The sequence below is a fragment of the Oncorhynchus mykiss genome, chromosome 22, assembly GCF_013265735.2.
Source record: "Oncorhynchus mykiss isolate Arlee chromosome 22, USDA_OmykA_1.1, whole genome shotgun sequence".
Classification (NCBI taxonomy): Eukaryota; Metazoa; Chordata; class Actinopteri; order Salmoniformes; family Salmonidae; genus Oncorhynchus; species Oncorhynchus mykiss.
This window is the reverse complement of record NC_048586.1, coordinates 19,987,785-20,276,142: the sequence shown is the minus strand read 5'-3', so window position 1 is coordinate 20,276,142 and position 288,358 is coordinate 19,987,785. Positions and strand designations below refer to the sequence as shown.

General features: G+C 42.7%; 4 protein-coding genes across 13 annotated transcripts in view; 1 reads left to right on the top strand and 3 right to left on the bottom strand.

Annotated features, from left to right (window-relative positions):
• The window catches only part of asb1 (ankyrin repeat and SOCS box containing 1), a 12,207-nt gene extending 5,710 nt beyond the window's left edge, over positions 1–6,497 (bottom strand). Inside the window, exons 1-5 of one of the 2 annotated variants that reach the window (XM_036958947.1) lie at positions 6,132–6,497; positions 5,577–5,718; positions 4,898–5,200; positions 4,093–4,487; positions 127–240 (exon numbers count right to left, since the gene is read on the bottom strand). In XM_036958947.1, the coding sequence (XP_036814842.1) occupies positions 127–240; positions 4,093–4,487; positions 4,898–5,200; positions 5,577–5,718; positions 6,132–6,243 (1,066 nt within the window). In that variant the 5' untranslated portion in view covers positions 6,244–6,497. The remainder of the gene's footprint in view (positions 1–126; positions 241–4,092; positions 4,488–4,897; positions 5,201–5,576; positions 5,719–6,131) is intronic. The other variant, XM_036958948.1, reaches the window with a different exon arrangement.
• Positions 6,498–16,869: 10,372 nt separating this feature from the next.
• Positions 16,870–69,741, bottom strand: traf3ip1 (TNF receptor-associated factor 3 interacting protein 1). 4 transcript variants are annotated; one of them, XM_036958946.1, is made up of 17 exons: positions 69,484–69,741; positions 60,347–60,415; positions 56,825–56,986; positions 55,909–56,037; positions 55,219–55,644; positions 55,050–55,124; positions 44,900–44,923; positions 44,651–44,729; positions 44,497–44,514; positions 44,205–44,289; positions 42,039–42,131; positions 41,305–41,443; positions 39,726–39,762; positions 39,492–39,568; positions 25,029–25,252; positions 24,682–24,873; positions 16,870–17,753 (listed from the first exon to the last, which is right to left on the bottom strand). In XM_036958946.1, the coding sequence occupies exons 1-16, from the start codon at positions 69,604–69,606 to the stop codon at positions 24,708–24,710; spliced, it is 1,926 nt and encodes a 641-aa protein (XP_036814841.1). In that variant the 5' UTR covers positions 69,607–69,741; the 3' UTR covers positions 16,870–17,753; positions 24,682–24,707. The 4 variants fall into 4 exon arrangements, with proteins under 4 accessions (XP_036814841.1, XP_021434926.1, XP_021434925.1 ...); XM_021579251.2 differs by having other exon boundaries at positions 24,696–24,873; XM_021579250.2 differs by lacking the exon at positions 16,870–17,753 and having other exon boundaries at positions 24,662–24,873.
• A 2,537-nt stretch (positions 69,742–72,278) lies between these two features.
• Positions 72,279–80,431, top strand: agr1 (anterior gradient 1). 2 transcript variants are annotated; one of them, XM_021579248.2, is made up of 8 exons: positions 72,279–72,537; positions 73,746–73,856; positions 74,078–74,141; positions 78,309–78,361; positions 78,621–78,697; positions 78,914–78,977; positions 79,467–79,550; positions 80,236–80,431. In XM_021579248.2, the coding sequence occupies exons 2-8, from the start codon at positions 73,760–73,762 to the stop codon at positions 80,283–80,285; spliced, it is 489 nt and encodes a 162-aa protein (XP_021434923.1). In that variant the 5' UTR covers positions 72,279–72,537; positions 73,746–73,759; the 3' UTR covers positions 80,286–80,431. The 2 variants fall into 2 exon arrangements, with proteins under 2 accessions (XP_021434923.1, XP_021434924.1); XM_021579249.2 differs by lacking the exon at positions 72,279–72,537 and adding an exon at positions 73,147–73,306.
• Positions 80,432–100,482: 20,051 nt separating this feature from the next.
• On the bottom strand, positions 100,483–278,304 carry adarb1b (adenosine deaminase RNA specific B1b). Of its 5 annotated transcripts, none has more exons than XM_036958943.1 (13): positions 278,021–278,304; positions 214,699–214,779; positions 196,180–196,234; positions 157,148–157,210; positions 123,186–123,260; positions 117,830–118,755; positions 114,263–114,377; positions 113,627–113,795; positions 113,189–113,340; positions 111,588–111,756; positions 106,466–106,647; positions 104,532–104,710; positions 100,483–104,310 (listed from the first exon to the last, which is right to left on the bottom strand). In XM_036958943.1, the coding sequence occupies exons 5-13, from the start codon at positions 123,211–123,213 to the stop codon at positions 104,134–104,136; spliced, it is 2,097 nt and encodes a 698-aa protein (XP_036814838.1). In that variant the 5' UTR covers positions 123,214–123,260; positions 157,148–157,210; positions 196,180–196,234; positions 214,699–214,779; positions 278,021–278,304; the 3' UTR covers positions 100,483–104,133. The 5 variants fall into 5 exon arrangements, with proteins under 5 accessions (XP_036814838.1, XP_036814839.1, XP_036814840.1 ...); XM_036958944.1 differs by having other exon boundaries at positions 196,180–196,225; XM_036958945.1 differs by lacking the exon at positions 196,180–196,234.
• Between the last annotated feature and the right edge of the window lie 10,054 nt (positions 278,305–288,358).

Genomic DNA, 288,358 nt, shown 5'->3' with positions numbered 1-288,358 from the left:
AGCAGAAACAAAATGGCCGGTATTACAGTATTGGTGATGCAGTGGGTTAAAATGAACAAGTATTATTGTTGCAGTCAATTGGATTAAATTATGAGAAAAAGTTACATTAAACTCAATAATATTTACCTTTCACTCTTTGTGCCACCTCCTCTTTGACCTTCTCCTTGACCAGCACATGGTGCTCTACCCACATCAGAGAAAAAGCCAGATCCACGGCAGCTGCTTTGAGGTAGACTGGATCTGAAAAAGGGGCAGTGATTCTATCTTGTGTCCTGGCCATTTTCACATTGATGAAGATTCCAATAAATATTTTGTTCAGGGATGCCTGGAGACTTCTGACCAGGCCGCTCAGGAAATGGACTTGAGGCTTCCGCTGCTCCAGGTGGTGATTCAGGGTCAGGACCGAGGGAACAACAAGTCCGACTCGAGTCCAAGCCATGTGACTCGAGTCCACACCTCTGGTTGATAGTACCGTAAGATAATGGTGTTATTGTCATCAATGAGTTTGAGAGAAAATAAATACTTAGTGCAGATATGTCAACTATTGTGTGTAGATGTAATGTAATAGTCTCGTGTTAACATACCTCCAAATCACGTTGTTGTCACGCCGCTCCTTTGGAAGTCCGAAGATGTTTGTATTGGCCGAAACGGCTAGATTGAAGCGCTGCATTTAATGTACATTTCAAGAACCCCCCTCCCACCCCACATGCCCGTAGATTGGGTGCTGCGTGTTTTGACGTGTGTCACTCCGAGGACGTTTTATTTAGAAGGTTCGTGTGAGGACGAGTGTGGAGAACGCATGAAAATGTACATTTGAGAAGCAGTGCGCACTCCCGTGCTACTGTATGACCTTTGACCAATAGAGATTAAACAAGATGACTACATAAAGTCATCACAAGCTTGTAACATAATAATCAACGTTCGTGGGTAGCTAGTTAGCTACCAATTCTTTGTTAGTTAGTCTGCGGTCTACGCACATTACAATGGATATTCTAGACAGCTAAACATGCCAAAATGAACACAGTAGGTATTTATTAACGTATCAAGATAAAATATTATAGTCAGGCAACATACTGTATGAGACTGTGAGTGGGAAACTTTTCACTACGACGTCAGAGCATATTTTCTCTCGCTTTGGAAATATGCCCAAGCAAGGTCGTTGATGGGTTTGACGTGTTGCCGGGAGTCACTGATTTACACTGGGTCTCCAACCCTTTTTAGACACTTTCTACCATTGACTTCCCAGGCTTTCCTGATTAGGGAAAGCCTGGGGTTCTCGACGAGGCTAGTTATGTAAAAATCAATTAATCAAGAAGTAACGTAAATTAAGAGTTTAATTCCAAATATATATATATCCATTTTCAGAAATGTTTGTAAATTAGCTGTTATTTTTTTTAAGAACTTATGAAAGAGATGTGGCATGGGGTTGTTCAATGACAGACATGTAACAGTGCCTTCGGAAAGTATTCAAACCCCTGGACTTTTTTCACATTTTTTTTATGTTACAGCCTTATTCTAAAATGGATGAAATAGTTGTTTCCCCCTCAATCTACACACATTACCCCATAATGACAAAGCAAAAACAGGTTTGTATAAATTTGTGCAAAAAAATTGAAATATAACATACATATGTAATCAGACCCTTTACTCAGTACTTTGTTGAAGAACCTTTGGAAGTGATTACAGCATAGAGCGTCGCTGCACAGCTATTTTCAGGTCTCTCTTCAATCACGTTCAAGTCCGGGCTCTGGCTGGGCCACTCAAGGACATTCAGAGACTTGTCCCGAAGCCACTCCAGCATTGTCTTGGCTGTGTGCGTAGGGTCGTTGTCCTGTTGGAAGGTTAACCTTCTCCACAGTCGGAGGTCCTGAGCGCTCTGGAGCAGGTTTCCATCAAGGATCTCTCTGTACTTTGCTCCGTTCATCTTTGCCTCAATCCTGACTAGTCTCGTAGTCCATTCCGCTGAAAAACATCCCGCCAGCATGATGCTGCCACCACCACGCTTTACCATAGGGATGGTGCCAGGTTTCCTCCAGACGTGGCGCTTGTCATTCAGGCTAAAGAGTTCAATCTTGGTTTCATCAGACCAGAGAATCTTGTTTCTCATGGCCTTTTGGCAAACTCCAAGGGGGCTGTCATGTGCTTTTTCCTGAGGAGTGGCTTATGTCTGGGCAATCTATCATAAAGGCCTGATTGATGGAGTGCTGCATCTCCCATCTCCACAGAGGAACTCTAGAGCTTTGTCAGAGTGACCATTGGGTTCTTGGTCACCTCCCTGACCAAGCCCCTTCTCCCCCGATTGCTCAGTTAGGCCGGGCGGCCAGGTCTAGGAATAGTCTTGGTTGTTCCAAACTTCTTCCATTTAAGAATGATGGCGGCGACTGTGTTCTTGGGGACCTTCAACGCTGGTACCCTTCCGCAGATCTGTACCTCGACACAATCCTGTCTCAGAGCTCTACGGACCATTCCTTCAATCTCATGGCTTGGTTTTTTCTCTGACATGCACTGTCAACAGTGGGACCTTATATAGACAGGTGTGTGCCTTTCCAAATCATGTCCAATCAATTGAATTTACCACAGGTGGACTCCAATCAAGTTGTCAAACATCAAGGATGATCACTGGAAACAGGATGCACCTGAGCTCAATTTCGAGTCTTATAGCAAAAGGTCTGAATACTTACGTAAATAAGGTATCTGTTTTTCATTTTTAATACATTTGTAAAAATTCTAAAAACCTGTTTTTGCTATGTCATTATGGGGTATTGTGTGTAGATTGCTGAGGAATTTTTTTATAAAAAAAAAAAAATCAATTTTAGAATAAGGCTGTAATGTAACAAAATGTGGAAAAGGTCAAGGGGTCTGAATACTTTCCGAATGCCCTGTATTTGATTGAAATCAACCACTTGATGGTTTCATTTCAGAGAGACAAATGATCATGTTTTGTTGCAAAATGCTATAAATCCGCCTCACTCTCGGAGGAATAAGTAGTAGTGATGGGTTTTACACAGTAAAATGTGATAACCTCATTGTTTTTTTTTTTATAAAGAACTGTACAAATGATACATTTGTGACATCAATATATACATTTGTGACATCAATATAAAACAATAAATCAATAGAGTGATATGAGATTTGTATGTAAAATATTTACATTTGACATTTTAGTCATTTAGATGAGACAACCATATATCCACAGTCAAATATACAGAATACAAATATATCATTCCAGCTAAACGATGGATATATAGTGTTTTGGAACTAAACTCTTCAAATACATTTAGTTTAATGTCAATGATCGCAAAGGTATCGGCAAGTGTTCATTTCATATTTGTGATGTGTGCAATGTATGTTGCTGTTACAGTGTTTATTTATTTCACCTTTATTTAACCAGGTAAGCTAGTTGAGAACAAGTTCTCATTTACAACTGCGACCTGGCCAAGATAAAGCAAAGCAGTGCGACAGAAACAACAACACAGAGTTACACATGGAATAAACAAAACATACAGTCAATAACAGAAAAAAAAGAAAGCCTATATACAGTGTGTGCAAATGGCATGAGGTGGTAAGGCAATAAATAGGCCATAGTAGCGAAGTAATTACAGTTTAGCAAATGAACACTGGAGTGATCGATGGGCAGATGATGATGTGCAAGTAAGGTCTAAAAAAAATAGCGGGTCCGTGTCACATTGGGTCAGGTGGGTTACCGGAAGGTATATTTAATTTAAAAATGGAAAAGAGATTGAAAATAAATTGAAATATGTACAAAAAAAAGACGAAAAATACAAAAGTACATGAGAGGACAACAAACCACGTCTGCACTGCTACGCCATCTTGGATGTATATGTATGTACATTCACCCTTTTCAGGTAAACACTTCTGCCATGTTGCGACGGTAAGCTTTCAATAAACTCATAGGCGACAGTCAAACAGACACAAACACATAAAGATGCTCTTCATACACGCAACCCACTACTACCATTATTATTTCTGACTTTTCACATCATAGCGCCTCATGGCTCTAGATAAGAGTGTCTGCCAAGTGACTAAAATGTAAATATAATGGTGCTGTGTGAAGGTTGAAACTCTACTCACTCCTGGCCTCCAAGTAGAGCTGCAGGGCTTCGGGGTCAACCCTCTCTCGGCCCCCGGCGGTCGCTCCCTCTCGGTGGGGCTGCTCCCAGGGTACCAGGCTGGGCTCGGCACCGTGGTCTAGCAGCAGTCTGACGAACGCCGCCTCACAGCCGTGTCTCAGCACCGCATCCAGCAGGCAGGAGGCCAAACCCTTTGCTAGCGCTTCGCGGCTCACTGGTCCGTTGTAGTTGTAGTCCGGCTGGGCGCCGGCCGCCAGGAGCAGGCTGAAGCAGTGGAGGTGGCGGTAGGCGGCGCTGATGTAGAGCGGGCACACCACCAGTGTGGTGAGGGTGCGGGCCGCACCAAACGGGGGCCTGGCGCCCAGCTGGTGGTCCACATCCACGTCGGCATGGAACCTGGAGAGATGGGACATGTTGATTAGGCACCATAGGGGGAAAAAAATATTGACAAACAGGAGGGCCTACCTGACTGTCCAATAAGAAAAGCTAATTTTTGCGTTTTCCATTGCGTGCCCTAATGAACACGACCATGGTGATGGGACATGTTATGAACAGACAACAACACTGATCAATCAGACAATAACACAAAAGTAATGGAGAATAATTGTGTAATAAAACAATAGGTTTTTTTCCAGAATGTATTGGTTTCCTTCCTTCGCCAAGAAAAATGAGCCCTGATTCCATTATTGGTCCTAGGCAATTCAATCAACAAATACTAGCAGATGACCCCTCCTATAGCCATTATAGCCTCCTTCATTCCATCCAATTCAATCAACTAAATTGGCATGGAAAGTTAAAGCACTCACCTGATGAGCTCTTGGAGTATGTCCACCCTGCCTACCCGTGCAGCGTGATAGACGGGAGTGCTGCGGTGGTGGCGGCTGCCGTTGGGGTCAGCTCCAGCTTCCAGGAGGATGGTCACACAGTCCAGGTGTCCGTTGACCACCGCCACGTAGAGGGCCGTCTGACCCTTCACATCCACTAGGTCCACCTTGGCCCCCTGGCCTATCAGATAGGCCACACAGGCCCCTTGACCGGCTGTGGCAGCGATGCGCAGAGGGGTGCAGGGCAGCCAACCACAGCACCATACAGACTTCTCGTTGATCCGCCTGACAGCCAATAGGAGATGTTCGTTCAGAACTCATACCAGTTGTAGTAGACTATTTTAACTGTCAGAACGCTGTTAAATAAAGGGGCGGTATTGCCGATGGTGCCGTATCCTAAAAAGTGTTTCCAATACACACACACTTACAAACTAAAGAGAGATACAGAAGGGTGGAAGGGATTTTCTTGCAATAGGCCTACATCTTGAATATGACTGTGTTGGATATGAAAGGGGTAAGATAGTGGCTATCTGACTTTGCTAAATACAGTGTGTGCATAGGATATTCACATTCATGTGGGAAGTGAGAAGGGTGCAGAACAGGTTGGAGGTGGGGGTAGAGAGTGTGCAGTAAGGCCCAGTGGCCTCCCTCCTTCACTCACTCTCTGAAGCTGTCCTCCTGCAGCAGGTTCCTTAGAGTATCCAGGTCTCCTACGTAAGCAGCGTTGTGGAGCAGCGCGTCCTCACTCTGCTCTTCAGGCTTTTTATTGAACTGCTCCTGCAGCCATTCCTTCAGGTTACGGCCTGGATGAGAAAGAGCAAAGCTAAATCTCCAAATACCCAGATGAGATGATGCTGTGCTAACTGATTTGCCTAGCATTTCCACTACCACTGGGTTGCATAGCGACTATAAATAAATTACACACCATCCATGCATGCACATATTGACTTGATGTGTCATTGATGTACACATTACCTGGATAGTATAGTGAATTACGAATAAATTAAGTGATAAAGGGGCTCAAATCGATATAGTTCACTAACATGGTATAGTTTGCGTAATTACGCAGGCGTATGCAACGCAAATTGTAACCACAAATAGCCCAGCCAGCTTACTGAGAATACATCTAGTTTCTCACAATAATGCTAATGCAGCTGTATTCTCTTGCACAGCTAGGTGGTAGAACAGTGTAAACATTCAACGTGTTGTGTTTTACCTGCAGCTGTCGGGCTGGGTAGGTCAGAAACGGTGACAAGGGGACAGATGATATTCGGCGCAATGGGTGGGTCGACAACATCACCCAACTCGAAGCCTCCGCCGTCCGCCATTTCTCCCTAATAATAACTTCTCACGCTTCTTTGCAGGGTCTCCTACGAAAAAGCGCCAGAACTAGGAAAGTGATTACCTAGCTAGTGTTACCAAAACGACTTTGTCATACCGTCCGTTGTGCCATTGTTGTTGTAATTGAATATATTTATGACACCTCACTGATCACTCCTCTTTTTTCGCTTTCCCTATCTGAGAGACGAGAGTGCGACTTCCTGGTCTTGGAGTCAGTTAACGGGGAAATCAGCAACCCTTGTTGCAGTAAAAGGCTGAGGGATGGGATTGGTTGGAGAAACCACTCTCATATTCATAGACAGTGCTAATAGATGCAAGGACTGACCAGCCATTATATACAATTATAGTTTAAACCATGTTTTGAGGCTATAGTGTTTATTTAAAAAAAAAAATGTTTACAAACACTGGAGTAAACCAAGCTTATAATTAGGGTTCTGATGGGTTAAGACAGTTGAACTAAGCTCATGAGAAATGTATAAGTTATATTCGTCAAGTATCAAATGGGTACATATAATTTATCAATCCAAAAATGGATGTAGCAACTGCTGTTTGCCACTTTAAATTGGAGCAAATGCATTATAGCTATGGGGAATACTGTAGAACCCCACAGTATCACGTTTCAGGAGAAGACCCAGATGCAGACAGTGTTGAAGTAACAAAAGTGTATTACTTGCAGGATTCCACCTGGAGGGGCAGATCTCGGGTGGACACCTATACCTGGAGCTGGTCTTGAGAAGAGCCGACCAATCGGGGTCTATTCCAGGTACGACGACAATGGCGGAAAAACATCTGGGCCAAGGGTACGCCGACCTCTTGCTCTTGCTCCGGGAAGAGTGGGGGCTGATTACCCAAGGAACACTCAAAGGGTGAGAGACCCGTGGCAGAGCAAGGAAGGGTGTTACGGGCATATTCGACCCACAGTAGTTGCTCGCTCCAGGTGGTGGTGTTGGCGGAGACCAGGCAGCAAAGAGTCGTCTCCAGGTTTTGAGTGTGCAGAACGCCTTCAAGAATCGGGACGAGAACTGAGGACCCCGGACGGAGAGCATGTCCACTGGGAGTACATGGATCCGGAAGACGTGCTGCACCGTGTGCTGGGCTGTCTCTTTGGCAGAGGGTAGCTTGGGGAGAGGAATGAAGTGGGCGGCTTTGGAAAACCGGTCCACTACGGTCAGGATGGCGGTGCTGCCATCAGGCGGGGGGAGACCCGTGACAAAGTCCAGGGATATGTGGGACCAGGGACAGTGATGAACAGGCAGAGGTTGCAGGAGACCAGCCGGAGCTTGCCAGGGAGTCTTGTTCTGCGCACAGATCATGCATGCGGCGATGAACGCGGAGATGTCAGGAACCATGGTAGACCACCAAAAGCGGTGTTGCAAAAAGCTTGAAGTGACTCCAGGACCGAGGAGCGGACATCGTCAGGAACAAACATGCGGTTATCTGGGTCCCACTGGGGTTCGACTGGGAATGCTTTTCCTCAGGAACCTGCTTCCCTATTCCCCAGCTGAGGGCCATCGCCAGGCACGAGGTGGGATGGGGGGTCTCGGGTTCTGGGGGTGTAGCCGCGGGGATATAGCAGAGTGACAGCGCATCACGCTTGACATTCTTGGATCTCAGTCGGTATGAGAGGGAGAAGTTGAACCGGGTGAAAAGCAGGGCCCACCTAGCTTACCTGGAATTGATGCTTTGCGGTGCGGAGATATTCCAGGTTCATGTAGTCTGTCCAAACAATGAACGACTGTTCCGCCCCTCCAGCCAGTGCCTTCAGAACCCTGGGAGAGGTGAGTGCAGACAGGGGGAAAGCCAGGGTGCTGTAACCCCGGATAAAGCGGCGCTAAAAGTTGGCGAATACCAAGAAACAATGAAGTTGCACTTTGGATGTAAGGCTGGGGCCAATCCACCACTGGGATCCATCTGTACACTCCCTGCAGCGATGATGTAACCCAGGCAGGGGATTGTGAAGCGATGGAATTCACACTTCTCTGCTTTCACAAAAAGCTGGTTCCCCAGGAGGCGATGGAGAACCTGTCGGATGTAGAGCACGTGTTGTTGGGTGGAGCGGGATAAAACAAGGATGTCTTCGAGGTAGATGAAGACGAACCAGTTCAACATGTTGCAGAGAACATCATTCACCAGAGCCTGGAACACAGCAGGGGCGTTGGTAAGGCCAAATGGCATGACCGGATACTCATTGTGACCGCTGGCTTTGTTGAAGGCAGTCTTCCACTCGTCCCTTTCCTGTATCAGCACCAGATGGTAGGCATTCCGTAGTTCCAGCTTGGAGAACACGGTGGCCCCCTGGAGCGGCTTGAAGGCCGAGGAGATGAGTGGTAGGGGGTAGCGGTTCTTCACCGTGATGTTGTTGAGGCCCCGGTAGTCGATGCACATGTGCAGAGTTTTGTCCTTCTCCACAAAGAAGAACCCTGTGCCAGCGGGGGAGGCAGAACGACAGATGAACACTGCAGCTAGGGAGTCCTCAATGTAGGTCTCCATAGCTTTGGTTTCCGGACCTGATAGAGTACAGTTGTCCCCGGGGCGGAGTGGTGCCTGAGAGAAGGTCGATCCCACAGGCACTAAGAGTGGCAGAACGGGATCCAGCCCATGATGGCACCAGCAGACCAGTCAATAAGGGGATTGTGTCACTGGAGCCAAGAGAATTCCAATACCACAGGAACCTGAGGAGACTTAATAAGCAGGAATTGGATCGTCTCGCTGTGGTTCCCGGACACACGGAGGTTGATGGGGTGGTATTGTGGGTGACCCGGCCTATAGAGCACCCGTCCAGTGCTAACTTCCATGGGAATGGAGAGGGGCTGAGTGGGGATGTCCAGCTCGGACGCCAGGGTAGCGTCCATAAACCTCTCATTGGCCCCAGAGTTGATGAGTACCCAGTGAGATTCACTGGTTCCCCCACAGCAAGATGGCATGAAAAGGGGTGTGAGTAAGGGGAAAGGGAAGTTCTCCGTATGGACCACTAGAGTACTCGCTCTTACCGGTGAGCCTGGTCTTTTAGTGGACAGGTGGCCACGAAATGACCAGTAGTCCCGCAATACAGGCAACTCTTCGTGTGAAGCCTGTATAGCCGTTCGGCTGGGGACAGCCTACAATGGCAAGAAAAAGTATGTGAACACTTTGGAATTACCTAGATTTCTGCATAAATTGGTCAAAAAAAATGTAATCTGATCTTCATCTTAGTTTCAACAATTGACAGACAGTCTGCTTAAACTATTAACACAAACAATTATATGTGTTCGTGTCTTTTTGAACACACTGTGTAAACATTCACAGTGCAGGGTGGGAAAAGTATGTGAACCCTTGGATTTAATAACTTGGCAGCAATAACCTCAACCAAATGTTTTCTGTAGTTGCGGATCAGACCTGCACAACATTTAGGAGGAATTTTGGACCATTCCTCTTTACAAAACTGTTTCAGTTCAGCAGTATTCTTGGGATGTCTGGTGTGAACCGCTCTCTTAAGTTCATGCCACAGCGTCTCAATAAGGTTGAGGTCAGGACTCTGACTGGACCACTCCAGAAGGCATATTTTCTTCTGTTGAAGCCATTCTGTTGTTGATTTACTTTTGTGTTTTAGGTTGTTGTCCTGTTGCATCACTCAACTTCTGAGCTTCAATTGGCGAACAGATAGCCTAACATTCTCCTGTAAAATGTCTTGATAAACTTGGGAATTCATTTTTCTGTCAATGATAACAAGCTGTCCAGGCAGCACCAAACCATGATGCTCGCTCCACCACACTTTACAGTTGGGATGAGGTTTTGATGTTGGTGTGCTGTACCCTTTTTCTCCACACAGTATTGTGTGTTCCTTCCAAACAATTCAACTTTAGTTTCATCTGTCCACATAATACTTTGCTAGTTGCGCTGTGGAACATCCAGGTTCTCTTTTGCGAACTTCAGATTTGCAGCAATGTTTTTTTTGGACAGCAGTGACTTCTTCTGTGGTGTTCTCCCATAAACACCTTTCTTGTTTAGTGTTTTACGTATGGTAGGGTCATCAACAGAGATGTTAGCAAGTTCCAAAGATTTCTGTAAGTCTTTAGCTGGCACTCTAGGATTCTTCTTAACCTCTTTGAGCATTCTGCATTGTGCTCTTGCTGTCATCTTTGCAGGACTGCCACTCCTAGGAAGAGTAGCAACAGTGCTGAACTTTCTCCATTTATATTTGTCTTACTGGGGACTCATGAACATCAAGACTTTTAGAGATACTTTTGTAACCCTTTCCAGCTTTTTGCAAGTAAACAATTTTTAATCTTAGGTCTTCTGAGATCTCTTTTGTTGGAGGCATTACTCACATCAGACAATGCTTCTTGTGAATACCAAACTCAAATTTTGTGAGTGTTTTTTATAGGACAGGGCAGCTCTAACCATCTCCAATTCCATCTCATTGATTGAACTCTGTTACCTGTCTCCAATGAGCTTTTGGAGAAGTCATTAGCCTAGGAGTTCAAACTTTTTTTTCAACCTACACTGTGAATGTTTAAATTATGTATTGAAGACATTGAAGTAGCTCCTCGTTTCTTCCAATGGTGCCTCCTTGGAGAGACAGCATTGTGGAGCTGGTCTGAGTCTGCTGGGTCAGTCATGGCCAGTTCGTACTTTCACGTTTCAGGAGAAGACCCAGATGCAGACAGTGTCGAAGTAACAAAGTTTATTACTAGAACAGGGGGCAGGCAAAACGACAAGTGAAGGGCAGACAGAGGTCAGTAATCCAGATCAGAGTCAATAATGTACAGAACGGCAGGCTCAGGGTAATGGTAGGTAGAATGGTCAAAACCGGGAAAACTAGAAAACAGGAACTAGAACAAAACAGGAGCAAGGCGAAACCGCTGGTAGGCTTGACGAGCAAAACAAACTGGCAACAGACAAATAGAACACAGGTATAAATATACTGGGTATAATGGGGAATATGGGTGACACCTGGAGGCGGGTGGAGACAAGCACAAAGACAAGTGAAAAAGATCAGGGTGTGACACAGTGGAGTTGTCATAATACCAATAAAACCTAGCGGTCAAACAGGGAAATGGTTCCAATAGTTTTTCCACCATTCATTTTTCCCATAGGGGATTTTAGAAACATTTAAAATAAGGGCTGTGTTTCATGTAGGCTTACCCTGGCGTGACATTTGGATAACCATGCAAATCTCTCTCGGACAAGGTGACTTATCAATATATTCGGTTCCATTTGCTCTCGAAAATGCAAATTTGCATCATGCAAAAGTACAATACCTGCAAGTGCCCTCTAGCTGACACCTTTGCTAACAGGTATTGTCAATTGAAAATTTGCAAGACAGTTCACAGAATTGTCCATTTAAAGAAATGTAGCTAATTGATTCATTACTACATTTAGTTAATCCAGAGAATATTACCTTTGCCTCGATTCGTCAGTCTCGTTCAGATCATCATCATGGCATTTGTAGTTCTTCATGATAGCCACATTAGCAGCTAATTAGCATTTCATTTTGGGGGGTAAATACAGGTGAATATATTAATAAAAGTCACCTTGTCCTAGAGAGATTTACACGGTAATCAAAACATCACGCCAGGGAAAACCTAGATGAAACACAGCCCTTAACTGTTTCTAAAATCCCCTATGGGAAAATTGAATGGTGGAAAAACTATTGGAACCATTTCCATTTGACTGGGAGGTTTTATGGGTATTACAGTGCCTTGCGAAAGTATTCGGCCCCCTTGAACTTTGCGACCTTTTGCCACATTTCAGGCTTCAAACATAAAGATATAAAACTGTATTTTTTTGTGAAGAATCAACAACAAGTGGGACACAATCATGAAGTGGAACGACATTTATTGGATATTTCAAACTTTTTTAACAAATCAAAAACTGAAAAATTGGGCGTGCAAAATTATTCAGCCCCCTTAAGTTAATACTTTGTAGCGCCACCTTTTGCTGCGATTACAGCTGTAAGTCGCTTGGGGTATGTCTCTATCAGTTTTGCACATCGAGAGACTGAAATATTTTCCCATTCCTCCTTGCAAAACAGCTCGAGCTCAGTGAGGTTGGATGGAGAGCATTTGTGAACAGCAGTTTTCAGTTCTTTCCACAGATATTCGATTGGATTCAGGTCTGGACTTTGACTTGGCCATTCTAACACCTGGATATGTTTATTGTTGAACCATTCCATTGTAGATTTTGCTTTATGTTTTGGATCATTGTCTTGTTGGAAGACAAATCTCCGTCCCAGTCTCAGGTCTTTTGCAGACTCCATCAGGTTTTCTTCCAGAATGGTCCTGTATTTGGCTCCATCCATCTTCCCATCAATTTTAACCATCTTCCCTGTCCCTGCTGAAGAAAAGCAGGCCCAAACCAAGATGCTGCCACCACCATGTTTGACAGTGGGGATGGTGTGTTCAGGGTGATGAGCTGTGTTGCTTTTACGCCAAACATAACGTTTTGCATTGTTGCCAAAAAGTTCAATTTTGGTTTCATCTGACCAGAGCACCTTCTTCCACATGTTTGGTGTGTCTCCCAGGTGGCTTGTGGCAAACTTTAAACAACACTTTTTATGGATATCTTTAAGAAATGTCTTTCTTCTTGCCACTCTTCCATAAAGGCCAGATTTGTGCAATATACGACTGATTGTTGTCCTATGGACAGAGTCTCCCACCTCAGCTGTAGATCTCTGCAGTTCATCCAGAGTGATCATGGGCCTCTTGGCTGCATCTCTGATCAGTCTTCTCCTTGTATGAGCTGAAAGTTTAGAGGGACGGCCAGGTCTTGGTAGATTTGCAGTGGTCTGATACTCCTTCCATTTCAATATTATCGCTTGCACAGTGCTCCTTGGGATGTTTAAAGCTTGGGAAATCTTTTTGTATCCAAATCCGGCTTTAAACTTCTTCACAACAGTATCTCGGACCTGCCTGGTGTGTTCCTTGTTCTTCATGATGCTCTCTGCGCTTTTAACGGACCTCTGAGACTATCACAGTGCAGGTGCATTTATACGGAGACTTGATTACACACAGGTGGATTGTATTTATCATCATTAGTCATTTAGGTCAACATTGGATCATTCAGAGATCCTCACTGAACTTCTGGAGAGAGTTTGCTGCACTGAAAGTAAAGGGGCTGAATAATTTTGCACGCCCAATTTTTCAGTTTTTGATTTGTTAAAAAAGTTTGAAATATCCAATAAATGTCGTTCCACTTCATGATTGTGTCCCACTTGTTGTTGATTCTTCACAAAAAAATACAGATTTATATCTTTATGTTTGAAGCCTGAAATGTGGCAAAAGGTCGCAAAGTTCAAGGGGGCCGAATACTTTCGCAAGGCACTGTATGACTTTATACTGTGGTACTCTATTCTGATACAGGTTGCATCCCAATAATAAACTCCTTCCTCCCGAATTGTGCCCTTGTTCACTTCCCTTCACTGATTTAAAGGAAATGACTGAAATAAGAAATAGAGTTGAAACTCCATCTAGCCCATGCCTACACCAATCCAATGCCTTTTGGAAATGTGTGGGAGTTGAGTTTGGAGATATTATGGTGCCACTGTGTCACCAATGTAGTCATCACTGTAATATGGATTTAACAAGTTATGTTACTTGTCTGCTTGCTGAGATAAGGCTCAAGTTCACGGGACAGAAGGTTGCATTCCCAAATCATAGCTTTTTTGTTGTTGTTAAAACAGACATTTAATTGAATAGGTCGTAGGTTCCACAGTATACCAATTTCTGATTCAAATATAGCCTCGAGTATAATACTGATCAATATCATTATCATGAATAATGTACAGTACCAGTCAAAAGTTTGGACACATCTACTCAATCTAGAGTGTTTCTTTATTTTTTAAACTATTAAACTAGAATAATAGCGAAGACATCAAATATGGAAAAAACACATGGAATCATGTAGTAAGCAAAAAAAAGTGTTCAATCAAAATCTATTTTATGCTTCAGATTCTTCAAAAGTATCCACCCTTTGCCTTGATGACAGCTTTTCACACTCTTGGTATTCTCTCAACCAGCTTCATGAGGTAGTCACCTGGAATGCATTTCAATTGGCAGGTGTGCCTTGTTTTTTTTGTGGAATTTCTTTCCATCTTAATGCGTTTGAGACAATCGATTGTGTTTTGACAAGGTAGGGGTGGTATACAGAAGATAGCCCAATTTGGTAATATTATGGCAAGAACAGCTCAAATAAGCAAAGAGAAAAGACAGTCCGTCACTACTTTAAGACATGAAGGTCAGTCAATCTGGAGCATTTCAAGAACTTCGTAAAAACCATCAAGCTCTATGATGAAACTGGCTCTCATGAGGACCCCCACAGTAAAGGAAGACCAAGAGTTACCTCTGCTGCAGAGGATTCGTTTATTAGTGTTAACTGCACCTCCAATTGCAGCCCAAATAAATGCTTCACAGAGTTCAAGTAACAGACACATGTCAACATTAACTGTTCAGAGGAGACTGCGTGAATCAGGCATTCATGGTCAAATTGCTGCAAAGAAACCTCTACTAAAGGACACTAACAATAAGAAGAGACTTGCTTGTGACAAGAAACACAAGCAATGGACATTAGACCGGTGGAAATCTGTCCTTTGGTCTGATGAGTCCAAATTCGAGATTTTGGTTCCAACTGCCGTGTCTTTGTGAGACGTAGAGTAGGTGAACGGATGATCACCGCATGTGTGGTTCCCACCGTGAAGCATAGAGGATGTGGTGTGATTGTGCTTTGCTGGTGACAATGTCAGTGATTTATTTAGCCAGCATGGATACCTCAGCATTCTGCAGCGATACACCATTCTGCAGTGCTTATTGGGACTATCACTTGACACAACACACCTCCAGGCTGTGTAAGGACTATTAGACCAAAGAGAGTGATGGAGATGGTTTCAGATGGTTTGAGATGAGTTGGACCACAGAGTGAAGGGAAAGCAGCCAACAAGTGCTCAGCATATGTGGGAACTGCTTCAAGACTGTTAGAAAAGCATTCCAGGTGAAGCTGGTTGAAAGAATGCACACTCTTGGCAAAGCTGTCATCAAGGCCAAGGGTGGCTCATTTGAAGAATCTAAAATAACATTTTGATTTGTTTAACACCTTTTTGGTTACCACATGATTCCTTGTGTGTTTTGATGTCTTCACTATTATTCTACAATGTAGAAAAGTGGGTGTGTCCAAACTTTTGACTGGTAATATAGTGACCACACACATGCACTAGACAAATGAAAAGGTGTCTTTATTTTCTTTGATGTAAGTTGACTTACATGGTGGACCAGTGACATGGCTATTAATACCCTTTTTTGAACAGTATTTGAAAGCGGTAAGACTCAGCAACTATGGCCTGAGAATAAAGCTCCTTTCATGGGTTACACGGAAGCAGATAGACTAGGGTCTCGGACCAACAGTCAGTCTGAGTTGAGAGTGTGAGTGAGTCGGGTGGCTTAACTCGAGGCAGAATTTCAACTCCCTGTTTAACTCTGGTAGGTGACTTGACTGTGCCGCTGTTGAAGGTTTCACGTAGGGGGAGGTGGTGTGCAGGGCATGGCTTATTGCTGCCAGACGACAGCTGAACCCTGGACGGCGGCCTCTAAAAATAAACAGGGGAGGCCAGGCGGCGCAATATGTCACTCTGAGCAGACTGGACCGTAGGGACCCTGAACCTCCCGGCTCTGTAAACACGAGGCTGCTCAACAGTGGGAAAAGGAACCTGTCAAACATGTTGTTTCATTTCAAAAGTCTATGCTTTATATCATGGCTGTTTGTGTCTAGCTACTCTTTCATGCCATTTAACATAATGGATTTGAGTAAAGTGGTAAATTGTTGGGTATAACTGAAGGGTTGGGGCCAACTCACTAAATTAAGTCGCTCATTAGCAAAGAAAGCCGTTCTGAAGCTCAGTGTCCAAACACTCGAGTTGGATGAACCTTGTCCTTTCTAAAGGTGAAGAGACAGCCATTATATAAACCCTACACGCGGCACAAGTCACTTCAGTCTTCCAGGAGAGTTTACCCTCTTTCTTGAGTCCTACAAGAGGAGGGCAAATGCAGAGGGACAATGGGAGTAGTGGCTGCATGTGCAATACTACAGCCTGCACTAATTCAACTATTCCACTTCAGACCAAGGCCAGAGTCTTTACTTTAAGCAGGTGTCCACTTGCCTTTATAAAAGGCGCTTCTAAAATCTTAACTTCTATCCCAAATGACCTAAACCGCACTTAAAGAGTTTTTAGGGGTTCTTAATAATTTTGTGTGCATCACAGCTGTTTTATGGCTTGCCAAAAAAACAGTCCAGCGGCTGATGTTATAATACAGAGCTTTTTAAAGAAAATGTAAATGTTTTGAGTTATGTCACGTTGGGCCAGCCTTCAAAGGAGAGGGTGTCCTTGCAAGTGTGACTCTGTCGTGCCAGACACCACGAGGACTTTGGGCGAACCTGTCAGAAACACAACCTCTGGTCGTTTGTCATCTGCTCAGTATGCAACGTGAGATATCCAGAGCAGTTATTAAGATGCCATTGTAATGTTTACCTCACGATAGCAAAGAGTCAGTATTCCCTAAACCAAAATCAATCCCAGACCCTCCTTGCTTATTGTTGTGCAATAAGTTACTACTTATAAAAAAAACTAAATCAAAAGGACAAAGTTATTTTATTTAAAATGTACCATTTATTTCACTTCACTACAAAATTATACTAATTTGTGAACTATGATAGACATAATATACAGTTAAAAGAGCAACTGTGGGAATGGTACAGTTTAGCGTAAAACAGTCACATCTTAAAAATATATGGAAATAACTAATTTAAAGAAACAAGAGTTCAGAAATGGGCCCTTGCTTTACAGGACATCCAGTAAAAACAATTCCTTGTACAGTATATTATTTTAGTAACACTTTAGATTGCACACTGCTCTTGATAGTATCACTGATCTTTAATAAGCTTACGTATCAGCCTCACGGTCTTCGTCAGAGCTTTTGTGAGTTTACATTTTTTTTTTTTACCCTTATGTAAATCTAGCCCCACCCACATCCGTTCCACACATTGAAAGGGGTTGGAGGGGAAGGAAAAACAAATAAGTGCTACCAAATTTAACAATATGCATTTCATAAATATTAGAATAAAGTGTGTAAATAAGCCGTATTGAACATGTCTGTAAAACCACAACAACGAGGACATCGACCTACCGAGCTAGTTTCGATAAATCATTGGGTACATTTCAAGAAAAACAATCGGAGTAATCTGAAATAGGGGCATAATTCATATTCAAATTCACAATATTAAGACCTTAAGGGTGAAAATCCAAAAACATCCTCTTTTACTCAGAGTGTTATTAATATCACCTCCCCTGTCTGATATCTTAACTTTCTCTATGCCACAAAATCAAAAAAAGGTAGAAATGTCATACGTTCATTAAAATGTACTGTGACTGGATAATCCCTGTCGTTTCTCCTGAATGAACTTTCATGTTCACCGACTCTGTTTGAGAGAACGAGAGGTTTTTCCCTCCTCTTGTCCAACTGTTACCATGAACCTGCAAAAAAGATTGCTCAGATGTGAGAGTGCCTTTTGAATTTTGAGTAACATTTTAGATTAAATTGCTCAAGCACTATGTTAGTATACCCTGATGCTGTTACTTAAATCATTACAGCGTTACTACACAGGTTTAGAGCAACTTATTTTAAAGTGTTACTTCCTTTGCATTCCAATGTTAACATGTACACTTGATGTGCTAGCTAATAGGCTTGGGCAGTATCGGAGTATTTGGAAATAGCCATGGGATGGTTTTTCAATACCGATTAAACTACTTATGACGTTTTTTTAAAATAATTTTTATATTTACATTTTTAAACACCCCCCCCCCCCCCCCCCCCCCCCACACACACACACACTTGAAGTCGGAAGTTTACATAGGTTGGAGTCATTAAAACTAGTTTTTCAACCACTCCACAAATGTCTTGTTAACAAACTATAGTTTTGGCAAGTCAGTTAGGACATCTACTTTGTACATGACAAGTCATTTTTTCAACAATTGTTTACAGACAGATTATTTCACTGTATCAGTGGGTCAGAAGTTTACATACACTAAGTTGACTGTGCCTTTAAACAGCTTGGAAAATGATTTCAAGACCTACCTTCAAACTCAGTACCTCTTTGCTTGATTTCATGGGAAAATCAAGAGAAATCAGCCAAGATCTCAGAAAAAAAATTGTAGACCTCCACAAGTATGCTTCCAAGGATGAACCAATTTCCATACGCCTGAAGGTACCACGTTTATCTGTACAAACAATAGTACGCAAGTATAAACACCATGGGACCACGCAGCCGTCATACTGCTCAGGAAGGAGACGTGTTCTGTCTCCTAGAGGTGAACGTACTTTGCTGCGAAAAGTGCAAATCAAAAGTATCTATACCCACAGTAAAACAAGTCCTATATCGACATAACCTGAAAGGCCGCTCAGCAAGGAAGAAGCCACTGCTCCAAAACCGCCATAAAAAAGCCAGACTATGGTTTGCAACTGCGCATGGGGACAAAGATCGTACTTTTTGGAGAAATGTCTTCAGGTCTGACGAAACAAAAATAGAACTGTTTGGCCAAAATGACAATTGTTATGTTTGGAGGGAAAAGGGGGAGGCTTGCAAGCCAAAGAACACTATCCCAACTGTGAAGCACGGGGGTAGCAGCATCATGTTGCGGGTGTGCTTTGCTGCAGGAGGGACTGGTGCACTTCACAAAATAGATGGCATCATGAGGTGGAAAATGACGTGGATATTTTGAAGAAACATGTCAAGACACCAGTTAAAGCTTGGTTGCAAATGGACAATGACCCCAAGCATACTTCCAAAGTTGTGGCAAAATGGCTTAAGGACAACAAAGTCAAGGTATTGGAGGGGCCATCACAAAGCCCTGACCTCAATCCTATAGAATATGTGTTGGCAGAACTGAAAAAGCATGTGCGAGCAAGGAGGCCTACAAACTTGATTCAGTTACACAAGCTCTGGCAGGAGGAATGGGCCAAAATTCACCCAACTTATTGTGAGAAGCTTGTGGAAGGCTACCGAAACGTTTGACCCAAGTTAAACAATTTAAAGGCAAAGCTACCAAATACTAATTGAATGCATGTAAACTTCTGACCCACTGGGAATGTGATGAAAGTTGAAATAAATCATTCTCTACTATTATTCTGACATTTCATATTCATAAAATAAAGTGGCGATCCTAACTGAACTAAGACAGGGAATTTTTACTAGGATTAAATGTCAGGAATTGTGAAAAACCGAGTTTAAATGTATTTGGCTAAGGTGTATGTAAACTTCCGACTTCAACTGTATACATGTATAACTTCATGAGCGGGATTGTTTGTCTTTGCAATTAGTTCATTTTTATTTGCATTCCTTAGCATATTTAACTAGCAGCCTCCAAGGAAATTAGCTATTACTTGCGCAAATTTTGTTAGCATTCTGGTAGACGCCCAATGTGCTTTTTCTGCGTATTTTGGTAACCCCTTGTGTATTAAACCGGTAATACTATAAATCCCGGGATGAGAGGACGGCATGAGGATATGAAAATCTGGATACCGCCCGACCCTACTAGCTAATAATCCTGCTATAATAAATTATTGATTAAAATCTGTACACAGTATTACTTGTCTCCACTTGTGTAAGAAGTTAAATAACTAACTATGTAAATGTTAGAAGTGTACAGTTTGGATCTCTATCCAATTGAAGTAACCATGTTTGCTTTGGAAGTGAAACAAGTGTGGCGAAAAACAGTTATTTTCAGCATGGACAAATAAACATGTTACTATAAAATGTGGGGTTGTTCGGGAATTGAACTGTGGACCACTTTTTTCTACATTTTTTAACCATGTGGTTTATATTGTACATGTGGTATATATTGTAGGGCAATTTCACCACCTTAGTATTGTTTCATTTTTACAAATCATTTAGATTTTTTAAAAAGATTTCTAAAAATATGTAAATTAAACTCCATAAAACATGTAATATTCACTAGATTGGTTATACGTTTTACTGAAAACCAATTCAGATGAAAGAACGATCAAGTTTTGAACTCCCAAATCACAAACAGCGCAATATGTTTCCACATGCAATTCCCAAATTGGGAACATTATCTACAGAATTTTAAATCGTCCTCCTAAAATCATGACTGACAACTAAATGTTTTGCTGTGCAACCTGGAATTTGTATTTAGGAGCACCAGTACACCTAGAAAAATGAAGGATTCTAGCTTTAATATCTCAAATATTTGTCATTGTGCTCCTAAATTTCTTTGTGTGCATCTACATTTTTCAACTTAGGCGCACACGTGCTCGTTGTAATTTTTTATTTATTTTTAAAGTCAGCATGCTGTCTTGCCGACGTCTAGTGGTTGCCAGGAGGAACATGTCTTGTTCCTCCTGCCATGTCTTCTCCTACTCGCGACTGCCTAGCCGTTAAACACACCTCAGATCTATTGCTTTTTATAGGCTTTGAAGAACAGCAGAATTGTTAATTGACAGACATATTTAAAAATTACACGTGCGTATAAAATGTATATGGTTGGATGTGGATTTTTAAAATATTTTTTATATATACAGTACCAGTCAAAAGTTTGGACACCTACTCATTCAAGGGTTTTTCTTTATTTTTCTACATTGTAGAATAGTGAAGACATCAAAACTATGAAATAACATATCCTACATATCCTGTAGTAACCAAAAAAAAGTTCAAACAAATCAAAATATATTTTATTTTTGAAATTCTTCAAAGTAGCCATCCTTTGCCTTGATGACAGCTTTGTACACTCTTTGCATTCTCTCAACTAGCTTCACCTGGAATGTTTTTCCAACAGTCTTGAAGGAGTTCCCACATATGCTGAGCACTGTTTCCTTCACTCTGCGGTCCAACTCCTCCCAAACCATCTCAATTTGGTTGAGGTCAGGTGATTAAGGAGGCGAGGTCATCTGATGCAGCACTCCATCACTCTCCTTCTTGGTCAAATAGTCCTTACACAGCCTGGAGTTGTGTTGGGTCATTGTCCTGTTGAATAACAAATGATAGTCCCACTAAGCGCAAAACAGATGGGATAACGCTGCAGAATGCTGTGGTAGACATGCTGGTTAAGTGTGCCTTCAATTATAAATAAATCAGACAGTGTCACCAGCAAAGCACTATAACACCTCCTCCTCCATGGATCACGGTGGGAACCACACATGCAGAGATCTTCCGTTTACCTACTCTGCGTCTCACAAAGACACGGCTGTCAAATTAGAAGGCCTGATTCACGCAGTCTTCTCTGAACAGTTAATGTTGAGATGTGTCTGGTACTTGAACTCTGAAGCATTTATTTGAGCTGTAATTTCTGAGGCTGGTAACTCTAATGAACTTATCCTCTACAGCAGAGGTAACTCTGTGTCTTCCTTTCCTGTGGTGGTCCTCATGAGAGCAAGTTTCATCATAGCGCTTGATGGTTTTTGAGACTGCACTTAAAGAAACTTTTAAAGATCTTTAAATTTTCCAGATTGACTGACCGACCTTCATGTCTTAATGTAATGATGGACTATCGTTTCTCTTTGCTTATTTGAGCTGTTCTTGCCATAATATGGATTTGTTATTTTACCAAATAGGGCTATCTTCTGTATACCACCCCTACCTTGTCACAACACAACTGATTGGCTCAAAAGCATCAAGGAAAGAAATTCCACAAAGTAACTTTTAAACAAGGCACACCTGTTAATTTAAATGCATCCCAGGTGACTACGTCATGAAGTTGGGTGAGAGAATGCCAAAAGTGTGCAAAGCTATCATCACGGCAAACACTTTTCTGGTTACTACATGATTCCATATGTGCTATTTCATATTTTTGATGTCTTCACTACTATTCTACAACGTAGAATATAGTACAAATAAAAACCCTTGAATGAGTAGGTGTCCAAAGTTGACTGGTACTGTATATACAGATTCAAGTCAATCCTTATTCTATGCATACAGTATGTAATGTCGAAAAATGAGAAACTAATAAAAGCATGTAAAGGTATGTCAATCACCATAAAGTGGATGGAGCACTAACAAATTAACACAAGTGTGTCTCTCTCCCTAGGGGGTTGAATACAAACCCTCTCCATAACCAGTCAGTTAGTGTGTGTGTGTGTGTGTGTGTGTGTGTACGTTCCACAAAGGCACCATGAAAAGAGAGGGGGGGATAAAAGCGGGGCGATTTTACTCATCATGACATGACAACCAACGTTCCCTCCATTGTTTGGGGGCACTGAGCAAATTTTTGTGAGCGGAAACTTGAACATTGTGAGAATTTTGTGCAACTTCTGGTGCACGTTTACAATGAACTCTGAGGCTGTACCCTTACAGTTTGACAGTAGCCAATGGCTATTGTGGAATTGGAAAATAATGTAGGCCTACCAGCAAAACCAATGGAGCAAATCCCATAACATTTTCACATGGAAATAGCTTTTGATTTCAATGATATTGCCTACAGTAGTGGTGTTCAATGCAGGCCTAAATTGCATGAGACTTAAATTTAAAAAAAAAAATAAACATTATAAAAGGCTTGATATTAATTTATAATTTTTTACTTGGTCTCTAACGCCATGGGCCAAATAGATGATTGTAAATGGCATTGTGTTGCATGATGCAAGAAACACTTTATAAAATACAACTAATTATTATTACCATACAGAGAATTAGACAATGTAGGCTACCGCTCTGCATATTGGCTTATTTGCATATTCAAGCACGTCTCAAAATATAATACCGCCGCTTTAATTAAGACGTAAGCTTTTTACCTGACTGGCTTTTCAAAGACAGCTTGAAATGTATCCTACATGTTTTGTTGCTCTTGTAGGAAGCAGTAACAACCCATGGCTGACCTATACTTATCTATAACTGGGCTAACAACTCGCTAACTAGCAAAGAATATCAACAAATGTGCACACGCTCTGCGCTCTGATCTGAACTGAAAAGGCATTAACCAGTTGCATCTCTAGGGGCGCTATTTCATTTTTGGATAAAAAACGTTCCTGTTTTAAGCGCGATATTTTGTCACGAAAAGATGCTCAACTATGCATATTCTTGACAGGTTTGGAAAGAAAACACTCTGAAGTTTCAGAATCTGCAAAGATTTTGTCTGTAAGTGCCCCAGAACTCATTCTACAGGCGAAACCAAGATGATACGTCAAACAGGAAATGAGCAGAATTTCTGAAGCTCTGTTTTCTAATGTCTCCTTATATGGCTGTGAATGCGACAGGAATAAGCTTAGACCTTCTGCCGTTTCCCCAAGATGTCGGCAGCATTGTGACGTATTTGTAGGCATATCATTGGAAGATTGACCATAAGAGACTACATTTTCCAAGTGTCCGCCTGGTGTCCTGCGTCGAAACTGGTGCGCAAAGCCATGTGCAAGTATTTTTCCATTTGATTGAGAGGAGAAACCATGCTTCCACGAACGATATATCATCGAAGAGATATGTGAAAAACACCTTGAGGATTGATTCTAAACAACGTTTGCCATGTTTTCAGTCGATATTATGGAGTTAATTTGGAAAAAAGTTTGCGTTTTGAGGACTGAATTTTCGTTTTTTTTTGGTAGCCAAATGTGATGTACAAAACGGAGCTATTTCTAATACACAAAGAATCTTTTTGGAAAAACTGAGCATCTGCTATCTAACTGAGAGTCTCCTCATTGAAAACATCAGAAGTTCTTCAAAGGTAAATGATTTTATTTGAAGGCTTTTATGTTTTTGTTGAAATGTTGCGTGCTGGATGCTAACGCTAATGCTAACGCTAAATGCTACGCTAGCTAGCTACTTTTACACAAATTATTGTTTTCCTATGGTTGAGAAGCATATTTTGAAAATCTGAGATGACAGTGTTGTTTACAAAAGGCTAAGCTTGAGAGATGGCATATTTATTTCATTTCATTTGCGATTTTCATGAATAGTTAACGTTGCGTTATGGTAATGAGCTTGAGTCTGTATTCACGATCCCGGATCCGGGATGGGGAGATCAGAAAGGTTAACTCATGGGTGATTGAAAGACCGCTAGTGGGCTACCCCTGCCGATAGAATTCTACTCCGTTGCGCTCTGGCTCTGCCTACAGCAAAATCACAGACTCAATCTTGCAAAGTTAGATTTGTTTTGGTTTGTTGCATTGAAAAGGGGCTGATTTAATGTTGATTTGATCACAGAAAAACATTGATCTATATAGTGCAAACTAATGGGGTGAACTCAGTGAAGTTCAATCTCTTGCGTCTCTGCGCAGCATGGCATTTCTTCTGCACTGCAGTCCTGGAGGAAGTGCGGGCCCACACACACGCGTAAGTTTAGAGGGAACATTGATGACAAGGAATGAAAGTGCAGTTGAGGCCTCCTCTATCATTTCGGATGTTACCAGACTAAGTAAGAACCCAGGCTCAGCCAAACACGTATTTTTTTTAAGGGAGCGAACCCCTTTATTTGGACCTTGGCTCCTCCTCATGTTCGCGAGGAGAAGTTGATGCTGGTCACCATCTTCTGGATCTTATCCTCGTTCTTCAGGACGTTGGACTTGACAGCGCAGATCTTGTCCTGCTGCTCCTTGATTAGCTGCTCCAGCTCGGCTAGCTCGGCCTTCAGAGGCTCCACGGCGTTGTCCGTCACTCTGGAAATGACACACACCACAAAATGTAATGTCAGTCCTGAGTGTGTGTATGAATGGGTTGTGGGTTTTCTACATCTGTTGCTGCAGCAGGGCCTATGTGTTTTCTTTGTTCTCCCTCCAGGCTTTAGTGTGTAAAGTGTGTGTTGCCCTCTAACCTCTGTTCCTGCAGCAGGGCCTGCGCATGCTCCTTGTTCTCCCTCCTCCAGGTGTGCAGCTCGTTCTGCATGGCGTCCATGTCCTCCTGGATATAGTCCATGATCTTGCCCAGGGGAAGGGCGCTGCGGCACACCGTCTGGATGGACGAACGCAGCCGTTCGATCTCCCTGGACACCAGCTCCCTCTCCTTCTTCCTGGCCGCCTCCGACACCAGGCTTTGTGTCTGGAGAGAGGGATGAAGGGAAGGATGGATGGATAGATAGGTGAGATGGATGGAGAGGAGGAGGGATGGATTGAGTGATGGAGGAGAGAAGCCAAGAGAGATTTTTACTACAACATAGAGTACGGTTACATGCACACAATAAATGTGATTATTGTGGATAATTTAATAGAATAGTTTGATTCAGAAGTTTACATGCTTTGGAAGAATAACAATTTCCCCAATAATCCTGTTTACATGGACACATCTGAAATAAGGCTACCTCATAGCACTCTGATAAATGCAGAAAATCGTCCCATGTTTCATAAACCAAAATAAAATATCACATTTGTTTAGATGCCTGTTAGTGAGCATTTCTCCTTTACCAAGATAATCAATCCACCTGACAGGTGTGGCACGTCAAGAAGCTGACCTTTTGAGGATCTCAGGACCCATGCCAAATCTTTTTAGTTTCCTGAAGGGGAATAGGCTTTGTCGTGCCCTCTCACAACTGCCTTGGTGTGTTTGGACCATTCTAGTTTGTTGTTGATGTGGACACCAAGGAACTTGAAGCTCTCAACCTGCTCCACTACAGCCTCGTCGATGAGAATGGGGGCGTGCTCGGTGCTCCTTTTTCTGTAGTCCACAATCATCTCCTTAGTCTTGGTTACGTTGAGGGATAGGTTGTTATTCTGGCACCACCTGGCCAGGTCTCTGACCTCCTCCCTATAGGCTGTTTCGTCGTTGATCAGGCCTACCACTGTTGTAGCTGTACTCCCAGTCATGTGAAATCCATAGATTAGGTCCTAATGAATGTATTTCGATTGACTGATTTCCTCAGATGAACTGTAACTCAGTCAAATCTTTGAAATTGTTGCATGTTGCATTTATATTTTTGTTCAGTAGATTTCTAAGACGCATACATTCAGCTGTTCCGAACTCACTTCACTCGCGCTAAAGAGAGAGGCTTGCGCTACCGGGGCTGGAACGCCGATTCATGTGTTTACATTTCCTAAAAATGTGAAAGAATGCACAGAAAACCAGGTGTTTTAATTTGACCTCATGCGAATTAGGATAAACAGAGTAAGGTGTTTACATGACAATTGCATAAATCCAGCTACGACCACAAATGAGTTAAATATAAAAGTATTCCTGTAATTGGGATAATCTGGATTTAGGCTAGGGATAGGTCAGTTTCAATTATATGTGAATGGAGACATCTTCGATAAGCAGGAATTGTTGAATAATTCTGGAAAATTTACATCTGTGAGAGAGGGGAAGGATGGCTGGAGGGATGGAGAGAACCAAAGATTGATGGTGATGATCTTGGACTTTGAAGTACGTAGGGTGGCCGTGGAATGAGAGAAAACCCTGCTACTGCTTGATGTTTCCCAGTGTTTCTGAGACCAAGTTAAGCAAGTCTTTATTGTCCCAGGAAGGGCAATTCATAGGGATAACATTATGGTCTGCGAAGCAACTCTTCATATGTTTTGGATGTCCATAATGAATTCTCTACCTCTCTGCCGCACACCTGCACGCATACACACACTCCTCTCTACCAGAGAGGCTACTTCAACCGAATCACATAAACCTTAAGGTATTCTACACTGGCCAGCAAAAAGTATCAAATGAACGGAGCCAGACGCAGGGCTGCATTTAGTGGTTTAGGATTTCAAGGCAAAAAAATGCTAGGCAGGAATTATACAAACCTAGGCTGTGTATATAAGGATCAAACGCGTGGCTGAATTGTGCTGGCTAATGTGGGGGGACTAGCTGAAGGCCTTCTCTGTATAGCATGTGGTTGGGGGGTCCTGCTCTGCTATGCCCCAGCCACCCCACAGCCCTCAGCTTCAAGTTGGGAGGGGAGGAGAATGAAGGGGCTCCCCTTGGCACAGTGAAGGCCAGGGATGTTTACTCAGCTGGGTCTGCAGGTCGATGTGTGTGTGGGACTGCAGAGGCGCGCGCACACACACACACACTAGACGGCACCCACCCGCACTCCTGTGGACTTAAACCCTTGTTTATTTTAGTAACAGGCTGTGGCAGTGAAGTTATTTTACTACAGTATTCAGTAACAACTACTGCACTTATCGCCCTTTCAAGTTTAACTCTTGGGCCAATTTGTGTCATTCTGGCCTCCAGATGGAAACACCTGCTTTTACGGGGCCATAGAAATCCTACTCCCGCTACATGACAGTGTAAACTCCCCAACAACTTCCCCATCAAAACAGACCAACTGTCATGTAGACTGGGTGTTAGGCCGGGTAGGTTAGCAAAACTTAAATGTTGAGCGCTATTACACGCTAACTCAATAATTACAGCTTAAAAACACACTAAACTACATAGAACTTAACTATACAAAAAAACACTTCAAAACTTCAACTCTGCTGCCTTTGCTCTAGGAAACCAGCAAAAATGCCTGACAAGCCGCCTAGTCTCCCCCTCCCTCTGTGGTTTGCAAAGTGTGCAAGGATTGAAATGTCTAATGGTCGTCCGCAATGTGGGTGGCTTTCCCCTCGGCCCCGTGAACACGGCGGCTACACAAACACGCCACGGCTCATTCGGCCCGCCGGCTGTGGTGCAGCACCGCGGAAGCCCAGCCGGGCTACGCTCTGTTTACTGTCCTCTTGCACAGCCTGACCCCCTCGGAAATTCAGGAAAACAGAACAAAAAGAAAAACTAGTCCCTGGTCTGCGTGGTGCACTCTGTCCAGGCGAGCATAAATCAGCCCTTTATAGGGGCCTCTAGTTGGGCTCAGCGCGCTCCTTTTTCTATTTTTCACCCCGACCCAAGAACAATATTTATTTTGGGGGGAGGGGGGCAGGTTTTCCCATTAGCTCATCCAGCCCTGTTGGCCGTGGAGATCCGAGCCGGCGATCCTTCCTGGGAACAGGTGGCTCCCAGCAGCGACCTTGGACCGCTGCGCATCAATTCCCTTTCTATTGTTTCTTTCCTAGGAGCCCCTAGTCAATCCATACAGGTAAGGGGTTGTCAGGGATATGTCATGCATTGCAATCTTGCTTTTCCTTGCACAAGAAAGTGCAAGGAAAAGTAACTACTCAGTCCCCTCTGGTTTCATGTTGTAAACAATGTGTTGCTGAGTATATCAATCCAAACCTGAAACTTTGCAAGTGCCAGAATGTTTTACTGTTATGTCTTGTGGAAACTGGGTTTGATGGGCCTCTAGTCTCATGCCGGGGCTTCAGATCAAAACTTCTCACAGACCTGCTGGCCTGGCTGCAGTGCAGGCTGCTAAGCTACAATGTGGAATTCATCCAAACCCTCTCATGCCTAATTTGGTTAATGAGAAAATGCATGCAAAGCACATGATTTATGAAGTGGTAATAAGGAGCTGGTGAGAGGGGGTGGGAGAATAACAGTCTTCAAAGTAAAGCTTTTGACAAGAAGAATGGGTTGCATGCGTGAAACCTGTTAGAGACCAACCTCTTGGGCGTCATTAATTAAAGAAACATTAATTTAGCCACTGCTGGACCGTTTCAGAGCGGCGTATCAGCTTTCATAATGATGTAATAAGCCACTTCATCAACCTCAATTATCAGGCGACAAATGTATAAACCGCACACAACAACAGTGTAACAACGAGTGGCATGACATACTTAGGTTATATGACAAATTAACATTTCCAGTGACAGTGGTCAGGTAAACGTGTGTTTCCTCAGATTTCTACCATGGTCTCAGTAGTCTCAACAGGATTTCCTTGTCTTGTCTTATTTCCTTCATCCCCACTTTTATATATAAAAAAAGAACCGTCCACATTTGACACACCTACTCATGCAAGGGTTTTTCAAGATCTTTAAAAAGTTTCTTCAAGTGCAGTCACAACAACCATCAAGCGCTATGATGAAACTGGCTCTCATGAGGACCGCCACAGGAAAGGAAGACCCAGAGTTACCTCTGCTGCAGAGGATAAGTTCATTAGAGTTATGAGCCTCAGATATTACAGCCCAAATAAATGCTTCAGAGTTCAAGTACCAGACACACATCAACATCAACTGTTCAGAGAAGACTGAATTAATCAAGCCTTCATGGTCAAATTACTGCAAAGAAACCACTACTAAAAGGACACCAATAATAAGAAGAGACTTGCTTTGGCCAAGAAACACGAGCAATGGACATTAAACTGGTGGAAACCTATCCTGTGATCTGATGAGTCCAAATTTGATATTTTTGGTTCCAACCACTGTGTCTTCGTGAGACACAGTGTAGGTGAACGGATGATCTCCGCATGTGTAGTACCCACTGTGAAGCATGGCGGAGGTGGTGTGATGGTGCTTTGCTGGTGACATGGTCTGCGATTCATTTAGAATTCAAGATTAACTTAACCAGCATGGCTACCACAGCATTCTGCAGCAATACGCTATCTCATCTGGTTTGCACTCAGAGTGACTATCATTTGTTTTTAACAGGACAATGACCCAACACACCTCCAGGCTGTGTAAGGACTATTTGACCAAGAAGGAGAGTGATGGAGTGCTGCATCAGATGACCTTGCCTCCTTAACCAGTTAGAGCTCTAGGGGCGCTATTTCATTTTTGGATAAAAAACGTTCCCGTTTTAAGCGCGATATTTTGTCACGAAAAGATGCTCGACTATGCATATTCTTGACAGTTTTGGAAAGAAAACACTCTGAAGCTCTGTTTTCCATTCTCTCCTTATATGGCTGTGATTGCGCAACGAATGAGCCTACACTTTCTGTCGTTCGCCCAAGGTCTTAGCAGCATTGTGACGTATTTGTAGGCATATCATTGGAAGATTGACCATAAGAGACTACATTTTCCAAGTGTCCGCCTGGTGTCCTGCGTCGAATTCGGTGCGCAATTGCCAGCTGCTTCCACTTTACCATTTGATTCAGGGGAGAAAGCATGTGTCCAAGAACGATGTATCAATGAAGAGATATGTGAAAAACACCTTGATGATTGATTCTAAACAACGTTTGCCATGTTTTCAGTCGATATTATGGAGTTAATTTGGAAAAAAGTTTGCGTTTTGAGGACTGAATTTATGGATTTTTTTTGGTAGCCAAATGTGATGTATAAAACGGAGCTATTTCTAATACACAAGGAATCTTTTTGGAAAAACTGAGCATCTGCTATCTAACTGAGAGTATCCTCATTGAAAACATCAGAAGTTCTTCAAAGGTAAATGATTTTATTTGAAGGCTTTTATGTTTTTGTTAATGTTGCGTGCTGGATGCTAACGCTAATGCTAACGCTAAATGCTAACGCGAAATGCTAACTCTAGCTAGCTACTTTTACACAAATTATTGTTTTCCTATGGTTGAGAAGCATATTTTGAAAATCTGAGATGACAGTGTTGTTTACAAAAGGCTAAGCTTGAGAGATGGCATATTTATTTCATTTCATTTGCGATTTTCATAAATAGTTAACGTTGTGTTATGCTAATGAGCTTGCTGATAGATTTACACAATCCTGGATACAGGGGTTTTTTCATAGCTAAACGTGACGCAGAAAACGGAGCGATTTGTCCTAAACAAATAATCTTTCAGGAAAAACTGAACATTTGCTATCTGAGAGTCTCCTCATTGAAAACATCTGAAGTTCTTCAAAGGTAAATGATTTTTTTGAATGCTTTTCTGTTTTTTTGTGTAAATGTTGCCAGCTGAATGCTAATGCTAAATGCTACGTTAGCCATCAATACTGTTACACAAATGCTTGTTTTGCAATGGTTGAGAAGCATATTTTGAAAATCTGAGATGACAGTGTTGTTAACAAAAGGCTAAGCTTGAGAGCTAGCATATTTATTTCATTTCATTTGCGATTTTCATGAATAGTTAACGTTGCGTTATGGTAATGAGCTTGAGTCTGTATTCACGAACCCGGATCCGGGATGGGGAGATCAGAAAGGTTAATCACCTGACCTCAACCCAATTGAGATGGTTTGGGAGGAGTTGGACCGCAGAGTGAAGGAAAGCATCCAACAAGTGCTCAGCATATGTGGGAACTCCAAGACTGTTGGAAAAACATTCCATGTGAATCTGGTTGAGAGAATGCCAAGAGTGTGCAAAGCTGTCATCAGGGCAAAGGATGGCTACTTTGAAGAATCTAACATATATTTTAATTTAACATTGTTTTGGTTACTACAGGATTCCATATGTTATTTCATAGTTTTGATGTTTTAACTATTATATTATACAATGTAGAAAATTGTAAAAATAAAGAAAAACCCTTGAATGAGTAGGTGTCCAAACTTTTGACTGGTACTGTATATTTAAAAAAAATGATATTATACAATAGGCTACATGTCGGTACCAACTTTCCTTGAGAAAATTGAGCTCAGGTACCTAAAACAAAAGCACAACACCACTGTATGAGACCCAACCACCCAACCAAATGTGTCCCCAGAGAGGGTGGGGGCCAAAAAGCTAGGTATTATACCATGACGATAAGTTCAGTGTTGTTCAGGGGTTTCCTATTTTTCGGGTAAAAAAGACATCGTCCAAATGTCCAGCAAGATCATAAAAATAGCTAGGAGTCAGTGAGGTGATGAGTGAGGTTAAGGGCAAGGGGGGTTACAGGATGCTAGGGTCAGTGTGTAGCCCCCTAAGGGGCCACAACTGAGCTCCCTGCCCTGGACCCAGGAGTACAAAGGGGAACCTCACCTCCCCCTAGAAAAGACTGCGGACAGAGAAAAGGGCTTGATTAAACTATGGAGGCCATGTCACAAAGGTTGAAGCTGATAAGTTAAGGTTATGTGGCTGGAATGGTTTGACGTGATCAAAGCGACTTGAGAAAAATAACACCTGCAACGACATGGTCTGCATTGGAGTCCAATCTCCGAGGTTCAGAAAGGTATTTCTCAGAAACCTTTTCCCATTCCACAGGAATCTCAAAATGCTGCACTTACAAGGGCAATATGGCTAATGGAATTCAGCCGGGTCGTTTCCTTACGTTTCCACAAAAAAAAAAAGGTGAATGTTTACGAAGACACAGGCCTGGTGGGGAGAGGTCTATTTATTTTCCTGACGATTCTGTAGAGTATTCTGGCATTTCTCCTCCGTGACTCTCACTCAACAGCCATCCATTTGTGTGCCACGTTTATTTATACATTGCAAACCTTCATCAAGGCTAATTTGATGGGGTAAGAAAAGGGAGAGGGTACAAAAACAATCTTATGAAAACGCAGCTGCTACGAGGGCCCGAGTCTGTCTAAATAAAAAGACGGCCTCCGAGAAGTATCCTACAATAATATACAAGTGTTCTGCAAGGTCACGGGGAAGGTCGTCCCCATAAATATACAGCAAATTCTTCTATGGTGCACTTTGTGTGGCGGGATATGGCAAAACACAAGCGCCTTAACTGCTCCAAAAGCCCTTTGATTTACAGCAGTTCAGCCATGTTCTGAAAAAGCATTGGCAAGAACAATAACAAAACTGATTCACGAAGAAGGGGGAAAAAAACATGTCTAGAGAAGTTATGAAGTTCCTATTTCCCTAAAAGTTAGGGTAATAACATCATACCTGATCAGGGTGTTTGATAAACGTCAGCGTTTAAGAATGAATCCACAGCCCACTGTAATTTCAGACCTGTCACACCAGGGGACGGGGGAAGCTCAATATTTACATTTTTTAACCCTCCATTTTCTGCCGTGATTACAAGAGAGCAACGTCTCTATTACACTGACCCTCAACCCTATCATGTCAGGAAGGAAACCATTATAGTCCTTTATACAGCTAACAAGGCAAGCAATGTCGATGGGGGGGGGGGGGGTTAGGTAGCGCAAAGTTTGGCCCGTACGAGTAGACATACCTTTCATTCGGACTGCAGTGCGCTCCAGCAACACACAGCCCCCCCCATTAGATGCCTTATAACAATGAACCTGGAATCCCAAAAACCGATGAGGCTGCAATTAGGATAACCCTGGGGGGGGGGGGGGGGGGGGGGGGTTATGCAGTCTGAATAGAATGCATGTCTACTCGTACGATCCACGCTATGCGCTACCTAACCCCCCACCTCGAAAAAGGGAAATTCAGTCGGATTATTTAAAAATAAAAACTACAAGGGGGCCGCAGTGCAATCTGAAGTATTGGGGTGGGTGTAGGGTAGGGGAGTCGTCCATCCGAAGACCAGCTGGGAATGGGGGGCTCCATCTGCTCTGTCTGCTGTTGAGTCTCTACGAGCTAAACCCGTGACGGAGCTGGAACGCCGGACAGAGCCTGGCGCACGCTATGGAGATGAGAGCGCTGGTTTTTCCCGTTTCCCGCTCACCAGCAGCTGGCCTGGGACAGACGACCTCGCCGGAGAAGAGGGATGGGTGAGGCCTGGGGTTGGGAAAAGGGGGGTAGACAGGGCCTTTCTGCATGAGTGAAGGGCGAAAACACAGCATCCATCAGAGTCGGGTGGTCAGCTGGGCAGCTGGGCAGAGAGCGGAGGAAGCAGCTCGCTTGGGCAGAAAGGACCACCCAAAACAGGCCGAGTCGTACAACCCACGTCGCTGGAGCATGGACAAGAGGCCTTCACACCGATTCACTATACAAATAGTGACTGTGAGAGCTCTCTTTGGCCAATAAACACGCTCGGGGGAACAGATGAGGGGTAGCAATACGTTACGTCAGACTGGAAGTCATGTTCGAAGTAATGAAAAGCCTATCCATTATGAAATGTGGAGGCAACAGTTTATGGTTGAAGCACAGGGAGAGGTAGGGCAGGAGGACAAGGTAGTGGGATGCAGTGTGCCCCCAAAAGGAGGATTTATTTCCAGGGAAGACTCTTAAATTACCCCACAATGGGCATGCAATGTAGTTAAAGGAGTGGTTTACTACTTCTGAAGGAAATCTAAAAATGATGTAAATGGCATGTCACATAGAAGGAGGCAGACACTTTGTGATTTCACTTGTTTTTGAGAAACCTATCCCAGCCGCAAAAGACTTCCTCGCTGTTTTTTATTTATTTTACCTTTATTTTACTAGGCAAGTCAGTTAAGAACAAATTCTGTGCTGTGCACTGTGGGGGCGACCAAAAGACATGAACAAAAGCTCCAAAAACACCCAAATATGTCAGCTTAGAAACGGACAGCCTCTCAGTGTAGCGATGTAGGTCGTTAGATGTTGTACACATGAAATTGTGTCATTCCGAACTTAAATTTTATGCAACTCGAGCAACTTTCCCCTCTAACAGCTGTGCTGCGTCTCTGTGTAGCCTGTGCAGCACAGCTGGTAGAAGAAACCTCGAGAGTCGCACAAAAATGGAACATAACGTTGCGGATTAAGTTTGGAATGACACAATTTCACGTGTACAACATCTAAAGACCTACATCACTGTACTGAGAAGGTGTTTGTTTCTAAAAGGGCTTATGGTGGGATCTGAAATGATTAACACCCTTGAAAAAGCAGAAATGACTGTATTCAATCATTCAAATACTGAGCTACACTGAATGTACAAAACAATAGGAACACCTGCTCTTTCCATGACCAGGTCATGGACATGACATGTGAAAGCTATGATCCCGTATTTATGTCACCGGTTACATCCACTTCAAAATCAGTGTTCACCAACCTTTTCTGAGTCAAGATCATTTTCTGAGTCAAATTGCAAGTCGAGATCTACCACTCAAGATGTTTTTTTTTAACATTACTTAAAAAAACATAAGCCTATGCAACATTAACCAATTAAAAACAGTTCTGTAGCAATTAAGTATGTGCAGTAGACTATAAGCCCAATACAGCATGACTGGCTATTCCCTGCCAATGTTGTTCTCAGACCATTTTGAAATAATAATTTTAAAAAGTGTGTTACTGTATTTGATCACACTGGTAATAGATACTTTGTTGATTACTTGTGAGGCACAGTTGACTGAGCATATTTAGCTTTTTACTGGACTGATGTTCTGCATCTGATGGCCAGTCTGAGGGGAGGGAGGGAGCAGCGGCAAGGCTGCCTCTCCCTCAACTCACCGTCCCGCCGCTCTCTCTCCGAGAGAAGAGGACACAGTCTTTCAGCTGATGGCGAAACTTGCACTGCATCATTTCTGCCTCACAGTTACTCCTATGACCAGAGAAAGTGAAATATTCCGTGATATTAAAAAAGGCCCCCTGTCCCTAATAATAACAGTGTAAGCTTATTGGAGCACTTTGCTATAGTCATTCATTGCAGCTGCAGTGCTGGTTGTAGCTTGAGTGGAAGTAAGGAGAAGGCCCATTATATGGCTTATACAAGTGTTGACAGTGCTGAATAACAACGTAAAGAGGAACTTACTCATAAAAACAGAAGCTCTTTGCTGTAAATGTTGAGTCTCTCTCTAGTCATGGTTTTAAAAGTTTTGAAAATCTCACAGTAGCAACTTTGCTGTGCGTTCAGTGTTTTTTAAATATTTTTTACACTCTTTGGCTCGAGGAAACACTGATCTGAGCTATCTGATTGGCTAGCGCTAGGTCAATAGGTGCACTTGATTTGCTCTCCGGGCCTGCCGGGTAGGCAGAGTGCTACCTTCAGACTCATGAAATGGTTTAAAAATGGGAACACTTTGCCTTCCCAGCACTAGGGCTTGTTGTTTTTGCAGAAATGTTTGGTGATCAACTAGGATTCCCTTGGAGATCGACCAGTTGGTGAACACTGGTATAGATGAAGGGAAGGAGACAGGTTAAAGATGGACTTTTAAGCTTTAAGACAATTGAGACATGGATTGTGTATGTGTACCATTCAGATGGTGAATGGGCAAGACAAAATATGTAAGTGCCTTTGAACCGGGTATGGTAGTAGGTGCCAGACGCAGTGGTTTGAGTGTGTCAAGAACTGTAACGCTGCTGGGTTTTTCACGCTCAACAGTTTCCCGTGTGTATTACGAATGGTTCACCACCCAAAGGACATCCAGACAAAACTGTGGGAAGCATTGAAGTGAACATGGGCCAGCATCCCTGGAATGCTTTTGACAGCTTGTAGTCTATGCCCCGACGAATTGAGGTTGTTGTGAGGGCAAACATGTGTGCAACTCAATATTAGGAAGGTGTGCCTAATGTTTAGTACACTCAATGTATATTGTATGCTCCGTTTAAAAAATATATATTTTATACTAATACAATTGCTCAGAGAATGAAATTTAACAAGTAATATATTTATTTCTCAAATTATTTGACACCCCTTTTTACAATGCCTTTCACCTTCCGAGTATAACACAGACTTTTTCTAAAAGGAGAACACATTGGGAAGGATCTTAGACCAATCCCCCTTTCAGAATCCTTCCAGATATTGAAATCCTTCATCTGCCCTCATGGACTGGCCTCGTCAACTTAAACCACAGGATTTCAATGGTTTTCAGGTCAGGAGACAGAGATGGGCATTGCAGAAGGTTGATGTTGTGGCCAATTAAGCATGTCTTTGGGAATTTTTAGGTGTGTTTGGGGTTGTCTTGCTGGGAGATCAACTAGCGGCCAAGTTTCAGCCTCCTGGCAGAGGCAACAAGGTTTTTGGCTAAAATATCCTGGTACTGGGTAAAGTTCATGATGTCGTTGACCTTAACAAGGGCCCTAGGAACAGTGGAAGCAAAAATAGCTCCATAACAAAGATCCACCACCATACCCCAAGTATGGGGTTCTTTTCTGCTCATGCATTCTCATTTCAACACCAAACCTACCATAGGTGTGCGTGACCAAAGAGCTTGATTTTCTATGAGCAATCGTATTAGTATAAAATAACAATTTCTCAAATAAATTTAGCATTCAATATAGCTCAGTATTTTTAAAATACTTTTTGTTCATCTTTACCAAGGGTGTCAATTTCAGACCCACTTTATTTGGGTGTTTTTGGAGCTTTTGTTCATGTCTTTTGGTTGCCTCCACAGTGCACAGCGAGCAATGACGAAGCCTATCACAGCTGGGGTAAGTTTCTCAAAAACAAAAGTAGTATCTGCACCCTTCTATAACATGCCATTTACATCAAAAATAGAGATGGTCTTCAGAAATAGCAAACCACTCCTTTAACTTAAGTTCAAATCAGTAAGGCTGGCCTGAATGCTTATCCTCGGGCTACAAAATAACTCACATTGCACCCTTTATCACAGATGGAATGTGTGTCTGTGATGTGTACAAATCTTCTCATCAACAGCACAGCGTCATGTCACTCCTCCTCCTTTACTGTCAATTAGCCACGTGCAGAATGTCAGTTACCTATTACCCTATTAATCGCCAATGAGCACAGCTGAATAATGCAACTTCACCACGCTTGTTAAATAACCTATGGGTCAGTGGAGTCTCCGCAGAGGAGGAAGGGGAAGACCATCAGTGAATTTCATTTAAAAAAAAAAGTGAAACACTCGAAAAGTTATGCTTTTTAGATAAAACTATACAAAATGTATTCACGTCACCAAATAATGCATTGTTTCGCAATGAAGGTCTACAGTAGCCTCGCCAGCACTCTGTAAAATCAAATGTTATTTGTCACATGCGCCAAATACAACAGGTGTAGAACTTACAGTGAAATGCTTACATTGACTTCAATACAAAACCTAGGAGGCTCCTGGTTCTCACCCCCTTACATAGACATACACAGCAATTATGACAACTTTCGGAGGACGCCCTCCAACCTATCAGAGTTCGTGCAGCATGAACTGATATGTTGTCCACCCAATCAAATGATCAGATAATGAATCTATTACTGAAAGGATTCTAGTAGCCATGTTGACTATGACGTTAGCTAATATGGTGACAACGATGCAGGCTGTTTGTAGCAGTTAAAGGTTATGATATGAAGGTTTGGCTTGGAAAGTTTGTTGTACACTGAAGTCCACAAGCGAAGTGAAAAAGTGAGAGGAGGAAAGCGCGTAGAGGCGAGAAGGAATTATGTGATCATGCTGTTTATATGTGGCTGCTATGAAAGTGAGCTGTGTTTGCGTGTGATCAGGGGTGTATTCATTCTGAGCCGACTCTGTTGAAAAACGTTTCTTAAAAACGGAAGCAAACAGAACCAAAAAGGGATAAACATATCTGAATTTGTCCAATATAAACTCTCATTTGCAACTGTTGGACTAATGATTACACCCTAGATCAGCTAGATGCAGGCAAGAGTGTGCAAGGCAGTATTGAATGGCACGGTCATCCTTGATTATTCAAATTTTTCTCGCGACCTGTTGTAAACTTTAATTCATAGGGTAGGTTGTAGAAAACTGATGATGGGTGTAGGGAAAATTTGAGCATCATGTAGCTAAATTGAGCTGGGTGAATGGAATATGAATGACAGTGATCCAATATGCTGTAATAGAAATAAGGCCATGCTCATAATAGAAAAAAATAAAATAATAACATATATAAAAGTAAATATTAATAATATATAAAAAATAAGAAAAAGAGTCATCTGCCCTCATCTTAAACGGCATCGACCGCCACTGCTATGGGCAATCACATTGCTCTCTATTCACTAATGGACATACATCTTGTGATGTATTTAAATGATGGCTTATTCCTCATTACCCTCACTTGCATCTTACAGCAAACTATCATCGCCGACCATCCACCTCCCCCAGCTTAAGGCTGTCATCAAAACCTCTTTCTCCCAGCTGGTGAGTTTCGATGCTAGCTACCCAGCATAGGGCTGGCTACCTGCCATCCCGGCATCTGGCCATGGGGGCCGTTTATTGGAGACAAGGCCATCTCTCAAACAATTTACTAAACTTTCAAATTTGCATTTTCGTTTCAGTTGTTCATTCAGTTAAGTCGGTGTTCACTTCAAGTAAACAGTTTTACTGCACTGGGCCTTTAAATCGATGCAGCTCATTCAAATCCATTTTCCATGATAAATTATACAATTCGGTCAGTATGGGAAAAATAAATATATAAATATACTTTCAAACTGGTTGTTGTGACATGGCGCTAGATAAGCCTAATTTAGATAGATTTTCGCAACACTTTCTCAGCCAATAACACTTACAAAGCACAAAATGTGAAACGAGTGCATTAAATTAGTACACAAAGGGTTGAGACATCTCGCTGATGCAATCAACCCACTTTATGTTGTTGTTTCTTGAGCTCCACTGAAGTGATCAAGATTTTCAATAGGTTTGTGCAATTACACTTCACTCCATTTGCGATATGCTTTCTTTAGCTAATAGACTGTATGCTTTCGGTTTTGTAACCCCACATCCCTAAGGTACTGAATTTCCAGAAATAACAGTTTGTACGCTGATTGAGAGATACGGAAACATCTAGAACTGAGTCACAGGAGAGGAATGAGAGTTGTCAGTCGTTATGGCGTCATTGCATTGCCCTCTAGTGGAGATCAAGATCACTACATCTTACCTGGTCTTTGGACTTTGGAGATGATGGTGATGTTTCAAAGTCTTTCTTGGTTTCAAGGATTTTTTTCACCAGCCCACCTGTGGATAAACAAGGTGCAGGAGTTTTAAAAGTGTTGGTAATTTACAGTCCCAATTGATATAAACCAAGTTGTAGAAATACGTACTAAAATTCTTAGCACCTACAAGATCAAATTAAGTGATTGTTTGATTGTGATTTTACAAGCAAATTGCTTACCATGCTTCTCATCGCCTTGAAGTCCCACTGAAGGATCCTGTAGAGAACAAAATAGTGGCGTAACAATAAAAAATATTTAGAATGAACAATGCTGATGCCCTCTTCTCTTGATTGCAACTTATAATAGATATCCGTTTTAGGGCCTGAAATATGTTTCTATATGTTTCACTTCCAACATTGAACCATGGGAGCTTGGGCCTGGATGTGCAAAAACTAATAGAGGTATGGCATTCTCAAATCTATTTTTCATAACGTAACGGAAGTTTAGATACACTTAGGTTGGAGTCATTAAAACTCGTATTTCAACCACTCCACAAATTTCTTGTTAACAAACTATAGTTTGGCATGTCGGTTAGGACATCTACTTTGTGCATGACACAAGTCATTTTTCCAACAATTGTTTACAGACAGATTATTTCACTTATAATTCCAGTGGGTCAGACGTTTACATACACTAAGTTGTCTGTGCCTTTAAACAACTTGGATAATTCCAGAAAATGATGTCAAGGCTTTAGAAGCTTTTGATAGGCTAATTGATATCATTTGAGTCAATTGGAGGTGTACCTGTGGATGTATTTCAAGGCCTACCTCCAAACTCAGTGCCTCTTTGCTTGACATCATGGGAAAATCAAAAGAAATCAGCCAAGACCTCAGAAAAAATGTGTATACCTCCACAAGTCTGGTTCATCCTTGGGAGCAATTTGCAAACACCTGAAGCTACCACCTTCATTTGTACAAACAATAGTACGCAAGTATAAACACCATGGGACCATGCAGACTTCATTCCACTCAGGAAAGGAGAGGCGTTCTGTCTCCTAGAGACGAACGTACTTTGGTGCGAAAAGTGCAAATCAATCCCAGAACAACAACAAAGGTATCTATAGCCACATTAAAACGAGTCCTATATCAACATAACCTAAAAGGCCGCTCAGCAAGGAAGAAGCCACTGCTCCAAAACCGCCATAACAAAGCCAGACTACGGTTTGCAACTGCACATGAGGACAAAGATCATACTTTTTGGAGTAATGTCCTCTGGTCTGATGAAACAAAAATAGAACTGTTTGGCCATAATGACCATCGTTATGTTTGGAGAAAAAATGGGGAAGCTTGCAAGCCGAAGAACACCATCCCAACTGTGAAGCACGGGGGTGGAAGCATCATGTTGTGGGGGTGCTTTGCTGCAGGAGGGACTGGTGCACTTCACGAAATAGATGGCATCATGAGTCTGGAAAATTTTGTGGATATATTTAAGCAACATCTCAAGACAGTCAGGAAGTTAAAGCTTGGTCGCAAATGGCCGAAACGTTTGACCCAAGTTAAGCAATTTAAAGGCAATGCTACCAAATACTTATTGAGTGTATGTAAACTTCTGACCCACTGGGAATGTGATGAAAGAAATAAAAGCTGAAATAAATCACTCTCTCTCCTACTTTTCTGACATTTCACATTCTTAAAATAAAGTGGTGATCCTAACTGACCTAAGACAGGGAATTTTTACTAGGATTAAATGTCAGGAATTACGAAAAACTGAGTTTAAATGTAAGTAAACTTCCGACTTCAACTGTATGTGCTCCCTCACCATCTCCATGTCGGGCATGTCGGGGGGAGGAGGAGCAGCCTCCTGAACCACAAACTGCTCATCTTCATCCTCCTCTTCATCCTCAGAGAGCTTCTTCCCCTCCATTATGACAGCCGCCGGGGGCTTGGCACTGGTCAGCCTGCAACACACACACAGGGCTTAGAGGGGGCAATGGAGCAAAGCACATACAGTGGGGCAAAAAAGTATTTAGTCAGCCACCAATTGTGCAAGTTCTCCCACTTAAAAAGATGAGAGAGGCCTGTAATTTTCATCATAGGTGCACTTCAACTATGACAGACAAAATGATTTAAAAGAAAATCCAGAAAATCACATTGTGGGATTTTTAATGAATTTATTTACAAATTATGGTGGAAAATAAGTATTTGGTCAATAACAAAAGTTTCTCAATACTTTGTTATATACCCTTTGTTGGCATTGACAGAGGTCAAACGTTTTCTGTAAGTCTTCATAAGGTTTTCACAAACTGTTGCTGGTATTTTGGCCCATTCCTCCATGCATAATTTTCTCGGGCCCGGGTTCAGTTGCTAAACATTGTGAAACTTTGCAGATAGAAATGTCATGGAATAGAGCTGACGTGAGTCCTAAATCTACATGTTTTTGCTAAATCATACATTTTGAAAAGTTCCAAAATGTGACCTGAATGCAGTGCTGCTATGCTGACAACTGTATCATTCATAGTGACACAGGAAGTAAAAAGTATGAAGGGAGGTCACCGTTCGGCCGGGGTCACGTCAGCATAGCTCTCCTGCCTCTTGAACCGAGGAGGGGCGGGCCGTGCGCTGTTGGGCCGAGGTATCCTTCGGTTGCTGGTTGGGAAGAGGAGAAAGTCAAGCCACACTAATGAATGATCAGCCACAGTAAGAGTAATGGGGAATATTTAAGATTAATAAAGTTCATATTTAGCTAAGAGTAAATAACACAACGCTTAGCATATTTATATATTTTCCCTTTCTGTAACACACATTTCAATTGTTCTATTTGTGACACGGGTTGATGGTCACTTGACTCTAGACTGTTATTGATTAAACTCATTCTGTCGATAGTGATTGACGTCAGGCTGACGGTACACTTAACAGACGGCACACTGATATTATATTGATGACCTTATGAACATTGTTTGATTCTGTAGCAGCTGGCAAAGTCACAGTCTTTTGTTGTGGCTTTGTACAAGCCTCTCTGGGTGGTATTTACAGAACATTTGGTACTGTGTGATTAGAGGGCCCGTTAGACATTTTCTATGCTGGAGGGTGTTTTCCATGTTGCAACTTGTATTAAACCAACTTGATTCATGATAGACCATATATCCTCTACTGCTCTCCTTTCTGTTCACCTGGAAATTCCTTTAACAGTCAGTAAACCCCACTCTCCCTCACCAATATCCACCAATATTATACATAGCAGGGTCTCTCAAAGCTGATCATGGGGACACACTGTATATGCTGTACTGTACTCGAATTGAGCATCAATTCAACACCAGGAATTAGCCATCAGATTGGTTGGTTCAGAAGAACCATTTAACCAAGAAACTCTGGGAATCACGTCTTCAAAGAATCACAGATATTCAAAGCCAGATAGATAGAATCAGGACAGTGTGAAAAGTTACTGCATTTAGTTAGAACAATTATTCACATACTAGCCAGTTCATTCAGTCTAATTGGAGTAGCTGGTTGTAGTGAGAACATGAAAATAAGAGTGGTCCCCAGAACGAGAGTTGAGAAACCCTACTCTATTGGGACCTCAATTGCAACACTAACCATTCAGTCAGTCACTCAGTCTACCATGGGATAGCATGTGTTTGATGTTACGCTGAGAAGAATGTAATTGAGAGTGGGGACTAGCAGAGCAATTTGTTGTGGTGTAAAAGAGAGAGAAAGTGGCTAATCAAATGTAATGAGGGGGTTGAGAATACACAGGGTGCGTCCCAAATGACACCCTATTCACTGGATTTAGTGCACTACTTTTGACCTGGGCACTCTGTAGGGAATAGGGTGCCATTTGGGACACATACAGTGTTAAGTGCGCCCGTTGAGTGCGGCGGGTTGATCAAAAAGGAGAAAGTGGAGGGTTTGCATCAGTGAATGGAGTTTTGTTTTTGTAGCATGTTTCGAAACTCTTTCTATCCCACAGAGAAGAAATTGGCCAAAACTTCAGTTTTAAGCAGTGAGGTTATGGGAGAGACCATTTCAATTGTTGCTGACTGTGCAAATTGAGCGGTGCCCTCAACAGGGCATACAATTAACACTTGACAAATGTGGGTAGTAAGGGCACATGTGCAAGTTGTGATGTAAAGCAGAGAAATGCTGCAGTAGCTATTTTCAAAGTATTTCTGCCGTTTTGTTTCATAACTGCAAAACCGCATAGCTGGGGAGCTGTGCGCAGGGGGTTAAGTGCAGATAGATTTATTTTTTGGAGGCGCTGCACACAGGCTTAACAGTTGGTCTAATTTACTCGAAAGTCTACAAAAGTAAGATTGTCCTCATATTTCTTGACTATTTCAAATGTTTTGTTCATAAGCTCGGTTGTTTTTCCATGTTTGATTGAGTCTGCTGCTTCAACTGATAAAGAGACGCATCTACTACTAGTCAGTTCCAAAATCTAATTTTGTCTCATCTGATATTTTGGATAAAATGAAATTACTTTCTTACCAATACATTTCTTGTTTTAGAAACATTACAAAGCATGGTCATCTGTTTTTTTTTATTTATTATGTTTTTTAAATGTAATTATGGAAAAAAATATATATATATTTTTGCTGGTAAATGTTTTTTATTTTTTAATCGACCTGAAACAGTGGCTGGTTGACCAAAAATAAAAATGTTAGGCCATGGCCCTCAAACCCTGCTAATTTGCTTAAATCATCTGTCAAACGCCACACAGACCTGTGGGCCATGTGGGCTGGCACTGCGTCTGTGGCATCGCCGTTCTCCAGGGGGACCGGCCTCTCTGCCAACGGAGTGTCTCCATCTACAACAACACAAGGTGATGCTGACATGAGAACTCACATATTTCATTGGAACTTACAATCAATGGACTTGAAAGCAAGAAATGCTGATGGCTAAGGCTTATAGAACAGAGACACATAAAAAATGTCCACCCTGGATCACTAAATGAAAAAGACACCAGCGCCATCTACTGAGAGATGGTATAGGTGCAGTGAGAGAAATTACTCACCTCCTTCACCGTCAGACTCTTCCGGAAAAGAGGCGACAAAAAAAGTATTAGATTTTTTTTCTTCTCTCTACTCATATTATTGTGTAAACAGAAGTATGACTTTAGTGAAAGGCTAGAAAGCTGGGATATTTGAGAGGAGCAGAGAGGTTTTTACCTTGTTGGGCTCCTGCTTTGGGCATGCGCCTCTGCCCCTTAGCAGATGAAGGCCGGGGTATTCTGGCTGGACTGTCAGACTGAGGAGAGGAGGAGAGAAGGGAAGAGAGATGGAGGAGGAGAGTAGAAGAGAGGATGACTGAATAAGTGTCCCCCATTCATGTTTATGAGTGCACACACACTTATAAACATGCAGGGTCATTCTTAGAAAAAGGACATAGGCAGCCCCGTTTTGAAAATAAGAGGTTACCTGCTTGTCTGTGACTTCTGCGGCCTATAAAAAAAACAGAAAACACAGGGTAAACATTTGATTAGGAATTTAATCCAGGCGTGTCCGAAACTTCCACCAAACGGCGCTACAATGGAAGTAAAGCAGTAGGAAACCAAGCTCCTATGATAAATGGCATAGCACTATTTCCAAAGCATGGCCAGCTACGATAGGCAACGGAAAACACTCATACCGTACTACCCAGTTTACCCTTCCCAGTTCTATGCTTTATAGCTCTAGCGAGCTAGACTAGGGAGCATTAGGCTAGAAGGCCACGGAAGAGATACCTCTTCAGCTGTATCAACAGGTTCCAGTGGAAGCTTCCAGTGGTAAAGGAGCACAGAAATCAACCATTATCACACTGATAGCACCACAGAAATAGCCTACATAAGTATAATATAATATTCTCGAATATGTAAAAAGCCAAATGTGTCTATTTCTAAGGATGGCAATTTCGTCCTGGTCTATGGCCATGCGGTACTAGCACGAGTGGTCTATGGTAGCTAAGTCAAATCTGTCACACAACTAAAGCACATTCAACATCAGTTCATGAATGTGGTGAGAGTCTATAGCCGTCTGAGAAAATGTGGAGACTTCTTTATCCATCTCTGGTGGTTTAACCTCCTGGTTTTACTGAATGAAGAGTGCTGTAGATTACAGCAGTTTTTGAAAAATTTGGATCAAAAACCTATATATGCAATTTAGCAGACACTTTTATCCAAAGTGACTTACAGTCATGCGTGCATACATTTTACGTATGGGTGGTCACAGGAATCGAACCTAATACCCTGGCGTTACAAGCACCATGTTCTACTAACTGAGCTACAATGGACCACAATCCTAATCTGATGTATTCTATCCTAGCAACAAGCAAAGCTGAAGAGCCCTTGAAATGAAGCAAGCGAGCGAATTAGCATCCACTAACACAAAACCAGACAGAGCAATTACAGCAAAGATTGATACAAATAAATGCATCAAATTTGATTTGTCACGCTTCGTAAACAACAGTGAAATGCCTACTTATGGGCCATTCCCAACAACGCAGAGAAAAACAATAGAAAAATAATAACAAGGAATAAACATATATATAACTTGGCTATATACACAGGGTACTAGTGCAGAGTCGATGTGCAGGGGTACAAGGTAATTGAGGTAGATATGTACATATAGGTAGGGTTAGTGACAACGGGATAGATAATAAAACAGTAGCAGCAGCATAAGTGAGGAGTCAAAAAAAGTTAGTGACAAAAAGGGTCAACGTAGATAGTCTGGGTAGTTATTTGGTTAAATATGTAGCAGTCTTATGGCTTGGGGGTTCTGTTCGATCCAGACTTGGTGCATCGGTATTGCTTGTCGTGCAGTGTTTAGGGATTTCCTGGCACCGCCTGATATAGTGGTTTTGGATGGTAGGGAGATTGGTCCCAATGTACTGGGCCGTACACACTACCCTATGTAGTGCAGTTTCCGTGATTGCCAGTCCAGTTGCTCTCAATGGTGCAGCTGTATAACTTAAGGATCTGAGGGCCCATGCCAAATATTTTCAGACTCCTGAGGGGGAAGAGGCGTTGTCGTGCCTTTCTTCACGACTGTGTTGGTGCGTGTGGACCATGTTTATTCCTTAGTAATGTTGACACTGAGGATATTGATGCTCTCTACCCGCTCTACTACAGCCCCGTCGATATGGATGGGGGCATGCTCAGTATGCATGTCAAACTGCCATTCTTTAAAATCAGTTTTCCGTTAAAACGATAAGAAATATTCCTAACATTCCATGTGAATTCACAATGCAGAATATGGTCATATTGCGTTTGAATGCTAGGAGGCAATGAAGTACTATCGTCCGCAGTCATAATTACAATAGGCAATCGGTATACTGACATACTGAGAGCAATGAAACAAATGACCCTGTCTTAAATGCAACCAATAGCATAGGCCAATGAAAAGAGTGGAGACACAGATTGCACAATGAGGAAATGACAGAAATTGTATTTTAAAATATTGTGAAAGGCCTTTTAGCTGTGGCCTGCTGTTCATTGACAGCCACAACTAATCAGCTGTTTGATATGTTGCGCGTGCTGCCTGACTGTAGGCCTACCCGCTCGTGATGTGATACAACACAATCCACAACAATTTTTTTAAATAAGCAATTGATCCTCTCCGGGTAAAATTATGCTCTCTGGTGTAGTAATTTCAATGAATTAATTCATTTCTGTACAGACATGAGTCAATTAATTATATAACATGGTACATTTATTTCAATTTACCTGCAGAACCTCCAGCACCCTTCCTGCGGCTGTTTTCTTCCATGCGCTGTGCTCTCCCAAAGGCCAAATAAATCCACACTTACTATTAATTATAAATTCAATGAATAGTGGTCAGTAACCCCATAGGAGGTTATTGCGTATGTGAATCATTTCACTAAGTCAATGAACAAGTGATTATCAAATCATTTATTTATCCTGTTTAGCCAATAGTGGTTTTAGCCATACTGTTATAAATTCAAAAAGGCACTTGCACATCTGAGCTATCTTTTTTGCAGGTGCATGGCATTAGTTGAATAAAATGAGAAAAAAGTTGAAACCCGCACACTGCTCTTGATAGTATCACTGCTCCTTAATAAGCTTTACGTATTGGACTCAAGACCTTCGTCAGAGCTTTTGTGAGTTATCTTTAAATTAGCCACATTTAAAAAATCCCAAAGGTTCTGACGAAGGCCGTGAAGCCGATAAGGTATCTTCAAAAGCGAATTTAAGTAGGACCATCCGGTTGCTCTGCTCAAACCATCGTATTACGCTACTCTCATCACCCTATTGGGGAACCTTCAATACGGCTGGCTAGTCGATCCAGGGCGAATGGAGGGGAAATCAGAACGGTTCAGGACTACCCGACAAGTCACCGAATAACAGACAACTATGAAGAAGGACAAATGGAGACAAGATGCTTGAACCATTTTGGACAATCAGGGCCTTACAAGCGTGCCGCAAAAAGGCCCAACCCCCTTTCCAAGGCTGGCCCGTTTACCGAGAGATCCCTGGCAAACCCAGGCATTTCACGTCAATACACTCATGATTTCTTGCTCAAAGTGGGCGGCGGTTCGTGTGCAAATATATGGTTATTGTAGGTGAGAGTAGCTTTTGAATGTGGCAATGTTGTGTCTCTGTCGTTTTCTCCATCTCTTCTTTAACAAGTATCCATGTTGTCATTCCACTAGGGACCTGTTTTCAGCATATTACATCTCCAGTCAATAACCGGTGCAGTGTGTGTGTTTATCCTGTGTTCCCATTTAATTAGTTGGTAAATAAATCATTCAACCAATTTGTGTAGTACCGGATCACAAGTAAGGCTTGGTTTTTGCAGATGCATGAAGGCTGTTCAGAATGGTGATATGATACGAGGTTATGGTTAATAAGTTGACTGTTCACAAATAGGCAAAGACCTTCTAGAGTTTCATTTTGGAGATGGTAACTCTTTAAAGAACTGCTCTCATGGTGCCCCAGATCCTAATGAGTTAAGGGTTACATGATTGATTTAAAAATAGGGTAACAATTAAATATATAGTTGATCTAATTAACTGTCTTCAGATTAACCTGACACATGCTGAAAACAGGAAAGGGCCTTCCCCAAACTGTTGCCACAAAGTTGGAATCACAGAATCGTCTAGAAGGTCAATGTATGCTGTAGTGTTAAGATTTCCCTTCACTGGAACTAAGGGGCCTAACCCGAACCATGAAAAAACATCCCCAGACAATTATTCCTACTCCATCAAACTTTAAAGTTGGCAGTATTCATTGGTGCATCCGCCAAACCCAGATTTGTCCTGAGAACATGTTTCCATGTTATCTAATATTAGGTTTTGGTTGAAGATCTGATAACCTTCAGTGTAACAAAAAATAATTTAAAAAACTATTTAAATCAGAACAGGGGCAAATACTTTGTCATGACCCTGTATCTCCTACTAACGCTATAGCATTTTAGCATAAGTATTTGATGATAATGATGGGGACCTGTTCGTCGTAGTTTGTTTATAACAGCACTGTGATTTACATTAAAAACACTTTTTTGGTTTGGGACTTTTTAAATAACATTAACAATCCCAACTTCGTTTAAACATTTTTACGTTCACACCCCTAATGCATGCATGTGCAGTGCCTTCGGAAAGTATTCAGACCTTTTGACTTTTTCCACAATGGATTAAATAAAACTAATTCCTCAGCAAGCTATACACAATACCCCCTAATGACAAAGTGACATTTTAGCAAATGTATTAAAAATAACAAATAAATAAGGTATTTCTACATAAGTATTCAAACCCTTTGCTATGCGACTCGAAATTGACCTCCGGTGCACCCTGTTTCAATTGATTATCATTGAGATGTTTCTACAACTTGACTGGAGTCCACCTGTGGTAAATTCAAATGATTGGACATGATTTGGGAAGGCACACACCTGTCTATTTAAAGTCCCACAGTTGACAGTGCATGTCAGAGCATAAACTATGAGGTTGAAGGAATTCCGAGAGGATTGTGTCGAGGCACAGACCTGGGGAAGGGTAACAAGACATTTCCGCAGCATTGAAGGTCCCCAAGAACACAGTGGCCTCCATCATTCTGAAAAGGAAGAGGTTTGGAACCACTAGGACTCTTCCTTGAGCTTGCCGCCCGGCCAAACTGAGCAATCGGGGGCGAAGGATTTGGTCAGGGAGGTGACCAAGAACCCAATGGTCACTCTGACAGAGCTCCAGAGTTCCTCTGTGGAGATGGGAGAACCTTCAAGAAGGACAACAATCTTTGCAGCACTCCACCAATCAGGCCTTTATGGTAGAGTGGCCAGACAGAAGCCACTCCTCAGTAAAAGGCACATGACAACCTGCTTGGAGTTGTCCAAAATGCACCTAAATACTCTCAGGTCTGATCAAACCAAGATTGAACTATTTGGCCTGAATGCCAAGCGTCACGTCTGGAGGAAACCTGGCACCATCCCTACGGTGAAGCATGGTGGTGGCAGCATCATGTTGTGAGGTTCTTTTTCAGCGGCAGGGACTGGGAGACTAGTCAAGATTGAGGCAAAGATGAACGGAGCAAAATACACAGAAATCCTTGATGAAAACCTGCTCCGGAGCGCTTAGGACCTGAACTGGGGCAAAGGTTCACCTTTCAACAGGACAACGACCCTAAGCACACAGCCAAGACAACGCAGGAGTGGCTTCGGGACAAGTCTCAATTTCCTTGAGTGGCCCAGCCAGAGCCCCGATTTAACAGCTCTGGAGAGACCTGAAAATAGCTGTATAGCAACACTTCCCATCCAACCTGACAGAGCTTGATAGGATCTGCAGAGAAGAATGGGAGAAACTCCCCAACTACATGTGTCTCAAGCTTGTAGCATCATACCCAAGAATTTGGGATACTTATTTAAATGTGGTATTTCGGTTTATTTTTTATTTATTTAATAAATTAGACCTGTTTTTGCTTTGTTATTATGGGGTATTGTGTGTAGATTGATGGGGGAGGGACAGTTTTAGAATAAGGCTGTAACGTAATACGGAACCGTATTCTTTGTATTTTGGTTATCAGTAAAAAAAACTCAGCAGGCTTAACTTGCCGACTGCCATAAAATGCCACAAATTGTTTGTCTTTCACTGAAACAATGGAGAGGAACCAAAAATATCAGTTTCAGGCTACTAGAATTCTTTGCAGTTTGGTTGTATTCATTTTTTTTATTTGATCACCTACCCAAATGGGGCAAGCTCAGAACAGGCTCAACAATCTCAGAGAAGGCTCAACAATCTCAGAGAAGGCTCAACAATCTCAGAGAAGGCTCAACAATCTCAGAGCAGGCTCAACAATCTCAGAGCAGGCTCAACTTGCACGACTGCTCAGATTTGGGCACTGATGAACACCTAAATTGGAACGCATTAGCTGTACAGTAACATGCAATACATGATGTCAGAGTTGTGTCTCTTCGCTTCGCAGTGATCTATGGGTTTTGATTGACAGTCGTTGTGAAATTGAGCACCCCACGTGAAAAGTGACCCACATCGCTCCTGCTAATTGGGCAACCTTTACAAATGTTTTGTTGTCTGAGTGAGGCAAATGCTGTAAATTAGGAGGACTATGGATTTTGAAAGATGAGACATTGAGGATTATAATAAATACTGCTTTGACTTCACATTTCCATATCATAAAACTCATAAATGTCATATACAGTGTCAACGTTTGTGATCACGATGTTTGATGTACAGTTACAAGATGACATTGCGTCATACCCTGGGTTGTTCTGAACAGAAAGAGCCTACGTTTGTCTATTGTGAAGAAAATATTCAGTGGTACACGCACTTGAATGCACTCATGACTAGGGCTGTTGACCGTATTACCGCCACACGGGCAGTCATGAGTCATGACTGCAGTAAAAAATGTGTTAGTAGTACCCAACTCGCTAACAATCATCAGGTCACTAATGGCCTGGTATTCAGGACTCCATTGTCCCTCTATCCACTCCGACATCAATGCAAACGCATTCAAAAATCCCAAGCATTTATCATCAAAACAGTATGTGCTTTTAAAACTCACTGTGATTGATCAATTTGAAGAAAGAAGTTCAACAATAGGTTGAAACGGAGTTTAAAACATGGTCCTTGTGGATGTTGTTTCAAAGCCTAACAGAACGAAATGGACAGATCTTTCTGAGGTGATAATTCAAAAACACCCTTATGCATATTAGAGATGATGCATAACCATATATATATATATATATATATATATATATATATATATATATATATATACACAGTGCCTTGCGAAAGTATTCGGCCCCCTTGAACTTTGCGACCTTTTGCCACATTTCAGGCTTCAAACATAAAGATATAAAACTGTATTTTTTTGTGAAGAATCAACAACAAGTGGGACACAATCATGAAGTGGAACGACATTTATTGGATATTTCAAACTTTTTAAACAAATCAAAAACTGAAAAATTGGGCGTGCAAAATTATTCAGCCCCCTTAAGTTAATACTTTGTAGCGCCTCCTTTTGCTGCGATTACAGCTGTAAGTCGCTTGGGGTATGTCTCTATCAGTTTTGCACATCGAGAGACTGACATTTTTTCCCATTCCTCCTTGCAAAACAGCTCGAGCTCAGTGAGGTTGGATGGAGAGCATTTGTGAACAGCAGTTTTCAGTTCTTTCCACAGATTCTCGATTGGATTCAGGTCTGGACTTTGACTTGGCCATTCTAACACCTGGACATGTTTATTTTTGAACCATTCCATTGTAGATTTTGCTTTATGTTTTGGATCATTGTCTTGTTGGAAGACAACTCTCCGTCCCAGTCTCAGGTCTTTTGCAGACTCCATCAGGTTTTCTTCCAGAATGGTCCTGTATTTGGCTCCATCCATCTTCCCATCAATTTTAACCATCTTCCCTGTCCCTGCTGAAGAAAAGCAGGCCCAAACCATGATGCTGCCACCACCATGTTTGACAGTGGGGATGGTGTGTTCAGTGTGATGAGCTGTGTTGCTTTTACGCCAAACATAACGTTTTGCATTGTTGCCAAAAAGTTCAATTTTGGTTTCATCTGACCAGAGCACCTTCTTCCACATGTTTGGTGTGTCTCCCAGGTGGCTCGTGGCAAAGTTTAACCGACACTTTTTATGGATATCTTTAAGAAATGGCTTTCTTCTTGCCACTCTTCCATAAAGGCCAGATTTGTGCAATATACGACTGATTGTTGTCCTATGGACAGAGTCTCCCACCTCAGCTGTAGATCTCTGCAGTTCATCCAGAGTGATCATGGGCCTCTTGGCTGCATCTCTGATCAGTATTCTCCTTGTATGAGCTGAAAGTTTAGAGGGACGGCCAGGTCTTGGTAGATTTGCAGTGGTCTGATACTCCTTCCATTTCAATATTATCGCTTGCACAGTGCCCCTTGGGATGTTTAAAGCTTGGGAAATATTTTTGTATCCAAATCCGGCTTTAAACTTCTTCACAACAGTATCTCGGACCTGCCTGGTGTGTTCTTTGTTCTTCATGATGCTCTCTGCGCTTTTAACGGACCTCTGAGACTATCACAGTGCAGGTGCATTTATACGGAGACTTGATTACACACAGGTGGATTGTATTTATCATCATTAGTCATTTAGGTCAACATTGGATCATTCAGAGATCCTCACTGAACTTCTGGAGAGAGTTTGCTGCACTGAAAGTAAAGAGGCTGAATAATTTTGCACGGCCAATTTTTCAGTTTTTGATTTGTTAAAAAAGTTTGAAATATCCAATAAATGTCGTTCCACTTCATGATTGTGTCCCACTTGTTGTTGATTCTTCACAAAAAAATACAGTTTTATATCTTTATGTTTGAAGCCTGAAATGTGGCAAAAGGTCGCAAAGTTAAAGGGGGCCGAATACTTTCGCAAGGCACTGTATATATATATATGAGCCCGAAAAAAATCCTGAATGAAAATAATGATTGTGCCGTTATACAATACATAACCAACCGTATATTACACATGGCAGAAAAATATTTTTTTAAATACTGATTTAAGATATCTTTGGTACAGTTGGTTTAGCCTAAATTAAACTCATTCAGATTTATCCCAACAATTATAGTGAATTTGTTTTAGATTTTGAATAGCCTAGTAATAGGACTTTTTTTCCCTTCACAATTACGACTGGCACATTACCTTTAGCTACAGATTATCTCACCACATCTCTTCTACTCTCTCCTTCATTCCTTTCTTCAGCACGCAGAGAGAGGGGCTGTCAGCAGCTTTTATTTTTCTTAAGTTTAAACTAGACAAGTCAGTTAAGAACAAATTCTTATTTAGAAATGATGGCCTACCGCGGCCAAACCCTAGCCCGGACGACGCTGGGCCAACTGTGCGCCACCCTATGGGACTCCGAATCACGGCCGGTTGTGATACAGCCTGGAATCAAACCAGGGTCTGTAGTGACGCCTCTAGCACTGAGATGCAGTGCCTTAGACCGCTGCGCCACTCGGGAGCTTAATGAAATATGTTTAGTTGTGAATACATGTTATGATCGTTGTTCCCGAACAGATTTCACTTGGTTTCCCAAATTAAGCACTGGGTAGCTGCAGGAACAGGGTTGGAGAGCCCATGGCATACAGAGTTTGGGTGGAATATCACCTGTGGCACAGCGAAATTACCGGAGTAGCCTACTCAACATGAGCGAAAAACGTCCCGGCGGGAAAGTGGCCTCTATTCACCATTCCAGTGCATATGGACTACATGTCTTTTTTTTCTCTTAACTGTTTGATAACGGGCCACATTAAATCAAAACTAACTTTACATATTAATAAAAACAAGATTAAATTGAGAAGTCTGATGGATGAAAATATGATCACTTGATGAGAGAACAGCATGAGCTTTTTTGTTGTTGAGACTTTTAAATCATCAATAGCCTATAGGATGCATCATGCAGCCCGTATATATATATATATATATATATATATATTTTTTTTTTTTTTCTAGGGCATTCCAAGGTGTCTATCATTCACTGAAGTTGCCAAATAACTAAATCTAGCATATAGAAAGAACCTGTTTCAAATGATCACTTCATATGCGTGCACCCTCGCTCCAGAATGGGAAAATTATCCATTCTATTTCACTCAGTTCAATGATATTGTCCTTACTATAAAATCATATAATATAAAATAATGGCACAGGACTTATAAGCATATCTTGTCTACTAAATGAACAAGCCTACAGCCTATGGCACGGTGCATCACCAGATTACAGTAGGCCAACTCATATTCTGTTCCTCTGAAATACATTTCCATATCATAATGTTTCTTTAGACCTGCCTAAAATAAAGAATTAATTTAATTGGGACGGTGTATATTCAATAGATTCACTAGAATGTTTTAAATGTAGATGTTCCAAAGGTGCTCATCAGAGGCTTGTATGCAGCTTGTATGAGTGGTGCTATCCATATTCATCTTAACTAACATTCAATTACCCTGAGACCGGCAGCATGAGACCGGCAGCCTTTTGCATGACAATAACCGTCTGACAAAAAGTAATGAACACTGCAACCCTACTCATGACTCCTTTCTACACACACCCAAAATCATGACTGACAATAGTAGATACTGCTCATTGGAGAGAGGGGAGAGCTTACCGCTGGTTCAGGTTTGGTCGTTTTACTGGGCTCCTCTGGATGTGGTCGGTGTTTTGACTCCTCTGACGCTCTGGCCTAAAAACACACACACACGGATCTCATAGTGTTGCTACTGTTACGTTAAGGATTTAAAACGGGACAAAGCCATGGAATGACTGACATGCGCTACCTTTTTGTCCCCTTTCTCTGGCACTTTGGTCTTCTCCTCCCCCTGTTTGTGTCTGGTCTCTCTCGCCTTCTCCCTTTCTCCCTTCTCTCGCCGTTTATCCCTGTCTCCATCTTCCTCCCTATTTCGGTCTCTCGCTCTGTGTGTCTCCTTGTCTTTGCTCTTCTCTCCGCCTCTGTCCTTCTCCCTCTCCTTGTCTCGTTCCCCGTCTTTCTCTCTTCTCTTGTCTTTGTCCCTCTCTCGGTCCCGGCTCTTGTCCTTGTCGCGGTCTTTGGTCCGGTCTCGTTCGCGGGCCTTCTCCGACCGCTCTCCCTTGGGGTGGGGCTCCTTCTCCTTGTTGCCTCGCCTGTCCTCCTGCTCTTTGGGCTGGTCCGGGTCCTTCTTCTCCCGGCCTCCACCGACGCTGTGCTCTCGTATCTCCTTCCTCTCCTGGGGAGACACACACACACTTGCATTGTCACCATCCCCGCCAGCCTCAACACATTGTGGTAAAATAAACAGTCACAGCAGTACGGCCCCTGTATGACTAGTCTAGATGCAGTTAGAGGTTAAAGTTGAAAAGAGAAATCGGTTTTTGAATGACAGAAACTAGTGGTGACAGATATCCATGTCTGGCATTCTCATCCATAGAATTAGAATGGTCTGAGGGGATAAGTCTTGTCCACTCGATGAGCTCTAGGTGTCTGGTCTCACCTCTCGGTCTCTGTGGCGCTCTCGTCCCTCCCGGTTCTCCTTATCCTGGGAACGGGAGGTGCTGGCCTTCCCTTTGGGGTCCAGCTTGTCCCCCGCCAGCACCCGCTTCACTGCCTCCTCACTGGACAGCTATGGACAACATGACACAGGGGACCGTCATGATCATTAACTCACATTCTAACATACTGTGTGAATTTTCATGAAGTTTGTTTATTAGATTTTAATTTTCTGTATTGTAATTTAAATTTTTTGTATTGTATGGGGAGTGCAGATTACTAGCACACATCAATCTTTATCCAGAATAACATGCACACCGATCTGTCAATAATGAATTTAATTACATTTTTTAAAGACCTATGTAGCAAACATTCTTCAGCCATTAGAGTACAACAATACATCAACTATTGAGGATTAAAAACACAAAGTCTACAGACTTAATTCCATTGTGGTCCTTACAATCAATGCGGTGTATGCTAGCTACTCGATTAATCTACATGTGTATGAACAGTCTGCTACAATGAAACCTCAGGGAGGCATGGCAGAGTTCCCCTGAGCTCGAAGCCCTTTATTTACACTGGCTGGGTCCAATTAAAATGTACTAGAATGATCCTCTTCAGACCCAGGAGCTCCAATAGTGTGTGTAAACATGCATGACCTTTATCTGGATTACTCTGTTTTAATGTTGATGTGTGACATGTACGCCAGAAACGACCAAGGTATTTGCAGCAAGAATTAGCCCATCTTGTGTTCTTTACAATGTCTGGGAGAAGTGCCCTCTCCTGTCTATGTAAAATGTATTTGTTACAGTATGTTGCTTAGGCCCTTTTGTGGACCGTGTGTGTGTTGGGGTGTGTGTGTGTGTGTGTGTGTGTGTGTGTGTGTGTACATGAACATGGATCATTCCAGGCAGACAGACCTTGTTGAGGCAGCACTTGGCTATAGCCTGCAGCAGCTCATTGGTCTTCTCGGGCTCGTGGCCGGCTACGATGCGTGCCGGCTTGGCCGACAGGGGCTCGCCGCTCACCAGCATTACCACGTCCATGGCCTTCTGCAGGAACGCCATCTTAGCATCCTTATCCTGCAGGAGAGAGAGAGAGAGGTAGAAAGGGATTGAAAGGTCTTAAAGTTGTTGTTCCCAGTCCATCATCCAACGGGAATGTTTTTTTTCCCTCTGAGGTTAGCATAACAAAACCGCTGAGTAGGTCTGACGCAATTACCGTATAAAACGACTGTTATGGATGAAGACAGTCATGAAAATAAACGTCAGAACCGTTTAAGAAAACTTTTTTTAATAGAACGGGCTTGGAACCGCTAACCCTAGCAATTTGACTGGCAAACTAATGGGTACACTCGCAATGGCTGCCTGGTATTGTGACGCAATCATTTCCATGGTAATGTAGAATGTTCAATCAAATGATGGTAGCGCTTTGCATTTTCAACCCGTATACAGGTAGGAGTGTAGTGGCTGTACAGTTACATACTATACATGACGTCAGAGCTCAGCGTCTCCGCTTCACAGCTCTGTATGGATTTTGACAGACAGACCATCTGAATTTGAGCACCACTTGCGACAAGAAGCTTCCCGAATCCCTCCCGCTACCTGGGCAACTTTAGCACATTTTTTGTTTTCTGAGTGAGGGGAAAGGCTGTAAATTACGAGGACTCAGTATATGAGTCCGCTTTGATGTCATACAAGCAAGCCAAACACCTGCGAGTCCAAATGGGCACTTCACAGCTCCATATCATAAAACTGATGTAATACTTTATACAGTGTCAAAGTCTATGATCACTATGCTTGATGTAGAGTTAGTCACAAGATACCCTGGGTTGTCCTGAACAGAATGAGCCCGTTTGTTGTACTGTGTAGAAAATTTGCTTCGGACCACACATCTAAATGCACTCATGTCTCCATTCTATACACAAACCAAAACTACAAAATTGGCTTCTCTGAATTGCCTTGTGAAAGCCTAGCACTAAGATCATACTTTATAGTTTAGCTAGTTATGCTGGCAATAGAACAAGCTTTCAAATTATGCCCGTTTTTTTGGATTGCATCAACAACAAGAGTAATTGTGTAAAGGTGGGTACACTGGGCTGTGTTCCAAACAACAACAAAAAAAAAAATGACAAGTGTGCTTGATCGAGTTCCTCAAAAAGGTATATGAGAGCAAAAAATGTTTTAATTAATAAATAGATTACATTTGTACATTTACATTTTTTATTTTTTTTTAAATCACCTTATAATTGAAGACTCTTCTTTGAGTCATAAAAGTACATTGAAATTACTTAGGAACTGTGCACACTTTGAAAAGGAATGTGGCAACTTGCAAACACCACTTACACCTATCGATCACTCAAACCCGTGTCAATCTTTTGTCTTATGTTGCACATACCCCACATTTTTCAAGAACATTCTTATTATGTTACTGAAATCCAGATCTCGTTATCAACAAATGCGGAAAAAAGTACTAAATGTAAATTGCACATAAAATCAACAGAGTAATGTTTGGATTTAGTCTTGTGAACTGTCCTCAGCTTGTAATAATTTCCCCGTAAATCGCCAAAATGCTCCCTTTTAATTGCTACCATGGTTAAGCATATGCATTCCATATTTCTTCTGTAAGAAATATTTCATTTTAGCCCAGTCCATGTAGGGCAATTCCCACAGGTAAGGGGTTAACTGATGTGGCTCATGCAATGGAGTGTATTTTTTATAATGTCAGTTTAGTTGAAACAACAAATCACAGAACATGGGTATGCTTCCTGCTTTGGGTACACTCGCCAGTCCTCCATTATTCCATCCTTGACTTGAATATGGGGACACCCGTTCTATGCATTCTATTCCTATGGCAGCAAAGTATTTGCCATTCAAATTGTTATTCCGATTATAGTTAGGAGAAAAAAAAAAGTGGGCGCTGCTCTCGGATCGGCTTTCTCAATTCAAATTTTTCCTTAACATTAGAATTATTTCATAACACTGATGACGGATCAGCTCCTAGACAGAAAGCATTCTAATGCTTACCCAATAAAAACGCAATAAAATCATAGATTTGGCACATCATTGCGCACGTCAGGCTACACATCATGAAATATATTGAGACAAATTCCAGACAGTAGCCTACATATTAGCAAATAGAACTCGATTAAACATGAAATGTATTTCAATACTGTTTATATTTTAATGTAGCCATCCTGGTTTTCATTTGAAGCATATTTTGTTTGTATATGTCGTTTGTTTGCATCAACTGCAAAGACATTGGCAACTTTGTATTTCTAGGCAACTTTGTGCTGAAGTTATATCGGCGGTCAGAGAGAAATGGATAAAACGTGTGTTCCTTTGTTTAGCGGAGATCTTCTGTGTATAAAGTGCTTCTAACGACACACTTCGGTGTTCTACGGGTGATCTGAGGCAGGCGTTAGATTATGAGCATCCTGGTCCTGGCCAATTACCGTGATTAAAAATTCCATGACCGCAACAGCCCTACTGCTGAGACTTGGTTCTTTACATCATTTTCTCAAGTGCGCCCTCCATTGATATCATTGTACACAAGACTACTGGAGAGTTCATGCAGACTTGTGTGTGTGTGAGAAACCAAACAATATGAAGTACCCCTTTCCACCATGTGCACTTGAGGGAAATCTCAACCTTTTCTAGTTACACACTGACACACAACGGAACTATGGGTGTTACACTGTAGAGACAGCCTATTCCAAAACGGTGTCCTCATCTGTGATCTGTTCCCAGAAAGGCACAGTTGAGACTACAACCTAAGCTCCATGCCAACAGTGTAACATTACGCTGGCCACTAAAGTAACCTGGGCTTAGTGATAACTGATATCAAGCAGGGTGCTCTGTTATCACCGTTCAGCCCCCGAGCTCTCCAGAACCTGGATTTCACAACACAGCTGACATTTAAAGGCTTGAGAGAAAGAGCAGTGGACGAGCCAGAGCAAAGAGTGTCTCTTTCATAGAATTAGGAATAAGAATAGTAGAACGAACATGAACATTCTTAAGACAAATGAAGGTCAGCCATTTTGGTCAGGGAGTTGGTCAACCATGGTTTGCCAGTGCTGTGATAGAGTGTAAAATTATGAATTTGAAGAATTTATCTGCCCTGTACGTTTATTAGCTAGCTACCCAGAAAGTTTTATTTCCATAAATCTTTCTAAATAACTGCCAATACGCCAACATTTCATTCAAACACAGCCATACACTGGATAGGACTTAGACAAGTTGTAAATGCAACAAACAAAAAAATATATATATAATAGCACTCACAGCTTTACAAAATAATTTAGCTTCTGTTAGCTTAGCTGACACGTAGTACAACAATATTACATTTCTACATATTCATAGGCAGGGGGCCTATTGCAACAATCTGTTCTGGAGTTTCACAAATAGCCTCCATCAAGTGATCAAATGGAGGAAATGTCTTACCTTCACATTGTCTGACTTCATCTCTGACTCTACATAGAGTCCCTTCATGAAGCCAGTGGTCCGGATCACCTGTAGGAGAGAGGATAGAATGCTTTGCAGGGATTGACGTTAAGGGTTGGTCTATTGTCAGGGGCGTGAAGTGAACTGAGCAGTCAGGCAGGTTGCGCCTGCTCTCAAGTAGTGGCAGGTTAATTTTTTTAAACTCATATCCAGAAACACTCTTTTTATCCAGAAACACTCTTTCTGGTTGGTTCATCCAAGTGAAAGATGGCCAATTTATGGCAGCTGGACAAGTGGAGCCTGCTCAGCGGTTGCACCATTATGATTTTAAAGACAATTCCAGTAGCCTAACACAGGGGCTATTTATTTACTGCTACACTCAGAAGTGTAAGTTTTGGTCAACACAGTAGAGCGCTAGCCACTAGGCCTATGTCCTATTTTAACAAGCAGGAGTCAACTTCAATACAATTAGCTTAACTTCGATTCAGTGGGGGAAAACACTTGGATAATCAGTACAATGGAGTCACGCTTGCTAACACACTTAATCAAATATGTATGAGCATATACTGAAAGGTGAAACAAACTGAACTGAAGGAGGAGTTAGAAAGAGGCAACAAACCGATTGAAATGGGGATTGAAATGGGGTTAAAGAGTGTACTCAACTCAGCTGCTTGTGGGAAGAACACGTGGCCAAAAGCAACTAACCCTGAATTACCTATGACCTCACACTGGCTCAGAGAGTGTGTTGTGTCCAGGTGATGTAGTTTTGTAAAGGCTGCTCTGCCTGGATATTCTTTGCTCTACCTGGATATTATTTGCTGAGCCTGGTATAGCCTGTGGCACAGACCCAGCCACTAGCAAACCCTCTACCAGAGAAGCCTTTTGGGTCATTCCAGGGTTCTCGCCAAAGAATGTAAAACAAATATATATTGAATTTCTTTATTTTATTTATTTACAAACACTGAATTACTCTTGCCTGGCGCCCAATATCGAGACTACGGCTTAGGACACAAACAAGTACAACAAGTCCTGCTACAACTTCTGCAGAGCCATCAAAGAAGCAGAAGGACAATGTGACAGACTCAGAGCTAGAAAATTATATCACACACACACACACACGTGTACATATATATATGTATATATATATATATATATATATATATATATGTATATGTACATACATACATACATACACAGTTGAAGTCGGAAGTTTACATACACCTTAGCCAAATACATTTAAACTCAGATTCACAATTCCTGACATTTAATCCTAGTAAAAATTCCCTGTCTTTGGTCAGTTAGGATCACCACTTTATTTTAAGAATGTGAAATGTCAGAATACTAGTGGAGTGATTTATTTCAGGTTTTATTTATTTCATCACATTCGTAGTGGGTCAGAAGTTTACATACACTCAATTAGTATTTGGTAGCATTGTCTTTAAATTGTTTAACTTGGGCCAAACGTTTCGGGTAGCCTTCCACAAGCTTCGCACAATAAGTTGGGCGAATTCTGGCCCATTCATCCTGACAGAGCTGGTGTAACAGAGTCAGGTTTGTAGGCCTCCTTGCTCGCACACGCCTTTTCAGTTCTGCCCACACATTTCCTATTGGATTGAGGTCAGAGCTTTGTGATGGCCACTCCAATACCTTGACTTTGTTGTCCTTAAGCCATTTTGCCACAACTTTGGAAGTATGCTTGGGGTCAATGCCCATTTGGAAGACCCATTTGCGACCAAGCTTTAACTTCCTGACTGATGTCTTGAGATTTGCTTCAATATATCTACATCATTTTCCAGCCTCATGATGCCATCTATTTTGTGAAGTGCACCAGTCCCTGCTGCAGCAAAGCAACCCCACAACATGATGCTGGGATGTTGGGATGTTGGGATGGTGTTCTTCGGCTTGCAAGCCTCCCACTTTCTCCTCCAAATATAACGATGGTCATTATGGCCAAACAGTTCTATTTTTATTTTTTTTCATCAGACCAGAGGACATTTCTCCAAAAAGTACAATCTTTGTCCTCATGTGCAGTTGCAAACCGTAGTCTGGCTTTTTTTATGGCGGTTTTGGAGCAGTGGCTTCTTCCTTGCTGAGCAGCCTGTCAGGTTATGTCGAAATAGGACCCGTTTTAATGTGGATATAGATACTTCTGTACCCGTTTTATCCAGCATCTTCACAAGGTCCTTTGTTGTTGTTCTGGGATTGATTAGCACTTTTTGCACCAAAGTACGTTCATCTCTAGGAGACAGAAGGCGAATCCTTCCTGAGCGGTATGACGTCTGCGTGGTCCCATGGTGTTTATACTTGCATACTATTCTTTGTACAGAAGAACGTGGTACCTTCAGGCGTTTGGAAATTGCTCCCAAGGATGAACCAGACTTGTGAAGGTCTACAATAATTTTTCTGAGGTCTTTTGGTTTTCCCATGATGTCAAGCAAAGAGGCACTGAGTTTGAAGGTAGGCCTTGAAATACATCCACAGGTACACCTCCAATTGACTCAAATGATGTCAATTAGCCTATCAGAAGCTTCTAAAGCCATGACATAATTTTCTGGACTTTTCCAAGCTGTATAAATGCACCGTCAACTTAAGTTTATATAAACATCTGACCCAATGGAATTGTGATACAGTGATTTAAGTGAAATAATCTGTCTGTAAACAATTGCTGGAAAAAAAGTACTTGTGTTATGCAAAGTAGATGTCCTAACCGACTTGCCAAAACTATAGTTTGTTAACAAGAAATTTGTGGAGTGGTTGAAAAACGAGTTTTAATGACTCCAACTAAAAGTGTATGTGAACTTCAGACTTCAACTGTGTGTATATATACACAGCGGGGCAAAAAGGTATTTAGTCAGCCACCAATTGCGCACGTTCTCCCACTTAAAAAGATGAGAAGCCTGTAATTTTCATCATAGGTACACTTCAACTATGACAGACAAAATGAGAAAAAAAATCCAGAAAATCACATTGTAGGATTTTTAATGAATTTATTTGCAAATTATGGTGGAAAATAAGTATTTGGTCACCTACAAACAAGCAAGATTTCTGTCTCTCACAGACCTGTAACAACTTCTTTACGAGTAAATACATTTTGAATAATTTTGCACGCCCAATTTTTCAGTTTTTGATTTGTTAAAAAAGTTTGAAATATCCAATAAATGTCGTTCCACTTCATGATTGTGTCCCACTTGTTGTTGATTCTTCACAAAAAAATACAGTTTTATATCTTTATGTTTGAAGCCTGAAATGTGGCAAAAGGTCGCAAAGTTCAAGGGGGCCGAATACTTTCGCAAGGCACTGTGTGTGTGTGTATATATATATATATATATATATATATATATATATATATATATATACACACACACACACACACACACATATATATATATACATACATATATATATATATATATATATATATACACACATATATATATATATACATACATATATATATATATATATATATATATACACACATATATATATACACACATATATATATATACATACATATATATATATATATATATATATATATATATATATATATATATATATATATATATATATATATATATATATATATATATATATATATACACACATATATATATATATATATATATACACACATATATATATATATATATATATATATATATACACACACACACACACATATATATATATATATATATATATATATATATATATATATATATATATATATATATATATATATATATATATCATACACTGTAGTTGAGGAGCAATGGGAAAGTCATTCTAAAAGTTGATAAACTTGTAACCCCACTTTTGAGAAAACGGCCATTGAATATTTTGGTACACCTACTGGTGAGCTCCTCTTTGTCTTCACCTATACAGCAACCGTCACGCCCTCTTAAGCCTTAACCCCAGCCATCTCTTTAAGGATTCACATGTGAGTTCATGTGCTAAACAGAGTGAGTAAGGTAGTGTAGTAAAAAACCAAAGACTTAAAAGACTAAAAGTGGTAAAAGTATTAGCCTACAATAACGAAAAACTCCAGGTTAAAATACACTTTATCTAGGCCTATATCCCTAATCGGACATTGGTGCAGGTAATGTTGTTCTTCACATTAGTGTCTCTGGTAAACACACACTACATCAAATAAATTCAAAGTTTATTTGTCACATGCACAAGATATAGAAGGTGTAAACGATACAGTCAAATGGTTACTTGCATATTTGGAAAGTAGCAATATCAAAAATAGAACATGTCTAGATACAAATATTTTATAATTATGAGATGATGCTTACCCAGACACTAGGGGTGTGCCGATTAGTTGGACAAAACAAGTATTGTAAAGGATATGGGTCATTGTTTGGATGTAATTATGATCAGAGTATTTTTGTAATTATCTGTGATCGGAAAAACAATGTTTTTTTTGTGCCAGCAAGCATGTTTCTCATGTGTCAGTCAGAGTTTCTAAGCCATCCTGTACTGTCTGAGTCAGTCATGTGCGTAGTCTAAATAACTAAACTGGCTAGTTTGCCTGTCTGTAAAGAGAAGGGCGGGCTTTACGTTGATCCGGCTGCTCCGACTGGATACAGTGAAGCTGTATTTCTCTGTCCACTCACTTCATAATTTCACCCGATCACTTTCCTTTTTTCTGTCTGATCATTCAGATTGCTCCTACCTGCTACTATGATAAATCACATGGCGAGGACATTTGCTATTAAATGTGGAAACGGGTAGGGAAAAAAGATCATGCTAATGCGCATTCTGACTGAGTGACAGCAAACTTGGCAGCCCCCTGCAAATTGAGGACACACACACCCCTCCATGTGCTGCTTCTAATCTGCAGTTTTTTTGCAGTGAGAATATGCAGGGAGGTATTTTGCCAACATCTATTTAGGCATATTAAAACACTTCTGTTTTATCTTATCACGAGTATCATCCAATCCGACGATACGATTATGACTATGAGTATGGCCATGTCAGCACACCCCTATCAGACACACTTGATGGGTCACTATTGATGAGCCCTCTAGCTAAGTGGATGGGCCACTATTGTCCAGACATGTACACATGTTCCTGAAATACAATAGATTGCCATAATCACTCCCAGACACACCTGGCTAACTTGATGGGTCATGTAATCATCTGGCGAAGTAGAGTCTTTTGTTTAGACATGTAGCTAGCTAGCTAAACAATGAACCATAATCCCAACCCATACGACTAGCAATACAAACTGATTGTCATAGCTAGCCACCATGCATGAAATGCTGTAATAACTTTGTTCAGTGTTAGCTAGCTAGCTAACTAACTAACATTACACTATAACTATCAATGCAAATGGGTTTCTGAGATACAAATAATATTACTACACAGGTCATACACGTAACATTAGCGAGCCAGCAAGCTAATGTTCACTTGCTAGCTAACAGTATGCTTTAACTTGTAATGAAAACGACTGACAAAATTAGAACCGTATAATATCTGAAAATGTAGCTAGACTCTTACCCGTATGCATGGATGAACGCTCAACAGCAGACTAGAACCCCTTTAACTCATTGTGTTTGTACAGCTTGTTTGGTCCGCATTGTGTCAAGTCACTCCGGATCACACTGACAGTGTGCAGAAAGTAGTCCATCACAACTTTTTTGCACTGATCTTTGTCAACATCGCCTGCTAAATTCAGGGCAGCAATTTTGAGAGCAGTAGCGCAACTTTTGCAGTTCTCCATGGCTAACGTTATATCTTTCAAAAAAGCCGCAGTAGCAAAGATTATCTACACACACTGAGCAGCTCACAGAAGCATGCTACATGGCAGACCAATCCGAATTCATCTCTCAGCATGTCCAGCCCATCTATTGTCTCAGCCAATCATGGCTAGCGGGACGGTTCCTGACTTTTTCCGTGGCTAAAGCAACTAGGCTCATAATTAAACAATTGTATTCGTATTTACCGATGGCATACATATTTGTTATTAAGGCACATGAAAATTAATATCTTCCAGAAGGCATTTCTGCCCCCCCCAAAAAGTTAAGATGGCTCTCCTGTGAAGTAGTGATGTGCTACATATGCCTAGCTTCCTGAAAACAGGTCACACATAGGAACAAGGTACACAGGCTCCAGTCCATTACAGATTACAAAGGAAGACCAAGCTGTGATGCCTCTCTACCAGACGAACTCAATGGATTTCATGCACGCTTAGACAAAAACAACACTGAGCCATGCAAGAGGTCCCCCACGGACCCAGAGGACTGGGTGATCTCGCTCTCTGAGACCGGCGTGAGTAAGGTTTTTAAACCAGATCAACACTCGCAAGGCCGCGGTACCAGTCGGTATTCCAGTGCGCGTTCTCGGAGCATGCGAAGAACAGCTGGCAGGCATATTCACGGTAATCCCCAAATCTCAAGCCGACCACCATCATTCCTGTTCCCAAGAACTCTAAGGCTACCTGCCACAATGACTACTGCCCTGTCGCACTGCAATCTCCAATCATGAAGTTCTTTGAAAGGCTGTTCATGACACACATCAACTCCATCCCAGACCCACTCCAATTTGCATACAGCCCTAACAAATACCTCAGCAAGCATTGCCAGTCTGCACACACTTGTGAAATTACAGATGCTCATTCAGTTTTTGTTTGTTTGATATTAAATAGGCCTGTATTTTTCACCTTTAACAGATATCTTGCTCATCTGGATGGACTCTTCTACCCCTCTTCTGACCAATTAGTCTGTATAATGGAAGTACACACACACACACACTAGTCTAAGGTGGCTGTGTGAAACGTACAGATGCTCATTCTGTTTTTGTTTGATATTAAAAAGGCACACTCAGCGATATGACGTAGATGCAGAAAGTAAACAGCATAGTGGGTCAATTTCCGCAACAACTAAGAGCCTTGAAATACAAGGCTCAATTTAACCACTGTTTTGGTGCCCTGGCTACCACGCTCTAACAGCATGACGTGATTGACGTCTGTGCACATGTGCAAATACTGTGTGAGAGTGATGTCTTGCATCTCGCTCATCTCCAAATCTGCGATGCTGCTCGAGGCAACATCCAGTCGCCGAGTCTACCTTTAATAGGCCTGTATTCTTTACATGTTCACTACGAACTATGGCACTCAAGATGCACCTACTGTAATGACATCTGCCTGTATGGAACATTTTATCTTTGATGCTAATAAATAGGAGAAAGACCCAGCCAAGAATCTGTTTGGAAAGAGGTTTGTTGTGCACGCATTTATGAACACTGGCAATCTCACCTTTGCTAGAATAGCTATCAGGAATGTTAGCAGCCACCACCATATACACACACACATTGTGCAGTCCTAGGCAGGGGTAAAGGTTTGGTGAGTCTAGCATATAAGGACTGGGAGGAGTTGCGAATGGCCATTGAAATGCATTGAATTTCATGCATATATTGCTATGGTATAAAAAAGTTGAAGTGGTGTCAAATAGATTCTCAGGTAATCTAGTCTGAAGCTACCCAAAGGTGTTCGATGGAGTTGAGGTCAGGGCTCTGCAGGCCAGTCAAGTTCTTCCACACCGATCTCAACAAACCATTTCTGTATAGAGCTGGCTTTGTGCAGGGGGCATTGTCATGCTGAAACAAGACAATGCCTTCCCCAAATTGTTGCCACACAGTTGGAAGCATATAATCATCTAGAATATTATTGTATGCTGTAGGGGTAGATTTCACTTCACTGGAACTAAAGGGGCCTAGTATGAACCATGAAAAACTGCCCCAGACCATTATTCCTCCTCCACCAAACTTTACAGTTGGCACTATGCATTGGGGCAGATTTCATTCTCCTGGAATCCGCCAAACTCAGATTTTTCTGTCGGACTGCCAGATGGTGAATTGTGACTCATTACTCCAGAGAATGGGTTTCCACTGCTCCAGAGCACAATGGCGGCTAGCTTTACACCACTCCAGCGGACACTACGAATTGCGCATGGTAATCTTAGACTTGTGTGTGGCCATGGAAACATATTTCATGAAGCTCCGGACGAACAGTTTATAGTGCTGACGTTGCTTCCATGGACAGTTTGGAACTTGGTAATGAGTGTTGCAACTCACGATTTGTACGTGCTACGCGCTTCGGCACTTGGCAGCCCTGTTCTGTGAGCTTGTGTGGCCTACCACTTCACGGCTGAGCAGTTGTTGCTCCTAGACGTTTCCACACAATAACAGCACTTACAGTTGACTGGGCAGCTCTAGTAGGGCTGAAATTTGACAAACTGACTTGTTAAGGTAGCATCCTATGATAGTGTACGTTTAAAGTCACTGAGCTCATCGGTAAGGCCCTTCTACTGCCAATGTTTGTCTATAGAGATTGCATGGCTGTGTGCTCGATTTTATACATCTGTCTGCCATGGGTGTGGCTGAAATAGCCAAATCCACTCATTTGAATGTCCACATACTTTTGTATATATAGTGCATTTCATTTTAACATGCTCATATTATTGTATAACCCCTGAAAATGTCATGTTGTCATTCTTGTCTTGAGATATTTGAGTTTGTTTGTTAATCTGAGTCCACCTGTCATTTTGGTGCCATTTTTGGAAAAAGGCTTTGCCATTGATTTATGAGACCTTTTGACCCAGAATTCAGACACACAAATTGTAATCTCTCATCAATGGTAAGGCCTACTGACATGAAGCAAAGTGCACTATGCTTCTGACGGTATGTTGTATCATTTGGTATGTTCAGCTCTAAAAGTTGTGTTTATGTGAACCCCCTAACACCATACCTTAAGGAAAGGCAGTTCTATTCCAAACAAGCAATCCAGGTGCATTTAGAGAAACTCATTGACTGTCACCTAGAATAGAAGGTTGGGCCTCATTTCATAACACCCTCACAACACTTGTCCTGTGACAAAACGACCTGGCAGTTAAGATGGCTAAAGTGAGCAAGTGCAGTGGCAGATATTTCATTTGTTTAATGAAGGAAATATTTTCAACTACTTCATGAGTAAATAGCCAGCTAACATTAGCTAAACTCGCTAGCTAGTTTTTACAGGGGCTAATGTTAGCTAGACATAAAAATCATCCAAAAACCCATATAAATTATGTAGCTAGCTACCTATGTAACTAGCTACCTAGCTAACGTTAGCCAGTAAAGTAATCGCTCACCTCACTGAATATGTCGTGCAGGTATCGAAACGGCGGTTTGGTGAGCAGTTTTTCAGTAAGCGGCGGTTTCTTTATCACTTTCCCCAAAGTGTCTTGGGTCTTTTTGGCCATTGACGCGTTCATAGCAGTTGTTGGAATGATAATTTCCCCAAAACTATTGATAAAAAAATAGGAAAAAGACTGTTTCTCTACCAGCTCTCCTGTCGCTATGTCAATAGCGTCCAATCCCACAATGCATTATTAATCTGAACTGCGCCTGCGCGAAGCGTTCACGGTTGTCAAGCGCCGTTGGCTGAGTATAGCAACAACTAACAATGCAGTAAAAGAACTTGACCAAAACGATGCAAATGTCATAGAAACGCGTGGGGAAATATGCTGTGGGCGAAAGATCCGGAGCCTCCTCATTGCCCCAGAGCAAAATTGGACTACATTTAGGCTATTTGTATATGTGTATTTCACAATGTTGAGGTACAAATCAGAAGTATAATGCTTGTATGGATGTCAACCCCAATAACCTGTATATTCATGTAATCTTCACCAATCAACTGCATTACAGTTAAAAACTACTTCAATTGACTAAGTACAGCACACAGAATCACACAGTGACTTTTTCACTTAACCTAATCAGTGTTTCATCTAGAAATACCTTTTGTATAGTCATTGCCTTTCAAAACGCAACGCTCACAATACTTTTCATATGATTATCTTCTCACTTGTTTAAATACATTTGACCATCACTTAATCCAACTGTGCTTATTTGTTAATCACTTATCCATTTGGTAAACCTATAGATTTTAAACTGGCTTGTCTACTATGGATTTTGTGTGTTTGTAAAGTATAAACATCTAAATCACTTGTATGATACATGATAACCATACATAATGACTACTCAAAGGGGTGTGTAAACACTTGCAATTTCAACATGGAGCAGGATAGACAGCAAGGGAGAGGAAGAAATCAAAGAGCTCGTGGACAAGGGGCCCGTCAAAGAGTTCAAAGTGGTGGGCATGGGCACTGTCAAAGAGGTGGACATCAGAGAGAGGGAGGCAGACGGCAGGGAACTGTTGTGTCTAATGAAGTCTGGGCCATCGTCGTTGACCATGTGGTAAGCCGAGACCTTAGCGTGGCAGAGGCTGCCAGATTAGTTTCACCCCAATCCATGAAACACATTTACCTGGTGCCTTTTGAGAGAAACAACGACCGGATGAAACAACTGTGGGCTGAGTATGTTCAGGTACAGCACTATATACTGTATTACTGTTGCTATTGTGCTACTTCACAATATCATATTGGAACTATACTGTAAAAATAACTAAACAAAATATATTTTTAGAGGGTGACGGTGCTTGATGCTGCTGTGAACCATCACAAGTATATCTTTGTTGATGAAGCGGGCTTCAACCTGGCCAAAACTCGGCAACTGCGGGCGGAACCTCATGTGCAACACATCTCCATGTGCTTAGCTATCTCTGAAGATGGTGTGGTAGGACAGGCTATTACTTGGATCCTACAGCGCTGTACACCTCATTGTTTTTCTCAATTAAATTGAGCAGGCCTGTCAAGGTGAAGGGGTCACCTATGTCATTGTGTGGGACAATGTCAGGTTCCAACATGCAGAGGTGGTTCAGGCATGGTTTTCAGCCCATCCCCGATTCGTGATCCTATACCTGACCCCATACTCTCCTTTCCTCAACCATATTGAGGAATTTCTTACAGCATGGCAGTGGAAGATAGCCATCCCCATGAGCGTGACACCCTCTTTTGGGCCATGGATGAGGCCCGTGACATCATCAATGCAGACCAATGTCAAACTTTGATTCGCTATGCCAAAAGTTTTTTCCCGTTTTTTTGGGGCCAAATGATCAAAACAGGCTTGATGCAAATGAATGTGTGCTAAACGTTCTGTTTTATTTTCATTCATTTCATTTGTTTAATTTAATTTCTTACATTTGATTACAAACAGTACACCTATGTTTTTTTTTTTGCATGAATGGGTTTTGGAGGGATGTCTTCACTGATCACATCTTTGATTACATATTGGATAGATATTATGGAATTTATGGATTTTCTGTCAATTTTGTTGGGTTACGTAAGTCTATTGCCTAATATGAAAACTGTAATCTACTGTAATTTATAGTACTGTAGCATTTTACTTTCAGAACTTTTAAGGGCAATTTGAAACGCGTATCTAGCATTGTTTGCTATTGGATTAACTGGTAGTTAAAACGACTAAATTGAAAAGATCCCATTATGTTGTGTTTTGGTGATTAAACCAATGTTCTCATTACATTTCACAAGAAACATATATATTTGAATCAATGGTTGTGCGGTGAGCGATGTTAACTGTCCAAATGAGTGCACAATAACAGGTTTTGAAGACTGGCTGCGTTACAAATGTGACCAGTTTGGAGTTTTCCACTAAGAGTTGTGAAAATGTACCACATACGAGCTTCTGTAAGATACATATTCAGGATTCTGTTTGAGACACTCAAGTTGTAGGTTGATGGTCACTAGACTTGAAGCTGAATGTTATGGATTATTCTCAGATCTGTGGATAGTGATTGACGCCAGACAGAAGGTTCAAGGACCGAGGACACACTGATTATTCACTGTTGTATTTTAGTGATGACATTCTGTGGAGACGTGTGATTCTGTAGCAGCTGACAAAGTCACTGACTTTTGTTTTGACTTCCTGCGAGCCTCTTGGTCTGGTGTTTACAGAACTTTTGGTCCTGTCTGATTAGGATAAAGGGCCTGTCTCCAAGAAGCCAGTTAGACATTTTATCTTCTTCTGTGCTGGGTTGTGTATCCCTGTTGCAAATTGTAATAAATTGGATACATTTTTGATTGACTTCAGCAACAACTTATCTCCTTTTGTGAAATTCCTATTACAGTGCATTTGTGTGCTACAATTCATTTGCTTTGTTTCGTGTAATGCCAATCCCATACCTGTTTGGTAAGTTCTGTTGTCTATAAAAAGACCTGAAAATCAAAACCAAGTTACTGTCAGCTTGGACGTAGGCTCCAGACACTCCTCATACGCCTGTGCAATAGGTAAGATATTTATATTATTGAAAAACATTTCTCAGTTGAAACCTGTACTATTATTATGTTCACTTGGTGCAGCATTTGAATAATCTGGGTAGCCTATCGGTGTCAACAGTCAGTAATGTTTAAAACCTTCCTTTTCCCCCTGGCCATTTGGCCAAAGAAGAAGCAGACTGACAACCAAATAAATGGTTTGAAGTTGTGAATATATTAACATTATCTACGCTAACTCTAAAATGCAGTATACCGGTACAGGATTTTGTTTTAGCATTTAGAAACACTCTAGTCTAATATACCTGTGTCATTATCAGGAAAAGGAATACTTTAAGGAAATGGGACACTTAAACAAACAAGTTTGGCCTGTTTTAGTAGACATATACAGTAATTAGGCATATTCATTAGGAAATTGTATAGAAATAGCAACAACAAAAAAATGCAACGTTTTTTCGACAGGGTCCCTTTTTAATGACACTTCACTTTATATGGTCAAGAGTGATAGACAATATACAAATGTGTTCGATTGTTATGTCCCCATTCACTGTGCCATTTAGGCTTTAAGTATTCTAACACATACATCATTGTAATTAAACCGGTCAATCCTGTTCTGACACACAGCCTGCAAAGTCTTCATTCATTGCTCCATTGTCAGATCCAAAATCAAGATCCTTGGCGTGCACTGGCCAGTGCACCTGAGATTTGGTGCGAGATTGGGAGATTATTAAGAAGTTGGCTTTTGCATAGGGCATTGTAGTTGAGAATCTGACCACCACTTTTGGTAAGGATTTTGATGAGATTTTCTTTTGTATAGGGTACCATGTAAAAAAAATAAATATATGTTTAACAGGTAGACTTGACCTCTCTCTCTCTCTCTCTCTCTCTCTCTCTCTCTCTCTCTCTCTCTCTCTCTCTCTCTCTCTCTCTCTCTCTCTCTCTCTCTCTCTCTCTCTCTCTCTCTCTCTCTCTCTCTCTCTCTCTCTCTCTCTCTCTCTCTCTCTCTCTCTCTCTCTCTCTCTCTCTCTCTCTCTCTCTCTCTCTCTCTCTCTCTCTCTCTCTCTCTCTCTCTCTCTCTCTCTCTCTCTCTCTCTCTCTCTCTCTCTCTCTCTCTCTCTCTCTCTCTCTCTCTCTCTCTCTCTCTCTCTCTCTCTCTCTCTCTCTCTCTCTCTCTCTCTCTCTCTCTCTCTCTCTCTCTCTCTCTCTCTCTCTCTCTCTCTCAGAACTTGTGAACGCCATGTATCGGTGGTCTCTCTTTGCCTTGCTCTTTGTCACCTGCATGGAAGTGTCCATACAGAAGAAAACAAAGAAAGGCCCTCAAACTCTCTCAAGAGGTAAGACTTAACATATCTCACCTCCATTAGACTTTACTACTAAAAACGGCCCCTCATCCGCCATTACATTAACACCAAATTAAAGTCTGGTCCAATCTGGTCATTTGTAGCTCAGTTGGGTTCCATTCCCATTACCAACCATACGTAAAATGTATGCACGCATGACAGTAAGTCGCTGTGGCGTATATATTTTATTATATACATTTTTTATTTTGCCTCAGGATGGGGGGATGACATTACTTGGGTCCAGACCTATGAGGAAGCCCTGATGACAATGACAGAAAGGTAAGACAAGACAGACATATTAAACAAAATACACAACAAGACATATCACATTGCAATTGTGTTTTTTGGTTAGTGGCGTACATTTGAAAATTAGAACAATCTTTCAAATGTCTGAGTGAAACATTTTATTATAGCTACACTATATATACAAAAGCATGTGGACAACCCTTCAAATGAGTGGATTCAGCTATTTCAGCCACACCCTTTGCTGACAGGTGTAAACAATTAATCAATCAAATGTATTTATAAAGCCCTTTTTACATCAGCCGATGTCACAAAGTGCTATACAGAAACCCAGCCTAAAACCCCAAAGAGCAAGAAATGCAGATTTAGAAGCACGGTGGCTAGGAAAAACTCCCTAGAAAGGCAGGAACCTAGGAAGAAACCTAGAGAGGAACCACGCTCTGAGGGGTTGCCAGTCCTCTACTGGCTGTGCCGGGTGGAGATTATAACAGTACGTGGTCAATATGTTCAAATGTTCATAGATGACCAGTAGGGTCAAATAATAATTATAACGGTGGTTGAAGAGGTCAGCACCTCAGGAGTAAATGTCAGTTGGTTTTTCATAGCCGATCATTCAGAGTTAGAGACAGCAGGTGCGGTAGAGAGAGAGAGTCGAAAGCAGCAGGTCCGGGACGAGGCAGCACGTCCGGTGAACAGGTCAGGGTTCCATAACCGCATGCAGAACAATTGAAACTGGAGCTGCAGCATTACCAGGTGGACTGGGGACAGCAAGGAGTCATCAGGCCAGGTAGTCCTGAGGCATTAGCCTAGGGCTCAGGTCCTCCGAGAGAGAGAAAGAGAATTAGAGAATTAGAGGGAGCATACTTAAATTCACACAGGACAAGACAGGATAAATACTCCAGATATAACAGACTGACCCTAGCCCCCGGACACAAACTATTGTAGCATGATTACTGGCGGCTGAACCAGGAGGGGTCGGGAGACCCTGTGGCCCTGTCCAACTATACCCCCGGACAGGGCCAACCAGGCAGGATTTAACCCCACCCACTTTGCCAAAGCACAGCCCCCACACCACTAGAAAAATATCTTCAACCACCAACTTAATATCCTGAGACAAGGCTGAGTATAGCCCACAAAGATCTCCCCACAGCATGAACCCGAGGGGGGCGCCAACCCGGACAGGAAGATCACATCAGTGACTCAACCAACTCAAGTGACGCACCCTGGGGTGGCAGGTAGCCTAGTGGTTAGAGCGTTGGATTAGTAACCGAAAGGTTGCAAGGATCGAATCCCCGAGCTGATAAGGTACAAATCTGCCGTTCTGCCCCGTGAACAAGGCAGTTAACCCACTGTTCCTAGGCCGTCATTGAAAATAAGAATTTGTTCTTAACTGACTTGCCTAGTTAAATAAAGGTACAATTAAAATAAATAAAAAAACTCTTAAGGACAGCATGGAAGAGCACCAGTAAGCCAGTGACTCAGCCCCTGTAATAGGGTTAGAGGCAGAGAACCCCTGTGGAAAGAGGGGAACCGGCCAGGCAGCGACTGCAAGGGTGGTCCGTTGCTCCAGTGCCTTTCCGTTCACCTTCCCACTCCTGGGCCAGACTACACTCAACTGTAGGACCTACAGTGTCTTGCAGAAGTATTCATCCCCCTTGGCGTTTTTCCAATTTTGCTGCATTACAACCTGCAATTTAAATTGATTTTTATTTGTATTTCATGTAATGGACATACACACAATAGTCCAAATTGGTGAAGTGAAATGAAAGTTTCCAAAAATATTTCAAAAATAAAAACGGAAAAGTGGTGCGTGCATATGTCTTCACCCTCTTTGCTATGAAGCCCCTAAATAAGATCTGGTGCAACCAATTACCTTCAGAAGTCACATAATTAGTTAAATAGAGTCCACCTGTGTGCAATCTGTGTCACATGATCTGTCACATGATCTCAGTATATATACATCTGTCCTGAAAGACCCCAGAGTCTGCAACACCATGAAGACCAAGGAGCGCTCAAAACAGGTCAGGGACAAAGTTGTGGAGAAGTACAGATCAGGGTTGGGTTATAAAAAAATGTCAGAAACTTTGAACATCCCACAGAGGACCATTAAATACATTATTTATTAATTGAAAGAATATGGCACCACAACAAACTTGCCAAGAGAGGACCGCCGACCTAAACTCACGGACCAGGCAAGGAGGGCATTAATCAGAGAGGCAACAAAGAGACCAAAGATAACTCTAAAGGAGCTGCAAAGCTCCGCTGCAGAGATTGGAGTATCTGTCCATAGGACAACTTTAAGCTGTACACTCCACCTAGCTGGGCTTTACGGGAAGAGTGGCCAGAAAATAGCCATGGGGAAGGCCCTTTCCTGTTTCAACATGACAATGGCCCGGTGCACAAAGTGAGGTCCATACAGAAATGGTTTGTTGAGATCTGTGTGGAAGAACTTGACTGGCCTGCACAGAGCCCTGACCTCAACCCCATCAAACACCTTTTGAGAGAAATTGGAATGCCGACTGCAAGCCAGGCCTAATCACCCAACATCAGTTCCCGGCCTCACAAATGCTCTTGTGGCTGAATGGAAGCAAGTCCCCACAGCAAAGTTCCATCATCTAGTGGAAAGCATTTATAGAAGTGTGGAGGCTGTTATAGCAGCAAAGGTGGGACCAACTCCATATTAATGACCATGATTTTGGAATGAGATGTTCGACAAGCAGGCGTCCACATACTTTTGGTCATGTAGTGTATCTGCTCATGTCACAGTCCTATCCTCACAATGATTATGTCACTATGCCCCATTAATTCAATGTCCCCAAAGAAACAAATCAAATTGAAACTGAAATCCTCATATTTACGCAGTGGCTGAATCCCAAATGGCACCCTGTTCCCTACAAAGTGCACTACGTTTGACCAGAGTCCTATCAAATGTAGTACACTGAATAGGGACTAGAATGCCATTTGGTACTGGCACAACCTATGTGCTCTCATATATCCTTAAAACCTCTTGAAGCTAGGGGGCACTATTTTTATGTTTGGAAAAATAACGTTCCCAAAGTAAACAGCCTATTTCTCAGGAACAGATGCTGGAATATGCATATAACTTACTGATTGGGATAGAAAACACTATAAAGTTTCCAAAACTGTCAAAATATTGTCTGTGAGTATAACAGAACTGATATTGCAGGCGAAACCCTGAGGAAAATCCAATCCAAAGAATCCAAGGAAGTCCAAGGAAGTGCCTCTTATTTTGAAACCCTTCTGATCCTACGCATGTCTTGCCTCCATTTAAAGTGATATCAACCAGATTCATTTTTCTGTGGCTTCCCTAAGGTGTCAATAGTCTTATGACATAGTTTCAGGCTTTTATTTTGAAAAATGAGCGTGAAGGATCACATTGCGTAAGTGGAGAGGTGGGTGTGTTCTCAGAGTGAGTTTTGTTCAATTGAGTAAAGCCGCCATTGTTCCTCCCGCTGTTTTGGAAAAAGCTACACACTCGGTTGATATATTATTATCGAATATATATTTTAAAAACTACCTGAAGATTGATTATAAAACACGTTTGACATGTTTCTGTGGACATTATAGATATTATTTGGAATATAGAACTGCGTTGTGGTGATTCTTTCCTGTGGATTTCTGAACATAACGCGACAAACAAACGTCGGTATTTTGGGTATAAAAATAATCTTTATGGAACAAAAGGAACATTTGCTGTGTAACTGGGAGTCTCGTGAGTGAAAACATCTGAAGATCATCAAAGATAAACGGTTAATTTGATTGCTTTTCTGATTTTCGTGACCAAGCTTCCTGATGCTAAGTGTACATAATGCTATGCTAGGCTATCGATAAACTTACACAAACGCTTGGATTGCTTTCGCTGTAAAGCATAATTTCAAAATCTGAGACGACAGGGTGATTAACAAAAGCCTAAGCTGTGTTTCGCAATATTGCACATGTGATTTCATGAATATGAATATTTGTTTGTAATATTATTTGACTGTTGCGCTATGCTATTCAGCGGTTGCTGACGAAAATTATCCCGTTACAGGGATGGGTAGCGTCAAGAAGTTACTGACACTCAGGCCTTGGGTTTGCTATATTCCCAGAGACATTCTTTGCTTCTCTGTAAGCACATCCGCCCACCACATATTCTGCAGTGGAATGTGTTCATCTTTTGACCGTGTTCTCGTGTTCCAACAGTAAGAAGCCCCTGATGGTCATTCATCACATGGAGGATTGTCCTCATAGTCAAGGTGATAACTGCTGTGCTTTTATACTCACACATTCTTCATCTAACCCCAGTGGGCCCCTAAACCAAGGTCTTTTGTTGCCTTACAATTCATTCTGGTCTCTTTGTATCAACATTTAATTGTATTCTCGACATTATCATTTGTAAGGGCTTGAACGACCAAAGGAGTTGCAATGCATATACAAATTCCACTTCATGAGGATAGTGTCAAGGTTGAAGGTGGGGTTCTCACTAACTGTCCTTCTGTCACGGCTCTTTGACAGCTCTGAAGAAGGCGTTTGCTGCTGATAAAGCCGTACAGGAACTTGCCCAAGAGGATTTTGTCATGCTCAATTTGATAGTAATTATCTTTTTAATGCTTTTTCAACATGTTCTCATTGGAAGCAATGCAATTTTAGGGTTATAACCATGTTCCAATCACAGGTAAAACATTGAACCATGCATTTCATTATTTCCTTACCTGTAGATACATGTTAGATATTAAATGTTAAGGTGAGATGATAGATGTTGATTATTATAAATGTATGTTTTAATGTAATTTGTATATATTTTTCAGCATGAGACTACAGACTCCAATCTGGCACCAGATGGCCACTACGTTCCAAGAATTCTCTTTGTTGGTGGGTCTTTCTTCTACCATGTCATCTGAGGACATCTCTCAATTAGGAAATAAATCCCCATTCATTCGGAATCCCCAGTACATCCCCTCTAATGCTTGCCGTGAGATGCTTGAGGTGACTGTATTCAGTGCCTCGTATGACTTTACTTTTAATTAGTAGCCATTAGCCTAATAACAATCAGACAACATACATTTTTGATTAAGGGATCAATCTAATGTATGAGTCGCCATAGTGTTAGAAATGGAATAGTATGAATAAAGCATTACAGTCTAGTTATTCGTGCACCCATAATGATGTGTTCTGGTTGAAAGGAACATGTGGCTGCAGACATTCTCTAACACCCAACCCTGTCTGGAATGTATAACTTCTGCTTTGAAGCTTTGGCATAGTGCTCCTCCAAAATTGATAACTGTCTCTGCAACCCCCATCTCCTTACCCCCACCCCCCCCCCCCCCCCTCTCACACACACACACACCTTTTTTTCTACAGATCCATCCATGACTGTGCGTGCTGAGCTTGTTGGGAAGTACAGTAACCACATGTTCACCTACAAGCCGAGCGACATCCCGTACTGTGAGTGTACCTCTTCTTCTCTTCATCCCTAATGAGGTCCTATGAGATTCAGTTATCCTCCTGTTACGTGCTTAACACACACACCCACATCTCCCAACTTTTTTTTCCTCCATGAACACAAACTGAACTTACTTATTAATAGGTTCTACTCTTTCTTCCTCCACCTCATCCACTAACCATTTGGGACAGAAAGTTGGGAGATGCAACCACAAAATAATGAGAATGCTTCAAGGATAGTTCTTAGCTGGAGAAACGGTGGGCGGGTGAGGGGGTGGGTGAATACTATATGAAAGTTTTACTGGAAGAGTGTGTCGAAGTTTTCTGACAAAATTGCTGAAGAAGTAGGAAAGAGTGTGATAAGGGCAAATCCAGGCGTCAATTGCTCAAATTAAAATCTGAAAAGTGAAGGCATGATTATTATTATTATTATTATTATTATTATTATTAGTCAAGAAATTAAGCAAATTATTACTGTAATTGCTGCAAGTTTAAAATAATGAATTGTTTGGTCTATCTAGACTACTAACAGAATTTGTAAAGCAAGGTTGGGGTCGGGGCCATTTCAATTCAGTCAATTCTTGAATTGCATTCCCATTCTCTTCATGACTTGAAATGGAATTGAACCCTTCCCTGGTGAATGGATTTTTGCTCAAGCTTCTTGTCTATTGTGCCCATTTCTCCACAGTGGCCGAGAACATGAAGAAAGCCAAGCGTCTACTGCACACTGAACTGTAACCTCACAGCCTTTTCAATAATGTACCCATAATCTACTGGGTTCCTCCCTGTTCCAGAGGGGTTCACTGAGTCTTGGACATTCTTATGTTTACACAGAATGTATACAATAGATCAATCAATAAAGATGAATGACGGTGTGCACTGAATTTGTTGATCTTCATTGACTCCAAATGCTAAAACAGGGGAAAAAATGTATTTAACTAAGTTATATGGGCATTCTCTGTGAGGGCTGTTGACATGACTTTGCTATACATTTTTGCAGACTGTAAGAGGATACACAAATATTTGTAAAAAATATCAGACTTCTATCTGCTCAGTGCTTAATACATTTATAATGAAGGCATGTATACAAAAAAACACTGTAGACTCTATTCTGTGTATCTCAGTCCCCCTGAACATACCTAACAAATGCCATGTTTGCAGGGCTAACACCAAAGACACAGGGTTTCTCAAAGTGGGGTCCATCTGTGGCCAGATCTTAAAATATATATGGGAGAAACTCCCCAAATATAGGTGTGCCAAGCTTGTAGCGTAATACCCCAAAAGATTAGAGGCTGTAATCACTGCCAAAGGTGCTTCAACAATGTACTGAGTGAAGGGTCTGAATACCTATGTTAATGTACTATTTCAGTTGTTTTTTTTAAATATAAATTTAAAAACTTGTTTTTGCTTTGTCATTATGGGGTATGTTGTGTGTGGATTGATGAGGAAAATTTTATATTTAATCAATTTTAGAAGAAGGCTGTAATGTATCAAAATGTGAAAAAGGTCAAGGGGTCTGAAAGAAACTCTTCTGAAACTCGTCAGTCTATACTTGTTCTGAGAAACGAAGGCTATTCCATGTGAGAAATTGCCAAGAAACTGAAGATCTCATACAATGCTGTGTATTACTACCTTCACAGAACAGCTCAAACTGGCTCTAACCAGAATAGAAAGAGGAGCACAACTGAGCAAGAGGACAAGTACATTAGAGTGTCTAGTTTGAGAAACAGACGCCTCCTCGCAAGTCCTCAACTGGCAGCTTCTTTAAATAGTACCCCAAAATGCCAGTCTCAACGTCAACAGTGAAGAGGAGACTCCGGGATGCTGGCCTTCTAGGAAGAATTGCAAAGAAAAAGCCATTGCTCAGACTGGCCAATAAAAATAAAAGATTAACACAAACAAAAGAACACATACACTGGACAGAGGAACTCTGCCTAGAAGGCCAACATCCCAGAGTCGCCTCTTCACTGTTGACGTTGAGACTGGTGTTTTGCGGGTACTATTTAATGAAGCTGCCAGTTGAGGATTTCAGATCAATTTGATGTTATTTTAATGGACAAAAAATGTCCTTGTTTTTGATAGAAAAGCACATTTCTAAGTGACCCCAAACTTTTGAACGGTAGTGTATACAGTACCAGTCAAAAGTTTGGACACACCTACTCATTCCCAGATGTTTCTTTATTTTTACTACTTTCTACATTGTAGAATAATAAAGATATCAAAACTATGAAATAACACAAATGGCATCATGTAGTAACCAAAAAGGTGTTAAACAAATCCAAATATATTTTCTATTTGAGATTATTCAAAGTAGCAACCCTTTGCCTTGATGACAGCTTTGCACACTTCATAGTTTTGATGTCTTTACTATTATTCTACAATGTATAAAAATTATAATAATAAAGAAATACCCTTGAATGAATAGGTGTGTCAAAACGTTTGACTGGTACTATATATACAGTGGGGCAAAAAAGTATTTAGTCAGCCACCAATTGTGCAAGTTATCCTACTTAAAAAGATGAGAGAGGCCTGTAATTTTCATCATAGGTACACTTCAACTATGACAGACAAAATGAGAAAAAAAATCCAGAAAATCACATTGTAGGATTTTTAATTAATTTATTTGCAAATTATGGTGGAAAATAAGTATTTGGTCAATAACAAAAGTTTATCTCAAAACTTTGTTATATACCCTTTGAGGTTGAACAGGCTAGTAATAGGGGTTGCAACAATTTTGGCAGATAGTTTTAGAAAGAAAGGGTCCAGATTGTCTAGCCTGGCTGATTTATAGGGGTCCAGATTTTGCAGCTCTTTCAGAACATCAGCTGACTGGATTTGGGAGGAGAAATGGGGAAGGCTTGGGCGAGTTGCTGTGGGGGGTACAGTCCTGTTGACTGGGGTAGGGGTAGCCAGGTGGAAAGCATGGCCAGCCATAGAAAAATGCTTATTGAAATTCTCAATTATAGTGGATTTATCGGTGGTGACAGAGTTTCCTATCCTCAGTGCAGTGGGCAGCTGGGAGGAGGTGTTCTTATTCTCCATGGACTTTACAGTGTCCCAGAACTTTTTTGAGTTTGTGTTGCAAGAAGGAAATTTCTGCTTGAAAAAGCTAGCAATGACTTTTGTAACTGCCTGTGTATATTGGTTTCTAACTTCCCTGAAAAGTTGCATATCACGGGGGCTGTTCGATGCTAATGCAGAACGCCATAGGATGTTTTTGTGTTGGTTATTAAGGGCAGTCAGGTCTGGAGAGAACCAAGGGCTATATCTGTTCCTGGTTCTAAATTTCTTGAATGGGGCATGCTTATTTAAGATGGTGAGGAAGGCATTTAAAAAAAAAACAGGCATCCTCTACTGACGGGATGAGGTCAATATCCTTCCAGGATACCCGGGCCAGGTCGATTAGAAAGGCCTGCTCGCTGAAGTGTTTCAGGGAGCGTTTGACAGTGATGAGTGGAGGTCGTTGACCGCTGACCCATTACGGATGCAGGCAATGAGGCAGTGATCGCTGAGATCTTGGTTGAAAACAGCAGAGGTGTATTTAGAGGGCAAGTTGGTTAGGATAATATCTATGAGTGCGGCAGGGTAGCCTTGTGGTAAGAGCGTTGGACTAGTAACCGGAAGGTTGCAAATTCAAACCCCCGAGCTGCCAAGGTACAGTACAAATCTGTCGTTCTGCTCCTGAACAGGCAGTTTACCCACTGTTCCTGGGCCGTCATTGAAAATAAGAATTTGTTCTTAACTGACTTGCCTAGTTAAACAAAGGTAAAAAATAAAAATGAGGGTGCCCGTGTTTACGGCTTTGGGGTGGTACCTGGTAGGTTCATTGATAATTTGTGTGAGATTGAGGGCATCAAGCTTAGATTGTAGCATGGCTGGGGTGTTAAGCATGTCCCAGTTTAGGTCACCTACCAGCACGAGCTCTGAAGATTAGATGGGGGGCAATCAGTTCACATATGGTGTCCAGAGCACAGCTGGGGGCAGAGGGTGGTGTATAGCAGGCGGCAATGGTGAGAGAGGTGGTTTTTTGAAGTAGAAGTTCAAATTGTTTGGGAACAGACCTGGATGGTAGAACAGAACTCAGCGAGAACTCAGCAGGCTATCTCTGCAGTAGATTGCAACACCGCCCCCTTTGGTCGTTCTCTTGTCTGAAAATGTTGTAGTTAGGGATGGACATTTCCGCGTTTTTGGTAGTCTTCCTAAGCCAGGATTCAGACACGGCTAAGACATCCGGGTTGGCAGAGTGGTGAAGCAGTGAATAAAACAAACTTAGGGAGGAGGCTTCTAATGTTAACATGCATGAAACAAGGCTATTACGGTTACAGAAGTCATCAAAAGACAGCGCCTGGGGAATAGGAGTGGAGCTAGGCACTGCAGGGCCTGGATTCACCTCTACGTCACCAGAGGAACAGAGGAGGAGTAGGATAAGGGTACATCTAGAACATCTAGAACAGAGAGTAAAAGGAGCAGGTTTCTGGGGGCGATAAAATAGCTTCAAGGTAAAGGTAAAACACACAGACAGCGTAATCATATTATCTTACTCGCTGTGAGCCTGGGTATCTTGGAGCACAGTTGCGCCTCCTCCGCACAGGACAGTGACGTCAGCCTGTAGGTCGTGCAGAGGAAGGCCAATCTGTTCAAGAAAGGAATGTGTGTGCGCAGGCAGTGTGAATGTGATCGCAGACCCTACACTGGAGAGAGGATCACTGGCCAGTTCTGCAAGTGGGACAACTTCAACTGTGACTGTTGTAACGGGTTGCTTTGTGGAGGTGTAAGTCCCTCTTGACTCCTGATACTTAAAACCATCATTGTTTATCGTTCTAGACGCAAAAGCATGTTCTTAATGCAGACTTGAGTGTGTGATATCACTACAGTACATGCGTAACTGCAGTATCTATTTTGTTTGTGTTTGGTTGCCAGGTCACAGGCGAAGTGACTGCAACCCCTGTGTGTCAGAGGACCTGTAACCGTGGAAACTGCCTGTGCAACCGGTGTGAGTGTGAGAAGATGTACTCAGGACCTTTGTGTCCGCGATGTGCCGTGTGCATCGGGTTCATCACTATAATCAACATGAAGAAAATTGCAGTGCATCCCTATTATAAGAATCACATTTGTATCTAAGGAATATATTTTTTGCACCAATTGATTTAAAATACATTGTAAGTCTAGGAATATACCTGTCTAAAGTGATTCTCAAAAAATGTAGTGGCTGTAGACCACATTTCAATCTCTAACGCTGATGTTCAGTGGGTTAGAATGATTCATGTCATTCAGAACTTATTTAGATGTAATGATCTGTTTCATCCACTAGATGGCAATATATGACACAATAAAGACGCTCTCAAGTGATACAGTACTCTCCACTGATACATCCTTCACTATTATCGATGAATTACATGTGTATTCACATCAATACCTATGGTGATTATTTGAAAGACATATCATATTGAATACTGATGCACTTTGAAAGTCTTCTTTTCCCATTTAAATAGTATCTTACTCAGTGGTGTAAAGTACTTAAGTAAAACTACTTTAAAGTACTACATAAGTCGTTTTTGGGGGTATCTGTAACTGTACTTTACTATATATATTTTTAACAAATTGTATTTTTACTTCACCACATTCCTAAAGACAATAATGTACCTTTTACTCCATACATTTTCCTTGACACCCAAAAGTACTTATACGTTTTACGTTTTATGCGTTGCAGGACAGGAAAACGGTCAAATGCACACACTTATCAAGAGAACATCCCCGGTCATCCCTACTGATCCATGGTCATCCCTACTGCCTTTCATCTGGCAGAGTCACTAAACACACATGCCTAGTTTATAAATGATGTCTGAGTGTTGGAGTGTGCCCCTGGATATCCGAGAAGAGAAAAAAATGGTGCCGTCTGGGTTTGCTAAATCTAAGGAATTTGACATTGTCACTTATGACACATAAGTACATTTTAGCCATTTTAAAACCAAATACTTTGAGACTTTTACTCTAGTATTTTTTCTGGGTGACTCACTATTACTTCAGTCTTTATCAATTAAGGTATCTTTACTTTGACTTAATCGTTTTCCCACCACTGATCTTACTTTTGGAAACCATGAAATAGTTAGAAAACCTTCAAATCTACACTTCTCTATCCATGTGCCTTTGATGCCAAGCACTCTCTCTTCTGCCTTTTGTGGAAATTCTTTATGTTTCTGTAGCAGTGTGATGTTATTCCCCTAGATGATGTGCCAAGTTGCACACAAGGACCAATTCAAATAGGCCAGGTCAAGAGGGGATGTTAATCATTTGATAATAATAATAATAATTCAGTGTGTTTTTTCAATTTAATTATTGCTGCATAGCTAATGTTATTTTTTGGTGTACAAACACTTTTTCATATCAAATTGTACATACATGTGATTGTAAAAGTTTTGTATATTTTGGTTTGGCCCATCGCGGGTTATCTGTATTTCCGTACCCCCTTATTGTTCTCTTTTGCCTGACCTTCGGCTAGCAAGGTATGTTGTTCTTGGCTCCGAAATTAATGTTACACAATGTGCTGTTATGCAACCATAAGTTTGTTACAATGTGGACAATATAAAGATTTATGCTAACAAGTTTCACCGAGCTCGCTAACTAGGGTACCTATTGTAACTTGTGAGTACTTGGGACAGTGTTTGAGTGAGTGTCCATGTGCTTGCGCAGGTGCCTGAGAGCTGTGACTGCGCCGAGGGCTAAAATATTGTGTGTTGTCTCTTCGTGTGCAGGGCAAATAAAAAAGAATCCAACCAGCAGACCTCCAGTTGTGGCAGTGTCCTAATTAAAAGTACTCAACGCAGAACGGACCACGCTACACTTCTACCTAACCACACAGTACCTTACAACACAGTACAGATCATTTTAGCATATAAGACTCAGCCTCGCCACAAAAATTCTAATGTACAAATCCACAAATATAACTGCAAGTAAATGATCTTGAAGAGCAATCTGGCCTTAATGACCATGTACTCTTATAAGGACTGGCCACCCCTCAGAGCCTGGTTCCTCTCTAGGTTTCTTCCTAGGTTCCGGCCTTTCTAGGGAGATTTTCTTAGCCACTGTGACTCTACATCTGCATTGCTTGCTGTTTGGGATTTTAGGCTGGGTTTCTGTATTAGCACTTTGTGACATCTGCTGATGTAAAAAGGGCTTTATAAATACATTCGATTGATTGACTGATTGAGCTACATTTGATCGACATAACCAGGTAATGTAGAAAGCCACTAAAGGTAGCCATCTGGATTTGTGGTTGTTCAGTTGTTAGAGGGAACATTATCATCAAAGTGTGTTCATAAAAATGTGTTCAAATGTGCGCAAATTAATCTTTTAATGAGGAAATGTGCCTTCCAGATCACATTTATTTGGTGTTTCATTTCGCCGTGGAGAGGAAATTACATTTTTGCTGGGGGAAAATGGCTCCCTTGAATGGGATTTCATACTGTGAGGATGTTTTTCCAAATCTTCACATGATCAATGACCTGATCAATGACCACTGATTGAATTATTCCGTCTCCGTCTCTCTCTTTCCTTCTAAACCCTTCTTTTTCTCTTTCTTTCTTTTTGTTCTCTCCTTTTAGATGGGCAGAGCTGCACTCGATGTGTCTAGTGTTGTTCTCAAGAGTTCAAGCTCTGGTGCAACTAGCAGATCGGTTTCCCTCAAAATATCTTCTAATTCCTGAGATCCAGATAGACTTATTACCTGGCATCAGTGCTTGAATTGGACTGAAATAAGTGCCGGTACTCAATTTGGGTGTCGATACTGTTTAAACTTAGGTGCAGGAGCTCGACAATTATTTTGAGCTAATATTCTATAAAAGGAAAAGGAGCTCAAGCAATAGAAAATTGAAGGTGCCGGTACTCAGCTCCGGCCCAAGTCAAGCACTGCCTAGCATCCTGTTGTACCCGTATCTCTTTGCATCCCTTTGGATGATCCTATGAGAAACATGTTTTATTTATTTAACTGGGCAAATCAGTTAAGAACAAATTCTTATTTACCCGGACGACGCTGGGCCAATTGTGTGCCGCCCTATGGGACTCCAAATCACAGCCAGTTGTGATACAACCTAGAATCAAACCAGGGTTTGTAGTGACACCTCTAGCACTGAGATGCAGTGCCTTAGACCGCTGCGCCACTCGGGAGCATACATACTCCCTACATGACTTTTATTTTAAAATAATACTGGACAATACTTCTCTCTTGCATCTTTAAGGCCAGGTTGTTTCTTTACCTACTCAACGCCGGATGTCCCTACTATCTATTTGAAATTCTTTGTGGCATTTCAATATTTCAATTTAGCCTTGGGTCTAAAGCACAAAATGACTCAGGAAGGTTTTGTGGTGAGACGCGACAATGTCTCATATGTGAGGCCAGAACACACCCTTCAACCCCTCAAGGCAATATTTTGTCTTAACAAATCTCTTTTTGCAGAGGCAACCACTTTGAAGGACAATTTAGGAGGGTGAGGGAACAGCGGAGAGTCGGAAAGTTATATTGTCTCACGAGAGTGACTTTATGTAAAGTGCTGGCTGTTAATCACAAAATGTCAGAGATGATGTCAAAAAAGGAGAGAGACAGTGCGGTGAGCACTACTTCCCGCAGCTATGGAGGTGAGGACATGTACCAGGTGATCCGCAGGAGAGGGTGACCACATCCAATTAGCTCTGGGTTGTAGGCAGGGGTGAGCAACTCCTGTCCAGTGTCCAGAGACCTATTCAATTGAAGACCAAGACTAGTTGATTGTTAATTTAAATCAGGTGTGTTCGTGCTGGCCTGGAATAAAAGCCTTCACACACTGCAGCACTATACTGTAGGAACAGGGTTGCCTACCCCGCCTGCGCTTAGTTCTTAGCCAATAACCATGCATATTACTAGAAGGTCCAATGAACAAAGCAATAACCTCCAACAAGCAATTCCTTTACATCATGATACCAACACACAGCACATTTACAATATAATGACAGGAAATAGGCAAATCTCTATCAATCTCCGACCACATAATTTGGCTCATTTTTACCACAATTACAAAATAATGACCTTCTCTTTGTTGAACTTGCTGAGCTGTGTCTTGCCCCCACAAAAGCTGATACTGCCTCAGATCTTCAGTTTGACTTTGACAGTGGGCCATCAGCGACAAGGACACAGGACCATTATCCCTGGTTTCCGCATCACTCGGACAATTTAGCTATTCAAATAGAGATTCACTGGTAATATACCATTCATCTGCTGTCATGGACACATATCCACATGCACACAAACCCCTATTACGCACGCACGCACACACACACACACACACACACACACACACACACACACACACACACACACACACACACACACACACACACACACACACACACACACACACACACACACACACACACACACACACACACACACACACACACACACCTGTGCCAGCTTGATGTCTCGGAGTGGCCGCGTGGAATAAAGAGACAGCCTTTCTCCTGAATCAAGAAGGTCAAAATGCAAATATCAACTCTTTCGAGCCTCTCCCTCCATCCCCCTTCCCCTCACCCCACCCTCCTCACAGGTAGAAAAGACAGGGTTGACGTTTTTAATTATTGTGTCAGGATCAAAGAATCCTCGTCAGGTCTGAGCTGTGCTGAGCCTGAGCTCTCAGATAAATGATATCAGGGTTATTTCTTCAGATGACTCCCCATACCCTCTCCATTCTTCTCCACCTTTCTGCCACTTTCCATTCCCTCCAAGTCAAAATGAAGTGTTTAATTCCAAAATGCTTTATATCCATTAACAGAAATGGTGGTAATTAGCATTTATTGTTTAAAGAAATTATGAAAGACATTGTTGTGTTTTTTCACTATCGAAACATGGCATGTGGTTGTTCAATGATAGACATAATTATTTCAAATCTATCACCTGATGGATTCATTTCAGAGACAAATAATCATGTTTTTTTTGGTAAAATGCGATTTATCCTCCTCGCACTCAGATAAAAAAGTAGCAGTGTTTTACACAGTCAAATTAAATAACTACATTTTGAATAAAGAACTCTACAGATGGTGCATTTGTGACATCTGTATACAGTTGAAGTCGGAAGTTTACATCCACTTGGTTGGAGTTGTTTTTCAACCACTCCACAAATGTCTTGTTAACAAACTATAGTTTTGGCAAGTCGGTTAGGACATGTACTTTGTGCATGACACAAGTCATTTTTCCAACAATTGTTTACAGACAGATTATTTCACTTATAATTCACTGTATCACAATTCCAGTGGGTCAGAAGTTTACATACACTAAATTGACTGTGTTTTTAAACAGCTTGGAAATTCCAGAAAATTATGTAATGGCTTTAGAAGCTTCTGATAGGCTAATTGACATCATTTGAGTCAATTGGAGGTGTACCTGTGGATGTATTTCAAGGCCTACCTTCAAACTCAGTGCCTATTTGCTTGACATCATGGGAAAATCAAAAGAAATCAGCCAAGACCTCAGAATTTTTTTTTGTAGACCTCCACAAGTCTGGTTCATTCTTGGGAGCAATTTCCAAATGCCTGAAGGCACCACATTAATCTGTACAAACAATAGTACGCAAGTATAAACACCATTGGACCACGCAGCCATCATACCGCTTAGGAATTAGACCCCTTCTGTCTCCTAGAGATGAACGTACTTTGGTGCGAAAAGAGCTAATCAATCCCAGAACAACAGCAAAGGACCTTGTGAAGATGCTGGAGGAAACAGGTACAAAAGTATCTATATCCACAGTTAAACGAGTCTTATATCGACATAACCTGAAAGGCCGCTCAGCAAGGTAAAAGCCACTGCTCCAAAACCGCCATAAAAAAGCCAGACTACGGTTTGCAACTGCACATTAGGACTAAGATTGTAATTTTTGGAGAAATGTCCTCTGGTCTGATGAAACAAAAATAAAACTGTTTGGCCATAATGACCATCATTATGTTTGGGGGAAAAAGGGAAGGCTTGCAATCCCGAAGAACACCATCCCAACCGTGAAGCACGGGGGTGGCAACATCATGTTGTGGGGGTGCTTTGCTGCAGGAGGTACTGGTGCACTTCACAAAATATATGGCATCATGAGGTAGGAAAATGATGTGGATATATTGAAACATCTCAAGACATCAGTTAGGAAGTTAAAGCTTGGTCGCAAATGGGTCTTCCAAATGGACAATGACCCCAAGCATACTTCCAAAGTTGTGGCAAAATGGCTTAAGGACAACAAAGTCAAGGTATTGGAGTGGCCATCACAAAGCCCTGATCTCAATCCTTTAGAACATTTTTGGGCAGAACTGAATAAGCGTGTGCGAGCAAGGATGCCTACAAACCTGACTCAGTTACACCAAGCTCTGTCAGGAGGAATGGGCCAAGATTGACCCAACTTATTGTGGGAAGCTTGTGGAAGGCTACCCGAAACGTTTGACCCAAGTTAAACATTTGAAAGGCATTGCTACTAAATACTAATTGAGTGTATGTAAACTTCTGACCCACTGGGAATGTGATGAAAGAAATTAAAGCTGAAATAAATAATTCTCTCTCCTATTATTCTGACATTTCACATTCTTAAAATAAAGTGGTGATCCTAACTGACCAAAGACAGGGAATTTTAACTAGGATTAAATGTCAGGAACTGTGAAAAACTGAGTTTAACTGTATTTGGCTAAGGTGTATGTAAACTTCCGACTTCAACTGTATATATATATAAATACAGTAATATAAGATATGTGTGTAAATTATTACAAGTTTACATTTTTGCCATTTAGCAGATGCTATTATCCAGAGTGACATACAATAAGTGTGTTCAACTGTCTATTCTGTCTACAAAATGGTTCTTCGGCTGTCACAAAAGGGTTCTACCTGGAACCAGAAAGGGTTTTCCTATGGGGACAGCCAAATAACCCTTTTAGGTTCTAGATACCACCTCATTTTCTAAGAGTCTAGGTGAGACAACCACATGTCACAGTCAAAGATACAGGATACAAACATTTCATTCCAGCTAAACAATGGATCTATAGCGTTTTGAAAAACAACAACATTTTCATACACATCTAAAATCGATGAATAAAAAAATCTGAGAACAGTAATATTTTACACAGACATGAAGGTACCCATAAGCAATCATTTCTGATAAGAAAAAAGTGAAACCTCACCCAAACTCTCTCTCTATCACGCACGCACGCACGCACACGCACACACACACAAGGTCGCTGGGAATCCTAACTAATGAATAACAGAAAGAGGGGTGGAGCTGGGAAGCAGAGGAGAGAGCAGGCCTGCGATGTGACTCGCCACATACATCAAGTCTGCTGAGCAGAAAATGGAAATGTGGGCCGTGAGTGAGTGTAGGTTGCTTCCATTGTCCCCTGGACGAAATCCAATGATTTATCATTTCTCTCAGGGGCATCGGTGCCCTCTCACACAATCATACACTGTTGTATAATTTATTGAAATGAAAGATTACACTGAACACGATGAGGCCATTCCACAAGAGATCACTGATATTACATTATCGAGGCAAACATATTTAATTAGCTCAATTAGCTTTTGAGTCTCTGGACAAAACATTCTCAGACACAGGGGAAACAACCACAAAATCACAGGGCAAACTACCCCCCCTGGCCAGGTATAAATATTCAGTCCTGTCCCCATGTCCCAAACTTTATGTAGCAAGGCTAAGTCACTGTGGTCAGGGTCAATGTGGACATGATGGAGGAGGGGAACGCAAGAGTCCAGGAAGAACCAACACACCTCCCACACCATATACTCCCCTCCATATGCATTTGGAAGTGAATGGTGAATAATGTATTTTACAACCTATGTTGTGATAATTGCGTTGTTTGCTCTATCACCCACTCGTTCATACACCACCGTGACATACAATAAGGCTGTGACAACAAAAAGACATCTGTCACACAGTGGCGGAATAAATTCAACTCCACATAGGTTTGTTTCATTACAAAACCAGAAAGCAAAATCTGTCCGGTAAAGTCTATAAAGCAATTATTGCATGTAAAAAAACTGTTAAATTACCTGCAGCAAGGTCAAGCGAGCTAATGTATTCGACAGTTTACTAAACAACTACTGATCTAGAACCACAAGTCAGCCCAAAGACAACAGGAGCCCAGCCTCTGCTCTTCCAGCACCATTTCAACTTAAACATTTAAACATCATCAAATCAACAAGGATGTACAGTTGAAGTCGGGAAGTTTACATACATTTTTGCCAAATACATTTAAATTAAGTTTTTCACAATTCCTGACATTTAATCCTAGTAAAAAATCCCTGTCTTAGGTCAGTTAGGATCCCCACTTTATTTTAAGAATATGAAATGTCAGAATAATAGTAGAGAGAATGATACATTTCAGCTATTAGTTCTTTCATCACATTCCCAGTGGGGTCAGAAGTTTGCATACACTCAATTAGTATTTTGGTAGCATTGCCTTCCACAAGCTTCCCACAATAAGTTGGGTGAATTTTGTCCCATTCCTCCTGACAGAGCTGGTGTAACTGAGCCAGGTTTGTAGCCCTCCTTGCTCAAACACGTTTTTTCAGTTCTGCCCACAAATGCTCTTTAGGATTGAGGTCAGGGCTTTGTGATGGCCACTCCAATACCTTGACTTTGTTGTCCTTAAGCCATTTTGCCACAACTTTGGAAGTATGCTTGGGGTCATTGTCCATTTGGAAGACCCATTTGCGACCAAGCTTTAACTTCCTGACTGATGTCTTGAGATGTTGCTTCAATATCAATGGTTGGGATGGTCTTCTTCAGCTTGCAAGCCACCCCCTTTTCCCCTCCGAACATAATGATGGTCATTATGGACATGTTTCATCAGACCAGAGGACATTTCTCAAAAAAGTATGATCTTTGTCCACATGTGCAGTTGCAAACTATAGTCTGGCTTTTTTTATGACAGTTTTGGAGCAGTGGCTTCTTCCTTGCTGAGCGGCATTTCAGGTTATGTCGACATAGGACTCGTTTTACTGTGGATATTGTCAATTGTCTAGGTGATGTGGGTAAGGAGGAGTCAGGTGCAGGACACAGATATGAGTATTAACCATCACTGTACTCAAAAGGTCACAAAACCAAGGGGGAAACCAGAGGTTTAAATAGGGAACAATGACTATGGAATGGAAACCAGGTGTGTATAATGAAGACAAAACAAATCGAAAAGGAAACATGGATCGGTGGTGACTAGGAAACCGGTGACTTCGACCGCCGAACGAACAAGGAGAGCGACCAACTTCGGCGGAAGTCGTGACAGATACAGATACTTTTGTACCGGTTTCCTCCAGCATCTTCCCAAGGTCCTTTGCTGTTGTTCTGGGATTGTTTTGCACTTTTCGCGCCAAAGTACGTTCATCTCTAGGAGACAGAACGTGTCTCCTTCCTGAGCAGTATGACGGCTGCGTGCTCCCATGGTGTTTATACTTGATATGCTGATAGAATTTAGGTAGCCTTGTTCTCAAATTTGCTTTGTTAAAATCCCCAGCCACAATAAATGCAGCCTCAGGAAATATGGTTTCCAGTTTGCATAAAGTCCAGTGATGTTCCTTGAGGGTCGTCGCGGTATCGGCTTGAGGCGGGATATACACGGCTGTGACAATAACTGAAGGTAATTCTCTCGGGAGATAATACCGTTGGCATTTGATTGTGAGGAATTCTAGGTCAGGTGAACAAAAGGACTTGAGTTCCTGTATGTTGCTACAATTACACCATGAGTTGTGAATCATGAAACATGCACCCCCGCTCTTCTTATTTCCGGAGAGATGTTTATTCCTGTTGGCGCGACGCACTGAGAGTCCACGTGGCTTTACCGACTCCAACAGCATATCCTGAGAGAGCCATGTCTCCGTGAAACAGAGTAATGTTACAATCTCTGACGTCTCTCTGGAAAGCAACTCTTGCCCTGATTCTGTCGACCTTGTTATCGAGGGATTGGTCATTAGCGAGTAATATACTCAGGAGCGGTGAGTGGTGTACACGCCTCTGAAGTCTGACCAGAAGAACGCTCCGTCTTCCTCTTCTCCTGCGTTTTTTGGGGTTGGCCTCTGGGATCAGTTCAAATGCCCTGGGTGGTGCAGACAGAGGATCCTCTTCGGGAAAGTTGTATTCCTGGTTGTAGTGCTGGTAAGTTGACGTCGCTCTGATATCCAATAGTTATTTCCGGTTGTATGTAATAACGCTTAAGATTTTCTGGGCTAACAATGTAAGAAATAAAACATTGAAAAACTAAATACTGCAAAGGTTCCTAAGGACTAGAAGTGATGCAGCTCACGCTGTCGGCGCCATCCCTGCCCTCTCTGTTGGCGCCATCTCTGCACATTGTACATTTGGTTCTGGCACTGACCCTATATTGTATATAGCGTCCTCCCTAATTTGTTGTGTTTTTTAAAATATATATTGTATGTGTATATATATATATATATATATATATATATATATATATATATATATATAAAAATATATACTGAGTGTACAAAACATTAAGAACACCTGCTCTTTTCATGACATAGACTGACCAACTTGACACAACTCAACTGTGGGAAGCATTGGAGTCAATATGGGCCAGCATCCCTGTGGAACGCAGGGTCCATGCCCTGACGACTTGAGGCTGTTCTGAGGGCAGAGGGTGCAACTCAATATTAGACAGTTTATTAGGTACGCCCATTTAGTACCGGGTTGGATACCCCTTTACCTCCAGAACGGCCGGCCGGAATTCTTCGGGACACGGATTCTACAAGTCAGAAACGTTCCACAGGGATGTTAGTCCATGCTGAGGCGATGGTATCACACAGTTGCTGCAGATTGGACAGCGGTACACCACCGCCACCAGCCTGTACCGTTGACACCTGGCAGGCTGGGTCCATGGACTCATGCTGCTTACGCCAAATCCTGACTCGCCGTTCAGCATGACTCAACAGGAATTGGGATTTGTCGGATCATGCAGTGTTTTTCCATTCCTCTATTGTCCAACTCCAGCTTGTCCACTGGAGTTGCTTCTTCGTGTTTTTAGCTGATATGAGTGGAACTCGGTGTGGTCGTCTGCTGCAATAGCCATTGCGTGGAAAGGATCGATGAGTTGTGCGTTCCGATATGCCTTTCTGCACACAAACTGTTTGTGGCCCGCCTGTTAGCTTGCAGGCTTCTTAATTCTCCTTCAACCTCTCTCATCCACTATCTGTTTTCGCCCACAGGACTGCAGCTGACTGGATGTTTTATGTTTGTCGCACCATTCTTGGGAATGGTCACCACCCTGACCAAGGCCCCTCTACCCCGATTGCTTAGTTTGGCCGGGCGGCCAGCTCTAGGAAGAGTCTTGGGAAACCCTATAAACACTGTCATGCATGAAAAGCCCAGGAGGGTCGGCTATTTCTGAGATACTATTTTGATATTGATTACTGCACTGTTGGGTAGAGCTTGCAAATTAAGTATTTCATTGTACATTTCACTTGATCTTCAACAATTGTTTTCTGTGCTAGCTACATCTGGAAAATGTAAATAAAATGTGAATATTTCCTTTAATATTCTGTGTTTTGTCCATATTATTTTTTATCATTGAGGTATGTTAATAAATGCTTTATGAATGATAAAATATAAATTACGTTACATTGACTGCATAGAATTCATTTACAGTGCATTCGGAAAGTATTCAGACCACTTGACATTTTCCACATTTTGTTACGTTACAGCCTTATTCTATGATGGATTAAATTGTCATCAATGTACAAACGATACCCCATAATGACAAAGCAAAAACAGGTTTTTAGAAATGTTTGCAAATGTATAAAAAATAGAAAACTGAAATTTTACATTTACATAAGTATTTATACCCTTTACTCAGTTCTTTGTTGAATCACCTTTGGCAGCGATTACAGCCTTGAGTCTTCTTGGGTATGACGCTACAAGCTTGGCACACCTGTATTTGGGGAGTTTATCCCATTCCTCTGCAGATCCTCTCAAGCTCTGTCAGGTTGGATGGGGAGCGTTGCTGCACAGCAATTTTCAGGTCTCTACAGAAATGTTTGATCGGGTTCAAGTCCGGGCTCTGGCTTGGCCACTCAAGAACAAGTCTGATGTCCTGAGCGTTCAGGAGCAGGCTTCATCAAGGATCTCTCTGTATTTTACTCCATCCATCTTTCCATTAATCCAGACTAGTCTTCCAGTCCATGCCGCTGAAAAACATCCCCATAGCATGATGCTGCCACCCCCATGCTTCACCGTAGGGATGGTGCCAGATTTCCTCCAGACGTATTCATGGTTTCATCACAGCAAAGAATCTTGTTTCTTATTGGTCTGAGAGTCCTTTAGGCGCCTTTTGGCAAACTTTAAGTGGGCTGTCATGTGTCTTTTACTGAGGATTGGCCCCATCTGGCCACTCTACCATAAAGGCCTGATTGGTGGGGTGCTGCAGAGATGATTGTCCTTCTGGAGCTCAGTCAGAGTGACCAATGGGTTCTTGGTCACCTCCCTGACCAAGGCTCTTCTACTCCGATTGTTCAGTTTGGAAGGGCGCCCAACTCTAGGAAGAGTCTTGGTGGTTTCAAACTTCTTCCATTTCAGAATGATGGAGGCCACTGTGTTCTTTAGGACCTTCAATGCTGCAGAAATGTTTTAATACGCTTACCCAGATTTGTGCCTCAACACAATCCTGTCGCGGAGCTCTACGGACAATTCCTTCAACCTCATGGCTTGGTTTTTGCTTGGACATTAACTGATCAACTGTGGGACCTTATATAGACAGATGTGTGCCTTTCCAAATCATGTCCAATCAATTTAATTTACCACAGGTGGACTCCAATCAAGATGTAAAAACATTTCAAGGATGATCAACGGAAACAGGATGCACCTAAGCTCGATTTTGAGTCTCATAGCATAGGGTCTGAATACTTATATACAATGGGGCAAAAAAGTATTTAGTCAGCCACCAATTGTGCAAGTTCTCCCATTTAAAAAGATGAGAGAGGCCTGTAATGGCCTGTTTCATCATAGGTACACTTCAACTAAGACAGACAAAATGAGAGAAAAAAAATCCAGAAAATCACACTGTAGGATTTTTAATTAATTAATTTGCAAATTATGGTGGAAAATAAGTATTTGGTCACCTACAAAAGTTTATCTCAATACTTTGTTACATACCCTTTGTTGGCAATGACAGAGGTCAAACGTTTTCTGTAAGTCTTCACAAGGTTTTCACACACTGTTGCTGGTTTTTGGCCCATTCTTCCATGCAGATCTCCTCTAGAGCAGTGATGTTTTGGGGCTGTTGCTGGGCAACACGGACTTTCAACTCCCTCCAAAGAGGGGCCTTTTGCCCCACTGTAAATAAGGTATTTCAGTTTTTTATTTGTAATATATTTGCAAACATTTCAAACTATCTGTTTTTCGCTTTGTCATTATGGGGTATTGTGTGTAGATTGAAGAGGAAAAATGGTTATGCAATCGATTTTAGAATAAGGCTGTAACATAACAAAATGTGGAAAAAGTCAAGGGGTCTGAATACTTTCCAAATGCACTGTATAGACCTGTAATGTTGGTATTATAGATCAGAGTAGCAAACTGCACAGTTAATTACCGGCCAACTTAAATGTAGTGCTTAGCTATAAATGCTTCATGAATGGGAAAATAGACTTGACTTTACATTGACTGCATGGAATTCATACATAGACCCATCATGTGTGCGTTATAGACCAGTACGGCCAACTTAAATGTTGTGTGTAGGAGGGCTTGTTAATGAGTTACAAAATTGTTATGATATGACCCACAACTGATTGAGTATAGAGACACATTTTAAATTATATCTTCACTGTTCAAATACATAATGCTTTTAATACACCAGACGTATGTCCTTTTTTAAATCGCACACAGAAGTTAGGATAGTTTATTTGCTAATGGAAGCATGCACTACCCCGGTCGGCCTTCAACTTGAGTTACACAATGAGAGGGGGCAGCACTGAGCTAACCTTCAAAGTCACTTCCTGGAGTAGCTCAAACTGCACATGTTATGTTTCCATGTGACGTCATTTTAAAGGCCTTTGCGTCTTTTATGATTATCACGTCACATTGTTCGATGTTACCAAATACAAATCTTGATAACAACTTGGCCAGATTGTACGATTTGCTTCAGTTCTGTCGTCACATTCTGCGATTGGCTTGCGAGGCTACTTCAACTGCAGTGGTGTATTTGATCTGCGTATGTGCCAGCACCAGCAGCGCAATCGTCAATGGATGCTTATGCTCTGATGAAGTGTGTTTCGAAAAGATGAACGTAGCAATGCATTTTAGAATTAGTTTTCACATACAAACTTTATATGTCCGAACTCAAATAGACTTCAGCAAAACTTCACCAAAATAAAATGTTTATTTTGTTTGCTGATTTTGTGCATTTATCAAAATCCCATCAGGAAGCCTGTTTTCAGATGTGTCATCGAACTAATATATTCATCTGACTATTCACGGTAATAATATTATTGATCCGTCACAGGGATCGGCTCGGAACACCAGCCACACTACACAATTAAGTCAAAACAAATGTTACACTTCCAGAACTTTGTCGGGCCTATGACTGCACATAGTGGTACTTAGACCTTGTCACAACTGAACGAGGCAAGACGTCCGAAAATGGTTTACAACCTAAGAATTTGCAGACAACGTGGACATTTTGTCTGGGATGGCAAAATCGTGCCACAAAACGGCTAAAATCGTTCAGTCTGCAAAGGCCTTAACTGACTTAATTTGGCTTCAATGCGCTATTGAGTCTTCACACAGGAATCGTGTCACGTGATCGATGGCTTTGTCCATTCACATATACTGTACAGTCATTGACACCCACACACTCAGGCAAAACGCATGCAGCAAAAGGATACCCAGAGCTAAACTATTACCCTTCTTACACCAACTGCAGCTTTGTTCCCTTTAATTGCTTGCTGATGGAAGAAATTGAAGCGTTTTGATGTTATATCAGAGACTTGGTCACACAGTTCAGGAGGGGTTTGGGGACACTAACAGCATTCCAACAACAAAAAAAACAGCCTTGATGACAAAGAAGTCAAGCACAATGTTACCAATGCAAGTATAGGTTTTAGGTCAAGGATTATTTAACCCAAATCTCACTCCTAGCCACTGCTACCTTCGAGAGAGTCATTGTTTAAATTTATTTTATCAGATCCTAGTCCTAAATAATGGAGGACAGGAAGTTTCCTTTAGGCTACTCGTGTACACTGCCTTGGCTCGTCATTAGGCATGTTTCGATCGGCTTTCACAGGCTCAGTAAGAATTTGATATTTGTGTTTTATATGATCATGAAAATCATATCCCACACACCCACAACAAGTATTGATGCTGATATTCATATCAATGTCTTTTTTTACCCTGTTAATTTTATTACAGGACAACATTGATTTGGAGTTGTTCTTTGGAGGAACCGAGTGCAATTCAGAAATACACCTTTAGCATCTCCACCGGCCACTGCAGGGGCTTCAAGGTCGAACACACACACACACACACACACACACACACACACACACAAAGTTAGAGACAGACAGACATCATACACACCTAGTCGTCACAGCATCACCTTTTGATGGCCTTGCCTCACCTCCAGAGCTATTTGTAGGTAAAACATGAAAGTGGAAGGAAAGCCCATGTCCACTAATCCCGTTGAACCTTGAGATTGACAGACCGACTGACTACAAAGTAACACCTAACAATACCATCTCTCTTTACAATGTTCTATGTGAAAATATAGCGCTTGTTTTAGATCTTGGCGTGGTTTCTTCTCGGCGTGGGATGGTGCAGAAAGATAAGGGCTAGATGGGAGGCTGCTTGCTGATAAGGAGTCTGTGTTTCATGGGCTCAATACGTTCTGCACAACAACAGTTTACAACCACGCAAAGAATGACACAACTTCCGCGAAAGAAAGTAAACTATGGTCTCCTTTATTTTTTGTTGTTGCTCATTTTAATATATATATTTATCCGTTATTTTTCTACATACGAGGCCTTTAAAAGTATGTCGTCATGCTTTAGGTGCAGCTTCAGAGTGGGAGCACATGCAAGATGGTGGTCCGGGTACAGGTTGCACAGCGGACGTGGGGTGAGGAGGGTGGAGGAGTTCTCTGACCACCCGAGTGGACCCCATAGGGACCACTTAACAGTCACCAGTCACCACGCGGTCAGGGCGGCCGACCGTCTTGACCAAACGACCGACTGGGGACTATAGACCACTGGGACCACTAGGTTATAGGGTTGCAGTTCAGCTTCTTGGAAATAGTTTTCGACCTGTCCATTTTGGGGGACGGTTTGTGTCATGACATCATCGATTGACATCTTTAGTGCAGTCAAAAAAAATTAGGAACATACTATAGAGAAGCAGGCAGTCTTTAAAGAAAGTTTCAGACAGTCAGTTTATAAAGAGATTACGACTAGGGGGGAAACAGAGGGGGAGGGGAGCCATTATTTTTGCTCCCGTTCCTGGTTGGGCCTCATTAAAAGGGGCGTTGGGGGTTATATTGCTTGTGACCTTGATCCAGTTCTCTTGGCTGAGGCCTGCATCGTGGCATGGTTCCCCCTCTGTCGGTGGGGGTAGGGGGGACGTACATGATTCCGAACATACATTTGTATCACAAGGACACAGCAACACAGGACATTTGACTTTTGCTCTACAAGGACTAGCAAATCTCTGGCCGTTGCAGTGAAAGAACCTGACTAGCTTTTTTGTAAAGAGTTCTAAGTAAAGGACAAAAAACAAATCAAATACATCCCAGCAGTTTCATGGGGGGGGGGGGGGGGGGGGGGGACAAGAACTAGACAGTGAAGGAAGAATAGTTGCACAGGCATCACATTTTTAACCAGTATTAATCCTATCCCCATCATTCCACAGCAATATAACATCAGAGAGGTTCACAATATTTACACCTTGGTAATCAACAGCTACAGATATACTGAAAGAGCCCGACAAGTAAGATTCCATCACGAAGCTGGAATACAACAGAACACAAACCCATTGTTCTATACAAATCAAATAAATTGGTCAAATGAAAGTACAATAACTAAAACATTGTAATATTTTAATCAGCAATTTGTGTGTGAGAAACACAGGTGTTAAAAAAATAATTCCCATTTTTTTTATTTTGTTGCTCAAAAGAAAATTGTGGGAAAACACAAGGACATAATCTTTGGTGAAGATTCCACAGCAATCTCTAATATCCTTATATCTAATATCGACACACACACACACACACACACACACACACACACACACACACACACACACACACACACACACACACACACACACACACACACACACACACACCTCACTCTAGACATACACACACACGACACACACAATGCTGGGACTCAAACCAAACACATTCCCCTGCTGTTTTGAACCAAATATATTGGATATAAAAATACACTAAGTAAAGAATATCTCATAATATCAATCCCTTTGCAGCGTGTCGGTTCAAATTGTGGTTTGTCACAACGCACAACGTTCAATAATAAACACATGTACAATGCTGATATTACAGGTATATGACCAAGTTGTCATTACTGGCATCCAGAGTTTATCATGTTGTAGAAATAGTTGAAATAGAAAAGATTAGCACACGGCAGACAGTGGAGAACAGGGCTTATAGAATACCCAGGTATATGGACCAATAGGACTTGGAGCGAGCATACACAGATTGGTCATTTGGTGGGTGGGTGGTACCAAACTCAACTTTGTAAAAACTCTCATGCGTTTCTTTGTGTTCCCTTGGAAGTTTACTCACACAATGAGCAATCAGCATTCGTGTTGCCTTTAAAGGCCCAGTGCAGTTTTTCCTGTGTTTTATATCATTGTGTACAACAGCTGATTAAACTAACACTAGAAAAGTGTGAGACAACGTTGATCAGTGTTATTTCCTGATAGTTGCTGGTTGAAAATACAATCTACACAGGACTTTTTAATCAGCAGGTTTGCATGGGCGGGAGTTCTGGCTTTCCATGGTGACATCACATGCTGTAAATTGGTTAATAGACCAATAACAAAGAAAGTTCCAAACCTCTCTGCCAATAACAGCTAGTTTACTCCCAGAAAGTCCAACAAAATTCTTGTTTTTTGTTTAAAAAAAAATCTTTACAGTAAGGTACTTAATTGATACCCGGAAATGATTTGATATTGATATAAAAACGGCTGCATTGGGCCTTTAAAAGGTATTTAAATGATGACATAAGCTCTTCCCAGCTCTCTATGAATGACATGACATATGGACTACTTTACACCTTCATAACAACCCTAGATTGACACAAGATGTGTTACTTGTATTGTGTAGCATGACCATGACATATCAAACTGAGGTTGTTAACATAAGCATTTATAAATGCCCAGGGCATGGATGCATAATGTCCATGAGGCTCATGCTTATGAAGGTGTAATGTAGCTCCTATGCAGTGTCATTGATGGAAAGACTTAATTCCTGTCATTATTCAGTTGCAGTGCAATCCTTCAATCCTCACAAAAAAAAAAGAGTCAAAAGTTTCAATTCTAAAAACAAAGCCCCTCCCTCCCCAAAAACAAACACATACAAAGAGAGAAAAATGATTTGAAGCTGCCTGTGCAGAAATAAGATGCTGGCATTCAAAATTCACTCGAGGAGATCCTGGTGGTTCCCTACCAAATCAGCTCTGCAGACCTCGGAGACAGTTCCCATGCAAAGCCATGGCTTAAGTCAATAAGAAAAAACGTGCAGCGCCTACCCAATCCCCTAAACTCCCTAGGCCAAAGGACTCGAGGGGAATCATCGACAGCCTCCACCAGGGCCCCTGTTCAAGTATGGAATAGGAATGGGTTCAATGACCAACATCGTCATCAAATAAATAAATAAGCGTAAAATGTTCACAAGAGAATATTTCAAATGAATGATGATTCAATGACTGTAACCACCATTTTGGATGAGTATTTAGCATCATGTCCTATGTGCTTTTAATACAGGGGCAAGAATGTAATAAAATAGGAAAAGAAAAGGTCAAATCTCACAATACGTAAAAAAATAGACCATGAAGTCATACGGCATTTGGGTTTCCAAGTGAAATGACATTTAACTGAATGACAGAAATGGAATCCGGCCAATCATTGTACATTCTAGTTACAGAAGTACTTATATAGTAACTACATGGTATATGGACAACCTCATGTAAAATCTTACAAAAAAAAAACGACTAAAAAGGATTCCAGTTTAAAATACCATACATTTCTATTTCCATAAGGACATAAAAAGGTATTTGAATTTTAGTTGGTTTAAAACAAACAGACAGACACAGCAAGTGATGACGTCACAGCGATGAGGAATGAGAGCAGAGTGATTGGGGACGGAGGAAGGAGGCCAGAACCACGTGCATTATTTCTCACACACACACACACTCAGACAGACATACACACACACACACGCATGTACGCACGCACACGCACACACGTGAAGTCTCAGTGGCTGGTAGATTCGAAGAGCCTCTCTCAGGTCTAGAGAGGGGGGTTGGGGTGCGGTGGGTTGGGTTGAGTGAAGAGGTTCCCCCCTAATCGCCCGATCAGGAGTTGAGGGAGAACTGGTCCTGCTCGATGGGCTTCTTCACCCAGGCCCCCAGGCCCGACTTGTGGAAGACCTTGATCAGCGTCTGCTTGGCGTTGTGGTACTCTACAGCCGCCTCCTTGGCGTCGTGGTACGAGCTGGGCTTGGACACCTTGATCCTCAGTGTGGATGACAACTGGCGTGGTGAGGGGAGCAAAACAGATGTTGAGATACGCAGAAGACTACTTTGAATAGGATATTGAGGAGCAACTTGTACAGTGCATAAACATACAACCACTTGATCTGTGCTTCAGCTGGTCTTAATGCTGCCCACACCCTCTGTGAGTAGTGCTGATAGTCATAAACACTAATTCAAGGAGGGCCATTGTGGTGTGTGTGTGTCGAACCATTCCGTACCTTGGAGTGCAGGCGAATAAAGCGGCTGTAGAGGGCGTGCTTGCAGAGGCGCGAGGCGCGCCCCATGTCGTCTTTGCCCGTGGTGGCGTTGATGACCTCCAGCGCCTGGTCGCCCACTGCCCAGTTCACGCTGAAGTTGGGCGCCTTGCCCGGCTGCCTCGCCTCTGCGTTGCTGATGCCTGGAATCACAGATAGCCACTCACTCAGCAGCTCTAACTCCACCTTCTAACAGTGAGCATGCAAGGCTGAGCCAATGGGATTCAATGACGAGCCCAGGCATTAACTCTGAAAGTTAACTCCCCTTTCTAAAAGCAAGCACGCAAGTCTAACCAACCGCAAATGTGACTCATGCCCGCTTTATCCTTCTGAGAGCAAGGCATTCGCTCTGAATGAAAGCATATGACTCTTCCGGTTTTGGTGAAGGCTTCTCATCGTGGTTAACCCGAGCCGTCGCTCCACAAGCGAGGGCACGATGGGTCAAAGTCGCGAGTCTTTGTACAGTCTTTGTCCTAGCAGCATCTGTCAGAGATAGCGTTAACAAAATACCCATCAAAACATGATGCTACAGTGTCCACCTAGTGTGTTTGGGATAAAGCCTCTATTACAGTACATGTGCTCCTCCAAGCAGAGGCCTAGAGAGAAGATAGATTGGAGGCATAAATCCTTCTTTCAGTGGAGGGTGTTAAACGCCTCGGTTCCTTTCTCTTCTGCAGTGCACTGGGCTGCCTGGCTGGGGGATTATGATTTAAAGGGCTAAATGCTGAGCGTCCACAGCGCAAAGCTCCTTCACGGCAAAACTCCCTAAAGCGGAAAAAAAGTCAATAACCCTCCCATTATCTCTTTACCTGCAGTTCAGGGAGTCATCGGAGGGGACAGAGAGGAGGAGGAAGAGGAGAGAGGGTTAGGTAGGCGGGAAGGAAGTTGAGCGCACCAGTTGGGACAGCTATTGCATTGTGTGAGATCTGGAGGGAGATCAGGGCCATGTTCATTCAGGCACACCATAGAAACACATTTCAAAGCGCCGTGCAATGGAAAATAAAGGACAATATGCTGTTACTAGGTAGCCCTCACCCTGCCTTAGCCCCTACCCTGACAACAGGTGTAGGAGGTGGTTTGGACAGTGGGATGGAAGGGGGAATGCACTTTATTTTAGCTGTATGTGCTATAGAACGCATAGCCGGTTCCAAATGCCGCAAAACAACTTGACAAAGGGATATATAATGAAATATCACAAAGAAAGATCCTGGAGTCAAATAAACATTTTGAGAGTATCTAAACAGATCTGACCTTATAACAAATGGCTGCATGGATTCCACCGATTTGGCACAAAGGGCATCAAGTTATCCAAACTCACACAGGAAGGGTAAGTAAATGTCACCTCAGATGACAACTGCAGTGTTTCAATAAGACTACGGTAGGTGACCCATCTATGTGATTACCCACGGTCCTGCTGGGTATTTACCGTAGACATTTATACATGATTGGTGTTTACCCTTGTGCCTACTGTGGGTTTGCCCATGGAGTCACAGTGTCCGGTTGCATTGGTCTTCACAGAGAAAGCGTGAGGAAACAGACAAGATGCCAACTAAGCCTCCTCCTAGCCACCTAAGCAAAGTGTTGAAAGTATTGTGTTTGAATGTGCATGTGGTGGCACTTGAGTTAGTCTAGCGTGGAGTGTTCTTTGGCATGAGAGTCTACGCCCGTGTCATGGGCATTAACCACCAAACGGGTGAAAAACGGGGAGGGACTGAAACAGGAAGGGACTACCTTCGACTCGTTTTTTGTTTTCTGTGGCAAAACGTTTTAAAACATGTTCTGTTGCGTCCCCCAAAATGAACACGACCCTGAGCGCATGAGAGTCTAGGCGCTAGAGTATTGGGGGCGGGGGGGCAAAGAAGTAAAGGAGTCGAAGTTTAAAGGTGAAGGGTACTGACCGCTCAGTAGAGGCCTGTTGAGGCTGAACTGTTGGGGCAGGTCCTCGATGTCGGCGATGCGCTGGTACATAGCCCGGGAGAGGTGGTCTGCGTGATACAGGCTGCCCAGGATGATGCTGGAGAAGTAGATGGGCTCCGTGAAGTAACTCATCAGAGATCCCTGGATGCCCAGCACGTTCCATCTGAAGCAGAGGGACACACATGCATAAGTACACACATACACATACACACATGCGTACGTACAAGTGCGCACGCATAAAGACACAAAAACGTACTCACACACAAATGCGCATCCACGCACACAAACACTCCCGCACAAACACACACATAGGAATGGCTGCTCTGACTCGGAACTATCCAATTGCATTTATGTCACCCTACATTCTATGTTGTTACATTAGCCGTCCCATCTTTCCCATACATTTCCTTCCACACGCTCTATGAAGCTATACCAATTGCCTTGGCGAGCGACGACTTCGAACAGGACACACACAGGCAGACCATTACCAGATGACAGAAACAAGACCCTGACAAACAGCTTTGATAACTGCCGCTCCTGTCTCCTTCTGACCCGAGGCAGTGTGTGTGTGAGAGTGTGTGAAATTAAGCCACCGACTAGAATCGCAGTCAAGACATGAGTCTCGGAGACCACTCGTTTTCCAGTAGCCCCCGGCAGGGACGTCTTCCATATGCGACGGGGGGGTTGATAGTTGGACTGTATCATTACTGTTGTTCCGTCCATCCACCCACCCACCTCATTTGATTTACGTGGTTTTGCCCCTTGTGATAGCAGCTAAACTCAGTGGCCATGGAGGCTCTGGGGTGCACAATCAAAAAACATAATCAGACAAAACATACCACTACTCTTTTCCAAAAACACGCATGCACATGTACACACACACACACACCCCACTCCCCCACCAACGCACCACACACACACACACACCCCACTCCCCCACCAACGCACCACACACACACACTTCAGTGTTCTAAAGGGAGAGTGGCGATCAAGCTCAAGTGATTGGGGCTTTTGAGGGCCTTCACAATCAGTTGCTTTATCAAAGAAAAAGCAACTCTGGAGAGTAACACTTCTAATGAGCCAGGAGCAGGAGGGAAGGAGCCGTAAACTAGACCTCCATCACCTTAGCGCCGCCGGGCAGGCCATGTAATCCAAGGAGAAAGGTGTAAAAAAAAAACACACTGAAACTGCAGGGCTAAGTCAAACAGCGCTAGTGCATTTAGGTAAATAGTCATTAATCATTCGTACAGGAAGAGATGGCAGGAGGGGCATTTTTTCTCCACCTCACCATTTAGTTGCAATGGTTAGGTTAGGAGAGGACCTGTTGTGTAGAGAACAAGTGGAGGGTAGTCTGTTCTGTGCTGTAAAGTGGTGACACTTTCTATGCCTTGCTCTAATTGGGCTATGAGCTAGGTTAGCTGTTAGTGCACATGCTACCTGTATACTGTCATCTCGAGTTACATAGTATAACAAGCAATTATAGCAAGGCCATTAATGCTTGCTCAAAAACATTACGTGTGTGACACTCCTGTTGGCATTGAAATTGGAGGAAGGGACTAGGAGGGAGAGTTACGGAGTAGATTGCATCGTACATTAATGGGGAGGGATAGATAGCTGCGCCTTGACTGTGGACAGTGAGCAGGGTCATGGGCTGACTGCGAAAACACCCGGGTTGGACCCCATCAATTCAGCTGCCCCTGATATAGCCTGAATCCAATAAGACTGGGCCTGAACAAAGTAGGATGTACAGGATAACTACTAGAAAATAAGTGCTATCACCTACAGTACCAGTCAAGAGTTTGGACACACCTAATCATGCCAGGGTTTTTCTTTATTTATAATTTTTTTGTTGTATTGTAGAACAATAGTGAAGACATCAAAACTATTAAATAATACATATGGAATCATGTAGTAACCAAAAAAGTGTTAAACAAATCAAAAATAGATTTAATATTTGAGATTCTTCAAAGTAGCCACCCTTTGCCTTGATGACAGCTTTGCACACTCTTGGCATTCTCTCAACCAGCTTCATGAGGTACAGTAGTCACCTGGAATGCATTTCAATTAACAGGTGTGCCTTGTTAAAAGTCAATTTGTTGAATTACTTTCCTTCTTAATGTGTTCGCGTCAATCAGTTGTGTTGTGACATGGTAGGGGTGGTATACAGAAGATAGCCCAATTTGGTAAAAGACCAAGTCCATATTATGGCAAGAACAGTTCAAATAAGCAAAAAGAAATGACAGTCCATCATAACTTTAAAACATGAAGGTCAGTCAACTTTGAAAGTTTCTTCAAGTGCAGTCACAAAAACCATCATGCGCTATGATGAAACTGGTTCTCATGAGGCCCGCCACAGGAAAGGATGACCCAGAGTAGCCTCTGCTGCAGAGGATAAGTTCATTAAAGTTACCAGCCTCAGATTGCAGCCCAAATAAAGAGTTCAAGTAACAGACACATCTCAACATCAACTGTTCAGAGGAGACTGTGTGAATCAGGTCTTCACGAATTGCTGCAAAGAAACCACTACCAAAGGACACCAATAATAAGAAGAGACTTGCTTTGGCCAAGAAACACGAGCAATGGACATTAGACTGGTGGAAATCTGTCCTTTTGCCTGATGAATCCAAATTTGAGATTTTTGCTTCCAACCACCATGTCTTTGCGAGATGCAGAGTACGTGAATGGATGATCTCCGCATGTGTGGATCCCAACGTGAAGCATGGAGGAGGAAGTGTGATGGTGTGGGGAGAGACTTTGCGGGTGACATTGTCAGGGATTTATTTAGAATTCAAGGCACACTTTACCAGCATGGCTACCACAGCGTTCTGCAGCGATACCCCATCCCATCTGGTTTGCGCTTAGTGGGACTATCATTTGTTTTTCAACAGGACAATGACCCAAAACACAACTCCAGGCTGTGAAGGGCTATTTTTTTTTACTTAACCTTTACTTAACTAGGCAAGTCAGTTCAGATCAAATTCTTATTTACAATGACGGCCTATACCGGCCAAACCCGGACGACGCTGGGCCAATTGTGCACCGCCTTATGGGACTCCCAATCACGGCCAGTTGTGATACAGTCTGGATTCGAACCAGGGTATCTGTAGTGACGCCTCTAGCACTGAAATGCAGTTCCTTAAACCGCTGTGCCACTCGGGAGCCCTATTTGACCAAGAAGGAGAGTGATGGAGTGCTGCATCAGATGACCTTGACTCCACAGTCACCCGACCTCAACCTATTTGAGGTTGGGTGACTGTGGTTTGGGATGAGTTAGGACCGCAGAGAGAAGGAAAAGCAGTCAACAAGTGCTCAGCATATGTGGGAACTCCTTCAAGACTGTTGGAAAAGCATTATTCATGAAGCTGGTTGAGAGAATGACAAGAGTGTGAAAAGCTGTCATCAAGGCAAAGGGTGGCTACTTCGAAGAATCTCAAATCTCAAATATATTTTGATTTGTTTAACATTTTTTGGTTACTACATTTGTGTTATTTCAGAGTTGTGTTGTCTTCACTATTATTCTACAATGTAGAAAATAGTAAAAATAAAGAAAAACCCTTGAATAAGTAGATGTGTCCAAACTTTTGACTGGTACTGTATAAAACAACTAACTGCTCTAGAAAACCAGGCCTCTACACAACTTTGCAATCCTCCATTAATAATTTGTACAATATTATTGTTGTACTTGGATGTAATTTCTGCACTCTATCATAGGCCAATCTAAACAAAACTAGCTGAAAACACACTAAATGATTGCAATTACAGAAGTACATCAATAACTAGTTTGACCAAACCGTTATTAATCAAGCATTAAGCTTTTCCTATCAATGATTTATATGTACACTAGATGACTATCAGAGGGCGCTGTTTTAAAGCCATCGTGCCTCCATCTTGACACATCCCCACCTTCATAAAAAAATATTTTGGAAGCTATAGAAATGCATTTATTAATGTAACATTTGCTTTTGCCACTTTTATTCTATTACAGACATCTTAATGCATAATTCTATTTATTATGTGAGCTAACATAAAAATAAAAGATTAAGAAATACATACAAATATTTTCCTTAAAGTATAATTTGTTGAAAGTACTAATGTTACTGTCTCCACTACAACAAAAACATACTTAAATACATGTCATTTTGTCCTTGAAACATTTAATTGAAATACTGTAGAATTCCATTCAAAACCTGCTCCTTGGTTTTGTCTAGAAGCTATACAGCTTTTGTCAAAATTGACTTTTCGTAGCAGGATTCGGAGAACTTACACAGAAGGTTAGGATAATTAACGTTGCAGGTCAGGATAATTAGGTTAACGTTAGGAAAATGGTTAGGGTTATCTAAAATATAAAAATAATTAAACTTTTGACGTCAAATTTGACAAAAGCTGTATGCGATCTAGGCATGACCCAACTTCTTCTGGGGAGTGCCAATACGGCCGAGCGGTGTCTTCAAAGCCTCTCACTGGCCAATACATAGAATCAGCAATACAGGGTTAATATACATCAGTGATTCATATGCATTAAAGAGGCAACGCTGAGTCTGCTATATGGGTGGAAGTGGCTGATAGATACTCTACATCAATGCATGATATGTGTGTGTGTGTGTGTGTGTGTGTGTTCTTGTGTGTGTAGGTGAAGTTCTTTGGGGTAGCTTGTAGATATGCCAGAGCCCGCTGTCACAGCACACTGAAGGAAGACAGAGTTTGTGTGTGTGTTTTATAAGTCTTGACACCTCTTTATCTGTCTATTTCCGTGACCTTACCACGGAACACATTGGCAGACACCACCGTAACTTTATGGGTGAATCCGCACCCTGCACTAATATCGACTTAACGGACACCTTAACACAGACACCAATAGCCTAACTCTGGTTATAAACTACAGCTGTATCTACCACAACAGCAGCTTACTGACTGTAAGGATTGCACTTCCAAGTGCAAATACCGGGCAAGAATTAGAGTCAAATTCATATAAACTCTGTTTAATGTCCAATTAAATTGTTGAATTGAAACACCACTTTTACGTGGTGTCTCACAATCTTGGCGGCTTTGGAGGAGGATATGTGAGGAAAAGGACACCAAAAAGGGGACACAAGGCCATGTTACCTTGCGATCTTGTCACTGCAGGACATGGTGAGCAGCCTCTCTCCCTGCAGCACCCCGTCCCATGTCTGGATGGTGTTGCTGGTCCTCACAGGGATGGTCCCCTCCCCAGACTCTATCTTGGTCCTCAGCTGGCCCCGTGCCTTCCGGTTGGGGTGGCGGTCTCCTTGGTCTGTGGGAGGGGGACAAGGAGAAGACAGATGGATGAATGGATTAACTCTAAACCAGTTTCAGTCAGTTTCTGTATTTTCTTTGAAATGTATCACATAAAATCAACATTTTCATGAATGCGGTCAATAAGACATTGATGATCAGCACCAGCAATATATAAGAAATCCTGGCCGCCTGTACACTCTTAACACAGCAGATTTCATTTAATGTAATGTGACAATTTAAAATGCATAAAATATTACACCAGGCAAAAGATGCATATACCAAAATTGTTGAGGATACATACACAAAAAAGTCAAGATACTTGTTTCCATTGTGGTCTTCTAGGGCATGTGACACCAAATCATCTCGACAGTGCGAAGGGTACAAAAGACAATAACTTTAAATACAACTTCATTGTTATTAATCACAGCATTTCTACATGTTGGAAAGTAATTCAAAAGGCTAACAAGCCTAATCAATCCACTGGCTAATTGTTCAAGGGTATTTCCTTTTGAGGTTTTTGCGTATGCCGGGAAACAATGTGACAGAAGCATTTATATGTGACATTTAAAGAGGAGTAATCAGAGAGAGCGAGAGAGAGAGAGAGAGAGAGAGAGAGAGAGAGGAAGAGAGAGAGAGAGAGAGAGAGAGAGAGAGAGAGAGAGGAAGAGAGCGACAGAGAGAGAGAGAGAGAGAGAGAGAGAGAGAGAGAGAGAGAGAGAGAGGAAACATGGACAAAGATCCACTAATTAATAGACTTGTTGAAATGGGTTTGTAATACGCATTTGGACATTCAAAATGAAATTCTAATTAAATGAAACCAGGCATAAGAGGAAAACATACAGGAGTTAATTGAATAAAATAAACAAGCTCCGATATGGAATTCTCAACAAGCGTAAGATTAAATAAGAAAATGTGTCAGCCAGCTAAGTGAGGGGAATGGAGACTGAGCTGACGTGGGGGTTGATTGAGTCTGGCTGTCACATGGGACAAGGTCACTAAAGATGGCATGCCACCAAAACTAATGGGACGGCCCTATATGTACATGTTCACTTAGCATCAAAATTTAAGCCATTGACATTATAAGCTTACAGTCATATGGAATCAATGAGTGAATCACAATAAGCCTTGCATTTAAGAGATAGTTCAGCGAATTGCATTCGGTTAAGAGCAAGAAGAGTATGGTCGGAAATGCTGTTTCCGTGTTTATATGAAGGTGTATCACAAATGTCTCAATGAGTATAAGATAATTAGGCTTCATATAAACTTAAGGGCAGAACGCATTCACATCGAAAAGCATTGCGCAGGCGCTGGATAGCCTGACATATGCACCTGATGAAGAAGGCAGGAATCATGCCATCATTGTACATTGTGGCACAGAAGGGTCAGCAAGAGGTTTGGTAACATCTACTACTGTCACAGGTAAGCGGGGAGGAGGGTGCGCCTCATACCTTCCATGCCGGCCTCATGCGGCGAGAAGATGCGTGCGTCTCCGCAGGGCGAGGTGCTGATGTAGAGGTGAAACTGGACGTTGTCCTTTAGCCGGTAGCCACGCTTGTCACAGCGCATGAAAATAGACTTCTGCTGCTCCTCCTTGTTGTTGCTAGGAGACAGAGGGTGAAAGGGGGAGGGGTGCAAAGTGTTGGCAGTGGCTCCAAATGTCACAGAAAATAAAAACAACTAAAAGAAATCCGCTGAAGCAAGAACAAAAAAAGGAATGCCATGCTGGAATTGAAGCAACATTGCAACAGTGAACTCAATTTTACGGCTAAATACAAATTCATCTTTTACTAGGACTTCATGATCCACTGAAGGCTTCAACAAACAAGACTCTAATCAAAATGGGAGCCATTTTGTGTGTTTGTGTTTACAATGGCCTAACTTCTCACCTTAGGAAGTGCTCTAGCTGGGCGTAGAGGTACCGGATGAGCGAGCGGCGGGCGATAATCTCTGCGTGGCAGTCGTTGAGTGCCAGGCCGCGGTCGCTCATGTACTCGCCATTGATGCACTTGGTGCCCGTGGAGACGCAGATCACTTGGGCCTCTTTCACGTCTGTGCCTGGTGTGTGGGGATCAGAGAGGTTCAAAATTCACCTTTACATTCAATAAAAAGCCATTTGTGTTTATTGTTTCTACTTTTCTATCATTATTCCATTTCATTGACATTTTATTGTGTTTTTGATAAGGGACATGTAGGTTTTTAGAAATATGTGCATGTGTGTACTCGTGAAATTACATTTTTGTAAATTGTATGGGGTAAATTAGGCTTACATAGCCAATGATAAACAGCAGCACCAGTCATGGACATGGACCCCTCAAAAGGAAGATGTTGATGTGCACCCTGATTGACAGGTGATGCTAAGAAGATGAATTTCCTCCCATCTACACACATTAGCCTCCTGCTGACAGTATGGCTGGGGTTTTATGGCCTGTACAAATCTAGTGGTGTACTGTTCGGCGGACACAGCGACGCTCCGAGGGTGTAGAACGTCAAGTTTTCCCATTAGGCGGAGTGATAAAGCGTACCTGTTGTCATGACAACTCCCGCCAGGACTTTCCGTCGCGCGTGGGGCGAGGTGAAGTTGTCCGTCAGCTCGCTGAACTTGTCCACCACCAGGCGAGAGACGGCGTCGGCGAGAACCTGTAGAGGTGAGACACGCAACACAACGAGCACAGGCTTCAGGTACAGGCTGCCTGTTTGGAAATAGTTTATCCTTCCCAAATCCTTAAACATCAAAGCTCTTACTTAAACCTAAGACCAGCATCTAGGGGCAACTTCATCATATTCCACCACACGCACACATGCCAGAGTCAGCCATGTGGACTTACTAAGCAGAGTAGACATTATAGACCCTCAAGCACTAGTCGTCACCTGTCAGTGTATTCACATACACTATATACAAAAAAGTATGTGGAAACCTCTTGAATTAGTGGATTCGGCTTTGCTGACAGGTGTATAAAATCAAGCACACAGCCATGCAATCTCCATAGACAGACATTATTAAAGACTTTCAGTGACTTTTAACGTGGCACCCACCGTCATAGGATGCCACCTTTCCAACAAGTCAGTTTAAAAAGAATTCTGCCCTGCTAGAGCTGCCTCGTCTGTCCTTGGTTGCAACACTCACTACCAAGTTCCAAACCAAATTCCAAACGTCAGCACAATAACTGTTTGTCGGGAGCTTCATGAAATGGATTTCCATGGCCAAGCAGCATCACACAAGCCTAAGGCCACCATGCGCAATGCCAAGCATCGGCTGGAGTGGTGTAAAGCTCGCCGCCATTGGAGTCTAGAGCAGTGAAAAAGCGTTCTCTGAAGTGATGAATCACACCATCTGGCAGTCCGACAGACGAATCAGGTTTGGCAGATGACAGGAGAACGCTACCTGCCCCAATGCATAGTGCCAACTGTAAAGTTTGGTGGAGGAGGAATAAAGGTCTGGGGCTGTTTTTCATGGTTCGGGCTAGGCCCCTTAGTTCCGGTGGAAAATTGGAGGGGAAATCTTAACACTACAACATGCAATGACATTCTGGACGACTCTGTGCTTCCAACCTTGTGGCAACAGTTTGGAGAAGGCCCTTTCTTCTTTCAGCATGACAATGCACCTGTGAACAAAGCCAGGTCCATACATAAATGGTTTGTTGAGATCGATGTGGAAGAACTTGACTGGTCTGCACAGAGCCCTGACCTCAACCCCATCGAACACCTTTGGGATGAATTGGAAAGCCGACTGCGAGCCAGGCCTAATCGCCCAACATCAGTGCCCGACCTCACAAATGCTCTTGTAGCTGAATGGAAGCAAGTCCCTGCTTCAATGTTCCAACATCTAGTGGAAAGCCTTCCGGGAAGAGCGGAGGCTGTTTAGCAGCAAAAGGGGGACCAACTCCATATTAATGCCCATGATTTTGGAATGAGATGTTTGACGAGCAGCTGTCTACATAGAATATCAAGAATATTAAGGATAGAAATGTGAGTTGTCCTTATTTGAGCCAAAAGTCTTATACAGTCGGCATATATAGAATCGAATCTCAGCAGGAACCTCGAATGGACTTAATGCATCTCTTTTCCTTGACAGTGGCTGTTCCTTTTGCTCGCTTTTTTCCATTTACTAATACAGAGGAAAATGATTACAGCCAAGGAGAGGCGACGGCTGAATAGGCACAAATTAAAAAGATTAGTCCAAATATTACTTCCCCAGTACTTCAGAGTCACCCAGTTGGAGTGGGATAATTTGACTTCTGGGAATTGGTTGCAGGCAGCACTGAAACGCGTGGACGTCTGTGTTATCCGTCGTGGAACAAAACAGACAGCCAAAAACAGTGAAACAATTCCATTCTGGCAATAAAAAAGTACTCCATCACTCATGTTTTCCTGATTTTCCAATTAGCCCCCGTCCATATGGAGCGACCGCTTCAGCTGGGCTGAAGGTACATTTAATAAATATTAACCGACAGAGAATTAATAGACCAATTAGTGGGTGCAGCATCGTTGACACGAGCTGCCCGGGTTGAAGGAAGCAGACCGATGACAAGTGGAGGGAGAGTAAAGAAAGAAATGGGGGGGGGAGACAATTGAAGCCGTTGACAGTGTGCCCCACAAGCTGCTTTCCTGTCCAGACGGCACTATCTCTGCACGCACTGGCACGACTTTGACAGTCACTTCTGTGATGAAAAATCCCAAAACAATCCCCGTCCTCACTCCCCAATTCATATAAAACTGAACCAGCGCTAGGATATTGACAGTCTTTGGAAAGGGAGACCTTCTTTGAGCACCTCTACGCCTGGGTTTGCACTCCACCAAGCATTCCAAGTAGCTAAAATCAGTGTGGAGCCGAGCCCTCCGTGTGAAAGTCACAAAGTGGTTACGGAGCACGCCTAGTGGAGTGCAAATCCAGCCTAAGGGAGGGCGTGGATCTAGATGCAGTCTGACTTCCAGCCACAACACCCCAATAAACCGTTACTGAGCCCTAGCCCTAACCACGGTCGTCATATTACATTTGAAGCAAAATCACATTCGATATCGAAAGTGTTTCTCTTATACAAGAGTGTTAAAGACAACATCTTCAGAAACAGGGCTTTTATTTAGGCTAAACAAGTGATGTAAAACATGACTTAACTAAAATAATTGTATTTCAAGTTTCCTATGGAATTAACCCTAACTCTAAACTCTGAGAAGCCCTGACAGTTCTTCAACTTAAATAGGTCCCACATCTAGGTACGAAATAGCCTGGACAGCCAATATTGTTTTTTTCAACACAACTAAAAAAAAAGGCGATGCTAAATAAGATAGAGGTGTTATCTCAGCTGCCGATGAGGGGAGCCCAATTAGGAGATGTGTAAATAGATGTCTCACATGTATACACAACCGTTTCACTACTGAAGCACCGCACATTTTCATATCCTGTCTCATCTTCTATCGTCCGTCGGGCCTGATCATTTCATCTTCATTTTCAATGAATGTCAAATCCAGCGATGATTGGCAAGAGAACTGAACCTTCCAGTGGGGACTTTCATGAAGAAAATAGTTCAAGATATGAGGTAGCAAAGGCATGCGACTGACACTGGGATTCTTTAGATTCGCTCGAACGCATTGCAATTAAAAAGGCAGATGTTGTCGTTTGTAATATCTAGAAAGGATATCTAAACTGAAATCAACAAGAGAGGGAAATTATTAATTACAGTAGTGAAAATACCTCTGTGTCCTCAGAGCTTTAAAACCACATAAGCCTATTGAACATTTTCCCAGTTTAAAGTATGACATAAGAACTATTCTCAAACACTGAAATTCTCAGCAGATTGCTTTCTTTGACCAAAACATATCCAGATATTCCTAAATGTGTAATGCACTCCCATTTAAAAAAAATCCCAAATCACAACAGTGTTTGAGAAAGCCTTGCATAAGTGTTTTGGCTTCTGGGGAAGCTCTGATGCCTTTGCTCGGTGCCTGAAAACATTACATGTAGAGTATAAAACACTCTTTCCCATTAAAAATGGTCAGTGACTGCAGATTCTATGTTCTATGTCCTGTTTTAAAAGGGCCTTGACTGGCGGCAGAGTTGGCTTGTTCAAAGGGACCTAGGTTTGGGAACTTACCTGGGGTAGGTGGAGCTGCAGTCCCTCTCTGGGGATGGGCTGTCGGGAGGGTGTCTGGTCCAGCTGCATGTTGAAGAGGGCTGAGAGGGCTGCCTGGGCGGCCCGGGCCTTGGCCAGCTTCTTGTTTCGTCCAGAGCCCTCAAACTGCTGTGAGTCCACCGACACCTGCATGACAAAGTTCTTGGCGTGGCTCTCACCGCTCTCCGACACAAAGTCGTACTTGAGGCCCGGCCTCAGCTCGTTGAGGATCATGACGGGATTCTTTCCGCTCGAGTTTGAGGTGAAGGAGGAGGGAGGGGGCAACGGTGCCTGGGCAAGGTTAGCACCTGGCGTGGAGGGCAGGGGATACTCTCCCAGCGAGTTTAAGGAGCCGCTGCCATTGGATCCCAGGTAAAAGGAGTCCTCGGGTGGTGCGGGCGTCTCAAACCCATTGAAGAGCATGTCTGGGAAGTCGGCCTGATCGGATGTGAAGTCCGTGTTGACCGTCAGTGTCCGGCCCATAGCCAGGTGCGCCTCGGAGGCGTTGGGGAACTGGACAAAGGAGCGCAGGGCCTTTTCTGCCGCATTCAGCTTGGCCTTCTTCTTAGTCGGACCTGAGCCCTCGAACAGTTGACCGTTGACCTCAACGGTCATGACAAACACGGGAGCATGGACCGGACCTGTTTGAGACAGCAGCTTATACTGTAGCCCCGGCTTGATTTCATTCAGCTGCATAAGTGCATTTTTTGGTAGAACCGGGCCCGGTGTTTTCTTACGCTTCTTGGCCCGGAACTTGGACAGCATGTGGCCATTGTTGCCCTCCTCTAGGGGGCGCTTCCTGCTGCCCCCGCCACTGCCATTGGGGAGCTGCTCGCCTACAGCTGCCCCCTCTTTGGAGGAGACGTTGTCCAGGTTACGGTTTTCCTTAACGTCGGTGCTGCTCGAACCTGCGGTGCCCAGAAAGAGTAACTTACAACGCCTTCGTTGCAGGATCTTGTAAATGTAAAATTTATAGATTCCTATATCACTCTTTGGAACTGACCTGGTGATGTGTGTTATCGTTATTTGGTAGTGAGGCTTAACTGATAATGCATTTAACCCAAAGGATCAAACATATATCTAAAAGGAAAATCCATTTAGAAATGACGTTTGAGAAAAATTGCCTGAAGCACATGTCATAAATATAAATTGTAATATTGATAGGACAGTACATTCTTGGATTTTATAACATGGCAAGAGGGATTTCATCTATACAGTACATGCAATTATTACATCAATGGGGAAATCAGTGATGCGGAAATATTGTAAGAATCAGGCCAGCTTAACAACATAAACAGTGAGTTCCTCCCTCTACATAAGAGAGAACTATTTGCGTTTCCTGGCCTTTTTGTCAGGGAGGGTTTTGGTTAATATTTGTCAGTTTAGGGAGGGGTCAGGCGGGAAGATGTGGAAGAGTTGGGGTATGCATACACGCATATGCACACACTGATCTTTACTTTATGGGCAGATGTTATGACCTGTTCTTTCTGCCTTAATGATAGGTTGGCGCTATATCCTAGAGTGCTGAGCTAGTGCTTTAGCGCTCATAATAATGGAATTGCAGCTGGAGAATATTGTAAGGAGCACACATCACCAGGTCCTGTTGGCAAAGTGGACGGAATGTTGGCAAAATTTTCATTTATAACATCCTCCAGCAAAGGCTTGATAGGTTACTCCTTTCGGAACTCAGGGGAGAGAGAACCGGCAGTGCAAATGAAAGGGTTTAGTTGGAGGATGGAGGGTGCAGGGAAGAGTGCGAGGTGGAGTTTGGGTATCATAAGATGCAGGCAGAAAGGAAAGAAAAGGAGGGAGAAAAAAAAAACAGCAAGGAAAAAGGACACATTCCCGCAAGGTCAACAAAGTCTGACGAGGATGGCAGGGTCCAACCTGAGATTTGGTGCCAGGATCAGAACGCTTTTAGATCCACTCATCTTTACACAACCTCATTTCTATGATATCTGTTTACTTGCCTCTTGGTAACACAGAGCTCTACTTAAGAAAATCAAAAGTATGAAACCAAAATATATTATATTAATGCATTTTCTAACGAGATGAACTACATAAGAGGCTAAAGGTTTCTGAAATTGTGAGTCTCTGTTGGGGTTTCCGACGACTCCTGAACAACACAGAATCCTTAGCTTCTGACAGGTGGCGATGTTCGTCAAGTTTCTGCACACTAAAATGCATCCCAGAAACAAGACAAAACATAGCAATCCTGCTCTCACGTGATTCCCAATTCTCTTCTATATATAGACTAATATATATCCTCCACTCAAAATGCAATGTGTCCACATATGTGCGTTAATATATACAGTTGAAGTCGGAAGTTTACATACACCTTAGCCAAATACATGTATACTCTGTTTTTCACAATTCCTGACATTTAATCCTAGTAAAAATTCCTTGTCTTATGTCAGTTAGGATCATCACTTTATTTTAAGAATGTGAAATGTCAGAAAAATAGTAGAGAATGATTTATTTCAGCTTTTATTTCTTTCATCACATTCCCAGTGGGTCAGAAATTAACATACACTCAATTAGTATTTGGTAGCATTGCCTTTAAATTGTTTAACTTAAGTTGGGTGAATTGTGGCCCATTAAGTTGGGTGAATTTTGACCCATTCCTCCTGACAGAGCTGGTGTAAATGAGTCAGGTTTGTAGGCATCCTTGCTCAAACACACTTTGTCAGTTCTGCCCACACATTTTCTACAGGATTGAGGTCAGAGCTTTGTGATGGCCACTCCAATACCTTGACTTTGTTGTCTTTAAGTCATTTTGCCACAACTTTGGAAGTATGCTTGGGGTCATTGTCCATTTGGAAGACCCATTTGCGACCAAGCTTTAATTTTAATTTAATTTAAGCTTTAATTTTAATTGAATTTAATTTTAATTTTGATGTCTTGAGATGTTGCTTCAATACATCCATATAATTTTCCTACCTCATGATGTCATCTATTTTGTGAAGTGCACCAGTTCCTCCTGCAGCAAAGCAGACCCACAACATGATGCTGCCACCCCCGTTCTTCACGGTTGGGATGGTGCTCTTCGGCTTGCAAGATTCCCCCTTTTACTTCCAAACATAATGATGGTCATTATGGCCAAAAAGTTATATTTTTGTTTCATCAGACCTGAGGACATTTCTCCAAAAAGTACAATCTTTGTCCACATGTGCAGTTTCAAACCGTAGTCTGGCTTTTTATGGCGGTTTTGGAGCAGTGGCTTCTTCCTTGCTGAGCGGCCTTTCAGATTATGTCGATATAGGACTCGTTTTACTGTGGATGTAGATACTTTTGTACCTGTTTCCTTCACAAGGTCCTTTGCTGTTGTTCTGTGATTGATTTGCACTTTTCGCACCAAAGTACGTTCATCTCTAGGAGACAGAAGGCGTCTCCTTCCTGAGTGGTATGACGGCTGCGTGGTCCCATGATGTTTATACTTGCGTACTATTGTTTGTACAGATGAAGGTGGTACCTTCAGGCATTTGGAAATTGCTCCCAAGGATGAACCAGACTTGTGGAGGTCTACAATTGTTTTTCTGATGTCTTGGCTGATTTCTTTTGATTTTCCCATGATGTCAAGCAAATAGGCACTGAGTTTGAAGGTAAGCCTTGATATACATCCACAGGTACACCTCCAAATGACTCAAATGATGTCAATTAGCCTATCAGAAGCGTCTAAAGCCATGACATAATTTTCTGGAATTTTCCAAGCTGTTTAAAGGCACAGTCAGCTTAGTGTATGTAAACTTCTGACCCATTGGAATTGTGATAGTTGCGAATTATAATTGAAATAATCTGTCTGTAAACAATTGTTGGAAAAATGACTTGTGTCATGCACAAAGTAGATGTCCTAACCGACTTGCCAAAACTATAGTTTGTAAACAAGACATTTGTGGAGTGGTTGAAAAAAACGAGTTTTAATGACTCCAATCTAAGTGTATGCAAACTTCCGACTTCAACTATATATTAGTGTAACATGGATGTGTTTGAGTGGGAGGAGGTCTTGAAGTGGGGAGTATCATTGTCACATACAGAATACATACAGTACAGAATAATGGACTCTGGGGTAACCATGCACAAGCCAGGCAGGAAGGAAATCTTAACAAGGGTGTGTGTGGGATGGTTGTGGAAACAAGTACAAAGGAGAATGACCAAAGGCATGAATACTGTAAAATGAAGAAGTGGCTTTTGCCATTTTCTAAAAAGAAGGGAATCTGATAGGAGCGGGTTGTGAAAATGATCACACGAAAATATAGCATGGAGAGGAGACATTCTCATCTATTTTGATGGATGGATTAATTTCAGAGAATTATTCAAAGAATTGTTCATAGTAAGATTGGCAGTGCTAAAAGGAGTGGTCATGGGATTACATGAAATTGCTGACTTGATGAGTCAATTAATATTTAATGACTTTTATTGCGGTATAGCTACAGAAGACTGAAGCGTCTCGTCGATTTCAGTGGAGTACTTTCATAATCTTTTTAGGCGTATGCCTCTCTCGATGTACAGTATCCTGAATGTCAGTGAGAATATCCGTGGGTATGTTTAGAACACTGTTTTTCAAACCGGCATGAAGCTGGTACGAATGTGAGCAAAGACTGAGTATACAAAAATAGATTAACTGCTCCTGGTGTTCAAGTAAATGACATATTTCCATTGCTCAGAGAAATATTTCTGTGTACAGTAGCTATCTTGAACGTGTCTCACAAGTCTGGAGATAAATAGTGCAACAGCAGTTCCAGTATCAGAACTCCATGAAATGTTCCCCTCTGCCTTGAGTCAGTTGCTGGCGCTTTGGAAAAATGTCCCCTAAGAGTTGGATTGATATTGAACTTCATTGCATACCTGCTTATCAGGGGAAATCTAAATACGGAAACGGGCCGATTGTAATGAAGGATCTTAAGGTTACATTGTCAGAGGTCTTCAGTGTGAAACCGGTGAGTGACTACAATGGTAACCATCCATTTAATCATGGGATTAGGGCAGGCAGCCATTTTCTTCTGTCTGTTCAGAGTGGTGGGGATGTAGGGACAGACACTCAATTCATAGGCATGGCTGCTGGAGCTCAGGGCTCAGATTCCTTCAAAAATGTCCAATTAAATTTGAATATGTGAGGGAGGCTGACATTTTTTAAGGGTGTGCATAGAGCAATATAAGTTGAATCCAAGGACATTTATAAAAGTTTTTGTGGTGGGAATATCGAGTTCTGCAGTTTTGTATATGCACTGTGTGTGTGTCCTTCGTGTGTGTGTGTGTGTGTCTAGGCAGGGGATCAGCTAAGGGAACAAATGGACAGCCAGACAGACAATTTGACAAAGAGACAGACAGACAGACTCACTCATGTTCTCCTCTTCATCCACGTCCATGGTGAAGAGCTTCTGCTGGGCCCGGGGCTGCCTAGCTCCGGCTCCACCTGAGAACAACATGAGAGGAAGGGACGGTCAGTCAAACTCAACCTACTGTAGATGTCTCCACCACAACTAACACACGGGCCCATGTGCACACACAAACAAGTATAACTATAATCGAGGGGACCAAATGTTGGGGAAATGTCAGGGTCTCTTCCCTACGGGCAAGGGCTGCTGAAAGTGTATAAAAATCTAAATATTCATATGAACACACACACACACACACACACACACACACACACAAACACACACACACAGACACACAAACACACACACGGTGTGGTGAGATGAAAATGACACAGCCAGGTTAAGCTTACGGTGAGTGTATAAATATTCAGAGGTGGAAACTAATCTGGACGAGAGAGGAGAGGGGGCCCGGTGCTGACAGGTCGTAATAGTCGGGAGCAGTCTATTGTGACTTTAATATCCGTCCGATTAGACCTCATTTCCAGCTGCCTGCCGGGAGATATACAGCTATTGACATGGACAGGCCTTTTAGTTGGGCGTGACACACACAGCCATTTATCCTCCAGTAGAAAATGCACTACAGTACACAGACAGTTGTACAGTACAGCAAAGCCAATGGATTTTTGCCGAGCAGAATTGGGTTCATGCACTTGGTATTTGTGCGAGATGGTTCTCTGCAGGTGAATGCAGCTTCTGGCAATCAGTCATCAAGGAAAGACCTGGAATCTATACACAGATCTTTACTGAGATCATACTGAAATCTTTATGTCACTGATCAAGAATACGCAGTAGAATGGAAGGGTGACCTGTGAGCACTAAATATCTCAAGAGGAACATGATCTACTATCAGCAGTCATTATTTATTTCTCTGAGGACGTTCAAAAACGAAGGAAAACGATGTTTTCAGAACCTTTTAAATGAATTGACGTAGCATTTGTTATAAGGTTGTTTGTTACCAAATTTGATGATTTATTTTATTATATTCAATATATGACCAAAATATTACCACAAAGTTTACATCAGTAAAATGTGGAAACAACCTTCCAATTCCAGTCTTAAATTATGTGGTGTTGATCTTGAACATAGCCCAGATCCAGGCCCAGATATGAACATCCAAGGGAGTGGTTAGTTTGTCTCTGGTCTAGAAAACAATGCTCTTCGTTAATAATCACATTCTCTTATGGGATTTGTTTCCTTCTGTATCCTAGTTTGTTTTCCCCCCAGTCCAACAAGTTTCCCCCCAGTCCAACAAGTTTCCCCCCAGTCCAACAAGTTTTCTCCAGTCCAATGTGCTAGTTGTCAGTCTTGGGGCATCTACAGTGCCTTGCGAAAGTATTCGGCCCCCTTGAACTTTGCGACCTTTTGCCACATTTCAGGCTTCAAACATATATAAAACTGTATTTTTTTGTGAAGAATCAACAACAAGTGGGACACAACCATGAAGTGGAACGACATTTATTGGATATTTCAAACTTTTTTAACAAATCAAAAACTGAAAAATTGGGCGTGCAAAATTATTCAGCCCCTTTACTTTCAGTGCAGCAAACTCTCTCCAGAAGTTCAGTGAGGATCTCTGAATGATCCAATGTTGACCTAAATGACTAATGATGATAAATACAATCCACCTGTGTGTAATCAAGTCTCCGTATAAATGCACCTGCACTGTGATAGTCTCAGAGGTCCGTTATAAGCGCAGAGAGCATCATGAAGAACAAGGAACACACCAGGCAGGTCCGAGATACTGTTGTGAAGAAGTTTAAAGCCGGATTTGGATACAAAAAGATTTCCCAAGCTTTAAACATCCCAAGGAGCACTGTGCAAGCTATAATATTGAAATGGAAGGAGTATCAGACCATTGCAAATCTACCAAGACCTGGCCGTCCCTCTAAACTTTCAGCTCATACAAGGAGAAGACTGATCAGAGATGCAGCCAAGAGGCCCATGATCACTCTGGATGAACTGCAGAGATCTACAGCTGAGGTGGGAGACTCTGTCCATAGGACTACAATCAGTCGTACATTGCACAAATCTGGCCTTTATGGAAGAGTGGCAAGAAGAAAGCCATTTCTTAAAGATATCCATAAAAAGTGTCGTTTAAAGTTTGCCACAAGCCACCTGGGAGACACACCAAACATGTGGAAGAAGGTGCTCTGGTCAGATGAAACCAAAATGGAACTTTTTGGCAACAATGCAAAACGTTATGTTTGGCGTAAAAGCAACACAGCTGAACACACCATCCCCACTGTCAAACATGGTGGTGGCAGCATCATGGTTTGGGCCTGATTTTCTTCAGCAGGGACAGGGAAGATGGTTATAATTGATGGGAAGATGGATGGAGCCAAATACAGGACCAAACCTGATGGAGTTTGCAAAAGACCTGAGACTGGGATGGAGATTTGTCTTCCAACAAGACAATGATCCAAAACATAAAGCAAAATGTACAATGGAATGGTTAAAAAATAAACATATCCAGGTGTTAGAATGGCCAAGTCAAAGTCCAGACCTGAATCCAATCGAGAATCTGTGGAAAGAACTGAAAACTGCTGTTCACAAATGCTCTCCATCCAACCTCACTGAGCTCGAGCTGTTTTGCAAGGAGGAATGGGAAAAAAATTCAGTCTCTCGATGTGCAAAACTGATAGAGACATACCCCAAGCGACTTACAGCTGTAATCGCAGCAAAAGGTGGCGCTACAAAGTATTAACTTAAGGGGGCTGAATAATTTTGCACGCCCAATTTTTCAGTTTTGATTTGTTAAAAAAGTTTGAAATATCCAATAAATGTCGTTCCACTTCATGATTGTGTCCCACTTGTTGTTGATTCTTCACAAAAAAATACAGTTTTATATCTTTATGTTTTAACCAGTTAGAGCTCTAGGGGCGCTATTTCATTTTTGGATAAAAAACGTTCCCGTTTTAAGCGCGATATTTTGTCACGAAAAGATGCTCGACTATGCATATTCTTGACAGTTTTGGAAAGAAAACACTCTGAAGTTTCAGAATCTGCAAAGAGTGCCCCAGAACTCATTCTACAGGCGAAACCAAGATGATGCATCACCCAGGAATTAGCAGAATTTCTGAAGCTCTGTTTTCCATTCTCTCCTTATATGGCTGTGATTGCGCAACGAATGAGCCTACACTTTCTGTCGTTCGCCCAAGGTCTTAGCAGCATTGTGACGTATTTGTAGGCATATCATTGGAAGATTGGCCATAAGAGACTACATTTTCCAGAGGTCCGCCCGGTGTCCTTTGTCTAAATTTGTGCGTAATCTTCAGGTGCGGGCATTTTCTCCTGGGATTCAGGAGAGAAAGCATGTGTCCAAGAACGATGTATCAATGAAGAGATATGTGAAAAACACCTTGAGGATTGATTCTAAACAACGTTTGCCATGTTTTCAGTCGATATTATGGAGTTAATTTGGAAAAAAGTTTGCGTTTTGAGGACTGAATTTATGGATTTTTTTTGGTAGCCAAATGTGATGTATAAAACGGAGCTATTTCTAATACACAAGGAATCTTTTTGGAAAAACTGAGCATCTGCTATCTAACTGAGAGTATCCTCATTGAAAACATCAGAAGTTCTTCAAAGGTAAATGATTTTATTTGAAGGCTTTTATGTTTTTGTTAATGTTGCGTGCTGGATGCTAATGCTAACGCTAAATGCTAACGCGAAATGCTAACTCTAGCTAGCTACTTTTACACAAATTATTGTTTTCCTATGGTTGAGAAGCATATTTTGAAAATCTGAGATGACAGTGTTGTTTACAAAAGGCTAAGCTTGAGAGATGGCATATTTATTTCATTTCATTTGCGATTTTCATAAATAGTTAACGTTGTGTTATGCTAATGAGCTTGCTGATAGATTTACACAATCCTGGATACAGGGGTTTTTTCATAGCTAAACGTGACGCAGAAAATGGAGCGATTTGTCCTAAACAAATAATCTTTCAGGAAAAACTGAACATTTGCTATCTGAGAGTCTCCTCATTGAAAACATCTGAAGTTCTTCAAAGGTAAATGATTTTTTTGAATGCTTTTCTGTTTTTTTGTGTAAATGTTGCCAGCTGAATGCTAATGCTAAATGCTACGTTAGCCATCAATACTGTTACACAAATGCTTGTTTTGCAATGGTTGAGAAGCATATTTTGAAAATCTGAGATGACAGTGTTGTTAACAAAAGGCTAAGCTTGAGAGCTAGCATATTTATTTCATTTCATTTGCGATTTTCATGAATAGTTAACGTTGCGTTATGGTAATGAGCTTGAGTCTGTATTCACGAACCCGGATCCGGGATGGGGAGATCAGAAAGGTTAAGCCTGAAATGTGGCAAAAGGTCGCAAAGTTCAAGGGGGCCGAATACTTTCGCAAGGCACTGTATGTAACCTAAGGGGGAAATTCTGTGTACCACAAATTTAGAACAGTTGTCCTTCCGTGGAACCACTTGGACTAGAACTTCAACGACTAGAAAATATCATAGAAGATTTGATATGATCCATTTAGTCATTTTGAGTCAATGCAAATTTTTCTTTAAAAATTACTCCGTATCTGACTTTTTCGGAATCGTTAGTTCGGCGGACTTCTGCGCTGGTGTATATTCACTATATTACGTTTAGAGAACAAGTTACTGAGTCGAATGGTGCTTGTTAAATGAAGTTAGATCAATGTCTGCAAGATCACATAATGATAGTAGTCCACATAACAGAACCAAATATAATAGCAAAGTATATTGTTATCGTAAGACAAAATACACAGGGAGGCTATGCTACAGGTAACGCCTACTCTAACATTCTCTCACTGTACATCATTCAAAACAACACTGTAAGCTACAATGAAACAACCCTGTATCTCAAGAATATTTACAATGCATATCCCCATGAAACGGATTGACATCAAATGTCTGCAGATGCTGCATGGACGTTTCACCGGTAAAACTTGAAGGACTATCATTCACGACTGAATGAGGTGCGTTTTTGGCATTCTGTTACGTAGAAAACTATCATTATGTGATCTTGCAGACATTGATTCAGCTTTGATCTAACTTTATTAAACAAGCACCATTCACCCGAGTAGCCAGTTCTCCGAGAGTATAGTATAAAATATACAAATACGCAGAACCTTGCACAGACACAGGCCTTTAAAATAACTCCCTAGTAGTCAAGAGGTGAGTGGAACCGGAAACACACATACGCACATGATCGGCAGTCTAAGATCACGGTCACTCTGAAACCACAGACAAGAACAGCTGAGAGACAAGAAAACTGAAGCAGGTGTGCCGAAATCATGACGAACCCAGAGGAGAGAGAGAGCGAGCTGTGATGAAGTATGACAGAGAGAAGACTGTGCTGAATCTAGCTCTCTGCCTTGGTCCCATGCACCATTCCTCACAGCGGACGCTTTCTTAAGCTAAACTAAATGGCCTAATTAATCTTGGCTTATGGTGGGTGACAGCAAATGGGCTAGCACAAATATTACCCTATTAAAGACTCATATTCCACCCCATAATTGAAAATGAAAGGGGGGGTTAGTTGGGGGGGAGGGGAGTTAGTTGGGGGGAGGGGAAGGTGGGTAGGGGGGGGATCATTTGTCTCAGGTAGCCTAGCCAAACTACAGCCACGTGTCCATCCTTCGTCCAATGACCCCCCTTGCTTCCTGCACCTCCCCACCATCTATTCTATTCCACTCGAAGGTCTAAGCGCTAAATGCCTGTTTGGATATTACAGGTTGGTAGATTTACCCATTTAGGCTGGCTCGTGCACCCGTCGCTTTTCATTTGAGGTCGCGGAGCCGTCTCGCCTCTTGGCTCATGAATCGGTTAGCAGCCATGAGATCGGAGCCAATCTACGAGCGGTGCATCTACAGCGTTCACAAAAACCTGGCTGAGGGAAAGGGAGGATGAAATCCAGTGGTGAGTTAGGGCTGTGTGATCACCGAGGCAGAACCAGAAGACTGTCTGGTCACTGGTCATTGAGACTCACTAACTAATTAGTCAACCTGCAGATGATCTGAGGGAAACGCCTGTTAGGACATTAGCGGCGTCTCTTCATGGCTCAGTAGCCAGCTGAAGATTGCCAGGCCAGGGTAGCAGTGTGATAACTGGTCAGCTCGGCCCTGGATAGAGCCAGTACTGGCACAGCTGCTTTTTGTGTTTGGCCTTTGTGTTTGCCCACAGTCAAATCACAGAGGCTGCATTTAACCAGCTGCTTTTCTTTCTGCTCCACACAGGTCAGCGGCTATTAAAGCCATTGAAATAGAGAGGGGTATCCTGACCAGGTCTCAACTCCCATACCAGATTTAAACAGCATCTGCCGTTAAAAAGCAGCAAATCCCTTTGAAAATGGCCCATGTGGCATCAATATAAGTCAGAAGCAGTTATTCTAGTGTCAAAACTGACTACAAAGTGTAAATAGGATGAATTTGGTCATAAAATTTGTCTTGTCTAAAATGGAGGTTGGGTTTTGATTTGATGATGTCCAATTGCCATTAACATGGTGTGAACAGCTGCAGTGATTGGTCTCCATCCAATAGCATAGACAGTGAGATAGACCTGCCCAGCAGCTCAGACTTTGTTTACACAAGACAACACGTCACACATTTTTTTACTTGAGAAATACTGCACCAAACAACCTTAGTTAAAATGAACTACAGATTTCTTAAGTTATCTTAGATTCATTCTGGGTATTTTGAAAAAGTGAAAAAGGCTTCGGTGTCTACAGTGTCTCATGGGGGACAAACATCATTAACCAAACGCGGAATCGGTCAGGAAACACACCTCCAAGACTGAAATCTTGTTTTTCTAATGAGCAACAAAAACACACATGTGTTTTGGGTGTGTTAAGTGGCCCTTTAAAGAGAGATTCCTTCCAAAGTTCTACAATTGCCATAACGATTTAGGTAAAGAACAATGTTAACGTCAGTGAAATACCCTTCAGTCTCAACGCTAAAGATGTGCGGCTGACCAAGTAGATCATTATGCAGTCGGGTTTGAGTTCTTGCGTTGCATTGTGCTCCTCTTTGTTTTAATCCTCATGCCCAAACGATACCCAATCCCACAAGTTGTGAATGTGGCTGGTTTCAGAAGTATTTCAGAGTGGATGGTTGGGCCAAGGGAGAGAGAGAAAAGATGAGAAAACTCAAATTCAATCTCGACAGCGTGAGGGACTGAGGGAAATAAGGTGTTTTGATTTGTCTTTCATCCTTCGCTTTCTCTGCGGTGGAGTGATAGCATGGCGCTTCCGTGGAGGGAGCCCCAGCCGCCTGAACAGACGAGAGGGTAAGGGGGATGGAGAAGAGGGGTGGGAGGGAGTGAGGGAAGAGAAATAGAAAATGCAATCCTATTCCCGGTAAAAGAGAATCATTATCTCTCCTAAAACAGCGAGTGCAGGACTGGCCTGTCACTGATAGAAAGTGGGAGGCAAACAGTCCAGCCAAACACTGATGGAGGTTGAGTGATGGGGGATTGAGAGGAGGAGTAACTTAATAGGAAGAGAGCATGAAGGCTGAGGTTCATGAAAAGAAGTTAATTTCTGTCCGGTAAAACCAACTTCCTTCATACCTTAAGGCAACAGGCAAAGAGGTCCAACAAGTTTGCAATTCACATCTACAGTACCATCCATAATGGAAAAAGCTCAATGTATACATTTCTATTGGCATATTTACAGGAGAAAAAAAGGTCTGCAACCTGTAACCACAAAGCAGAACATTATTTACAGCCTTACAGGAGCATTGGCAGTGGCATAGGGGTAAATGGTCCAATGAAAGGGTGTTTTTTGATTGATCCACTGACAAGGTGATGGCTTGTGATTGGTCTACTGACAATTTGATTGTTTTTTATTGGTCCAATGACAGGAAAGCTCAGGTCAGGGGCTCTCTCCATGAAGCACCACATTGTAATTCACCCTAAATGGCTTGCTCTTTATTTTGATTGAGCAACGAGGCACATAGCACTTAGATAACGCCACCTTTTACCTGGATTCCATCACCTCTCTATCTAACTGTAATTTCCTGTAGGCTAAATCAAAACAACCTTTCTCAGGAAAAAAAACACTGAAGACAGAAGAAACTAGCAGAATTCTGACAAATGTCTCCAAAAATAAGCCACTTTCAAAGATCCTGCTCTGCCACAGCTTTTTGTTGGAGAGGAGAATTCTTCTCTGAAGGCGGCAACGCGGCCTAGTGGTTAAGAGGATTGGGCCAGTAACTGAAAGGTTGCTTGTTCGAATCCCCGAGCCAACTAGGTGAAAAATCTGTTGATGTGCCCTAGAGCAAAGCACTTAACCCTAATTGCTCATGTAAGTCGCTCTGGATAATAGCATCTGCTAAATCACTCAAATGTAAGTGGACTTCTTGACGGGCTCCCCCAGGTGGTAAGGGTAGGCAACAAGACATCTGCCACGCTGATCCTCATCACTGGGGCCCCTCAGGGGTGTGTACTTAGTCCCCTCCTGTACTCCCTGTTCACCCACGACTGCGTGGCCAAACAACACCATCATTAAGTTTGCTGACGACACAACAGTGGTAGGCTTGATCACCGACAATGATGAGACGGCCTATAGGGAGAAGGTCAGAGAACTGGCATTGTGGTGCCAGGACAACAACCTCTCCCTCAGTGTGAGCAAGACAAAGGAGCTGATAGTGGACTATCTGATCAACAGGGCTGTAGTGGAGTGGGTCCAGAGTTTCAAGTTCCTTGGTGTCCACATCACCAACGGACAATCATGGTCCAAACACATCAAGACAGTCATGACGAGGGCACGACAAAACCTTTTCCCCCTCAGGAGACTGAAAAGATTTGGCATGGTCCCCAGATCCTCAAAAGGTTCTACAGCTGCATCATCGAGAGCATCCTGACCGGTTGCATCACTGCCTGGTATGGCAACTGCTCGGCATCTGACCGTAAGGCGCTACAGAGGGTAGTGCGTACATCACTGGGGCCAAGCTTCCTGCAATCCAGGACCTATATAATAGGCGGTGTCAGAGGAAAGCCCAAGCTCAAGTCATTAACTGTTTTCTCTGCTACCGTACAGCAAACGGTTCTGGAGCACCAAGTCTAGAACCAAAAGGCTCCTTAACAGCTTCTACCACCAAGAAATAAGACTGCAGAACTATTAAGCAAATGGCCACCGACTATTACATTGACCCCTCCCCATTTGCTTTGTACACCGCTGCTACTCGCTGTTTATTATCTATGCATAGTACCTCAACTAACCTGTACCCCCGCACACTGACTCGGTACCGGTAACCCCTGTATATAGTAGAGGTTGACCGATTATGATTTTTCAACGCCGATACCGAGTCCGATTATTGGAGGACCAAAAAAAAAAGCAGATTACGAATAATCGGCTGATTTTTAAAAATGTATTTGTAATAATGACAATTACAACAATACGAATGAACACTTATTTTAACTTAATATAATACATCACTACAAATCAATTTAGCCTCAAATAAATAATGAAACATGTTCAATTTGGTTTAAATAATGCAAAAACAAAGTGTTGGAGAAGAAAGTAAAAGTGCAATATGTGCCATGTAAAAAAGCTAACGTTTGAGTTCCTTGCTCAGAACATGACAACATATGAAAGTTGGTGGTTCCTAGGTTAATAGGTAGGTTTTAGGTTGTAGTTAATATAGTATTTATAGGACTATTTCTCTCTATACCATTTGTATTTCATATACCTTTGACTATTGGATGTTCTTATAGTCACTTTAGTATTGCCAGTGTAACAGTATAGCTTCCGTCCCTCTCCTCGCCCCTACCTGGGCTCGAACCAGGAACACATCGACAACAGCCACACTCGTAGCAGCGTTACCCATCGCTCCACAAAAGAGCAAGGGGAATAACTACTCCAAGTCTCAGAGCGAGTGACCTTTGAAACGCTATTAGCGCGCACCCCGTTAACTAGCTAGCCATTTCACATCGGTTACACCAGCCATTAGGCTGATAGGCTTGAAGTCATAAACAGCGTTGTGCTTGCGAAGAGCTGCTGGAAAAACGCACGAAAGTGCTGTTTGAATGAATGCTTACGAGCCTGCTGCTGCCTACTATCGCTCAGTCAGACTGCTCTATCAAATATCTAATCATAGACTTAATTATTACATAACACACAGAAATATGAGCCTTTGGTCATTAATATGGTCGAATCCGGAAACTATAATTTCGAAAACAAAACGTTTATTATTTCAGTGAAATACGGAACCGTTCGGTATTTTTTCTAACGGGTGGCATCCCTAAATCTAAATATTCTTGTTACATTGTACAACCTTCAATGTTATGTCATAATTACGTACAATTCTGGCAAATTAGTTCGCAATGAGCCAGGCTGCCCAAACTGTTGCATATACACTGACTCTGCGTGCAATGAACGCAAGTGAAGTGACACAATTTCACCTGGTTAATATCGCCTGCTAACCTGGATTTATTTTAACTAAATATGCAGGTTTAAAAATATATACTTCTGTGTATTGATTTTAAGAAAGGCATTGGTGTTTATGGTTAGGTACAGTCGTGCAACGATTGTGCTTTTTTCGCAAATACGCTTTTGTTAAATCATCCCCCAGTGTTGCATCGATTATATGCAACGCAGGACACACTAGATAAACTAGTAATAACATCAACCATGTGTAGTTAACTAGTGATTATGATTGATTGATTGTTTTTTATAAGATAAGTTTAATGCTAGCTAGCAACTTACCTGGGCTTCTACTGCATTCACATAACAGGCAGGCTCCTCATGGAGTGCAATGAGAGGCAGGTGGTTAGAGCGTTGGTCTAGTTAACCGTAAGGTTGCAAGATTGAATCACAGAGCTGACAAGGTAAAAATCTGTCGTTCTGCCCCTGAACAAGGCAGTTAACCCACTGTTCCTAGGCCGTCATTGAAAATAAGAATGTGTTCTTAGCTGACTTGCCTAGTTAAATAAAAGGTGTATAAGTATTATTTTTTTAAACGGCGTCCAAAAATACAGATTTCCGATTGTTATGAAAACTTGAAATCGGCCCTAATTAATCGGCCATTCCGATTAATCGGTCGACCTCTAGTATTTAGCCTCGTTATTGTTATGTTATTGTGTTTCTTTTTATTATTAGTTTCTTTGATAATATTTTCTTAACTCTTCTTGAGCTCCATTGTTGGTTAAGGGCTTGTAAGTCAGCATTTCACGGTAAGGTCTACACTTGTTGTATTCGGTGTATGTGACAAATGAAGTTTGATTTGAACTTTCATGTTTGCTGCCTTTCACAGCTGTTCCTAGGTAGCTCCGCAGCAGAGAGAGACTTGATGACACCGCAGTGATCCTCTCTAACGCACAGACAGAATTGGTCTTTGGCAGCTCTGGGTCTATCAAATACAGAAACTATTTTTTGATTTCATATTTTTAATTAACAGGGCAAGTCATTTAAAAACAAATTCTTATTTTCAATGATGGCCTAGGAACAGTGGGTTAACTGCCTTGTCTTTTTTTTTGTTGGCTTTTTACCTTGTCAGCTCAGGGATTCGATCTTGCAACCTTTCGGTTACTAGTCCAACGCTCTAACCACTAGGCTACCTGCCACCACAATGCGCAAACAAACATGCACACAAATGACAATGTTTACTGCACACCCGACCAGGCTAACGGAACAGGACCATGGACAGAGACACACCGATACAGACTGCTCTACACAAACGTACCACTACCACATGTGAAAACCAGTAGAATACACTAGAGCACTCACTATTCAATCCAAATCTCTATCGGTGAGTTTCCGGAAATAAGGGGAAACAAATTTCTTCCCACAAGAAAGACATCCAAATGTGCGTTCTTACTGCAAAATAAAAATCTCAGGATAGAGGTTTGTGTTTTTAGAGCACCGCAATCAATGATTGAAATGCTTCTAGTACACAGTGAAGCGCTAAAAGCAGGAGGTCCGCGTAGAAGATATGGAGGTGAAGAGGATTAGACTGCCTTTTATTGTGTTCTAGACTTTAATATTAGACAGTGGGCAGTACATCACCAGGGTGCTGATGTGGAGGACTTGGAGGTGGATAGATGGGGAGAGAGAGAGAGAGACAGACACAGACAGAGTATCAATATGAATGTTTTATTTGATGGTTTTATGTGAGATTGCCTTTCAGAGGGCCGCTGGAGTGGCGGGTCAGGAGAGAGAGCAGGTTAGAATGGGAGTGAAAAATATGGTGCGGGCGCACACACACAAACACGCACACACACACACACCTTTCTCTTATTAACACACACGCGCACCCTCTCCCTTTCAGTTTTATAAACTTTTCTCATGTGTTCTCATTCTAACATACACACACACACACACACACCCTCGCTCTCTCCCTCCCCCCTCTGCTTTCCTTCAGGTGTAGTCATAAATCAGCCGAGCGCGGGGACATGAAATCCCCCAGCCTGGCAGGCTGGGCCAGTAAATGGCCCCTCGCTACCTCCCAGAGTCCATCAAGGCAAGGACGAGTGACCGACCGCCCAGCACCTGCTGACACGCCGGGGGACGATGACAGCCGCCACCCCGCTCCCCTTCCCTCCTGCCCACCTCACCTGTACCCAACCCTCACCTCCCCCTCATAACATCTCCTCACTTTTTTTTTTTTATAGACAAGATTTTCGCCCTCCCCCCTTCAATCCCTCCCTATCCCCGTCCAGCCCCCGCATCCATATACTCATTATTTGTCTGTCAGGCCAGCGGACCATTTAAGCTGTGAAATATGCGGATAGGTAGTGCTGAGCTGTTGGCAGAAGCCCTGGTAGCTAGCTGGTGGCTGAGCTGAGTGTTGATGCTCCGTCACCCTGAATGCTTCTGTAGCACAACTACACCTTTCTTTCCCATGCACAGACTAGAGCTCATCCACTGGATTCAAAATATACAGTAGATGGTTCCCTACTGTAAAAAGCTTGACAAAGCAGTGAAATGCTAGGGACGTGTAAACAGACTTGACAAAGCAGTGAGATACTAGAGGCAGCATGACACAGCCTTGGGAGGATGGGAAGTACACTTCATCTAGGAGTTAAGGTCCCCTCCCCTGGAGGTCACAGACTAACAAGAGCCATTGGGAGTCATGATTGAATGAGCCAGTCAGTGAGGGGGAAAGGGGGGAAAAAATGAAAAGAGAGAGAGAGCGAGAATATGAACCCATATGTTTGGGAGAGAGTGAGAAAGAGAATAAAAACAATATGAGGGAGAGAAAGTGAGAAAGAGAAAATAGACAGAACGGTGAGAGCAGTGTGGAGCAGAAGACAAGGGAGGCTGACAGGGAGCAAGAGGAAGAAATGAGAGTGAAAATGAGAAGAGAGAGAGAGAGAAAAAAGAAGAGAGAAAGTAGACTGTGATGAATGGCTATAGGAAAGAGGGAACAGGGTGACGGGGTGGTCTGTCACCAATGCTCTCAGAGGGCCTAACACAGACAGATAGGTGCAGTGGTCAGTGCATGCATTCCATTCCAATCCAAACCATACCATAACTCTCCAGCTCCTCTCCCCAAATTTATATTTGCGGTTTGAGCCCATATAGTGTACTACTTTTGACCAGGAACTTTAGGGCTCTGGTTAAAACTAGTGTGCACTATATAATGAATATGGTGCCATTTGGGACATATCCCTGATGTTGATGGAGGATAGTTACAACAACAGATGCAAAAGACACAGAGGGCTTCTGAAAAATAGTTATCTTTTCAGGTCATTCTGGTTCAACAGTTGAACAGGACATTCAAGGGAATTTTGCAATTGAGTTTGCATTTTACAATTACACTTTGGGATTGACTGGGAAGGAAATGAATTTGACCCCGATTGTAAGGCTGCGTGCACATCCGGTCCGGTCTCCTCAGTCCTTACTATGGCACCTGGCGCAGGTTAGAACTGGAGTGGAGAGACCCTACAGTCTGGGTCAAAAGCTTGATGTCAGGAGTACTTGAAATTCAGTCTTCCTTTCTAAAACCACAGCTGGAGAGAGACACAGACTGACAGAGAGAGAGTTAATAGCCTAAAATGAACCAACCGTTCAAATAAATTAAGAAACTGTTGCACACTTCTAAAAATGCATCCTTACAAAAAGGGGCTTGGGTTAAGGTGGTGGACGTGGCAGGGGTGGTTTTCAGAGAACATTTTAGAGGCCCCCATATTGGCGGTGTAGAGACGTGTTTGCATTTTTAAGACAACTTCCTGCAATTTGACACATTTCTTTCTGGATCTAAGAGAAATGTTTGCAGTTTTATAGCTCATTTCCAGCAATTCTACACTTTTTAGCATGTAGTTGAGATAAACATTTGCAGTTTTAAAGCTAATTTCCTGCAATTATATGCATTTTGGCATGGCTAATGCTGTGTTATTTTGCTCGAAATCTATAGTCCTAAATGTGTTGTTTTTGGAATGATCAATTCTCCATGAGTCAAACTTGTATTTTGGTGATTGTCAGTTATCAAAGATTATGTTATTAAATAATATCCATGATCTTTTATACATACACTACCTGTCAAAGGTTTTAGAACACCTACTCATTCAAGGGTTTTTCTGTATGTTTACTATTTTCTACATTGTAGAATAATAGTGAAGACATAAACTATGAAATAACACATGGAATCATGCAGTAATCAAAAAAAGTGTTAAACAAATCAAAATATATTTTACATTTGAGATTCTTCAAATAGCCATCCTTTGTCTTAATGACAGATTTGCAAATGCTTGGCATTCTGTGCCTTCTTAAAAGTTAATTTGTGGAATTTCTTTCCTTCTTAATGCGTTTGAGCCAATCAGTTGTGTTGTGACAACGTAGGGGGATATACAGAAGATAGCCCTATTTGGTAAAAGACCAAGTCCATATTATGGCAAGAACAGCTCAAATAAGCAAAGAGAAACGACCTTTGTCCCCATGTGCAGTTTCAAACCGTAGTCTGGCTTTTTATGGTGGTTTTGGAGCAGTGGCTTCTTCCTTGCTGAGCAGCCTTTCAGGTTATGTCGATATAGGACTCGTTTTACTGTGGATATAGATACTTTTGTACCTGTTTGCTCCAGCATCTTCACAAGGACATTTGCTGTAGTTCTGGGATTGATTTGCACTTTTTGCACCAAAGTACGTTCATCTCTAAGAGACAGAATGCGTCTCCTTTCTTATCGGTATGACAGCTGCGTGGTCCCATGGTGTTTATACTTGCGTACTATTGATAGATGAACGTGGTACCTCCAGGCGTTTGGAAATTGCTCCCAAGGATGAACCAGACTTGTGGAGGTCTACATTTTTCCCCCTGAGGTCTTGGCACTGATTTTGAAGGTAGGCCTTGAAATACAACCACAGGTACACCTCCAATTGACTCAAATGATGTCAATTAACCTATCAGAAGCTTCTAAAGCCATGACATAATTGTCTGGAATTTACCAAGCTGTTTAAAGGCACAGTCAACTTAGTGTATGTAAACTTCTGACTCACTGGAATTGTGATACAGTAGATTATAAGTGAATTGTTGGAAAAATTACTTGTGTCATGCACAAAGTAGATGTCCTAACCGACTTGCCAAAACTATAGTTTGTTAACAAGACATTTGTGGAGTGGTTGAAAAACTAGCTTTAAAGACTCCAACCTAAGTGTATGTAAACTTCCGACTTCAACTGTATGTGATATTGGATAGGCATTAGGCAACGGCAATGTTTCTAGATTCTCTACAATGTATTTTCACATATCAAATCATGGCAGATCAGTGATTACTTTGAGAAGGAAAGGCAGTTTTTAATAATTAGATGTGAACCAGACAGGGCTTTTGTAATGTCCGAGCCCATCTTTTTTTCTTTGCTGTCCAGTTTTTTTCTGTCCTGTTTCCTGGTGGCGGTACCCAGGTAATGCACCATAATGGGGTACACGTGTGGGGCCACCAGCGGCCTAATGGACTGGGGTCCTCGCGGACAGGGAGGCCTTTCTTTTTGCCTGATTGAAACTGATGGGCCGGGGAATGGGAGGAGAGGAGCGTGGCCGCCTAACATCGCCCCTGCCGTGCCCCCTTCACAGACACACACCGTGCCTCCACACAAATCTCCATCTCAGACTCCATTATTCATTTGGTTTCTTTAATACTGTACCCCCACGCAAATCTCCATCTCAGATTCCATTATTCAATTTGATTTTTCTAATGACCAATAACTGGTTGGAATTAGATTGCCAAGACCAATTTCACTTCAGTATGAACAGACTTCTCCATGTCTTTAGGAGTCTCTGTTACAAGCTCCGGGTGCCAGCTGGATATTCGTATCTTACTAAGTGTCCCATAGAGACGGAGCAGAAATGGATACCCCTCATCATACTCAGTGATGTAAGGATTTTTAAAAAAGGTTGTAAATTCAACACTGTAGCTACATTTAGTTTTGCAACATTCCCTTATGCAAGACAAGACAATAAGAGGATACCATAATTCAAACACGTGATGCACGGGACAGAAGTAATAGTTGAAGGCAGAAAATAAACAGTACTGCATGATACCTCATAGGGATGCTTAGTCATCTGGCAAAACAGACATGGCTAAAATGTTGTCAGGTACCTCGAGAGGGAGTAATGCAGTATCAATCACTTCCCCGCATTTGTGGACTTGGTGTATGCCTTAAAGATTACACACCTGGGCTGTGGTGTAAAGTATTATTTATTTACACTTTTTTTTTTAAACTAGGCAAGTCAGTTAAGAACAAATTCTTATTTTCAATGAAGGCCTACCAAAAGGCAAAATGCCTCCTGCGGGCACGGGGGCCTGGGATTAAAAAATAATCATAAATACAGTGCCTTGCGAAAGTATTCGGCCCCCTTGAACTTTGCGACCTTTTGCCACATTTCAGGCTTCAAACATAAAGATATAAAACTGTATTTTTTTGTGAAGAATCAACAACAAGTGGGACACAATCATGAAGTGGAACGACATTTATTGGATATTTCAAACTTTTTTAACAAATCAAAAACTGAAAAATTGGGCGTGCAAAATTATTCAGCCCCTTTACTTTCAGTGCAGCAAACTCTCTCCAGAAGTTCAGTGAGGATCTCTGAATGATCCAATGTTGACCTAAATGACTAATGATGATAAATACAATCCACCTGTGTGTAATCAAGTCTCTGTATAAATGCACCTGCACTGTGATAGTCTCAGAGGTCCGTTAAAAGTGCAGAGAGCATCATGAAGAACAAGGAACACACCAGGCAGGTCCGAGATACTGTTGTGAAGAAGTTTAAAGCCGGATTTGGATACAAAAAGATTTCCCAAGCTTTAAACATCCCAAGGAGCACTGTGCAAGCGATAATATTGCAATGGAAGGAGTATCAGACCACTGCAAATCTACCAAGACCTGGCCGTCCCTCTAAACTTTCAGCTCATACAAGGAGAAGACTGATCAGAGATGCAGCCAAGAGGCCCATGATCACTCTGGATGAACTGCAGAGATCTACAGCTGAGGTGGGAGACTCTGTCCATAGGACAACAATCAGTCGTATATTGCACAAATCTGGCCTTTATGGAAGAGTGGCAAGAAGAAAGCCATTTCTTAAAGATATCCATAAAAAGTGTCATTTAAAGTTTGCCTCAAGCCACCTGGGAGACACACCAAACATGTGGAAGAAGGTGCTCTGGTCAGATGAAACCAAAATTGAACTTTTTGGCAACAATGCAAAACGTTATGTTTGGCGTAAAAGCAACACAGCTGAACACACCATCCCCACTGTCAAACATGGTGGTGGCAGCATCATGGTTTGGGCCTGCTTTTCTTCAGCAGGGACAGGGAAGATGGTTAAAATTGATGGGAAGATGGATGGAGCCAAATACAGGACCATTCTGGAAGAAAACCTGATGGAGTCTGCAAAAGACCTGAGACTGGGACGGAGATTTGTCTTCCAACAAGACAATGATCCAAAACATAAAGCAAAATCTACAATGGAATGGTTAAAAAATAAACATATCCAGGTGTTAGAATGGCCAAGTCAAAGTCCAGACCTGAATCCAATCGAGAATCTGTGGAAAGAACTGAAAACTGCTGTTCACAAATGCTCTCCATCCAACCTCACTGAGCTCGAGCTGTTTTGCAAGGAGGAATGGGAAAAAATTTCAGTTTCTCGATGTGCAAAACTGATAGAGACATACCCCAAGCGACTTACAGCTGTAATTGCAGCAAAAGGTGGCACTACAAAGTATTAACTTAAGGGGGCTGAATAATTTTGCACGCCCAATTTTTCAGATGACACAGTATAAAACTGTATCATCTGCATATAAATGGATGAGAGAGCTTCCTACTGCCGGAGCGATGTTGTTTATGTAAATTGAGAAGAGCGTGGGGCCTAGGTTAGAGCCTTGGGGTACTCCCTTGGTGACAGGCGGAGGCTGAGACAGCAGATTTCTTGACGCTGTACGCTGCACTCTTTGAGAGAGGTAGATAGCAAACCAGCCCAAAGACCCCTCAGAGACACCAATACTCCTTAGCCGGCCCACAAGAATGGAATGGTCTACCATATCAAAAGCTTTGCCAAGTCAATACAAATAGCAGCACAATATTGCTTAGAATCAAGGGCAATGTGAACCTCCCCAGAAAGGAGAGACAGGTTAAAAAGGTTGGAGATAGGCTTGGCGATAATAGGGGCAGCAACCTTAAAGAAGAAAGGGTCTAAACCATCTGACCCAGATGTTTTTTTGGGGTCAAGTTTAAGGAGCTCCTTTAGCACCTTGGACTCAGTGACTGCCTACAGGGAGACACTTTGTAGTGGCGCAGGGGAAAAAGAGGGAGAAGGATCAGGGATAGTCACATTAGAAGGGGTGGGAGATGAGGAAATGTTGGATGGGCAAGGAGGCATGGCTGAGTCAAATAGGAATCCTGACTTAACTTCTTGGATATAGGGGGCGCTATTTTAATTTTTGGATGAAAAACGTTTGACTATGCTTGACTATGCATATAATTGACAGCTTTGGAAAGAAAACACTCTGACGTTTCCAAAACTGCAAAGATATTGTCTGTGAGTGCCACAGAACTGATGTTACAGAAAAAACCCAGATAAAAATCCAATCAGGAAGTGACGCATTTTTTTAAACCGCCTCATGGCAATGACTCCTTATATGGCTGTGAAGGAGCTAGGAGTCAGCTTACGTTTTCCACGTTTTCCCCAAGGTGTCTGCAGCATTGTGACGTATTTGTAGGCATATGATTGGAAGATTGACCATAAGAGACTACATCTACCAGGTGGTCGCTTGGTGTCCTCCGTCGCAATTATTGCGTAATCTCCAGCTGCAGTATTTTTCCCTTTTCTTCTGATAAGAAGGCAACTGCCACCACTGATAGATTATCGAATAGATATGTGAAAAACACCTTGAGGATTGATTCTAAACAACGTCTGCCATGTTTCTGTCGATATTATGGAGCTAATTTGGAAAAAAGTTTGGCGTTGTAAGTGACTGCATTTTCCAGTGTTTTTCTTGATGAACAAAACGGAGCTATTTCGTCCACACAAATAATATTTTTGGAAAAAATGAACATTTGCTATCTAACTCGTCTCGTCATTGAAAACATCCGAAGTTTTTCCAAAGGTAAATTATTTTATTTGAATGCTTTTCTTGTTTTTGTGAAAATGTTGCCTGCTGAATGCTAGGCTTAATGCTATGCTATGCTAGGCTATCAATACTCTTACACAAATGCTTGTGTAGCTTTGGTTGAAAAGCATATTTTGAAAATCTGAGATGACAGTGTTGTTAACAAAAGGCTAAGCTTGTGTTTGAATACATTTATTTAATTTCTTTTGCGATTTTCATGAATAGGAAACGTTGCGTTATGGTAATGAGCTTGAGGCTATGATTACACTCCCGGATACGGGATTGCTCGACGCTAGAGGTTAATGAAGTGGTGATTAAAGAGCTCAGCCATGTGCTTCTGGTCAGTAACAACCACATCATTAACATTAACTTCTTGAATCTACTTGAGACGCACATGTCCCAAGTAGGCACCTGGAAATGCAAATGCGCTACGCTAAATGCTAAATGTACTCGTTAAAACTCAAACCTTGATCAAAATTCACAAGCAGGGTATTAAATTAAAGCTACACTCGTTGTGAACCTAGCCAGCAAGTCAGATTTTTAAAATGCTTTTCGGCGAAAGCATCAGAAGCTATTATCTGATAGCATGCACCCCCCAAAATGCCAGCTCGACACGTAAACAACAGATTTTGCGATAGACGGCGCTACCCAAAACGCAGAAATAAAATATAAAACATTCATTACCTTAGACGAGCTTCTTTCTTGGCACTCCTATATGCCCCATAAACATCACTATTGGGTCTTTTTTTCGTTTAAATCGGTCCATATATACCCAAAATAGCTTTGTATTGAAGTAGTGTCATTCAGAAAAATTCATCGTTTTTAAACGCTGCGTAATTTTTTAAAATTAAAAAAGTCGACGATAAACTTTCACAAAACACTTCGAAATCCTTTTGTAATCCAACTTTAGGTATTAGTAAACGTTTATAATCTATCAAAACGATTACAGGGCGATGTCTCTTCAATAGGTCCTCACTTCAAAAACAATGCAATCTGATCTCTCCTTGAACTGCATCCGGGTGAAGACTGGAAAACTTGGGGTCAGACAGATGGATTTTCCAACAATTAATTCGATTGAAAATTAGTACAATGGCGCCATCGTGCGGAATTTGTATGAAGTGCAGGCAAATTTCCATTAAATTCTGTTGTCCTTTAACAACTGGTGGAAGTGACTTATGGAAATTATTTTTTGCTTTCAGAGAGCAGTTTTTCTTGCGTTTTTCAATGAAACACACGCTCTGTTATAGTCACAGCCGTGATTTAACCAGTTTTATAAACTTCAGAGTGTTTTCTATCCACACATACTAATCATATGCATATACTATATTCCTGGCATGAGTAGCAGGACGCTGAAAAGTTGCGCGATTTTTAACAGAATTTTCAAAAAAGGGGGGGGTAGATCTAACAGGTTAAGGGACATGGGCAGCTGTGAGGAGGAGGGTTTATTCTCCAGGTCTTTAACCGTTTCCCAGAACTTCTTGGGATTAAGACCCACAGGGAGAGAACTGTTCCTTAAAGTAAGTCACTTTGGCCTTCCGGGTAGCCTGAGTTCACTTATTTCTCATTTGCCTGAACGAGAGCCAGTCAGCCTGAGTATGCATGTGCCGAGCCTTTCACCAAATGCAATTCTTGAGGTAGAGTATCTCTGCAAGATCACGGTCGAACCAGGGGCTGAATAAACCTGTTTTTAATTCTCATTTTCTTATGGGGGTGTGTTGGTTAACAATACTACTGAAAATATCAAAAAAGCAGGTCCAAGCGTCTTCGACAGAGGGGGATCAAGCTGATTCGATATCATTTTACAGAGGTCAGTTCATGAAGGAAGGCTTGCTCATTAAAGATTTTTAGGAAGTGTCTATGACAAATCAGGACAGGTCGTTTCACTAAGCAGCCATTATGAACGCATGCTGTAAAACAGTGATCACCAAGGTCATTACAGAAAACACCAGACTGATACCTATCAGGATTATTTGTGTGGATAACATCAAGGAGAGTAGCCTTTTCTGGGTGTTTGGAGTCATACCTTGTGGGATTGGTAATAATCTGAGAAAGATTTAGGGAGTCAAATTGTTTTAGGACTTGGTCAGGTGGTTTAAGTATGTCCCTGTTTAGGTCACCTAGCAGGACAAATTCAGACTTGGTGTAAGGGGCCAGGAGAGAGTTTAGGGCAGGTAGGGTACAGGCCGGTGCTGATGGAGGACGATAGCACCCAGCGACAGTTAACAAAGAGCCATTTGAAAGTTTAATGCTTAAAACCAGGAAATCTAATTTTGGGGGACAGACTTGGTGGAGACAACCAATCACTGAAGGTGATCCTTGGTAAAGATTGCCACTCACCCACCGTTGGAAGATCGGTCTTGCCGAAAAAGGTTAGAACCAGAAAGATTAACATCAGTATTCAAAACACTCTTCCTTAACCACGTCTCAGTAATGACCAACACATTTGGATTGGAGCTGTGAATCCACTCTGTCAATTGATTCATTTTAGGTAATAAGCTTCTAGTGTTAACATGCAGAAAACCCAGGCTTTTACGGGAGCAGAAATCAGTGAAGCAGATATCAGAGCACAATTGAGGCTAGCAACCGTAGATGGGCCAGGGTGTACATGCACATTTCCAGATATCATCAACAGTAATACAATCAAGGTACGGCATAGGACAGGGAGAGCTCTGCAGTGCTGATTTATGACATCTGAATGTGCATCAGATGGCAACAAGATCATATTGTGTACAGCAATTTCATCAGGTTACATGAATACAAAGCCGGCGAGAGGTACTAAGTACTTTAAAGTAAAGTACTACTTTACTAAAAGTAAAGTACTAAAAGTCGTTTTGGGGGGTATCTGTACTTTACTTTAGCATTTATATGTTTGTCAACTTTTTCTTTTGCTTCACTACATTCCTAAAAAAATAATGTACATTTTCCCTGACACTCAAAAATACTCATTACATTTTGAATGCTTAGCAGGACAGGAAAATGGTTGAATTCATGCACTTATCGAGTGAACATCCCTGGTCATCCTTACTGTAAATATGTCTGTGTTGGAGTGTGGCCCCTGGCAATCGGTAAATTGAAAAAAAAGAAAAGAAAATGGAAAAGTAAATGGTGCCACCTGGTTTGCTTAATATGAAGAAATGATTTATACTTTTACTTTTGATATTAAAGTACATTTAAAACCAAATACTATTCTTTGGGTGACTTTCACTTTTACTTGAGTCATTTTCTATTAAGGTATCTTTACTTTTACTGAAGTATGACAATTGGGTACTTTTTCCACTACTGTCTAGGACACAGGCCAACAGAGCTAATATAGGCGGTTCAATAAAAACATACTATTTCTCTCCCTCTCTTTCTCCCTCCTCCCTCTCTCTTCAAGGGCGCTGAGTGGTTGCCGCCGTCCCTTTCGCCTTTTCAGAGGAACCTGTAAAATCTGTGTGACAGCTATGATTTATGATATACGCACTGTGTGCCTGTGGGGGCAGGTGTGTAAGGTCTGATAGTTCTCCTTAGTTCTCCACGGACCATAGCCAGAGGTATCAGAGGTCACTGTTCAGTGACCCCAGTCACACACAGGAGAGACTGAGAGGGTGTGTGTGTGTGCCTAGGAGTGTGAGTTGGGCTGCATGACATGATGCAAGAATAAAAACCAGAAACTGGTCACAAAAAAGTTTACAACAAAGATGAACTAAGACATGCGCTGACAGTTGGTTAGAGGCAACGGGTCAGCTGCTGTGTGCATATGAGAGTGTGCATGAGAGTGTGTATGAGAGTGTGTATGGCCTCATTCTCTCACATCGTATTTTGAAGTGCTGCGGGCTGACCTGCTGGTATCAGCATAGTCTCTGCCTCTCTCTCTCCAACTATCTATTTCTATTGCCCTCTCTCTTTGCCCCCCCCCCCCTCCTCTCTTCCCATTTTCCTCGCCTCAATAGCCCTGCTGCTCGCAATGTGCACTGTACTTCATATTCAAGGCCGTGTCAGGCACTCCAGTATCCTCACGTTGGTGCGTGCATGTTTTTTTTCCCACATGTGTGTGTGTAAACATGCACTTTCTATTTGTGCAGATGCACATGTGTTTGGAACGGGGAGTGTGTGTGTGTGAGAGTGGGTAGAGAAGTGGAATTTCACACCTCCTGCCTCCGTTATTACCAGGTTATGAGTTAATGTTGATGGACAGTTGGGAGCGGAGAGGGTCTCACTCTGAAAGGTCACAGACAGATAAGGCTTGTCTTGACAGTAGAGCGGGAACAGGAGAGAGAACGGGAGAGAGGGAGAGTCTGCAGCACGTTAAGGACAAGTGTGGGAGTGATGGGCGCAGGGTTACAGAGGGAGGGAGAGGGAGAAAAATGAATGTAGGGAGGGAACAGGGAGAGACAGACAGAGTTGAGATGGATAAAGTGAGGTGGGAAGAGAGATGGGAGCAAAGTAGAGAGGGAAGAGGGAGGGAAGAGGGAGGGAAGAAAGGAAGACAACCAGACAAGTAAAGAATAGAGTTTCAGCTTCCCCTTATACTTAAGCTCTTGTCCTCAAATTGTCACTAGTTGCTGTTAGTGTGCATATACGAATGAATGCAACACATAGCCATAGCATCAATATAGCCCTAGTAGCCATACAATGCTTGTAAATTAGTTATTGTACCATCCACACACATTATGCTACCTTGGGCTGGGAATTGCCAGGGACCTCACGATACGTATATGTAGTGCAATTCTCATGATTCTATATGTATAGTGATTCAACACTGTGATTTCATTGAGATTCCACGGTCCAAACATAATTGCTCACCATACGTCTGCTGCAGAGGGACAAGAGACATAAAAGTGCCGAAAACAAATTGGTCCGTGGGGCGACGCACAATTGGCCTAGCGTCGTCCGCGTTGTGGTGCAGGTACAGCCAACTAGCGCAAAAATAATATTGCAATATCGTCAAAAGGATACGATATACCATCAAAAATAACCCCCCCCCCCCCCCCATCACTAATGTTGGCCCACGTCCATGGGAAATGAGGCATACTGTAGGTAGCGGCGTTGACACCTAAGAGCCGACCAACCCTCCTCAGAGTCACAGGAACGGCGTCCTCCCTGGCTGAACACACGTTAGCGCTGCTCCGGCAACACGGCTTCCTCCTCTATCACAGGCTGACAACCATTAGCCGAATGCTAATCGGGGCTAATTACACACTGTTCACTCCTAGACGGCGTGACCCAGCTAATTTCTTATCATGACAGAGTGTTTGCATTGTGGGGCCCCCGGCGACGAGATTACGTTAACAAAATGCAGTCGTCAACTTGGTGTCTTAATAAGTGTCTTAATAAGTGTCTTAATAAGTGTCTTAATAAGTGTCTTAATAAGTGCTTTGGCGTTCGGTTTTCAATGAATAAATGTCAAATAAGGTCTCTTTTCCGACTGTTGTTGTTGGATGCTGTTTGATGTTGTTCGATATTGTGTCTGCCAAGGCTAGAGCAGACTTTTCCTGCAGCAGCCAATTTGTTGCTGCTTTGTGACTGTATTGAGGTAGTGGCTGTCATTTGTGATTTCCAGACAGAAACACTTTCCTGAATGCTTTGTTAATTCGCTGTCATTGAGTGTAGTGCCTTGAGTGCAGTGGAAATCGGAAACCCTGTTAATCTAGCATGGAAGCCCTTTAAATCTATAATGCGTTTGCTTACTTCGATTCAAAGACTCTATTCAGATCTTTTTTTCAATCTTAATATCCTTTCAAAAGCATTGGAGGTCGCTGATAGCTAACCTCTTTGTAATTTGCTGTTGGAGTAGGTGGGGTGTTGTATAAGAACTTTTCACAGAAAAAGGCTGAATCGTTTCTGGCTAACAGAACTGAATGGAACAGCCTGTTCTCCTAAGAAATGGATCCACAGAGTGGAGACACGGCATATCTCCCTCCCACTCCATCTCCAAAAGCTCATTTTGAAGATTCTGCAGGCTCTGCACAAAACCCTGGGTCCCATTTTCCATATTTCATATACGGACCATTGGAGAGGCATTGCCTTATGAGTGTCCTCCTCGCTACAATGTATTGTGGGGGCGATACATTGACGCTTCCTCTGTTGGAAAATGTGCTGTTGTGTAGTGTTCCTAGACTCAATTGAAAGTAGCCATGCGACTAAGTGGTTTGCAATGGATGAGGCCATTCACATGTCTAGTATATGGTCAATGTCATTGACACACACCGATCAGCCAAAAATATGAGCAAAAGGCACTGTTGATGTTTTCAATTCAGCAACATTGCTTATCTTTGGGAAATGTGAATGAAGCTCACAGAAGAGTGCAAACACCTGACTGTTGCCTCCTCCATTAATGTAAACCTCTGCGAGGCTAACTGGCTGGGTAGCTGGTCTGACAGAGCTGGCATTAGCCACTAACTCACAGGTTAACTGGTCTGACAGACAGAAAGGCTGGGAACAGCCCAGGCCACGCCATCAGTTAGTGTTAACGTAGCGTAGCTGCTGATCACCAAGGAGGCAAACACAATGGCCTAACACACTCTGGGGACTCATCATGGCTTCCGCTCACTGAGGGAATTATTGCCAGCTGTGATGGGGTTAGCGGAATAGCATTACCCAAATGTCACCCTTAAGCCTTCTCCTCTCTGGGGTTAGTGCAAAGTGGCGCTGTCATTTCCGGAGCGATAACGAGGAAGAGATGGAGACGGACACCAGCGAAGCTGACAGACAAAAAGTCTGTCTTAAGTTTTGGTTGTTCGCGACTCGCGCGGCTAAAACGCAACTTCAGCAGTGGCGGGTTTACTCGGATGAACAGGCTCGGGTTTGACAATTCGCAGTGGGAGTGGGTGGGTGGGTGGGAGGCAGGCAGGATATATCAAAGCAAATAGCTGACATCCCTAATACCGCTACTGAGAGGGAGCATCTAAAAAATTACTACTTCCCCGGCCTGTTGGGCTAATCCCTAGAGCAGGGGAGAAGCTTAGAGTCCCAGAGGAGCCAAGTCAGTCTACTTCACTTACAGAGAGAGAAGTCTCACTCACACACAGAGGTCTATCTTACTCTCCGAGACAGAGGAGGCCGCCTTATTCACAAAGAGAGGGTTCTGTATCACTCACAGGGATAGTCCTGTCTCACTCACAGAGAGATAGGCCTGTCTCACCCAAAGAGAGATAGGCCTGTCTCACCCACAGAGAGATAGGCCTGTCTCACCCACAGAGAGATAGGCCTGTCTTACTTACAGAGGTCTGTCTCATTCCCAGATTGAGAGCTCGGTGTCATTCACACAGATTGGTCTTTCTTACTCACAGAGAGATAGGTCTGTCTAACTACAGAGAGGTACGTCTTTCTCACAGAAAGGCCTCTCAGTAACAGAGCGATAAGTCTGTCTCACTCACAGAGAGTGTTGGGATTGGTTACTTGAAATTGAGAAAAAAAAATCTCAAAATCGCACTGTTTGTTTGACTGTTTGAGGGAGCAAGGCGAGCCACGCGCGCTCTACCAAAGATAGGCTACTTACTAACTTAGGTTTGATCACTAGTTTCTCTTTCCATCTGTGGCGCTGCTTTCCTGTGCTAGTCTACAAGTTCTGCGCTATATATGGGCTGCTTAATTAGCCATATTACAGTGGATTCTGAAATTATTCATACCCCTTGACTTATTCCACATTTTATTGTCTTACAGCCTGAATTCAAAACGGATTAGATAGATTTATTTCTCACCCATCTACACACAATACCCCATAATGGCAAAGTGGTAACATGTTTTTATGAATTTTAACAAATGTATTGAAAATTAAATACAGAAATATCTCATTTACATAAGTATTCACTGTAGAAGCGTCTTTGGCAGTAATTACAGCTGTGAGTATTTCTGGGTAAGTCGCTAATATGCTGACCACACCGCCGTGTTGTGAGCGCGAGGGTTGCAAAATAAATGTACGCATACATATTATTCAATCATTTTATCCAAACTGTTTGCACGCTTCAACGAGCATCTGCGTAGCCAACCCGGATGTTCTAGCCGTGTCTGAATCCTGGCTTAGGAAGGACACCAAAAATCCTGAAATTTCCATCCCTAACTATAACATTATCTGACAAGATAGAACTGCCAAAGGGGGTGGAGTTGCAATCTATTGCAGAGATAGCCTGCAGAGTTCTGTCCTGTCTGTGCCCAAGCAATCCGAGCTTCTTCTTTTAAAAATCCACCTTTCCAGAAACAAGTCTCTCACTGTTGCCGCTTGTTATAGACCCCGTTCAGCCCCAGCTGTGCCCTGGACACCATATGTGAATTGATTGCCACCCCATCTATCTTCAGAGTTCGAACTGTTAGGTGACCTAAACTGGGACTTGCTTAACACCCCGGCCGTCCTAAAATCTAAGCTAGATTCCCTCAATCTCACACAAATTATCAAGGAACCTACCAGGTACAACCCAACATCCGTAACCATGGGCACCCTCATCCAGACCAACTTGCCCTCTAAATACACCTCTGCTGTCTTCATCCAGGATCTCAGTGATCACTGCCTCATTGCCTGCGTGTGTAATGGGTCCGCAGTCAAACGACCACCCCTCATCACTGTCAAACGCTTCCTAAAACACTTCTGCGAGCAGGCCTTTCTAATTGACCTGGCCTGGGTATCCTGGAAGGATATTGACCTCATCCCATCAGTAGAGGATGCCTGGTTGCTCTTCAAAAGTGCTTTCCTCTCCATCTTAAATAAGTATGCCCAATTCAAATGTTGAACTAAGAACAGATATAGCCCCCAGACTTGACTGCCCTTGACCAGCACAAAAACATCCTGTGGCGTTCTGCATCAGCATCGAACTAATATACTTAGGAAAGCTAAGGCTAGCTTTTTCAAACAGAAATTTGCTTCCTGTGGCACTAATTCCAAAATGTTTTGGGACACTGTAAAGTCCATGGAGAATAAGAGCACCTCCTCCCAGCTGCCCACTGCACTGAGGATAGGAAACACTGTCACCACTGATAAATCTACGATAATCGAGAATTTCAATAAGCATTTTTCCACGCCTGGCCATGCTTTCCACCTGGCTACCCCTACCCCGGCCAACACCTCAGCACCCCCTGCAGCAACTTTCCAAACCCCCCCACCCCCCCCCCCCCCCCCGCTTCTCCTACAGTGAAATCCAAACAGCTGATGTTCCGAAAGAGCTGCAAAATCTGGATCCCTGCAAATCAGCTGGGCTAGACAATCTGGACCCTCTATGCCGAAATTGTTGCAACCCCTATTACCAGCCTATTCAACCTCTCTTTCGTATTATCTGAGATCCCCAAAGATTGACAAGCTGCCGCAGTCATCCCTCTCTTCAAAGTGGGAGACATCTTAGACCCAAATTGTTATAGACCTATATCCATACTGCCCTGGCTTTCTAAAATCTTCGAAAGCCAAGTTAATGAACAGATCACCGATCATTTCGAATCCCACTGCACCTTCTCCACTATGCAATCTGGTTTCGGAGCTGGTCATGGGTGCACCTCAGCCACGCTCAAGGTCCTAAACGATACCATAACCGCCATCCATAAAAGACAGTACTGTGCAGCCGTCTTCATCGACTCTGTCGAAAGCATTCTTATTGGCAGACTCAATAGCATTGGCTTCTCAAATGACTGCCTCGCCTGGTTTACTAACTACTTCTCAGATAGAGTTCAGTGTGTCAAATCGGAGAGCCTGTTGTCTGGACATCTGGCAGTCTCTATGGGGTGCCACAGGGTTCAATTCTCGGGCCGACTCTTTTCTCTGTATATATCAATGATGTCGCTCTTGCTGCAGGTGATTCTCTGATCCACCTCTACGCAGACGACACCATTCTGTATACATCTGGCCCTTCTTTGGACACTGTGCTAACAAACCTCCAAACGAGCTTCAACGACATACAACACTGCTTCCGTAGCCTCCAACTGCTCTTAAATGCTAGTAAAACTAAGTGTATGCTCTTCAACCGATTGCTGCCCGCACCCTTCCACCCGACGAGCATCACTACTCTGGACGGTTCTGACCTAGAATATGTGGATAACTACAAATACGTAGGTGTCTGGTTAGACTGTAAACTCTCCAGAAACACGTTAAGCATCTCCAATCCAAAATTGAATCTAGAATCGGCTTCCTATTTCGCAACAAAGCCTGCTTCACTCATGCCGCCAAACATACCCTCGTAAAACTGACTATCCTACCAATCCTTGACTTGGACGATGTCATTTACAAAATAGCCCCCAACACTCTACTCAGCAAACTGGATGTAGTCTATCACAGTGCCATCCGTTTTATCACCAAAGCCCCATATATATTAGTCGCAAAACCCACTGGCTCCAGGACATCTATAAGCCTTGGCTAGGTAAAGCCCAGCCTTATATCAGCTCACCGGTCACCATAGCAACACCCACTCGTAGCACGTGCTCCAGCAGGTATAGTCTTACATCTCCCTCTCTAACTTTAAGCATCAGCTGACAGATCAGCTTACCGATCACTGTACCTGCACACAGCCAATCTGTAAATAGCACACCCAACTACCTCATCCCCATATTATTACTTACCTTCTTTCTCTTTTGCACCCCAGTATTTCTACATGCACATCATCATCTACACATATATCACTCCAGTATTAATGCTAAATTATAATTATTTTCATCTCATCTCTATGGCCTATTTATTGCCTACCTCCCTCTCTTCTACATTTGCACACACTGTACATAAATCTTTTTTTTTTACATTGTTTTATTTGTTACAGTTATTGACTGTACATTTGTTTATGTGTAACTCTGTGTTGTTTTTGTCGCACTGCTATGCTTTATCTTGGCCATGTCGCAGTTGTAAATGAGAACTTGTTCTCAACTGGCCTACCTGGTTAAATAAAGGTGAAATAGATAAATAAAAATTACAAAATTGTAGTGGAACCACTGCTAGACCAAGAGACACTACTACAGGATGATTCAAAGTACGTAATAAAAACAAAGGTAATTGTGCAATACACACACACACACACACTCCCAAATGCACATCTCACACAAACTACAAAGAAAAGGTGGATACCTTGGCGCTCGCTGCGTTTCTTGCGCCTCCTCTTGAACCTCCTGCGGATGAGGCAGTAGTAGGAGCCCAGGCTCTGAGGGCCAGTGCTGAACAGGGCCATGCTGTTCTGTCCTTCACCGGCTACCACACTGCTCTCCTGCCCTGGAAACGCTCCCTACTGGCCCTCTAGATTCTAGCCATGTGGTGGAACGCTTACTACCCTCAACCTCCCTCTCTCAGTCTCTCTTTTTTTTCTTTCTTGGTTTCTGTCGCCCTCCACCTAGTTGGAGGGAAGCAGATAGAGAGTGTGTGGGAGGGAAGTGGATGTACTCAAAGGAGAGGACTGGTGCGGTTCCTCAGAGAGTTGTAGAACGTCACAAGGAGTTGGTCCTATATTTCTCTCTCTCGCTCTTTCTTTTCCACTCCTTCTCTCCAGGCAGAAGAGGCAGCTAGCTCCCGCCAGCTCGGTGCTTCTATAGCATCTCACTGACACGTCACACTGTCCCTCAACCTATCACAGGCTGCCTCTGGCTCGTTGCCTGGCCTCTACCTGTTCACACACACATTGGACAAAACACATGCGCACTAACACATGTACTGTATGTGCACACGCACACACACGCACACAAATCCGGACAGACTTGCGTGCGCACTAGCATGCACACACACGGACAAACATGCATGCTTAAAATGTAGGCTACACACACACACTATCACACACTCAAACACAGTCACACTACTGTAAACACACTCATAAACGACTAACTACAAGTGATCTCATTTCTCAAAACACACACTCATGCAGTAAAACAGCTGAGCCCAAGGTACTTGTCCTGCAATAATAACACACCTTTGAGGTGAAATATCTCACACGTCACGTGATGAGTGTATAAACTCTTAACAGGTTTATACAGGCGTAACTAAATAAGACAAGTCACAATACTGCAGCACAGGGCTCTACCTCCCTCTAGTGGGCATACGCTGTCACTACTCTGCTATTACGTCACTAAAGGCCATCTCAACGACGCGAAATATTAGCAGCGTATAACAGCCGCACAAACGGCACATTCCGAGTTAGAATACAGGAGGACTTACTATAAAGACCATGTACGACACTGTCCTTTAATATGGTTGTACATGAATACGATTTTACCCTTCTGTCTAAAGCCTTACTATTACCCTTCTGTCTAAAGCCTTACTATTACCCTTCTGTCTAAAGCCTTACTATTACCCTTCTGTCTAAAGCCTTACTATTACCCTTCTGTCTAAAGCCTTACTATTACCCTTCTGTCTAAAGCCTTACTATTACCCTTCTGTCTAAAGCCTTACTATTACCCTTCTGTCTAAAGCCTTACTATTACCCTTCTGTCTAAAGCCTTACTATTACCCTTCTGTCTAAAGCCTTACTATTACCCTTCTGTCTAAAGCCTTACTATTACCCTTCTGTCTAAAGCCTTACTATTACCCTTCTGTCTAAAGCCTTACTATTACCCTTCTGTCTGAAGCCTTACTATTACCCTTCTGTCTAAAGCCTTACTATTACCCTTCTGTCTAAAGCCTTACTATTACCCTTCTGTCTAAAGCCTTACTTTTACCCTTCTGTCTAAAGCCTTACTATTACCCTTCTGTCTAAAGCCTTACTATTACCCTTCTGTCTAAAGCCTTACTATTACCCTTCTGTATAAAGCCTTACTATTACCCTTCTGTCTGAAGCCTTACTATTACCCTTCTGTCTAAAGCCTTACTATTGCCCTTCTGTCTAAAGCCTTACTATTACCCTTCTGTCTAAAGCCTTACTATTACCCTTCTGTCTAAAGCCTTACTATTGCCCTTCTCTCTAAAGCCTTACTATTACCCTTCTGTCTAAAGCCTTACTATTACCCTTCTGTCTGAAGCCTTACTATTACCCTTCTGTCTAAAGCCTTACTATTACCCTTCTGTCTAAAGCCTTACTATTACCCTTCTGTCTGAAGCCTTACTATTACCCTTCTGTCTAAAGCCTTACTATTACCCTTCTGTCTAAAGCCTTACTATTACCCTTCTGTCTAAAGCCTTACTATTACCCTTCTGTCTAAAGCCTTACTATTACCCTTCTGTCTGAAGCCTTACTATTACCCTTCTGTCTAAAGCCTTACTATTACCCTTCTGTCTAAAGCCTTACTATTACCCTTCTGTCTAAAGCCTTACTTTTACCCTTCTGTCTAAAGCCTTACTATTACCCTTCTGTCTAAAGCCTTACTATTACCCTTCTGTCTAAAGCCTTACTATTACCCTTCTGTCTAAAGCCTTACTTTTACCCTTCTATCTAAAGCCTTACTATTACCCTTCTGTCTAAAGCCTTACTATTACCCTTCTGTCTAAAGCCTTACTATTACCCTTCTGTCTAAAGCCTTACTATTACCCTTCTGTCTAAAGCCTTACTATTACCCTTCTGTCTAAAGCCTTACTTTTACCCTTCTGTCTAAAGCCTTACTATTACCCTTCTATCTAAAGCCTTACTATTACCCTTCTGTCTGAAGCCTTACTATTACCCTTCTGTCTAAAGCCTTACTATTACCCTTCTATCTAAAGCCTTACTATTACCCTTGTCTGAAGCCTTACTATTACCCTTCTGTCTAAAGCCTTACTATTACCCTTCTGTCTAGGTGGTGGCGTCAAACTCGATCCACGGAGGGCCTCGTGTCTGCTGGTTTTTGCTTTTTCCTTTCAACCAAGACCTAGACCACCAGGCGAGGGGAGTTCCTTACTAATCAGTGACCTTAACTCATCAATCAAGAATGAAGGGAGGAGAGAAATCCTGCAGATACTCGGGCCTCCGTGGAATGAGTTTGACACACGTGGTCTAAACCACACTAACCAGAGTCAACAAAGGAAACTACAAGATGACATGGGCCTTTATCTTGGTGTACAATGCCCCCCAGTGGATGACATTGGTATTGCATGCCCGCCCTCACGGGACACCAGAGGCTTTATGGTGCCGTATGAGTAGGGCTCAGACCAATGACCATATGACCTGACTAGTAAAAACAGTGGGCCCTAAATATGACGGAAACACTGTCAGTGAGGGAGGCTGACAAAGTGGAAGAGAGTGTGTGTGAGAGAGAGAGTGAGTGAGTGAGTGAGTGAGTGAGTGAGTGAGTGAGTGAGTGAGTGAGTGAGGGTATGGAGGGAGGGAGGGTATGGAGAGAGGGAGGGAGGGTATGGAGAGAGGGTATGGAGGGAGGGAGGGAGGGTATGGAGAGAGGGTATGGAGGGAGGGAGGGTATGGAGGGAGGGTATGGAGGGAGGGTATGGAGAGAGGGAGGGAGGGTATGGAGAGAGGGGGGGAGGGTATGGAGAGAGGGAGGGAGGGAGGGAGGGAGGGATGGAGGGAGGGAGGGAGGGGCGAGAGAGTAATTAGTTAAGACACCTGTTTTCCCTTTGTTGTCCGTTGTGTAGTGCTGGGCGCTCTCTGTGGTTCTTCTTCAGTGGCCTGGGAGAGAAAGGAGAGCACAGGTCAACGTACAGCTACAGTACACGTCATCACACACTGGTACCTGCTGACAGGCAAAACCCTCACAGGAAAACAAGAAGGATGTGAAGCACTAGTAGACTACAATGGCAGCATTTTGTAGAATGAAGAGGTCCTTTGGTAAAGGGGTTATTGGTCAGTCTTTTTATATATTTTTCACAACATGAAGAGTGCCTTGGTCTTTTGTGTTTTTGTTGTCGACAACACACACCCTTGTAGGCTCGCACACACACACACACACACACACACACACACACACACACACACACACACACACACACACACACACACACACTTGTGGACATCTCACAAAACAGATAAATTCATCCCAGGACACAGAGCCCATAAGTTTCTGTCCCAGTCATCAATCACCACATCATCACTTCTTCCATCCATCCATCCATCCATCCACCTTTCCTCCCTCCCTCCCTCCCTCCCTTTCTTCCTTGTGCTCCAGATGTTATAGGCCAGACAGTATTTGACAGCCGGCAGGTTGAGGAAGACACACAACACACCTCGTCACATAGAGCTGACAGCTTGAGAGAAGACACAAAAACACACCTCGTCACATAGAGATGACAGCTTGAGAGAAGACACACAACACACTTCGTCACATAGTGCTGACAGCTTGAGAGAAGACACACAACACACTTCGTCACATAGTGCTGACAGCTTGAGAGAAGAAACACAACACACCTCGTCACATAGTGCTGACAGCTTGAGAGAAGACACACAACACACCTCGTCACATAGAGCTGACAGCTTGAGAGAAGACACACAACACACCTCGTCATGTAGAGCTGACAGCTTGAGAGAAGACACACAACACACCTCGTCACATAGAGATGACAGCTTGAGAGAAGACACACAACACACCTCGTCACGTAGAGCCGACAGCTTGAGAGAAGACACACAACACACCTCGTCACGTAGAGCCGACAGCTTGAGAGAAGACACACAACACACCTCGTCACGTAGAGCCGACAGCTTGAGAGAAGACACACAACACACCTCGTCACGTAGAGCCAACAGCTTGAGAGAAGACACACAACACACCTCGTCACGTAGAGCCGACAGCTTGAGAGAAGACACACAACACACCTCGTCACGTAGAGCCGACAGCTTGAGAGAAGACACACAACACACCTCGTCACGTAGAGCCAACAGCTTGAGAGAAGACACACAACACACCTCGTCACGTAGAGCCGACAGCTTGAGAGAAGCAGGCTGAAGATAACAACAGTTAAAATCTGTAATAAAAGTCCACTGGAGTGGATAAAATAAGTTGACAATATGTGCAGAAAAACAGCTTGGACCAGCCAAAGCCATAACGCTTTAAACTCTCTGATTACGAGAGTGATAAGAAAGATAAGAGTATCAGAGGGAGGAGAGGAAGAGAAGAAAGAGAGGAGGGGAAAAGATAAGAGTATCAGAGGGAGGAGAGGAAGAGAAGAAAGAGAGGAGGGGAAAAGATAAGAGTATCAGAGGGAGGAGAGGAAGAGGAGAAAGAGAGGAGGGGAAAGATAAGAGTATCAGAGGGAGGAGAGGAAGAGGAGAAAGAGAGGAGGGGAAAATATAAGAGTATCAGAGGGAGGAGAGGAAGAGAAGAAAGAGAGGGGAAAAGATAAGAGTATCAGAGGGAGGAGAGGAAGAGAAGAAAGAGAGGAGGGGAAAGATAAGAGTATCAGAGGGAGGAGAGGAAGAGGAGAAAGAGAGGAGGGGAAAATATAAGAGTATCAGAGGGAGGAGAGGAAGAGAAGAAAGAGAGGGGAAAAGATAAGAGTATCAGAGGGAGGAGAGGAAGAGGAGAAAGAGAGGAGGGGAAAAGATAAGAGTATCAGAGGGAGGAGAGGAAGAGAAGAAAGAGAGGAGGGGAAATGGAGAGAGGGAGATTGAGGTAGAAGAGAGAAAAAGAGAGATTGATAGAGAAATGAGCAGTGAGTAGGGATGAGCAAGTCCATCTCTTTGACCTGAGGGGTCCTTTGAGGACACCACAGCCGTCGCCATCACTGCCCACTTCAAATTCCCATGGCTGTCTGTGGTACTCTGGCTCAGACCAACAGGCATGCGTTTAGATAGCTCTTCTATAAGACAAGCATGTGCCAGTTGGCGAGAGAGCAAGAGAGAGAGAGAGAGAGCGAGAGAGAGAGAGAGAGAGAGAGAGAGAGAGAGAGAGAGAGAGAGAGAGAGAGAGAGCGAGAGAGAGAGAAATAGAGACAGCCTTTCCATCACACTACTGACAGTATATAGGCCAAGCACAACCACAGCTGGCCAAGTCTGACCGCGAACGGTCTTGAGAGCCAAGAGGAGAAGGAAGTGGTCTTGGTTGAGAAACGGTAAGGCGTCTCAGACTCTGAATGAAGCATGACCTTCAGATGGCTCTCCCTGTGGTTGCATAAGAATTATTTATAGAAAAATACAGCCTCTTTTTACAGGCTAACACTAGTCAAAGGCCAAACAACTGTTGTCACAATTTATATTTCTTAAACTCATACGGCATCTGTTTACAGACAGTTAACTGAATAAACGTGGTTGAAATAAAAATGGCCATTGTGGTAGTGGTACCAATTCCTAAAGTCAGAGTCATTTCCCCAAAACCTTTGAACATGTGTTTGGACCAAATTAAAGGCCACAAATAGGCTACAAACAGGACTGTGGTCTAAGCGGGAGTTCCCAGGCGTTATAGTACAAACTTTGTGTATGTAGTCGCATGGCCCTGTTTACAACTGCCAGTGTTAGGAGGGCAAAACTCACGTTAAACTTTTAGAGCTATTAGCCATGCTATGGGGCACTTTTCCCAGTTGGACCAATTGTGTGCGCTCCAGCCAAAGGGAGCGATATTGAGTTGGCCTTCAAAATAACTTGGTCTAAATGATGCATGAACTGAAAAGTGAAAGAATAGCTTCATCTTCAATATATGGGCTATGAAAAGGCTGGCCAATATCAAGGAAGTCCACGGTAAGGATCAGCAGTAAGAGCTGAGAATAATTAGTCAACGAACCCATAGTCTAATACACCAGTAGGGGGCAGCATTGGTCTTCATTACCCAACAACTAAGGTCAAGTTTAATTCATCATGAGTGATGGATATTTCACTGTACTGTAAATACAGTATTGTTTCCCCCGTTATGGTTGAATCTAAACTGGTGTGAAAAAAAAAAATGTGTCTCCAGTTGAATCCGAATAGAGCGCGAATAGAGCGCGAATAGAGCGCGAATAGAGCGCAGGAAGACTGTGTCATGTGTCATGAGTAGCCTGGCCTACTTAGTGACCAGTCATCCAGCAATGCCGCTTCCAGCAGGGTCAGAGTGGTCAGAGAGGGGTGGGGGGGGATACTTTACAGAGAGAGAGAGGGCTACATAGAGAGAGGTAGGAAGAGTGAGAGAGGTGTGTGAGTCTGGTTCACCATCGTTAGCATCATCATTTAGGACAGGCCACTGAGGCCAGGGAATGGGGAGGCACCACCACCGTGCCACAGGGCTCGGGTCAGGGCACTCACCTGCTGAGGGTGGAAGGGGAAGAAGAGATGTGGTGGTGGCGGGTACATTATAATTGGGCAAGACCCAAATAAGCCATGCAAAAAACATACTGCCACCCCCGCACAGGACGAGTGACAGGGAGAGGGGGAGAGACGAGAGGGGGAGGCTAGAGACCAAACTTTGAAAATGCTATTGTTTTAGAGTTAGTACATGCAAATGTGTGTTTGAAAAAGAGACAGAGAAAGAAAATGAGAGAGAGAAATAAGATGAGAGAAAGAAGATGAGAAAGAGAAGGAAGATGAGAGAGATAGAAGGAAGGAATATGAAAGAGAGAGAAGGAAGGAATATGAGAGAGAGAAAGAAGATGAGAGAGAAAGAATATGAGAGAGAGAAATAATATGAGAGAGAGAGACAGCAAAAAACATATACATGATCAAATACAAATCTTAAAATCAACTATTAAAGACTACCAGAACACACTGGATTCTCCAATTACCTTGAATGAACTACAGGATAAAATAAAAACCCTCCAACCCAAAAAGGCCTGTGGTGTTGATGGTATCCTCAATGAAATGATCAAATATACAGACAACAAAATCGAATTGACTATAAATCAAATCAAATCAAAATCAAATCAAATTTTATTTGTCACATACACATGGTTAGCAGATGTTAATGCGAGTGTAGCGAAATGCTTGTGCTTCTAGTTCCGACAATGCAGTAATAACAAGTAATCTAACTAACAATTCCAAAACTACTGTCTTGTACACAGTTTAAGGGGATAAAGAATATGTACATAAGGATATATGAATGAGTGATGGTACAGAGCAGCATAGGCAAGATACAGTAGATGGTATCGAGTACAGTATATACATATGAGATGAGCATGTAAACAAAGTGGCATAGTTAAAGTGGCTAGTGATACATGTATTACATAAGGATACAGTCGATGATATAGAGTACAGTATATACGTATGCATATGAGATGAATAATGTAGGGTAAGTAACATTATATAAGGTAGCATTGTTTAAAGTGGCTAGTGATATATTTACATCATTTCACATCCTTTCCCATTATTAAAGTGGCTGGAGTTGAGTCAGTGTCAGTGTGTTGGCAGCAGCCACTCAATGTTAGTGGTGGCTGTTTAACAGTCTGATGGCCTTGAGATAGAAGCTGTTTTTCAGTCTCTCGGTCCCAGCTTTGATGCACCTGTACTGACCTCGCCTTCTGGATGATAGCGGGGTGAACAGGCAGTGGCTCGGGTGGTTGATGTCCTTGATGATCTTTATGGCCTTCCTGTGACATCGGGTGGTATAGGTGTCCTGGAGGGCAGGTAGTTTGCCCCCGGTGATGCGTTGTGCAGACCTCACTACCCTCTGGAGAGCCTTACGGTTGAGGGCGGAGCAGTTGCCGTACCAGGCGGTGATACAGCCCGCCAGGATGCTCTCGATTGTGCATCTGTAGAAGTTTGTGAGTGCTTTTGGTGACAAGCCAAATTTCTTCAGCCTCCTGAGGTTGAAGAGGCGCTGCTGCGCCTTCTTCACAATGCTGTCTGTGTGAGTGGACCAATTCAGTTTGTCTGTGTATGCCGAGGAACTTAAAACTTGCTACCCTCTCCACTACTGTTCCATCGATGTGGATAGGGGGGTGTTCCCTCTGCTGTTTCCTGAAGTCCACAATCATCTCCTTAGTTTTGTTGACGTTGAGTGTGAGGTTATTTTCCTGATACCACACTCCGAGGGCCCTCACCTCCTCCCTGTAGGCCGTCTCGTCGTTGTTGGTAATCAAGCCTACCACTGTTGTGTCGTCCGCAAACTTGATGATTGAGTTGGAGGCGTGCGTGGCCACGCAGTCGTGGGTGAACAGGGAGTACAGGAGAGGGCTCAGAACGCACCCTTGTGGGGCCCCAGTGTTGAGGATCAGCGGGGAGGAGATGTTGTTGCCTACCCTCACCACCTGGGGGCGGCCCGTCAGGAAGTCTAGTACCCAGTTGCACAGGGCAGGGTCGAGACCCAGGGTCTCGAGCTTGATGACGAGCTTGGAGGGTACTATGGTGTTGAATGCCGAGCTGTAGTCGATGAACAGCATTCTCACATAGGTATTCCTCTTGTCCAGATGGGTTAGGGCAGTGTGCAGTGTGGTTGAGATTGCATCGTCTGTGGACCTATTTGGGCGTTAAGCAAATTGGAGTGGGTCTAGGGTGTCAGGTAGGGTGGAGGTGATATGGTCCTTGACTAGTCTCTCAAAGCACTTCATGATGACGGAAGTGAGTGCTACGGGGCGGTAGTCGTTTAGCTCAGTTACCTTAGCTTTCTTGGGAATAGGAACAATGGTGGCCCTCTTGAAGCATGTGGGAACAGCAGACTGGTATAGGGATTGATTGAATATGTCCGTAAACACACCGGCCAGCTGGTCTGCGCATGCTCTGAGGGCGCGGCTGGGGATGCCGTCTGGGCCTGCAGCCTTGCGAGGGTTAACACGTTTAAATGTCTTACTCACCTCGGCTGCAGTGAAGGAGAGACCGCATGTTTTCGTTGCAGGCCGTGTCAGTGGCACTGTATTGTCCTCAAAGCGGGCAAAAAAGTTATTTAGTCTGCCTGGGAGCAGGACATCCTGGTCCGTGACTGGGCTGGATTTCTTCCTGTAGTCCGTGATTGACTGTAGACCCTGCCACATGCCTCTTGTGTCTGAGCCGTTGAATTGAGATTCTACTTTGTCTCTGTACTGACGCTTAGCTTGTTTGATAGCCTTGCGGAGGGAATAGCTGCACTGTTTGTATTCGGTCATGTTACCAGACACCTTGCCCTGATTAAAAGCAGTGGTTCGCGCTTTCAGTTTCACGCGAATGCTGCCATCAATCCACGGTTTCTGGTTAGGGAATGTTTTAATCGTTGCTATGGGAACGACATCTTCAACGCAAGTTCTAATGAACTCGCACACCGAATCAGCGTATTCGTCAATGTTGTTGTCTGACGCAATACGAAACATGTCCCAGTCCACGTGATGGAAGCAGTCTTGGAGTGTGGAGTCAGCTTGGTCGGACCAGCGTTGGACAAACCTCAGCGTGGGAGCCTCTTGTTTTAGTTTCTGTCTGTAGGCAGGGATCAACAAAATGGAGTCGTGGTCAGCTTTTCCGAAAGGGGGGCGGGGCAGGGCCTTATATGCGTCGCGGAAGTTAGAGTAACAATGATCCAAGGTCTTTCCACCCCTGGTTGCGCAATCGATATGCTGATAAAATTTAGGGAGTCTTGTTTTCAGATTAGCCTTGTTAAAATCCCCAGCTACAATGAATGCAGCCTCCGGATAAATGGTTTCCAGTTTGCAAAGAGTCAAATAAAGTTCATTCAGAGCCATCGATGTGTCTGCTTGGGGGGGGATATATACGGCTGTGATTATAATCAAAGAGAATTCTCTTGGTAGATAATGCGGTCTACATTTGATTGTGAGGAATTCTAAATCAGGTTAACAGAAGGATTTGAGTTCCTGTATGTTTCTTTCATCACACCATGTCACGTTAGCCATAAGGCATACGCCCCCGCCCCTCTTCTTACCAGAAAGATGTTTGTTTCTGTCTGCGCGATGCGTGGAGAAACCCGTTGGCTGCACCGCCTCGGATAGCGTCTCTCCAGTGAGCCACGTTTCCGTGAAGCAAAGAACGTTACAGTCTCTGATGTCCCTCTGGAATGCTACCCTTGCTCGGATTTCATCAACCTTGTTGTCAAGAGACTGGACATTGGCAAGAAGAATGCTAGGGAGTGGTGGACGGTGTGCCCGTCTCCGGAGTCTGACCAGAAGACCGCCTCGTTTCCCTCTTTTTCGGAGTCGTTTTTTTTGGGTCGCTGCATGGGATCCGCTCCGTTGTCCTGTTTGTAAGGCAGAACACAGGATCCGCGTCGCGAAAAACATATTCTTGGTCGTACTGATGGTGAGTTGACGCTGATCTTATATTCAGTAGTTCTTCTCGACTGTATGTAATGAAACCTAAGATGACCTGGGGTACTAATGTAAGAAATAACATGTCAAAAAACAAAAAACTGCATAGTTTCCTAGGAACGCGAAGCGAGGCGGCCATCTCATCCTTAGCTCTGGCATCTTCTCCAATATTTGGAACCAAGGACTGATCACCCCAATCCACAAAAGTGGAGACAAAGACAAATTTGACCCCAATAACTACCGTGGGAAATGCATCAACAGCAACCTTGGGAAAATCCTCTACATTATCATGTACAAGCAGACTTGTACATTTCCTCAGTGAAAACAATGTACTGAGCAAATGTCAAATTGGCTTTTTTACCAAATTATCGTACAACAGACCACGTATTCACCCTGCCCACCCTAATTGACAAACAAACAAACCAAAACAAAGGCAAAGTCTTCTCATGCTTTGTTGATTTTAAAAAATCCTTTAATACAATTTGGCACGAGGGCCTGCAAAACAAATTGATGGAAAGTGGTGTTGGGGGAAAAACATACAACATTAGAAAATCCATGTACACAAACAACAAGTGTGCGGTTAAAATAGGCAAAAAACACACATTTATTCCTACAGGGCCGTGGGATGAGACAGGGATGCAGTTTAAGCTCCACCTTCTTCAACATATATATATCAAAGAATTGGCGAGGGCACTAGAACAGTCTGCAGCACCCGACCTCACCCTATTAGAATCTGAAGTCAAATGTCTACTGTTTGCTGATGCTCTGGTTCTTCTGTCACCAACCAAGGAGGGCCTACAGCAGCACCTAGATCTTCTGCACAGATCATGTCAGACCTGTGCCCTGACAGTAAATCTCAGTAAGACCAAAAATAATGGTGTTCCAAAAAAGGTCCAGTTGCCAGGACCACAAATACAAATTCCATCTAGACACCGTTGCCCTAGAGCACACAAAAAACGACATACCTTCAGCGCCACAGGTAACTTCCACAAAGCTGTGAACAATCTGAGAGACAAGGCAAGAAGGAACTTCTACGCCATCAAAAGGAACATAACATTTGAAACACCAATTAGGATCTGGTTAAAAATACTTGAATCACCAACCAAGAATTCACAAAATGGGACAAACACCAAATTGAGACTCGGCATGCAGAATTCCCGCAAAAATATCCCCTGTGTACAACGTAAAACACAAAATAATGCATGCAGAGCAGAATTAGGCCGATACTCGCTAATGATCAAAATCCAAAAAAGAGCCGTTAAATTCTACAACCACCTAAACGGAAGCAATTCCCAAACCATAACAAAGCCATCACCTCCAGAGAGATAACCCAGGAGAAGAGTCCCCTAAGCAAGTTGGTCTTGGGGCTCTGTTCACAAACACAAACACACCCCACAGAGTCCCAGGACAGCAACACAATTAGACCCAACCAAATCATGAGAAAAAAAAAGATAACTACTTGACACATTGGAAAGAATTAACAAAAAAACAGAGCAAAGTAGAATGCTATTTTAAACAGAGAGTACACAGTGGCAGAATACCTGACCACTGTGACTGACCCAAACTTAAGGAAAGCTTTGACTGTGTACAGACTCAGTGAGCATAGCCTTGCTATTGAGAAAGGCTGCAGTAGGCAGACCTGGCTTTCAAGAGAAGACAGGCTATGTGCACACTGCCCACACAATGAGGTGAAAACTGAGCTGCACTTCCTAATCTCCTGCCAAATGTATGACCATATTAGAGACACATATTTCCCTCAGATTACACAGATCCACAAAGAATTCGAAAACAAACCCGATTGTGATAAACTCGCATCTACTGGGTGAAATAACACAGTGTGCCATCACAGCAGCAATATGTGTGACCTGTTGCCACAAGAAAAGGGCAACCTGTGAAGAACAAACACCAATTTAAATACAACCCATATTTATGTTTATTTATTTTCCCTTTTGTACTTGAACCATTTGCACATTGTTACAACACTGTATATATACATATGACATTTGACATGTCTTTATTGTTTTGGAAATTCTGTGAGAATAATGTTTACTGTTCATTTTTATTGTTTATTTCACTTGTGTATATTATCTACTTCACTTGCTTTGTGCTGAAAAATAGTTCATTTGAAACATTTTATAAATTTATCCTCATGTTCCCACACACGTGTGTGTGTGGTTTGGTTTTACTATCCTTGTGGGAACATGAACACCAGACAAGGATAGTAAAAACTAGGAAAATTGTGGGGACATTTCACCCTGGCCCCACAAGGAAAACATTTTTTTTTTTTAGGCTTAGGGGTTAGGGTTGCAATTAGGGTTAGGAGTTAGGATTAGGTTTAAGGTTTTGGGGTTAAGGGTTAGGTTTAGGGAAAATTGGATTTTGAATGGGAATCAATTGTGTGGACCCCTCAAGGATAGTTAAAAAAACGTGTGTGTGTAAGTAACCCATCTTTTGTGGATGTTTCTCCTGTTCTGATGTGTACATGTATACCTGTCCAGAAGGGGGCAGCATTGTCCTTATACTAAGCACACAGGCCTGGAGTCAATGTACCTCTGTAAAGAATCCAACTGTGTGTGTGTGTGTGTGTGTGTGTGTGTGTGTGTGTGTGTGTGTACACCCATAATATGTGCGTGCCTGTGTACATCTTCCTGCATCTTTTCTTCCATCACATCCTTAAACCACTGAAATCCAGTTCAAGTAGACTCACACAAAGCCATGGATGTAGACTTGCTCTCTCACTACATGTCCAACAGCAGCGGCACATCGGATATTAAAAGTTATCTGGAGGCTCTTCTCTTCTCTTCTCTTCTTTCCTCCGTAGCGCGACCACCCTGCACCCGCGGGCCATGGGCTAGCGCTTGACGCTAGTGCTGCCCAACGCAGTGCGAGTGCCCGAGCTCGAAATATTTAAAACACCGCAGAGAGGTGAGAGGGAACGAGTACACACAGTGTCTTTCAGTAGAGAGAGAGTGGGAGAGGGAGTTCTCAGTGCAAACACCCACACATGAGCATGTAGGGCGCACACATACACCTCATTTGAACTCTTTAAAATCCTGGGCAAATTCAGCACATAGCAATATCCTCCATCAGCAGTCTTAAATGACCTGTATACTGGCGGTGAGAGTGGGACAATGAATTGAACTGTTTTATTCAAGTCTATATGGTTGATCCTAAAAACGGTTTATCTGCCAGGGAACATGAAAAACAAATACATTGCACCAGATGTAGCTACAAATGCATATCTGCAGTCCCCATCTGTCATTGGCTAGCAAAACAGTGCTGTGCTACTATTATATACAAACGATTGGGTGCGGACTGCGGAGTGATACCAATGATGTACTGTATATACCAGGGGTGTCAAACTCAAATACCCAGTGGGCCAAAATGTAAAACCTGAACAAAGTCACGGGCCAACATTGAACAAATTAACCTTTTAATATGGACCCAAACAAGTTTTGCTTTAACATTGAATATGGAACAAGCATCGCTTATTACCATACAATATATAATTTAATAGTGGAGACATGCTAAATCGAATTTCAAATGAAAAAACACATCAATGGCATTAATTTATTAAATAAATGAAATTTAAATAAAAATTGTATGCCTCTTTTCTATTTGCAGCCTTCTGATTTAAATACCAAAATAAACTTTTTCCACTGGCTAATAATTTTACAAATAAAATTATAATAAATCAATCAACCATTCAAGCCCATGCCTTGTAGCAAGAAAAAGTGCATAAAGAAAACGTTAATTATTGCACACTGGTCTAATCTGATGTGCCCAAGCCAGATACCTGGCATCTCTTCTTGGATGCTAGTTCATCAATGTCTGGGCTCAAGCTCTGAGCTGAAGAAATCCTCAGTATCGAGCGAAGATGTTCATCAGTCAGACGTCTCCTGTGAGTTGTTTTGGTCATCTTCATCGAGGAGAAAAGTTGCTCGCATAGATAAGTGCTGCCGAACATGGAGAGCATCTGAGGAGCTGAGGCATTGTGTCAGGGATGAACCGTGGAAACTGTGCGGCGCCCACAGCATCATACTTTGACTTCAGCGTGTCGTTGCACTGGAGTTCAATCAGCTCCATTTGGATGTTGGTTGGTGCATTTTCCACATCAACTGCGAAGGGATTACTAAGCAGTTCAAACTTGCATTTCTGGGCATCGAAGTCGGCAAATCGCCGGCTAAACTCAGCGGCGAGAACACTGAGTTTTTCAGCAAACTGTGCGCATGGGAACACGGCGGTAGAGATCTGCGCTTTTATGGATTGGCAGCAGGGAAAATGGCAAGGGTTTCCTTGCAGCATCTGATTCTCCCACAGGCACAGTTTAGTTTTGAAGGCCCTCACTGCAGCGTACATGTCTGTGATGATGCGCCCCCGCCCCTGAAGCTGCAGGTTCAGCGCATCGAGATGGCTCGAGATGTTACAGAGAAAGGCCAGCTCACACAGGAACTTTTGCTCCCGGAGCTCTGCTGTATCCTTCCCTTTGGTTTCCAGGAATTGACATATTTCCTCACGCAGCTCGAAACATCTGTTCAGTACTTTTCCTCTGCTTAGCCATCCAACCTCTGTGTGATACGGCACGTCTGCGTATTCCGAACCACACTCCTCCAGAAAAGATTTAAACTGGCGGTGATTTAGACCTTTGGCTCTTATAAAGTTAACTACCTGTGTTACTGTGGTCATAACATGTTCCATCTTTAGGGCTTTGGCACACAGTGCTTCCTGATGTATGATGCAGTGGTAAACAGTTAGCTCACCTGCACAGTTCTCTTCCCGCATCTTCTCCCGAACCATGCCCACCAGTCCACTCTTTTTACCGCACATCGCTGGCGCACCATCTGTCGTTAATCCAACGAGTTTATCCCACGGCAGCTTTATTTCAGTTACACATTTGGAAACCTCCTCAAAGATTTCCTTTCCTGTGGTTGTGCCATGCATTGATTTGAATCCTAATAGCTCCTCCGTAACACACAGATTTGAGTCCACTCCACGGATGAAGACTGACAGCTGAGCAGTATCAGATGCGTCGCAGCTCTCATCCACAGCGAGGGAGAACGCAACAAAATCTTTTCCCTTTTCCATCAGCTGGTCATACAGATTGGTGGCAAGATCACATGTGCGATCAGCTACTGTGTTCCTGCTCAGGCTCACGTTTGAAAATGCTTGTTTTTTTCTCTGGGCATACGAGGTCACAAACCTTCATCATGCACTTTTTCATGAACTCTCCCTCATTAAAGGGCCGGGCTGATTTTGCGATCTCTGCTGCCACTATATAACTAGCCTTTACAGCAGCCTCGCTTTGTGATGTGGCTTTTTTAAACATATTCTGTTGTGAAACCAAACTTCTTTTCATCTCCTCTACTTTCTGGCTCCTTTGAGTCATGTCCAGGTCCTTGTATTTGTCATGGTGTTTCGTTTCATAGTGTCGTCTAATGTTGTACTCCTTACTTACAGCCACGTTGACTCCACAAACAAGACAAACAGGTTTGTCTTTTACATATGTAATCAGATATTCTGCCTCCCACTTGTCCAGAAAGCTCCTGTTTTCGGCCTTTCTTTTCGCCATTTTTGGCAAGGGTTAGCTCGCTGACAGTTGTAGCGTCTATGTTGCTATGACTACTGTCACAGAGGAGAGAGCGTTTCTGGGTCCTGTCCTGATTGGCGCGCGAAAACAGCAGAGCATTATGGGATTCGTAGTATTAGTGGTGAATGCGCTGTATAATACCGGCGGGCCAGCTCTAGTAGTAATTTGATATTGTCTCGCGGGCCAAATATAATTACCCCGCGGGCCAAATTTGGCCCACGGTCCAGAGTTTGACACCCATGGTATATACGCTGAAATGAATATTCAAGGTTCTGAATGTATATGAATACGTATGTCTATGGATGGCGGTAGCACGGCGTCCTGTGATCAGCGCACACTCCTGTTGATTAGGGATGGTCTTTTCGGATATTCCATTATCTGAACAAATGTTATTAGTATTCGATTATTTGGGAGAGTACAAATTTTTTTTAGGGAACAAAACGGCCTGTTTTTTTTTTTAAGGCTTTTGTCTAAAATGAAATCAAATGATCTACGTGACATTGCTACATAGCCTACAAGGATAGACCAACACAATGTTATTTTTTAAAGTGCACCCCATTAAAAAGATACACCGGTAGCCTACACACGGTTCACTAGTGTAGCTTGTTATTGCCGGCCAATCAAAGCGGCGCTACAGTCAAAGTCTCCGTGTGTAGCCAGCTACCTGGCTATCTTAGCTGGCTACTGTCGCTAGCTGGCTATCTTAGCTGGCTACTGTCGCTAGCTGGCTACTGTCGCTAGCTGGCTACTGTCGCTAGCTGGCTACTGTCGCTAGCTGGCTACTGTCGCTAGCTGGCTATCTTAGCTGGCTACTGTCGCTAGCTGGCTATCTTAGCTGGCTACTGTCGCTAGCTGGCTATCTTAGCTGGCTACTGTCGCTAGCTAGCTATCTTAGCTGGCTACTGTCGCTAGCTGGCTATCTTAGCTGGCTACTGTCGCTAGCTAGCTACTTTACAATGATTTGACGCAGTGAATAAGACAGGTACTACCAGATGATATGGTAGATAACCTAAGGCAGCAACAAACTTGCGCGAGTCGGTTTGGCTACTCTCGTTCTCTCTCTCTGTGCCACACACAGACTTTCAGAGCAGAGCGCAGCGCACCAGCGCTCTCTCGAGTCTCTATTTGCAGAATGAAGGTTCCGCCGTCCAATCTGCAGCAACTGTGTGATGATATTCACGTCAGCATGGGCCAACATCCCTGTGGAATGTTTCCAACACCTTATAGAATGCCCCGAAGAATTCAGGCTGTTCCGGAGGCAAAGGGGGCCCGACCCGGGACTAGCTATACCTAATACCTAATACCTAGTATACCTAATAAACTAGCCGGTGTATATATTCATATTCCGGACTCTGACATTGCTCGTTATGATATTTCTTAATTTCTTTCTTTTCATTTCTTTGGAGTAGTGTGTATTGTTTTGTATTGTCAGGTATTACTGCACTGTCGGAGCTAGAAACATAAGCATTTTGCTGCCCCTTGCGATAACATCTGCAAAATATGTGTACGTGACCAATAACAATAGATTTCACTTCTTGGTCTGTCCTTGCGCTCAGCCCACCCTCCTAGCAGGCCCATACGGGAGCCAGCAGCCCGGTGTGAGGTGGGGTGGCACTGGGAGGAGTCCTCGTCCTTCTGCTCTGCTCTGCTGCCACGGCCTTTGAGGCTGTGCCCGCTGCTCCAGGGCAACACAACAGAACAATAGCCGCCTCCATCTGTCTACCCTCTGGTGACACACACACACACACACCACAACACACAGGACCCAGACGGCTCTGGCAGACACACCAATAAGGAGAGAAGGGAAGGGGACTCCTCCCAGTGCCAACATCAGGAGCCACTGGGACTGCCTCCACTGGGGAAGAGGGGTGTCAGAAGGTTGAATCTGGACTAGCAAAGACGTGGCTTTTACAATAAATCAGTGAGAACAACACTAGCCAAGCTTTGATATAGCACAGTTAGATTTAGCTAAATCTGTTCGGCACAGGGGAGACCAGTGCAGAGTAGGAGAATGAAAGTAGCCCACAGTAGAACTAAGTCAGCACTTCTTCTCTTTAACAATATTCCCACCAGCTTTGGAATAGTCCCTTCCACCTGTGTCGTCGTTAGGAGCTCTCCTTGTCCTGCCTTAATGAATGGGGAGCACAGAAAGAGATATGATACTGGGATGAAGTGAGACACAAAGAGCAGTACACTGGCCACATTTCTATCAGCTGAATGTTTCACATGGCTGAACGCACCCCTGGTTACCCAGGCGGTAACCACTTCTGGAGTGTCTGATTGAAAGTCAAGGGGAGGGGGGAAAAAATGGGAACCGCTGACTGAGGATTGGAGATGTGCACCTCTGACCCCGGCCTAGTGTTAGCACCTGGGTTGGGGTCAATGCCATTTCAATTCAGTTGTTTGGAGGAAAATTGCAATTAGAATTGGAATTGACCCCCACCAACTATGATTAGCACCCAGCTGGAAAGCTGCACAGGGGAGACAATTTGTATTTCCCCAAAAAATATCCAGATTATTTGCTTGGGCTCACCTGCTGGGGTGGCAGATGTGTGTGTTTTGTGTTTTGGGTGGCGCCCCCTATCCTCTCCCCTGGCACTGCTGGATCTACCTGGGTCAGGCATCTGGCGAGATGCCAGGGCAAGGCACTGTGGTGGGAAGTTGTGCATCACAGCTGGAATGCCCACCATGCCCCAACACAAACAAACCCCTGGAGCCACCAGGTGCCAGCACCCGGAGCAGGCACACCGGCAGTGCAACCTGTTCCGATCAGGATGGTTATGAGGGTCGTGTGCGTGCGTGCGTGCGTAACGTGCGTGTGTGTGTGTGTGCGTGGCGGTTGTGAGTGTGCGCGCATGCAGTTGTGAATTTGAAAACGCATTAAACCATTTCACCTCAACTTTGTCAAAACGACTGTTCTATGATCCCTGTCCCAAACATCAACCAATAGAAATACATAACAATACTACTCAGCATCAACTGTCATACAGTACGAGAAAAGAGCAATTGAACTTCCACAGAGACAGACAGTAGTGGTTACAAAATCATGCCTATTGATTAATCTGGCCTTTTCAATCCCAGACCGTCGGTGCAGGGTGAAGTTGCTCCTAGAAGCCGATCCTGGATCAGTTTGACATTTTCTCCACTAATGGTTAAAGTTAGGATTGAGCCTAGATCTGTACTTAGAGGAAACTTCACCCTGGAGCCCAGCCCCTTCAAACCTCCCATATATACCCAGGGTAACAATACAAATCCTAGTTCTTGCAGGAGCTTGTGTTACGTTACATCAACTGTGTTTTGAAAGTAGGCCACTGCTGTGTGTTTGTGCGTGTGTGTGTGTGTGTGTTTGTGTGTGTCAGAAAAAGAAGAGTAGAAAGACTAAAATGAGGGCATAGAATTGGTTTACAAGGCAGGTGAAAGTAATCTGTGACTGAAGCCTGACTCAGTCAAGCTTGACGTTTGAGCACTGTCAAATCCTTTCAAATACACAAATGCGCAGACAAACACGCACGCACGCACGCACACACGCACACGCAAACACACACAGTGATGTGACTATTCAGCCAGCAAAAACCTCCAACAAGAGCCATCCAGAGCAGCGATCAGAGGCTTTGAAAAGGCCATCCAGCATCAGTGATTAAGGTAATGGCAAGCTATAACACTGTCTCATTCACAGGACATACAGTAGGTTTCAGTCTGAGCAGCTTCTGAAGTACCAGATCGTAAGTCCATAAACCGTAGCAATGCGGGTCTAGGCTTAAAGCTTTCCATTCTGCCATGTCTCCAATCTCTCTCTCTCTCTCTTTCTTTTTCTCTCTCCACCCGCACACACAGTGCCAACCCAAACACGGCGTTTCCGTTTGGCAGGTGTGTGATTCTTTGAGTGATGGGTGCTGGAGTAAAAAAGGGTCTCGCGGTGAAATGAAGGAGAGGTTGTGAATCTCCGTCTGCCTTTCTTCCTCTCTCCATAGTTCACTTCTAAGGATCGCTCTGCTGTTCGCACGCACGCACACACACACACACACGTGGATGCTTGGCCGTTGCGTTGGGTCCATCATCTGGCTCACCTGGCCTAGGGGCTGGGCTGCTATGGGCCAGTGAGCAAAGCCATCTGTCTATCTGCACGTGTCTTTGTATGCATTATGTTGGGTTGACCTGCCTGTACGCTTGTCTCTCTTTCTGGCTGGCTGTCTTTAGGCCTCCCTGCTTTCCTTCTGTCTCTGTGTGTCTTTTAGCGTCTGTATGTGTGTGTGTGTGTGTGTGTGTGTGTGTGTACAAACACCACCTCTCACTGTAAGCTCCCACTCACCCCCAGCCCTGAGTGAATACATAACTCCCTGCACTCATCCTGTTAGTTTTTACTTTTTTAATCTCTCTCTCTCTTTCTCCTTCTAAAATATTTATAACTGTTGTGCTGCACAGGCAAGAAAAAGGCTTTTCTTTTGTAATATTTTTTTGGTGCTAAGCCAATCAAATGGCTTGGATCTGTTCTGCGAAGCCGGGTGCAATCCTATTCTGTCATCTCATTCCTCTCCCCCCAAAAATAAACACTTATATAACAACAATATGATTACCAACGTGCCTCTGCTAAGGAAAATAGGCTTTGCAACAGTACCGTTTTAGCATTGGCCAGCGCTAGAGGATATAATGGAGAAATGACTCACTGTGTTTTGATAGAGAGCCCAGACAAGAGCAGGGGCCACTAATTCACAGTAGCATGGACACACCGACACTGAATGTTTAAAAAGCCATTGTATCTCCACGAATGTCTCGTTCAAGGTGACCAGTGGAAGACCGAAAGAGAGAGAGAGAGATAAAAGGAAAGAAAAGGAGAAAAACGAGAGAAACAAATTATAGGAAAAAAGAAAATCTTACTCAAATCACCAAGTAGGATGAGGTTACCTCTAGGGACTGCTCTAAGGTCAGTTTTACATTCTCTGGGGGGCGGGCAGGAGACCCAGTTGGCAGACGACACAATAGTGGTAGGCCTGATTACCATCAATAACGAGACAACAGGGAGGAGGTTGGGGCCCTGGGAAAATAACCTCTCACTCAACATCAACAAAACGAGCTGATCGTGGATTTCAGGAAACAGCAGAGGGAGCACGCCCCAACCACATTGAACTGGAGAAGGTAGAAAGTTCCTCAGAGTACACATCACTGACGGTCTGAAATGGTCCACCCACACAGACAGTGTGGTGAAGAAGGTGTAATTACGCCTTGTCAACCTCAGGAGGCTGAGGAAATTTGGCTTGGCCCCTAAAACCCTCACAAACTTTTACAGATGCACAATTGAGAGCATCCTGTCGGGCTGTATCACCGCCTGGTATGGCAACTGCACCGCCCGCAACCACAAGGCTCTCCAGAGGGTGGCGAGATCTGCCCAACGCATCACCGGGGGAAAACTACCTGCCCTCCAGGACACCTACAGCACCCAATGTCACAAGAAGGCCAAAAAGATCATCAAGGACATCAACCACCCAAGCCACTGCCTGTTCACCCCGCTATCATCCAGAAGGTGAAGTCAGTACAGGTGCATCAAAGCTGGAATCGAGACACTGAAAACAGCTTCTATCTCAAGGCCATCAAACTGTTAAATAGCCATCACTAGCCGGCTACCACCCGGTTACGCAACCCTGCACCTTAGAGGCTGCTGTCCTGTATACATAGACTTGGAATCCCTGGCCACTTTAATAATGGAACAATAGTCACTTTAATAATGTTTACATACTGCTTTACTCATCTTATATGTACAGAGCCTTCGGAAAGTATTCTGACCACTTGACTTTTCCCACATTTTGTTACGTTACGGACTTATTCTTGAGGATTAATTGATGATGAGGGAAAAAAACAATTTAATCAATTTTAGAATACAATGTGGGAAAACTTTCCAAATGTACTGTATATACTGTATTCTATTCTACTGTATTTTAGTCAATGCCACTCCGACATCGCTTGATCTAATATTTATATATTTCTTAATTCCATTCTTTTACTTTTAGATTGTGTGTATTGTTGTGAAATGTTAGATACTACTGCACTGTTGGAGCTAGGAACACAAGCATTTCGCTACACCCGCAATAACATCTGCTAAATATGTGTACGTGACCAATAAAATTTGATTTGATGTAAAGAGGTCATTTGGAACCCTTGGAGATACCCACTGATGTGGCACAAGGCATTGTGAGTAGATTATTTGCCTCTGTCGGACTGAGTGGCCTTCAATGGCAGCAAGTCTTGCCATCTCTCTCTCTCAGCCACACACACATACAAAGTCGAAACCGTTTCCACTCACACTTGAGAGAACGAAGGACATCTCTCTGACGACTCGCATGAGAAAGGCTACAAATCACTCAATGAGTCACAAAGCATTGTGTTACGTTCAGGTCATTCTTCATAACACCAAGTGCTTGTCGTTCTGTCGGAAAACAGACAAGAGGGTCACGGCGATAGAGAACCACGCGTCGCCACATCACTGAACTGCTAAAAAATCCACAGCCCTCGCTACCCCACCTTTCAGTTCCCTTCATAGTCAAGCGGGATTTGCAGTCACCCCACAGTGGCTTTTGAAGCTTACTCCCACACACACACACACTCATTTATTCACACACATAACTCACATGGACGCACAGCGTTGGGCACACAGACACACACAACAAAAACAGATAAACACACCCACTCACTTCCAAAACATTCACGTCTGACACCGTTTGTGTGATCCTTTGGAAAACAGCAGACACACACCAGGGATAACAAACATACTGTATGCACTTAAAGCGCTCGTTTGACCCTATATCTACACTGCTTTAGCGCTTTCATGCCTTGAAATCCCTAGTGCTCCTGGTAGAAGTTACCACGACGACACAGATCTGATCTAAGATCAGTTTACCTTAAGCAATTGCTTGGAACATGCAATACTGACCTTACATCAGTGAAACATGGAAACTTCTACTACTATGAAATGCTGGGATTAAAAAAATAAAAAAAGTCGCTGTTGTTGTTTCCAATTGGCCGGCATAAAAAGCTCATTAGAATTTAGGGAGAGGAAGGCCCGCTTAGGGGAAGAGGTGGAACTAGCTCACGCACACACACGCACACGCACACACAGAGACAGCTGACCTAAAGAGCGTGAACCTAGAGGAGCTTTGCGCTGGAGTGTGAACCCTTGGCAGGTGTCACTCAGAGTGTGGGCGTGTGTAGCGGCACAAAGGTCCCCATCACATTATCCCTGTGGAGATCGATCCAGTCTTTCTGACTGACCAGATAAATCAACATGAGTGGCCCTGACAGGTGGATTACATCATCCCGGCTCATTTCAACAAGAGCCTATACACTCCCAGCTCATTATCAATACAGTCTTATACATAACCACATCGTATTGACAATAAACGGAGTGCTTTATCCAATACAGTGCACTCCTCTCATACAAGTCTGCAGATTCCAATGTACGGCCTAGTAGGCTTGGACGGTATTACTGTGTATACCGTATACCGGGGTATTTGGAAATAGCCACGGGATGGTTTTTTAATACCGCCAATACCATTGAAACTGTTTTTTTTTTTTTTTTTTTCAATACATTTTCATATTAGTAGCAATTTTTTTAATGTAAATACCTGTGTCAACTTGTGCAATATGTTAAAAGTTATTATTTTACATGAAGAAGCTTCCCGTAGTTCCCCAGAAACAGTTGACCCAGTCACACGTTTGTTAGTAAATAGCACAATGGGAGAAAGTGGGAGCAGTTGAGTCCATCTGTGTACTGACGTTTTATATTGAAAGGCAACCGTTTTTTTTTCTTCAATAGAATGATCAGAGACGTGCAACTATGGTTTTCACAGAAAATACATTAGCGCAACACATTCGGCAGAAAATAGCTTCATTTTCCATCAGGTGACGACAGAAGCGCAATGCTATTTGGCAGACAACCACATGAGTAAATGAGCGTACAATGACAAAGAAAGGTTGTTTTTTGTTGCAAAAAAAAAACGATGCGAGGCCATCATATTTCTAATGGGTATCATAGAAAAAAATCATAACCAACTACATTTCCTAAATGTTTTGCTTAAAGACCTCTTGCATTTTACCGAGCTACGCAGAGAAGAATACTGGAGAAGAGTAGCAACACATCAGTCAAAGCGTCTTTTAATAGAATGCCCGTTTGTGACTTCTCATCCGAGTGGAGAAGTGCATCTGAAACACAACATTAGTTTGATGCTGAGCAGAAATTACAATAAGAAGCATTTTAGATCTTCGTTTACAAAACAGTACAGTATTTCGTTCCCCCCCCCCCCCCCCCGGTGTGATGAACAAAGAATTCTGCATTAGGGCAACTCCTAATTTTAACTTACTAGTTATCTAAGTAAGTGGCTGAATTAATAAGATCACGGGGCATCATATTATTAAGCTTTCTTTTTTTTCTTACCCTCTTTTCTCCCCTATTTTGTGGTATCCGATTGTTAGTAGTTACTATCTTGTCTCATCGCTACAACTCCCGTACGGGCTCGGGAGAGACGAAGGTCGAAAGCCATACGTCCTCCGAAACACAACCCAACCAAGCCGCACTGCTTCTTAACAATTATCTGTACAGCCGCCACTGTAGCTGATTCCTTGCATTTTTTTCTCCTCTCGTTCTGGGCCTGTCTTCTCCTCCCCCCTCTTCTCCTAGCAGAGTAGGCAGGCCAGTTGCCCTAGCGACTCCCAGACTCCACACAGGCAGTGTGTACACAGTACCGTTCTTCCTCCAGACAAGCATGCGTCAAACCTTTGGTAATTTGCACAATGTCTCTCGTTTACATTCGCTTGTAAATGTCCAAACTCAAAAATGACATTGGTAGCTCCAACCTATACATGTATAACTTTATGAGCTGGATTACCTGTCTATACAATGCGTTTATTTTTGTTTGTGCAAATGTAGCTAATTTAGCTAGCAGCCTCCATGGAAATATGCTATTACTTGTGCAAATTTTGTTAGCATTCTGGTAATAGACATCCAATGTGCTTTTTTTGTATTTTTGGCGCGCCCTTGTGTACTAAGCCGGTAATACTGTAAATGTGAGAGAGAAGGGTGGTATGATGATATGAACATCTGGATACTCTCCAACCCTACTGCCTAGGAGAGCAGAGGTAGTAGGCTTGCAAATGCTAAAGGGCACTGTTAGCTTCCCTGAGGCTGTGTGGTGATAATCATTGACTTCACCCACCGCAGTAAACTATTCCACAATCTTCCTCGTACCGCAACAAGAGTGAGGGAGGATGCGGGGGAGACCACGAGAGAGAAAGAGATACGGAGAAAATTAGACAAACTAATAGCTGACTAGGCGGTGGCGACGGAAGCAGCGGTAGCTTGTAAACAGGAGGCTTTGATTTGACGTGAACAGAGAATGAGGTCATGGTGCCGGGGCTCGTTTTTTTATCCTAGCTGCTACAGTATGGCCCATCCGCTGGGAACAGAGCTTGGGTTATCGTCAGCGGCTAATGTGCTTAGCGGGAGCTCCGGGCCATGCGGTGCCTCACCTGGCGCCCGCTCTCTCGCTTTCAACCTCTCTCTCTTTCTCTCTATGTATCGCCCCTTGAGACTCTACAGCAACAGTGTTGAGGATGGAGGGAGTGGGGGGGGGGGGCATACACAAATAGAGGAGGACTGGTGCAGAGGAGTGGAAGACTGACAGCGAGGGAGAAATTTAGAGGGCAAGAGGGGCAAAAACACTAACAGCAAGAGAGGGAGAAGGTACACTAAAGACAGGAGGATGTAGGAATAGCAAGCAATACGGAAGGTAGGGCACAGGGAGAGAGAGAGGGACGTTGAGCGAGCGAGGTAAATGAAAAATGGAAGGAGGAGACATGAAATGGGGGGGGGACAAATAAAGAGGAGGAAAATGAGAGAGGGGAGTGACTGTGAGCATGAACACATGAGCGTGTTCGTCTAAGCCAAGTTTGTCTCAGCTGTGTTCCCATCCTTTTACAACGTGCTACACTCAAACTAAATTGCTTGAATTCTCTCAAAGCCTTCCTCCCGCTCTCTCTCAAGCGGCCACTTCGCAGTCTCCCTATAGCTCTTCCATACTCTCTAGTGCTGACAACATTAATATATGTTTGACTAGGAGGGAAAAAACTAACTCAACGTAAGTGGCAAATAACACACACATACACAGCCTGGCGTCTCTTATTAGCGCTGAGTGGGAATAAAGTGTAGGCGGCGTTTTGCAACAGAGAGACTATTCTGGGATGCGTTTGGGGCCCGCAGTAAAAATGGGAATCTGCCAGCAGTGTTAATTATGAAGCTGGTTGAGAGAATGCCAAGAGTGTGCAAAGCTGTCATCAAGGCAGAAGGTGGCTACTTTGAAGAATCTATAATATAACATATATTTTGATTTGTTTAACATTTTTTGGGGTTACTACATGATTCCATACGTGTTATTTCATAGTTTTGATGTCTTCACTATAATTGGCTCTGATCCAAGATGGCGTAGCAGTGGGACGTGTGTTTGCCTTGTCCCGTGTAAATATTCTGTTTTTCGTTTTTTTTTTCTGATATATTTTAATCTCACTTTTCATCTACGAACTAAATATACTTTCCTGCAACCCGCCTCACCCAATGTGGTACGGATCTGCTATTTTTATTACTTATAACTGGAACCTCCATCAGAAGCTAGCCAGCTAACTAGCTACAAGCTATTAGTCATTGTTAGCCACTGCTAGTGGTCTTCACCTTTAGCTCGGTCACCAGCGGCTTTAGCTCGGACAATACCTTCCAGTCTGCTCAGCGCGATATCAACCCAGGGCATATCGGACTGCTTTTCTCAACCACATCACCGGATTCCTATCGCAAGCTCTGGATCATTACACCGGATCATCGCAGCTAAGCTAGCTGCAACCGAGTGGCTATTGTTGGCTAACGCCTCTGTCCCGAAGCAAGCACCAGTTAGCCTTGAGCTAGCCTCGAGCTAGGCCCATCTCCCGGCTAGCCGACGAAGTATACCAGCTAATTCTTGGGCCACAATACCTCTTTTGCCAATTGGCCTAGACCCTTTATTGTCGACACGGAGCCCTGCTGATCCATCACGACTGGTCTGCCGACGTACTCGTCTAATGTGTTTCAACAGGCTTTTATGTTGCGATGTCGCCGAAGAACCATCTGCTAGCCACGGCACGCTAGCTTTCTGAACGCTGTGTCTCCAGCTCACCTAGCATAGTAGGGACTACCGAACGGCCCCCTGACTCACCTATTGCTGCTCATTGGACTCTATGATCACTCGGCTACACAGCTGATGCCTGCTGGACTGTTCACCAACACAGTACCTCATTTTGTTTATCTGTCGGCCTCAGCCTCGAACTCAGGTCCTGTGTATACCTAACTGACCCTCGCCGCCCATTCATCGCCATTTACCCGTTGTTGTCTTAGCTCTCCTGATCAACACTTGTGATTGCATTATGCCTCTCTCTAATGTCAATATGCCTTGTCTACCGCTGTTTAAGATAGTTCTTATTGTTTTATTTCAATGTAGAGCCCTCAGTCCCGCTCAAAATGCCTTAGATAGCTCTTTTGTCACACCCCCCACCCATGCAGACCTCACCTGGTTTAACTGGTGCCTCTAGAGATGCAACCTCTCTCATCGTCACTCAATGCCTAGATTTACCTCCACTGTACTCACATCCTACCATACCCTTGTCTGTACATTATGCCCTGGATCTATTCTACCGTGCCTAGAAATCTGCTCCTTTTATTTTCTGTTCCCAACGCACTAGAAGACCAGTTCTTATAGCCTTTAGCCATACCCTTATCCTACTCTTCCTCTGTTCCTATAGTGATGTAGAAGTTAACCCAGGCCATGTAGCCCCAGTACTACACCTATTTCCCAGGCGCTCTCATTTGTTGACTTCTGTAACCGTAAAAGCCTTGAATTCATGCATGTTAACATCAAAAGCCTCCTCCCTAAGTTTGTTTCATTCACTGCTTTAGCACACTCCGCCAACTCTGATGTCCTAGCGGTTTCTGAAACCTGGCTTAGGAAGGCCACCAAAAATTCTGAAATTTCCATCCCAAACTACCACATTTTTTTCCATCAAGATAGAACTGGAAAAAGGGGGCGGAGTTGCAATCTACTGCAGAGATAGCCTGCAGAGTTCTGTCATACTATCCAGGTCTGTGCCCAAACAGTTTCAGCTTCTACTTTTAAAAATCCACCTTTCCAGAAATAAGTCGCTCACTGTTGCCACTTGTTATAGACCCCCCTCAGCCCTCAGCTAAGCCCTGGACACCATATGTGAATTGATTGCCCTCCATCTATTTTCAGAGTTCGTACTGTTAGGTGACCATAAACTGGGATATGCTTAACACCCCGGCCATCCAACAATCTAAGCTAGATGTCCTTAATCTCACACAAATTATCGAGGAACCTACCAGGTACAACCCTAAATCCGTAATGGGTCCGCGGTTGAACGACCACCCCTCATCAGTGTCAAACGCCCCTTAAAACATTTCAGCGAGCAGGCATTTCAAATTGACTTGGCCTGGATATCCTGGAAGGATATTGACCTCATCCCGTCAGTAGAGGATTCCTGGTGGTTCTTTAAAAGTGTTTTCCTCACCATCTAAAATAAGCATGCCCCATTCAAAAAATGTAGAAGTAAGAACAGATATAGCCCTTGGTTCACTCCAGAACTGTCTGCCCTTGACCAGCACAAAAATATCCTGTGGCGTTCTGCATTAGCATCGAATAGTCCCCGTGATATGCAACTTTTCAGGGACGTTAGGAACAAATACACACAGGCAGTTAGGAAAGCTAAGGCTAGCTTTTTCAAACAGAAATTTGCATCCTGTAGTAGTAACTCAAAAAAGTTCTGGGACACTGTAAAGTCCATGGAGAATAAGAGCACCTCCTCCCAGCTGCCCCCTGCTCTGAGGCTAGGAAACACTGTCACAACCGATAAATCCAATATAATTGAGAATTTCAATAAGCATTTCTCTACGGCTGGCCTGCTTTCCACCTGGCTACCCCTACCCCGGTCAACTGCCCGGCACCCTCCACAGCAACCCGCCAAAGCCCCCACCATTTATCCTTTACCCGAATCCAGATAGCTGATGTTCTGAAAGAGCTGCAAAATCTGGACCACTACAAATCAGCCGGGCTAGACAATCAAGACCCTCTCTTTCTAAAATGATCTGCCGAAATTGTTGCAATCCCTATTACTAGCCTATTCAACCTCTCTTTCGTATCGTCTGAGATTCCCAAAGATTAGAAAGCTGCCGCAGTCATCCCCCTCTTCCAAGGGGGTGACACTCTAGAACCAAACGGCTACAGACCTATATCTAACCTATCCTTGTCTTTCTAAGGTCTTCGAAAGCCAAGTTAACAAACAGATCACCGACCATTTTGAATCCCACCGTACCTTCTCCGCTATGGAATCTGGTTTCAGAGCTGGTCATGGGTGCACCTCAGCCACGCTCAAGGTCCTAAACGACATAACCACCATCGATAAGAGATATTACTGTGCAGCCGTATTCATCGACCTGGCCAAGGCTTTCGACTCTGTCAATCACCACATTCTTATTGGCAGACTCGACAGCCTTGGTTTCTCAAATGATTGCCTCGCCTGGTTTATCAACTACTTCTCTGATAGAGTTCAGCGTGTCAAATCGGAGGGCCTGTTGTCCGGACCTCTGGCAGTCTCTATGGGGGTGCCACAGGGTTCAATCCTTGGGCCTTCTCTGCATACATCAATGATGTTGCTCTTGCTGCCGGTGATTCTCTGGTACACCTCTACGCAGACGACACCATTCTGTATACTTCTGGTACCCTCTTTGGACATTGTGTTAGTTTTTTTCGATTGCTAAACGACAGTGGACACAACTGGAGTCACATGTGCAAAACTCTAACTACAGTCTGCACAGCAGCAGTTCATGTGGACCAAACTCTAGTTCGTTTTTCATTGCTTGAACACAGTTTTCAAAACTCTACACACTTATTCCATGACTTTAACCACAACCTGCACAACACTGTGGATTTACAGCACTTTGTTCAAATGCTAACACACTGCTGTCAAAACTGTGAACCACACATTCAAAACGGAATAGATTTCAGCCTTGTGCCTTTCAAACACTGCTGATTGCAATTTCAGCTGAAAGGCTAAGCAGGTGTCTTGTTTTAGACTTGTTAGTGAACACACACACATATTACAGTATATATAGGTAGAGCTCAAAAAGACTCATTTTGGAAATGGAACAAGGAAGATGTGTTCGTGGAGGGAGAAGGGTGGCAGGGAGAGGGCGGATACGTGGAGGAAGACAAAGAAGACAAAGAGCTGTTATTTCAGATGAAATAAGGGCTACACTTATAGACCATGTCGTGAACCATGGTCTCTCATTGAGAGAGGCAGGGTTGAGGGTGCAACCCAATCTGCAAAGATCCACAGTGGCATCTGTAATGCAAATTTTCCATCATGCAAACAGCTGAGAGTTACATCCTTACAGTAAATGAAAACATTACAGGAATCTATTTTGTATTGCAATTATAGAATATTTACACAGATATATATTACAGTAAGTTTGACTGTAAAATATATTTTTACAACAGGACCCAAAGGCTGCCCCCAACAGGGGGAAGAGGAAAAATATTATTGTTGACATGGTTGTTGTCAACAATGCAATAAAACTGCGGGAGATTCAAGATAGAGTGCTGGCTGATAATGATATATTTGAAAATGTTAATTCTGTCAGCACAACAACTATTGCTCGAGTCCTAAAGAAACACCAAGTTACAATGAAACAGTTATACACTGTACCGTTCGAGAGAAACAGTGAACGGGTAAAAGAGCAAAGATACCAATATGTCCAGGTAAGACGTCTGAGGTTACGTACACAGCTATACAAAATATTTACAGTAAAAAAAACACTAGCATTTCTACAGTAAAACTGTGCACTTACTGTTTTTCAGAGAGTAATGGAGGTGGAAGCACTGGAAAGACCACATTCATTTGTATTTATCGATGAAGCTGGATTTAACCTTGCCAAAACACGGCGCAGAGGAAGGAATGTTATAGGTCAAAGGGCCACTGTGGAGGTTCCAGGCCAAAGGGGGGGAAATATCACCATGTGTGCTGCAATGGCCAATGATGGTTTGCTTCTCAACACACCACTCATTGGCCCATACAACACAGAAAGGCTCATAGCTTTCCTAGAACAGCTCTATGCTCAGCTAGTGCCAGCAGAACAGGGGGAGCCAGTAAGAAACCCCCAAGTTTTTGTCATAGTTTGCGATAACGTTGCTTTTCACCACTCTGCAGCTGTCACAGATTGGTTTGCAGCACATCACAGATTTATGGTTTTGTACCTGCCTGCATATTCACCCTTCCTCAACCCAATAGAGGAGTTTTTCTCTGCCTGGAGGTGGAAAGTGTTTGGTCACCACCCACATGACCAAATGTCTCTTTTGGAAGCCATGCGTGCCGGATGTGAGGACACGAGTCCAGAGGACTGCCAGGGATGGATAAGGCACTCCAGAAGGTTCTTCCCCAGGTGCATAGCAAGAGAAAACATTAGATGTGATGTTGAAGAAAACCTGTGGCCTGATGCTAGAGAGAGGCAGGATTAGCCCCTCAATTATTTGTTCGAATTACAGTATGTACTTTTAGTTTCTACCTTTTCTTTCTCATTACTGTAATTCCGTAAATTACTACAGACTATTGAAGCAAACTGCTAATTTTCATTTACCTTAAAGAATTGTTATGTTCTAAAAAAAAATAATAAATCATGTGAAAGAATGTCACTCTTTTCTTTTAAGAAAATATTACTTTGTATGAAGTCACTGAAATTGTTAACACTGTAAAGATGAAAAGTTTGTATTTTCTGTATTGGTGTTTGATGCTAGTGTTTTTACTCTCAGTGTGTTCTGAGTGACAGTGTGTGTTATCTCAGTGAGGGTTGTGCATAGTGTTTGGCTGCACTGAGCGTGTTTTGAGCCATGTGTTAAGAGTTGTGTTGCTTGGAATGAGTTTTGCAGGTGATGTGAACTGTTTAGCTCAGGTGACTGTTGGTAGTGCAGACTGTAGTTAGAGTTTTGCACATGTGACTCCAGTTGTGCCCACTGTCATTTAGCAATCGAAAAAAACTGTAACTAACCTCCAGACGAGCGTCAATGCCATACAACTCTAACTAAAACTGACCATCCTACCGATCCTCGACTTCGGTGATGTCATCTATAAAATAGCCTCCAACACTCTACTCAACAAACTGGATGCAGTCTATCACAGTGCCATCCGTTTTGTCACCAAAGCCCCATACACTACCCACCATTGCGACCTGTATGCTCTCGTTGGTTGGCCCTCGCTTCATACTCGTCGCCAAACCCACTGGATACAAGTTATCTACAAGTCTCTGCTAGGTGAAGCGCCGCCTTATCTCAGCTCACTGGTCACCATAGCAACACCCACTCGTAGCACGCGCTCTAGCAGGTATATCTCATATATACATATATCACTGGTTGTTATATTGTAATTACTTCGCCACCATGTTCTATTTATTGCCTTAACTCCCTTATCTTACCTCATTTGCACTCATATAGACTTTTTGTTTTATTTTGTTCTACTCTATTATTGACTATGTTTTGTTTATTCCATGTGTAACTCTGTGTTGTTGTATGTGTCGAATTGCTATGCTTTATCTTGGCCAGGTTGCAGTTGCAAATGAGAGCTTGTTCTCAACTGGCCTACCTGGTTAAATAAAGGTGAAATATATACTACCCACCACTTGTGACCTGTATGATCTCGTTGGCTGGCTCGCTCTTCATATTTGTCGCCAAACCCACTGGCTCCAGATCATCTATAAGTCTTTGCTTGGTAAAGCCCCACCTTATTTCAGCTCACAGGTCAACATAGCAACACCCACCCGTAGCTAGCGCTCCAGCAGGTACATTTCACTGGTCATCCCCAAAGCCAACTCTTCCTTTGGCTGCCTTTCCTTCCGGTTCTCTGCTGCTAATGACTGGAACGAATTGCAAAAATCACTGAAGCTGGAGACTTATATCTCCCTCACTAACTTTAAGCATCAGCTGTCAGAGCAGGTTACTGATCACTGCACCTGTACACAGCACATCTGTAAAAAGCCCATCCAACTACCTAACCCCCATATTGTTATTTTTTTGTTGCTCTTTTGCACCCCGATATCTCTACTTGCACATCATCATCTGCATATCTATCATTCCAGTGTTAATGCTAAATTGTAATTATTTCGCCACTATGGCCTGTTTATTGCCTTACCTCCCTAGTCTTACTACATTTGCACACACTGTCTATAGATGTTTCTATTGTGTTATTGACTGTACATTTGCTTATCCCATGTGTAACTCTGTGTTGTTGTTTTTTGTCGCACTGCTTTGCTTTATCTTGGCCAGGTCGCAGTTGTAAATGAGAACTTGTTCTCAACTGGCCTACCTGGTTAAATAAAGGTTAAATAAATAAAAATTACAAAAATTCTACAATGTAGAAAAAAGTAAAAAATTAAGAAAAACACTTGAGTAGGTGTCCAAACTTTTGACTGGAACTGTATATATTTATTTATTGAACACCCCCCACCCACCCGGTAATCTAAGCATATCTAAAAATCTATTGTGAAATAAGAACGCAGATAAATAAATACACCTTGCATAGTACAAACATCAGAAATAGTTTACAAATGATAGAGATCCATTCGTAGATGTACAGATCTGTTGGATAATAGTTAAGAAATGTCTACTGCTGCTTTTCCCCCAAGATGTCCAAAGTGGACACCCTGGCCCTGTGAATCCTGGCTGTGGACAGTTCCATCAGACAACTTCCTTAAATCTGAAGAACCAATGCTGCAATGGTAACTGATGAGGTGGTATCCACCTTGGTACAATCATTTTCTTAGCAGCTGTGGTTCCTGCCAACCGCACTCTCCATTGGCGTTCAATTCAGATTCATCACAAATCGACATCACCATTGGATCTAATGGCAATATTTGGTACAGAGATTATATCGTTGACTTTCTACCAGAATTCAACCACCCCCGGGACATTAAAACACTGGCGGATTTCCTGGAAGCTAAAGAGTCCATTCACGTATCTTTGAAAGTATAAATACCCTTCCTAGATCTACACAATTCCTTTTTACGCCCTTTTGGAGAGTATGAATGCCATTTTAGATTAGATCTCGAATGCGTCTCTGTTGCATTCCACACATTTATTGCGGAAACTATAATTAGTCCAAACAATAATTCACATTTTTTAGGAGTCAGCCCAGAAAATAATGCATATTGTATTCTTATTGGAGTTTGGAATGATAGGTGATGAAAGCCCACCTGATGCTTTTGTTCTCTGTAGTGTTCCATATTTAATCTGCGGTCTGCAATAGTCTTTATGGCAGACTATTGGTCTAAACTTGACTCTATAGGAGGAGGCAGTGGTAACATGGAACTCATAAAATTGATACAAGGGATGAAATTCATTTTAATAATTGAGATTCTAGCATGCAAAGAAGTAGGCATAACTCACCATCTGTTTATGTTTTTTTGGACCTTTTGAAAGGTGAAAAGTAGGTTCTTCCTGCAAATAGTGTAAATAGAGGGGAATAAGGTAATGCTTAATGATTTGTGTCTTCACCGTGGCCATCACCTACTTAAGCATTGTCCTCCCTTGTATCAATTTTGTGAGTTCCATGTTATCACTGCCTCCTCCTATAGAGTCAAGTTTAGACCAATAGTCTGCCATAAAGAAGTTCATTTTCAGGAAAAAGAGACCACAGATTAAATATGGGGCACTACAGAGCTCCCGAGTGGCTGAGGCAATGCACCTCAGCACAAGAGGTGTCACTAAAGTCCCCGGTTCGAATCCAGGCTGAATTGGGAGTCCCATAGGGTGGCGCACAATTGGTCCAGTGTTGTCCGGGGTAGGCCGTCATTGTAAATCAGAATGTGTTCTTAACTGACTTTCACGTTTTTTCCCCCACCTACGATTCCAAATGTGTGTGCTTGGGTAAAGTGATCGGATGATCTGTTGTTGATTTGGCTTCTGTGACATTACGGATCCTTCCAGGGAATGGACGCATGACACAGTCCTTTTTCAATAACGGCAGCAACCAGACCATGCGGCTAGATTATGGACCGGGAGTACCCACGGACAGATACTAATGGTCTGCCAGGGACAGATACTAATGGTCTTTCTCTTTCGCACACACAGACAAGCACAGTATGCACACACATAGGCAGAGACACACCCATAGGATTGTAACACACACATTCCAGGTGGCATTTTTATTGTATAGAGTGTACAGTCACTCATCTCTAGTCAATTGATTCATATCAGGTCCATCTCTGTTCTACTGAAAAAAAACCTGGTGGGTCAAAACTAACTGACCGTTCAGACGGTGCGTGTAAACCAAATATACCCACCAGCAAGTATTAGCCATTTAAGCTAAATACTCTGGTGCCTAAGTGCCTGTTCAATAAGGGGGACATTGATGCCAACTAATACAATTAAGCTCCATCATGACAAGAGCTTTTAGGTCAAGCTTACTCCCAGGGAAAAGTACAAAGACGAAACACAAAGGTTGCAAATAGAGAATGACCAAGCAAAACATAGACGTAATTAAGGTGTAACGAACACACACACTCCCAAACCACATGACATAACATTGCCAAGGTCTGGTGTCTGAAATTGCTTGGTAATTGCAATTCCTTGTGCTCTTGAATGCTCGTGTCATGATGAAGTTTGTTCTTGAATGCTTTCTCCCCAGAGTCTGACTGCATGCCTGTCTGCCTTTTATCCTGAGGAAACCCGCTGAGATTAAACAAAGGCATTCCGGCGGCAAAGCTTTCTGAATTCCCAATGGGAATAATAATAATAATAATAATGGATCATTTGCTACCGCCAGACACTTAACACTCTTTTGAAGGGGAGAGTGAGAAGTCTTCGTGAGGGTAAATAATCTTAGATGAGGACAATTTGACATGTTTGTTTCTTCAGTTGATCCCTTGGTTAAAGTCAGCGCTTTTGGGGAGTTACGTAAAGCATACAGCCCAATTATCCCAAACCATGTTTGTCTCAAGCCGACTACATAATATAACATCATTTGTCTGCTTTGATTCGTTTTTTCTTTAGGGGTTGAGGGAGAGTGAGAGAAAACGTGTAAGTGCACGTGTGTGTGCGCCCACATAAGGGTGTGGGTGCGTACTTGAGAGAAACAGAAGGCGAGCGGGGGACCGACCGACAAACCCGATCAAAACACTACCCGACACAATATAGCCTAATGTGGTTCAAATCAGAGAGTTTTTCATGTAAACACCACATGGTAACTTCAGCCAGTCAACAAAAACATACGTTTTAGGAGACTGCTACTGTCACGAGAGTGCTGAGTTTAAAATGTAATACATCGTGTGCTCCCACGGTCTTCAGAAACAGATACGACTGACATATCTAGAACGTAATATCGGTCTTTGTTTGTTCAGCCTGTGCTTTCTTTGAAACAGTTCCACCAGACATAAGTCAAATTCCCCCTATTGACTAATCAAGTGGTTTGTGGATGTAAAGGAGGGCACTGAGCCTGTATACAATCATTTTAGAATGAGGGGTGCTGTAGTTCTGCTGGTGTTGCTGTACTGTCTGTTTGGGGTATGGGCTCAGGGAGAGAGTGTGATTGACAGTCATGGTTATGACGCTACCCGAGACAAGCCACAAGGAGGTGACTGGCCATCTGGACTGAGCTGAGGGTGCTGAGAGACAAAGTGAACATCCTGGGTGCTGTTACGGGTAGAAGAGAGAGTGGAGCTGAGCGCCACTAACACTGAACTGCAGCTCCGGAAGAACAAGGTAGAGGAGAGAAAGAAACCGGGGCAAACAGCTGAACAGTCCACCATGGATGGCCAGCGTGACTGCCAGTGAGAGGGAGTTGGATGAGCAGAAAAGGGAGGTGACGACTCTTCGAGAGGAGCTGTGCGTCACTAAGACTGAACTGCAGCTCCAGAGGAACAAGGTGGAGGAGCTGGAGAGGGTGAGTGCAGACAGACCAAAGGTTGCCTTTCTCTGCTAGTTTGACTGGTTCAGGAGCTGTAGGACCATTCAATACTGAAACCACCCTCGTCTACGGTACTGTCATTACAAACATCGGCACAGCCTGCGACTCACAGTTATCTTCACAGCACCACTCAAAGGAGTTTACTACTTTAGATTCACCATCACTTATTTCCGCAGGTGTATTGTTGGGTGTATATGCAAGAATGACCAGAAAGTTACATTTAACTGAGAATTAAATGACGTAGATAATTTACACGTATCTAATGCACTAACTTTCGAGCTGGAGGTGGGAGATGTAGTCTACATGTGTCTTCCCAAAGGACAAGGGGCCTTTTGGTGATCATTGTAACCATAACACCTTTAGTGGTTTCCTGCTCTTCGCTGTGCGAATGGGAACGACTGTACCACAATCAAGTGAAGAGCCAAGGCTTTCTAGCTCCAGGAGGTTAGGGCTTTCTAGCTCCAGGGGGTTAGGGCTTTCTAGCTCCAGGAGGTTAGGGCTTTCCAGACCCAGGAGGTTAGGGCTTTCCAGACCCAGGAGGTTAGGGCTTTCTAGACCCAGGAGGTTAGGGCTTTCTAGACCCAGGAGGTTAGGGCTTTCTAGACCCAGGAGGTGAGGGCTTCCCAGACCCCAAATGTTATTCTGCAACCCAATATGAAAACTGAATAAAAAAATATCATTGCAAAAAAATCTAAGAATAAGGTGGTCCCAAAAAAATCTAAGAATAAGGTGGTCCCAAAAAAATCTAAGAATAAGGTGGTCCCAAAAAAATCTAAGAATAAGGTGGTCCCAAAAAAATCTAAGAATAAGGTGGTCCCAAAAAAATCTAAGAATAAGGTGGTCCCAAAAAAATCTAAGAATAAGGTGGTCCCAAAAAAATCTAAGAATAAGGTGGTCCCAAAAAAATCTAAGAATAAGGTGGTCCCAAAAAAATTGAACACTGTTAATCTTTTAATCACAAACATGATAGAGTGGAATTTCTTATTTTCATCCACCTGATAACTGTTGATGTTTTCAAATAAACACCACCGATCCATCTGCAGACATGGTCGTTTTGACGGTTTGGTATGTTTGCTTTGTGAGCAGGTGCAGATCATTTGTCTCACTTTTCTTTTCATCCGTTGCACCATGTCATCGCTAGAACTGTTGACGTTGAAACGTTGATGTTGCTTTTCTTTGACCTTAATTCAAAACCACAGTGAAAACAAGAGGACGCATCCCGTTGGGTTTACCCTGTCAATAAAACATTCAAACAATACAGTAACCCACATTGTTGTTTTGTACAATGAGCCCACCAGTCCCATACATCGCGGTGCCACTGGCTATACATCCTCCCCATAACCCCCCTTCCACACACGAGCATCGAATGAATCCAATCCAAGGCTTATAGGGCTTTACCTCGACTGAGGTAGACCATAATTGATGGTTTCATACCAAATAGCATAATCCAATAGCTTGTCTCAAACAAGCCTTACTTGTATCAAACTGTACTTGTACAATGGGACATAATACAGTTTAGTTTAGTAGTAGACAACACCCAGTGCACAAAAGCCCCCCGGGCAGAAATGAACAGTCACACACCACACGCGGTTTAAACATGATCCGTATAGCAGAGTGGGAAACAAATGTGCAGTAATCACACGCTGTTTAAACATGATCCGTATAGCAGAGTGGGAAACAAATGTGCAGTAATCAAACCTCGCTGTCACGTGGGCTCCCTCTCCGGCCTCTAGGTCATCAGGCTGCTCATTGTCCCGATACACATGTCACCATCGTCAGGCGCCCCAGCGCGTCATGACACTCACCTAGACTCCATCACCTCCTTGATTACCTGCCCTATATATGTCACTCCCTTTGGTTCCTTCCCCAGGCGTCATTGTTTCTGTTTCAGTTTCATGTCTGTGCGTTGTTCTTGCGTTCTGCCTTGTGTTAGAGTGCCTTGCGTTCTTGGTTGTTGTTGTTTTATTAAAACGTTTCCCCTGCATCTGCTTCCGACTCACCGCCCCATCATTACACTCCCAGTTCATATATGTCCTTACTGGACCGGGTGAGAACCTGTGGAGAAGGCGGGATGTGTTTGACTGTGTGTGTTAGCCAGGAGAGGATGTGTGTGGAGGTGTGCCCGCACGTGCGTGTTTTATCATCTCCTGTGGGAAACGATCTGCCATGATGACGGCTCACATTTTCCCCAAGCAAGATGCATGTGCAGCTCCAACTGAACAATAGAGAACACACAATGCTTTCGTATATAGATGACGAGAACAGCAACAACAGGTTGCATTGTTTCATTTTGATCCCATCTTAAAAGTGAAATCCCCTGTTCATAGCAGCAATCCCGTTAAAAGTATGAACTGTGTACTATAAACAGAGCGCGGCATATTAATAATTCTCTCGCACACGTTCAACACACACACACACACACACACACACACACACACACACACACACACACACACACAGCTTGGTGTGTGACAGCACTGTATGGCCCCAAATCATTCTGTGGCTGTCTCTCTCGCAGTGCACGGCATACATCAGCCATTGAAGTGGCTTTTCGGCTGAACTCTGTTTCATTGCCTCCGTCTCTCTTTTTATGTCTTCTCCTTTACTTTCCCCCTTACTGTTTTACTGTCCCAAACACACATTCGCTCTCCAACTTTCCCCTCTTCCAAATAACACTACCAAAATCTCACTCATAACAAAAACACATGGATGTAACGATAAAATAATAAAGATTTATCAAAACCAGGGGTTAGCAGCTAAACGGCAAAACCCTGTACTACACTATGTGTTCTCTGTTGTGCCACTGCCAATAAGTGACAGGTTTGGGATCAGTGTGAGACTTTAACACTGGGTAAAGAGAGCTGGCTGTGATGTGTATTGGCCTGACATGTGTTCCGCCAGAGACAGATTGCATTGGGCTGTCCCTGCTGAGCTCGGCCTTCTGCTGCCCTGGCTAGCCTGGCACTAGCTAGCAGTGGCTAGTGGCTAGTGCGTCCTTGCCTGCCCTTTCTTTCTGCTAGGGCGCCCGTTGGGACCTGATGCACGGTGACTGTTGATGTGGTGACTGGACGCAGTGACCGTATGTAGAGACGAGAGGGGGTGGTGGGGTTTTGGGAGTGGGCTGAAAAGCTCTCTAGGGGAGAGATACCTGGAGTGGGAGAGTACACTTCACTTTCAAAGACACATATTGTTCGTGTATACTGTACATCAGAGCAACTTCCAGTCCAAAAGGGCCAAAACACCGTTTTTTTGTTTCTACCTCATTGTTAATTGCACTCACTTGGTGTCCCAGATCTGAATCAGGCCCTGATTAGAAGGAGAGGATGAAAAAACCTGATTAAAAAAGAACAGAGACCAAACGGCATTTTACCCAGTATGGCCTTATCAGTGTATACCAGTGTTTAAGCCTACTCTCAAGAAACTTGATCTTGCAAGCTAGACATTTAGCTAGCAAGTTAGCAAAACAAATGTACAGCTGGAGCCCTGGGCTGGAGAAAATGTATTGGGCACATAGTTACAGATAGTTAGATAGTTACTCTTATAGTAATAAGATATTTTAGCTGGCAAACATTAGTAGTGAACTTCAAGTGTAACTTGATCACTTCTCTTGCGCTGCACAACAATGGATCGTCATGTTATAATTTGGGGACGTTAGTGAAAATCATACCGTGGGTATTTCGATAATACCCCGGTATACGTTATACCACCCAGGTCTACTCACCAGCACAGTCAATTTCCTCTGAGAGTCGAGTTTCTTTAAACCAATGACATCCAAAGGTCAAAGGGTGTGAGGTAGCTCGATTGCACTTGACGCAATGGAGCAATTGAGTGCAGGGCGCACGTCACAAACGGTAGAGAGCCAGGGACGTACCACACACACCACCGCCGCCGCGGTCAGCCGTGATCAATAGAGGAATGGAGTGGTGGTGCATGGGCAGTGGAAACTATCGTACGGTGCAGAGTGGGGGGAAAACCTGACCCAGACATCCCCCCTGCGGCAATTTAGGAGGGAGGGCAGATAAGGAATGTTTTGGGAGGTTGTTACCAACCGTCCCAATATACAGCAGGCACAACATGACAGTCAAAACAACGCACATTGTCTGGGAGCTGTGATATGAATAGAAAAGAGACGTTATCTCGATGACACCACACTGTGAAAATAAAAAGACAAAAGCCGCCGGGAAAAAAATATAAAAAGAGACACACACACACACACACACACACACACACACGCACACACGCACGCACACGCACGCACGCACGAACGCTGCTGTTTAAACATGATCAGTATAGCAGAGTGGGAAACAAAATGTGCTTTGCCGTAATCAAACCTCCCAGTTCAAATCTGTCTTTACTGGACCGGGTGAGGACCTGTGGAGAAGGTGGGATGTGTTTGACTGTGTGTGTTAGCCAGGAGAGGATGTGTGTGGAGGTTTGTGTTGGAGGTGTGCCCGCCCGTGCGTGTTTTATCTCCTGCGGGACACAATCTGCCATGATGACGGCTCACATTTTCCCCAAGCAAAATGCTTGCCTGTACAGCTCCAGCTGATCAATAAAAATACACAAGGCTTTTATATATTTAGATGAAAAGAACAGCAAAAAAAAAAAACCCGTTGCATTGTTTCATTCTTCAGCCCATCTTAAAAGCTAATCATTGCACCAGCCACCAGCATCCCAATAGACAGACTGGGCACACGATGGACAGATACAGCATGGGAAATCTTTGTTCTGGTAGCTCGATTGCACTGGACTGCACTGGAGCAATTGAGTGCAGGGCGCAAGTCAAATGGTAGAGACACAGGACACACGCAGAGAAAAAAGAAATAGAGCTAACTCCTAAGCAGAGTGGGGGGGAAATTGCCTACCCTAAGCAGTTGGGGAAACAACTATTAACAAAGTGGACCTACCGTGAGACAGGGATGAGAGTTGGAAGTTACTTCTCTGGATTTCACTCTGCGTTGACTTCAAGAGAGAAGGGGGGGGGGGTGAAAGAGAGAGGGGAGGGGAGGAGAGAGTGAGAGAGAGAGAGAGAGAGAGAGGGGAGGAAAGAGTGAGAGAGAGAGGGGGGAGGAGAGAGAGAAATAGAGAGAGGGGAGGAGAGAGAGAGAGAGAGAGAGAGAAAGAGAGCGAGAGAGAGGGGAGGAGAGAGAGAGAGAGAGAGAGGGGAGGAGAGAGAGAGAGAGAGAGAGAGAGAGAGAGGGGGGCGAGGAGAGAGTGAGAGAGAGAGAGAGGGGAGGGGAGGAGAGAGAGGGGGGAGGAGAGAGAGAGAGAGAGAGAGAGAGAGAGAACACAGCAAGTTAGGATGAGCAAGCCTTGTATAACATCATTATACATTCAGTGCCTACATAACACTGCCTCACTAGGACGCATGCAAAGAAGTCTACATCCAACGGACCAGGAGGAGAGGTGTATTATAACAGCTAGCAAATTCAGCGAATGTGCCTTTAAGACTGCGGATCCAACTTTAAATTAGACAAGACTAATTTAATTAGTTTAAACGCCAATGGTTTCTCAGGTACATAGGTTACGTCCCAAACGGCACCCTATTCCCTACATAGTGCATTACTTTGGATGAGAGCCCTAAGGTCCCTGGTCTAAAGCACTGCACAGAGTGTCATTTGAGACACGGCCATACTGTAGCAAACGGAGGTGTTTTTCACCAGGCGCTGTCAACATGTCAGAATGGGGTCTATTTCTGCATGCAGCACTAATGCTATCGAGTCGTTACACAGCCACGGAGATTTCTACACCACCGGTGGAGAATGGGCTCGTTGGAAAATGAAGTGTGAACACCCAAACACACATTTATTTATTTCCCCCCTCACAAACAAACACACACACACACTGGATCTTGGGACCAGTGTCCTGGGATAAATATTGGTCTTGGCTCCTGGATATTACCTTAGTCTTTGGTTTACAAACCACAGGCAACCCAATTTGAAGAAGACAACGCTCTCTGATTATTGGCTGGTCACGCCAAACCCGTTGGAATCCCCACCCAGTTTAAAAAAGGTGGAATCTCTCAATGGCAATGTCTATACCAAGACAAGTCCATTATGTGCTGTACCTCTATGGTTGACACTGTTTCCAAAATAAATTATAGTAAAGTGATCATTTAAACATCCAACATAATTAATTAGATGGATTAGTCATTAAATGAATCAACAAGTTTCAGAGTCATACAATTAACATTGAACATTTTACAGAGAACAATAGTGATGATATTTCTCTAAATTCAATAAAAAGGTTTTGAAAATCATGTTGACTATTTTGTTAAATTGGTATGCAAATAAAATGTCTAAAATGAGTCTGTAATAGAAGGTTAATCCAAATGATTACTGTGCATGGTTCTCCTTTTACTGCAACTTTTCCACTATGTTTCACGAGTGACAAATTTAGTTGGGTGTAGGGTTGTTACGGTGACCGTATTACCGCCACACCGGCGGTCACGAGTCATGATAGCAGTGAAATTCCACGTGACCGTTTAGTCACGGAAATTGTGTTTCTCCAAGCTCTGATGCTGCAGACTTGCTAACTACCAAACTTGCTAACTGCCTGGTACTCGGCACTCAATTGTCCCTCTAATCAGTCTGACATCAATGCAAACGTGATCAAAAATCTAATCAAACACACGAGTGCCCATGAGCTCATGTTGCGCAACATTTCTATAGGCTATGCAATTGCGTGAGAAAACACAGTGATGGCCTCTATTAAAAGGGGGAGGATTCCAACAGCTTTCTATAGGCTAGGCCTACTATATTTATTTCTCTACTTTCTTAATATTAAGCACAGTGCTTATTTACAAAAGGAGTATAGACTACCTGGCTGGCATAAAAATGAACCACGGGAAAAGCATCCTCCATTCGCTTTTTAAGTGCATAGATGACATGTATTTTTTCAAGACAGGTGCATGATAATGGTACATTCTAAATCAAAACAATTTTCACATTTTATTTAGTATTGTAACGTCTGCTTACAACTCACACTTTCAAACACATAGATCCCCTGAACGCAGCTCACGCTCTAGATCCCAATCACCTGAATTCTGATCACTTGTTCACACACCTGTATGTCATTATCACACACTATTTAGTTCAGTTCTTTGCACCCCATCAATGTGAGGTATTGTTTGTTTTGAGACACGTCTAGTCGGAGCTCTGTTTTTCCCGTAATTGAATCCTCCCGTGTATGATCGTTTTGGCCTGCCTCACTAACGACGCCTTTTCCCTTTTCCCTGGATTTCCTGTTATCGAAATATTGCCTGATCTCCCGGGCGACGTTACTAGCTTTTCCCCTGCCTGTACTGTTGCCTTTTTGGACCCCCTGTGTATGACCTTCTGCCTGCCCCTGGACCCAGCTACCTAGCTCCTTCTGTGTATGACCTTCTGCCTGCCCCTGGACCCAGCTACCTAGCTCCTTCTGTGTATGACCTTCTGCCTGCCCCTGGACCCAGCTACCTAGCTCCTTCTGTGTATGACCTTCTGCCTGCCCCTCAGGACCCAGCTACCTAGCTCCTTCTGTGTATGACCTTCTGCCTGCCCCTGGACCCAGCTACCTGCCTCCTTCTGTGGTACTTTACAAATAAACAACTGCTGTGCCCTGCACTTGAAACCAGCTCTCTGTCTCCCACCATGTTCATTACAAGTATATGTTAAGACAAGATTCAATCAAGAACAGTCTGATTGGGTGATAATATTAGCCGATCACTTGTGAATTATATATTATCACTTGTGAATGATATATTTTCACTTGTGAATGATGCCCAGCTTGTGTACAATAAGGCTTTTTATAATCATAGTAGCATACCTCATGTAGCCTAGCCCATAGGCCTATAAGTTTTCATAAGGTTTGTATCACAACTAAAGTTATAGAGTTACCTACAGCAGGAGTCCCCTCGAAACCTACCATTGACTATGTACATACCCAGCATGCGACAGACCTGCAGGAGTTGTGATACGTTTTTGTTGGTTATGTTGTCGCAGTTGTGTCTAGGGGGGTATATGGGGGAGTGAATGCTGTCACCTCCAGTTGGATGTTTGTCCCCTTGTGTGCTGAGGGTGTCAGGTTCTTGTCCAGTTCTGGCATTTAGGTCACCACAGATTAGTACATGTCCCTACGTCTGGAAATGATTGATCTCCCCTCTATAATGGAGAAGCTGTCTGCATTAAAGTATGGGGATTCTAGTGGGGGGGATATAGGTAGCACACAGGAGGAAATGTTTCTCTGTTGAGATATTTTACATTTGAATTTCTAGCCAAATGTAAAATGTTTTGAATAATTTAATTGTCACACCCTGATCTGGTTCACCTGTCCTTGTGATGGTCTCCACCCCTCAAGGGGTCGCTTATTATCCCCGGTGTTTATGTCCCTGTCTCTCTGTGCCAGTTCGTCTCGTTTGCCAAGTCAACCAGCGTTTTCCTTGCTCCTATTTTTTCCAGGCTCTGTTTGATTCTAGTCCTCCTGGTTTCGACCCGTGCCTTTCCTGACTCCGAACCCGCCGGCCTGACCACTCTGCCTGTTCTGACTACCAGCCTACCTACCCCCCCGTACTGTTTTGGACTCAGATCTGGTTTCTGACCCCTGCCTTGCCTGACCTCGAGACTGCCCTATCGTCTGGTACTGTTTGGACTCTGACCTGGTTTATGAACTCTCGCCTGTCCCTGACCTGCCTTTGCCTGCTCCCTTTGTTATAATAAATATCAGAGCTCAACCATTTGCCTCCTGTGTCTGCATTTGGGTCTCACCTTGTGAGTTAGGTCTGCTTTACACCAAATAGGTATACTCCCTGAGCCCCTTCCCTGTTTCAAACCTTGTAGTTTGGTGGATGTTCAGCTCTCTGTAACGTAGAGGGCAACCAGTGGGTCCATCTCCTCTGTACCATGTTTCTTGTAGGATGACACGGTCTGTATTTCTAATTTACTTGGTGAAGTCCAGGTTCCTTCTCTTTAGATTAAAGACAGATGCCCTCAGGCCTTGGATATCCCAGGACGAGATAGTGAAGGCTTTGGGTGCCATAAAGTGTCCAATGTTGTCAGACCAGTAAGTGTGAGCAGAGCCTGCGGAGCATATGATACATGCCATTGGCTTGGGCTAGTGTAAGAGTGGGGGTTGGGCCTGTTTGCCTGCTCACGGCCTCGCTCCCTCACGCTCTCCCTCTCTCCAGTCTCTCTCTCCAGTTTGTCTCTCTCCAGACAATTCAATTAGCTTTATAGGCATGACGTAACAATGTACATATTGCCAAAGCTTATTTTTTTACAATATTAACATAATTAATAATAATGATCAATATTATGTCGCGTCTTTGGCTATGCCGGATTAAGTGATATGACATGCTATTCTCCGTAATTACTATTATCTGATTGAGCTAATCATGTAAATGTAATTAACTAGAGAGTCAGGCACCACAAAATAATATTTATAGAGCTGTTATCTTCCGAATAAACTCTTAAACTCTTAAAGACCTAGTAATATTTTACATCAATAGCAGTCAATATTAATCGTCACCTTAATTCAGTCTCATCTGAAAGTTGTAAATTCTTAGTTATCTGCAAGAACCCTGGCTAACAATTTTAATCAGCAATACCAAATTGGGTTTAATTATTTATTAACCTGTAGTGACACCCCATCCCGTGAACGGGACCGTTCTCATCATCTGACACTAATTAGCATAACGCAACGGACATAAATCTTCCTAGAAAATATTCCTATTCATGAAAATCACAAGTGAAATATATTGGAACACAGCTTAGCCTTTTGTCATCTCAGATTTTCTAAATATGCTTTACAGCCAACGCTAGACAAGCATTTGTGTAAGTTCACCACAACGCCGAAAAATATTCCAAATTAGCTCCATAATATCAACAGAAACATGGCAAACGTTGTTTAGAATCCATCCTCAAGGTGTTTTTCTAATATTTATTCGATAAATATCGATTTTCACTAGGACCGATTGGAGTAATGGCTACCTCTGTATTTTACGCGAGAATCTCTCTCGGAGCCACCATGTGACCACTTGGCTGCCTACGGCTATCCTACGGCTATTCTTCAACAAGCGTAAGCTCGTTGATGGTACATTCACAGCTCGATAGGGACTCATTGGAACGCAGCGCTTTCAAAACCTGGGGCACATCCGGATTGGATTTTTCTCAGGCTTTCGCCTGCAACATCAGTTCTGTTATACTCACAGACAATATCTTACAGTTTTGGAAACGTTAGAGTGTTTTCTATCCAAAGCTGTCAATTATATGCATATTCTAGCATCTTTTCCTGACAAAATATCCCGTTTAAAACGGGAAAGTTTTTTTTCCAAAAATGAAAATACTGCCCCCTAACACCAAGAGGTTATTAACTAAATACCTAACTAAATCACACAGAATTACACATAGACATACACATAATTAAATCATAACTTGATTACAAATTACGTCATAAAGGAAAATGTCCCTAGCGGGGCGGAACAGATATGACAGCTTGTTACACAAAAGAAAAGGGGCTGGGTTGAGTGAAGGAGCGGGAAGACTGAGGAACAAAGGAGAAGCTGTGCTATCGTAAATACAGTATCTTATGCATTCTAAATTACCGCCCATTTGGAAAAGGAAAATGCAATAAATATTTACTCTGAGCTTCGGTAGGTTGGTGGTAGATGGAAGTCCGTGTTGCCAAACCGAGTCCTTTGAAGAATGTCTCTGGCTGTCAATTGGATACGTTGTAGTAACGTCGTTGTGTGATAGACGGGATACTCTGTCTGTTCCTTCCTAACCCTCGTTTGCAGCGGCTATTGCTAACTCAACGGCTAGGAGGTATCACTTTTGTAGTGAATAAGAGTTCAAAGTTCATACCATTCGCAACCAAAGCTCACACTGATGTTGGCTTCGTTCCGTAGTTATTATCTGAACCATTCTGACATAGGACTGTCGTCCTACATCCCGGGAACAGGAAGTTATGTTGTCGTCAAGGCTTTATATAGGAAGGGAGAAAAGGGGTGTGTTTCATAGTTTACAACCTCGGTCTCTTCACGTGGGCGGGCCACTGAGTGAGCAGCCCTATCTTATGAAAACCCACATCTCACATTTTAAAAGCTAAAATCACATTTCATCCCATCACAAATAATTTCATATTCAAACATTTAAATTGAACAACAATTCCATGTGAATCCGATAACTCTGATGTGTAGGCTTTCCACTGTAGAGTTTATGTCATCTTATCATTGATGAGAATGTCTCATATATGATATCATATTCATGAAGTACCACCGCATTTGTGCAATTGTTCGGATTACCAGAATATAGTTAATTTCCCACCACCTACTGATGTTCCCAGAATCTCTATGTTAACCAAGGGTTTTGCAAATGTAATATCAGTAGGGTAGAGAGAGGAAAACGAGGGGAAGAGGTATTTATGACTGTCATAAATCTACCCCCCCAGGCCAACGTCATGACAATTATCAATGGGACAACATTAACAACAATAACCAAGTGTAAAAATAACCATACATTGAACAATAAAAATAAGCATAAAGGACACATGCAAGTTGGTTGGTCTGTCAGACACTGTACCTTATCTTATGGCAGGCAGCAATGTAGTGCGCTGCCAACCCACAGCTCTCTGTGTCCTGACAGGGTAGCCTATCCTCATCGGAGACGTCTTTGAAACCTTGAATAAGGGTTCCAAATGTAGGGAAATTAAACTCTCTAAATGTTTTATATTTTGGACATTTTGTCAGGAAATGCACCTCTGTCTCGGGTTTTGCTGTGGTGCAGTGGTTGCACAGCCCTTCCTCGACATGGATGCTTCCCTGTGTCCACCCTCCCCAATGGCAAGGCTGTGCTCGCTGATCCTGTACTAAGGTTTTGATCCAGTCTCTCTCTCTCTCTCTCTCTCTGGTCCCTTAGTCTCTCTCTCCGGTCCCTTAGTCTCTCTCTCCGGTCCCTTAGTCTCTCTCTCCGGTCCCTTAGTCTCTCTCTCCGGTCCCTTAGTCTCTCTCTCCGGTCCCTTAGTCTCTCTCTCCGGTCCCTTAGTGTCTCTCTCCGGTCCCTCAGTCTCTCTCTCCGGTCCCTAAGTCTCTCTCTCCGGTCCCTAAGTCTCTCTCTCCGGTCCCTCAGTCTCTCTCTCCGGTCCCTCAGTCTCTCTCTCCGGTCCCTCAGTCTCTCCAGTCTCTCTCTCTCTCTCTCTCAATTCTCTCAGGTCTCTCAATTCTCTCAATTCTCTCCAGTCTCTCAATACTCTCCAGTCTCTCTCTCTCCAGTCTCTCTCTCTCTCTCTCTCCAGTCTATCTCTCTCTCCAGTCTCTCTCTCTCTCTCTCTCCAGTCTCTCTCTCTCTCCAGTCTCTCTCTCTCTCCAGTCTCTCTCTCTCTCTCCAGTCTCTCTCTCTCTCTCTCCAGTCTCTCTCTCTCTCTCCAGTCTCTCTCTCTCTCCAGTCTCTCTCTCTCTCCAGTCTCTCTCTCTCTCTCCAGTCTCTCTCTCTCTCTCTCTCTCTCTCTCTCTCCGGTCCCTTAGTCTCTCTCTCCGGTCCCTTAGTCTCTCTCTCCGGTCCCTTAGTCTCTCTCTCCGGTCCCTTAGTCTCTCTCTCCGGTCCCTTAGTCTCTCTTTCCGGTCCCTTAGTCTCTCTCTCCGGTCCCTTAGTCTCTCTCTCCGGTCCCTCAGTCTCTCTCTCCGGTCCCTAAGTCTCTCTCTCCGGTCCCTCAGTCTCTCTCTCCGGTCCCTCAGTCTCTCTCTCCGGTCCCTCAGTCTCTCCAGTCTCTCTCTCTCTCTCAATTCTCTCAGGTCTCTCAATTCTCTCAATTCTCTCCAGTCTCTCAATACTCTCCAGTCTCTCTCTCTCTCCAGTCTCTCTCTCTCTCTCCAGTCTCTCTCTCTCTCTCCAGTCTCTCTCTCTCTCTCCAGTCTCTCTCTCTCTCCAGTCTCTCTCTCTCTCTCCAGTCTCTCTCTCTCTCCAGTCTCTCTCTCTCCAGTCTCTCTCTCTCTCTCCAGTCTCTCTCTCTCTCCAGTCTCTCTCTCTCCAGTCTCTCTCTATCCAGTCTCTCTCTATCCAGTCTCTATATCCAGTCTCTCTATATCCAGTCTCTCTCTATATCCAGTCTCTCTCTATACCCAGTCTCTCTATATATCCAGTCTCTCTCTATATCCAGTCTCTCACTCCAGTCTCTAGTCTCTCAGTCTCTCTCTCCAGTCCCTACAACCTTTGTCTCTCTCTCTCCAGTCTCTCTCCTTGAAAATCTCTCTCGCTTCAGTGACTCTCCTTCTCCCTCCAGTCTCTCTCTCTCCAGTCTCTCTCTCTCTCCAGTCTCTCTCTCTCCAGTCTCTCTCTCTCTCACTCCAGTCTCTCTCTCTCTCCAGTATCCCTCTCTATCTCCAGTCTCTCCAGTCTCTCTCTCTCCAGTCTCTCTCTCTCTCCAGTCTCTCTCTCTCTCCAGTCTCTCTCTCTCTCCAGTCTCTCTCTCTCTCCAGTCTCGCTCTCTCTCCAGTCTCGCTCTCTCTCCAGTCTCGCTCTCTCTCCAGTCTCGCTCTCTCTCCAGTCTCGCTCTCTCTAGTCTCTCTAGACTCTAGATATTGCCAAAGAACGTTTCTTCAAGTGCAGTCGCAAAAACCATCAAGCGCTATGATGAAACTGCCACAGGAAAGGATGACCCAGAGTTACCTCTGCTGCAGAGGATAAATTAATTAGAGTTAACTGCACCTCGGATTGCAGCCCAAATAAATGCTTCAGAGTTCAAATAACAGACACATCTCAACATCAACTGTTCAGAGAAGTCTGCGAATCAGGCCTTCATGGCCGAATTGCTGCAAAGAAACCACTACTAAAGGACACCAATAATAAGAAGAGACTTGCTTGTGCCAAGAAACACAAGCAGTGGACGCTAGACCGGTGGAAATCTGTCCTTTGATCTGATGTGTCCAAATGTGAGATGTATGGTTCCAACCACTGTGTCTTTCTGAGATACAGAGTAGGTGAACAGATGATATTCACATGTGTGGTTCCCACTGTGAAGCATGGAGGAGGAAGTGTTCATTTTTTTTATTTTATCTTTACTTAACTAGTGAGAGTGAGTTAAGAACAAATTCTTATTTTCAATGACGGCCTAGGAACAGTGGGTTAACTGCCTGTTCAGGGGCAGAATGACAGATTTGTACCTTGTCAGCTAGGGGATTTGAACTTGCAACCTTCCAGTTACTAGTCCAACACTCTAACCACTAGGCTACCCTGCCACCCCAAGTGTGATGGTGCTTTGCTGGTGACACTGTCAGTGATTTATTTAGAATTCAAGGCACACTTAACCAACACAACTACCACAGCATTCTGCAGCGATACGCCATCCCATCTGGTTTAGTGGGACTATAATTTGTTTCTCAACAGGACAATGACCCAAAACACACTTCCAGGCTGTGTAAGAGATATTTGACCAAGGAGAGTGATGGAGTGCTGCATAAGAAGACCTGGCCTCCACAATCACCTGACCTCAACCCAATTGAGATGGTTTGGGATGAGTTGGACCGCAGAGAGAAGGAAAAGCAGCCAACAAGTGCTCAACATATGTGGGACCTCCTTCAAGACTGTTGGTAAAGCATTCCCCATGAAGCTGGTTGAGAGAATGCCAAGAGTGTGCAAAGCTGTCATCAAGGCAAAGGGTGGCTACTTTGAAAAATCAAAAATATAAAATATGTTTTGATTTGATTTGTTTAAAACGTTTTTGGTTTCTACATGATTCCATAGGTGTTATTTCACACTTTTGATGTCTTCACTATTATTCTACAATGTAGAAAATAGTCAAAATAAAGAAAAAGTTACTGTATGTCAGTTTATCAATGTTTGATTTGTTTTCAAATTCTTTGTTGGTCTGTGTAATCTGAGGGAAATATGTGTCTCTTATATGCTCATACATTGGGCAGGAGGTTAGGAAGTGCAGCTCAGTTTCCACCTCATTTTGTGGGCAGTGTGCACATAGCCTGTCTTCTCTTGAAAGCCAGGTCTGCCTACGGTGGCCTCTCTCAATAGCAAGGCTATGCTCACTGAGTCTGTACATAGTCAAAGCTTTCCTAAATTTTTGGGACAGTCACAGTGGTCAGGTATCCTGCCACTATGTATTCTCTGTTTAGGGCAAAACAGCATTCCAGTTTGCTCTGATGTTTTGGTAAATTCTTTCCAACGTGTCAAGTAATTATTTGATTGGGTCTAATTGTGTTGCTGTTGTGGGGCTCTGTGGGCTCTGTCTGTTTGTGAACAGAGCCCCAGGACCAGCTTGCTTAGGGGACTTTTCTCTGGGTTAATCTCTCTGCAGGTGATGGCATTGTTATGGAAGGTTTGGGAATCACTTCCTTGTAGGTGGTTGTAGAATTTAACATCTATTTTCTGGATTGTTATCTCTCTCTCTCCCTCTGTGTGTGTGTGTGTGTGTGTGTGTGTGTATACCCCTGTCCTAATTATAGATTGCCCATTAATCAGCTAAAGCTGTAATTATAACAGTTCCAACATGTAATCTGATTGTGAAGAACGATAAAAATCCTGCTGTACTCCCCTGGTTGGGGAGAAACGGAGGAGAAGGGAGAGGGGGGGGGGTGGCTGGGTGTGAAATTATTTGGTCTTCATTCTCTGTGGAGCACATTTCGATTACAGACACACAAACAAACAAACGCGTGGCAATCTGATTTGATTTAGCACGGCAGTGGTGCCGTGGGAAGGTGTGTGTGTGTGTGTGTGTGTGTGTGTGTGTGTGTGTGTGTGTGGTTAATCTATTTGAAGCGACAGAATTATGAGTTCAGCTCAGATGAAATGCGGCCTCCACATGTTGAATCAAAACATCTTCCTTGTCCCCTCTCATCTGTGTGTGTGTGTGTGTGCGCGTGCGTCATAAACAGCCCGTCCCCTGTGTGTGTCAGGGAGAGAGAGACCGTGATTGTGAGTGTTTTAGCTAGATCTGTGTTTCAATCTATTCTGAGATAAATAAAGAAGGGGTCTCTATCAAAATCTATATCAACATCTACCACTCATGAAAACGGCTTTGTGGAGATTTCATGAGCGAGACAAAACAACAACAAAGCATCACATAATTCTCCCGTCCGATTCACTGGAGCCACCGTGGCTAACCTGCGGAACGAGTGAGCGAGCTGAGTGGATTTGACAAGCGAAGGGAAATACAAACAGTCCTCTGGGCCAAACACAAAGGGCTAAACACATGATATTGATATTTGCGTCAGCTGTCCGATAATACACTCTTGCAGCAACGTTATTGACACCTTCTTCCAGTGCGGTTTTACAGTAAAAAGCAGAGAGCAGAAAGACAAAAGGGAGGGGGGGAATAGAAAGAGTGAGGAAAAGAGGAAACTGGTCAGCAATTCTGACATTCCTAAGCAACCTAAAAATAAAAAAAAACATTGCATGGTTGATGTGAATGACCTTGGTGTCTACACTTATAAACATAGGTGCTACGATCAAATCACTATGAACTACTGCAGGCTACGGAGGAGCTAAGTGTTCTGCTCTGCATGTGACTCGGCCCCTGCTCTCTGTCTGTCTGTCTGTCTGTCTGTCTGTCTGTCTGTCTGTCTGTCTGTCTGTCTGTCTGTCTGTCTGTCTGTCTGTCTGTGCGTGAAGGTCTGAGTCAGCCAGCCTTAGACCACAATCACAACCAGGGTGGAGAGAGGGGGAAGAAGCGACTGTAGGAGGTGGAGAAGGAGAGAATGAGGGAGGGGGCTGAGGGGATGGATTCAGAGGGGTTGGGTTAAATGCGGAAGACACATTTCAGTTGAACACAATCCATTGGACAACTGACTAGGTATGGGATTTGAAGAGGGGATAGAGGGATGAAAGAGGGTGGGAAAAAGACCGGGGGATGGGGGTGACAAAGTGGTCTGGAGCTGCCAGTATGTGAGTGCCAGAGGCAGGAGTGGCAGGCTGGCTAGCCGTGTGCTCGGACGCCCTAGCAAGAGGTATGCCCTCTCACACAGATCTGGTTACACACGATCTACACACGCTGGCACACAGGCATGCACACACACACACACTTTACACATTTGCCACTATTCACAGACACAGGCAGCATGACAAACACATGTAATATTACAGTATACTGTAGGCCTACTGACACGAGGCCCTCACGTGAACACGCACCGGATCACACAGAGACACATACGTTACTAACACATGGGGTGTTATACTAGTCCCAGCTGGAATGTGATCAGCCACAGAGCATTAAACCCGGCAGCCAGCTACACTCACAGCCACCTGAGCTTCTTCTTGAAAAGTGCGTGTGCCTGTGTGCGTGCTTGTTCGTTGTGTGCGTGTCTGTGTGCGTGCTTGTTCGTGTGCGTGCTTGTTCGCGTGCGCGCTTGTCCTCTGTATGTGTGTGTGTGTGCGTGCGCGTCTGCATGTGTCCTAATCAGCCTGTCCCTTGCGATGCTTTTCAAGTTCAGTGTAATTTATGAGGATCCCAGTTAGTTACTGCACATGCAGCTGCTACTCTTCCTGGGGTCCATAAGTATAGGGGCAAAATGGAGGAGCAATTCAGCAGGTCGGACACGAGGCGTATGTTGCAAGGGATTTTTAACGATCACGGATTACAAAATGAAAGCCAGTCACGTCGCGGACACCAACGCCATCTTACTGGACGACCTAGGGCTACAGAGGGTGGTACGCGTAGCCGATTGCACCATTGGGTGCTCACTGCCTGCCCTCCAGGACACCTACAACACCAAATGTCGCTGGTGTCCAAGAAGATCCAAGTCCAAGAAGTCCAAGAAGATCATTAAGGACCTCAGCCACCAGAGCCACGGCCTGTTCTCCACGCTTCCATCACTCAGACGCGGGCAGTATATGAGAATCATGGCACACATTTTTTTTTATGTCAGACTGGCCAATAGCTTCTACCTCTAGACCATCAGGCTGCTGAATGGCCGCCATTAGACAGCTACCTGCTCCCCGGACTTCCAAAATAAGAGTTATATACTGGAAAGAGACAACAACAATACTACACATATATACAGTGAGCTCCAAAAGTATTGGGACAGTGACACATGTTTTGAACTCCAGGACTTTGGATTTGAAATGAAACGATGACTATGAGCTTGAAGTGCCGACTGTCAGCTTTGATTTGAGGGTATTTCCACCCATATCGAGTGAACCGTTTAGAAAGTACAGCACTTTTTGTACATAGTCTCCCCATTTTAAGGGGCCAAAACTATTTGGACAAATTCACTTATATGTGTATTAACGTATTTGGTATTTGGTCCGATATTAACAGCAATGACTACATCAAGGTTGTGACTCTACAGACTTGTTGGATGCATTTGCTATTTGTTTTGGTTGTGTTTCAGATTATTTTGATCCCCAAAAGGAATTAATGGTAAATAATCTATTTTGTCATTTTGGAGTCCCTTTTATTGTAAAGAACAATATGATTGATTTCTAAACTGTTTTACATTCATGTGGATGCTCCCATGATTTATGGAGAGTCCTGAATGAAACGTGACATAATGATGAGTGCGAAAGTTAGACAGACAAAATATCATACCTCGCACCACTACAATGTCAGGGGAGGTTATGTTTGGGCGGTATGATATTTGTACGTCTGTAAGATTCGTAAATCAAGCACTGCAAAATAATACTTGAGCAAACATCTCAGAAGCAGAGACCTAGAAGATGGTATCCGATCATATTTTCCCTTTGAAATGGATTCCCACACTCTAACTCTCCCCACGCGACTGTAGTTGACCAAGCCAAATACGAAGACGAAGCAGAGAACTAAAGTGTTCGCAAGTCAAAGCTCTTACATAAAGTCTGAGTCACTAGGCCTTATCCTGCTCTTCCTCTCCACTTAAGAAGAGAAACTGAAAACATATGTAGCGGAAAATGGCTGCATTTGGTCTGATATAATGCCTGGCTGGAATATAGAGAGAGTGTGAGTTAGCAAGGTGTGTGTAAGTGAGTGAGTTAGCAAAAGAGCTGTGAAAATGAATGAATGCGTCATATGAAAGCACGCACGCACGCGCACACACACACACACACACACACACACACACACACACACACACACACACACACACACACACACACACACACACACACACACACACACACACACACACACACACACACACACACACACACACACACACACCTTCCCTCTGTTCAAAACCTAAGCAGAGGGAACAGAGCCCAAGGTGAGACGGGTCTCGGTTCTAACGATTCCCCCAGCAGGCTGCCTACAAATTAACGACAATCTTTACCGTTGTCATAAATGAAATATCACCGCCCGCGCACTGCAAGAGATCTTGTGAAGATTAATTCATCAAAAAATGTTCTCTCTGCAGTGGAGGGAGAAAAATACAACTCATTTAAATAAAGAGAAGCGGTCCCATGAAGAATTGCCTCGCATTTTTCATCTTCCTCGCCATCCGTCAGTGCACACCTGGGGAGAGCACTGACTGGGCCAGTATGCACTGGCATACACATACAAACTGTATGCACAGAAATAGCTGGACCGTGACTTAATCTTGTAGGACGGTCTCGGTCTGTCTATACGCCTGCTTGTCTGTCTGCCTGCTTATACGCCTGTCTCGCTCTCTGTCCTCCTATCTGTCCGCCTGTCTACTATGACTACATGCCACTACAGTACCTCCGTCAGCATTTGCCAGCATCCTGTGCACTGTCCCAGTTTGCTGAGCTTGCCTGTGGCGGGACTCATTGACTCACTGTGTTGACTAACCCAGTGTGTTGCAACTGTTTTGCCGATGCTGCAGTAAAGACTCATTACTGTAATGGAGGTGAAGGGGGGGGCGACGGGGAGAGAAGGAGAAAGGACACCACAGGCCCTTTCCCTGCCACAATGAACATCAGCAGTGTGACCATCACACACCCCTCCCAGGCAATTTCTCTAAAATTCACGAGTCGCCACTAGTGGAATTCAGCATGAACGATGCTGGCCCCGACGTCTGTCTGTATGTATGTGCCTATATCTTCCAGTGGCGATAGGTGAGGGACAGAGAGAATGGAAGAGAGAGGCCACGGCAGAGAGAGATCGCACAGGTTTCTAGCCAGCAGAGCTCCTGATGGGGCTGAGGGAGATTTGCCACAGGACAATACAAAAGAATGACAATCTCTGCCCCTTAACGCTGCCAGCTTAACACTGCCACAGCCACCACCCCGGGAGCTGCTGAACGGACTGGGTGTTCAGTCAGAACTCTGCTCTCCCCCAGAGAGAGTGCAGACGTCTCAGAGGCCAAGGTCCTCCTCTCTGGACAGTTCCTCCCTCGCAGCACAATGCTGAGAAAAATAGGGTATTTTTTAAATAGGATATTTTTTTTTTAAAGTGAAGAGAGGAGGGTGCCAAATGCCACCAGGCATCAACGACACCTCGGCCTGTAGTAGACATCTGTGCCTTGGAAGGTTAGACAAGGAAATACTAAGCAGAGAACCGACTCCATGGAAAAAAATGTGGAGGGAAAAGAGAATAATTCTCATCTTGATAATAGCTCAACTTAAAGCCCTAATCAACCCAACAGGGTTTGGATTTCCACCAGGGGGAGAAAAATAGAAATCTGGGTCCCCTACTAGTTGAGCATTCCAAAAATAGAAACTGGGTAGAGCCGGAATTTTTATCCACTAAGACCGGAGAGAAAATATCAAAAAAGATTATTCTGTTTGTCTAAGCCGAGAGCACTGGATGACGCAGGTTACCATCATTCGGTATAACGCACCGTTTTATGATACGGCGCTCATAGTTGCGCCGGTCATATGGACATTAGGGCTGACCCCATTTAGGGCTGACCCCAATTAGTCGACTGGTCGATTGTTTGGTCAATAGGCTGTTGGTCGACTGGGATTTCTTTAGTCGAGCAGTCGCAAATATATATTTTCTATGCGGCACAAGACACCTGTCTGAGTCGCTTCTGTCTCAGTGGACTAATCCATTGCGGAGGACATCACTGGCACTAAGACACCTGTCTGAGTCGCTCCTGTCTCAGTGGAATAATCCATTGCGGAGGACATCACTGGCACTAAGACAAGTGCTACTAAAATGTAAATGGTTATATTATGTAAAAAAAAATAATGGTGCAACACTAATAAATATGATATTATTTTATAACAAATGCGCTTTTTTCCGAGATGGACAGCGGTCGCAGAGGCAGCAGCGGCGCGTAGAGACGAGGAAACAGCCTTAATTGTCTAAGAAAAGTGAGGAGAGAGGAAACCCCAACTTAATTAGGTCTTTAATCAATAGCCTAACTGTTAAATGTGCCTGGCTTTATAAATCATCCATATATATATCTACAGAAATAAAACAGATCCTGTTTCTGTTGCCAGTTTAATAGCCTACTGATTCATGGAGCACCAAGCCTCACGCAACCTTAAAAATGTCGGCTAAAGCAATTTCACAAATTCCGTTTTTAATCTTCGCTATGCTGTAATAAAGGCTGTTAAAAAGTGTTAGAACAGGTATTACTTGTGATTTATTTAGTGTTGTTCACACTGTTCCAAACAGGCAGAACATTTTTATTGCCATCTAAAAAGACAGCACCTGTTTGTCACACAAAAAAAATGCAATATCCTTCTTATTGTCATTATTACAATTGTTATTATGATCGTCATTATAATAAAGTCATGTCATTATGGCTTCTTATAGTTGCAGCCTTGTATCACCACCATCGAGCTGAAGGCCTATAGTGCGCATCCTGTTTAGTCTTGAGACCGTACTTGAGGCTATATTTCAATATAGGCCACTGATCAATCAATCATGTCATCACACAGCATACGAGTCATTCATGCTTTGAAATGCAACCAAGCATTTTAATTTTCAAATGAAATAACAAAATACATGCTTTTTATCATTCACATTCTCTTAGTTATCATTCTAAGCATGATTTGAAAACTGTTGTAATTTCTTCATAGTGTTTGTTTGAATAACTCAGGAAATGGTTGCTTTTGACTTTGGATAATTAGCCTGTGCAATAAACAAACTGCAATTCACGAATTAATGCAACTGTTATGTTAGTCTTTGCTGTAATAAAGGCTTTATATATATTTTTGTAGTTAGAACAGACTCTCTGGTACAGTTATAATTTATTTAGTGTTGTTTATACTGTTCCAAATTGTTATAATAAAAATGAAAAAAGTCATCTAACATGGTCTGTTTGGCACAAAATATTCATGCAGCGCGTGCTCCTATACCCTCCTTGTTCTTGATCTCCAATAGTCAAATGTCTTACACCTTATCAGAATTTCTCTTTCCCACCTGAGAAACCAGTAAACATTCCCCCGTTTTGAGTATCTTTTCCACGTCCTCCGCATCCATTTTGCTGTCACGTGTTACGGAGTTTGTTATAACCAATTTATTGGTGTGATTATAATAGGCTTGCATACATGTTTCACAAAGAGAGCAAGGATTGAGGGAATGTTTTTCCTAAACAAATGAGGTATTTCGTTAACAGAACTTTTCCGTCAGAGATACAAGTAAGAAACTAAATGGCTGTAATTATGTTGCAGCTTCAGCACAGACAGCGTGATAAAGACCTGCTGTGCTGTGGTGCCTGTTCAGTGCAGCAGGGAGGAGAGAGAGACAATGCCAGTCACACAGGCACTCGCTGTCATTTTTTTTAAACACAGCATGGCCATCGGGCTCCCTCTTGAGTAATTTGTGTGTCTTAATTATTTTATCAAACAGTGAGCTTAAAGCATCAGACAAGCTCAGTGCATATAACTGATTTTATTCAAAACACATACATGCATCTATATATGGAAAAATACATGTTTTAAAATTTCTGCCAATATTTTTTGGGGGGGAAAGGACAGCCCTAATGGACACCCTTCATTATTAAAGTATCAAGCATTGGTAACGCAACCCCTGTGTTGGCTATAGTGTTACCTTCACTAAGGCAGCCTTAGGAAAGCCTTTGTGTAACCTAACACAGGGATATGATATTCATAATGTCTGCCTTTTTACATATTAATGGGTTTAATTGTTGAAGGGGCTGGGTCCTGTTGCAGAGTGAAAGAGAGACGATTGTGGGTCCTCTTGTTGCCGATGTCAAGCCATGTCACTCAAAGGCCCAGAAACAGCCACTGCAGCCCGGGTCTTATACTGAGCAAACCCTAGCAGTTACAGTCACACATTATTTGAAGATTGATATAATCTGCAGATTCTCCAAGTGATCTGCAAGCTTAAAGTCATCTCTCTCAGGCACGAGCTGGGTCAGGGTTGACAATTTGAGCATTCAAAGAAATCAAAATCCCACAATGTCTGAAGTCAAACAGCCTTCACAGGGCAGCCTTGGAGCAGTCACAGCGACCTTCCCCAATAAACAGTCCAACTAGTCTGAATTGTGGAGTATTCAAGAATAGCTGGTGTGCTAGAGTTCCATGGTGGAAAACTCTAGAGAGCTTTTCACTTGGAGCTACATAAGGTTTGTGAAGTGAACTACACTCTGTTCACCTTACCGTGGCTCTGGGCGGTCAGCGGAGTGATGCAGATCTTGGATGAAGTTTCAAGGTCCTACGAACAGGTGTCAGAGCTCATGCCTGAAAGAGAGAAAATCAGTATGAGTATTATAATGACACTGTTCTTCCTGTAAAACAGAGATGTCAGTAAAGCTAGATAGAACAATACTGAGCCTTACAGGAAGTGTCTGAATTTCACAAACACCCATGCCAAGTGCAAAAGTATCCACTTGCCCAGATGCTCTGACCCCCCCCCCCCCTCCCACTCCAGCAGTGTGAAAGGCAAGACCACCAACAACCAAAAGTTCAAGACACCACAAAATGATTGTCTGCCAAACATGTGTGGTGGTCCATATTCATAACGCCCAAGGAGACTGGAAAGTACCTGAAACAGGGGAGTGGTTGGAAACCAGGCAGGGACAAGATGCCTCCTTATGAATAGGGCTACCTTAGCTGAGTACTTTGGATACTTGGCATCTGAACGATTTACAATCAAGCAGGGACTTGATCTGAAAGCAACCGGTTCCGTAAGGCAGTACCAGGGCAGGTGGCGAGATGGGCATAGGAGACGAGCTTCAGCATGCCAACCGGAATGTTAGTCTGTTGATTACAGGAGTGAAACCCTCTGTATTTTCAAGTACTGTGGTGGCACTGGGCAGTATCACGTCATGGCTATGCGTGTCACCTGCAGGGACTGGGGAGGTTGTCAGGATCAAAATTAAATATGAAAGGAGCAAAGCCCAGGTAAAAAGTTAGAGGAACATCTGTTTCAATCAATTCTGGATACCTAGCCCTGAGATAGAGTTTTATTCTTCAGTGAGACAATTACACAAATTGTAATACCAAAAGACACGCCAGAATGGCTTTCCAAGAGGTGTTGAGTGTTCCAGAGGGGTCCAGTCTCAGTCCTGACTTTAAATCTGCTTACAAATCTGAGACAAGATTTAAATATTGCTGCTCATCAATGATTCCCAACCAAATTGACTAAGCTTGAGCAATTTTGACAAAAACAATGGATACATGTTGCCCTAAGAGTTGTGCAGAGTTGGTAAGGGGTGGGGGTTACTTTTTCCTTCACTTTGAAAATGTGGAGCAAGTTGTGTAGATCTGGATGGGAAGAAAAAATTCAATGTAAAATGTGACAACTGTGAAAGAGGTGTGTAGACTTTCACTAGGCACCCTATTCATGTAGACGATTCGGCTCAACGTACGCAATATGTCATGGAAGTGGATGTAACGGTGACACAAAGAGAACGACAGGAACATTACTTCAGTACAGTGTTCATAAAATGCAAATGAGCGCAAATACTGCTGCTTGCTAGCACTCGGTTATGTAGCAACGACGGGGACGGAGCTCAATCAAAAAATGAATCTACGAGCAAAATTATTCCCATTTAGCTGGAAGAAGAAAGAGAAGAGAAAAAAAGTGCTGTGTCGCACTTAAGTGAGCTGCTCAGCCGACCAAATTGAGGCTAGGGTGGGATGAGTGGTGCAGTCCATATGACAGCTGCACGACGTGTCTGAAGCAGCCACTTTCCATCCACCGCGTCTTATCATGGCCCAAGTGTGTGTGGAGGAGATGGAGAAGGGCCTCGGCATTCCAGGCCCTCACCAAGGTGCTCTTCCTGCCTTACCGCACCGCCCGGTCTGCTTGTGGTGGACAAACTCGCGTCCTCGGTGTGAGGGGAGTGATGCCGGCACAGCAGAAGATACTCCAGACAATGGCAACTTGATTTGATGCCACAGGGATCTTCATCAGGTCACTGTGCTCATAAGATCATGGCGAGCTTGAAAGTTTGGTCGATATCCTGTGGTTTGTCATGAGCCATTTTTTTTGCGTAATAAGTTTGTGGCATTGGCATCATGGTAAATTGCAACAACCCGACACGACATGGCATGACAGGTATCATGTCATTAGTGGTAATGTCATTCAAGACACATTATAACTCACTGCATGGTTATGGTAATCCGTTATGAGGTTTATGGCCCTGTGCAGCCCTGCCCCGGATGTCTTTGCTTCGTACCTCCATTCATAATAACAGAGGGAAAAGTGGAGGGAACGCTACAGAGGATGGCAAATACATAGGATGACATCACCCTGGCTTAAAAACACATTCTAGAAATAGAGCAGCATATCCTGTCATTCACCGAGACCAGGGAACTAGTGACGCTACAGTTAAATTAAGCAACTCCCCAGACGCATCCACCTCACACGTTATCATATCCACACACACGCACACACACACACGCTAGAACATATGCAAGAGAGGGACTGTGAGGTTAAATTAGGCATCGTATCCCACTGCTGATTGTGACAGAAATATCCACTCTCAAGCACTCACACAAAACACACTGCACACGCAATACACTTGTAAATTCTACTCCCTATGGGGTATGATAATGCTCATCTGCATATTCATGTCGGCATTGTCACAAACATTTATAGGTAGGGCCCAGTGTACCCCTAGGGAGCAGCAGTGGTCGCAGCGGCAGTGGGGGGTGCATTGCCACTAGCATTGACATGACATGCTAGCTGTTTCCATAGACTTCCAGTCATTGAGCCAACAACTATCCATTTAAAAGTGCGTTCCGGGAAGAAATATATATTATTTTTGTATACATTTTTGTGGGGTGGTTGCAGCAATTTAGCAGCGGTGGGGAAACACTGGGTAGGACTATACAACCATACACACACACAACCATACACACACACACACACACAACCATACACACACACAACCACACCCACACACACACACACACACACACACAGCCTCCAACTCTCAATTACAGCATTCATCTTCTCAACATGTATCCAAGCTACTGTAATTGGCCACATTTATCGGAATACAAATTCATGAAACCAATCATTTTTGATGAATGGCCCAGTTCGACTTGATGCATAATAGCCATTAGAGAAAAGCCTGGGCAAGTCATAATCCATCCACTGGGACAAAGGCGAGAGGAAATTGAGAAATAACTGACACAATCCTCTTATTTTCTGACTCAATGCGGCAGAGAGCAGCTTTGTAATCACTTCATTTTTCACGTCTCTGCCCTTTCTCGGGAAAACGTTGATGGCCGCTGAAGAGCCCGGTGCACAAAAAAAAGGGCCAGACAAAAGAGAAACAAGGGCTTGGCAGCCAGGCGGAAGCATCCATTACAACGGCTCGGGTTTCCAGTCTGTTTTTGTCAAAGGCGGGTGACAAAAGAGCGGATTCGAGAGGGGAAGGGGGGGTGGGGCTTGTCAACCAGGGGGTCGTCTGTGGGTGATACCTATGACGGGATGTTCCTGTCTAGTCAAGAGGGAGCTTGTCGATTGGATAAAGACATCCAATGAAGATATTACAGGGAGGGAGATTAATGAATGGGGAAACGCTATAGAGTGAGGTGCATTCTGACACCCAAGGTCAACGATGGCAAAAACACTTAGTGATAGTGAAGAATCTCTCACAGACTAGAGACGATTAAACTGTTCTGTAGCCTGGGTGACAATTAGTTTCTGATTGAAAAGTTGGTATTTTCTTAACAAGGCAACAAATGTAGCGATGTTAAATATAGATCCAGACCGGTAACCAGGCTAGCTATCTTGTGACACGGGAGCAAAATTCCTTCTTGATGCAGCCAGAGGGAGAGACTGCTGCCAACATCTCAACTGACTGAAAGACAATCAAGCTCTTTATTTTTCGGCATCAGACCTGCCTAATTCTCACATTCTCACCTAATTCTCACATTGTTTAGGTATTTAATAGACCAAATTACAAACTCTGTTAAATCTTCTTGCAATTTGTAGTCTGACATTTCAGATTTACATATGATAATTTTTCAAAGTTCTTTAGATGTAGTGAACTACTTTTTCAAAGTACAGTGCATTCGGGAAAGTATTCAGAACCCTTCCCCTTTTCCACATTTTGTTACATTACAGCCTCATTTACCCTCATCAATCTACACACAATAACCCATAATGACAAAGCAAAAACAGGTTCGTAGAATCTTTTGCAACTGTATTAAATATAAAAACACAGAAAGACCTTATTTACATAAGTATTCAGACCCTTTGCTATGAGACGCGAAATTGAGCTCAGGTGCATCCTGTGTCCACTGATCATCCTTGAGATGTTTCTACAACTTAATTGGAGTCCATCTGTGGTAAATTCAATTGATTAGATGTGATTTGGAAAGGCACACACCTGTATACAGTTGAAGTCAGAAGTTTACATACACTTAGGTTGGAGTCATTAAAATTTGTTTTTCAACCACTTCACAAATGTTTCGTTAACAACTATAGTTTTGGCAAGTCGGTAAGGACCTCTACTTTGTGCATGACACAAGTACTTTTCCCAACAATTGTTTACAGACAGATTATTTCACTGCATCACAATTCCACTGGGTCAGAAGTTTACATACACTAAGTTGACTGTGCCTGTAAACAGCTTGGGAAATTCCAGAAAATGATGTCATACCTTTAGAAACTTCTGATAAGCTAATTGACATAATTTGAGTCAATTGGAGGTGTACCTGTGAATGTATTTCAAGGCCTACCTTCAAAGTTGGCATTGCTGTCAAAGGTGCTTCAACAAAGAACTGAGTAAAGGGTCTGAATACTTATATAAATGTGATATTTCAGTTTTTTTTAAAATATACATTCTACAAACTTGTTTTTGCTTTGTCACTATGGGGTATTGTGTGTAGATTAATGAGGGAAAATAACCATCTAATCCATTTTAGAATAAGGCTGTAACGTAACAAAATGTGAACAAACTCAAGGGGTCTGAATACTTTCCAAATGCCCTGTATCTGTAGTTACGTAAACTATATGGGTAGCTTTAATAAGCTTTAGCGTAGCTTAACTTCTTCCAGTGTGAAGTAATTGGTAGCTTGGTTGTCATAGACGTGTGTATAGGTGGCAGGGAAGTCAGGCGCAGGAGAATCGAACTTGGTAAAATGGAGTAGTTTTATAACTTAAATAAAAACACAGCTCCAAAACCATGACAATGAACAAAACAAAGTGGGTACGAGGACCCGACGCGCACCAATACAAACATGATAAATGAACAACAAACAACCTCTGACAAGGACATGAGGGGAAAGAGGGTTAAAAACACAATAGGTCATGAATGGGATTGGAACCAGGTGTGTAGGAAGACAAGACAAAACCAAAGAAAAATGAAAAATGGATCAATGATGGCTAGAAGACCGGTGACGTCGACCGCCGAGCAGAGGCATGGACTTCGGCAGAAGTCGTGACATTGGTAAACTATATTTTCGGAGTAGCTTCCTCAACACTGCAGCTAAGACAGGACACCTTGATTAAAATAAACATTAATTCAAATCAAATTGTATTTGTCACATGCGCTGAATACAAGTGTAGACTTTACCGTGAAATGCTTACTTTACAAGCCCTTAACCAACAATGCAGTTAAAAAGTCAGAAAATTAACAAATAGATAAAAAGAAAATAGTAACACAATAAAATAACAATAACGAAGCTATATACAGGTTTTATACAAGGAGTACCGGTACCGAGTCAGTGTACTGGAGTACGAGGTAGTTGGGGGATTTTGTTTTTTGTTATTGTTAAATTAAGTGAATTTACACAGAATTACGGTAACGAAATAAGATCATGGGTCCCCGAGCTGTACTACACAGAAATGCATAATTATGGATATAAATGTAATTCTCTTCATGGTGATGTATCGTGAATAGGTACACAAAGGTAGAAGTATGCAATATCACACGTTGCATATATGGGTATTATTATACACACTGGCTCCGCCCCCAAACAAGACCACATTTGGTTGGTCTGGACCTGACCAAATCTGAAGCAATCCTAGACCAACGTGTAATCGTCTATGTTTTACAAGTTTAGACATCACAGCACAGCACATCACATCACACAGTAGAGTAGAGTTCAGTACAGTAAAGTATAGTTCAGTACATTATACTGTATTCGAGTGTGCTCTACTGTACTGATCTATACTCTACTTTTCTTTACTGTGCTGATCTATAATCTACATTTCTTTACTGTACTCTACTGATCTATACTTTACTGTACTCTACTGTACTGATCTATACTCTCATTTGTAAAAAAACATTTTTTTTTACAGTACTCTACTGTGATTCACTGTACTGTATTGTGCTGTCCAAACTTGTGAAAGATACACATCAATGATTGGTTCAGATTTAGTCCGCCAATCTTGTACGTCCATGTTTGGGCCAAATCAAGGCTGAACCAGACCAAAAGTCAACGTCTGCAGATGCTGGTTACAGTAAATGGAAAGAGAGGGGGCTCATTGGTAGGTGTCGTCAGTAAGAGCCGGGAGAGGTGACATTAACTGGAGAGAGAGAGAGAAGAGAGGCAGAGAGACAGAAGGAGGGGTTGTCCAGACTGTTTTCACACTTTCTTTGACCACCAGATGACAGAAAGAGAAATAAAACAGTTATGAGCTGAACATAACAGTTATGAGCTGAACATAACAGTTATGAGCTGAACATAACAGTTATGAGCTGAACATAACAGTATGCCAGTGGAAGGGACTAACAGTAGAGAGACAGTAGCATGTGACCCAACTGTGGTTCGTGACTACTATGATTTCTCATTGTAGCCAATTCAATTGCCAATTCAATTCAATCACCGATTTGGTCACAGAATTACGAGTTAATCGCTTAATAATCAGAAACAAAAATGTAAAGCAGCAAAAACACTAACTAATTTGTAGGTCTACCTTTACTGTTAGTTCTGTGAACTTTCATTATCAGAAATGAGAAAAAAAACTTAGATATGTAGGTTTTTGGTAACAGAATCACAAGGCAATGTTTCTTAAACTTGCAAAAGGAAAATACATTTATCCAAAGCTAAATATGTGTGGATATTAGTTGTCGATAATGGAGTTCAACATGATTGTGTTTTGATGTATTTCTAATACTGTATGACGTTTTCTGGTAGATGTTTTCGAAGATACACTTCCATCTGTTTGACCAGAAATCAAATCCTTTACTTCTGCCTTATTTTTAAGATGGGAAAACGGTTGAAAAATGAACACGTTGGGTCCACGTTGAACACGTTGGTTCCTCTAATGGAAATGAAGATAACTAAAGCCTCCAAGTCCATCGTGGGAAGCCAAACGGTGCTAGCCAAAGACTGGAAGCAGCCAGTTTAAAGTGTAATGTTCAGACAAGCTGCTTCGATTGTAAAGTATGACATTTGCACATTTCCCAACTGCTTCGTTTGAGAAGTATGCCGTGACAAGGGGGTGTTCAAGCGCCAAGTGTAGTTGTTAGTGGAGCGGGAGACTGATCAGAGTAGTTTCCACACGTACATGTAATTAACCCCCTTCCCTGAGTCTGCCAAAACTTTAGGCCGGATTCCTGTTGCTCAGACAAAGCCTCTTAAAATTCTCTCTCGCTTTCTTGCGGTGATACGGTTAGCGTAAAGTACACCGGAAATGACCACTCAATTTGCTCATCCACCCGGCCTCAAAAGAATCCCATGTGCATTAGCCAAAACCAAACGGTTGTTGATCTCCATGTGGCCCCATCTCCTTGGGCCATGGGCCAGGAGGTACTGTAATATAAGCAGACTCTCTGTAGCCTTGTCAAACAGACACCGTTAAGACATCTCAGGTCTAATGAGAGTAGAGCCACAGTGTCAGCAGTGCCACAGACTACAGACTACAGTAACCTCTTGCACATGCTAAAGCCAATAAGCCAGCACTGTTCATATGGGCAATATTAAAAAAATAATAATACATTTTTTTTAAAGGCTGTTTACAGCCCTGAAGAGCAACAAAAGTGCTGGAGAGACAACACTAGCAATTAGTTGCTTCAATTGCTGCAAAGAGAACTGGACAGCAACCAACCACAATAATGTAACTGACCAATTTCAAACGCAGTTAGGAAGCACTATGCACTCAAAGTCAACTGTACATACCGCTAGACTGAAAAGCTAGCGCCAATGTTTACAACTGCAAATATCCTGAATGGGGCATATAAAGGCTGCCCACTGTCAATCTCACCCAATGAAAGTGCTCTGCCCCCCCCCCCCCCCCCCCCCCAATCAGAGAGCTCCTATTGGCTTAGCAGTGGAAATGACTGACAGTGTGTGATAATCCCCACCCGCAGGGTTCTAAGGACACCCATCTCCAATCACTACCATCATTATCTCTCAAACAGACCCAACACAGTTCATTATTAATGACTAGCCAGGGCATACACAGGCCGGGTCCTCCCGCTCATTCAAAGAGGGCTGGGAAACAGGTGGGACGACCAAGGAGGAAAATGGCAAAGAAGAGCAAGAGCAGAGTCATCACTAGAACACAACACTGGTTATGTCCCAATAAGAACAAATGTAAGTAAAAAAGGAAAGTTATCGACAAGACAAGGTTCAATTCCATAAGGGAGATTATCGGGAGATTAATACCCATTAGAATGCAGGAACGTGTAGGATGCAGGAAAATGCAGGAATGTCATTTCTAACACAATTAATATTTTTCAATTAGGCCTGTTATATTGGAATTTCAACCTGTATACATTTTGTATTCTAGTGGGAACCTATTAATGTGGGATGCAATTCTTGTGGGAGGCTTTCTTTAATCATGTTTCTCTCTGCCATGGTAGGATTTGCACTGTCAAGGACATTTTTTCAGCCTGCGCTTCAGCCTCAATCTCTCAGTACAATATGGGTGGATGAGACATACTCCTAAGAGAAGGCTGCTTCAAATCAATAACCTGCTAACTAGCAAGAGACCTGAATTCCCTGAGCCAAGAGAGCTACGTCGAGATCACTTTGAAGAAATATGAATACAACTGGCTTAATTCCGGGGCTCAAACTGATTGGCTAGACGATGGTGATTGATGATCTACGATAATCATTTCATGCTTCAGTGGTTGAATCTTCATGTGATGCTTGGTGTTTAATAGAGCGTCGCTGGTGCTAAATCCTCTCTTGTGTGGTCTCCATTTTGGAACAGAACCGAGTCGCAGCCTCGTGGTCCTAAGCGGTGATGATGGAGGCCTCACACCTGCTAGATCACCAAGAGCCAATGACGGAGCAGAAGGAGAGAACAGAAACTCCAATCACAGGACTACATTGCCATTATCTGAGCACATACTGACACTAAGAGGGGCGTCAGGGTAGCCTAGTGGTTAGAGCGTTGGACTAGTAACCAGAAGGTTGTGAGTTCAAACCCCCGAGCTGACAAGGTACAAATCTGTCGTTCTGCCCCTGAACAGGCAGTTAACCCACTGTTCCCAGGCCATCATTGAAAATAAGAATCTGTTCTTAACTGACTTGCCTGGTTAAATAAAGGTAAAATAAAAAAAATAAAAAAAAATAAAAAGAGGACACTTGGGCATTTACCATAGGAGACAAAGTTGTATTTGTGTATTTTGTTCAAACTAAGTGGGATTTATCTCAAAAAAGTATGGAGCATATTAAACCAGAACACTATGCCTTGTCAGGACACAGGAGGGTTGCAAACAAAGGACATCTCATTTGCTTATTTTTGATTGGTGGGAATTATTAAAAACATCCAGGAGGGACAAGCAGATGGAGAGGTAATTAGCTGTGTGTGTGTGTGTGTACTGACTAGTAATTTCCCTCTAATTTCACCTTCTCTCCTCTCCCTCCTATTTCTATCTCCATCATAAATAACCTTGTCTGTCACCTCCCAGTCGCCCCTTTAAGAGTGGGCGGGGGGAGGGGTTTCACTGCAACACCAAGCCCAACATAGGCCGGAACACGAGAGAAATGCATATTGTCAATCTGTAACATTCATTTTGCATCACCAGAATTTAATAAAACCTTAACTCATATTGAAAAAGAGAGCCTCTGCATGATAACCTCGGAGACCAAAACAGACCACCATTTTTAAGCTAGCTAATGACTGGTGGCAATGCAAAGAGGAGATTCTACCAAGTATTTTCTGTGGGTGGAACAGAATATAGGCTACTATTTTATGATGTATGACTATCTGAAGTTACTAGTGGGGTGAAGATTTGGGCTTAATCTTTTCCCGGTATTTTGCAAATGTTCCATCCCGAGAAGAAATCCCTTTTCTCCTGGGTAACCTGGTATTTGCCGGCAAAAGCGGAAGAGCCATTCAGAAGCATTATAAAGCACATTAATACGTCTGGATTTGATTAGAGCTTTGATCAGCAGGAAAAAAAAAGAAAAGCTGATGAGCCACGGAGCCTGACGAGCCACATCAAATACATTTACATTAACGACATTTAATGAGCCCAAGCCCAATAAAGCCCAAATGATTGTGCCGTTATCCAACACATATACAATATAGGCTACAGCACATTACGCACAACAGAAAAACAAAAGCCCCATAGATGTAGCTAGCTATATGCTCTCTTGGGTAAATAAATGAAACCAGCTCCAGTAGGCGAATCTGTTTTCGTGTGAACTGTATTACTGTACTGAATTGTATTATACTGTATTGTATTATACTGTAGTGTATGGACTGGAATTACCTACGTCACTCAAACCATGATAAAGCAGAAGAGAACATGTGATTCTGGTGCAGCACATGCAGCCTACATAGTTACAAATATAGACTGGCGAATTTGATTTTAATTGTGAAATATAATAAGGCCTATTTGTATAAATAGTAGGTTGACGTATATATATACCTTTCATAATATTACCCCTAATATTATTAGCCTTCCTCCTCTTTCTCTCTCTATTGTTGCTTCATTCCTTTCATAATTCATTCGAATGTCATCCTTGAATAATATAGGACTGGAATTAGATGCAGAAGGCTTTCACTTCTCTTCACGAAGACTGAATAGTTATGGGTCTGAATAAATACTGTAACTGCTATAGCCTACTGCCACTGCGTGTTCGCTCTTCTTTCAAACTACCTGCGAGTTCTATTGGCTGTTCTATTTAACATTCAGCAAAAAATAGCTTGTGTCCCGCTTCGAATAGTCCTGCCTAACTCAGTTGACGGTGAGTAAGGAGAATGGATATCACCGTGAGGCCAATGGTGACTTTAAAACAGTTCCAGAATTGAACGGCTGTGATAGGAAAAAACTGAGGGTGGATCAACAACATTGTAGTTACTTCACAGTACTAACCGAATTGACAGAGTGAAAGAATGAAGGAAGCCTGTACAGAATAAAAATGTTCCAAAGCATCCTGTTAGTAGTAAGGCACTAAAGTAAAACTGCCAAAATGTCCTGAATACAAAGCGTTATATTTGGGGCAAATCCAACACAACACTGAGTATCACTCTTCCTATTTTCAAGCGTGGTGGTGGCTGCATCATGTTATGGGTATGCTTGTTATCGGCAAGGACTAGGGAGTTTTTTAAGATAAAAAATCTAAGCCAAGACATGAAAATGTCTTTCTAGCAATGACCAACAACCAACTGGACAGAGCTTGAAGAATTTTAAACAGAATAACGTGCAAATATTGTACAAACCAGGTGTGCAAAGCTCTTAAAGACTTACCCAGAAAGACTCCCAGCTGTAATCAAAGTCAAAGGTGATTCTAGCTATATTGACTCAGGGGGTTGAATACATATCTAATCAAGATATATTAGTGTTTTATTTTTCATAAATGTTTTACAAATGTTTGAATTTTTCTTCCACTTTGTGACATTAGAGCATTTTGTGTCGATCGTTGACAAAAAAAATTAACAACAAAAATGTGGAAAAAGGAAAGAGGTGTGAATGTTTCCTGAGGGCACTGTAGATTTTATTTTTTATTTCACCTTTATTTAACCAGGTAGGCTCGTTGAGAACAAGTTCTCATTTACAACTGCGACCTGGTCAAGATAAAGCAAAGCAGTGTGACAAACTACAACACAGAGTTACACATTGAATAAACAAGCGTACAGTCAATAACACAATAGAAAATAAAAAGTCTATATACAGTATGTGTAAATGGCATGAGGAGGTAAGGCAATAAATAGGCCATAGCGAAGTAATTACAAGTAATTACAATTCAGTAAATTAACACTGGTGTGATAGATGAGCAGATGGTGATGTGCAAGTAGAAATACTGGTGTGCAAAAGAGCAGAAAAGTAAATAAAAACAATATGGGGATGAGGTAGGTAGATTGGATGGGCTATGTACCGCTGCAGCGATCGGTTAGCTGCTCATATAGCTGATGTTTAAAGTTAGTGAGGGAAACATAATTCTCCAGCTTCAGCGATTTTTGCAATTCGTTCCAGTCATTGGCAGCAGAGAACTGGAAGGAAAGCGGCTAAAGGAGGTGTTGGCTTTGGGGATGACCAGTGAGATATACCTGCTGGAGTGCGTGCTGCGGGTGGGTGTTGTTATCGTGACCAGTGAGCTGAGATAAGGCGGAGCTTTACTTAGCAAAGACTTATAGATGACCTGGAGCTAGTGGGTCTGGCAACGAATATGTAGCGAGGGCCAGCCAACGAGAGCATACAGGTCGCAGTGGTGGGTGGTGTATGGGGCTTTGGTGGCAAAACGGATAGCAGTGTGATAGACTGTATCCAGTTTGCAGAGTAGAGTGTTGGAGGCTATTTTGTAGATGACATCGCCGAAGTCGAGGATTGGTAGGATAGTTGGCAGCGTGAGTGAAGGAGGCTTTGTTGCGAAATTGGAAGCCGATTCTTGATTTAATTTTGGATTGGAGATGTTTAATATGAGTCTGGAAGGAGAGTTTACAGTCTAGCCAGACTCCTAGGTATTTGTAGTTGTCCACAAATTATAAGTCGGAACCGTCCAGAGTAGTGATGCTAGTCGGGCGGGCGGGTGCGGGCAGTGAACGGTTGAAAAGCATGCATTTGGTTTTACTAGTGTTTTCGAGCAGTTGGAGGCCACGGAAGGAGTGCTGTATGGCATTGAAGCTCATTTGGAGGTTTGTTAACAGAAGGGCCAGATGTCCAAAGAAGGGCCAGATGTATACAGAATGGTATCGTCTGCGTAGAGGTGGATTAGGGAATCACCCTCAGCAAGAGCGACATCGTTGATATATACAGAGAAAAGAGTCGGCCCAATAATTGAACCCTGTGGTACACCCATAGAGACTGCCAGATGTCTTACACCTACTGCCAGATAGCCTACACCTACTGGCACGGTGTGACATAAAAGACAAAGCAACGCAACACTTGACATTACTGTAAAGGACAAGCATTAGAGACAGCCAGAGAGGAAAAGATCCACATCACAACAAAAACAGTCAACCATCCGACAGTCATGATGCTCAACATACACCTGACACACACACACACTGCTCATCAGGCTGATTAGCCCTCAGGGTAAGTACTAGAGGTTGACCGATTATGATTTTTCAACGCCGATCCCGATTATTGAAGGACCAAATAAGCCGATACCGATTAATCAGACTAATTTATTTATTTGTAATAATGACAATTACAACAATACTGAATTCCCACTTAACTTAATATAAAACATCAATAAAATCCATTTAGCCTCAAATAAATAATGAAACATGTTCAATTTGGTTTAAATAATGCAAAAAGAAAGTGTTGGAGAAGAAAGTAAAATGTGCCATGTAAAAATGTGTGCCATGTAAAATATGCACCATGTAAAAAAGCTAACGTTTAAGTTCCTTGCTCAGAACATGAGAACATATATGAAAGTTGGTGGTTCCTTTTAACATGATACTTCAATATTCCAAGGTAAGAGGTTTTAGGTTGTAGTTAATATAGTATTTATAGGACTATTTCTCTCTATACCATTTGTATTTCATATACCTTTGACTATTGGATGTTCTTATAGGCACTATAGTATTGCCAGTGTAACAGTATAGCTTCCGTCCCCCTCCTCGCCCCTACCTGGGCTCGAACCAGGAACACATCGACAACAGCCACACTCGAAGCATCGAAAGCCATCGATCCACAAGAACGGCGTGGACATTGCAGCGCAAGGGGAATAACTACTCCAAATCTAAAAGCGAGTGATGTTTCAAACAGTATTAGCGCACACCCAGCTAACTAGCTAGCCATTTCACATTGGTTACACCAGAAATTAGGCTGATAGGCTTGAAGTCATAAACAGCGCTGTGCTTGCGAAGAGCTGCTGGCAAAACGCACAAAAGTGCTGTTTGAATGAATGATTATGGGCCTGCTGCCGCTCAGTCAGACTGCTCTATCAAATCCGACTCAATTATAACATAACAACACACAGAAATACGAGCCTTTGGTCATTAATATGATTGAATCAAAAACAAAACGTTTATTATTTCAGTGAAATACGGAACCGTTCGGTATTTTATCTAACGGGTGGCATCCCTAAGTCTAAATATTCTTGTTACATTGCACAGCCTTCAATGTATGTCATAATTACGTAACATTCTGGCAAATTAGTTCGCAATGAGCCAGGCAGCCCAAATTGTTGCATATACCCTGACTCTGCGTGCAATGAACGCAAGAGAAATGACACAATTTCACCTGGTTAATATTGCCTGCTAAACTGGATTAGTAGTTATAACTAGTGATTATGATTAATTGTTTTTTATAAGATAAGTTTAATGCTAGCTAGCAATTTACCTTGGCTTCTACTGCATTCGCGTAACAGGCAGGCTACTCGTGGAGTGCAATGGTTAGAGCGTTGGACTAGTTAACTGTGCGGTTGCAAGATTGAAACCCCTGAGCTGACAAGGTGAAAATCTGTCGTTCTGCCCCTGAACAAGGCAGTTAACCCACAGTTCCTAGGCAGTCATTGAAAATAAGAATGTGTTCTTAACTGACTTGCCTAGTTAAATAAAAGGTATAAAAAATATGATAAATAAATAAATAAATATATTAAAAAAAAATGGAAATCGGCGCCCAAAAATCAGCCATTCCGATTAATCGGTCGACCTCTAGTAAGTACACACTATAGATTATGAGTCATGGCCACTCATTAAAGGGGAGTGAAGAGGAGCGCTGCATTAAAAGATTCTTGCTCTTCTGACTGATTTAACCGTAAACAACCAAGTTGTAGCTCCACTGTGGCCAGCGGGGTGTGTGCGCTCTTGTTTGTGTTTGTGTGTGTGTGTGTGCGTGTGTGTCAAGTCAAATCGAATGTTATTGGTCACATGATCCGAATACAGCAGGTTACGGGACAAGTGCACTACCACCTGTGCCATGAAAACCCAGGCTTCTTGGCAGAGGCAGCGATACTCATACACATACATAGGGAGGATATACAAACATAGCAACCATGGGATGATGAGGATGATGATGAATAACTTTAAGATGATGGAGAATATGTCAAATCGCCGTTATATAGATTAAATTATAACAGTCAAGCATAAGACTATGATCAAACATAATCGTCACAGTTTACATAAAAATGATTATACAGTGGGGAGAACAAGTATTTGATACACTGCCTATTTTGCAGGTTTTCCTACACAAAGTATGTAGAGGTCTGTAATCTGTAACAATGTGATTTTCTGGATTTTTGTTTTAGATTCCATCTCTCACAGTTGAAGTGTACCTATGATAAAAATTACAGACCTCTACATGCTTTGTAAGTAGGAAAACCTGCAAAATCGGCAGTGTATCAAATACTTGTTCTCCCCACTGTATATAAATTAAGATTAACATTACAGTCAAATCAAAGACGCCGATACTGAGGATATTTAGTACAAAAAAATCAAAGTGATGATAACGATGAAAGGATAAAATGATACTGTTGTGTAATCCTTTAATCATTATCATTCACTGATTTGTGATAATGAGGACAATAGCCAAGATGCAACAGGCTGCGTGAGCTGATGACATTCAGAGGTTCTGTCTCGAAACTCAATTTTGAAATCCACACTTCAGAGAACTGTCATTTTCATTCTCCCACCATCATATCATTTCATCTCGCTCTCTCTCTCTCTCTCTCTCTCGCTCTCTCTCTCTCACTCACGCATGCACGCACAGAGGGAAATCCTTGGCGTGAGAATGCCATCAATCAACAATAAAGGCCTCTTCCTGGAGAGTTGTGTTTCATGTCATCTTTTTGGCAGAATCAGAAGGCCTAACAAGCCCGGCCAGGTGCAACTCAGACTCAATCCCAATACACCCCCCCCCCCCTCCATTTTGCGCAACCCCGTGAGCCCCAACAAAGCTTTGTCGGAGTGGTATTCCAATTGAACTTTGAGCGAAACGTAGTGCCGTTTCAGCCCTCTAGTTGGCCCTCCAAACGAATCGAATCGAGATGAAGACTTTCTATTGAGTGGTTCTCAAAAGTTGGACAGTTGCTTCAGGGAAGATGGCTGACAAAAATAATAGGAGGGAGGTAAAAGTAGGTAATTATAACTTCATAATGAATCGCGCAAAAGTTAAAAGGAATATGTTAGTTCATGTAGAGAAACCTTTATGCATATTTATTGTCAAAGATAATTTACGAAGATAGCTATTTAACAAGCTTTTTGATTAGCTAACTAAACATTTAGCTTGCAATTATGGGATTTTGACATTATGAACTGTAATTCGTGTTGTTTAATGTTTTAGGGACTCCTGAGCAAATCAGTCTGTCATCTCATGAAACCCAATGGATTTATTTATCTGTTATTTTACCAGGTAAGTTGACTGAGAACACATTCTCATTTGCAGCAACGACCTGGGGAATAGTTAGGGGAGAGGAGGGGGATGAATGAGCCAATTTTAAACTGGGGATGATTAGGTGACCATGATGGTTTAGGGACTCCTGAGCAAATCAGTCTGTCATCTCGTGAAACCCAATGGATTTATTTATCTATTATTTTACCAGGTAAGTTGACTGAGAACACATTCTCATTAATGACATGGGGAATAGTTAGGGGAGAGGAGGGGGATGAATGAGACAATTGTAAACTGGGGATTATTAGGTGACCATGATGGTTTGAGGGCCAGATTGGGAATTTATGGGATCTTTAAAGACCTCAGAGAGTCAGGACACCCATTTAACATCCCATCCGAAAGACAGCACCCTACACAGGGCAGTGTCCCCAATCACTGCCCTGGGGAATTGGGATATTTGTTTAGACCAGAGGAAAGAGTGCCTCCTACTGGCCCTCCAACACCACCTCCAGCAGCATCTGGTCTCCCATCCAGGGACTGACCAGGACCAACCCTGCTTAGCTTCAGAAGAAAGCCAGTAGTGGTATGCAGGGTGGTATGCTGTTGGATATAAAGAATCTAGCTAAAGCATTTACTTTGAATTATATATTTTTTTTATTATAAGCTTGCCTTGCTGTTCATATATATTTTTTTAAGTCAATCAGTTTTATAATTAGGCGGTGCTTATCTAGCCCATTTTCACTGTATGAAGTGGGTAACTAGTACTGGTGTGAAATGGAAATACATTTTTTTTTTGCATATCCCACTCCCTGGAACAATTAGGGTTTATTCCGTTGCAAGGGCAGAACGACAGATTTTACCTAGTCGGCTCCTAACCGCCGGGCTACCTGCCGACCCTGCAACAAAATAACAGTGGAGAAAAAAAAGAGAAGACAAGGTAACGGTAGAGTAGAACAAGTCAATGAGAGGGTGGCTCAGAAAAAAAGAGAAGACAAGGTAACGGTAGAGTAGAACAAGTCAATGAGAGGGTGGCTCAGAAAAAAAGAGAAGACAAGGTAACGGTAGAGTAGAACAAGTCAATGAGAGGGTGGCTCAGAAAAAAAGAGAAGACAAGGTAACGGTAGAGTAGAACAAGTCAATGAGAGGGTGGCTCAGAAAAAAAGAGAAGACAAGGTAACGGTAGAGTAGAACAAGTCAATGAGAGGGTGGCTCAGAAAAAATGAGGAGAGAGAAAGATATGTGATGGAGACGTGGGGAAATGGGAAAAGAGGCGAGGGAGAGAGAGATCAGTCGGAACACAGGTGGCCACTGCGGTGTATAACAGTGCTTGAGAGAGAGAGAGAGAGAGAGAGAGAGAGAGAGAGAGAGAGAGAGAGAGAGAGAGAGAGAGAGAGAGAGAGAGAGAGAGAGAGAGCGAGGATGAGAGATCCAAGAGAGAGAGAGAGAGAGCGAGGATGAGAGATCCAAGAGACAGAGAAATATGACCCTCGCAGATGTAACGTCCCAAACTCCCCACACACACATAAAAACACCCACCCCGGGCTGTTCCTTCCTGTGTGTGTTTGTTTTCACGTGTGTGTGCCTGCATGCGTGTGGTGGGAGAGAAATGAACATCAGAGGCAGAGGCTCCGTCTCAGAGAGTGTGTGTCCCCACTCAGGGAGAGACCATTCCCCAGCAGGGTGAGTGGGAACCAAGCATCATGACATCCAATCACACTCACCAACCTTTTATTCTCAGTGTCCCTCTGTGTGTACGTGTGCATTTTGAGTTGGGACTCAATGGTCCATAGATCTGTATAGGGTCCCATACAACTCTAAAGCGTGCAAGCTTGCGGAACTGTTTCGGAGTGGATCCAAAGAAAGTAGACAATGGGTGTCTGTGTGTGGTCATTATGAGGCTGTGAGCATATCGCATGCGAGTGCTATTGTGTCCATTTCAGTTAGCGTGACTCTGCGTCTTTCTAGGACACCCTTTGTTATTGCTCCGTGCACTCGGCCGAGGCAGAACTTGCTTTAAAATAGACTTCACTTCATTTCGCTTCTGCTCAAGCCCTCCAAAACCAGTTCCACTCGTTTAACTCAGCCAAACCCATCAATCAAGTTGTCCATCAAATAGAGAACTGTTTAAAAAGCCTCGTCTGCTCCTCTGGCCAGGAAAGCTATCTTTTCTTTTTTTAGACGTCAATACGGCCGCATTGATCGCTATAAAAACGTGGAATTAAATATTGATCTACTACCCCTGTTTCGCAGCATTTTAACAATCCTCAAAATGCCCTTGTGGTCGCTTGTCTGTCTAACACTGGTCCTGGAGAGCTAGGACCAGGGCTGCGGGTTTTTGGGATACTGGAATACCTTAAGATAGATGCATCTGCACATGTGTATGCGTGCACGTGTAGACACAGGGAAATTCTTCCCTCAAAGCGAGTGTAATGCGGTGGCTGACCATTCCTGAGGCGTCAGCATTCCCCCCCCCCCCCCCCCTCTCTCTCCTCTCCATTTGACGGGCCTCCCTCTTAATCTTCCCCAGGCCGTCTACCTCCTCCCTCGCTCATGAAAGAAGGAAGGCAGCAGAGAGGACAAACTCCATTCATCCACGTCCATTCATTCAGTCGGAGGAGAAAGAATCCCCTGTCCGGTGCTCTCTATCAAAGCCTATCACCGGGCAGTGTGTATTCTTCACTAGTTGATATGCAGCGTTGACGTCAGAATACAAAGGGAACATTGTACAGTACAATAACCAGGCAGAAATTAGGTAATAGTCCAGCTACACGCCAAGCCATTCGGAAAGTAAATTCAAATGAGATTTGAGTAGAGGGGCTCTTGACGTGAATGTTGGAGATTCCATTTCAGTGAATGTATTCAACTGTCAGTGATCAAGCGATGAACTGGGTTTATGTGTCTGTATTTCTGTTCCCCAATTCATTAACTCTCAAAACCTGTCGAGTGATTCTTATAACACATTCACTCTCTCATACAAACAAAGGCACTGTATAGACTATTTAATCAAAAGGAAATCCTAAAGTGAACTTTGAAAGCAGGGAATATGCTTTGAATTGACCCCAACCCTTTTGCAATAATAAAGCCGAATTGACCGCCTCCCTGTTGCAATTTGAAAACCGAGGCTTTGCCAATATCAGAAGAACTCAAATAACTGAGGAGAAAAATGTGTCAATGTAGAATATTTCAGAAGGGAAAACATACGTTTGAGACACACTTGGTACTCTGTTCGTTCAAAAAACCTTTCGGGCCAAGTTCATGTTTCACAATTTGCAAAAAAATCAATTTCAATTGACCTACAACTCTGACCTAGAATGATTAGCAATGGCTTAAGCAGATGTTTTATCACGTGTGACTGATGAAAACAGTATTGTGTCAAGAGGAAACCAGGTCTCCTTTTAAGACAGAGGGAGAGAGCGCGAGAAATGAGACCCAAGCATAGCAACCCCCACTGACCATGGAGCATAACATAGCCAAAGAGCGAGGGAGCAAAAGAATAACAAAAAGCACCGAAAGTGCCAAGTACCTTCTCCACAGAGTTGAGAGCAGATGTCTTTTTTAAATGAACCAACGACTCATTCGAGTTGTTATGCGTTGATATTTAAAAAAAATCTAAATTCTTAAACCTACCAGGATTTCAGTTAGCAGGTCATTTTAGGCTCAATAAATCAATAAAAATGAAGTTGTCAAATCCATATAATAGAAGAGAAAGGGGAGACAAATACAAAAGGACATCCATCTAACCTGGAGGAGGAAATGATTGTCCAAAAACAAACAAAAGTAGGCTACTTTTCATCGTCTTCTCTTTACCCAAATAGACATTTGTTTTCCAAACTGTTTTTCCGCGATTGTATTTTTAAATATTGCGATATGCCTTGCTGGGTCTCTCTGCTTTTCACTGACAGTCAAACTCAACAATCGTCTATTTGGTATTTGCTGTTCGCTCTGCCCAAATTGTCGGCCCTTCCAACTGTAGGCTATTTGATTTAAAACAATAAACCTTTTTTTTTAAAGAGCTAATGATCCTCTGTGGACAAATCATGCTTTCTGGTGTGGTAGCCTATTTTGAATGATTTTGTTTTATTTCTGTATAGACGGGAGAAAGTTAATTATGCTATATTATTTTGGTAATTTCATTTATTTGACTTTGGGGAAAGCTTCACTTCCGCTAGTGTTATGGACGCGCCGCCTACGTACTCTAACATCTTCAAATTTGCTCATCGGAATTCGTTGCATCCAAGTTGCATGTTCTGTTAAGATGAATGACCATAAACTAAATGTGATTTCTGTCATTCTGAGAACCGTGGGTGGATGCCCTAATCAGGTTACACAACCACTGCATATGGTTCCGGTAAGTGTCCGGTGAATTAAAATGGAAACTCTGCCGTGTAACTATGTTTGTCCTCTGTTGTTTAGTGGTTTATTTTGTTTGCTGAAATCCATACTTTTTAATAAAATGTTAAGCAAACACAACCACGGACTGTTTCCTTGTTGAGATTCAAATTGACACATGCGTATTGACTTGCCATCTTAGAGCAACAGCAAATGGGGAAACAGTCGGTGGTCGCATTTGATTTAATGTTTTACTAAAAAGTATCGATTTCAGAAAAAAAAGAAACGCATGCAACAACAGAGGACAAACATAGATACATAGTAAGTGTTTAGGAGTTTACACTTTTGAAGTATCAATGCATAGCGACTCAAAGGAGTCGGAAGTTCTTTTAAAATACTCTAGTCGATGCTCAGAGGTACTTGGCAATCCTACCCCCATCCATCCTTCCATGGAGCATTATAAAAATGCACCACAGCGCTAAAGTGTTGTCATCTCCGCCCGGCAACAGTCTCTCTGGAGAATGGCGTGGTTTGAGGCCATGTTGGTGCGACACATGGAGGACGACTCAATCTGAATTAAGATTCAAACGAGTGGGGAGAGCCCAGAGTTTAAACAAATAGATCATTAAATCAATCATTATCAATTAGCAAACCTGCAGAGACGCGAAGCCAGCAGCCAACATTCCCAATTTAATAATGTTTGCCTTAGAGCTATACATACATAACATAGGACAATACACCCCCCCCCCCCCCCCTCCTGTGTATAACCATGGAAAAATGGACTTGGAATTAGAACAAGTGCCTTGGAGGGCCTCTGGAATACACAGACATCTAGATTTTCCTATCCTTCTCTCCTGGTATGTGGATGTCTATTTGACCTTGAAAAGGATATGCTCAAAAAGCATTCTTATACTCAGGCAAAGGTACACTTGCTGGATTGTATTAATCGCAGCGTGAGTAGAACTGATATGAACAACATGCATATCCAGGAATGGCACTCGTAATGGACTGAATGGAAATATATATATATCTCTATATAACATTAAAAGCACAACTGGGTTCACAAGGGACATTCTTAAACCGCACATTTGTTAGGCTTGTGTGTAAGCTCACCCACCATGGCAAACATTAAAAACCCTCCATGTCGCTCGCTCATAAATATTTCAAGATTTCATAAAGGGGGGGTAGCAAATTACACCCACAGATGCAGGCCTGTGATTGAATAATACATGTCAGTGCATCATTTCCCGCAATTTTAGGAATACCAAGGTTGAAATGAGAAATGTGTTGTGGTGTGAAAAAAAAAAATAGGGCAGGAAGATGTGCCAGTTACTGGCTCTTCTCCCTGGCTACAGCCCCACTGCATTGTCCTGGTTCACTGAGCATGAGGAGAAGTTGTCTTTCAAGTCCCACCTCAGCGAGAGAGAAGGTTCCATCAAAGTTGTGTCCCCCCCCCCCAAAAAAAAAACTCCATTATGATGGGGGTGGGGGACACCGCTATCCTGATTGCACTTGGGCAGGGGCGGGGGGGGTGTATGTGAAGGTGACTGGAGAAGTGAGAGGCGGCTGACAGCTAACGCACAAAGTCTTGCCCACACTGTCACACGCACAACATCTCTGGGCTGTCACAGTGCTGACCACTGCCACCAGCCCTATGGTCGTTAGTACAATATCAGAACAAAAAAAGAGCATCACCTTTCACATCTCATTGCATGAACTAATGTGAAGCTAGTTTCCGAGTATATGGGAGATACTAGAACATGCCTCTATAAAAGTCAAGGTCAAAAGGATAAAGGTTGGTGGGGGGGTGTAACGCGTGGTCTATGTCCACACGAGTAAGCCTCAACCCAGAGCAGAAGATTAAACAGAGACAATAACACTTTTCAAGTTACTGTGGGGATGGAAATAAACTTCTCTCCAATCAGAAGCTTGAAGGATACGGCGGCCCACTTATCTGGCCCATTCAGCAGCATGAGAGTCAAGCACGAAGAAGTGTCACACTCTGTGACGATGGGAGACAAATAACTGCTACAGAGCCATCAATCAAAGGATGATGTATTGCTGTGTGTGACAGCGCCGTCGTCACACACACACACACACACACACACACACACACACAATAAGCAGGTACACACACACACACACACACACACATAAACCATGAGTCTCAGCTCACTAACTAGCCGCTAAGCCACTTCATCTCTGCCCCAAAGTCATCAAACACTAGCAAAACTGTGCTGTGTGTCTTCATTGTCTGTGGTTGACTAACAACGCGAAAGGGACGGGAAAGTACCAGGCCTCAGAACAAAAGTAATTACTACTTTATCAAACATATATTTTCAATGTTTGACTTACTGCAGACAAATTAATAGATGTTTTCCAAAATGGTGTACTAATTGGACAACAAAACTGTAAGCTACTTTACCATGATGATTAGAGTGATTAAATCGGATGATTAGAGTGACTATGATGATTAGAGTGACTATGATGATTAGAGTGACAACGATGATTAGAGTGACAATGATGATGACAATGACTATGATGATTAGAATTACTGATGATTAGAGTGACTATAATGATTAGAGTGACTAAATTATGCAACAAAGAATCATGATGAATCGCCTTGTCAAGCAACAAGCCTGGGACTTCATCGCAATTGTGTGAAGTCATCATTCAAAAGCCTTTTACACACAGTGTAAAAGTGGGAACAGGATGACTCGGTCCACCCGGAGAGCCAAGTTGAGAGATACAGTACATGGTCTGAGGCATTGAAAGGACGTCAACCTTGCATCTCAGGAGTCATCCTCTGTGTGAGGCCTCCTTTCCCTTGACTCCTCAGCCAAATGGGGACAATGCAATTAAGCAATGGACAAATAGATGACAAACTATGTTTGAGATGGAAAAACAGAAGTCATCTTAATTCCGGCACGCCATCTCCAGTCAGCGAGAAACCCCCTAAAGGTTGATGACACTCATCATTTGGATGATCCTGGGATTGTTATTTAAAGTGAAACCCCTTTGCACCACATGTCAGACCCGGGTGAAGTGAACCGCAAAAGACACCAAGCCTGGGTGGCACTGCCAAGCTTTCAGGCTCTGACAGTCAGGCGCGATTTAGGGAGGGAGTTGGGTGCATCTGGGGCTTCTATTTAGCCAAATATCTAAGAGGAGGAACAGAAGAAATCCAACAAAACGTGGGATCTTTTTGGTTTGCCCACAACATAAAAGCACACACAGGCTTTTCTGGCTGATTGGACCTCAGCAGTGATTTGGGGAAGAAAAAGAGGGAGAATCACAACTATGGCACCCTTCTTGCATTTGGGCCCCTTCCACTGGTGTTGCTAAACGCATTCAGCTTCTGATCAGATGAGATCTGCCAAGACACATCGGATTCATTTGACATCTGCACTAGAGTCTCCCCCCCACTCTCCAAGGGACTTTATCTGCCTATTGTCAGAGAGTGGCTCTCTGAAGAAGTCAGGGTTCTCACACGTAGAACCCCAAGAGGAATACATTGGGCCCGTGTGCACACACATGCACACAAGACACACACAGTAGACACATTTTCACACAAGCCTGCCACCGGCCAGACATATCAGACAGATTACGACCTATCATCTTCTACATCTCACTGCTTGTTCGCTCTGATCCCGCTGAGACATTTCAGTCACTCCCATCCCAAACAAAACATGCAAATGCAGCCCAGCAGTGGCCTGGCAGTCCACAAAATCTTCTCAGTGGAGGAAACAAAAGCGGATTTAATTTGGGTTTGCACTGGGCAAAAAAATGTATATTGTTGATTTGTCATGTCCATACTGGTATCAGGGAAGGATACAGTTTACATAGAGGAGACCTTTTGTAAGGAATTGCAATATGTTAGAGATTGGTTGACTGACGACAAATTGTCGCTACATTTGGAACAAAACATAGATTGCGTAGGGCTGACAAGATAACGGTAAACAGTGCAGGCAAGGTGATTGAATCTAAAACAAGCGTAACTTATCTTGGTGTGTCCCTTGATCAATCCCTTTCTGGAGACCTGACTGCTGAAAAATGTGTTTCTGAAATGGCGAACAAATTGAAACGTTCATATCGTAACACGAGCTGTTTTAACATTGAAGTTAAGAAACTGCACGTCTCAACCTTGATTCAGTGTCATTTTGATTATGCCTGCTCTACTTGGTATAGTGGGCTATCAAAAAAGCTGAAAAAGATCATGCAGGTCATGCAAAATAACATTATCAGGTATATGCTGAATGTCCCCCCCCCCCTAGGACCCACATAGGGGTACAGGAGTTCTGGGAGGTGGGCTTGTTGCCTTTGAAGTCCAGAGTGGACCAACTTAAACTTAATCATATGTTTGACATCTTAAATGATCGTGCCCCAGGTTACATGAAAAAAAAAACACTTAGAAATTGTCTATAACCAACACAGTTACAATTCCAGAGCTAGTGTTATGTATTGTAAAATCCCAAGAGTAAACAGTACTGCGAGGAGCACGTTTTCCTATACAGGCATTTGTCTATGGAATAGGCATTTGTCTATGGAATAGACAACAACGAAAAAGTAGAAATAGCTTTAAAAAGCAGGCAACAGTGTTCATTTGGGCAAGGTTGTCTAAGTCAGAGAAACCACTCCCCTTGTGTACCCTACGGCTGGTCAGGTGTATCTATTTGAATGATAGGCAATGAATAGATCAGGTTTTTTTAAGGTCGAAATGTGAAATGGATGTGGTTGAATTTTACGGTTAGGGAGAAGTGCAGTGAATAGTATTATACACAAAATGTAAAGCCAGAAGCCATAGCTAATTAGATTTGAGCTCTCCGTAGTTACAGGGAAAGCAACACAGGGAGAGTGAAGCAACAGAAACAAACAGTCATCGGGTGGAGTAGCTTTTAATGTACGCTGTAGGCTGCTCTGGATAACGTAATATGCCAAATTGTGTTGAAAATGTTAGCATTACTGGAATGCATTTAATGCTGTATTGTAACGTTCAGTTTGTCGGTAGCAATTATGCCATGTAAAAGTATAATGATGCACTTAGTCTTGCATTGGAGGCGACAACACAGCACAGGGAAACATACAATAATATGAAACAGGCCTAATGATAAACTATGGGACAGAAAAGATAGATCCCTAGCTTTTGGGCTGTATAAAATATTGCTGTTAGGCTATGTACTAAGTACTATGATACTTTTAGAGGTGTAGGCCATGTAATGCAGTAGGAGGCTGTGCAGTTGCTGCCGCAGGTCGCCGTCAGGAAGAGCAGGGCTCAGCCGACCTGACACCGTCTCATGCTCTCTGTCCGGGCACCCATTTCTCATGATCAGCGTGGGCATCACAAACAGGTCAGATGCTCTGCATACCCGAATGGAGAGCTCTGTTCTAAGAATGTATCTCTCTCACCACACCCACTTCCAGAGGCACAGTTACAGAGTTGAGGTTGACCGATTAATCGTAATGGCCGATTAATTAGGGCCGATTTCAAGTTTTCATAACAATCGGAAATCTGTATTTTTGGGCGCCGATTTGCCGATTTTTTTTCTTTATTTAACTAGGCAAGTCAGCTAAGAACTCATTCTTATTTACAATGACGGCCCACCGTTCCTAGGTGGGTTAACTGCCTTGTTCAGAGGCAGAACGACAGATTTTCACCTTGTCAGCTCGGGGTATCCAAACTTGCAACCTTACAGTTAACTAGTCCAACGCAATAACGACCTGCCTCTCTCTCATTGCACTCCACAAGGAGCATGCCTGCATGCCTGTTACGCGAATGCAGTAAGCCAAGGTAAGTTGCTAGCTAGCATTAAACTTATCTTATATTATCTTATCTGATATTACTAGATATTATCTAGCATGTCCTGCATTGCATATAATCTGAATGAGCATACAAGCATACAAGTATCTGACTGAGCGGTGGTAGGCAGAAGCAGGCGCGTAAACAGTCATTCAAACAGCACTTTTGCAGCTCTTCGTTGTGCGTCAAGCATTGTGCTGTTTATGACTTCAAGCCTATCAACACCCGAGATGAGGCTGGTGTAACTGAAGTGAAATGGCTAGCTAGTTAGCGCGCGCTAACTAGAGGGACGGAAGCTATACTGTTTCACTGGCAATACTAAAGTGCCTATAAGAACATCCAATAGTCAAAGGTTAATGAAATACAAATGGTATAGAGGGAAATAGTCCTATAATTCCTATAATAACTACAACCTAAAACTTCTTACCTGGGAATATTGAATACTCATGTTTAAAGGAACCACCAGCTTTCATATGTTCTCATGTTCCGAGCAAGGAACTGAAACGTTAGCTTTCTTACATAACACATATTGCACTTTTACTTTCTTCTCCAACACTTTGTTTTTGCATTATTTAAACCAAATTGAACGTGTTTCATTATTTACTTGAGGCTAAATTGATTTTATTGATATTAAGTTAAAATAAGTGTTCATTCAGTATTGTTGTAATTGTCATTATTACAAATACATTTTAAAATAAATTTGGTCCTCCAATCATCGGTATCGGCGTTGAAAAATCATACTCGGTCGACCTCTACTACAGAGGTCCTGTTTACACTCACCATGAGGGTTATTCAAACCAAGCTCAGCAATCAAACAGGCAACTGGCAGAACTGTATTCACAACTACATAATAGTCCAAGTAAAGCTGTAAATTGCCATTGATCTTATGAGTAAGCAGATCTATGAAGTGCGCTGAGGCCCAGCGTGGTGAGCTTGGTTGTGTATGGCACATAAAGATGCCTGCTGCTGGTTTTCGACAGGGAGGGTGCTTCCTCCTGAACAGCAGATGCAGATGATGCTAGTTCACAGCTCGTTGGTAAAGTAACCTCTAGAGTTCAATGCATCCCTTTTTAACCCTCCAACATCCAGACATTTTAAATGCATACAGCTGGATTTAAAATCGGTGCATATGTAATATACTCCCAAAGTATATGTTTTTTTTATAAACCGTCAAAGTTTCACTGGGTTTTAGCTAGGACCTTAAGTAGGGGCAATGTAAAAAAAAAAAAAAAAAAAAGATAAGATCTGTAAGCAGTGTACACTGAAGTGAGCCCCGCGTCGGGCACCAGGATCTCAGTTTAAGCCTGGCTTATGGCCCAAACAGCCTGAGTGATTCACAGCCCGGGACAAAAGGAGAGGATCGGCTTGGACTCCATTCTCTTAAACCAGAGGAAACAAGAGGAGTCAGGGATTACACCAGCTAAATCACTCCGCCGGAGCTACCAACCATGGCCCAAGTAACACAGCTTCTGTGCTCATGCCAATTTGATCGTAGAGGGAATGGAACGGCAGAGAATCCTCTCAGTGATTACTATGTTCCCTCGGTCAGAGGTTAATTGGAGATTTTGTGTGGGGGAGATGAGATTGGGAGTCTTTTTGGAGTAACACTTGAGCAAAATACTGTAATTCTAGTCTGCCTGTCAGTGCTAACATATCCATCACATGCAGTTTGCAATAGTGTGGAAAACTCTATAAGTGACTCAAGATGGCTTTGGTTGTTGAAGTGTGACCCTTCAGTTGGTAACTGTCTGTTTGCCCTCCTCCGCGGGCATGTTAGGGTTTGTAGGATTCTGTGGTGCCAGCTGTGCCTGTGGTACACCCGCTTCCAGTCTCTCAGAGTAGCAGTTGTCAAGGCTGATGTACATAGTCAGCAGCAGACTACCCAAACAGCTCTCGTGTGCACACACACACAAATACAGAAAGAAAAACAGACACTAGGCGGTTCATATGACACCAGGGAGAACTTGTTTAAACTACGAGCACTTTTGCCGCATGTTTGTCTCCTCGGATCGCAGCATGGAACTAACACATCATCCCTTTATTTGCCCAACACAGCGAGCACTGAATTATTACTGCGTAGCTAGTGCCACGGTAAGCAGCCTTGCCTCTCGACACTGCTGCAGAGTAGAGGCAGCAAGTAAGCTGCTGTTCACCCAGAGAAAAGAGATGCAGTCTACCTGTGTGGAAAAAGAGAATGATTTATCAAAGCAATGGACCTTCTCACCTGCTGGTTGGCTGATCCAGTCCAGGATTGACCTAGTCTACGCCCATGAGAGAGAGAATCCTCTTTTCCCTCACCGTTCTATAAATCACTTCACTAATCGTTGACTGACACATGTTGCATATTTGCTTTTGGCATCCTCTCGAAGGACACCAAAAGATATATGAAAAGACGCTAGGCAGTTAATCATAAACAAACTTGCGTAAGTCTGGAGAGCTGTGATAGCGTGGGTGGGCTAGCAAGTGTGAGAGGAGTGCCATGGTGAGGAGGAGGGAGCGCTCGGCTTTAGCACAGCATCAGCACTGCGCATCAGTCATCAAGATCAAAGAGGTTCATATTTTTACCTCGCGAGGCCTTTTGTGCTGCCTTCTCCCTGGTAAGGATTCTCCACAAAAAAAAGCCAAAATCCCATGCTCTCCTTCCTCCATCATCTCAAAACGGTTGTTTGGTACGAGATTAAAACAAGGTGTATAGGGCTGAACCGGAAGAGTTAACATTTTAACTGGTCAACTTCTGTGGATGTGATGTGGATATCTGTACAGTCCCGCATCAATCACAACAATCCTAGCTCAATCAATATGGCGTGTAGAAAAAGGGTACAGTATCCACATTAATCTTTGGGTTTATCCCCTCTTGCAGCAATTAAGAAGCTACAGCGCCGTTGATAGTTTCGCTTTCTGTTCCGCCAAGTCCTCCAGGCGACACTTCTCTTCTCCTTAAACAAAGCGCCTTTGTGTTTCTGGCGTGCTCACACATGCCCCTGTCCAATTAAATCACCATCAGCTGGCCCATGTTCCCATATAATTTGAAGTGTCTAAACCTACGGGCCAATGGCGAGAGCACAGTATCACTCAGTCAGTTTCACAGTAAATGGATGCTCTCTAAGCTCAACACAAAACAAAATAAGGTTTTAAACAAAAGAGGGTCCTTGGATCAATGGGAAATCTCCCCAAAATGTGTTTGTTGATGCATTGGTGTCTTCCCCTTGTTGTGTTGACCTTCCCTTGACCTCAAACTAAGCCATGTGGAGGACACGTGGAGAAAGCACTTCAAGCCTGAGGTAAAGGTCATTCCTCGAAGGACCCATTTTGCATTTACATTTACTGTAAAATGCTGGGCATCAAATACAGATTACAGTGTTTTCCACTAGCGCCGGCTTTCAGCTATACCGCCGATTAGTCATTTTCAACCAGCTACTTTTTCCACTTAAAGAAGTTTATCCAAAATCCCAAAACTCCCAAGTGATTCCATACATTGAAACTAGTTCAATGGAGTTTGCCCTCTCCCCCTTTCTCTCTCTCTGTAGTGCTGTACTGAAACAGCAGCAAAAAAATGGGTAACGTGACTAGTGACGTTGCAGTGAATTCATGATTCAGAAATCCGTGAATTGTGTTTTATTGAAAGCGCACGGCGAATGACACATTTTTGGCAAAAGTACTATTGGTTGAGTCAAGAAATTTGTACTCTTCCACCTAAAATATTTGTGATTATTTTATGTAGTCGACTGCGACAGGAGTGGACATTGGTTACAACTGGGCATGTGCACCAGCGTAGGGGAGACCCTGCTATGTCCCATATAATTGTGGTAACGATGAGTCGAAATCTTTGCCTATTGTTTTCTGGCACATTCATTAATGCTTATTTTCTTTTGCGTGCAGGGTCCAACATTAACCATGGCCCGGGTCAAGTAAAAACATGTCTCGGGCCAGTGGATCTCGTCAGTCACTGGCTCAATAAGGCTAGTAATTTATCAACATATTTTTGCATTCCAGTTCAACATTTACCTGCTCTGTCACAGTCTACCATTGAAGACTACATTCGTAAATGTCAAAACTATTTGTATTTGAGCAATATGACTGGCTTTTCATTCAAGCACCACCACGCTCCTGCAAGTCACAACTTCTCGAGCACTCGAGTTGATGCCTTCACACAGCACACGCAAACTATCCAGAGCAAAACGAAGCGCCCATCAATCTACTCTGAGCTTTTTTATTTTAGGGAAAGTGATATACAAAAGTAAACCTTCAATAGTGAACATACTACCAATATGCTGGCTACTGTTGATAGTCTGCAAAAAGAAAGCTACAAAAAGACACCTAGCATTGCTTGCCTAACATAGATAGCCATGTTGATATCTTTTTTGGAACGTCTGTCTTAAAGGGCCAGCGTCCTAGTTTCAAATCTTCTCAAATGTACATTCTTTAGAAACAAAAATTAATGCAATTAATACAATGCAATTCTAAAGAATAAATTCTATTACACAGCTTTTTAATATATTTTAATAATATATATCATCGTTACCAAATGTAGCCTATTGATAGCTAAATATAGAGAGAAAGCATGCCAACCTTTAGGCCCTGAATGATTTTTTATTTAACTAGGCAAGTCTGTTAATTAAGAAAAATATATTATTTACAATGACAGCCTAGGAACAGTGGGTTAACTGCCTTGTTCAGGAGCAGCACAAAAGATTTTTACCTTGTCAGCTCAGGGATTCGATCTAGCAACTTTTCAGTTACTGGTCCAAGACTCTAACCACTAGGCTACCTGTAGCTTGAATGACCCCAATGTGTTTAAAAACTACACCATGTCCGGGCCAGTAGGACTTTTCTTTTGCATTGGCCCCTGGCGTGTTTCATATGCAGCCACGGAGTAGTGGCTATTTACTCCACTTTGATGTACGAACCGTAAGCTTGATGGGTTTATAAAAAGTGTTGAACTGGCTGAACAAAGTCGATCTCTTGTATCCTTTCCATTCATAATGTCCATGGAACTGCATCGGGACAAGTAAACTAAAGGTCTCTTAGCACTAAACTAAAGGTCTCTTAAACTAAAGGTCCATTAGTACTTGCGAGACAGTGACTTCAAAGTGAGTGACTCGTCAGTAGCCTACCGAATCGTATTGGTAAGAGAGACATTAATTTTGCTTCCTGTAGATAAATTCAATGAATCCTCCTTAGAGCAGGAACAATAGGTAGGCCAAAAAAGGCCTAAATATGATCAAAGAAAACAGATTGAATATGTCAAGTGGAGAAACATTCATCCAGAGTCACAGTGAGAGCAGTACGTAAATCTCTCTCTCCACTCGGTGCCAATTTAATGTCATTGTGGCTCTTGGCCTTTTCCGAGGACAGGGAGCGGGACAGAGGGACAACACACACACACAGCCACACACACACACAGCCATCAGATGAGACACACACTCAGCCATCGGGACGAGGTCTGAGTTTACAAGTGTGCGTGCGCGCTCAGCCATTGTGCATCAGCCAGACGACTTTAAAGGAGAAAGAATTTCATAAGCAAGGTCATGGAATGAATGGACTAACTGTAAGTCACTCTGCTAAATGACTACAATGTAAAAATGGAAATGGAACGGGAGAGAAAGAATGTAAATGGAACGGGAGAAAAAGACAGATGGGTAGAGGTTGAAAAAAGGCAGAAAGAGATAAAGAAAAAAAACATCCGCAAAAAAGAAGAGGGAAAGCAGATAAACAACAGAGGCGTGTATAGTTCCCCCCCCCCCTCCCTCAGGCTCGCCGTGTCTTGTTCACGTTTCAATTACTGGCACTGACCTCCAGGACGTGTCCCTCTCTCTCCCCTGCATCCAGATGTTGTTCAGATAATTAAAGTCGGCCCCTTTTGTCTGCAGAGGTCACTCGGATAACATCTGCGCCGAGTGCAGCGGCGGCTAAAACAGACCGCTCGAGTCTCTGCGGTGGGACCTGGAGTGTGTGTGCCGCGAACAGACAGACACAAGGGGCAAACACACAGAAGGACATACACATGGACACACTTTGTAGATCCGCAAAAGGAGAGCGAACATACACCAACACACTCAATCTCACATGTGAGCACATACTTCCCAACACAGTTATTGTAAACAAACTCACTTGAGTCCATAAAATGACTGTTTCTTTCAGACTCATATGCATCTCAAGATAAGCATTAGTAGTCCTGACCACGAGAGAGCCCCAGTATGTATTCAGATATCCCTACTGATGCTACAGCCTTCCACCGCAGTCTACTGCATGAGCAGCCTGATGGCATGCCAGTGACATCAAACAGGCTAAAAACACCTCCTTCAGGAGGACGACATGCAGCTTCCTATGAATAAAAGAGCTAGTCTAAGCGGGACATGCTTTGACGGGAAGTCCGCATCCTAACAATGAAACCGTGGATGAAAGATTGACGATTTGACCTGTCATCATCGAAATAAAAAAAAATATCACCTTTATTTAACCAGGTAAGCTAGTTGAGAACAAGTTCTCATTTACAACTGCGAACCTGGCCAAGATAAAGCAAATCAGTTTGACACAGACAACAACACAGAGTTACACATGGAATAAACTACCCCAAGTCCATTGTGGTGGATATGTTCACATATTTCAATCTCTTCAATGTGTGTTGTTTTATTCCCTCGATTTCTGTTGAAAATAAACCTAGGGAGACAGATTATATGTAATAAAGAAACACTGTGTGGGTCTGAAGCTGCATCGTTAGCCTAGCAACAAGCGTAGCTCTCGCTGCGCTGCGACAGGGAATCATAAGAAGAGCCGTTTGGCTCGCTAATCCCAAACAAACAGCTAACTGTTAACGAAACTGCGGCGCCCAGACGGTCAAACCTCAGGCAAAGCATGCGGGTTATCCTGCCATTTAAAGGCAATCACGGCCTTCCTCGGGCATACCCTTTACATTGAGGCTTGGGTGTGTGTGTGTGAAGGTCACTACAGAAGCCTAGCCTCGCTGTCTTCACCACCACTCCCCAATGCCCTTTCTGTTCGATTGTGACAACATCTATCTGGACCGTCAAGTTGTCTAATGGGGGAGAGCAGTGTCACCTCACCCCATTAAAAGATAATCATCTCGTTAAGTGCCTTTTGTCTGATGTGGTTTGTATTCCAATACAAAGCCCTAAAAAACATTCACGCGGTACGTTGTCCATTGCCTTGACAGAAAGATTAGAAGTGAAAGAATGGCTAATACATCTCTGTTCAACTGCCCTCGTCGACATCTGTAACTGACTAGGAGGAACCTGATGGAAGCAGAGTTTGTGTCTGGTAGTTGTCCACTGGCAGGTTTTCCTTTCACCCTTTTTGCTGTAATTCAGATAGGATTTCATTTCATTGTGATAAAACTGCTTAACGTTAAAATTGTATTACCAACCGTATTGCACTTCTTATATTGTACTGTTATGTTGTGTGAATAGTAGCCTACATGATGGACATGTAACTGTGTTCTTGTGACGACGTCTTCTAAATTGTCCTCGCGGGGATTTAATATAGCGGTATTGTACTGTATTCAGCTAACATCGCTGGGTAAAACAAATGCAGACACCGTACTTCCCCGGGGAGAAAGAAAAATGGAGTGAACTGCGCTCCACATACACATTATTGCCTTGACTGGGAAACTCAGCTCCTTAATTAAAAAGGCCCTAATAGAATGGCCAGCACTGCGGATCGCACATTACAAAGTGAGAGATCATTGAAAAATGCTAAAAACTCATGTATGCCTCTAGAACCGCAGTCTTAATTTTGCACAGCTTTCATTGCCACTAGGTCTGTGACAAAGAAACCGTTGTCTAGAGAGTCAAGTTCAGAGGCCCTGGTGTTGGACATGGAGAGGGGTGAGGGGGAGCCCTGGTCTGGTCTCCATGGAAGCGAAAGCTGTAAGTTAGAGGAAGATGGTGTGAGGATGTATGAGAGACAGGGGGAAGGAGATGAAGGTGACACCAAAGGCTTTTGGGTTGATTAGGTCAGCACAGTCCATGTCTAGAGTAAAACCTTCACATAATGCAGTTCTTTTGGCCAAAGACGAATGTTTTATTGATCTGGACAAAGGTAGCGTACTATACAACATTGGGTGTCATTTGATTACAGATACAGTAAATGTGCCAAAGTAGAAGGTTATTTTAAGGGCTCAATGCCATTTAGAATAATTTCCCTTTCCTCTGATTGCCTAAGATCACTGCCAACAAGGGCAAACAACAAAGGTGTTTGAAGCCATATTACATAACATTTAACATTTTACTTTACAATAGTCGTTAAATAATGCAGGCAGCCTAACCCGAAGAATTCTATGACACCATGACAGCCAACCAAATAATAACCAGAGTTGTATGCCTTTGAGAGTCTTGGTGCCCTTTACAGCTGAAGAAGAGAATTGGAGGGCGGTGCAGCACAAGCTAAGGAAGCAACAGCAGCATTTGTTAACCAAACTGGGCTTGGAGATTGACGTAACCTAGAAAACAAAGCCTCTTTCTGTAGCACACACACAAACCAGAGTGTACACGGGAGACCTATGGAAAGAGAGGGAAGGAAGGGGTAAAACACGCCGACAAACCCCCCGAAAACACTGAAGTCATCTCAGAGGTATAAATAGATTCAACATTTTCAGCCAGGCGGACAAGAGCAATCGGTAGCAAAACAGGAACCGGCTGCTCGTCCACACTGCATTTCTCATTCTTCTGACAAGTTTTATTCTCCCCATTACATTATAACAGGCCATCTCAGAAACAGTATCTCCTCATTGTGACGTGACCTTGAGGATGGCAGAAAACGGGAGAGAGAGGGAGAGACGAATAAACTGAAACGAGAACACTTGAGAAGCAGCAGGATTGACTATTACAATCAGAGATGGCTGTTTTGTCTTAGTCGTCAAATGTATTTTCCTACACCATCAAATATGCACAAGTGACCTTCACCAGTAAGAACAACTGAGAAAATGGGAATTGACATTATGTAGGCTACTGATGATTTTAGATAAGGAAAAGCTATAAAGCATTATTATGGTGTATATAAAATAAATGAGACCTATTTCATAATGGAAAATGTTTTGTATTTTAATATTTCCACCCATAAATCTATGAGCCCCTTTATGGCTATAAATGGAATAAACTGGAAAAACAGCCACCCTCACCAAACATTAGGAGAAAATGACATTATCTGATGGCATGGCTGGTTATGATAAAATGCCTGCATTCCAACCACTTATAAAAGTCATATGTTTGTAATTGTCCATTCAAAAGCACAGGGAGTACAGTCCTTCTGCATTTCACCTCAGGAATTGCAAACGGATGTCAGCCGACATGGGTTTAGGAATGTACTGCAAAAAAATAATGTTTTAACAACTACATAACCCAGATTTGGTAGTTAACTACGAGGAATGACCAGAACCCTTTGCCCTATCAGCAATTGAACAATTAAATAATCAAAGGTCATATCTACACATGGCCGGCATGGAAATTGAATGAGATTTTATTGAGATAAATAGTCCGTTTTGATTAAATGTTTCTGAAAACCACAGCATTTAACGATGTTTCACAGTAACACCATGGCTTCCCCCACAAACATCCAAAAGGTGAGCATAGCAACACTAAACCAGAAAGTTCCAGGGTGGAATGAATCCGACCTGTTTTAAAAACACGGATCAAATTAAAATGTTCCCTCTGAGCGAACGAAGTGCTCACACATGCACTCCAGACCAGCATGCACCTGCCACACCCGTTTTCAAGCAAACGCTGACGTTCTTTTTTGTTTTCTTTCTTTTCTCCAGTCGGTGCAGTACTGTTGCATTTTTGGAGCGAATTCCCGACACACCTGACTCTGGGATTGCTCATCGCTATGAAAGCACTGGCTAAAAGGTGCCAGCGTTCCTGACAAGGTGGCCATCAGGTGGAATTCCAACTATTCCAGACACAGCAGTCTTTCTACTTTTAAGGAAAGGATTTGAGCGATAGGGCTGGAACAATGACCATTTAACTGTGTAAACGATGGTTATGGATTTAGACCGTCATGAAAATAAAATAAATATCATTTTTTAGGGCATGAACAGCTGACTGAAAACAGTACGGCCAGATATTCATGCGGTTGGCAATTTGACTGGTAAACTCATGGGTACACTCGCAACGGCTGCCTGGTAATGTGATGCAATCATTTCCATTGTAATGTAGAACGTTCCTTCAAATTGTGTGTTCACTGATGTAATGTATTTTTTGTAATGTCAGTTGAGTTGAATCAACAAATCGCAGCACATATTGCCGGTTACACTTCCTGCTTTGCTCCTATGGGTACAAGCGCAATGGCCGCCAGCCCATCCATTTTGCCATCATTGACTGGAATAGGGAAGCCCATTCTATCTCTATGACAATACATGCAGTCGGGAATTGTGGAAAGCTGAAAATATGTGTCTAAATATATATATCTATTTATTTTTGCTATATGTAAGGTTGTTACGTGAAACGGGGTCATTTGGCTGGCCAATTACCATCATCCAAAAGTACATGACCGCCACAGCCCTAGTGAGTAATCCCCATGGCAACATTGAAACTCCCGCCTACATAACCAACCCGCCGCGTCCTTCCGCCCCTCTTCTTAACCCTTATACAGGGGGCACTCAACAGAGTCAGCCATACAGCACCGAAAATACTGTTTGCTTCTTCTCTCCCCTCTATATATAGCCATATCACCAAGGGCGTTACACAGAGCCATACAGTGTGTAGAGGAGGAAGAGTGCCGCCTTTTCATGTGTGACACAGTGAGTCATGACACCCGGCTGTGCGCGCAGGCAGCCACGGGTGTGCAGACGCGAGCAGTGTGGGGAGAGAGATCCAGCCCACTCCTGAGCTAGGCTACGCTTGAAGGAGGCTGTCATGGCTTTTTGGAAACTCAACCGAGGGGCTCACTCTCTCTCTCTCTCTCCAGCTCATTCTCTCTTTCTTCGCTCTCTTCTTTCCCTACTCTCGCGTTCCCTCTCGATTCTCATCCCCTCTCTCCAATCCTGCTGCAGCTAAGAAATTAGTGTGCCATGACTGATGCAAGAACTGCGTTAAAAATGACAAGACCACAGGTCTAGACAGCAACAGAATTAGGCCTACAAGGAAAATGCTGCAAAACATCCTCCTGAATCACAGTGCCAAACACATAGCAAATTGACATCGGTGAGGCTCACAGAAGGATAGTGTAGCCCAGTGTTTTCCCTAAGTACATGGATCAGCCAGACAAATAGAAAAAGCAGCCAGCCAGGGTGACAGAACAAGCTTTATTTTGGTGGCCTCGGGTACATTCTAATGCCTTGATTCAATCCGAAATACACAGCTAAATTCTTTAATATTTTAACAAGTTAAATTAGTTGTATTGAGCAGAAAGACATGAATTTTCAATTAAAATGACTTAAAATGCCATATAAAGTCCAAAGAAGAAGCCTGAAGGAGAATAGATTACCAGAAACAAACTCGGTTTACCCTTTTGTCTGTGGATTAATTGTCGGAGTAGAGGACCTTGTGCATTTCAGGTAAAATAACAACCCAATGTTTATATCCCAGGACAAATTAGCTAGCAACAGCAAGCTAGCTAGCTAAATTGCCATAAATGTTTGCTTATTGAAGTGTCCCCAAATAAATATAGTTAGTTCAGAGTTTGTTTTGATATTTCGACCTGTGTGTCCTTGATCACGTCTGGTGTGGGGGGATAAAATCAACATGGCGCTCACGGATGTTATTTTACTCCAATTAGGGGAGGGGTGGTAGGATTAGGGTGAAATAATAAAGAAGGAAAACAATATTAAAATATATATATGGAGGATTGTAAATGATGTAGACAATTACATTGATATAATCCACAATCTTAAAGCTGATACAAAAAATACAAAATAATAATAGTTGTGCATTGACTGCTTGTCAGAATGCCTGTTTCTCTCCCTATGGCACTCACAACTTTGAATGCGCCTCGAAAGGCATATTTATGTCACACCAGAACGCAAATCGATAAGCTTACTAGGTAAATAGGTAAACTAGTCTACTATGGGTTTTGTTGGCAGAAGAAAAGTAAACGTGTGTAGTTCTAGCCTATTCAAAGTAATTTTTTTATGTTCCATATTCTTTCAAATGAAAAGAAGCATAGTGAAGTAATAAAAGTCGAAAATTAGTCCGGTACAATCCTTGCTCTGGGGACCATCTAAAAAGGACTGACCCTAAACTCTAAGCATAATGTGACAGTCAGAGATGAAACCCAGATGGATTCGAGTGGATAGACATTGGTATCTGCTCATTGGAAGATTTTGTAAAAAAAAAAAAGTGTGTGTATAATGAGGACATATGCTGAGTGGAGTGACTGTGCTGTATTAAACGTGGGCAGACATCTGGCAGATAGTAAATTATATAGGGTAGAAATGGTAACAATCAGTAGTGGCACTGTTTAGAGTGGACAGAAGACAGTCAGGCAGATAACAGAGGGGAGAAGACCAGAATGTGATTGTGGCTTAGCCTGTTTGTGTACAGATTGGGATAATAACTAAATGACATACTGAGTGCGAGGATAGACAGATGAGCGGCAGATTACTGGCCATAGAGATAACTGCTCTATGCGTGGTTGTGTTGGAGAGATTAGATTGATGGATATGAACTGTATTACACACCGAGTGAGGATGACAGTGGACAGGCAGATTGCTATAGGTTGGACAGCACTGCCCCACATATGGCTAGGCATATGGTAGCGTACAATACTGTACAGTTGACCAATGTATATGATAATAGACAGATAGTGTGGAGAGATGTGGACGATGGACCGTAATGCATGTGTTGTTATGCGGCAGTTAACTTCTTTGGGGTAGGGGGCAGTATTTTCACATCCGGATGAAAAGCGTTCCCAGAGTAAACTGCCTGCTACTCAGGCCCAGATAATAGGATATGCATATTATTAGTAGATTTGGATAGAAAAAACTCTGAAGTTTCTAAAACTGTTTGAACAATGTCTGTGAGTATAACAGAACTCATATGGCAGGCAAAAAACTGAGAAAAAATACAACCAGGAAGTGGGAAATCTGATGTTTGTAGGTTTTCAAGTCTTAGCCTATCCAATATACAGTGTCTGTGGGGTCATATTGCACTTCCTAAGGCTTCCACTAGATGTCAACAGTCTTTAGAACCTTGTTGCAGGCTTCTACTGTGAAGTGGGAGCGAATGACAGCTGAATGAGTCATGGATCTGCCAGAAGGCCATGTGCTCAGTCAGGCGCGCGCCCGTGAGAGTTAGCTCTGTTCCCCTTCATTTCTAAAGACAAAGGAATTCTCCGGGTTGAAACATTATTGAAGAGTTATGTTAAAAACATCCTAAAGATTGATTATATACATCGTTTGACATGTTTCTACGAACTGTAATATAACTTTTTTGACTTTGTCTGGACCTAGTGCCTGCGCATTTGGATTACAGTACTAAATGCGCAAACAAAAAGGAGGTATTTGGACATAAATGATGGACTTTATCGAACAAAACTAACATTTATTGTGGAACTGGGATTCCTGGGAGTGCATTCTGATGAAGATCATCAAAGGTAAGTGAATATTTATAATGCTATTTCTGACTTTTGTTGACTCCATAACATGGCGGGTATCTGTATTGCTTGTTTTGGTCTCTGAGCACTGTACTCAGATTATTCCATGGTGTGCTTTTTCCGTAAAGCTATTTCTGTAAATTGACGTGGCTCTCTGCACTTTCACCAGATGTTTTGGAGGTAAAACTTAACAACGCGGCAATGTAAATAGAGATTTTTGGATATAAATATGAACTTTATCTAACAAAACATACATGTATTGTGTAACATGAAGTACTATGAGTGCCATCTGATGAAGCTCACCAAAGGTTAGTGATTCATTTAATCTCTATTTGTGCTTTTTGTGACTCCTCTCTTTAGCTGAAAAAATGGCTGTGTTTTTTTGTGACTAGGTACTGACCTAACATAATCGCATTGTATGTTTTTGTCGTAAAACTTTCTTGAAATCTGACACAGCGGTTGCATTAAGGAGAAGTATATCTTTAATTCCATGCATAACAGTTGTATTTTCATCAACATTTATGATGGGTATTTCTGTAAATTGACATAGCTCTCTGCACTTTAACGGATGTTTTGGAGGCAAAACATAACGCACCAATGTAAACAGAGATTTTTGGATATAAATATGAACTTTAAAGAACAAAACATTTCTGCTTTTTGTGACTCCTCTCTTTGGCTGGAAAAATGTTTTTTTTGTGACTAGGTACTGCCCTAACATAATCGCATGGTATGCTTTTGTCGTAAAGCCTTTTTGAAATCGGACACTGTGGTGGGATTAACAACAAGTTTATCTTTAAAATTGTGTATAATACATGTATGTTTGAGGAATTTTAATTATGAGATTTCTGTTGTTTGAATTTGGCGCCCTTGCACTTTCAATGGATGTTGGTCAGGTGGGACGTTAGCGTCCCACGTACCCTAGAGAGGTTAATGTTTAGATATAGGATGTGATCTGAATTCCATACTGAATGAGGGGATGGTGGACAGGTGGACAGATTGACTGCTCAGTATAATTCACTGACTGATAGGTTGGGGAAGACAGACTGGGCTGTATTGGATGTAGGCAGATGCCAGGCAGATTAGAGATGCACTACACATACATTCTAAGTGATTTCAATGAGTCTTTCTCCATTCTGATTGTTTTATACTGTTCAACTAAACTTCAAGCAAAACAAATTTCAGCACTATCATTTCTGCATTTCCTGCACTCAATTGTAGTGGTGGAAAAAGTATCTAATTGACATACTTGAGTAAAAGTAAAGATACCTTAATAGAAAATGACTCTAGTAAAAGTGAAAGTCCCCCAGTAAAATACTGCTTGAGTAAAAGTCTAAAAGTATTTGGTTTAAAATATACTTAAGTATCAAAAGTAAATGTAATTGATAAAATGTACTTAAGTATCAAAAGTAAAAATATAAATAATTTCAAATTCCTTATATTAAGCAAACCAGAAGGCACCATTTTCTTGTTTTTTATTTTATTTGCGGATAGCCAGGGGCACACTCCAACACTCAGACATAATTTACAAACAAAGCATTTATGTTTATTCAGTCCTCCAGATCAGAGGTAGTAGATGACCAGGGAGGTTCTCTTGACAAGTGCGTGAATTGGACCATTTTCCTGTCCTGCTAAGCATTCAAAATGTAACAAGTACCTTTAGGTGTCATGGAAAATGTATGGAGTAAAAAGTATAGTACTTTCTTTAGGAATGTAGTAAAGTAAAAGTTGTCAACAAAAAAAACTACTTAGGTAGTACTTGAAATAATTTTTACTGAAGTACTTTACACCACTGCTCAATTTAGATAATTTCCACACTGTCACGTAGGGCTGCACGATATGGGAAAATAATGTACAGTGCCTTGCAAAAGTATTCACCCCCCTTGGCGTTTTTTCCTATTTTGTTGCATTACAACCTGGAATGTCACATGATCTCAGTATATATACACACCTGTTCTGAAAGGCCCCAGAGCCTGCAACACCACTAAGCAAGGGGCACCACCAAGTAAGAGGCACCATGAAGACCAAATAGCTTTCTAAACAGGTCAGGGACAAAGTTGTGGAGAAGTACAGATCAGGGTTGGGTTATAAAAAAATCTCAGAAACTTTGAACATCACCTTGGAGCACCGTTAAATCCATTATTAAGAAATGGAAAGACTATGGCACCACAACAAACCTGCAAAGAGAGGGCCGCCCACCAGAACTCATGGACCAGTCAAGGAGGGCATAAGTCAGAGAGGCAACAAAGAGACCAAAGATAACCCTGAAGGAGCTGCAAAAGCTCCACAGTGGAGATTGGAGTATCTGTCCATAGGACCACCTTAAGCCGTACACTCCATAGAGCTGGGCTTTACAGAAGAGTGGCCAGAAAAAAGCTTTTGCTTAAAGAAAAATATAAGCAGACACGTTTGGTGTCCGCCAAAGGGCATGTGGGAGACTCCCCAAACATATAGAAGAAGGTACCCTGATCAGATGAGATTAAAATTGAGCTTTTTGGCCATCAAGGAAAAAGCTATGTCTGGCACAAACTCAACCCCTCTCATCACCCCGAGAACACAATCCCCATAGTGAAGCATAGTGGTGGCAGCAACATTCTGTGGGGATGTTTTTCATCGACAGGGACTGGGAAACTGGTCAGAATTGAAGGAATGATGGATGGCGCTAAATACGGAAATTCTTGAAGGAAACCGGTTTCAGTCTTCCAGAGATTTGAGAGTGGGACGGAGGTTCACCTTCCAGCAGGACAATGACCCTAAGCATACTGCTAAAGCAACACTTGAGTGGTTTAAGGGGAACATTTAAATGTCTTGGAATGGCCTAGTCAAAGCCCAGACCTCAATCCAATTGAGAATCTGTGGTATGACTTAATTATTGCTATACACCAGCGGAACCCATCCAACTTGAAGGAGCGGGAGCAGTTTTGCCTTGAAGAATGCGCAAAAGTCCCAGTGGCTAGATGTGCCAAGCTTATAGAGACATACCCCAAGAGACTTGCAGCTGTAATTGCTGCAAAAGGTGGCTCTACAAAGTATCGACTTTGGGGGGTGAATAGTTATGCAGGCTCAAGTTCATTTTTTTTGTCTTGTTTCTTGTTTGTTTCACAATAAATAAATAAAAATTAATCTTCAAAGTGGTAGGCATGTTGTGTAATTCAAATGATAAAAAAAATAATTCCAGGTTGTAAGGCAACAAAATGGGAAAAGTGCCAAGGGGGTGAATACTTTCGCAAGCCACTGTGGGACTTCTTTTTAACCAAATGTTGCAATTGCGATTTGACTTGCGAATTAGAGCAAAACTGTCAGAATCATGGCAATATAATGACTATTCTAATTCTATAGTTAGAATATAATAGTGGGCACTTTGAATAGTGTTGTTTGAGATGACAATGAATTAAAATGTCAGGGAGGAGTTATTGTGATAGGGTAGGAACTAAAGTGTTGATACGCGTTTCCTTTGGCTGCATTGCATGTTTTCTCTTAGCTACTTCATGTAGCTAACATATTCTTGCATTGCATATTCCTCTTTGATTTAGAAGATACTGTTGCACAAACAACATGCTGATTTAGGAAAGGGCTGTATTAGATAGCTACGTTTGCTCTTACTCAATACATTAATTAGCTAGCTAGCTATTAGCATTAGCGGTTAACAATTAGTGTTTCACAAGATTCAAGGCAACTTCCTAAGAAAAGACAAACTAGCTGTTTGCTGATGTAAGAAACACAAACTAATAGTGTCATTATAGAACGCTAGTGGATTTATATTAAGAAGCAAAGTGAAAACAGCATTGTTGTCATCAACATTGGTGCATGTGCTGCATTGACCATGCAGACCACAAGTGAACACAAGTGTCTCCTGGTTGAGGAACATCAAATGCGCTTCTTGAGTGACAGGGGGCATGGCTAGGTCTGTGTGGAAAGTGGCACGGAGAGAAAGAGAGGAGAGAGATGACTGAAGTCGTGAAGTAAACTATAAAAATTGACATTACCCATGGCGTATCACATTTAACAAACAAAACATTCAAATACAGGTATAGAAGGTAAAGTAAAAACCCAAACCGGTCCCTGCATCAATACCGGTATATCATAAAATAAGGTATACCGCCCAGCCCTACTACTGAGTGAGATAAACAGTGCAGTTCTAAAAGAGGGAACATTGATATGGGGCACTGATTGTCTAGGCTAAGAATGTGGGAGATGTGTAGTACCAGTATGGTACATTGGGCAGACTGTATAGGGGAGGGATAATAAGATGTACTATGCTGTATAGCATGTGGGCACTAGGCAGACAGTGATCAGGAACAGTGTGTAGAAGGGATGAAGCTGGTGGACTATATATAGTATGGCAGATGGCCCTGCTGTTGCCTCCTACTGAACAATGGCTCCCAGGGAATCAGCCATTGGCCAGTCTCAGAGTGGAGGACATGGCCAGATGCTCAGTGCAGTCCACAGTGCCTGCAGTGGCCAGCACGGCCCGAGACAGTGAGAAGAGCAGACGCGGTAGAAGCGTGTTGGTTTGTGAAGGAGAGAGGGAGACTAAACACAAGTCTTAGATAACTTGGATGAAAAACAAGAAATCTGGCCAGAATGTACTCTATGTAGCCAACTAATCAACAGATCCATATCAAACAGGCAATGCTCTACTAGTGTATTCACATCAATACAGAACTAATCTGATTCACAATTTGAAACCAAGCCATTCACATGACATTTTTCTATTTTTAGACATCCACTATGTTCAACATTTTCAGGATATTTCCCAGATGTCTGATCTCACACCAAAGCAAGGACTCGTTTTGGATTATTTAATTTAAAAGAACAGACAAATGGATAGAGAATCAAATCTAACTTAAGTAGAATGGTTGCACAGAGGTTTTAGCGACCGAGGTTTCACTAAGGTGGAGCATCGAGTGTGGGCAGGCATGGATCCCTTTGAAACCGAACGCCCAGACACATGCAATGGAGCCGCGGATCAGTGCGCAGAGCCTTATGAAACATGAATAGAATGTTTTCACAGCTTCTCTATGATCCCTGCATTATTCATGGTCCTGGCTTCTCTTCTCATCGCAGATAGATGTACCGCCATATCATGACAACCCCTGTGTTAACAGGTTGAAATGTACACGTGATGATGACGACGTTCTTGAGACAAGGCGTGTGTATGTGTGTGTGTGTGGTTCATCCCGGGATGTTATTTCCGTCTGCTCATAACTGGCCAGAAAGTGGCGCGGAAGCTGTGCCGACAGAAGTATCAGCCAACTATAGCCTTACCCTGATCAGTGGAGGCTGCTGAGGGGACGACTGCTCATAATAATGGCTGGAGCGGCATCAAACACATGGAAACCATGTGCAAAACCACCAGGGGCAAATGGAAAGGTCAGATAGGTAAACGCTGAGTCATATGACCCCGGGATGGAAGTTGCCCTTTGGTACAGATCTAGAATCATCTTACCATCCCTAAACCCTGAACCTAAACCATTAGAGGGGGAAAGTGCAAAAACAATTTTATCCTACACCACTGACCAACAGGGCAAAGAACTTAAGACAGAACAGAGAGGCCATAGAAGTCATAGCCATGACCGTATGAACTTTATAGCCTATATAGCATCATGAATAAAAAGAGGGACCAGAGTGGTGAGAGGGAGAGAAAGGTGGAGGACTTGCCTACCATACCGTCTGAGATGTTTCCCTATGGCGGTTGGTATTGATTGCCTAACCTCCTGTCCCAGAGTCGTGGTGACCCAGGTATCACAGCCATTAACCGCTGACCGCCAAGCCTGCGTCATTAAGCGGTGATGGTGGACATCACGGAGTTGGCCCTGAGCCAACAAACTTATGCAAAGCATATCAGCCCTGTGTGTATCTCTCAGTTAATGTGAAAGGAGGGGTGAAAAGCAAAAGGGGCATCCACAAGGGCCCCAGTCTGTCTTTGGGCAAAGCAAGCTAGGGGGGTCAATCATGGAGCCTCTGTTCACTCAGTAACCCAAAGTGGTAGTGTTGTTACGATACCAGATTTTTGACTTCGATACCAGGTTTAGTATCATGATACTCAATACCAAAACCACAGCGGAAAAAAAGAAAGCGCATTACAGAATAACCACTGAGCTTTCTTTTATTAAACATTGAACAATATGTTGAACTAAAATAACAACTAGAATGGAAGAAGTTTGGAGAAACCAAGACTCTTCCTAGATCTGGCCACCCGACCAAACTGAGCAATCGGGGGAGAAGGGCCTTGGTCAGGGATGTGACCAAGAACCCGACAGTCACTCTGACAGCGCTCTAGAGTTCCTCTGTGGAGATGGGAGAACCTTCCTGAAGGACAACCATCTCTGCAGCACTCCACCAATCAGGCCTTTATGGTAGAGTGGCCAGACGAAAGCCACTCCTCAGTAAAAGTCACATGATAGCCTGCTTGAAGTTTGTGAAAAGGCACCTAAAGACTCTCAGACCATGAAAAACAAGATTTTCTGGTCTGATGAAACCAAGATTGAACTCTTTGGCCTGAATGCCAAGCTTCACGTCTGGAGGAAACCTGGCACCATCCGTACGGTGAAGCATGGTGGTGGCAGCATCATGCTGTGGGGATGTTTTTCAGAGGCAGGAACTGGGAGACTAGTCAGGATCGAGGGAAAGATGAACGGAGCAAAGTACAGAGAGATCCTTGATGCAAACCTGCTCCAGAGCGCTCAGGATTTCAGACTGGGGGTGATGGTTCACCTTCAAGCAGGACAACAACCCTAAGCACACAGCCAAGACAACGCAGGAGTGACTTCGGGACAAGTCTCTGAATGTCCTTGAGTAGCCCAGAAAGAGCCCGGACATGAACCTGATCAAACATCTCTGGAGAGTCCTGAAAATAGCTGTGCAGCTACGCTCTCCATCCAACCTGACAGAGCTTGAGAGGGTCTGCAGAGAATAAAATGGGACAAACTCCCCAAATACAGGTGTCCAAGCTTGTAGCGTCATACCCAAGAAGAGTCGAGTTTAATCACTGCTAAAGCTGCTTCAACAAAGTACTGAGGAAAGGGTCTTAATACTTATGTAAATGTTATATTTCAATTAAAAATGTGTAATACATGTGCGAACATTTCTAAAAACCTGCTTTTGCTTTGTCATTTTGGGGTATTGTGTGTAGATTGATGAGGGGGAAAACTATTGAATCCATTTTAGAATAACGCTGTAAAGTAACAAAATGTGGAAAAGGTCAAGGGGTCTGAATACTTTCCGAATGCACTGTAGCTAGTCTAGAAAAAGTACAGAAGTTTAATTTAGCGTGCAGCACTACAGTGGCCCATCTAGCAACATAACACATCCTTCTGTGAAATCCCAGTGCTGGAAGACAACGGTTTAAATTGATTTGACCTGAACAAACTGTGTTTAATTTTCTAATAACAAGATTCTAAATCCAACATTTTTACTATTTATAGTACCTTTCACACAATATGAGCACTTCGGTGAAAATGTAAGCCTATTAAACAGAAACGTTAGTCCATAATATTTCGAAGAAATAGTGGTAAAGGCTGATATTAGCCAGCCCCAACAGTCCTTGGCCTGGCTGTGGACTGGAGGGGTCTGGGTGGCAGTGGGACAGAGGACTCTCGGTGGCGGTGACCCTGTGTGTGTGTGTGCCCATGCACCATGATGTCACAGCGAGTAGCTGACACTAACCGTCTCTGGCGTGTGCGTTAGCCCTTTTCCATTTTCCGCTGAAGGTCCATCTCCAGTGGACGTTAGAGGTTACGAAACCGCTTGCAAAAAAAAGACATGTCCTCGCTATACTAATGTTCTAATCTCTGGAGGGCTTTCTCTTGTATCTTGCTGAAAAACAATGATGCAACAGTAAGAGTCTCAACAACCAAATGTATTCAGCATGATTAATGGCTCCAACCTGCGGCTTCCTGCTCTTCAAAATTTGGTGACGGGGGTGATGGGGCAGCACTGATGCGCCCTCCGGGGAGCGCAGGATGTCTCAGTCACGCTAGCTAGCCGGGGTCTCGTCGATCCCAGCCTACCCCCAGTGCAACTAGCCCCCCTTCCCCACTGACAACCCCCTCGAAAACATGTTCCTCCCTCCCTGGGCTACACACTGCCACACAATTAGACCACCCCTACACACACACACACACACACACACACACACACACATAAACACACACACACACACCACCCCTCAACTACCAGAGACCCACTGAAAGGCCAATACTTCCAGCCCAGTAAATTCACTCCTCAAACGTATCTACGCATTTAATTTCCGTTTCAGTCACCCCCACGTGCACCACACACAGCATGGCTCGTTATTCAGGTAAATTTGCCAGTGGCACACCGGAGCCAGTGCCAACTGAAAGCTACTGGGGGAAAAAAGGTTGAGATCTGACGGGAAAGCGAATTATTTTATCTTTAATTTGCGGGCTGAGCAAGTAGCCGACACAAGGTTGATACAGACATTGGCAAGTCAAAATCAAGTACTTTCAAGAACTTTTTCAAACACTAAATTGTAATTTTCAAGGACCTACATTTTATATTTTAATTGTTATAAACAATATAAAGCCTATAAACAAAAAACGTACCCCAAAATGTATGTATTACCACTTTAAGAATAGTTACTTTTTTTTAATAGGCCTACCAAATGGCATTATGCATTAACATTATTTTTACATTCTCAAATACACTACACGACCAAAAGTATGTGGACACCTGCTCATCGAACATCTCATTCCAAAATCATTAGGCATTAATATGGAGTTGGTCCCCCCGGTGCTGCTATAACAGCCTTCACTCTTCTGGGAAGACTTTCCACTAGATGTTGGAACATTGCTGTGGGGACTTCCATTCAGCCACAAGAGCATTAGTGAGGTCGGCCACTAATGTTGGGCGATTAGGCCTGGCTCGCAGTCGGCGTTCCAATTCATCCCACAAATAATTTGGTTGTAATTGTAATGTTGCAGGGTGGCCAACCGTCCTCCAGGAGATTCCAGGAGAGCTACTGGGTGTGCATTCTTTCTTCCTGCTCCAGAGGAATTTCCACCGAAATCTCCTTACCAAAACCCAGTTTACTTCAATCGACTTGGAATGGCATGGGTTGCTTAAAACAAATTAATGTCACACTATAACTGACTCAGCTACATCAAAACAGAGACTTGCAGATATTAATAAATGGACAACAGACATAGCCTTTGCGTTACAATGTGACAATGAGGCCCTGCCTTGCATTATTCTAAGGATTATTATTTATGTGCATCATACCCCTGTCCCCGCAGGAGGCCTTTTGGTAGTCCGTCAGTGTAAATAAGAATTTGTACATATCTGACTAGCTTCAGTTAAATAAAGGTCAACAAAAATGATAATGCATTAACTCATGAGCTGGGCAGAGCCTCTTAATTAATAAGGGCACATAAATATCTTTGCATGGTATACTGAAACATCTGTACTTTTTCAAAACTAGAACATGACAACTTTTTCCGGTCTATCGTTGCAGCCGATGTCCCCTGTTGCGCAGGCGCACCGTGCCTCTTGCCTGCTCCACTTACTCATTGCTGGAGTACTCGGAGTCTGGGCTGCAACATGTTAGTACATGCTGCATCGAAGTTAACACACTTGAATAATGCAACATTGGCATGTTGAAATTGTTCTTTACTGTTTGCAGACTAGAATACTTTTCAATGCATGAAGATAGCTTCCAGCTTTGTAGGCTAACTTTCCTTGCTAGCTTAACGTTACAGCTGAAGCTAGCACATTAAAGCAAAATATCCTGATTTCAAAGTTTATTATCACCCAAAACGTTACATTACTTAATCGTATCTTCGTCATACAATTTTTTTTTAGTAAATGTACTTTTCTAGAATTATGAAGTATGCCTTGGATTGCTGTGGTGTCATTTAACAACAAAGGAACCGATTTAATAAATTCACTCGCTGCAGCCGGGATAGGACCAAGAGCTAGAGCGGAGAGTGATGGGGGAGGGAGGGAAGAGAGGCAGAGGAATGGGCGAAAGTGACCCGCACACACGCATCAGCCGGATCGGAGCAGGGGAGACCGAGCGGACAGCAGAACAGAGCAACACAGCTAAACTCAGCCGAGCCGCCATACACAAACAGGGAAGTCGCTAAATCAACCAAAAATCGCCGAGGCAGCCTTAAAAAGTAGCTACATTTGTCACTATACTGTTTCACCAATAAAAGTCTCTGAAGATTCTGAAAACAAAAACGCTAAATAGGCAAAACTTCCCTCATCAAACACAACTAAGATGTGGGCATGTGCATTGTCATGAATGACCTCATTACTGTGTTAAAGAGACAGCGCAAACTTTTAACAAATAAGAGATTGCTACTTATATGCAAATCAGTACAAGAAAAATAAGTCCCAAATGGAAGGGAAGCAGATTATCATCTTTAGCCCCATGAAAGCAATGAATGAATCCACACACTCCTACTGAATATGCATTCACCTGTATTGTGAATTGGCCTAGGCACAAATGGATTTACCCAGTTTATGAATAGAGATTTACTATTCAAATAAATTATTACGTAGTTAGATCGGTAAAAAAAAAAAAAAGTGAGTAGTAAAAGTGATCAAATATTGTTGTCCTATTCACATGGAATAGTTACACGGAACTGGTCTCCATATAGGTCAGGGTGAAAATAAATACATTTTAGCCCCACAGGGGTGGAGTGGGGTGGGGTGTTTTTTGTCGTATGCGAGACAGGAAGGTCATCCATAGCCTACTCACCAGGTCGATTGACAGGCCTCCTGTCATTATGGTTATGGCAAAATACCTCATGTACAAAAACCAACAAATCAAAGCAGCAATCATTATGGGTTCCAATCCAACTAGACACCTTCAAATGAGAAAATAGCAAACAGACGAGGGCAAAAAATGTACCCCTAAAAATACCCGATGTTGGGGTTTTTCTCTGCCCCTGGGTGAAACTGGTCTCATAATAATTACAAATTAGTGTTGCACGGTACACCGAAACTTCGGTACTTTTTCAATACTAGAACATGAAAAACAGTTCGGTACTAGAATTCTTGTTACTTTCGGTACTTCTGTCAAATGTGTCTCACGGATCAAGCCAGCCAATGTCCCCCTTATTATATCGCCCACTGTGCCTGCTCTGCTTACTCATTGCTAGCCTGCACTGGGAGTCTGGGCTGCATCATGTTAACTACCCACTCATAAAGCACAGAAGTCAACACACTCGACAGCATAGTAGAAATGTTGAAACTGTTAATTACTGTTCGCAAAACAATGTCCATACAGGCTTAGAACACTTTACACTGCTTCCAGCTTTGTAGGCCAACTTTCTGTGCCAGCTGAAGCTAACATGAATTAACTGCCCTACTACTTTGTTTGTGATGCAAACCATAATGAAAATATGCTAATTTCAAAGCTGATTGCAACTAAAAACTTTATTCATTCGCTTATTCACTCTCTCTCATGTCTCTCCCAAAGATTATCTATTGCCTCAGTGAATTGACTGTGCTCCGATAGGCAGCCCCCCCTTTTGCCTCATGAATGACATCATTACTGGTTAAAGAGACAGCTTGTTTAATAACAATGCGTGCTACTTCTATGCAAATGTTGTTGATCAGTACAATAAAATGCATGAGCTGGAGCACACCCAGAGAAAAGTATTTAATGTTGAGGTGATGACTAACTGTGAATAAACTAAGTTATAAAAACAAAGAGATTTGCACACTCCATATATACACTGCTCAAAAAAATAAAGGGAACACTTAAACAACACAATGTAACTCCAAGTCAATCACACTTCTGTGAAATCAAACTGTCCACTTAGGAAGCAACACGGATTGACAATAAATTTCACATGCTGTTGTGCAAATGGAATAGACAACAGGTGGAAATTATAGGCAAGACACCCCCAATAAAGGAGTGGTTCTGCAGGTGGTGACGACAGACCACTTCTCAGTTCCTATGCTTCTTGGCTGATGTTTTGGTCACTTTTGAATGCTGGCGGTGCTTTCACTCTAGTGGTAGCATGAGACGGAGTCTACAACCCACACAAGTGGCTCAGGTAGTGCAGCTCATCCAGGATGGCGCAGCTCATCCAGGATGGCACATCAATGTGAGCTGTGGCAAGAAGGTTTGCTGTGTCTGTCAGCATAGTGTCCAGAGCATGGAAGCGCTACAAGGAGACAGGCCAGTACATCAGGAGACGTGGAGGAGGCCGTAGGAGGGCAACAACCCAGCAGCAGGACCGCTACCTCCGCCTTTGTGCAAGGAGGAGCAGGAGGAACACTGCCAGAGCCCTGCAAAATGACCTCCAGCAGGCCACAAATGTGCATGTGTCTGCTCAGCGGGCCCAACGTCCACAGGTGGGGGTTGGGCTTACAGCCCAACACCGTGCAGGACGTTTGGCATTTGCCAGAGAACACCAAGATTGGCAATTTCGCCACTGGCGCCCTGTGCTCTTCACAGATGAAAGCACGTTCACACTGAGCACGTGACAGACGTGACAGAGTCTGGAGACGCTGTGGAGAATGTTCTGCTGCCTGCAACAACCTCCAGCATGACCGGTTTGGCGGTGGGTCAGTCATGGTGTAGGGTGGCATTTCTTTGGGGGGCCGCACAGCCCTCCATGTGCTCGCCAGAGGTAGCCTGACTGTCATTAGGTACTGAGATGAGATCCTCAGACCCCTTGTGAGACCATATGCTGGTGCGGTTGGCCCTGGGTTCCTCCTAATGCAAGACAATGCTTGACCTCATGTGGCTGGAATGTGTCAGCAGTTACTGCAAGAGGAAGGCATTGATGCTATGGACTGGCCCGCCCGTTCCCCAGACCTGAATCCAATTGAGCACATCTGGGACATCATGTCTCGCTCCATCCACCAACGCCACGTTGCACCACAGACTGTCCAGGAGTTGGCGGATGCTTTAGTCCAGGTCTGGGAGGAGATCCCTCAGAAGACCATGGCTCATCAGGAGCATGCCCAGGAGTTGTAGGGAGGTCATACAGGCACGTGGAGGCCACACACACTACGGAGCCTCATTTTGACTTGTTTTAAGGACATTACATCAAAGTTGGATCAGCCTGTAGTGTGGTTTTCCACTTTAATTTTGAGTGTGACTCCAAATCCAGACTTCCATGGGTTGATAAATTTGATTTCCATTGATAATTTGTGTGATTTTGTTGTCAGCACATTCAACTATGTAAAGAAAAAAAGTATTTAATAAGAATATTTAATTCATTCAGATCTAGGATGTTTTATTTTAGTGTTCCCTTTATTTTTTTGATCAGTGTATAACCTCCCACTGTGCCATCTTCAGGGTAATGTTATGAATCGGACGCGAAGGATTTACTTCAGGCACCCGATAAGGTCAAAATCCCTGTGATTCGCATGAGAAAGAGACAAGAGATATGGGGGCGTAGATCGGGGTGCCTTGTAACGATCTGACGGCGAGTGGGTAATCTGCCTCTACCATCAGCACTTTTAGCCAACGTACAATCATTGGATAACAAAATAGATGAACTACGATCACGAATATCCTACCAACGGGACATTAAAAACTGTATGTTTCACCGAGTTGAGGCTCAACAACGACATAAATAACATACAGCTGGCGGGTTTTATGCAGAACCGTCAAGATAGAACAGCCACCTCCGGTAAGACAAGGGGTGATCGTCTGTGTATATTTGCAAACAACAGCTGGTGCACAAAATCTAATAGTAAGGAAGTCTCAAGGTTTTGCTCGCCTGAGGTAGAGTATCTCATGATAAGCTGTAGACCACTCTATTTTCCAAGAGAGTTTTCAACTATATTCTTCGTAGCTGGCTATTCACCACCACAAACCGATGCTGGCACTAAGACCGCAGTCAATGAGCTGTGTACCGCCATAAGCAAACAGGAAAACGCTCATCCAGAGGCGGCGCTCCTAGTGCCCATGGACTTTAATGCAGGGAAACTTAAATCTGTTTTACTTAATTGTACCAGCATGTTACATGTGCAACCAGAAGGGGGAAAAAAACTCTAGACCATCTTTACTGCACACACAGAGATGCGTACAAAGCTCTCCCTCGCCCTCCATTTGGCTAAGCTGACCATAATTCTATCCTCCTGATTCCTGCTTACAGTGACTCTTTACTTGCCATCATGGGATAATCAAAATAAATCAGCCAAGACCTCAGAGAAAAAATTGTAGACCTCCACAAGTCTGGTTCATCCTTGGGATAAATTTCCAAACGCATGGTGTTTATACTTGTGTACGAATGTTTGCGTACAAACAATAGTGCGCAAGTATAAACACCATGGGACCATGCAGACGTGTTCCGTCTCCTAGAGATGAACATATTTGTGCGAAAAGTGCAAATCAATCCCAGAACAACAGCAAAGGATCTTGTGAAGATGCTGGAGGAAACAGGTACAAAGTATCTATATCCACAGTATAACGAGTCCTATATCGACATAACCTGAAAGGCCGCTCAGCAAGGAAGAAGCCACTGCTCCAAAACCGCCATAAAAAAGCCAGACTAAGGTTTGCAACTGCACATGGGGACAAAGACTGTACTTTTTGGATCAATGTCCTCTGGTCTAATGAAACAAAAATATAACTGTTTGGCCATAATGACCATCGTTTGGAGGAAAAATGGGGAGGATTTCAAGCCGAAGAACACCGTCCCAACCGTGAAGCACAAGGGTGGCAGCATCATGTTGTGGGTGTGCTTTGCTGCAGGAGGGACAGGTGCACTTCACAAAATAGATGGCATCATGAGGGAGGAAAATTATGTGGATATATTGAAGCAACATCAAGACATCAATCAGGAAGTTAAAGCTTGGTTGCAAATGGATCTTCCAAAAGGACAATTACCTCAAGCATACTTCCAAAGTTGTGGCAAAATGGCTTAAGGACAAGAAAGTCAAGGTATTGGAGTGGCCATCACAAAGACCTGACCTCAATCCTATAGAAAATTTGTGGGCAGAACTGAAAAGGCGTGTGCGAGCAAGGAGGCCTTCAAACCTGACTCAGTTACACCAGCTCTGTCAGGAGGAATGGGCCAACATTCAAATCAAAACAAATCAAATGTATTTATATAGCCCTTCGTACATCAGCTGATATCTCAAAGTGTTGTACAGAAACCCAGCCTAAAACCCCAAACAGCAAGCAATGCAGGTGAAGAAGCACCAACTTATTGTGGGAAGCTTGTGTTAGGCTACCCGAAACGTTTGACCCAAGTTAAACAATTTAAAGGCAATGCTACCAAATACTACTTGAGTGTATGTAAACTTCGGACCCACTTTAGCTGTTGCAAAAGCAGAAGTTACTCTTCCTGGGGTCCACACAAAACATGAAACATAATACAGAATGACATAATACAGAACATCAATAGACAAGAACAGCTCTAGGACAGAACTACATAAAAAAAAATTACAGGCACACGTAGCCAACATACAGTGCCTTGCGAAAGTATTCGGCCCCCTTGAACTTTGCAACCTTTTGCCACATTTCAGGCTTCAAACATAAAGATATAAAACTGTATTTTTTTGTGAAGAATCAACAACAAGTGGGACACAATCATGAAGTGGAACGACATTTATTGGATATTTCAAACTTTTTTAACAAATCAAAAACTGAAAAATTGGGCGTGCAAAATTATTCAGCCCCTTTACTTTCAGTGCAGCAAACTCTCTCCAGAAGTTCAGTGAGGATCTCTGAATGATCCAATGTTGACCTAAATGACTAATGAGTATAAATACAATCCACCTGTGTGTAATCAAGTCTCCGTATAAATGCACCTGCACTGTGATAGTCTCAGAGGTCCGTTAAAAGCGAAAAGAGCATCATGAAGACCAAGGAACACACCAGGCAGGTCCGAGATACTGTTGTGAAGAAGTTTAAAGCCGGATTTGGATACAAAAAGATTTCCCAAGCTTTAAACATCCCAAGGAGCCCTGTGCAAGCGATAATATTGAAATGGAAGGAGTATCAGACCACTGCAAATCTACCAAGACCTGGCCGTCCCTCTAAACTTTCAGCTCATACAAGGAGAAGACTGATCAGAGATGCAGCCAAGAGGCCCATGATCACTCTGGATGAACTGCAGAGATCTACAGCTGAGGTGGGAGACTCTGTCCATAGGACAACAATCAGTTGTTTATTGCACATCTGGCCTTAATGGAAGAGTGGCAAGAAGAAAGCCATTTCTTAAAGATATCCATAAAAAGTGTTGTTTAAAGTTTGCCACAAGCCACCTGGGAGACACACCAAACATGTGGAAGAAGGTGCTCTGGTCAGATGAAACCAAAATTGAACTTTTTGGCAACAATGCAAAACGTTATGTTTGGCGTAAAAGCAACACAGCTCATCACCCTGAACACACCATCCCCACTGCCAAACATGGTGGTGGCAGCATCATGGTTTGGGCCTGCTTTTCTTCAGCAGGGACAGGGAAGATGGTTCAAATTGATGGGAAGATGGATGGAGCCAAATACAGGACCATTCTGGAAGAAAACCTGATGGAGTCTGCAAAAGACCTGAGACTGGGACGGAGATGTGTCTTCCAACAAGACAATGATCCAAAACATAAAGCAAAATCTACAATGGAATGGTTCAAAAATAAACATATCCAGGTGTTAGAATGGCCAAGTCAAAGTCCAGACCTGAATCCAATCGAGAATCTGTGGAAAGAACTGAAAACTGCTGTTCACAAATGCTCTCCATCCAACCTCACTGAGCTCGAGCTGTTTTGCAAGGAGGAATGGGAAAAAATGTCAGTCTCTCGATGTGCAAAACTGATAGAGACATACCCCAAGCGACTTACAGCTGTAATCGCAGCAAAAGGTGGCGCTACAAAGTATTACCTTAAGGGGGCTGAATAATTTTGCACGCCCAATTTTTCAGTTTTTGATTTGTTAAAAAAGTTTTAAATATCCAATAAATGTCGTTCCACTTCATGATTGTGTCCCACTTGTTGTTGATTCTTCACAAAAAAATACAGTTTTATATCTTTATGTTTGAAGCCTGAAATGTGGCAAAAGGTTGCAAAGTTCAAGGGGGCCGAATACTTTCGCAAGGCACTGTATGTACATCCTATGTGTTTTAATTAAATCAACTATATGCACTGAGCTTGTCTGATGCTTTAAGCGATCTGTTTGTTAATTAAGACACACAAATGACTAGACTGAATCCGACTGCAATTGATTTGCTAGTGCCGGGCCTGGCTCAGACTTGCTGCCCTGTGTTTTTAAAAAAGACAGCAAGCGGCTGTGTGACTAGCACACGTTGTTTCTCTCTCCTCCCTTCTGAAGCGACCACCACAGAATGTGTTTCTGAAGCTGCAATATAGAATGCATTCGGAAAGAATTCAAACCCCTTGACTTTTTCAACATTTTGTTACATTAGACTTATTCTGAAATAGTTTAAATTGTTTTTTTCCCTCAGTCTACACACAATAGCCCATAATTACAAAGCAAAAACAGGTGTACATTTCTTTGCAAATGTATTAAATATAAGACTGAAATATCACATTTACATAAGTATTCAGAACCTTTACTCAGTACTTTGTTGAAGCACTTTTGGCAGCGATTACAGCCTCGACTGTTAGGAGTTCCTCCCATTCTCCTCTGCAGATCCTCTCCAGCTCTGTCAGGTTGGATGGGGAGTGTCGCTGCACAGCTTTTTCAGGTCTCTCCAGTGATGTTCGATCAGGTTCAAGTCCGGGCTCTGGCTGGGCCACTCAAGGACATTCAAACACTTGTACCAAAGCCACTCCTGCATTGTCTTGGCTGTGTGCTTAGGGTCGTAGACCTGTTGGAAGGTGAACCTTTTCCCCAGTTGGAGGTCCTGAACACTGGAACAGATTTTCATCTAGGATCTTTTTGTACTCTTCTCTGTTCATCTTTCCCTCGTTCCTGACTAGTCTCCCAGTCCCTGCCGCCGGAAAACATCCCCGCAGCATGATGCTGCCACCACCATGCTTCACCGTAGGGATGGAGTCAGGTTTCCTCCAGACGTGACGCTTGGCATTCTCATTGGACCAGAAAATCTTGTTTCTCATGGTCTGCGAGTCCTTTAGGCAAACTCCAAGTGGGCTGTCATGTGCCATTTTACTCAGGAATGGCTTCCGTCTGGCCACTCTACCATAAACACCTGATTTATGGTGTGCTGCAGAGATGGTTGTCCTTCTGGAAGGTTCTCCCATCTCCACAGAGGAACTCTGGAGCTCTGTCAGAGTGACCATCAGATTCTTGGTCACCTCCCTGACCAAGGCCCTTCTCCCCCGATTGCTCAGTTTGGCCGGGCGGCCAGCTCTAGGAAGAGTCTTGGTGTTTCCAAACTTCTTCCATTTAAGAATGATGGAGGCCACTTTGTTCTTGGGGACCTTCAATTCTTCCAAATTGTCTTGGTACCCTTCCCCAGATCTGTGCCAACACAATCCTGTCTCGGCGCTCTACAGACAATTCCTTCGACCTCATGGCTTGGTTTTTGCTCTCACATGCACTGTCAACTGTGGGACCTTATATAGACAGGTGTGTGCCTTTCCAAATCATGTCCAATCAATTTAATTTACGACAGGTGGACTCCAATTAAATTGTAGAAACAGGATGATCAATGGAAAAAGGATGCATCTGAGCTCAATTTCGAGTCTCATAGCAAAGGGTCTGAAAACTGTAAATACGTTTTTTTTTTTTTTTTTTTACTGTTTTTCGATTTGTCATTGTGGGGTATTTTTTGTAGATTGATTTTATTTAATCAATTATAGAATAAGGCTGTAACATAACAAAATGTGGAAAATTGGAAGGGGTCTGATTACTTTCCAAATACACTGTAATTACAGCCATTTCTGACTGAAAAGTGATGTCACCGAAATCCCTAAATTGCTTTGGAAAAAATATTCCTTGCTCTCTTTACGAGGCACATGTACGTAAGAAATACACTTGAAATGGGAGAATGTTTACTGGTTGTTCAGGAGATAAAGGGAAGTCAGATGTGTGGAATACATTTGACTAGTTGTGGAAAATACTTGAGATCAAGAAAAGGAAGGTAAGGAGCAAGCGCTGCATGCATATTATGTGTGCCAAACAGGTAATGTTAGATAACGATATAATTTTTCTGACCGTTTGGAACAATGTAAACAACACTAAATACATTATAAGCATACCAGTGTCTGTTATATATATATATATATATATATATATATATATATATATATATATATATAAATCAAATCATGAAAGACTCGTATGCTGTGTGATGACATGAATGAATAAATGATTGATTGATACAGTGACCTATATAAGTATTGAAATATAGGCCTAAGTAAGTTACGGTATTAAGACTAATCAGGATGCAGCTCAGCTCTATGGTGTCTATACTAGGCTGCTATACTAAGCCTACTAATGATAATGACATTGCTTTTATTATAATTATGATCATAATATTAATAGTAATAATAACAATAAGAAGGAGCTCAAGGAAAAAGGCGGGTTATTATTATTAATATAATTTCTGACAATTTGCAACAGTGTAAACACTAAATAAATTATAAATCATACCAGAGAGGCTGGTTTGTAAAGCTTTTATTACAGCATAAAAGTTTTTTTTTCAAATCAGAATTTGTGAAATTGTTTATCCGACATGTGGTTGCTGAGGTTTGGTGCTCATGGAATCAGTAGGCTATTAAACAAGCAGTCAAATAGGCAACAGAAGCAGGATCTGTCTTATTTCTGTAGATATATATGGTTGATTTATAAAGCCAGGCACATTTAACAGTTGTGCTATTGATTATAGACCTAATTAAGTTGGTTTCCTCTCCTCACTTTTCTTAGACAATTAAGGCAAGGGCTATTTTCTTGTCTGTCTCCTAACTCCGCTGCATTGTTCTCTACACCAATATGCTGGTTAACTTTGCTATTATGAACTTAGCAACATGGTCTAGGAAAAGGCATCAATTCAACAGCGCACTGATGTGTTTCAGAACCGCGGACAGCGACCACTATCCAACGTAGGAGAAAGCGCATTTGTTATAAAATAATATTTTTTATTTGTGTTGCACCATTGTTCTTACATAATATAAACATATACAATTTCAGTAGAATATGTCTCAGGGGCGGCAGCGTAGCCTAGTGGTTAGAGCGTTGGACTAGTAACCTGAGCTGACAAGGTACGAATCTGTCGTTCTGCCCCTGAACAGGCAGCTAACCCACTGTTCCTAGGCCGTCATTGAAAATAAGAATTTGTTCTTAACTGACTTGCCTAGTTAAATTTTTAAAAAATAAAAAAGACTGATGGACTGTGCCATCCCCACAGCCTCCACAATGGATCAGTCCACTCAGACAGGCATGAATCAGGCCTGATTGATTTATTTTGTCTTGTACACCATGATTTATTTATTTTTTTGCTACTGCTCGAATAAAGGAATCTCGGTCGACCAACAGCCTATCGACCAAACAATCGACCAGTCGACTAAATGGGGTCAGCCCTAATTCAATGTCTGCTTTTTTTTTAAATTTTGAACCATCTACCAATATGTGCCCTTCTTTGCGAGGCATTGAAAAACCTCCCTGGTCTTTGTGGTTCTTTATAGTTGAATCTGTGTTTGAAATTCACTGCTCAACTGAGGGACCTTACACATAATTGTATGTGTGGGGTACATAGATTCAGTAGTCACTCAAGTGAATCCATGCAACTTATTATGTGACTTGTTAAGCACATTTTTACCCCAGAACATACATGTATTTAGGCTTGCCATAACAAAGGGTATTGACATTTCATTTTTTATTACACTGAATAGAAATGTTTCATGAGCTGAAATAAAATTTCCCCAAAATTTTCCAATATGCACAAAAAGCTTGTTTCTCTTGTATTTTGTTCAAAAATTTGTTAACATCCCTGTTAGTGAGAAATTCTCCTTTGCCAAGATAATCCATCCATCTGACAGGTGTGGCATATCAAGAAGCTGATTAAACGGCATGATCATTACACAGGTGCACCTTGTGCCGGGGACAATAAAAGGCCACTCTAAAATGTGCAGTTGTCACACAACGCCAGCTCTGTTTCAGCATGACAGTGCCCCCGTGCACAAAGCGAGGTCCATACAGAAATGGTTTATTGAGATCGGTGTGGAAGAACTTGACCCCATCGAAGACCTTTGGGATGAATTGGAACGCTGACTTCGAGCCAGACCTAATTGCCCAACATCAGTGGCCGACCTCACTAATGCTCTTGTGACTGAATGGAAGCAAGTCCCTGCAGCAATGTTCCAACATCTAGTAGAAAGCCTTCCCAGAAGATTGGAGGCTATTATAGCAGCATAGGGGAGACCAACTCCATATAAATATCCACATATTTTTGTATATATAGATGTATGACCAAGGAAGACTCCACCCCCGCTACTGAAAGAAATTCTAGGGGAAACACTGCCGTACTTTTTGGATATGTTACTTCATTTGTAACATTATGTGGTGATTTTAGAGGTGGCATCCCAGAGTGGTTGGAGAGGGGCGAGGGGAATTGTTTTTCCTAGGAACCAGAGTTTTTCCTGATCTGGTAGGCTACCTGAACCAGGGAAACCTCCGGACCCTAGTTGTAGGGTATGACATACTAATACATCAGATGTAAAAAACGGTTTTATATGGGCTATGGGCTAATTTTTCTGTTTTTTCTGGGATAAAAACATTAAAACACTGTTAAACTGCAGCAACCTTGAATGATATTTTAAAACTAAACTAACATGGGATCCTTTACACATACAGAGACAACAACTGCGTTTGAACAACAGAACAGGGCTGAGCTTGCTTTATGCAGGGTTGCATTGTGTAGGCCTTTGCATCAGTAATTAAAAAGTTACTCACCCAGTATGTCATCACTATTGTGTTGATTGATTAACTCTAGGCAATGTTGGATTGAAAAGGTTGGCTAGCCATCCGAAATTATAAACCAAATTTGATCACATTCACATTTTTTCTTAACACAAATAAATACATGACCGCTTCGATTCCCCAGAGGGGGTCAACGGGCATAGGCTTCTCTAGACTACCTGCAGCTGTAATTGTTATCAATAGGCTACAGTTGATCAGACTATAACAGATTAATTGTGCACGAGTTGACAAATCATGAGGCGAATCAGTCTGAACAACAGTACTTTGTCCCTCTTTTCAACACTTTGTGTCAATATTTTGTTCTTATTAAGCCAAATCAAAAGTGCTGGGGCAAATGCCAGCTTGCCACACGTATGCCTGCGTCCAGGCTGTGCTGATCTCTGCGATTTAAATCGCCACACAATTCTACAAATGAATAAACATGTCCTATATGTATGATCTACTATCTAGACATGTTCTGATAGTCTCAATATTTTTAGACAGTGTGTCGAAATTTCGATACACTATTTTTTTGTATTATTGTGGCGGGAATGACGATACATAACTTCAAACACCCATTAGCACCAAATACAGTATTTAATTCAACAAGAACACCACACATTTCTTGAACCAATACTGTAGCCTATATTATAGGCTATACATTATTAATTTACATCAAATGGTTGACCACAACAACGCCCAACCATGCTGTGATTTAACCTAAATAAGTGTCCTTCTGAAAACCCATACGGCAGGTTGTTCATGGGCTATAATAGCCTGGCACACAATTTAGCAACGTAACCTACCACATTTCAATTTGGTGCTTTCGTTTTATTCGGGGGAAACTTGGCTCCATTTTGAATCGTATCTAATTTTGTTCAAACGCCATGACTTTTCAAATGCTATCTATTACAGGTCAAAAACTGACCATGGCTTGGTAGCCTACTTCAAATTCGAAATCTAGAGAAAATATAATATTTTTCTCACCAAGCGAACTGTTCAACTGACAGCGCTCAACTGAACAACTAGCCATTCCGTCAACTAATCGTGTAGAGTTCCCCGCCAAAAGAACGTTACAATGTATCCCTTTCATTAAACTGCGGCTCTGCACATGCGGTCTCCCTGGATCTTCATTGTAGTACACTGTATATTCGCAACTAGCAGACACGACAGCCGAACACAACATGATAACGTCAGCTCAATGTACTAAACAAGGTGCACATTTGTATTAAATAGGGTTGACTACATTTAAGGCAAAAGCCATGTTTGTACGCTGTCTACAAGAACATATGAAATAAACACACCCGGAACCCAAGCATACCATCCGTCACACTGAGAAGACGTCAATACTTACAGTAGTGTTGCAATTAAAAGGGAAGCTTTCAGTTCCATTAAAGAGGTGCTCGTCCTCCGTTCAATTTAAAAGCAAAGAGCGCCTCTTGTATGTTTTATGGGTTGCAGAATGAATTGGCTTGAAAGCTCCGCTCGTACAGTTGCATGCACACGCTGCAATACAGACAGACTGGCTATGTTCCTCTAGCGGTGTGGGTCCTCCGGCGCAAGCAATGGGAAGGATAGATAAACAGGACAGTGTGAATGCAGAAACACGTAATCGGATCTATCGGTCTGTCGTGCTGAACTGCGCATGTGCATGCCTGTCAAATGAATCGGACGCACAGGGTACGTTCGAGCGAATCACTTTTGTCAAGTCGGTGACCATTGTTCACCGCCTTTCAATGTGTGTAGAATTATGGGGATAAAATGTTCCGACTTGATCCTATATATCGACTGCATGCACTTAACAAACATCATGTGATCAAAGGTCATTAAGTGTTGACTACTGTAGACTGCAAGTTTCTGCAGTTGCTCTTCAGCAACTTCATCCTGCAGTCTGCTTTGTCGGAGGCTCTATTGTGAAACAATTAGGGTATTTTTGTTTGACCCACGCGAACGTGACCAAAGATGTGACGAACAGGAACCAACTTTGCCGCAATTCATGTAGACCTATACCCACTGGGCACAGACGTAAATTTAACGTCTATTCCACGTTGGTGACGTGGAAAACAACGTTGATTCAACCACTGTGTGCCCAGTGGATACAGTGAATATATATATACATGAATATGATAGAGGCTCTCTCTCACCAATTGATTGTACAATGTGCACACATAAATGTTTAGTTTGTAAGTGTGAGATATGAGATATGTTTATTTCCACATTATATAGAACAACTTGGTAACACTTCCTTTTAAGGGGTCCTTTTACAGTGTAATTACATGTGTAATTATTCTGTAACAAGTATTGTAGTTAACTCTAACAACTCTCAGGTTCAATGTAATAACAACATGCACCTGGTAGTAATTGCAGTTTGTAATTACAGAAGTGTAACATCAAACGCTTGTCACCATTCTAGTTACAAATGGGCAGGTTTCCACTAAATTTACAAAATTAGTGTTTTGCTTCTTCTCATTTGCATAAAATTCATTAACAACTGTGCACTGGGTGTCTGAGAAATTGTAGTCTATGCCCAATAGGCTCCAATTACTTAACCATGAATGTGTGTTGTTCAAAATATATCTCTAGCACTTGCCCCCAAAATAAAGCGGATAATCTGGTTGAACTTGGTTGAGTTTACGAAAACAGATTTAATACGAGTCTCATCCCAGATGAGGAATAAGACACTATCTCAAAACACATGTATTGTTTGCCTAAGTACAATGTAATCACTAGTTGTTACGCAGGATTTAGCTAGTTAAAATTAAGTGTATTTTGAGGGGTACTTACTTGTAATTAATGTGTACTTATCCAGTACATTACCCTGCTTACAACCTGGCCCTCAATTTAATGCTTGTGGAAACGAGATCCAAGAGGGAGATTAAATACACTAGTACACCACAGAGTACCTGTAATATCTGCATACGTACAATTTAATTACTTGGTGTTACACAGGATTCCCCTAGTTGTAATTATAGTCTACGATAGCCAGTGGTGGAAAAAGCACCGAATTGTCATACTTGAGTAAAAGTAAAGATCATCAAAAATGACTGAAGTAAAAGTCACCAATAAAATACTCCTTGAGAAAAAGTCTAAAAGTATTTGGTTTAAAATATACTTAATTATCAAGAGTAAAAGTATACATTTCACATTCCTTATATAAAGCAAACCAGATGGCACAATCTTGTGGCATGCCAGGGGCACACTCCAACACTCAGACATAATTTACAAACAAAGCATTTGTCTTTAGTGAGTCCACCACATCAGATGCAGTAGGGATGACCAGAGATGTTCTCTTGATAACTGTGTGAATTGGACCATTTTCCTGTCCTGCTAAGCATTCAAAATGTAATGAGTACCTTTGGGTGTCAGGGAAAATGTATTGAGTAAAAAGTACATTATTTTATTTAGAACTGTCGTGGAGGAAAAGTATAAGTAGTGAAGTACAGATACCCCAAAAAACAACTTAAGAATTTAAAGTATTTTTACTTAAACATGCACTCTCAAACTTTTGTATAATTTCAGCCAGCAGGTTTGAAAGTGGTGCTCATGAGCGAAAAGTGGTCAATGTTTTTTATGTACTACGTCATCAAATTGTGTACTATGTTATCCATTTCGTATGATATGTTACATCATTCATTATTATATATTTTTTGTGCAATTCATATATGTTATGAATCCTATTCGTACTATATGCTACAAATATGTTGTGCTTAATATCCTGGAGTGCATCTTCAAGTACCGGTACTTTAGTTTACACCACTGCTGATAGCATCCCAACACACAATATTTCAGGCTGCACAAACCCTGGGACATGTGTTAGCCAACTGAGAACTGACCTCCTCATTGACAACATTTATTTTTGATTTTTTTTTCACCTTTATTTAACCAAGTAAGCTAGTTGAGAACAAGTTCTCATTTACAACTGCGACCTGGTCAAGATAAAGCAAAGCAGGGTGACACAAACAACAACACAGAATTACACATGGAATAAACAAGCGTACAGTCAATAACACAATAGAAAAAATAACGTCTATATACAGTGTGTGCAAATGGTGTGAGGAGGTAGGCAATAAATAGGCCATAGTAGCGATGTAATTACAATTTAGCAGACTAACACTGAAGTGATAAACAAGCAGATGATATGCAAGTAGAAATACTGGTGTGCAAAGGGTCTTGGTCGCGTTGGGACAGCGCGTCCGCATTCCCATTCCTCGATCCAGCCCTGTGGATGACATGGAAAGAGAACGGTTGTAAAGACAAAAACCATCTGGCTATTCTGTTATTGTTTCTCTTACCAGCCATCCACGTGAGGGGCGCATGGTCAGTAACTAATGCAAACCTCCGACCCAGTAGGTAGTACCGGAGATAATCGAGGGCCCACTTGATGGCTAAGGCCTCTTTCTCTACGGTAGCATACCTCTGTTCCCGATCGCTGAGCTTCCTACTTATGAAGAGAATCAGCTTCTCTGCTTCGCCTTTACCCTGAGCTAGTATGGCCCCGAGCCGTACTAGCTGAGAAGTCCGGAGCCTGTAGAACGGGATCAGAACACAGGCCATCTTTTAGCAATTGAAAGGCCTCTTCCGTCTCGTCTTTCCACTCTACCTGGTTTGGCAGGTTTTTCTTGATGAGGTTTGTGAGGGGGTTGGCAATGGTTGCATATCCCGGGATAAAACGGCGATAATATCCTGTTATCCCTAAGAAGGCCCGAACGTCTCAATTGGTCCGGGGTCTCCCAGGTCTCCTTGGCTAAGTCGAGGATCCCTCGACAGGGTCTGCCATAGAGCAATTCAAACGGAGAGAATCCAGCGGATGCCTGGGGTACTTCTCGCAGGGCAAACATTAAGTGTGGGAGAAGCATGTTCCAGATTTTCCCATCTCGGGACACCACTCTTCTCAACATGCTTTTAATCGTTTTGTTCAAGCGTTCACACAACCCGTCTGTTTGAGGGTGGAATATGCTTGTATGTATCTGTTGAACCTGATATAACCGACACAAGTCCTTCATCAACCGGGACATGAACGGGGTTCCCTGATCGGTTAAGATCGTCTTGGGGAGGCCCACACGAGAGAACATCAGGAATAACTCCTTGGTAATTCCCTTTGACGACATGTTACGCAGGGGTATGGCCTCCGGGAACTTGGTAGCATAATCTATAACCACTAGGATGTACTCGTGTCCTCTGGCGGATTTTGGGATGGGTCCTACGAGGTCCATAGCTATGCATTCAAAGGGAGTCTCTATGATGGGGAGAGGAATCAAAGGGTTACGTAGGTGTGGCCGTGGAGCTGTACGTTGACATTGATCACAAGTCCTACAATACCTGGCCACATCCCGGGTGACCCGGGGCCAATAGAATCTCTGCATAATTCTGTCAATAGTCTTGTCTCGTGCCAGGTGTCCTCCTAGGATGTGGAAATGGGCTAACTGTAGAACTGTATCCCTGTATGGTCTAGGCACCATTAGTAATTCCTAGTTTTCCCCCCTTCGTCGTACGACCCAGTATAAGAGACCCCGCCTGATTGCATAGTAAGGAAGTGGGGCTCACCTGATCCGTCGACGTTCCTCCCGTCGATCACCTTCACCTTCCCCATGGCCTCCCTTAGGTCTGGGTCTCTATGCTGCGAGGTGCCGAACTGTCCCTTTAATTCCTGGGGCAGGTCGACCTTAGTAGAGGGATGTGGAGGTTGTTCCCCATCCCCATCAGGGGTGACCGAGGAGAATCCCTTCCAGGTTCCCTCCTCGGATGGAGCTTCAAATATATCCCTTAGCGCCTGGTTGCTTCTTCCTTCCCGTGTTGTGTATAACCCTTCACAGGTGTCTTCATCGGTGGTTTCCTGGAATACCTGTCGTAAACGTTGAGTCGCTATTTCTTCCTCTGCTGCAGAGGACGAGGACGCGGCTACTTCTCCTTGTAGGACTACTACCTCGGGCTTGGATTTTCTCTTCTTTCCTGTCCCCCTTCTTCCCGTGCATAACATCATCTGCCGAAGCTCCTTATGTAGGGGACAGTCTCTCCCGATCAATAATGGCACCTTCAGCTGGGGCACTTTCCCTGCCCTGACTGACACCTTCCTTTTGCAGTGAGAATAGGCAGATTCACAGTGGGGTAATAGTGGGTGTCTCCATGGATACAGGATACGGCTACTTTGTCTGGTAGCAGTGTTGCGGAGGTCACCATCCGCTCCTCTACTAACGTAACCATACTTCCCGAGTCGAGAATAGCTACCACATCTTGTCCTTCGGCTCGCCCATTCTGTGGGCGGCCACTCTTCCAAGGTGGCCGTCCTTTCGAAGGTCATGAGGAAGGCCTCAATATCATCCTCCTTGGAGAGACGAGGTAAGATGGCGTGAGCAGGCTCTTTTGCGGGCTGTGCCGTGATCAATTGTTGTAGTAGGGCGTTATCCATCATTCTTGAATGGTTCCTCCGGGTCTACTGGAAGAATCTTGATTTACTCATTTATCCTTGTGTCACTCGTCCACCTAATGCCCGCATTCTCCACCAATGCGAGCGGACCAAGTCATTGGGCGTCACTCTAAAGCGGGAAGGTGGAATAAATGAGTCAGGAGTAGGTTTTCTTGATTGAACACAGTTCTCTATTGAAGGCATTTGGTCAACACAAACACTCCAACATAATCAATGAAAATCTTCCAAGGAAAAACATACATCTTCTTCTCCAGATGAAACAGGAACACAATAGGATTATCTTTAAACTACAACAAAAGTCACGGGATTGTCACCGTCTTAGTGGTTCTTCCTAGATAGCTCCTCTGTCTCGGTGACCATCTTCCAGAGATAGTTTTCCCCTTCCCTCTCTGCTGGTTCCATTCTCTCTCTTATAGGGGAAGTAGAATATGTCATTAGTACCGTCAGCTGTGCTTAATTGCCTCTGGTTACCTTGTCTCCCATGCCTTGTTGGGCTACTATCCATGAGCCCAGCCTGCCCTCTGGTGGTCCTTCCACAGTTCTCTATTTGTATTTGATTGTTGCCACTTGTGTTTACCAGTGTGGATGACATGTGCATTAGAGTGTAGAATGTGTTTTGAGAATATGTTTAGAGTTTTGCTGAAAAGTCTAAGTGAGATCTGCAAATTGTGTTTTACCATGTGAAATGGTTTAAGGTATTGATAAAAGACTGCATAATTAGCTAAATGAGTCCAGGCAACTGAGAACTTTGTTCAGCCAATGGGTTTTAGTGTTTTAGCAATTGAGAAAAACTGTAACCACAGTGGTTGTATAGGGTGCAGCAGGTCAGCACCTCAGGAATAAATGTCTGTTGGATTTTCATAGCCAAGCATTCAGAGGTAGAGACAGCATGAGATAGAGAGAGAGGGTAGAAAATAGCAGGTCTGGGTTCCATAGCCACAGGCAAAACAGCAAAAAAATGGGATCAATAGCATGACCAGGTGGACAGCCAGGAGTCATCAGGCCGAGAGAAGAGAAGAGAAGAGAAGAGAGAGAGAGAGAGGAATTAAAGGGATCATACACGTAATACAGGAGAATTTCACCAGATAGGACAGACTGAACCTTGCCCCCCAGCACATAGACTATCGCAGCATAGATACTGGAGGCTGAGAGAGGGGGGACCAACCAGACAGGATATAACCCCATCCACTTTGCCAAAGCACAGCCCCCACACCACTTGAGGGATATCAACAGACCACCAAATTACTACTCTGAGACTGAGTATAGCCCACAAAATCTTCCTTATGTCTGAAACACTGGCTTCCAGTGTTAGCAATTTTGGGGCTTCACCATGTTTCATCAAAATGTACAGCTGTGTGTCATCCGCAAAGCATTCCAAGTTGAAATTGTGTTTCCGAATGACATCAACAAGAAGTAGAATATATAGTGAAAACAATAGTGGTCCTAAAATGCAACTTTGAGGAACACCAAATCTTATAATTGATTTGTCTGAGGACAAACATCCACAGAGATGAACTGATATCTTTCCAACTGATAAGAGCTAAACCAGGAAAGAACTATTCTGTGTAGACAAATTAAGGTTTCCAATCTCTCCAAAAGAATGTGGTGATCGATGGTGTCAAATACGAAACTAAGGTCTAGGAGCTCGAGGACAGATGCAGAGCCTTGGTCTGATGCCATTAAAAGGTAATTTACCATCTTAACGAGTGCAGTCTCAGTACTTTGATGGGGTCTAAAACCAGACTGGAGCGTTTCGTATACATTATTTGTCTTCAAGAAGGCAGTGGGTTAAATCCTGTGTAACACTTAGTAAATCACTACCGGTCAAAAGTTTGTAAATACCTACTCATTCAAGGGTTTTTCTTTATTTATTTTTACAATTTAGTGAAGACATCAAAACTATAAAATTACACATGTGGAATCCGTAGTAACCAAAAAAGTGTTAAACTAATCAAAATATATGTAATATTTGAGATTCTTCAAATAGCCACCCTTTGCTTTGATGACAGCTTTGAAGACTCTTGGCATTCTTTCAACCAGCTTACCCTGGATTGCTTTTCCAACAGTCTTGAAGGAGTTCCCACATATGCTGAGCACTTGTTGGCTGCTTTTCCTTCAATCTCTGGTTCGACTCATCCCAAACAATCTCAATTTGGTTGAGGTCAGGGGATTGTTGAGGCCAGGTCATCTGATGCAGCACTCCATCACCCTCCTTCTTGGTAAAATAACACAGCCTGGAGGTGTGTTGGGTCATTGTCCCGTTGAAAAAAAAATGATAGTCCCACTAAGCCCAAACCAGATGGGATGGTTAAGTGTGCCTTGAATTCTAAATAAATCAGACAGTGTCACCAGAAAAGTACCCCCACACCATAACACCTCCTCCTCCATGCTTTATGGTGGGAAATACACATGCGGACATCATCCTTTCACTCCCACCGCGTCTTACAAAGACACGGCGGTTGGAACCAAAAATCTCTCATTTGGACTCCAGACCAAAGGACAAATTTCCACTGGGCTACTGTCCATTGCTTGTGTTTCTTGGCCCAAGCAAGTTTTTTCTTCTTATTGGTGTCCTTTAGTAGTGGTTTCTTTGCAGCAATTTGACCATGAAGGCCTGATTCACACAGTGTCTTCTGAACAGTTGATGTTGAGATGTGTCTGTTACTTGAACTCTGTGAAGCATTTATTTGGGCTGCAATATCTGAGGCTGGTAACTCTAATGAACTTATCTTCTGCAGCAGAGGTATCTCTGGGTCTTCCATTCCTGTGGCAGTGTTTGAAACTGCACTTGAAGAAACTTTCAAAGTTCTTGAAATTTTCCATATTGACTGACTTTCATGCCTTAAAGTAATGATTCTCTTTGCTTTGTTGAGCTGTTCTTGCCATAATATGGACTTGGTCTTTTACCAAATAGGGCTACCTTCTGTACCCCCCCCCCCCCCCCCCCACCCAGGTGACTACCTCATGAAGCTGGTTGAGAGAATGCCAAGAAATTGCAAAGCATCAAGACAAAGGGTGGCTATTTGAAAACGTTTTTGGTTACTACATGATTCCATATGTGTTATTTCATAGTTTTGATGTCTTCATTATTATTCTACAATGTAGTAAAAATAAAGAAAAACCGGTGGTGGAAATTCTAACGAAGTGAGAGAGACTGTCATTTCTTCAAACAATCATCTTTATTTAATATTGATTTAATAAAACCAACACCTCTTGGTCGCCTTTCCTTCCAGTTCTCTGCTGCCAATGAATGGAACGAATTGCAAAAATCACTTGAGTTGGAGACTTATCTCCCTCTCTAACTTTAAGCATCAGCTGTCAGAGCAGCTTACTGTACCTGTACACCGCCCATCTGTAAATAGCACACACCATCACCATATTGTTTTTTTTTTGCTCTTTTGCACCCCAGTATCTCTACTTGCACATCATCATCTGCACATCTATCACTCCAGTGTTAATGCTAAATTGTAATTATTTTGCCCCTATGGCCTATTTATTGCCTTACCTTCCTAATCTTACTACATTTGCACACACTGTACATTGATTTTTCTATTGTGTTATTGTGTTACTCTGTATTGTTGTATTTGTCGCACTGCTTTGCTTTATCTTGGCCAGGTCGCAGTTGTAAACGATAACTTGTTCTCAACTGGCCCACCTGGTTAAATAAAAAATAAAAATAAATAAATAATGAAGCTGTCAACCACCATAATTTACAAATAAATTCATAAAAAATCCTACAATGTGATTTTCTGGATTTTTCTTCTCATTATGTCTGTCATAGTTGAAGTGTACCTATGATGAAAATTACAGGCCTCTCTCATCTTTTTAAGTGGGAGAACTTGCACAATTGGTGGCTGACTAAATACTTTTTTGCCCCACTGTACAGTGCCTTGCGAAAGTATTCGGCCCCCTTGAACTTTGCGACCTTTTGCCAAATTTCAGGCTTCAAACATAAAGATATAAAACTGTATTTTTTTGTGAAGAATCAACAAGTGGGACACAATCATGAAGTGGAACGACATTTATTGGATATTTCAAACTTTAACAAATCAAAAACTGAAAAATTGGGTGTGCAAAATGATTCAGCCCCTTTACTTTCAGTGCAGCAAACTCTCTCCAGAAGTTCAGTGAGGATCTCTGAATGATCCAATGTTGACCTAAATGACTAAGATTTCCCAAGCTTTAAACATCCCAAGGAGCACTGTGCAAGCGATAATATTGAAATGGAAGGAGTATCAGACCACTGCAAATCTACCAAGACCTGGCCGTCCCTCTAAACTTTCAGCTCATACAAGGAGAAGATGCAGCCAAGAGGCCCATGATCACTCTGGATGAACTGCAGAGATCTACAGCTGAGGTGGGAGACTCTGTCCATAGGACAACAATCAGTCATATATTGCACAAATCTGGCCTTTATGGAAGAGTGGCAAGAAGAAAGCCATTTCTTAAAGATATCCATAAAAAGTGTCATTTAAAGTTTGCCACAAGCCACCTGGGAGACACACCAAACATGTGGAAGAAGGTGCTCTGGTCAGATGAAACCAAAATTGAACTTTTTGGCAACAATGCAAAACGTTATGTTTGGCGTAAAAGCAACACAGCTGAACACACCATCCCCACTGTCAAACATGGTGGTGGCAGCATCATGGTTTGGGCCTGCTTTTCTTCAGCAGGGACAGGGAAGATGGTTAAAATTGATGGGAAGATGGATGGAGCCAAATACAGGACCATTCTGGAAGAAAACCTGATGGAGTCTGCAAAAGACCTGAGACTGGGACGGAAATTTGTCTTCCAACAAGACAATGATCCAAAACATAAAGCAAAATCTACAATGGAATGGTTCAAAAATAAACATATCCAGGTGTTAGAATGGCCAAGTCAAAGTCCAGACCTGAATCCAATCGAGAATCTGTGGAAAGAACTGAAAACTGCTGTTCACAAATGCTCTCCATCCAACCTCACTGAGCTCGAGCTGTTTTGCAAGGAGGAATGGGAAAAAAATTCAGTCTCTCGATGTGCAAAACTGATAGAGACATACCCCAAGCGACTTACAGCTGTAATCGCAGCAAAAGGTGGCGCTACAAAGTATTAACTTAAGGGGGCTGAATAATTTTGCACGCCCAATTTTTCAGTTTTTGATTTGTTAAAAAAGTTTGAAATATCCAATAAATGTCGTTCCACTTCATGATTGTGTCCCACTTGTTGTTGATTCTTCACAAAAAAATACAGTTTTATATCTTTATGTTTGAAGCCTGAAATGTGGCAAAA

Excerpts from the sequence above, each read along its gene's own strand:
- traf3ip1 (XM_036958946.1), bottom strand. The coding sequence starts at position 69,606 with ATGAACGCGTCAATGGCCAAAAAGACCCAAGACACTTTGGGGAAAGTG. Across the intron at positions 41,444-42,038 it reads GACGTGACCCCGGCCGAACG|GCTGACCAGTGCCAAGCCCC; the intron begins GTGACCTCCCTT and ends TGTGTGTTGCAG. Across the intron at positions 24,874-25,028 it reads GCCCTGCTGCAGGAACAGAG|AGTGACGGACAACGCCGTGG; the intron begins GTTAGAGGGCAA and ends TGTCATTTCCAG.
- agr1 (XM_021579248.2), top strand. The coding sequence starts at position 73,760 with ATGTATCGGTGGTCTCTCTTTGCCTTGCTCTTTGTCACCTGCATGGAA. Across the intron at positions 78,698-78,913 it reads TTGTCATGCTCAATTTGATA|CATGAGACTACAGACTCCAA; the intron begins GTAATTATCTTT and ends TATATTTTTCAG. Across the intron at positions 78,978-79,466 it reads TCCAAGAATTCTCTTTGTTG|ATCCATCCATGACTGTGCGT; the intron begins GTGGGTCTTTCT and ends TTTTTTCTACAG.
- adarb1b (XM_021579245.2), bottom strand. The coding sequence starts at position 153,859 with ATGGCCCTGTTCAGCACTGGCCCTCAGAGCCTGGGCTCCTACTACTGC. Across the intron at positions 111,757-113,188 it reads GCATGAGGCCGGCATGGAAG|ACCAAGGAGACCGCCACCCC; the intron begins GTATGAGGCGCA and ends CCCCTCCCACAG. Across the intron at positions 106,648-111,587 it reads TGCAGTGACAAGATCGCAAG|ATGGAACGTGCTGGGCATCC; the intron begins GTAACATGGCCT and ends CCTCTGCTTCAG.